This window comes from Tachyglossus aculeatus, chromosome 12 (assembly GCF_015852505.1).
Source record: "Tachyglossus aculeatus isolate mTacAcu1 chromosome 12, mTacAcu1.pri, whole genome shotgun sequence".
Classification (NCBI taxonomy): domain Eukaryota; kingdom Metazoa; phylum Chordata; class Mammalia; order Monotremata; family Tachyglossidae; genus Tachyglossus; species Tachyglossus aculeatus.
Window position 1 is genome coordinate 44,813,188 of NC_052077.1, and position 215,585 is coordinate 45,028,772.

Here is a 215,585-nt window from a genome sequence, read left to right on the forward strand (position 1 = left end):
CCTTCCCCACAGCACTTGTATATATGTATATATGGTTGTACATATTTATTACTCTATTTATTTATTTATTTATTTTACTTGTACATTTCTATCCTACTTATTTTATTTTGTTGGTATGTTTGGTTCTGTTCTCTGTCTCCCCCTTTTAGACTGTGAGCCCACTGTTGGGTAGGGACTGTCTCTATGTGATGCCAATTTGTACTTCCCAAGCGCTTAGTACAGTGCTCTGCACATAGTAAGCGCTCAATAAATACGATTGATTGATTGATTGATTGATCCTCATCTCATCTCTCTCATTCAACCCACGTATTTACTCTGACACTGACTCCCATCAGTTCTACCTTCGTGTCATCTCTGGAATCCACCCCTTCCTCTCCCTCCTAACCCCTACAATGCTGATCCACGCACTTACCTTATCCCACCTTGACTACTGCAACAGATGACCTGCCCGCTGACCTCCCTGCCTCCTGTCTCTGCCCATTCACTCTCCACACCTCCCCTCGCCTCCAAAAGCTCCACTGGTTGCCCATCCATCTCCACATCATCATCATCATCAATTGTATTTATTGAGCGCTTACTGTGTGCAGAGCACAGAGATTTAAGCACATCCAACAGAAACTACTTACCATCGGCTTTGAGGCACCCAATCTGCCCATTCCCTCCTACCTTACCTCTCTTGTTTCCCACTACAACCCAGCCCACCCATTTCACTCTAATGCCAACCTACTCACTGTACCTTGATCTCTTCTACCTTGCCACTGACCCCTTGCCCACGTCCCACATAAATATACATATGTTTGTAAATATTCATTACTCTGTTTTACTTGCACATATTTATTGTATTTATTTTATTTTGTTAATATGTTTTGTTTTGTTGTCTGTCTCCCCCTTCTAGACTGTGAGCCCGCTGTTGGGTAGGGACCGTCTCCATATGTTGCCAACCTGTACTTCCCAAGCGCTTAGTACAGTGCTCTGCACACAGTAAGCGCTCAATAAATACGACTGAATGAATGAATGAATGAATCCCCTCTTATAGGACAGAGCACCACACTCTCCACCTGCAAAGCCTTATTAAAAATCACATCTCCTCCAAGAGGCCTTCCCTAAGCCCTCATCTCCCCTACCTGCTCTCCCTTCTGCATCACCAATAAACTTGGATATCTACCCTTTAAGCACTTGATATTTACCCCCTCTATCAGCCCCACAGCACTTCAGTATATACCCGTAATTTCATACAGTGCTCTGCACACAGTAAGCGCTCAATAAATACGACTGAATGAATTTAATGTCTCCTTCCACCTCAGACTGTAATTTCCTTGGTGGGCAAGGAAACGTATCTTCCAACTCTGTTGTATTCTCCCAAGCACCTGGGTCAGTGCTCTGCACTGTAATGAGCAGTAAGCACTCAATAAATACTACTGATTGAGTGATATTTAGGACACAAAGAGCAAAGTGATTTTCTTGAACCAAGATACACAAAAATTAAAGGATGGACAGTATTAACTATAAAATGAGAAAAACATTCAGCTTTCTTTTTGTTAATTCTTAGGATAAAGCCTAATTCCTTCTCCTTTTGGCAGTTATGTTAAGTGAAGGTACATTTATAAAGGTTATCTAACCTCTTCATTATTATTATTATTTTATCTTAGCATTATTTTACCAAGCACTGCACTAAATGCTGAGGTAGATACACGATAATCAGGTCAGGTAAAATTCCAGTCCCACACTGGGCTCAATCTAATTAGAAGGGAAAACGGGTATTTTATCCCCATTTTACAGATGAAGACGCTGGGGCACAGAGAAGTCAAGTTGTGTGCTCAGGGTCGCACAACGGCGTCAGAGATGGGATGAGAACTCAGGTGCTCTGACTCCCATGTCCACAGTCTTTCCAAGGCTACACTGCTTCTCACATTGTATTTCTAACAGTGCTAGCTTCAACAGCAAGAATCTTTGAAAGTTACATTAGTGTCCTGGGTGATTTGTCACTCAGAAAGGAGATGATTATATTTTCCCTGAACAAATTAACCTGGCAGAAATTAATTTCATCCCCAAGTGCAAAAGAGACCACTGGCCGGTTGTGGGCCAGGGACCAGCCTGGTTCACCCTTTACAGCATTCTTCCCCAGCACTTAGTATTCATTCATTCATTCAATCATATTTATTGAGCGCTTACTGTGTGCAGAACACTGTACTAAGCGCTTGGGAGGTACAAGTTGGCAACATATAGAGATGTTCTTTGTACATGGTAAGCACTCCATCATTCCCAATGAATGAACTGCCCTATAGGCTCGAGTGGCTTATGAGAAGCAGGGTGGTTTAGTGGAAAGAGCCCCGTCTTCGGAGTCGGAGGTGATGGGTTCTAATCCTGGCTCTGCCACTTGTCAGTTTTGTGACTTTGGGCAAACCACTTACCTTCTCTGTGCCTCAGTTACCTCATCTGTAAAATGGGGATTAAGACTTTGAGCCCCACGTGGGACAACCTGATTAGCTTGTATCTACCCCAGCGCTTAGAACATCATCATCATCAATCGTATTTATTGAGCGCTTACTATGTGCAGAGCACTGTACTAAGTGCTTGGGAAGTACAAATTGGCAACATATAGAGACAGTCCCTACCCAACAGTGGGCTCACAGTCTAAAAGGGGGAGAACAGTGCTTGGCACATAGTTAGCGCCTAATAAATGCCTTTATTATTATTATTATTATTAGTGGAGTGAGGGCAGAACTAAAATGCCCACATCACTACGGTTGCCAAGAACATATTCTCTGAAAAGGTGGTGTTGCACTATTTTAGCCATTCAGTAATAACCCTTGTCTTTTCCATATGTCAGTCCAGTTTGTGCTTCCACTGAATATTATGGAAAAGTATGCTCATTTAAAAAAAGGCAAAATCCAAATGAAAAAGGCATTAATAACACCTTAATTGGGAAATGTCTCTCTCCAAGACTAAGCCCAGTTTCTGCAATACGGCTGAGAGGGTGAACCCGACATCGCGGTCTGGTTGCCGGGCAGATCCTGCCGGGCCGAAGGGAGGGCCACCAAAATGCTGGCCCGGTTGGCCCCGTTGCCCTCGGCCTCCGGGTCACCTGGCTCCGGCCGTAACGGAATTTCCCTCCGGGCCCCCGGGGCTCAGGGGGCAGATGCCCCGGGGAAAGGGGACAGGACTGGCGGGGCGGGGGACACAAAGGGGGGAGGGGGTACAGAGGATGGGGGGCGACAAAACGGGGGCACAAAACCGGGGAGGGGACAGGGGCGACAAAGGGGGGCAAGATGATGGGGGCACAAAACAGGGGGAGAGGGGATGGGGGAGACAAAGGGGGGCAAGTGAATGGGGGCATAAAACGGGGGGGAGAGGACGGGGGCGACGGTGGGGAGGGGACGGGGGCACAAAACGGGGGATGGGACGGGGCACAAAACAGGGGGCGTCAAAGCGGGGAGAGGATGGGGCAACAATGGGGGCGGGGCAAGAGGCCGGGGGCACAAAACCGGGGAGGGGACAGGGGCACAAAACGGGGGGAGAGGGGATGGGGGCACAAAACGAGGGGGAGAGAGCGGGGACGACGGGGGGGGGGGAGGGACAGGGGCGACAAGGGGCACAAAACAGGGGGCGTCAAATGGGGTAGAGGATGGGGGCAACAAGGGGGGCAAGAGGCCGGGGGCACAAAACCGGGGAGGGGACAGGGGCACAAAACGGGGGGAGAGGGGATGGGGGCACAAAACGAGGGGGAGTGGTCGGGGGCGACAGGGGGGAGGGGACGGGGCACAGAACAGGGGGCGTCAAAGGGGGTAGAGGATGGGGGCAACAAGGGGGGGCAAGAGGACGGGGGCACAAAACCGGGGAGGGGACAGGGGCACAAAACGGGGGGAGAGGGGATGGGGGCGACAAAAAGGGGTGAGCCCACTGTTGGGTAGGGACCGTCTCTATATGTTGCCAACTTGTACTTCCCAAGCGCTTAGTCCAGTGCTCTGCACACAGTAAGCGCTCAATACGATTGATTGATTGATGGGGCAACAATGGGGGGGCAAGAGGCCGGGGGCACAAAACCGGGGAGGGGACAGGGGCACAAAACGGGGGGAAAGGGGATGGGGGCACAAAACGAGGGGGAGAGGTCGGGGGCGACGGGGGGGAAGGGACGGGGGCGACAGGGAGGAGGGGGCAGAGGCACAAAACAGGGGGCGTCAAAGGGGGTAGAGAATGGGGGCAACAAGGGGGACAAGAGGACAGGGGCACAAAACCGGGGAGGGGACAGGGGCACAAAGCGTGGGGAGAGGGGATGGGGCGACAAAAAGGGGTGAGCCCACTGTTGGGTAGGGACCATCTCTATATGCTGACAATTTGTACTTCCCAAGCGCTTAGTACAGTGCTCTGCACACAGTAAGCGCTCAATAAATACGATTGATTGATTGACGGGGCAACAAAGGGGGGGTCAAGAGGAAGGGGGCACAAAACCGGGGAGGGGACAGGGGCACAAAACAGGGGGAGAGGGGATGGGGGCGACAAAAGGGGGCAAGAGAATGGGGGCACAAAACGAGGGGGGGAGGACGGGGGCACAAAACAGGGAGCGTTAAAGGGAGGACAGGATGGGGGCAACAATGGGGGGGGGCAAGAGGACGGGGGCACAAAACCGGGGAGGGGACAGGGGCACCAAACGGGGGGCCTCAAAGGGGGGGGGAGAAAGAGGACGGGGGAGCGGCCAGAGGTGGGGGAGAAGACGGGGGGCGACAAGTGTGGGCAGGGATTGTCTCTCTACTGCTGTACTGTACTTTCCAAGCGCTTAGCACAGTGCTCTGCACACAGTAAGCGCTCAATAAATACGACTGAATGAATGAATGAATGCCAGGGAGGGGAGAGGATGGGGGGCGACAAAATGGGGGATGGGACGGGGAGGCGACAAAAGAAGAAGGGAGAAGCAGCGTGGCTCAGTGGAAAGAGCTCGGGCTTTGGAGTCAGAGGTTATGGGTTCAAATCCCGACTCCGCCACATGTCTGCTGTGTGACCTTGGGCAAGTCATTTAACTTCTCTGAGCCTCAGCGACCTCATCTGTAAAATGGGGATGAAGAACTGTGAGCCCCCCGTGGGACAACCTGATCACCTTGTAATTCATTCAATTGTATTTATTGAGCGCTTCCTGTGTGCAGAGCACTGTACTAAGCGCTTGGAAAGTACAATTCGGCAACAAATAGAGACAATCCCGACCCAACAATGGGCTCACAGTCTAGAAGGGGGGTAGATAGACAACAAAGCAAAACAAGTAGACAGGTATCAATAGCATCAACGTGAGTAAATAGAATTATAGATCTATACACAAATTATAGATGTCTACACATATGTGCTGTGGGGATGGGCGGGAGGAACATGAAAAACCATCCGGCTTTAGGAAAGCTTATAAGAATGGATGGGGTTTTTAATCCTGAGAAAAGGCCTAGTTAATCTGGGAACAGAAAGCGGCCAATTTGTACTTCCCAAGCGCTTAGTACAGTGCTCTGCACATAGTAAGCGCTCAATAAATACGATTGATTGATTGATTGATTAATGGATAGAGCACGAGCCTGAGGGTCAGAAGGACCTTCTGTAATCTTCCCCAGTGCTTTGCACATAGTAAGCGCTTAATAAACGCCATTATTATTATTAAAAGGGAGGAGGGGGGGCGACCAAAATAGAAAAAATAGAGTATTTTTTTACTCTATTTATTTATTTAATTTATTTCTACATATCTATTCTATTTTGTGAGTATGTTTGGTTTTGTTCTCTGTCTCCCCCTTTTAGACTGTGAGCCCACTGTTGGGTAGGGACTGTCTCTAGATGTTGCCAATTTGTACTTCCCAAGCGCTTAGTACAGTGCTCTGCACATAGTGAGCGCTCAATAAATACGATTGATGATGATGATGATGACCAAACGGGGGGGGGGAGGGGAGCCAAAGGCGGTGAAGGTGAGGAGGCCCGCGTAGGCCGTCGATGTCCTACCTGAAGCTCCGCCGGGACGGCCCCTCCGCCCGGGGAAAACGGCCACCGCGCCGCCCTCACGGCTCCGCCTCAACCGCCGCAACGGCCGCCATCTTACGGCTTCGTTACGGGGGACCGCGGCGGGCGGCCGGGAGGGGGGGGGGGGGGCGCGCGCGCGCGCTGGCCTCGCGCCGTCGCCCTGGCAACCACCGCGCGGCGGCCCAGGGCGGAAGGAGCGCGCGAAGGGGGTCACGTCACCCCCGGCCTGGCGCGCCCGGCGGCTGGCCACGCGGGGGCCTCGCGGACCGCGGGCCCCACAATGCACCGCTCCGGCGGGAAGGACTACAATTCCCAGCATGCCCCCGGCGGCCCGCGCGACGGGGCCGGCCCGCGTGGCCGCCCTGGGACGGGGAGCGGGCCGTTCAATTATACATTCAATTATATTGAATGAATAGAATATATTATATTAATTATATTATACTGATGCGTCATATATTGTTATATGTTAATGATGTATATTATTAATTAATAATCTATATATGATGCATTATATAATAATATATCATATGCATATACGTTATTAAGTAATGATATGCATGTGTATATTATATTGATTAATATTATTAATTATAATGTATATTATAATATATTGATTGAATTATATTCAGTTCAATTATACATTCAATACAGGGAGCGGGCCGTTCAGTTATACGTTCAATTATATTGAATGAATAGAATATATTATATCAATTATATTATATTAATATAGCATATATTGTTATATATTGATAATGTATGCTATTAATTAATGATCTATATATGTATATATGATGCATTATATAATGATATGTAATATGCATATACATTATTAAGTAATTATATACATGTGTATATCATATTAATTAATATTATTAATTATGATGTATGTTGTAATATATTGATTGAATTATATTCAATTCAATTATACGTTCAATTATACATTCAATACAGGGAGCGGGCCGTTCAATTATACGTTCAATTATATTGAATGAATATAATATATTACATGAATTATGTTATATCAATACATCATACACTGTTATATACTGATAATGTATATTATTAACTAATAATCTATATATGCATGTGTAATGCATTTTATAATAATATATGATATGCATATGCATTATTAACTCATAATATACATATGCATGTTATATTAATTGATATTATTAATTATGATGTATGTTATAATATATTGATTGAATTATATTCAATTCAATTATACGTTCAATTATACATTCAATACAGGGAGCGGGCCGTTCAGTTATACGTTCAATTATATTGAATGAATAGAATATATTATATCAATTATATTATATCAATGCATCATATATTGATATATATTAAGAATGTATATTATTAATTAATAATCTACATATGTATATATAATGCTTTATATAATAATATATAACATGCACATACATTATTAAGTCATGATATACATATGTATATTATATTAATTAATATTATTAATTATAATGTATATTATAATATATTGATTGAATTATATTCAATTCAATTATACGTTCAATTATACATTCAATACAGGGAGCGGGCCGTTCAATTGTACATTCAATTATATTGAATGAATATAACATTTTATATTAATTATATTATATTAATGCATCATATATTGATATATATCAATAATGCATATTATTAATTAATAATCTATATATGTTTGTGTAATGCATTATATAATAATATATTATATGCATATACATTATTAAGTAATAATATACATATGTATATTATATTAATTAATATTATTAATTATAATGTATATTATAATATAGTGATTGAATTATATTCAATTCAATTATACGTTCAATTATACATTCAATACAGGGAGCGGGCCGTTCAATTATACATTCAATTATATTGAATGGATATAATATATTATATTAATTATATTATATTAATGCATCATATATTGATATATATTCATAATGTATATCATTAATTAATCATCTCTATATGTATATTTAATACATCGTATAATGACATATAATATACATATACATTATTAATTAATGATATGCATATGCATTTTATATTAATTAATATTCTTAATTATGATGTATATTCTAATATATTAATTGAATTATATTCAATTCAATTATACGTTCAATTATACATTCAATACATCAATCACATTGATGAGAAATAATAATAATGGCGTTTATTACGCGCTTACTATGTGCAAAGCACTGTTCTAAGCGCTGGGGGAGGAAACAAGCAGCGTGGCTCGGTGGAAAAAGCCCAGGCTTTGGAGTCAGAGTTCGTGGGTTCAAATCCCGGCTCTGCCACTTGTCAGCTGGGTGACTTTGGGCAATCACTTCTCTGGGCCTCAGTTCCCTCCTCTGTAAAATGGGGATTAAGACTGTGAGCCCCCGTGGGACAACCTGATCACCTTGTAACCTCCTCAGCGCGTAGAACAGTGCTTTGCACATAGTAAGCGCTTAATAAATGCCATTATTATTATTATTAAGTTGATCAGGTTGTCCCACGAGGGGCTCACAGTCTTAATCCCCATTTTACAGATGAGGTAACTGAGGCTCAGAGAAGTGAAGGGACTTGCCCAGAGTCCCACAGCTGACAGAGCCCTACTGAGAGTTCACCTCCTCCAGGAGGCCTTCCCAGACTGAGCCCCCTCCTTCCTCTCCCCCTCCTCCCCCTCCACATCCCCCCCACCTTACCTCCTTCCCCTCCCCACAGCACCTGTATATATGTTTGTACATATTTATTACTCTATTTATTTTATTTGTACATATTTATTCAATTTATTTTATTTTGTTAATTTGTTTTGTTGTCTGTCTCCCCCTTCTAAACTGTGAGCCCGCTGTTGGGTAGGGACAGTCTCTATATGTTGCCAACTGGTACTTCCCAAGCGCTTAGTACAGTGCTCTGCACACAGTAAGCGCTCAATAAATGCGAATGAATGAATGACAAGCGGCGGAGCAGGGATTTGAACCCATGACCTCTGACTCCAAAGCCCGGGCTCTTTCCACTGAGCCATGCTGCTTCTCTATGCACACAGTAAGCGCTCAATAAATACGATTGAATGAATGAATGAATGAATGACAAGCGGCGGAGCAGGGATTTGAACCCATGACCTCTGACTCCAAAGCCCGGGCTCTTTCCACTGAGCCATGCTACTTCTCTATGGAATGGGTTGGGAAAGGGAGACTAGGTGGTGATTAATTCAATTTAGCCCCAACCCGATAGTGCCTTACTAGCATCACTTTCATTCATTCATTCAATGTATTTACTGAGCGCTTACTGTGTGCATAGCGCAGTACTAAGCGCTCAGAAAATACAATTCAGCAACAGGTAGAGACCATCCCTACCCAACAACGGGTCACAGTCTAGAAGGGGGAGACAGACAACAAAACAAGTAGACAGGCGTCAATACCAATAAAATAGATAAATAGAATAATCTAGATAGTTAATAAATAGAATTATATCACTTCACCTCCCCAAAAGTAGTTAATCAATCGTATTTATTGAGCGCTTACTGCCTGCAGAGCACTGTATAAAGTGCTTGGGAGGGCATTCATTCAAGTCATTCAATCATATTTATTGAGCACTTACTGTGTGCAGAGCACTTGTACTGTACAGCAGCGTGGCTTAGTGGAAAGAGCACGGGCTTGGGAGTCGGAGGGTGTGGGTTCTAATTCTAGCTCCACCACCTGTCTGCTGTGTGACCTTGGGCTAGCCTCTTAACTTCTCTGTGCCTCAGTTACCTCATCTGTAAAATGGGGATGAAGACTGTGAGCCCCACATGGGACAACCTGATTTCGTCGTATCTGCCCCAGCGCTTAGAACAGTGCTTGGCACATGGGAAGCACTTAACAAATACCATTATTATTATTATTATTATTATTATTACTACTACTACTATGCACTTGGGAAAGTACAGTACAGCAATATAGAGTAGTTGTTGATTTAGCAAATTGGGCTGTCTGACAGGCCCATCAAATCAGTGGTATATATTGACAGCTTACTGCGTGCTGAGCACTGTCGGCTGGGGAGACACTCAAATACCTGGTGACCTTGGGCAAGTGACTTAATTTTCTGGGCCTCAGTTCCCTCCTCTGTAAAATGGGGATTTGATACCTCCCTTTTGGGCTGTAAGCCCTGAGTGGGACAGGGACTGTGTCTAACCTGATTAACTTGTATCTTCTCCGGTGCTTAGTACAGTGCTTGGCACATAGTAAGCTCTTAACAAGTACCACAATTATTATTATTAATGGCAAGAAGGAAAAGGGGATATGACACGAATTAGTGGATAGAACACAGGCCTGAGAGTCAGAAGGACCTGGGTTCTAATTCTAACCCCGCCATTTGTCTGCTATGTGACCTCGGGCAAGTCACTTAACTTCTCTGTGCCTCAGTTACCTCAGCTGTAAAATGGGGATTAAGAATGTAAGCCTCATATGGGGCGTGGATTGTGTCCAACCTATTTAGCTTGTATCTACTCTAGTGTTTAGAACAGTGCCTGGCAAATACTAAGTGCTTAACAAATATCACTTAAAAAATGAAATTGATTGATTGATTGATTGACTAATGAGTTTACAGTCTAATGGTTAAGAGTTTCTACTTGTGTGGAGAGGAATGGACGATTATTTGAGATTTTTATTTGAGATTTTTAAGAAGTGGGGAGGTGTATGCAGAATGATATTTTAAAGAAATGATCCAGGCAGCAGAGTGAGGTATGGACTGGAGAGACTGAAGGCTGGAAGACCAGAATTCAGTAGTCAAGCTGGAACATGAAAAGTGCCTGGACCAACATGGTGACAAATTTGGACAGGAAAGGATATGTCTTGGAAATGTAATGCATGAAAAAAAAAAGGGATTTAGTGATAAACTGAATATGCAGGTGGAAAGAGAGGGAAATGTCAAGGATAATGCCAAAATTGCAGGCTTGAGAGGCTGGGAGGATGATGTTAGGAAAAATTAAGAAAAGTTAGGTGGAGGAGAGGATTTGGGAGGGAAACTGAGTTCAGTTTTGAACATGTAGACCTAGAGGTAGCGGTGGGACATCTTTGTGACGTCCTCCCTCTGGCCTGGAACTCCATCCCCGTCCATATATGCCAGATTAATTCATTCAATTGTATTTTTTGAGCGCTTACTGTGTGCAGAGCACTGTACTAAGCACTTGGGAAGTACAAATCGGCAACATATAGAGATGGTCCCTACCCAACAACGGGCAGATCACCACTCTCCCCATCGCCAAAGCCTTATTAAGGTCACATCTCATTTCTTCATCTCCCCCTCCCTTCTGCACCATCCGTGCACTTGGATTTGCTCCCTTCATTCACCCCTCCCTCAGCCCCATAGCACTTATGTACGTATCCATAATTTATTTATTTACATTAACGTCTGTCCTCCACTCTAAACTGTAAGCTCGTTGTGGGCAGGGAACTTATCTACCACCTCTATTTTATTGTTATAGTGTGCTCTTCCAAGTGCTTAGTACATCTCCCCCATCTTTCCTCCTTCCCTTCCCCACAACACCTGTATATATGTATATATGTTTGTACATATTTATTACTCTATTTATTTATTTATTTATCTTACTTGTACATATCTATTCTATTTATTTTATTTTGTTAGTATGTTTGGTTTTGTTCTCTGTCTCCCCCTTCTAGACTGTGAGCCCGCTGTTGGGTAGGGACTGTCTCTATGTGTTGCCGACTTGTACTTCCCAAGCGCTTAGTACAGTGCTCTGCACACAGTAAGCGCTCAATAAATACGATTGATTGATTGATTGATTCTGCACCATCCTTGCACTTGGATTTGCTCCCTTCATTCACCCCTCCCTCAGCCCCGTAGCACTTATGTACGTATCCATAATTTATTTATTTATATTAACGTCTGTCCTCCCCTCTAGACTGTAAGCTCGTTGTGGGCAGGGAACTTATCTACCACCTCTATTTTATTGTTATAGTGTGCTCTTCCAAGCGCTTAGTACAGTGCTCTGCACACAGTAAGTGATTGATTGAGATGGACTTGCTCGCCCTTCCTCCCTCCCTCAATAGTCTTTGAGCCCACATGTGGAAGGTACTGTGACCAATCTGATTATCTTATAGCCAGCCCAAAACTTAGCAAATAATAATGACTTCATAAGTACCGCTACTGTTATTTGTTGTAATGGTTATGCCCCGGAGGCAGGAGGAGATGGGAGATTGCGGAAGACAGGGAGCGATTCTAGTGAGGTGGATTTGGGAGTCACCTGCCCAGAGGTAAATGTATAAGGAAAATGGGCCTAAATGTTCATCAACAAAACCCCAAATGCCCATAGCAAACTGTGAATCACCAAAGGCAGCTCGGTAGTAAGTCCAAAAGTGGTCCCTGCTCCCACACAGTTTGGGAAAGAGCTTTATGACAGATTTAAATAGCTCACAAAAACCGAGCCCAAGTTGGGAGGTTTTCCACTATAAAGTCCCTTTGAAGGCAGCCCTTTTCTTTTCCCGTCGGCCGATGGAGTTCGAGTCGCGCCGGTTTGGCTCCCATCTCCACGGCGGCTCGGTCAGCGGGCCGGGGGGTTTCCTCTCCCGGGCTCCCGGGCGGGCAGCCATTTGAGGGGGTGCTGGCGGTACAGGGGCCAGGCGGGGAGTACCAGCAAGCACGACCCCACCACGCCGACCGCCAGGATGCTGAGCGTCCAGCAGAACTGCTCGGCCACGTAGCCGGACACGAAGCCGATGGCCGCCGAGGCCAGAATGATGGCCTTGAACAGCCGCTCGGCCAGCTTCTGGCCCTCGAAATCCATCCCGGGGCGGTTGGGGACGGGGCTCCCCGCCCGCGGCGAGCGTTGGGTCCGTCCGGCGGGAGACGCGACCGCCTGGAGCATCCGCATCCTCGCAGCGGCCGGGCCGCGTCTCCATGGCAACGGGGGCGCGGCGCGCGCTTGGAAGGGACCAAACGGCCGGTCCCGCGTCTCCATGGCAACGGGCCTCCTGGCGGGAACCCGGCGGGAGAGAATCAATCAATCAATCGTATTTATTGGGCGCTTACTATGTGCAGAGCACTGTACTAAGCGCTTGGGAAGTACAAATTGGCAACACACAGAGACAGTCCCTACCCAACAGTGGGCTCACAGTCTAAAAGGGGGAGACAGAGAACAAAACCAAACACACCAACAAAATAAATAGGATAGAAATGTACAAGTAAAATAAATAAATAAATAAATAATAGAGTAATAAATATGTGCAACCATATATACATATATACAGGTGCTGTGGGGAAGGGAAGGAGGTAAGATGGGGGGATGGAGAGGGGGACGAGGACGAGAGAAGGACGACGCCCCCTTCATTCATTCATTCAATCGTATCTATTGAGCGCTTACTGTGCGCAGAGCACTGTACTAAGCGCTTGGGAAGTACAAGTCGGCCGCATAGAGAGATGGTCCCTACCCAATAATGGGCTCACAGTCTAGAAGGGGGAGACAGACAACAAAACATGTACACAGGTGTCAAAATCATCAGAACAAATAGAATTAAAGCCATGCGCACATCCTCATCATCATCATCAATCGTATTTATTGAGCGCTTACTATGTGCAGAGCACTGTACTAAGCGCTTGGGAAGTACAAATTGGCAACACATAGAGACAGTCCCTACCCAACAGTGGGCTCACAGTCTAAAAGGGGGAGACAGAGAACAAAACCAAACACACCAACAAAATAAAATAAATAGGATAGAAATGTACAAGTAAAATAAATAAATAAATAAATAAATAGAGTAATAAATATGTGCAACCATATATACATATATACAGGTGCTGTGGGGAAGGGAAGGAGGTAAGATGGGGGGATGGAGAGGGGGACGAGGACGAGAGAAGGACGACGCCCCCTTCATTCATTCATTCAATCGTATCTATTGAGCGCTTACTGTGCGCAGAGCACTGTACTAAGCGCTTGGGAAGTACAAATCGGCCGCATAGAGAGATGGTCCCTACCCAATAATGGGCTCACAGTCTAGAAGGGGGAGACAGACAACAAAGCATGTACACAGGTGTCAAAATCATCAGAACAAATAGAATTAAAGCCATGTGCACATCATCATCATCATCATCAATCGTATTTATTGAGCGCTTACTATGTGCAGAGCACTGTACTAAGCGCTTGGGAAGTACAAATTGGCAACACATAGAGACAGTCCCTACCCAACAGTGGGCTCACAGTCTAAAAGGGGGAGACAGAGAACAAAACCAAACATACCAACAAAATAAAATAAATAGGATAGAAATGTACAAGTAAAATAAATAAATAAATAAATAAATAGAGTAATAAATATGTGCAACCATATATACATATATACAGGTGCTGTGGGGAAGGGAAGGAGGTAAGATGGGGGGATGGAGGGGGGGCGAGGACGAGAGAAGGACGACGCCCCCTTCATTCATTCATTCAATCGTATCTATTGAGCGCTTACTGTGCGCAGAGCACTGTACTAAGCGCTTGGGAAGTACAAGTCGGCCGCATAGAGAGATGGTCCCTACCCAATAATGGGCTCACAGTCTAGAAGGGGGAGACAGACAACAAAACATGTACACAGGTGTCAAAATCATCAGAACAAATAGAATTAAAGCCATGTGCACATCATCATCATCATCATCAATCGTATTTATTGAGCGCTTACTATGTGCAGAGCACTGTACTAAGCGCTTGGGAAGTACAAATTGGCAACACATAGAGACAGTCCCTACCCAACAGTGGGCTCACAGTCTAAAAGGGGGAGACAGAGAACAAAACCAAACATACCAACAAAATAAAATAAATAGGATAGAAATGTACAAGTAAAATAAATAAATAAATAAATAAATAGAGTAATAAATATGTGCAACCATATATACATATATACAGGTGCTGTGGGGAAGGGAAGGAGGTAAGATGGGGGGATGGAGGGGGGGCGAGGACGAGAGAAGGACGACGCCCCCTTCATTCATTCATTCAATCGTATCTATTGAGCGCTTACTGTGCGCAGAGCACTGTACTAAGCGCTTGGGAAGTACAAGTCGGCCGCATAGAGAGATGGTCCCTACCCAATAATGGGCTCACAGTCTAGAAGGGGGAGACAGACAACAAAACATGTACACAGGTGTCAAAATCATCAGAACAAATAGAATTAAAGCCATGTGCACATCATCATCATCATCATCAATCGTATTTATTGAGCGCTTACTATGTGCAGAGCACTGTACTAAGCGCTTGGGAAGTACAAATTGGCAACACATAGAGACAGTCCCTACCCAACAGTGGGCTCACAGTCTAAAAGGGGGAGACAGAGAACAAAACCAAACATACCAACAAAATAAAATAAATAGGATAGAAATGTACAAGTAAAATAAATAAATAAATAAATAGAGTAATAAATATGTGCAACCATATATACATATATACAGGTGCTGTGGGGAAGGGAAGGAGGTAAGATGGGGGGATGGAGAGGGGGACGAGGACGAGAGAAGGACGACGCCCCCTTCATTCATTCATTCAATCGTATCTATTGAGCGCTTACTGTGCGCAGAGCACTGTACTAAGCGCTTGGGAAGTACAAGTCGGCCGCATAGAGAGATGGTCCCTACCCAATAATGGGCTCACAGTCTAGAAGGGGGAGACAGACAACAAAGCATGTATACAGGTGTCAAAATCATCAGAACAAATAGAATTAAAGCCATGTGCACATCATTAACAAAATAAATAGACTAGTAAAATAGTAGCACTTTGTCTACCAACTCTGATGTACTGTAGTCTTCCAAAAGCCTATTACAGTTCTCTGTACGCAATAAGGGGTCAAAAAATACCACTGATTGAATCACCTCTTTGAACGACCCCACAAATTTACTTTCTCCACATTTTTTATAAGTGTAAAGCACCGATGAACAGAACTAGAGTACATCAATCGGGGAATCTACCAGACAAGAACAAAAGTTTGGATAACTGAATACGCTTGTCAGATTACACACAGTCCATGTCCCATACGGCAGGGGCCTGCCTTCGGGTCCGGATGGCCGGCCCTGCGTCTCCATGGCAACGGACCTCCGGGTGGGAACGCGGCGAGAAAGATGTCGCTTACCTCTGGTTCTGTCGGCCGGCCCTGCGTCTCCATGGCAACGGGCCTCCTCGCTCCATCCCTTCTCCCCTCCTTAACTTCCATCTTCAACCGTTCACTCTCCACTGGTTCCTTCCCCTCTGCCTTCAAACATGCCCATGTCTCTCCCATCCTAAAAAAACCCTCTCTTGACCCCACCTCACCTTCTAGTTATCGTCCCATATCCCTCCTACCATTCCTTTCCAAACTCCTTGAACGAGTTGTCTACACTCGCTGCCTAGAATTCCTCAACAACTCTCTCCTCGACCTCCTCCATTCTGGCTTCCGTCCCATACATTCCACGGAAACTGCCCTCTCAAAGGTCACCAATGACCTCCTGCTTGCCAAATCCGACGGCTCCTACTCTGTCCTAATCCTCCTCGACCTCTCAGCTGCCTTTGACACTGTGGACCACCCCCTTCTTCTCAACACGCTATCTGACCTTGGCTTCACAGACTCCGTCCTCTCCTGGTTCTCCTCGTACCTCTCCGGTCGTTCATTCTCAGTCTCTTTTGCAGGCTCCTCCTCCCCCTCCCATTCTCTTACTGTGGGGGTTCCCCAAGGTTCAGTGCTTGGTCCCCTTCTGTTCTCGATCTACACGCACTCCCTTGGTGACCTCATTCTCTCCCACGGCTTCAACTATCATCTCTATGCTGATGACACCCAGATCTACATCTCTGCCCCTGCTCTCTCCCCCTCTCTCCAGGCTCGCATCTCCTCCTGCCTTCAGGACATCTCCATTTGGATGTCTGCCCGCCACCTAAAGCTCAACATGTCGAAGACTGAACTCCTTGTCTTCCCTCCCAAACCTTGCCCTCTCCCTGACTTTCCCATCTCTGTTGACGGCACTACCATCCTTCCCGTCTCACAAGCCCGCAACCTTGGTGTCATCCTCGACTCCGCTCTCTCATTCACCCCTCACATCCAAGCCGTCACCAAAACCTGCCGGTCTCAGCTCCGCAACATTGCCAAGATCCGCCCTTTCCTCTCCATCCCAACCGCTACCCTGCTCATTCAAGCTCTCATCCTATCCCATCTGGACTACTGCATCAGCCTTCTCTCTGATCTCCCATCCTCATGTCTCTCTCCACTTCAATCCATACTTCATGCTGCTGCCCGGATTATCTTTGTCCAGAAACGCTCTGGGCATATCACTCCCCTCCTCAAAAATCTCCAGTGGCTACCAATCAATCTGTGCATCAGGCAGAAACTCCTCACCCTGGGCTTCAAGGCTGTCCATCACCTCGCCCCCTCCTACCTCACCTCCCTTCTCTCCTTCTCCAGCCCAGCCCGCACCCTCCGCTCCTCCACTGCTAATCTTCTCACCGTACCTCGCTCTCGCCTGTCCCGCCATCGACCCCCGGCCCACGTCATTCCCCTGGCCTGGAATGCCCTCCCTCTGCCCATCCGCCAAGCTAGCTCTCTTCCTCCCTTCAAGGCCCTACTGAGAGCTCACCTCCTCCAGGAGGTCTTCCCAGACTGAGCCCCTTCCTTCCTCTCCATCCCCCCATCTTACCTCCTTCCCTTCCCCACAACACCTGTATATATGTATATATGTTTGTACATATTTTTTACTCTATTTATTTATTTATTTATTTTATTTGTACATATCTATTCTATTTATTTTATTTTGTTAGTATGTTTGGTTTTGTTCTCTGTCTCCCCCTTTTAGACTGTGAGCCCATTGTTGGGTAGGGACTGTCTCTATATGTTGCCAATTTGTACTTCCCAAGCGCTTAGTACAGTGCTCTGCACATCGTAAGCGCTCAATAAATACGATTGATGATGATGATGATGATGTGCAGATTGCTGCACTAAGCGCTTGGGAGAGAAGAATAGAGTTAGTAATAATAATAATAAAAATAATAATAATGATAGTATTTGTTAAGCGCTTACTATGTGTCAAGCACCGTTCTAAACGCTAGGGTAGATACAAGGTAATCAGATTGTCCCACGTGGGGCTCACAGTCTTAATCCCCATTTGACAGATGAGGGCACTGAGGCACAGAGCAGTGAAGTGACTTGCCCAGAGTCACACAGCTGACATGTGGCGGAGGCAGGATTAGAACTCATGACCTCTGACTCCCAAGCCCGGGCCCTTTCCACTAAGCCACGCTGCTTCTCTTAAGACATCATCCCTGCCCTCGAGGAGTTTAGAAGCCAGCCAGAGAGACAGACCCTGGCCAGAGATTCTGTCCACTAATGCCACTCTACTGTCTCATTACTTTGTGCTAATTTATATTTATTATATATGTCATTCCATGTAAATGGTTTTTAACCAGAGTCAGCACAACTGGAAAGCAGCATGGCCTAGTGGAAAGAGCACAGGCCTGAAAGTCAGAAAGTCATGTTTTCTAATCCTAGCTCTTCCATTTGTCTGTTGCATGGGCAAGTCACTTTGAGCTCTATGTGGGACAGGGACCATGTCCAGCTTGATTTACTTTTCATTCATTCATTCAATCGTATTTATTGAGTGCTTACTGTGTGCAGAGCACTGTACTAAGCGCTTGGGAACTACAAGTTGGCAACATATAGAGACGGTCCCTACAAAACAACGGGCTCACAGTCCAGGAGGGGGAGACAGGCAACAAAACAAAACATATTAACAAAATAATCAATCAATCAATCAATCGTGTTTATTGAGCACTTACTGTGTGCAGAGCACTGTACTAAGCGCTTGGGAAGTACAAGTTGGCAACATATAGAGACAGTCCCTACCCAACAGTGGGCTCACAGTCTAGAAGGGGGAGACAGAGAACAAAACCAAACATATTAACAAAATAAAATAAATAGAATAGATATGTACAAGTAAAATAAATAGAGTAAAAAAAAGTACAAACATATATACATATATACAGGTGTGTGGGGAAGGGAAGGAGGTAAGACGGGAGGTGGAGAGGGGGACGAGGGGGAGAGGAAGGAGGGGGCTCAGTCTGGGAGGGCCTCCTGGAGGAGGTGAGCTCTCAGCAGGGCTTTGAAGGGAGGACGAGAGCTAGCTTGGTGGATATGCAGAGGGATTGGGGGCATTCCAGGCCAGGAGGAGGATGTGGGCCGGGGGTCGACAGCGGGACAGGTGAGAACGAGGCCTAACGGTGAGGAGGTTAGCGGCAGAGGAGCGGAGGGTGCGGGCTGGGCTGGAGAAGAAAAGAAGGGAGGTGAGGTAGGAGGGGGCGAGGGGATGGACAGCCTTGAAGCCGAGAGTGAGGAGTTTTTGCCTGATGCGTAGGTTGACTGGTAGCCACTGGAGATTTTTGAGGAGGGGAGTAACATGCCCAGAGTGTTTCTGCGCAAAGATGATCCGGGCAGCGGCATGAAGTATAGACTGAAGTGGGGAGAGACAGGAGGATGGGAGATCAGAGAGGAGTCCGATGCAGTAATCCAGTCGGGATAGGATGAGAGATTGAACCAGCAGGGTAGCAGTTTGGTTGGAGAGGAAAGGGCAGATCTTGGCGAGGTTGCGGAGGTGAGACCGGCAGATTTTGGTGACAGATTGGATGTGAGGGGTGAAGGAGAGAGCTGAGTCAAGGATGACACCAAGGTTGCGGGCTTGTGAGACGGGAAGGATGGTAAGTGCCATCTACAGTGATGGGAAAGTCAGGGAGAGGGCAGGGTTTGAGAAGGAAGATAAGGAGTTCAGTCCTGGACATACTGAGTTTTAGATGGCGGGAAGACATCCAGATGGAGATGTCTTGAAGGCAGGAGGAGACCCGAGCCTGAAGGGAAGGAGAGAGAGCAGGGGCAGAGATGTAGATTTGGGTGTCATCAGCGGAGAGATGATAGCTGAAGCCGTGGGAGCGAATGAGTTCACCAAGGGAGTGAGTGTAGATAGAAAACAGAAGGGGACCAAGAACTGACCCTTGAGGAACCCCTACAGTAAGGGGATGGCGGGGGGAGTGGGGGAGGAGCCCACAAAGGAGACTGAGAATGAACGGCCAGAGAGATAAGAGGAGAGCCAGGAGAGGACAGAGTCTGTGAAGCCAAGGTTGGATAGCGTGTTGAGGAGAAAGGGGTGGTCCACAGTGTTGAAGGCAGCTGAGAGGTCGAGGAGGATTAGGATAGAGTAGGAGCCATTGGATTTGGCAAGCAGGAGGTCATTGGTGACCTTTGAGAGGGCAGTTTCCGTGGAATTTAGGGGGCGGAAGCCAGATTGGAGGGGGTCAAGGAGAGAGTTGGCGTTGAGGAATTCGAGGCAGCGGGTGTAGACGACTCCTTCAAGGAGTTTGGAAAGGAATGGTAGGGGGGAGATAGGGCGATAAATAGAAGGGGAGGTGGGGTCAAGAGAGGGTTTTTTTAGGATGGGGGAAATGTGGGCATGTTTGAAGGCAAAGGGGAAGGAACCAGTGGAGAACGAGCGGTTGAAGATGGAAGTTAAGGAGGGGAGGAGGGACGGGGCGAGAGATTTGCTTGTATCCACCCCAGTGCTTAGTAGTGCCTGGCACATAGTAAGTACTTAACAAATACCACAGTTATTATTTGTCTTTCCCTCTAGACTGTAAGCTCCTTGTGGGCAGGGGTGACCTCAGTGACCTCATCTGTAAAATGGGGATTAAGACTGTGAGCGCCCTGTGGGACAAACTGATCACCTTGTAACCTCCCCAGCGCTTAGAACAGTGCTTTGCACATAGTAAGTGCTTAATAAATGACACAATAATTATTGATTTTATTAATTAATATAAATAATTTTATAACAGTATTAATATTAATAATTATTATTAATAAATGCCATCATTATTATTATCCTATATATAGGTATTATTATACCTGTATATATGTATATATGTTTGTACATATTTATTACTCTATTTATTTATTTATTTTACTTGTACATATCTATTCTATTTATTTTATTTTGTTAATATGTTTGGTTTTGTTCTCTGTCTCCCCCTTCTAGACTGTGAGCCCACTGTTGGTTAGGGACTGTCTCTGTAGGTTGCCAACTTGTACTTCCCAAGCGCTTAGTACAGTGCTCTGCGCACAGTAAGCGCTCAATAAATACGATTGATTATTTATTAGTCTATTTTACTTGTGCATATTTGCTATTCTATTTATTTTATTTTGTTAATATGTGTTGTTCTGTTGTCTGTCTCCCCCTTCTAGACTGTGAGCCCGCTGTTGGGTAGGGACTGTCTCTATACGTTATCAACTTGTACTTCCCAAGCGCTTAGTACAGTGCTCTGCACACAGTAAGCGCTCAATAAATGCGATTGATTGATTGATTGATTGATTGATTGATTATCCTCATCATAGAAAGGTCTTACTCCAGGACGTAATTGTGCAGTACCTCGTTATGGCCTGTGGGTGGCAGTAGTCTTTAAGGTAAGAATCCCTGGTCAAGCAAAGCGGGCAAAGACAAAGGAAAAAACTGGTTTTTTTTCTCAGTTATGACCAATGACGGATTTCGTGCGAAACACTGGAAAAGGTCTGCGGGACAAGACCATCACCACCCAAATTTAAAGCTCCTGAGGGAAAGGGCAAGGCTTCCTCTCCGTTCTAAAGAATATCTGAAGAAGGACAATCAATAGTCTTTACTGAGTGCCTACTCATCATCATCATCATCATCACCATCAATCGTATTTATTGAGCGCTTACTGTGTGCAGAGCACTGTACTAAGCGCTTGGGAAGTACAAGTTGGCAACATATAGAGACAGTCCCTACCCAACAGTGGGCTCACAGTCTAAAAGGGGGAGACAGAGGTCAAAACCAAACATACTAACAAAATAAAATAAATAGAATAGATATGTGCAAGTAAAATGAATAAATAAATAGAGTAATAAATACGTACAAACATGAGGCAGTACAAATATGTACTCCATGAAAAGAACTGTTCTAAGCACTCAGGAGAGTACAGTGGTGATAGAAGACCCGAATCCCGCCCCCAGGGAGCTTGTAGACTAACGGGGGTGATGGATGGACACACATTTTTTACAGAAGAGTCTGGAAAGACAGACAATTGAAAAATAAATGTTTTAATGGTGGAATTCATAGAGTGAGATGTACAAATGTGATCCAAGTGGCTGTGTGCATACAAGTGCTGAGTGTGAGACTTGGGGAGAAGGCAAGGTACCTCTCCTGCTTGTCGCTCCCCAGGTCACTCAGCAGGTAGGCTAACTTGATGGCGAAAATGAGCCAGCGTTAGGATCCTGCTTGGGTGGCCTGGCCAGGCCCGCTGGGTTAGCCGGGACTGAGACTGGGACAGGAGAGGAGAATGGATGTCGGAAATGGTGTGTGCCTAAGTTTGACCACATCCCCCCACTCCAGGGAACCTACCAGAAGACATCCAAAGCTCTGGGGTGGATCAGGGTGGGCTGTGAGACACCGAGGCTCAAAGACAAACCTGGCCTTGCTGCCCGGCTCAGCCGGCAGCTGAGTCTCTGAGTGGGAGACGTATTCCCGAAGTGGCACCAGATGCCCTGTTGTGGTGGGATTTGGGCCCTTGGGGGATGCTGTACAACCTCGTCCCCCCTGTCATCATCCCAGGAGCCACAGGAATTCACTTCCCCGCTGAAGAATCCGCTGCTGTTCCTGGTCACTGTCCCCAGAACGGGTGGGACAATTCAACCTGAGACCTCCCATTAGAGGGCCTGGGGTGGAGGCCTGAGCAAGCTACTTGTGGGCAGGGAATGTGTTTGTTTATTGCTATATAGTACTCTCCCAAGCGCTTAGGACAGTGTTCTCACACAGTAAGCCCTCGGTAAATATGACTGAGTGAAAGAATGAATGAATAAGTGGCAGAAACAATAGTAGTAACAGCAGCAGCGGCAGCCTGAAGTGTTGGTTATGTGACTTTCACAAATCATCTTCTGCTTTCACAGGGTGAGTAACTACAGGCGAGGAGAGGCTGTACTAGTAGTAGTGGTAGTTGTAGTTATCATAACAATAGCATGAGAAGCAGTTTGGCCTAGTGGAAAGAGTTTGAACTTGGAGGTCAAAAGGACCTGAGTTCTAATTCTGGCTCTACCACTTGTCTGCCGTTTGGCCTTGGGCATATCACTTAACTTCTCTGTGCCTCAGTTACCTCATCTGAAAAGTGGGAATTAAGACTGTGAGCCCCACTTGGACATGGATTATGTCCAACCAGATTAACTTGGAGGTACCCTACCATTTAGTGCAGTGCTTGGCACATAGTAAGTGCTTGACAAATACCATTAAAAATAGTAAATAGTTAAGTAGTAAATAGTACTACTTCACAGTAAATATTAAAATAGTAATTATTAAGGCCTTATTAATATTAATAAGGCACCTTATAAGATGCCAAGCATTGTTCTAAAGGCTAGAAAAGAAGTACCCAGATGAGACCCAGAGGACCAGTGTGACCTAGTGGAAAGAACACAAGCCTAGGTTTCAGAAGACCTGGGTTCTAATCCTAATTCTGCCAGTTGCCTCCTGTGTGATGTTGGGCAAGTCACTTCACTTCTCTGGGCCTCAGTTTCTTCATCTGTAACATGGGGATTCAATGCCTATTCTCCCTCCTACTTTGACTATGAGCCCTACATGGGATAGGGACTCTGTCCAACCTGATGAACTTGTATCTAACCCAGTGCTTAGTACAGTGCTTGTTTTGTAGCAAGTGGTTAACAAATACCATTATTATTATTATTACTATTATTAATAATAATGATGATGATGGGGCTGATGAGACATAAGCTCCCAGGCCCCTGGGGAGCTCACAATCTAATAATAATAATAATAATAACAATAATAATGATGGTATTTGTTAAGCGCTTACTATGTGCAAAGCACTGTTCTAAGTGCTAGGGAGATACAAGGTGATCAGGTTGTCCCACGTGGGGCTTGCAATCTTAAACCCCATTTTCCAGGTGAGATAACCGAGGCACAGAGAAGTTAAGTGACTTGCCCAAAGTCACACAACTGACAAGTGGCGGAGCCAGAATTAGAACCCATGGCCTCTGACTCCCAAGCCCGTGGTCTCTCCACTTAGCCACGCTGCTTCTAAGAGTAAGGAAGAGGCAGTTGATAACAGACACATAAAAAGAGATATAACCAAAAATTTAGAAGTCCAGCAAAAGTCCTCTGAAACCCTGATGGGCATTTAAGTGCAGGCATCCATCATAAAGAAGGGGTGAATCGCCCCCTCTCTCTCCCTTGGTCACCCAGCCTCATCCCAAACTACACTTAAAGATGAGAAAGTTGCCTAATCCAAGCCCTCCAAGGGAAGGCACTGTTTACACTCCACCGAGCAGAGAGAGAAACCAGGCTTGCCTTGCAGAGAAACGTCTACTCACAAGCATCCAGTGGGGCTGCCACTTCTCCACAGTGGGTCCCCTGGTGCTTGAGGGACACGTGGACACTTCTGTCATTGGCCACGACTGGCCCTGGCCCTGGGCCTGACCTACGTGTTCCAGAAATGAGGTGGGAGAGGGCCGGCATTACTGGAATACAGGTTAATAACCAGAGGCATGGAACAAATGGCCAGCAGTACACAGGTTGCGTCAGCAGGAGACTCATCCTGGGGAAATAGGTTTCACATCACAAACTTAATGAATCAGAAGTATTTACTGAGAGTATTGTGAAGTACGCCCAAATGCTTTGGATCATGAAGGACCCACCTAAGGTCGCTGTGACCCCAGCCCGGTGCCAAGGCTGTGCCATGGCACCAGGACCCCACTTTGTCGGCTGTTGCGATCTGTGCCACTCACATCAGTCAACAGTTTTGGTGCCCAGTGTGGCAGGGATTGGCCTCTTCAGCACACATGAACATCCCCGCGATCGGTGCCTTCTTCATAGCGCTTAGAACAGTGCTTGGTACATAGTAAGTGCTTAACAAATGCCATTATTATTATTATTATTCCAGGAGGAAAGGCAATGTTGCACACTCAGAGACTCAGGCGGCTCTGGGTAACTGGATCTGGCGCAGTTATCACCCAGGCACAAAATGGCTCTAATCAATCAATCGATCGTATTTATTGAGCGCTTACTGTGTGCACAGCACTGTACTAAGCGCTTGGGAAGTACAAGTTGGCAACATATAGAGACAGTCCCTACCCAACAGTGGGCTCACAGTCTAGAAGGGGGAGACAGAGAACAAAACCAAACATACTACAAAACCAAACATACAACAATACCAAACCTACTAGAGGCCAGGGAGGGCAGCGGCCATGAGGGAGGTAAAACCGACCCCCTGAGGGGAGCTGGAAGTCCCCTCACAGACCATCCGGCAGCTGGCTTCATGGTCGATCGGGGCTCACCGTCTCTCTGGTGAGCCCCATTGGCAGGCTTTGCTGTTCCCTTTCAATTCAATGAGAAGCAGCCTGGCTCAATGGAAAGAGCACCGGCTTTGGAGTCAGAGGTCATGGGTTCAAATCCCAGCTCCACCAATTGTCAGCTGTGTGACCTTGAGCAAGTCACTTAGCTTCTCTGTGCCTCAGTTACCTCATCTGTAAAATGGGGATTAAGACCGTGAGCCCCACACGGGACAATCTGATCACCTTGTATTCATTCATTCAATCATATTTATTGAGCGCTTACTGTGTGCATGTGCAGGGGTCATGTGGGCTCTAACCATGACCCTTGTATCCTCCCCAGTGCTTAGAACAGTGCTTTGCACATAGTAAGCGCTTAACAAAAATGCCATCGTGAATTCATTTCATTCATTCAACTATATTTATTGAGTGCATACTGTGTGCAGAATACTGTCCTAAGTGATAGGAAGAGTACAATATAACAATATAACAATAAACAGACACATCTCCTGCCCACAGCAAGTTTATAGGACCTCGGCAAGAAAGCCAGAACCCCATGCAGGCTGGGGGGCAGGACAGTCCCAGAGCATGAGTACTTGAGAACACAGAGATGAGCGCCTCAGGCTATTTCCTCATAAATTTGCTCCTGGACAGGCACCCGCCCGAGTCCCCCGCCCCTGGGTTCCAGGAACGCCCGTGGCCGTGCTGACGTCCACCCCTCTGGGGGCAGGGTGAGGGGCCGGAGTCCGGGGGAACGGGTCCAGTCGGAGTGCTATCACCCAGACTCCGATCACTGGTGTTCCAGGGGCAGGGCGAGGGGCCGGAGTTCTAGGGAATTGGGAAGGGGCCGGAGCTGAGTGCCTCACCTAGGCCCGCATCACCCACAAGGAGGTAAGTAGCTCTCTCTGGGCCTGAGGCCCCTGTCCACTGAAACGAGGGCTTCAGGATGGGCATCAAATGGGGTTAGAAGCCACATGACCCCTGCCAGCCTCCAGCAAAGTGAGGCCCGAGCGCCGGCAACAGAGAAAGGGCCAGGTCAGTGGTCTGAGGGTCAGAGGCCTTGCTTTGAACCTGGGCAATGGGAAGGGAGGCAGGGCTGGCAGGGAATGTTTTGATGGGGTGAGGGGTGGTGGGGAGGAGTCGGCAGGGACCGCTGGAGGTTCGGGGGCACTGACCGGGGGCGGCCTGCTTTTGGTGTTGGCCGCAGGAGGGGCAGCAAGAGATAGATAGAGCTGCCATCTCTCAAGCGGGAGATGTGGGAGGGGGCTGCCGGGGGGCTGCAAGCTTGAAGAGAAGCAGTGTGGCTCAGAGGACAGACCACGGGCTTGGGTGTCAGAGGTCATTCAATTCGACTGGGGGATGCTCCTGCAAGAACACTGGCACACCAAGTTCTCTAGAGAAGCAGTGCTGTTATCTTGCATATTCAGTAGTTACAAGGGGTAGAGAAAGCCCCAACCTCATATCTGACAAGTCCATTCTTCACTTCTACCTTCTAGGGGGAATTTCACTGTATGACCCTAAAGCTCTCCAGCAACCTCTGCCCAGGTGGTTTTATGTTTGATTCATTCATTCATTCATTCATTCATTCATTCATTCATTCAAATTTATTGAGCGCTTACTGTGTGCAGAGCACTGTACTAAGCGCTTGGGAAGTACAAGTTAGCAACATATAGAGACGGTCCCTACCCAACAGCGGGCTCACAGTCTAGAAGGGGGAGTTACTGCAATACTGATCAGAAAAACCAGGGTTTACTGCGGAATGGATCATCTGTAATTCATTTATTTATATTAATGCCTGTCTCCCCTCATTCATTCATTCATTCAATCGTATTTACTGAGCGCTTACTGTGTGCAGAGCACTGTACTAAGCACTTGGGAAGTACAAGTTGGCAACATATAGAGACGGTCCCTACCCAACAGCAGGCTCACAGTCTAGAAATTGTCGTGGGTTCTAATCCCAGCTCTGCCACTTCTCAGCTGTGTGACTTTGGGCAAGTCACTTAACTTCTCTGTGCCTCAGTTCCCTCATCTGGAAAATGGGGATTAAGACTGTGAGCCCCATGTGGGACAACCTGATTACCTTGTATCCCCCCAGCGCTTAGAACAGTGCTTGGCACATAGTAAGCACTTAACAAATGCCATTATTATTATTATTATTATTATTGAAAAGAAGCCAGACCACTGGGGATCATGTGTCCCCTTTTATCAGCAGGACTGTCCCCTCCCAGCACTGATTGTCACTGTTCTGGGTAGGTGGTTGTGGCTTTACACTGACCTTATCCTGTTAATCTTTCCCCTTAGGTCTTTCTCCCCTCCTTGATTCCTCCATCCCTTTCACCTCTATCTGTCAGTGGTATTTACTGAGTGCTTTACTTTGTGCAGAGCTCTGTATTAAGTGCCTGGGAGAGCACAGTACAACAGAGTAGGAAGAGATGTTTCCTGTCCACAGCGGCTTCCAGTGTAGATGGAGAGACAGACATTAATATGAATAAATAAATTACAGATATATACATATGTGCTGTGGGGCTGAGGTTGGGGTGAGTATCAAGCACTTAAAGGTACAGCTCCAAGTGTATAGATGATGCAGAAGGAAGAGGGAATGAGGGGGAAAGAAGGCTTAACTGGGGAAGGCCCCTTGGAGAAAATATGATTTTAATAAGGCTTTGAAGCTGGGGAAAATGGTCGCCTGTCTAATATGGAGGGAGAGGGGAGTTCCAGGTCAGTGGGTGAACATGAGTCAGAGAAGAAATAGATTCATTCATTCATTCAATCGTATTTATTGAGCGCTTACTGTGTGCAGAGCACTTGGGAAGTACAAGTTGGCGACATACAGATGGTCCCTACCCAACAACTGGCTCACAGTCTAGAAGGGATATTCAGAAGTAGCTTGGTCTAGTGCAAAGAACAGAGGCTTGGGAATCAGAGGACCTGAGTTCTAATCCCAGTTCTGCCTCTTTTATGCTGAGTGACCTTATGCAAGTCACTTCACCTCTCTGTGTCTCAATTCCCTCATTTGTAAAATGAGGATTCAGACTGTGACCCCTGTGTGGGACCAGGACTGTACCCAGTTGGATTATCGTTTATCTACTCCAATGCTTAATACAGTGCCTGGAACATAATAAGTGCTGAACAAATACCACAATTATTATTATTATTATTATTATTATTATTAATTTATGTCTCCCCCTCTAGACTGTAAGCCTGTTATGGGCCAGGAACATGTCTGCTAATTCTGCTATGTTGTCCTCTCCCAAGCACTTAATCCAGTGCTCTGCACATAGTAGGGGCTGAATAAATGCTACTGATCGATTGACCATAAACTCATCCTCGAGACTGAATGCTCTTTGGGGGCAGGGGGCTTGCCGAGATGGAGGCCCAGTGAACAAGCTGGCATTAGCAGAGTGAAGTGTGTGGGCTGGGCTGTAGTAGATCAGTGAGGTGAAGTAGGAATGGGCCAGCTGATTGAGCACTTTAAAGCTAATGGTAAGGAGTCTCTGAAATGGAGGCGGATGGGTAACCACTGGAGGTACTTTGGGAGTGGAGAGACATGGACTGAACACATTTTTAGAGAAACGATCTGGGCAGCAGAGTGAAGTATGGACTGGAATGGGGAGACCTCTGACCTCTAGCCTGGGGAAGCCTCCCCAGTCCCCAGGAGTCCGGTCAGCACCCAGATCCTCGAGCCTTCCCCCAGTGTTCAGTCCAGCATCCCGCTTCTGAGTGAAAGCAAGAGAGCAGATGGAGATCTACTCAAGAGGCTTCTTCTTGGAAACCCAGACCAAATGAGACAACTAGCAGTCCTGCAGTGCTGGGAGCCCTAGGTTGCCAAGACCAAAGAGCCACAAATGTCAAGGAGGGAGCAGGCCCAAGCCTGAGGTGGTGGGCAGTGAGGTTCCCCGAGGACCTGGGGGAGACCAGATCTGAGCCTGGGGACTCAGCATTTTGTGCTTGTGGGTGCCTGGCTCTGAACAGTCTTTCAGACTGTTAGAGAAGCAGCATGGGTCAGTGGAAAGAGTACAGGCTTTGGAGTCAGAGGTCATGGGTTCAAATCCTGGCTCCGCCAATTGTCAGCTGTGTGACTTTCTCTGAGCCTCAGTTCCCTCATCTGTAAAATAGGGATTAAGACTGTGAGCCCCACAGGGGACAACCTGATCACCTTGTATCCCCCAGCACTTAGAACAGTGCTTTGCACGTAGTAAATGCTTAACAAATGCCATCATTATTATTATTATTTCCAACCTCTTAACCCTGTGGGTAGTGTGGCTTTCTCCTCACTATAGCAATAGTCTCTTCAAGCCTGCTTTCCCACAGGACTTTGTAAAATCAAAGTGTGCTTCAAACATCGTTTTCACGATTTCTAAAAAAACCCGGAAATTTTTCATCTTGAAATTGCCAGAAGCATTTCAGTGGGGAACCAACTGGCTGCAGAATGATCTCAAGTTGTCAAATGGGTTCTTCCTGCCCTCAGTTCAGTGTGAACCATGAGTTTCTTTCAGTGGGAGTCGGCGCATTCCTCCAGCCTCTTGTCATCTCCAGGCTCCCAGGGAAGCCGATGGGGAATGGAGTTGGCATTTGTCCCGGGTTGCATTCCTAGGTTTCTCCCCCAGTCCAGCCAGCAGAACTCCAAATGGTTAGGGAGAGGGGAAGAAATCTTCCCTGACTGAAAATGTGGGATTAAATTGAAATACTCTGAGGAAAGTGCTATCATTCAATCAATCAATCAATCAATTAATGGTAATTATTGAGCTTCATTATGTGCAGAGCGCTGTACTCAATGTGTGGGAGAGTACAATATAACAGAGTTGGTAGACACGTTCCCTGCCCACAACAAGATTACAGTCTAGAGGGGGAGGTAGACATTATTCATTCATTTATCCATTCATTCAATCGTATCTATTGAGCACTTATTTTGGGCAGAGCACGGCACTAAGCACTTCGGAGAGTACAACACTAAACAGACATATTCCCTGCCCACAACGAGCTTACAGTCTAGAGGCAGGGAGACAGACATTAATATAATTTAATAAATTACAGATATATATATGTGTTGTGGGGCTGGGAGAGGGGAAGAACAAATATAAATAAATAAATTACAGATACATCCATAAATGCCACGGGGCTGAGGACAGGGTGAGTAGAGGGCAACACAGAAGGGAGAGGGAATATATGAAATGAGGGATTAGTTGGGGAAGGCCTCTTGGAGGAGGTGTGATTTTATTAAGGCTTCGAAGATAGGGAGAGTGATGATCTATTGGATACGAAGGGGGAGAAAGTTCCAGGGCTGAGGCAGGACTCCAATTTAGATTTGTTTCATATCTAGGAATCTCTTCATAAGTGCACTGGTACTCTCTGAGGGGTCCTTGGAGTCATGTATATCTTCAACCATCGCACTAGTACTTGTTCACAATCCTTAATGAGCTGCATATTCTGTCCCAGAACAAATTTCCCCAAACACAAGGTATTAATCTACCCTAGTGTCAACTCTATAAGAGAAAATTGCAGTTCATTTGTTCAGAAGTGATGAAATTAGTCACCTAAGAACATCTGAATTTCAAAGATGCTGGAAAAAAAATAACCACAGATACTGAAATACTAAAGAAGGTTTATTAATTAAAAATCATCTTAACCTTTGAATGACATAATCTCAAAATTTTCTCTTCTCATGGTAGTCAAAAGACTATTTTTTTTTGTTTTTTCAAAGGGGTATTTTGTCAGAGATGCAGAATTAGATGGGGTAATCAAAACCAAAATCAACAACCTTTTTTCTTGAATACTTACTGCATGCAGAGCACTGTACTAAGCTCTTGAGAGAGTACAGTAAAGTAAGTAGATACTACCCCTGCCCTCAAGGAGTTTACAATCTACCACATCACCTGTACTGAGATTGGGACAGATGATAGTTTATAGAGTGGTTTGGAACCAGGAGCTGTAATCTCTTTCAACATATTATTACACCAAGGGAAAGTTGGGATTGATAGATGGAGCTTTGAGTGATGGCCCAGACCTGATCCCACATATTTCAAATCTGGTCCTGGAGAGGTGAGGCAAAAGGGAATGTGCCTTAAGCTGATCACCAGTTTTCAGAGCATATGACTATTTTTGTCTCTCACATCCTCTACTCAGTTTTCATTTCCACTCCTATGCCAGAACAAGCCAGGGTCAAAGGGCTCAGAACCCTACATGACCATCTGGATGGTCCAGGAGGTGCCAAATCTACGGCTTGGCTCTTTCCTCTCACAGACTTCTCTAAGCTTGGTTTCTGCTATGGGCAAAGCCCTGGACTCCTTCGGGCCCCCAGGAGTGCCCCGAAATGGACTTGAGCGAAGAGGGGCTTGGCAAGGGTGGGATTGGTGGGGGAAGGGTAGGGAGGGGAGGGCTGGGGCCGTTGTGACCCTCAGAGGCAGAGAGGTTGGCTGCATTGAACCGTCATTCTAAACTCTGGCAAACCCTCCTGGGTTTCTTCGGCCTGCAGCCCTCAGTGGAGCAGGGAATGTGTCTGTTTTGTCATTATACTGCACTCTCCTAAACTCTGAGTACCGTGCTTTGCACACAGTAAGTGCTCAATAAATACGACTGAATGAGTGAATAAATGAATGAATGAAGGCACTTTCTGGGCATGCTTGAGTTTGCCCAAACAGCCCAGCGCTCTCCCAGTGTTGGCAGACAGAGCACACCCAAAATGCAACCAGCCTCTGGAGAGCCCCTGACACTTTAAACTTGTTTCAGAGTAGAGAAGAGCTGAGCCCCTCCATTTCTGGTCTTGACCACCCCACCCTAGCCCCCGCACCTGCCCCAGGGCCTAATAAAGGGGTTCTCTGAGCATTCAGTCAGGGGTCTCTGTGAGGGGTGTTCTGAGCCCACCGTTCTGACCGTCAAGTGGTGGCATCACACCAGCCTGAGCCCCTATCATGGCTGCGGTGGGACAAGGATGCTCTGGGATTCCTTCCTTTGATAGCTAATCTCGCCTCTCTGTCTTCTGTCTTGTTGATCTTGGCTTGGTTGGAAATGCAATGGGAGGGAAGCTATAGAACAAGAAGTTTCTAAACTGAAAGCACTTATGTACATATCCAGAATTTATCTATTTATATTAGTGTCCGTCTCCCCCTCTGGAATGTAAGCTCACTGTGGGCTGGGAATGTGTCTGTTATAATGCTATACTGTACTCTCCCAAATGCTTTATACAGTGTTCTGCACACAGTAAACACTCAATAAATACAATTGATTGATTGCTTGATTGAAAGGGAGAAGAGTGGGGGCTGGGGCAAGCAGCGTGGCCTGATGGAAAAAGCAAAGGCCTAGGAGTCAGGAGACCTGGGTTCTAATCCTGGCTCTGCCGCTTGCCTGCTGTGTGAACTTGGGCAAGTCCCTTCACTCCTCTGAGCCTCAATTTCCTCATTTGTCAAATGAGCCCCATGTGGGACAGAGACAATGCCCAAGCTGATTAACTTTATTAATAATAATAACAATGGTATTTGTTAGGCACTTACCATGTGCCAAGCACTGTTCTAAGTGCCGGGGGGGATACAAGGTAATCAGGTTGTCCCATGTGGGGCTCACAGTCTTAATCACCATTTTACAGATGGGGGAACTGAGACCCAGAGAAGTCAAGTGGCTTGCCCGAAGTTACACAGCTGACAAGTGGCGGAGCCGGGATTAGAATCCATGACCTCTGACTCCCAAGCCCTGGCTCTTTCCACCGAGCCACGCTGCTTCGCATCTCAACTTATCTACCCCAGTGCTTAGTACAGTGCTTGGCACTTAGTAAGTACTTATCAACTATGGCCACTATTCTTATTCTCACTGAGAGAAGCAGCATGGCATAGTGGAAAGAGCATGGGTTTAGGAGTCAGAGGACGTGGTTTCTAAGACCGACTCCGCCCCTTCTCTGCTGTGTGACCTTGGGCAAATCACTTCACTTCTCTGTGCCTCAAGTTACTTCATCTGTAAAATGGGAATTTCTTAATCCCTGTGAGCCCCCCATGGGACAACCTGATTACCTTGTATCTACTCCAGCGCTTAGAACAGTGTTTGGCACATAGCAAGTGCTTAACAAATACCATAATTCTTCTTATTATTACTATTATTGGATTGGAATGGAGGCTGGGGCGGGGACAGGGGCAGAATGGTCCCATGGCCTGGGATATCCCAGGGGAAGAGAGGGGAAGCTGGGGCTGAAGTTCCTCGAGTCTGTCCCTGACCTGACTTTGGCTCTGGCTCCATGCTGTCAGTGATGGACCTGATGGAGGGGCAGCATGGAGGTACTTGTAATCCTTAGAAGTCTCTGGCCGTGGGGGCAACGTAAATTCCCTTCCGGTAAGTCCAGCGCTGCAGCCTTACTGTGGTTGCCAGAACTGCTCTGGTTTTCTCTGCTTGGGACCTCTCAGATCAGAGTTGATGCCCTGACCCGGCCTGGGTACGCTAAGGCGGCCCACCTGATTCTGGCATGCCTGACTCTGCTACCCCTGGCTCTGGTCCCCTGGCTCTGGCATGCCTGGGCACTGAGCTGTGTCTTCCAGACCAAGGTCCCTGCCATGCCTTATCTCTACCCTTGCTGGCTCTGCCAACAGCTGCTCGATTCAGAAATGGCCTGCCCATGTTCCACCCAGAACTGTGGGGGTGGACTTGGAGGGGGTGACTGACAGGTTGGATTCGACCCCTGAGGTGACCAGCCATTTCAGAACCCTACAGTGGCCCCCTGAGCCCTAGGCAGGCCCCGGGCAGAGAAGCAGCATGGCCCAGTGGCTAAAGCATGGTCCTAGGAGTCAGAACAACCTGGGTTCTAATCCCAGCTCCACCATTAGTCAGCTGTGTGAACCTGGGCAAGTCACTTCACTTCTCTGGGCCTCATTAGTAAAATGGGAATTAAGACTGTGAATCCTATGTGGGACAGGGACTGTGTCCAACTCAGTTACGGTGTACTTATCCCAGAGCTTAGTACAGTGCCTGGCACATAGTAAGTACTTAACAAATACCACTATTATTATTATTATTATTGTCATTATTATTATTATTATTATTATTCAGCCCCACGATCCGCTCTGCTCCCAGTTCCCAGTAGGTCCAACTAGGTTTGGAAGACTTCCTGAAGGAAGACTGTGAGCCCACTTTTAGACTGTGAGCCCACTGTTGGGTAGGGACTGTCTCTATATGTTGCCAACTTGTACTTCCCAAGCGCTTAGTACAGTGCTCTGCACACAGTAAGTGCTCAATAAATATGATTGATTGATTGATTGAAGGGAGATCCAGCCCTGTATCTTTCCTGACAGGTAGGATTCCTTGGCCAATCTGGCCTGGCTTCGGCCTAGCGTACCCTGCCCTCTGGGGTTGGCTGGCCTAAACCTACTTGCTGGATTTCAATGGGGAAACCCGCGACAGCAGTGACAACGGGGGTAGTGGCAATGGAGATGGCAGTAGCGGTAGCAGCAGCAGCAGCGGCAGGAGCCCAGCCTAGTCAGTGCCCCAGGCCACCTGGGGTTGGGCCTGCACACGAGTGCTCTGCCAGCAACCGCGCTCCCACCCTGGGGGCCCCACCCTCTCCAAGAGTACGGGAACACGGCCCAGCCTGCCCGCCCACCGGCCCGCTGCCAGCCCGCCACAGGGTGTGGAGTTTCCAGCTCCGGCGCTACCTCACCCTGGGTCGGGCCGCTCTCGTTCTCATGTCTCGGGTCCTGCGCACTCCGGCTGGAGAACTGGGCCTCTTTAAGCTTCTGAAATCTCCCATGGGAGGGACCGAAGAGTAACCCCGAGCTGTTTGTCTCTGGTTCATTCATTTCCCCACTAGCACCGCCCTGCTCTAGAGTCCCCGTCTCCACACCAGACCCACGATGGCAGTCTGGCCCAGGCTGGACACTTCCTGCTTCCCGGTCCGATGCCTGACCGACAACCCGTGGCCGCCCCAGCCCTCAGCTCCACCCCATTAGAAGAGAAACCGGTCTGGTCCTGTCGTAGGGAACACCGGGGCTTTCCTGCCTTGAGGAAGAAGACTCCAGGCTAGAAGGGTCAGGGGCGGACGTCATGCTGGACAGTGGGGAGGCAACAGAAGCCACTTTGGAAACCGAGAAGAAGGAGACCCTGTACTCAAATGCACCCTGCAAAGTCTGACAGTTGCGCTGTTGTTTAGGTGTAGATTAGCACCCCTCAAAGTCATTCATTCATTCATTCATTTATTATTTATTGAGAATTTACTGTGTGCAGAGCACAGTACTAAGAACTTGGGAGAGTACAATAAAACAATAAACAGACAAATTCCCTAGATGTTACTCCCCTCCTCAAAAATCTCCAGTGGCTAGCAATCAACCTACGCATCAGGCAAAAACTCCTCACTCTCGGCTTCAAGGCTGTCCATCACCTCGCCCCCTCCTACCTCATCTCCCTTCTTTCCTTCTCCAGCCCAGCCCGCACTCTCCGCTCCTCTGCCACTCACCTCCTCACTGTGCCTCATTCTCGCCTGTCCCGCCATCGACCCCCGGCCCAAGTCATCCCCCTGGCGTGGAATGCCCTCCCTCCGCGCATCCGCCAAGCTAGCTCTCTTCCTCCCTTCAAAGCCCTACTGAGTGCTCACCACCTCCAGGAGGCCTTCCCAGACTGAGCCCCCTCCTTCCTATCCCTCTCCTTCCCCTCGCCCTCCTTCTCTCCTCATCCCCCCGCCTTACCTCCTTCCGCTCACCACAGCACCTGTATATATGTTTGTACATATTTATTACTCTATTTTACTTGTACATATTTACTATTCTATTTATTTTATTTTGTTAATATGATTTGTTTTGTTGTCTGTCTCCCCCTTCTAGACTGTGAGCCCGCAGTTGGATAGGGACCGTCTCTATATGTTGCCAACTTGTACTTCCCAAGCGCTTAGTACAGTGCTCTGTGCACAGTAAGCGCTCAATAAATACGATTGAATGAATTAATGAATGAGGGGAGACAGACATTAATATAAATAAATGAATTACAGATGATCCATTCCGCAGTAAACCCTGGTTTTTCTGAATCAGTATTGCAGTATCTCCCCCTTCTAGACTGTGAGCCCGCTGTTGGGTAGGGACCGTCTCTATATGTTGCCAACTTGTACTTCCCAAGCGCTTAGTACAGTGCTCTGCACACAGTAAGTGCTCAATAAATACGACCGAATGAATGAATCAAACATAAAAGCACCTGGGCAGAGGTTGCTGGAGAGCTTTAGGGTCATACAGTGAAATTCCCCTTAAAGGGTAGAAGTGAAGAATGGACTTGTCAGATATGAGGTTGGGGCTTTCTCTACCCCTTGTAACTACTGAGTATGCAAGATAACAGCACTGCTTCTCTAGAGAACTTAGTGTTCCGGTGTTCTTGCAGGAGCATCCCCCAGTCGATCCAGGCTAGCAGGTTCAGGTCCAGGTCAGCAGAAGGAAAACTCTCCCTGAAGTCCTACCGGTGTTTTCAATCAAAATGAATCTTGGGAAATTTGGTGTCTTAAAGAAGATGCATAGATAGGAAAGGTGGATGGTGGATGGGTGGGTGAATGGATAATGGAGGGATGCAAGGAAGGATGATTGGGCAGATGGCCAGTTGGATGTGTGGGAAGATGAATGGATGGGTGACCTTGGACAAGTCGCTTAACTTCTCTGTGCCTCAGTTACACCATCTGTAAAATGGGAATTAAGGCTACAAGCTCCATGTAGTACATGGACTGTGTCCAGCTTGTCAGTCAGTCAATCGTATTTATTGAGTGCTTACTGTGTGCAGCGCACTGTACTAAGCACTTGGGAGAGTAATAATAATAATAATAATGATGGCATTTATTAAGTGCTTATTATGTGCAAAGCACTGTTCTAAGTGCTGGGGAGGTTACAAGGTGATCAGGTTGTCCCACTGGGGGCTCACAGTCTCAACCCCCATTTTACAGAGAACGGAACTGAGGCCCAGAGAAGTTAAGTGACTTGACTAAAGTCACACAGCTGACAATTGGTGAAGCTGGGATTTGAACCCATAACCTCTGACTTCCAAGCCCATGCTCTTTCCCCTGAGCCACACTGCTTCTCTAATAGCAGTAGTACAATAGTACAATAACAATATATTAATAAACGGACATTTTCCCTGCCCACAATGAGCTTACAGTCTAGAGGGAGAGACAGACATTAATATCTATAAATAAATAAATAATAAATTACTTGATTATGTTGTACCTACCTCAGCGCTTAGTAGAGAAGGATCATGGCTTAGCGGAAAGAACACGGGCTTGGGAGTCAGAGGTCATGGGTTCTAATCCTGGCTCCACCATCTATCAGCTGTGTGACTTTGGGCAAGTCTATTAACGTCTCTGTGCCTCAGTTACCTCATCTGTAAAATGGGAATTAAGACTGTGAGTTCCAGGTGGGACAACTTGATTACTTTGTATCTACCCAGCGCTTAGAACAGTGCCCAGTGCTTAGAACAGTTCTTGGCACACAGTAAGTGCTTAACAAATACCATCATCATTATTATTATTATTATTACCCCAGCACTTAGAACAATGCTTGGCATATAGTAAGCGCTTAATGAATGAATGAACGAATAGTACAGTGCCTGGCGTATAGTAAGCACTTCACAAATACCATAAAGAAATGGTTGGGTGGGTGGGTGGATGAATGGTTATTTTGAGACAAGGTGAAACAACACCAGGCAAAAGGGATTCCAATGAAGTGATGATGACATTGCTAATGGAGCTCACTTCTCCCTGGAGCAAAACATATTTGGAAGCTCAGTGAATAAGCCTTCCAGACAGGTGGGAACCCATTGTAGTAGGACCAGTTTGGCTACAAAGATAGAAATCACAGAAAAGAAAACTATCAACTCCTCAAGGGCAGAGATTGAATCTCTTCCTTCTCTGTCGGTTCCCCGAGCGCACAACACCATGCTCTGCTTCAGTGGGCTCTTAGTCCATACTGCTGATGGGAAAAAGAGAGGAGCAGCGTGGCCTGTTTGGAAAGAGCGCAGCCCTGGGAGACAGGAAACCTGGGTCTTTTTTTGGTCTGTCTCCCTCCTGTGAGCCCGTTGTTGGGTAGGGACTGTCTCTATATGTTGCCAATTTGTACTTCCCAAGCACTTAGTACAGTGCCCTGCACACAGTAAGTGCTCAATAAATATGATTGAAAGAATGAATATCCGTGGCTGATGAGGTGACCCCATCTCTTCTGTTGCAGGCTGGGAAGCCTGCTCTGCCCTTTATCTCCTCCTGCATGCTCTTCTCTCCTCCCTCAGCCTCTCCCACCACCTACCCTCCCCCATCTCTCTCTTTCTCACCCACCCCCAAACAAGTCATCTACCAATGGTGTTTACTGAGCACTTACCATGTGCAGAGCCCTGTCCTAAACGCTTGGGAGAGAACCATGAGACCGAGTTTGTGATCCGATCCCTGCACCTTCATCGCCCCTCAGCCAATAGCAAACCTCAGTGAGTTTGGACAAACTTTGGACAAACTCTAGTGAGCAGGGAATGTCACTGTTTATTGTTGTATTGTACTTTCCCAAGTGCTTAGTACAGTGCTCTGCATACAGTAAGAGCTCAATAAAAATGACTGAATGAATGACAAACACACCTGTCTCATTGCTCAATCTCTTGGCCTGCTGCAGGGGAGGCAAAGCTGGGCACAGGAGCCCAGGCCAGCTCTCTGTCATTCACTCATTCATTCATTCAATCATATTTATTGAGCGCTTACTGTGTGCAGAGCACTGTACTAAGCGCTTGTACAAGTTGGCAACATATAGAGATGGGCCCTACCCAACAGCAGGCTCACAGTCTAGAAGGGGGAGACAGACAACAAAACAAAACATATTAACAAAATAAAATAAATAGAATAAATATGTACAAGTAAAATAGAGTAGTAAATATGTACAAACATATATACATATATACAGGTGCTGTGGGGAGAGGGAGGAGGGGGAGAGGAAGGAGGGGGCTCAGTCTGGGAAGGTCTGTCTCCTGAGGAAACTGAGGAGGAGGAGCCCTGAGCTTGGCTTTGACCGAGGAGGGGTCCAGAGCATGGCTTTTTCTGAGAAGGGACCGCCAGTGTGCCTTTGTCCAAGGAGGGGTCCGGAGCATGGCTTTGACCAAGGAGGGTTGTGGAGCATGGCTTTTTCCAAGAAAGGGTCTGGAGCACGGCTTTGTCCAAGAGGGGTCCAGAAGGTTGCTTGGTCAGAGGAGGGATCAGGAGCATGCCCCCCAGCTGGTTCAGGGGCTGACCGCCCAGGGAGCCCATGCAAGTGTTCGGGCAGTCCGAGGGAGGCAGGGGAAGCTCCTGCTGACTGACAGGCCCAACGCCTTTCTTTTCTAGACTCTTCAAAATGAAGCTGCAGGCGCTGTTCAATGTGGTCCTTGCAACTGCTCTGGCCGTGGGCCCGGGAAGCTGGGTAAGGGCGGTGCCCCAGACCAGTCGCACTGCCAGCTCAGGCCTGCCTCCTCTGTCCGCCCCACCTCCTTTATCTGCTCTACTTCCTTTACCCACGCTGCCTCCTCCATCCGCACTTCCCCCTTTATCTGTGTTTTTTAATAATAATAATAATGATGATGGCATTTATTACGTGCTTACTATGTGCAAAGCACTGTTCTAAGCGCTGGGGAGGTTACAAGGTGATCAGGTTGTCCCACGGGCTGCTTACAGTCTTAATTCCCATTTTACAGATGAGGTAACTGAGGCCCAGAGAAGTGAAGTGACTTGCTCAAAGTCCCACAGCTGGCAAGTGGCGGAGCCGGGATTTGAACCCATGACCTCTGACCCCAGAGCCCGTGCTCTTTCCACTGAGCCATGCTGCTTCTGTTTCTTTTTCTGCTCTGCCTCCTCCCTCCACACTGCCACCTGCGTCCATGCCTCCTCTTTTACCAAAGTGTTTCCTTTACCTGCGCTGCCTCCTCTATCAGCCACCATCACCTCCAAACCTCCTTCCTCCTCCTTTATCTGTGCCACCTCCTTTGTCTGCACTGCCTCCTCCGTCCTCCACTACCACCTCCATCTGTGCCTCCTCCTTTATCCACACAGCCTCCTCCACCCATCACCACCATCTCCAACCACGCTACCTCCTCCTCTTTTATCTGTGCCACCTCCTTTATCCACACTGCCTCCCTCATCCACCCTGCCTCCAACTTAGCCCGAGGACAACGAGTTCGGAGAAGGAAGGGCGGTGATGCCCCTGCAATGCAGAAATGCCTCCTGTACTGAGAGCTAGAAGCTGGGTTGCCCAGGTTCAGACCAGCTGGCCCATGCCGTCCCGGGACTCCAAACTCCCCTGACCCTCCATCCCAGCCCCTGAGCCCACAGCAGCGGGGATGGGACCCAAGCAGTGTGACTTAGTGGAAAGAGCTTTCATTCATTCAATCGTATTTATTGAGTGCTTACTGTGTGCAGAGCACTGTACTAAGTGCTTGGGAAGTACAAGTTGGCAACACATAGAGACGGTCCCTACCCAACAACGGGCTCGCAGTCTAGAAGGGGGAGACAGACAACAAAACAAAACATGTGGACAGGAGCACAGGCTTGGGAGTCAGAGGTCATGGGTTCTAATCCCTGTTCTGCCACTTGTCAGCTGTGTGATTTTGGGCAAGTCACTTAACTTCTCTGTGACGCAGTAACCTCATCTGCAAAATGCGGATTAAAACTGTGAGCCCCATATGAGACAACCTGATTACCTTGTATCTACCCCAGTGCTAAAAACAGTGCTTGGCACATAGTAAGCACTTAACAAATACCATCATCATCACTGTAGTTAGTTGACATGACTCCGTCCATCAACAGGATTTAATGAATACCTCCTGAGGGCTAGCACCCACTTGGAGGCCTACTGGGTGCAGAGCACTGTACTGAGCACTTGGGAGAATACAATAGAGTTAAAAAAAAAACCAATGCCCTCCCTCTAGGGGCTTACAGTCTAAGTAATGTTTTTTGGTTTTTTTAATGGTATGTATTAGGCACTTACTTTGTGCCAAGTGCTGCTCTAAGCACCAGGGTAGATACAAGTTAATTAGGTTGGACACAGTCAGCTTGTCAGCTGTGTGACTTTGGACAAGTCACTTCACTTCAGCTATGTGACTTTGGGCAAGTCACTTAACTTCTCTGTACCTCAGTTACCTCATCTGTAAAATGGGGATTAAGACTGTGAGCCCCATGGGGGACAACCTGATTACCTTGTACACCACCCCCCCAGCACTTATAACAGTGCTTGGCACATAGTAAGTGCTTAATAATAATAATAATAATGATGGCATTTATTAAGTGCTTACTATGTGCGAAGCACTGTTCTAAGCGCTGGGGAGGTTACAAGGTTGTCCCACAGGGGGCTCACAGTCTTAATCCCCATTTTACAGATGAGGGAACTGAGGCACAGAGAAATTAAGTGACTTGCCCAAAGTCACACAGCTGACAATTGGCAGAGTGGGGATTCGAACCCATGACCCCTGATTCCAAAGCCCGTGCCCTTTCCAGTGAGCCATGAAACTCCATCATTGTTACTATTATTATTATTATTCTCTGTGCCTCAGTCACCTCATCTGTAAAATGGGGATTAAGACTATGAGCCCCATGCGGGAAACCCTGATTATCTTGTATCTACCCCAGTGCTTAGAACAGTGCTTGGCACATGGGAAGTACTTAAATACCATCATCATCATCATCATCATTATTATTATTATTATTGTCACATCTATTAGTTGGTGAGCCAGTCAGAAACATAAGCAGAAATTGGGTTTTCTGTTAAATATGGGAGGCCTTGATCAGGGGAGTGAGGAAGGAGGGGAGCATGGGAGTGGAGAATGGGGGGAGCGAGGAAACAGGGCAGTGAGGAGAGGGAAGCAGGGGAAAGGGAATGGGGGAGCAGGGAAACAATGGGGTGGGGAGCAGGGGGAGAGGGGGAGTGGCAGGTAGGAAGGGAAGGGTGGGGTTTGACCTACCCTCTTCTCTTGGCCCCCCGGAGGCCCAGAAAGACTGCATGCAGGAGCAGCTGCGCCTCCGCGCTCAGGTGAGGGCCCTGGAGCAGCAAGTGAAGCGGCAGCACGTGGCCATGGAGCAGCTCCGGCGGGAGAAGGAAATCCAGCTCCTGGAGGTGCCAGGGGAGGGGATGGAGCTCGGGGGCCTCGGGGACCTGAGGACATACGCAGGTGAGGGAGACCCCCCCTGGTTCCGCGGTTCCCTTCCCTCCAAACACGGACACTTGCCAGTCGGGGCCCCCCGGCAGTGGCATTCTGGATCTTCTCTGAGCTCTCAGAGGCCCAGTTACCATCCCCGACCTGCCCCCTTCTCCCACCATCATCCTCACTCCTGCTCCCTCCCCTGCATCTTCACCCCCAATTGTTCTCCTCCTTGACTCCCCACCTGCAGCTCCGTCCCCTACCTGTCCCCTCCCATTCCCCCCTCCTGCCCACCACCTGCAGATTAATTCCCCACCCGTGCTCCACTTGCGCCACCACCACCACCTGTCCCCACCTGCCTCTCACCTGTCCCCCCACCAGTTAAGACAAGGCACCTCAGGGAGGGTGGACCAGGTGGTTGCGGGGGTTTGCCTACATTGACTAAACTGAGACCACTCTTCCAGCTGTTCCTGAACCTCTGAAGTCTCACTTGCATATGCCCAGTTATGATCCATCAAACATCCCTACATAAATCAATCCATCCATACGTACATACACGTACACACCCACATAGAGGCACGCTGGTGATGGGAATCTCTGCACTGTGGCATTTCTCTGGAGTCTCATTTGGTGGACAGAATGGGGTCCTATCTGGCCTGGGGCCTGGGGCAGTGGCCCTGACCAGCCCTGCCCTAGCATCTCCGTGGCCAAGTCAGGCGGACAGAACAGAGGCCAGCGGTGGTGCTTTTAGTCAGTCAGTCAATCATATTGAGCGCTTACTGTGTGCAGTTCAGTGTATTAATCGCTTGGGAGAGCACAGTATATAACAATATCACAAACATATTCCCTGCCCACGAGCTTACAATCTAGAGGGGGAGACAGACATGAATAGAAATAAATTAAGGACATAAGCGTTTGGGGGCTGCGAGTGGGGATGAATGAAGGAAGCAAGACAGGGTAAAGCAGAAGGTAGAGGGAGAAGAGGAAAGGAGGGCTCAGAGAAGATCTCTTGGAGGAGATGAGCCTTAAATAAGGCTTTGAAGTGGGGGAGAGTGATCATCTGTCAGATTTGTAGAGGGTGGGCATCCCAAGTCAGAGGCAGAATGTGGGCAAGAGGTCTGCAGCGAGATAGATGAGATGGAGGTACGGTGAGAAGGTTAGTGTTAGAATGAAGTGTGCGAGCTGGGTTGTAGTAGGAGAGTAGCAAGGTGAGGTAAGAGGGGACAAGATGATTGAGTGATTTAAAGATGATGGTGAGAAGTTTCTGTTTGACGTGGAGGTGGATGGGCAACCACTGGAGTTTCTTGAGGAATGGGGAAAGATGGGCTGAACGCTTTGCTGATGTCACCGACAGACTGCTCCGAGATCTACAACGATGGCCACACAAGCAGTGGGTTGTACCAGATCCAACCACTCCAGAGCCCAGAGCAGCTCTCCGTGCACTGCGACATGTCAGACGGAGGGGGCTGGACTGTGGTGCAGAGGCGTTCTGATGGCAGCGTGAATTTTAACAGGTACAGAGAGCTCCGAGGGGTGGTGGAGAGGCCAGAGAGAGAGTTGGGCTAACCAGACCCCTCCCTGCACTATTTCCAGGGCAGGGGCATCTGACTCTGGGTTATTCAGGAAGGATCGAACCTGTGTCGTGCAATAGATTTGGGCTAAATGAGAGGGCACCCCTCTCAGGGTCGCACCTGGAGAGTTTCCAGTACTCTACCAGTCTCGACTGTGGGAGGGAGAGTCAAGCAGAGGCCTGTCCATTCCATTCCATTAGCTAGCGAGTGGAAGACAAACTGCTACAAGTCAAAACTCACCTCTGCTGGGCAGCAACGGCATGAGAGAGAGTCGAGGGCGAAGACTCAAGTTTACTGCGTGGAAGGAGGCAGTGGTAAACCACTTCAGTAATTTTACCAGGAAAACTCTATGGATACACTACCAGAGAGACTGCTGATGGAGGTGGGGTGTTCTAGGCGAAATGTGTCCATGGCATCACTGTGGGTCAGAGAAGACTCGACCGCATAAGATAAGACAAATGAGAGGGCAGCGATGGGACTATAGGGAGTCTCTCAAGGCTTGGTCCTGGGCCCCCTTCTAGTCTCCATCTCCCTTGGAGAACTCATTTGCTCCCATGGCTTCAACTACCATCCCAAATCTGTTGATTCCCAAATCTAAATCTCTAGCGGCACAGTCTAGTGTATAGAGCATGGGCATGGGAGTCAGAAGGACTCGGTTCTGATCCCGGCTCTGTGACTTGCCTGCTGTGTGACCTTGGACAAGTCGCCTCACTTCCCTGCGCCTCAGTTACCTCATCTGTAAAATGGGGAGTAAGACTGTGAGCCCCACCTGGGACAGGGACTTGCTTTTATCCACTCCATCATCATCATCAATCGTATTTATTGAGCGCTTACTGTGTGCAGAGCACTGTACTAAGCGCTTGGGAAGTACAAGTTGGCAACATATAGAGACAGTCCCTACCCAACAGTGGGCTCACAGTCTAAAAGGGGGAGACAGAGAACAAAACCAAACATACTAACAAAATAAAATAAATAGAATAGATATGTACAAATAAATAAATAAATAAATAAATAGAGTAATAAATATGTAGAAGCATATATACATATATACAGGTGCTGTGGGGAAGGGAAGGAGGTAAGATGGGGGGATGGAGAGGGGGACGAGGGGGAGGGGGGGGAGGGGGATCACTCCAGTGATTAGTGCAGTGCCTGGCACATAGTAAGTGCTTAAAAATACCATTATTATTATTATTATTATTATTATTATTATTATTATTATTATCTCTAGCCCTGACCTCTCTCCTTCTCTAGTCTTGCATTTCCTCCTGCCTTCAGGTCATCTCTACTTGGATGTCCCACTGACACCGCAAAATTACCATGTCCAAACCAGAACACTTCATCTTCCCGCTCAACATCTCCTCCTCTTGACTTTCCCATCGTTATAGACACCACCACCATCCTTCCTGTCTCACAAGCCCACAACCTTGGCACTACCCTCAACTCATTTATCTCAACCTGCATAAATCTGCCACCAAATACTGTTGTTTCTACCTGCACAATCTCTCTAAAATCAGCCCTTTCCCTTCCATCCAAACTGCTATTAAACAGATCCAAGCACTTAACCTATCCTACCTTGACTACTGCATCAGCCTCCTCGCTGACCTCCCTGTCTCCTGTCTCTCTGCATTTTAGCCCATACTTCACTCTACTGCATGGATCATTTTTTCTAAATAAACATTTAATCTCTGTCTCTCCACCCCTCAAAGAACCCCCAGTGGTTGCCCATCCACTTCTGCATCAAACAGAAACTCTGTACTGTCAGTTTAAGGCTATTAATCCCCTTTTCCCACAAGATGCAATGTCACTAATCTCCTACAACCCAGTCCGCCCACTTGGCTTCTCTAACGCCAACCTACTTACTGTATGCCAATCTCATTTCCTTTGCCGTCCAACCCCTTAGTCACGTCCTTCTCCCAGCCTGGAACTCCCTCTCTCTTCACAGCTGACAAACCACCATTTTCCCCAACTTGGAAGCCCTAGTTAAATCATACCTCCTCCTAGAGGTCTTCCCTGACTAGCCTCTCATTCATTCAATAGTATTTATTGAGCGCTTACTGTATGCAGAGCAGTGTACTAAGCGCTTGGGAAGTACAAGTTGGCAACATATAGAGATGGTCCCTACCCAACAACAGGCTCACAGTCATCTCCCCTCCCTCTCTACTCTCCCTTCTGAGTCTACTGTGCACCTGGGCCTGTACCCCCTAAGCACTTAAATACTCACCACAACTCCAGCCCCACAGCGCTTATGAACATTGCCTTATACTCTGCTGCTTCTCCTATCTGCAATTCATTTTAATGCCTGTCTTCCCCACAAGATTGTAAGATGCTTGTGGTTAGAGATCATATCTACCACTTTAATTGTATTGTATTCTCCCATGTGCTTAGTACAGTCTTCTGCACAAAGCCACTTGGCTGCTGTGTGACCTAGGGTGGATCACTTAACTTCTTTGTGCCCCAGTTCCCTCATCTGTAAAATGGGGATTAAAACTGTGAGCCCTATGTGGGACAGGGACTATATCCAACCTGATCATCTTGTATCTAGCCCAGTGCTCAGGACAGTGTTTAGCCATAGTAAGTGCTTAACAAATGCCTCAAAAAAGTAAGCACTCAATAAATTCCATTGATTGATTGATTTCAATCAGAAGTGAAATCTCATTTCTACAGTGTGTTACTTCTTGGGTTTTCAGAGGCTGGGATGACTATGAAAAGGGGTTTGGAAATTTTGACCTGAAAAATGGTGAATTCTGGATTGGAAATAAAAACCTTCACTTGTTGACATCCCAAGGTAAGCCTGGAACTGCAGCATGTTCATCTGTTCTACCAGTGGTCAGCCTGGGACCACGATGTGTCCTCCTTCCTGTCCGCAGTCAGACTAGGACCACAGTGTGTCCTCTCTCCTGTCCGTGATCAGATTAGGACCATGGTGTGTCCTCTCCCATGTCTGTGGTCAGACTGGGACCGTGGTGTTTTCTCTCTCCACTCTGCAGTCAGACTGGGGTGACAGCATGCCCCACAGCTCTGCTCTGAGCCTGACTGTCCTTTCCTGTAGCTTGACACCTCTTTGGGCTGAACTCACTCCTCAAGGTTGGCACTGGCCCCCTGCTCCTGGCTGACGATTTCCCAAATCCTGGGGCTCTGGTAGTGGAAGAAGAGGAGGAGGAAGAGGAGGAGGAGGCAGGAGGGGTTATTCTGAATGGAGAAGGAGATCCTGTTCTGCCCTTTTTTCCAGGAAACTACACACTGAGAATCGACCTTGCTGACTTTGAAGGAGAGAGCCGCTTTGCCCAATATGAAAGTTTCAAAGTTGGGGATGAAAAGGTAGTGTGAGCTGAGCCTGGATGACTGACAACCTGAGTGACTGACAGCCTGGACTACTGAGAGCCCTGGTGACTGACAACATGGATGACTGACATCTTGGGTGACTGACAGCCCTGGCAACCAACAGCCTGGGCTTTCAGCTTTCTTCATTTCTCTGGCCTCCTGCAAGGCAAGGCTCCAGGTTCCCTCTCCTCTCATTCGTCTCTTGATTCCCCCAACCCCACTCTCCCCTGCCTGCAGGATCAGGCCCTGAGGCTCCCTGTGTCTCTCCTCACATTCCCCCATTGAAGGTAGAACCCTGGAGCCCCCCAGCCTTGCAGCCTCTGCTGTGGCTAAGCTGCCTCTAGGCCTCCCCTGCCCCCAGCCTGGGACCCCCAACCCCTTTCCTGGCTCCTCATGTCTGCTTCTCACCTGTGAGAGACAGTCATCCTGGCCCCTCTCTCCCCAGCACAGCCTCCAACCACACCCCACCCCACCCCACCCCACCACCTCCCCTGCCCTTTTGGCTATGAGGGATGCTGTGGTTATCCACGTCTGGGAGACCGGACTCCTTCGGTCATCTCCCTTGCCCACACTTGGACCATGTCACATCCTCTCGCCTTCCAGCTTTTCTAGTAACCTCCAGATCAACACAGGTCACTGACTGGTGTCCTATGCTTGTTGCCACGCCATCCAAGTGGCCTTCCCACCCTAAGCACGGCATCCAGCCCAGCCCTACCCACCTTCTCCAGCCCGGCACTGTCCAGCCCCTCCATTCCAGTCCATCCATCTATTCATTCATTCAGTCATATTTATTGAGTGTTTATTGTGTGCAGAGCACTGTACTAAGCTCTTGGGAGAGTACAACAGTAAACAGACACATTCCCTACCCAAAAGGAACTCACAGTCTAGAGGAGTAGTGTACACCTCACCTTCAATCCTCCCCTCCTTCTTCTGCTTCCTGCTTTGACCCTTGCTGCCCATAAAAAGGGAACACCTTTCCTGCTCCTGTTCCTGCCCCTGCTTCCGCTCCCCAGGCCCTCTCCCTTCCCTCCTTAAGAAATAGCACATGGCCACTCCCTTCAGGAATTGTTCTGTGAGAAACTCCACTCATTCTCTCAGCCTTTGGCCAAATCCACCCTTTCCCGTCCATGCAGGCTACTATTCCTGAATGTGTGTGTAGTTGTGCGCGCGCTTGCCAGTGTGTGGATACAAATGTGTGTGTGCGCGTGTGTGTGTGTGTGTGTGTGTGTGCATACCTTTGTGGGAGCAAGTGTGGAGAAGCAGGGGATGGGGAGAAGAGGGTGAGGGCCTCCCCATCTGCCCTTGCCAGCCAGAGTGGCACCTGTTCCCCCTCAGGGTTCATGTGGCCGCCCACCCAACATTCGCCTAGGGCCAGCAGTCAGTGCCCTCAGGCAGGCAGCCTTGAGCAGTCTCCTGAACTAGAAACCCCCTTCCCTCTGTACAAAGCCCCCAGAGCAGAGCCCCTCTGACCAGAGCCCCCAAGCAGAACTTTCCAAGGAAGCCCCCCCAAAAGCAAAGCCCCTCCAAGCTCAGTACCCCTCAAGCTGAGCCCCCTGAGAAGAGCCCTCCAAGTAGTCCCCTGAGAAGCCTCTCCAAGCTCAGTACCCCTCAAGAAAAGCCCATGAGCTGAGCCCCTTGAGAAGAGCCCCCTGAGCAAAGTCCTGAGCATGTCCCCCAACAAGTAGAGCCTCTCTGAGCAGAGCCCCAGAGCAGAGCTCTCTGACCAGAGCCCTCCATGTGGAACCCCCCAAAGCAGAGCTCCTGAACTGAGCCTCCCAAGGAGAACCCTCCCCCAGTAGAGCCCCCTGAGTAGTTACACCCCCTCCCCCACCCAACACAAACCCTTACCAGAACTGCCAGAAGGGCAGATGGGAGAGCAAACACATCTAGATGTGCAGAGCCACTAGCCTGGCTCACTCATTCCTTCCTGCCAGCCTGACTCACTCACTCCAGACTACCATCCCGGCTCACTCACTCACTCAATCATTCACTCACTCCCTAAACTCATGCCCATGACCCGACTCAGTCCCACTCACCCACTGTCCTGGCTCCTGTGGGCAACTGGCCCAGCTTGCTCACTTCTACCCACTATTCTGGCTCACTCTCTCCCACCCGCCAGCCTGGCTCACGCCCACCCACTGGCCCTTTCTTGCAGAGCTCCTACATGCTGACCTGCGGCCGGTATTCTGGGACGGCGGGGGACTCGCTGGGGGTGGGGTCTAACCCCGAGACAGAGTGGTGGGGAAGCCATCGGAAAATGAAGTTCAGCACTTGGGACCGGGACAATGACAACTACGAGGGCAACTGTGCGGCTGAGGACAAGGCCGGCTGGTGGTTTAACAGGTTGGCGGTGGTGACTGGAAGTTGGGGGCGGGGAGCGTGGCACCGGCACAGGTTTCCGGGGACCACAGGTGCTTGGCAGGTGTCTTCAGAGACCTTGATGGTGATCACTCCGGTGGGAGGCCCGCAGGGTCGCAGGTCCAAGCCCTGGCACAATCTGGGTCCGGGGTGACCAGGGCAGGCGATTATGTTGGGAATCCTGGGCTCGGTCCGGCAGGGTGATGTGAGGCAGAGGGATCGGTGGGAGGAGCTGCTTGTAGATCCCAGTGGTCTGCAGGGCATACAGTGCAGGGAAGCAGCATGGCCTAGTGGAAAGAGCATGGTCCTGGGAGTCAGAGGAAGTGTGTTCTAATCCCAGGTCCACCACATATCTGCTGTGTGACCTTGGGCAACTCACTTAATGTCTCTGTGCCTCAGTTACCTCATCTGTAAAATGGAAATTAAGACTATGAGCCCCATGTGGGACAGGGACTGTGTCGGACCTAATTAGCTTGTATATACTCCCACTTAATAATAATAATGACGATGACATTTATTAAGCGCTTACTCTGTGCAATGCACTGTACTAAGCACTGGGGAGGTTACAAGGTGATCAGGTTGTCCCACAGGGGGCTCACAGTCTTCATCCCCATTTTACAGATGAGGTAACTGAGGCACAGAGAAGTTAAGTGACTTGCCCAATGTCATACAGCTGACAATTGGCGGAGCCAGGATTTGAACCCATGACCTCTGACTCCAAAGCCCGTGCTCTTTCCACTGAGCCACGCTGTTTCTCCGAATAGTGCTTCTCCAAGCACTTAGAATAGTTCTTGGCACATAGTAAGTGCTTAGAAATTACCACAATTATTATTATTATTATTATTATTAGGATGAGTGGCAGCCCCAAAGGGGAGGAAAGGTTGAACCTTCCCTTTCATAACCCTGGATCGGGGGGATGAACAGATGCATGGGCGCAGAGGAATTGGGCTGATGGAGACCAGGACCTGGTTCTCTTGTGCCACCAGCAAGGGGCTGGAGCAGGGGGACCCCAGGAAGCCTTGCCTGGGGGCCCTAGAAGTGTGACTGTGGGGTTGAAACAGGAAGCCTCAGCTCAGGAGTGAAGACCGGGCTAGGCTCGGCCCTGGGCAGCGAGGATCTGAGGGTTCACTCTCTGAAGTTCGATCTGGGTGCAGGTCTCCCTCAAGGCTGAGGACCCTCTTGGGGGTGGCTGTGGTTTCCCACTGGGTCTTGGGGCCGTTGGGGACACCTCAGGCTGCTAGTTGGAAAGGTGCTGGGCTCTGCCTGCATTCATTCATTCATTCAATCATATTTATTGAGCGCTTACTGTGTGCAGAGCACTGTACTAAGTGCTTGGGAAGTACAAGTTGGCAACACATAGAGATGGTCCCTACCCAACAGTGGGCTCACTGTCTAGAACTGCAGGGTCGGGGTCCCCCAGAACCCCATCCTGGGCAAGGCCTTTGACTGTTTCTCACATGGTCTTCTTCTCACCAGGTGTCACTCTGCAAATCTGAATGGCATCTACTACCACGGCCCTTATACGGCCTTGACAGACAACGGTGTGGTGTGGCACAGCTGGCACGGCTGGTGGTATTCCCTCAAATCCGTGCGTATGAAGATCCGTCCAGGAGACTTTGTTCCAAATGTGGTCTGACCCTCAGTCAGTGCCCCAAGATGCCCCGTCCAGGCTAGCCCCATCCCCCCACCCCCACTGCCCTGTGCCTAAGGCCTCCCTCGTGCTCCAGCCTGCCCCAGCACCCCGGACTGCCCGCCTCGCTCTCTGCACCTGAGATCTGATTCTCACCTACCAAAGCAAAGGGGCACCCAGGGCATGGGAGCAGGATTAGGCCAAACATGATTCAGTGATTCTCTTTATTTCTAAGTTCTTTTTTATGGTATTTGTTAATCAATCCATCAATCAGTGGTATTTATTAAGCACTTGCTATGTGCAGAGCACTGTACTGAACATTTGGGTGAGTATAATACAACTAACAATCACATTCCCTGCCCATAATGAGTTTACAAGCGCTTACTATGTACCAGGCACTGTACTAAGCACTGGGGTAGATAAAAGCTAATCAGGTTGGACACAGTCTATGTCCCACATGGAGCTCACGGTCTTAATCCCCATTTTACAGATGAAGGAACTGAGGCACAGAGGAATTAAGTGACTTGCCCAAGGTCATACAGCAGACAAGTGGCAGATCCGGGATTAGAAACCAGGTCCTTCTGACTCCCAAGCCTGTTGCATCCACTAGGGCAGGCTGCTTCTTTTTCTTTTTCTTGCTCTTGTTCTGACTCTTCAGGGCAGAGTGATAAGCAGAGAGGCCCTTGGCTGAGCTGCAGAGACACCTCAGAGCAGGCCGGGCACCATGTCAGGTGTTGTGCCCACCTCCTGTGCTCATGGGCACATTTTGCCCCCAGTGCCTTGCACTCTGCCAAGCCACAGAAGGCCCCACAGGCTGACCAGCCTCGCCGTTCTTGGCTGTGGAAGAATGTGCCTCCTGGAAGCTGGGCTTTCTCTGTGCCTCAGGCTCCCTGGGGTCTCTGTGCCAGGGAGGGGAGGCCACGGCCGACAGAGTCTGATCTGTGAGGGTCATTGCCGCTGCCAATCTCTTGTGGTGCGGATGGCTTTTCCTGCCACGTAGCCTTGGATGTGTCTGCGTTGAGCTAGCGAGGCTTAGTACAGTGCTCTGCACACAGTAAGCGCTCAATAAATAGGATTGATGATGATGATGATGAGGGTCCGAGCCTGGCTAATCGGAGTCCGGGAGATCCGAGTTCAGCCCGACGGATCATGGGCTGGGGGCTAGGGGTGGCAGGGGGAGGGCTCACAGATCCCTGCTTCTGACACGCTCTTCTTCCCGCAAACAATGGGCACCAAATACAGCATCCTGTACACTGTGGGAACCTAGTACAACACCCTGAAACCAGCTGGGGCTCAATACAGCACTTTGCCCACTAGGCACCCAGTACAGTAGCCTGAACATTGTAAGCGTCTAGCACACTGAACACGGCAGGGACTCAGTACAACAATCTGAACAATGTAGGGGTTCTACAAACAGTAGTGCCTAGGACTGTGCCCCGCACACTGTAGGCACCCATTGCAACCCTCTGCACTCAATAGCTACCTGCACACCATAGACACTCGGTTTAGCCCCCTGCATATGGTAGGAACTAGTACAGTGTCCCACGCAAGTTGGCGCTCAATAGAAGTGGACAATGATGCTGATGCTGACCCCATGGACGCATGACCATGAGAGGCCTGGAAACGGCCCAAGACCCTGCTGCTGCAGTGGGGCCACCCAGGGTCTGGTTGTGGGGGGCCCCACCCCAGCCTTGCAGGAAAGGAAGGGAAGGACGGGAAGGAAGGGAAGAGTAGCCCGTGGGTGCATCTCCTGGGGAACACCAGGCCAGTCCAGACCAGACCAGACCAGGCCAGGGAGGTGGGGGTGGCCCTGGAGTGGCCTTGGGGCGGCCCTGGGGCCGTGACCCCTGTTTATGGGAGTTGATTCCCTGCTTGTGGCTTCACTGGTCGGTGACTCAGGCTTCTCCCAGCTCATGACCACGCGATTCGTTGCTCACACGAGTCCCAGAGGCTCTGGCAGGAAACCACAGTCAGGAGCATCCCCACCCTCATGCTGCGGACATTAAATGGGCACACACATGGAAACACACACACACACTCACAGAAACACACATATACACAAAGACACCCACCCATGCACCCACACACACATGTGTGCCCACAATGGGAAACCAGTGCTGGAGAGCAGCCCAGAGCCCCAGAGCACTGCATATTAGATGAGACACTCCGGTTTCCCAGCTGCTGGGTGGGTGGGGATTGGAGGGGCTCGGGGCAGGGTTAGAGGGGGGTGGACAGATGAGGAAGTTTTAATGTAATGGCTGAAACTGCCGGGCAGCCGCCACCCTGGACCAGCTGCCCAGACTGCTCCCAGGTGGGGGTGGTTGCTTCCTGCTGATCGGATGTCCGGTCCGTTCGGGCCTCCGACTCCTCTCCCTGCCCAGTGCCAGGGACTGCGGAGGAGGGGACAGTCACCAGGACAGCCTGTGTTCCTGCTCAACGCCGAGACCTTGTGGGATTCTCTGGCCCCGGCCCAGTCCTCAGGTCATCCTCTCCTCCTCTCTGTTCCCTATTGCCACCCCGAGTCATGTCTGACCTTCTGCCTTCCCACACCCAGGGCCCGTGGGATGGGAAGGGCCGAACTCAGGATCATCCCGCTAGCCCTGGGACTCGGGCTGGGACGTCCACATCACCCAGGGGCACTGAGGGCGGGGGTGAATTCAAACCCGATGGGCCAGACGCAGGCCCAGAGGCATCCGGTGTCAACCACCAGCTGGCCTCGTTGCTCTGGCAGCCCAGGGAGGAGCTGGCAGCATCCCCAAGCTCGTTAAATCTTTAGGAAGTCAGGATGCTCACCAGTAAACGTAGGTCAGGCCTCCACCCATCTCTGCTCTCCCCTGCCTGCCACAGGTGTGACTGGAGTCAGGGGTAGAAAGAGAAGCCAGTGGGGTGGGATAATCTCTATCTGGTCACTGAGGGAGAGCCAGAGATGGACAATAATCAATCAATCAATCATATTTATTGAGTGCTTACTGTCTGCAGAGCACTGTACTAAGTGCTTAGTATTATATAATAATATATATTATAATAATATAATAGTTATAATGTTGTTAACCATCTTCTATGTGCCCAGGACTGTACTAAGCACTGGGGTAGATACTAGGAGAAGCAGCATGGCTCAGTGGAAAGAGAATGGGCTTCAGAGCCAGAGGTCATGGGTTTTAATCCCGGCTCTGCCACTTGTCTGCTGTGTGACTTTGGGCAAGTCACTTAACTTCTCTTTGCCTCAGTTACCTCATCTGTAAAATGGGAATTAAGACTGCGAGCCCCACCTTGTATCCCCCCCAGCGCTTAGAACATTTGTTCACACATAGTCAGCGCTTAACAAATACCACCATTATATATAAGATAATTAGGTCACACACAGTCCCCATCCCACATGGGGCTTATAGTCCAAGAAGGAGCGAGAAAGGGTATCGAGGCTAATGTTAGCCCAGATGGCCTGCCTCACAAGTGAAATGGAGTCTCCATCTTCACCAGGTGGGAAGAAAAAGTTTTGGATATGAATTATGCTCTCTGTGGAGCAGAATGGTCTCTCTGGGGAGAAGGAGCTGGCCGGACAGGTTCTTGCTGCCCAGTCTTTGGATCTAGACTGCAAGCTCGTTGTGGGCAGGGAACATGTTCATTCATTCATTCAATCGTATTTATTGAGCATTTACTGTGTGCAGAGCACTGTACTAAGCGCTTGGGAAGTCCAAGTTGGCAACATATAGAGATGGTCCCTACCCAACAGTGGGCTCACAGTCTAGAAGGGACAACAAAACAAAACATATTAACAAAATAAAATAAATAGAATAAATATGTACAAGTAAAATAAATAGAGTAATAAATGTGTACAAACATATATACATATATATATATGTCAATTGTCAGCTGTGTGACTTTGGGCAGGTCACAACTTCTCTGTGCTTCAGTTCTCTCATCTGTAAAATGGGGATTAAGACTGTGAGCCCCTGGGAGACAACCTGATCTCTCCTTGTAACCTCCCCAGTGCTTAGAACAATACTTTGCACATCAATCAATCAATCAATCGCATTTATTGAGCACTGACTGTGTGCAGAGCACTGTACTAAGTGCTTGGGAAGTACAAGTTGGCAACATATAGAGACAGTCCCAGCTTGTGTCTACCAGCTGTTGTACTGTACTCTCCCACGTGCCTAGTACAGTGCTCTGAACACAGTGAGCACTCACTAAATACCATGGATTGATTGATCCCCATGGAATGGAGGAAGGAAAAGATAACTCACTGACCAGTGGTCCAAGCTGATGAAGCAGTGATCATGGCTTCATAGCCTGGAAATTTTAGTCCATTTCCCTACAGCCATGGATTGACCTGACTCCCTCAATCAGAACAGTGGTAGTTATTGAACATTTGCTGTGTGCAGAGCATTGTACTAAGCACTCGGGAGAGTACAGTATAATGAAGTTTGGTAGACATGTTCCCTGCCCACAAGGAGCCTACAGTTTAGAGGGGAGACAGGCACTGAATTAAATTATAGATGTGTACATAAGTGCTATGGGACTGAGGATGAGGTGAGTATCAAGTATCTAAAAGGTACAAATCCAAGTGCATAGGCAATGCAGAGGGGAGAAGGAATAGGGAAAATGAGGGCTTCCTTGGGAAAGGCCACACAATAAACTCTGACTAAACACCATTGACTCAGGAAGGAGGAAGGAGGTCCAGACCAGAGGGAAGATATAGGCAAGGGGTCAGGGGCCAGACAAGATCGAGGTACAATCAATCAATTAATGAGTGATAGTCAATCATTTATTGAGCATTTAACGTGTGCAGAGCATTGTACTAAGTGCTTGGGAGGGTACTAACAGTGTTGGCAGACATGTTCCTCGCCCATCATGAGCTCATAGACATTAATACAAATAAATTATTTATAATATGTAATTCAAAGTTATATACATAAGCACTGTGGGGTTGAGGGTGTGGTGAATATCAAATACCCAAGGACACAAATCCAAGTGCATGGATCATGCTGAAGGGAGAGGGAGCCAGGGAAGAGGGTTTAATCAAGGAATTATGATGATGATGATGGCATTTGTTAAGCACTTACTATGTGCAAAGCACTGTTATAAGCGCTGGAGGGGGATACAAGGTGATCAGGTTGCCCCATGTGGGGCTCACAGTCTTCATCCCCATTTTACAGATGAGGTAACTGAGGCACGGAGAAGTTAAGTGACTTGCCCAAAGTCACACAGCTGACAATTGGTAGAGCCAGGATTTGAACCCACGACCTCTGACTCCAAAGCCCGGGCTCTTTCCACTGAGCCATGCTGCTTCTTGGAAGAGATGCAACCTCAGTAATGTATATATTGTTATTTATTTATTTATGTAATCTTTTTATTTATTTCTACTAATGTCCGTCTCCCCCTCTTGACTGTGAGCTAGTTGTGGGCAGGAATGTGTCGGTTCTCATACTGTACTCTCCCAAGTGCGTCGTACAGTGCTTTGCACATAGTAAGCACCCAATAAATATGAGTGAATGAATGAATGAATAATAATTTGAAGGTGGTGAGAGTGGTAGTCTGGCATATGTGGAAAGTGGGGGGAGTTCCAGACTAGGGGATGGGTCAGTTATGTCTGTTATGTCTGTTAACATCTGCTATGTTGCCAACTTGTACTTCCCAAGCGCTTAGTACAGTGCTCTGCACACAGTAAATGCTCAATAAATACGATTGATTGATCTGGGAAAGGGGTCAGGGGCAAGGTAGGTGAGACTGGGTCACGGTGACTAAGCCTGGACTAGAGGAGCCAAGTGTGTGGGCTGGGCTGTAGTAGGAAATAAATCAGTGAGGAAGGATGGGTTGAGTTGATTGAGCGCTTTAAAGGAGTTTCTGTTTGACGCAGCGGTGGGTGGACGGCCACTGTAGAAAAATGGGGAGAGATGGAGGGAACAGTTTCGCAGAAAAACGATCGGGGCAGCAGTGATGTAGGGACTGGAGTGGGGAGAGACAGGAGGCAGGGAGGTCAGCAAGGAGGCTGATGCTGATGGGGAGAAGCAGCATGGCATACTGGATAGAGCACAAGCTTGGGAGTCAGAAGGTCATGGGGTCTAATCCCGGCTCCACTGCTTGTCTGCTGGGTGGCCTTGGGCAAGTCACTTAACTTCTCTGTGCCTCAGTTACCTCATCTGTAAACTGGGGATTAATCAATCAATCAATCAATTGTATTTATTGAGCGCTTACTGCGTGCAGAGCACTGTACTAAGTGCTTGGGAAGTACAAGTCGGCAACACATAGAGACAGTCCCTACCCAACAGTGGGCTCACAGTCTGGAAGATTAAGACTGTGAGCCCCAGGAGGGACAGGGACTGTCTCCAACTTGATTTGCTTATATCCACTCCAGTGCTTTGTACAGTGCCTGGCACACAGTAAGTGCTTAACAAATACCACAATTATTATTATTATGCTGTTGTCAAGGTGGTATGGGGTTACTCTCTGCCTGCCCCCTCCCTGACTCTCTGTAGGGGGGGATGTGGTGGAGCTTCCTGCCTCTTCCCAAAAGGGGTCTCGGGCAGGGCTAATCCCGGCTCTGCCACTTGTCAATCAATCAATCAATCAATTGTATTTATTGAGCGCTTACTGTGTGCAGAGCACTGTACTAAGCGCTTAAAAAATTATCAATCATCGATGGTATTTATTGAGTGCTTACTGTGTGCACAGCACAGTACTAAGTACTTTGGAGAGTACAATTCAATAAAATCTATGGACACCATCCCAGCACACAAGGACCTTAAAGTGAAAGAGGGGATCAGACATTAAACTAAATTACAGATAGGGTAAATAATGATGGCATTTGTTAAGCGCTTACTATGTGCAAAGCACTGTTCTAAGCACTGGGGAGGATACAAAGTGATCAGGTTGTCCCACGTCAGGCTCACAGTCTTAATCCCCATTTTACAGATGAGGTAACTGAGGCCCAGAGAAGTTAAGTGACTTGCCCAAGATCACACAGCTGACAATTGGCGGAGACGGGATTTGAACCCATGACCTCTGACTCCCAAGCCCGTGCTCTTTCCATTGAGCCACGCTATATAACGTACAAGAATATGAGTATACAAGTGCTGTGGTGCTGGGTTGAGTATCAATCAGGGCTGTGTAATCTTGGGCAAATCACTCTACTTCTCTGTGCCTCAGTTACCTAATCTGTAAAATGGGGATTGAGACTGTGAGCCCCACATGGGACAGGGACTGTGTCCAATCCGATTTACTTGTCTCTACCCCAGAGTTAGTACAGTGTTTTATACATAGTCAGTGCTTAAGAAATACCATATTCATTCATTCATTCACTCAATCGTATTTACTGAGCAGCGTGGCTTGGTGGAAAGAGCCCGGGCTTGGGAGTCAGAGGTCATGGGTTCTAATCCCAGCTCCGCCACATGTCTGCTGTGTGACCCTGGGCAAGTCACTTAACTTCTCTGAGCCTCAGTTCCCTCAACTGGAAAATGGGGATTAAGACTGTGAGCCCTGCGTGGGACAATCTGATCACCTCGTATCTGCCCCCCCGGCACTTAGAACGGTGCTTTGCACATAGTAAGCGCTTAACGAATGCCTTCATTATTTTTATTACTGTGTGCAGAGCACTGTACTAAGCTATATACATAGCAGTAATTAGAGTCATAAATATGTACAAATATACACAAGTGCTGTGGGGAGGGGAAGGGCAGAGGAAGGGGGGGCGATGGGGAAGGGAGGAGGGGAGGAAAAGGGGGGGCTTAGTCTGGGAAGGCTTCCTGGAGGAGGTGAGCTGTCAGTAGGGCTTGAAGGGAGGAAGAGAGCTAGCTTGACGGCTGTGTGGAGGGAGGGCATTCTGGCCCAGGGGAAGGACTTGGGCCGGGGGTCGACGTTGGGACAGGTGAGAACGAGGCCCAGTGAGCAGGTGAGCGGAGGCAGAGGGTGCAGGCTGGGCTGGAGAAGGACACCGTACCTCGTTCTCGCCTGTCCCACCATCGACCCCCGGCCCACGTCATCCCACAGGCCTGGAATGCCCTTCCTCTGCCCATCCGCCAAGTTAGCTCTCTTCCTCCCTTCAAGGCCCTACTGAGAGCTCACCTCCTCCAGGAGGCCTTCCCAGACTGAGCCCCTTCCTTCCTCTCCCCCTCGTCCCCCTCTCCATCCCCCCATCTTACCTCCTTCCCTTCCCCACAGCACCTGTATATATGTATATATGTTTGTACATATTTATTACTCTATTTATTTATTTTACTTGTACATATCTATTCTATTTATTTTATTTTGTTAGTATGTTTGGTTTTGTTCTCTGTCTCCCCCTTTTAGACTGTGAGCCCACTGTTGGGTAGGGACTGTCTCTAGATGTTGCCAATTTGTACTTCCCAAGCGCTTAGTACAGTGCTCTGCACACAGTAAGAGCTCAATAAATACGATTGATGATGATGATGATGAGAAGGGACGGGAGGGAGGGAGGGAGGATGGTGTTGGCCGTCCGTCCGCCCAGCCGCCGGGGGGCGCGCCCGAGTCGGGGGCCTCGGCCGTCGGCACGTGACCGGCGCTGCTCGCCCCGCTCGGAGCGCGCCAAGGAGCGCGCGAGGGGCGGGGGCTTGGCCTGCCCCGCCCCGCTCCCGCCCCCTGCAGGGGAATGGCGGGAGCGGAGCGCGCTCGAGGGGCGGGGGGGGGGGGGAGCGTGCGAGGGGAGGGGTCTTGTTCTCTCTCCCTCTCTCCCTCCCTCCCTCTCTCTCCCCCTTCCCTCCCTTTCCCACTCTCCTTCCCCCTCCCTCCCTTTCCCTCCCCCTCCCTCTCTCCCTCCCCTCTCTCCCTCCCCCTCCCTCCCTCAATCAATCAATCGTATTTATTGAGCGCTTACTGTGTGCAGAGCACTGTACTAAGCGCTTGGGAAGTACAAGTTGGCAACATCTAGAGACGGTCCCTACCCAACAGTGGGCTCACAGTCTAGAAGGGGGAGACAGAAAACAAAACCAAACGTACTAACAAAATAAAATAAATAGAATCTCTCTTCCTCCCCCTCCCTCCTCCCCCCCTCTTCCTCCCTCCTCCCCCCTCTTCCTCCCTCTCCCTCTCTCCCTCTCCCCCTCCCTCCCTTCCCTCCCTTCCTCCCCTCCCCTTCCCTCCCTTCCTCCCCTCCCCTCCTCCCCTCCCCTTCCCTCCCTTCCTCCCCTCCCCTTCCCTCCCTTCCTCCCCTCCCCTCCTCCCCTCCCCTTCCTTCCTCCCCTCCCCTCCTCCCCTCCCCTTCCCTCCCTTCCTCCCCTCCCCTCCTCCCCTCCCCTTCCCTCCCTTCCTCCCCTCCCCTCCTCCCCTCCCCTTCCCTCCCTTCCTCCCTTCCCTCCTCCCCTCCCCTTCCCTCCCTTCCTCCCTTCCCTCCCTTCCTCCCCTCCCCTCCTCCCCTCCCCTTCCCTCCCTTCCTCCCCTCCCCTCCTCCCCTCCCCTCCCCTCCCCTCCTCCCCTCCCCTCCTCCCCTCCTCCCCTCCCCTCCTCCCCTCCCCTTCCCTCCCTTCCTCCCCTCCCCTTCCCTCCCTTCCTCCCCTCCCCTTCCCTCCCTTCCTCCCCTCCCCTTCCCTCCCCCTCCCTCCCTCCCCTTCCCTCTCCCTCCCTCTCTCCCTCCCTCCCTCCCTCCCTCTCTCCCTTCCCTCCCTCCCTTCTTCCCCTTCCTTCCCTCCCTTCCCTCCCTTCCTCCCCTTCCCTCCCTCCCTTCCTCCCCTTCCCTCCTCCCTCCCCCTCCCTCTCTCTCCCTCCTCCTCCCCCCCAGTGGAGGTCGCGAGGGGCGGGGTCTTAGCATGCCCCCCCCCCCCCACCCCAGTCCGTACTCGGAGCGGATGGACGGGAGTACAATAATAATGGCATTTATTGAGCGCCTACTATGTGCAAAGCACTGTTCTAAGCGCTGGGGAGGTTACAAGGTGATCAGGTTGTCCCACGGGGGGGCTCACAGTCTTCATCCCTCATTTTACGGATGAGGGAACTGAGGCCTTCTCTTCCTCCCTTCAAGGCCCTACTGAGAGCTCACCTCCTCCAGGAGGCCTTCCCACACTGAGCCCCTTCCTTCCTCTCCCCCTCGTCCCCCTCTCCATCCAACCATCTTACCTCCTTCCCTTCCCCACAGCACCTGTATATATGTATATATCTTTGTACATATTTATTACTCTATTTATTTTACTTGTACATATCTATTCTATTTATTTTATTTTGTTAGTATGTTTGGTTTTGTTCTCTGTCTCCCCCTTCTAGACTGTTAGCCCACTGCTGGGTAGGGACTGTCTCTATATGTTGCCAACTTGTATTTCCCAAGCGCTTAGTACAGTGCTCTGCACACAGTAAGCGCTCAATAAATACGATTGATGATGATGATGATGATGATGATGATGAAGTGGCAGAGCCGGGATATGAACCCATGACCTCTGACTCCCAAGCCCGGGCTCTTTCCACTGAGCCACTTGCCTGCCTACTTGTCCTTCCCAAGCGCTTAGTCCAGTGCTCTGCACACAGTAGGCGCTCAATGAATACGATTGAATGAATGAATGGAGCCGGCGAGGGGCGGAGCCTTGGCGAGTCCCTCTCCTCCCCTCTGCTGTGACATTCAGTATGGCTCCCTGGAAAGAGCCCGGGTTTGGGAGTCCAAGGTCGTGGGTTCTAATCCCACCTTCGCCGCTTGTCAGCTGGGTGACTTTAGGCAAGTCACTTCACTTTGCTGGGCCTCAGTGACCTCATCTGGAAAATGGGGATGAAGACTGTGAGACCCACGTGGGACAACGTGATCACCTTGTAGTGATAATAATCAATCAATCAATCAATCGCATTTATTGTGCGCTTACTATGTGCAGAGCACTGTACTAAGCGCTTGGGAAGTACAAATTGGCAACACATAGAGACAGTCCCTACCCAACAGTGGGCTCACAGTCTAAAAGGGGGAGACAGAGAACAGAACCAAACATACCAACAAAATAAAATAAATAGGATAGAAATGTACAAGTAAAATAAATAAATAAATAAATAAATAAATAAATAGAGTAATAAATATGTACAACCATATATACATATATACAGGTGCTGTGGGGAAGGGAAGGAGGTAAGATGGGGGGATGGAGAGGGGGACGAGGGGGAGAGGAAGGAAGGGGCTCAGTCTGGGAAGGCCTCCTGGAGGAGGTGAGCTCTCAGCAGGGCCTTGAAGGGAGGAAGAGAGCTAGCTTGGCGGAGGGGCAGAGGGATTGGGGGCATTCCAGGCCCGGGGGATGACGTGGGCCGGGGGTCGACGGCGGGACAGGCGAGAACGAGGTACAGTGAGGAGATTAGCGGTGGAGGAGCGGGAGGGTGCGGGCTGGGCAGTAGAAGGAGAGAAGGGAGGTGAGGTAGGAGGGGGCGAGGTGATGGAGAGCCTTGAAGCCCAGGGTGAGGAGTTTCTGCCTGATGCGCAGATTGATTGGTAGCCACTGGAGATTTTTGAGGAGGGGAGTAATATGCCCAGAGCGTTTCTGGACAAGGATAATCCGGGCAGCAGCATGAAGTATGGATTGAAGTGGAGAGAGACACGAGGATGGGAGATCAGAGAGAAGGCTGGTGCAGTAGTCCAGACGGGATAGGATGAGAGCTTGAATGAGCAGGGTAGCAGTTATAATAATAATAAGGAAGGTAATAATGAAAGTATTTGTTAAGCGCTTACTATGTGCCAAGCACTGTTTTTAGCGCTGGGGTAGTTACAAGATTCATTCATTCAGTCAGTCGTATTTACGAGCGCTTACTGTGTGCAGAGCACTGTACTAAGCGCTTGGGAAGTACAAGTTGGCAACATATAGAGACGGTCCCTACCCAACAACGGGCTCACGGCCTAGAAGAAAAAATTGAGGCTCAGAGAAGTTAAGTGACTTGCCCAAGGTCACACAGCAGACATGTGGCAGAGCTGGGACTAGAACCCATGACCTCCGACTCCCAAGCCCGGGCTCTTTCCACTGAGCCACGCTGCTTTTCGACTATCCCACGTGGGGCTCTCAGTCTTAATCCCCATTTTACAGACGAGATCACTGAGGCCCAGAGAAGTGAAGTGACTTGCCCAAGATCACACAGCAGACATGTGGCGGAGCAGGAACTAGAATCCATGACCTCTGACTCCCAAGCCCGGGCTCTTTCCACTGAGCCACGCTGCTTCTCGACTGTCCCACGTGGGGCTCTCAGTCTTAATCCCCATTTTACAGATGAGATCACTGAGGCACAGAGAAGTGAAGTGACTTGCCCAAAGTCACACAGCTGACAAGCGGCGGCGTGGGGATTAGAACCCATGACCTCTGACTCCCAAGCCCGTGCTCTTTCCACTAAGCCACGCTTGTAACGCCCCCAGCGCTTAGAATGGTGCTTTGCACATAGTAAGCACTTAATAAATGCCATACTCCCCTCCTCAAAAATCTCCAGTGGCTACCGATCAACCTACACATCAGGCAAAAACTCCTCACTCTCGGCTTCAAGGTTCTCCATCACGTCGCCCCCTCCTACCTCACCTCCCTTCTCTCCTTCTACAGCCGCTAACCGCCTCACCGTGCCTCGTTCTCGCCCGTCCCGCCGTCAATCAATCAATCAATCGTATTTATTGAGCGCTTACTGTGTGCAGAGCACTGGACTAAGCGCTTGGGAAGTACAAGCTGGCAACATATAGAGACAGTCCCTACCCAGCAGTGGGCTCACAGTCTAGAAGGGGGAGACAGAGAACAAAACCAAATGTACTAACAAAATAAAATAAATAGAATAGATAGGTACAAGTAAAATAAATAAATAAATAGAGTAATAAATATGTACAAACATATATACATATATGTCCTCCCCCTGGCCTGGAATGCCTGCCCTCCGCACATCCGCCAAGCTAGCTCTCTTCCTCCCTTCAAAGCCCTACTGAGCGTTCACCTCCTCCAGGAGGCCTTCCCACACTCAGCCCCCTCATTCCTCTCCCCTTCCTTCCCCTCCCCATCCCCCCCACCTCCTTCCCCTCCCCACAGCACCTGTATATATGTTTGTACAGATTTATTACTCTATTTTACTTGTATTTTATTTTGTTAATATGTTTGGTTTTCTTTGTCTGTCTCCCCCTTCTAGACTGTGAGCCCGCTGTTGGGTAGGGACCGTCTCTATATGTTGCCAACTTGGACTTCCCAAGCGCTTAGTACAGTGCTCTGCACACAGTAAGTGCTCAATAAGTACAACTGATTGATTGATTGCTCAAAGTCACACAGCTGGCAATTGGCGGAGCAAGGATTTGAACCTATGACCTCTGACTCCAAAGCCCGTGCTCTTTCCACTGAGCCATGCTGCTTCTTTGCTGCTTGGGAATTACAAGTTGGCAACATAGACAGACGGTCCCTATTTTGTACAGATTTATTACTCTATTTATTTTACTTGTGCATATTTACTATATATATATATATATATATGTTTGTACATATTTATTACTCTATTCCAGCTTCTTCTCATCTTCCTCCTCTTCTTCCTCCTCTTCCTCATCCCCCTCTGCCTTCCTCTTCTACTTGTCTTTGTCTTTGGCTTCTTCCTTTTAGACTGTGAGCCCACTGTTGGGTAGGGACTGTCTCTATATGTTGCCAACTTGTACTTCCCAAGCGCTTAGTACAGTGCTCTGCACACAGTACGTGCTCAATAAATACGATTGATTGATTATTTCACTTGGACATATTTATCCTATTTATTTTATTCTGTTAATATGTTTTGTTTCGTTGCCTGCCTCCCCCTTCTATAATAATAATAATAATAATAATGATGGCATTTGTTAAGCGCTTACTATGTGCCAAGCACTGTTCTAAGCGCCGGGGGGGGGGGATACAATGGGATCATGTTGTCCCACGTGGGGCTCACAGTCTTAATCCCCATTTTTACAGATGAGGGAACTGAGGCTCAGAGAAGTTAAGTGACTTGCCCAAGGTCACACAGCAGACTTGTGGTGGAGCTGGGATTCGAACCCCTGACCTCTGACTCTAAAGCCCGGGCTCTTTCCACTGAGCCACGCTGCTTCTCTAACCTCATCACCTTGTATCCCCCTCCCCAGCTCTTAGAACAGTGCTTGGCACATAGTAAGCGCTTAACAAATACCGTCATTATTATTAAATGCGATTGAATGAATGAACGGTAAGCGGTCAATCAATCAATCAATCAATCAATCATATTTATTGAGCGCTTACTGTGTGCAGAGCACTGTACTAAGCGCTTGGGAAGTACAAGTCGGCAACACATAGAGACAGTCCCTACCCACCAGTGGGCTCACAGTGTAGAAGATTAAGACTGTGAGCCCCAGTAGGGACAGGGACTGTCTCCAACTATTTATTTTACTTGTACACATTTACTATATTTTGTTAATACGATTGATGATGATGATGTGCGTAGAGCTATAATTCATTCATTCATCCATTCATTCAATCGTATTTACTGAGTGCTTACTGTGTGCAGAGCACTGCACTAAGCGCTTGGGAAGTACAAGCTGGAAACATCTAGAGACAGTCCCTACCCAACAGTGGGCTCACAGTCTAGAAGGGGGAGACAGAGAACAAAACCAGACATACTAACACAATAAAATAAATAGAACAGATAGGTACGAGTAAAATAAATAGAGTAATAAATCTGTACAAACATATATACATATGTTATACATATATATAATATATACATATACGTATACACATATACATATATACATATAATATAAACATATATATATGTTGCCAATTTGTACTTCCCAAGCGCTTAGTACAGTGCTCTGCACATAGTAAGCGCTCAATAAATACGATTGATGATGATGATGATATACAGGTGCTGTGGGGAAGGGAAGGAGTTAAGATGCGGGGGATGGAGAGGGGGGCGCGGGGGAGAGGAAGGAAGGGGCTCAGTCTGGGAAGGCCTCCTGGAGGAGGTGAGCTGTCAGTAGGGCGATTGAATGAATGATTGATTGAATGACTAAGCGGACTGAATGAATGACTGGGGATGGGCGGGGCCTTTCCGCGCCCCTTAGGCCCCGCCCCCAGCCCCGCCCACTCTCTCCCCTCCCCCCCCTCCCGTGGCGCCCCCCCGCGGCGGGGCCTGGAGGCGGGGCCCAGGTGCGCGGCAGCAGGTGCAGCCTCCTCCTCCTGTCTGTCCTCCGTCCTGCGTCCTCCTCCTCCTCTCCTCCGTCCTCCGTCCTGCGTCCTCCTCCTCCTCCTCCTCCTCCGTGGTCCTCGGGCGGCGGTCCGGGCTGGAAGGTTTGCGGGAGGGAGTCCAGGCGCCGCAGGTAAGACGGGCCCGGGGCTTCCCGCGCCAACTTCTTGTGCCCTCGCCCTCCCTCCCTCCCCACTTTTCTCCCCTTTTCGGTGGCCCGGCGGGTCCGGTCCCGGGATCCGGTCCGGCCGGCTTTGGGTGGGTGGGTGGGTTGGGGACGGGACCCCCAGCCTGACTTTACGGGGTCGGGGGGGGGGGTGTCGCCCCGGAAACGCCGGCCTTGCCCGCGGGGGGCTGGCACCGCGCCAGCTGCCGGGTTGCCCGGGGTGCCCGGCGCCCCGGACCCGCCTGGGCCGCCACCGTGGGACCGGCCTCCTCCTCTTTCTCCTCCTTCTCCTCCTCAATCAATCATCAGTCGTATTTATTGAGCGCTCACTGTGTGCAGAGCACTGGACTAAGCGCTTGGGAAGTCCAAGTTGGCAACATAGAGAGACAGTCCCTCCCCACCAGTGGGCTCACAGTCTAGTCCTCCTCCTCCCCTTCTCATCCTCCTCCTGCCCTTCTCCCCCTCCCCACCGTCCTGCCCTTCTCCTCCTCCTCCCCCTCGTCCTAACCTTCTCCTCCCCCCGTCCTGCCCTTCTCCTCCTCCCCCCCCCCGCGTCCTGCCCTTCTCCTCCTCCCCCCCCGTCCTGCCCTTCATTCATTCATTCAGTCGTATTTATTGAGCGCTTACTGTGTGCAGAGCACTGTACTAAGCGCTTGGGAAGTACAAGTTGCCCTTCTCTTCCTCCCCCCCGTCAATCAATCAATCGTATTTATTGAGCGCTTACTGTGTGCAGAGCACTGGACTAAGCGCTTGGGAAGTACAAGTTGGCAACATATAGAGACAGTCCCTCCCCACCAGTGGGCTCACAGTCTAGTCCTCCTCCTCCCCCTCTCATCCTCCTCCTCCTCCTGCCCTTCTCCTCCTCCCCCCCCCCCGTCCTGCCCTTCATTCATTCATTCAGTCGTATTTATTGAGCGCTTACTGTGTGCAGAGCACTGTACTAAGCGCTTGGGAAGTACAAGTTGCCCTTCTCTTCCTCCCCCCCGTCAATCAATCAATCGTATTTATTGAGCGCTTACTGTGTGCAGAGCACTGGACTAAGCGCTTGGGAAGTACAAGATGGCAACATAGAGAGACAGTCCCTACCCAACAGTGGGCTCACAGTCTAAAAGGGGGAGTCCTGCCCTTCTCCTCCTCCCCCCCGCCCTGCTTTCCTCCTCCTCCCCCGGCCTCCTCCCGCCGCCCTCATTCATTCACTCAATCGTAATAATAATAATAACGTTGGTATTTGTTAAGCGCTTACTATGTGCCAAGCACTGTTCTAAGCGCTGGGGGGGGGATACGAGGTAACCAAGGTTGTCCCACGTGGGGCTCACAGTCTTCATCTTTATTCTCAATAAATACGATTGATGATGATCCCTATTTTACAGATGAGGGAATTGAGGCACAGAGAAGTTAAGTGACTTGCCCCAAGTCACACAGCTGACAAGAGGTGGAGCCGGGATCTTACTGAGCACTCACTGTGTGCAGAGCACTGGACTAAGCTTTTGGGATGTACAGTTCGGTAACAGGTAAAGACAAGCCCTGCCCAACAGCAGGCTTACAGTCTAGAAGGGGGAGACAGACAACGAAACAAAACAAGTAGACAGGCATCAACAGCATCAAAATAAATGGAATTATAGTTATGTACCTCATTCATTCATTCATTCAATCGTATTTATTGAGCTCTTACTGTGTGCAGAGCACTGGACTAAGCCGTTGGAAAGTACAATTCGGCAACATGTAGAGACGGTCCCTACCCAACAACAGGCTCACAGTCTAGTACGACTCCCCTGCCAGCTTCCTCCCTCCTCCTCGTCCCTCCTCCTCCTCTCCGTCCTCCTCCCGCCCTCTCCCGCTGTCCTCCCCGCAGAGTAATAATAATAATAATAATGAAGGCATTTATTAAGCGCTTACTATGTGCGAAGCACTGTTCTAAGCTCTGGGGAGGTTACAAGGTGATCAAGTTGTCCCCACGAGCTCACAGTCTTAATCCCCATTTTACAGATGAGGTAATGAGGCACAGAGAAGTTAAGTGACTTGCCCAAGGTCACACAGCTGACAGTTGGCAGAGCCGGGATTTGAACCCATGACCTGTGACTCCAAAGCCCGGGCTCGATAGTATATGTTAAGCGCTTACTATATGCCAAGCACTGTTCTAAGCGCTGGAGGAGATACAAGGTAATCAGGTTGTCCCACGTGGGGCTCACAGCCTTAATCCGCATTTTGCAGATGAGGGAACTGAGGCCCAGAGATGTGAAGTGACTTGCCTGAAGTCACACAGCTGATTTTATTTTATTTTGTTAATATGTTTTGTTTTGTTCTCTGTCTCCCCCTTCTAGACTGTGAGCCCGCTGTTGGGTAGGGACCGTCTCTATACGTTGCCAACTTGGACTTCCCAAGCGCTTAGTACAGTGCTCTGCACACATTAAGCACTCAATAAATACGATTGAATGAATGAATGATAAGTGGTGGACCCGGGATTAGAACCCAAGACCTTTGACTCCCAAGCCCAGACTCTTTCCACTGAGCTACGCTGCTTCTCTAAGAGGAGGCAGAGGAGCCACCCCTTGCGCCGGCCATGCCCCGGACAGAGGGTCTGAGGTGGTTGGGGAGGGGCCCAGCCAGCCAGACCAGTGCTCCCTCTCCCACTGGGGCTTCCAGACGCTTGGAAAAACCCGGGGCTGGTTGCTTTCAGGACACCCACACTAACAGCTAGAGATGGGGCATCCCACTCATTCCTTTAATCACATTTATAATAATAATAATAATAATTATGGTACTTGTTAAGCACTCACTATGTGTCAAGCACTGTTCTAAGAGCTGGGGTAGATACAAAGTTATCAGGTTGTCCCATGTGGAGCTCACAGTCTTTATCCCCATTTTAGAGATGAGGTCACTGAGGCACAGATAAGTGTCTTGCCTAAGGTCACACAGCTGAGAAATGGTAGAGTTGGAATTAGAACCCATGACCTCTGACTCCCAAGCCCGTGCTCTTTCCAAGCACTTAATGTGTGCAGAGCGTTGTACTACGCACTTGGGAAAGTCCAGTATAGCAGTAGATAGTGACAGTCCCTGCCCACAAGGAGCTCACAGTCCCCTGACTCTCCCCTCTTCAACCCCTGACTCTTCCCCTATTGACATAGTCTTCTTGATTGTAAGCTCATCCTCTGAGACAGTAAATTCCATGGGGGGCAGGGAATGTGTCTGTTATATTGTACTCTCCCAATCCCTTAGTGCAGTATGCAGTCAACTAAGCTGGGTTCTAAGGTTCTAATCTTGAGTTCTAATCGTGGCTCTGCCACTTGTCTGCGGTGTGACCTTGGGCAAGTTACTTGATTTCTCTCTGTGCCTCAGTTACCTCATCAGTAAAATGGGGATTAAGCCTAAGAGTCCAATGTGGGACAGGGACTGTGTCCTAACCAATTACATTGTATCTACCTCAGCGCTTAGTATAGTGCCTGGCACATAGTAAGTGCTTAACAAATGCCACAATTATTATTATTTTGTATCAATAAGTACGACTGACTGACCGACCCAACACAAACCATCCTACTCCCCTGACTCTTCTCCACTTCTTCCTTGGCTTTTCCTCCAGTGAGTTAGCATGGACACTCTCTCCAACCCCCTTTGGACCGGCTGGTGTTCCCAGCCGCCCGTCTCCCCATGGGAATGGATTCCCTGTGCTCACCCAACTGGTTGGGGACAAATATTTCCCTTTGTTTGCCTGAGCCGACTGCCCTTTGGCTCCAATCCCAGCTTTTCTGTGCCTACCCTTTCCCTGGTCTTGTAAACTCTCATCCTGCCCTCTCCCCACTTGCCCAAGCGCTTAACTTCATCTGTAAGTAATGAAGTAACTCATTACCTTGAGCCCCACGTGGGACAACCTGATTACCTTGTATCTACCCCAGTGCTTAGAACAGTGTTTGGCACATAGTAAGTGCTTAACAAATGCTATTATTATTATTATTATTCATTATTACTAATAAGCAAAGTTGTTCGCCTGCTTAATAATAATGTTGGCATTTGGTAAGCACTTACCATGTACCGCCACATGCCTGCTGTGTGATCTTGGGCAAGTCACTTAACTTCTCTGGGCCTCAGTTACCTCATCTGTAAAATGGGGATTAAGACTGTGAGCCCCACGTGGGACAACCTGATCACCCTGTATCCCCCCCAGCGCTTAGAACAGTGCTTTGCACATAGTAAGCGCTTAACAAATGCCAATTATTATTATTATTATTATTACCAGGCACTGTACTAAAAGTGCTGGGGTGGATACAAGCAAATCAGGTTGGACATAGACCCTGTCCCATTTGGGGCTCACAACCTCGATTCCCATTTTACCTACAAGGTAACTGAGGCACAGAGAAATGAAGTGACTTGCCCAAGGTCATAGAGCAGACAAGTAGCGGAGCTGGGATTAAAACCCATGACCTTCTGATTCCCAGGCCCGTGCTCTCTCCACTACGACATGTCTGTTTCTGTGGGCTCACGGGGACCCCCTAGCATGTTGGATGCTTTCAGTGCCGGATTGTGGAGGATGAGTAGAGGAAAGCACAAACTGTAGTTCTCATCTGCTCCAGTGCCACGTGCACAATCGTTTCCTGCCATGCTTCCTACACCGGCTTCTGCGGGTTCCTGGACCGGCGCCCCTGGTCCTGCCATCCAGCTCCAGAGTTAAAACCTGCTCTCTGGCAGCTCTGGCTGGTTCCAGAGACCCCATCCCACCCCCCACCCCCCACCCCAGCCCTGCAGCTGTGCCCTCTGTCAGTCAGTCTGTCGTATTTATTGAGTTCTCACTGTGTGCCGGGTACTTTACCAAGCGCTTGGGGGAGTACAATATAACCAACGCATTCCGTACCCACAGTGAGCTTACAGGTTGGCATCATTGGCCCATCCGTGGGGTTCCGGGCTGGGAGGGGCTGCCGGGGAATCAGGGGCCCAGCAGAACCTGGTGGGACCAGGGGCAGTGGGCTGCCAGCTGACTCTCAGAGTCTGAGAAGTTGGGGTCGTTCATTCATTCAATTGTATTTCATAAGCACTTACTGTGTGCAGAGCACTGGACTAAGTGCTTGGGAGAGTACCTGCTGATACCCTGCAGGTTGCCAGGCCGGCCATTCATTCAATCGTATTTATTGAGCGCTTACTATGTGCAAAGCACTGTTCTAAAATGTTCTAAGGCCATCCAAGTGTCCCTCTCCCCCTGCACTGCCCAGCTGTCCTGCGACCCACTCTGTCTACCCCCATAGTCCCTGAGTGCCCTTTGACCTGCTCTGTCTGCCCCCCATACTGCCTGGGTGCCCTGTCTGGGTGCCCTTCCCTCTGCCCCCCCAGGGGTTAGGGAGGACAATGAGAAGCAGAGTGGCTCAGTGGAAAGAGCGCGGGCTGTGAAGCCAGAGGTCATGGGTTCAAATCCCGGCTCCGCCAATTGTCAGCTGCGTGACTTTGGGCAAGTCACTTCACTTCCCTGGGCCTCAGTTCCCTCATCTGTAAAATGGAGATTAAGACTGTGAGCCCCCCGTGGGACAACCGGATCACTTTGTAACCTCCCCAGCGCTTAGAACAGTGCTTTGCACATAGTAAGTGCTTAATAAATGCCATCATCATTATTATTATTATTAATGAGGGAACGGATGCCTGAACAGAGGGTCTGTCGCTGGCAGTGCCTCAAGATGTTCCAGGGAGCCGGGCTTACAGATCATCATCATCATAAATCGTATTTGTTGAGCGCTTACTGTGTGCAGAGCACTGTACTAAGTGCTTGGGAAGTACAAATTGGCAACATATACAGTCCCTACCCAACAGTGGGCTCACAGTCTAAAAGAGTGGACTCACAGTCCCAGTGGTGACGATCTGGGCAGGCCGGGGCCCCAGCTTCTCCGGGTGGTAGGTGACCTTTACTGTGGTGGCATTTGGCGTCCTGCCTCGTAAGCTGATCCCGAGACCCTGCAAAGAGCATGCACCACGGGAGTTGAAGTGGGGGAGGGAGCGGGGAGCGCTCCTAGCTGATCTTGCGGGCCCGGACTCAGGCCTGCCGGAGAGTAGACAGGATGGGCCTGCAGAGTCCGTTGCAGACCGGGCCCGGCCCTGCAGTTTGGGATGATGCAGTGCCCTTTCCAGACTTGGCTGTCCTCTCCTGTCAGCCCAGTGGGACAGAAATAGCCTTGGCTGAGACCCAAGCCTCCCAGCTATTGCGATCCCACATTCCTGTTTGCTGTCATTTGAGGCGCCGGTGTCTGTGTGGCGGGAGGAGGCCTGGGGGAGCGGGCCAGGGTGAGGGGCAGCGGCCAGGGCTGTGGAGGGCCGCTGGAGAAGTCAGAGTTTCTCAGCAGTATGGCGTGTGTCTCTGCACTGGCACTTTGCCCGCACCCCGGGGCCGGCACTGGGCTGGACTTTGACATCGTCCTCGAGGCCAAGGGCTGGGGGGAGGTGGACGGAAGGGCCAGGAGGTGGGGCAGGAGCCCCATGGGGATTGGCTGGTCAGTAAGAGGCAACGGCCGGCTCTTCTCCTGCCCAGGCAGTGGGACTGCAGGCTGACTGTGGCCTGGGCACTGCCCCCACTGTGGCCTGGGCACTGCCCCCACTGTGGCCTGGGCACTGCCCCCACTGTGGCCAGCCCTGGGTCGGCGTGTGTGGGCCCAGTCGCTAGGACACTGGACGGGCTCCCAGAACCCCTCAAGGTCAGGGAGAGGCCAAGCCACTTCTGGGGACTGGACACCACGCAGCTGGACAGCGGGCCTAGATCCTACTCTGGCCAAACATGGACACCTTGGCTGGAACCTGTCTCGTCTTCACCACCCTCTGCCTGTCTTGACTCCTGTCTCCTCTCTCCCTGACCCTGGACCCTACTTCATCTTCCCACCTGTTGTGCAGGTGAACCAGGTGGTTTCTTGCAACCGCTGAAACCCAGAGCGGCCCCGCTACCCATCAGGGAGGCCCATGTGGTCATGCGCTGGGGAGGGAGGCCCACCTGCCCTTGGGCTCCAGGAAGCAGGGGAGGGGGATGAGAACACTGCTGAGTTGCAGAGCACCCTCCGGACCCCTCTCCACCCTACTCTTGGGCAGACCCCAAAGAGCTGCAGGTGACTTGAGACTGGAAATCTGGTTTTCCCAATTCAATTCGGTTGTATTTATTGAGTGCTTACTGGGTGCAGAGCACTGTACTAGGTGCTTGGAAAGTACCCATAGAGGCTCTTCCGCTGGGAGGGACAGACAGCACTGGGCTATCCACACTCTCTCACCCAGGCCTGGCACCCCGAACCTAGGCCTGGCTGTGCCACTTATCTGCTATGTGACTTTGGGCAAGTCATTTGGGCAAAACATTGTTCACATGTTTTGTTTTGTTTTCTGTCTCCCCCTTCTTGACTGTGAGCCCGTTGTTGGGTAGGGACCGTCTCTATATGTTGCCAACTTGTACTTCCCAAGCGCTTAGTACAGTGCTCTGCACACAGTAAGTGCTCAGTAAATACGATGGAATGAATGAATGAATTTAACCTCTCTGGGCCTCCATTTATTCATCTGTAAAATGGGGATTAAGCACCTGTTCTCCCTCTTTTTTTTTAAATGGTATTTGGTAAGCACTTGCTATGTGCCAGGCACTATACTAAGGGGTAGATACAAGCTAGTCAGGTTGGACACAGTCCCTGTCCCACATAGGGTTCACAGTCTTAATCCCCATTTTACAGATGAAGGAACTGAGGCACAGAGCAGTTAAGTGACTTACCCAAGGTCACACAGCTGTGATCCCCATGAGGGACAAGTATCATCTGATCTGATTATTTTGAATCAACATCAGTGTTTGACGCATAGTAAACACTTAACAATTTTTTGTTATTAGTATTATTCTCATTGTTACAGTTATTTTGAGTGGGCAAGGGGTGGTGTGGAAAGAGTGATTAAGTATGGCTAGTACTTAAAGGGATTTGGGCTAGACTGTTACCAGACCAAGACTGGAAAGGAATCAATCCATAGTATTTGAGGGTTTGATTTGCACAAAGCACTGTACTAACCACTTGGGAGAGTAGAGTAGGCTTACTAGATAAGATCCAACCCTGTGAGTCAGAGCGCCTGGGTCCTATCCATGGTCTGATAACTGGCCTACTGTGTGACTCTGGAGAAGTTATTCAACCTCTCTGTGCCTGTGTTTCCTCACTGTGTAATCTGTTAAATACCTCTACTCCCTCCTCCTTGGACTGGGAGGTTTATGAAGGACAGGGTCTATGTCTGATCTGTTTGTTTTGAATGTATCCCAGTGTTTAGTATGCTGCTTGGCACAGAGTAAGCACTTAACAAATGCCATCATCATAATCCCTGTCTTTAAGGAGCTTACAATTTAGTGGGGGAGGTGGAAACCAAAATTACACATAAGGGCAGCAACTAAGTATAAAAATGTGTAGGTAATTGCTAGTGGGGGCTAGGGAGGGATGCGAGTACTCAAATACTTAAGTGATGCAGACTGTTAGTTGATCAGTGGTATTTGAGCACTCAGTTTGTGCACAGTACTGTATGAAGTGCTTGGGAGAGTACTGTAGAGTTGGTAGACATAATAATAATGGTATTTGTTAAGCGCTTACTATGTGCAAAGCACTGTTCTAAGCGCTGGGGAGGTGATCAGGTTGTCCCATGGGGGGCTCACAGTTTTAATCCCCATTTTACAGATGAGGGAACTGAGGCACAGAGAAGTGAAGGGACTTGCCCAAAGTCACAGAGCTGACAGTTGGTGGAGCCGGGATTTGAACCCATGACCTCTGACTCTAAAGCCCGTGCTCTTTCCACTGAGCCACGCTGCTTCTCTAAGACATGTTCCCTGCCCACAGATAAGGAGCTTACAGTTTAGAGAGTGAGACAGGGCATTCACTCATATTTATTGAGCTCTTACTGTGTGTAGAGAACTATACTAAGTGCTTGGGAGAGTACAAAACAACAATAAACAGACACATTCCCTGCCCACAATGAGCTCAAAGCTACAGCTAAGCAAAGCAGCTGATTAAAAGGATATGGACATAGATATTCACCCTTAAACCCACAACATTTAAGTGCTAAAGGGATGGGTCTAAGTGCATGAGTGAGGAAGCAGGGAGGGAAAATAGGGAGGGGAGTAATCACGAAAGACCTCCTGGAAGAGATGTGATTTCAGAAGAGCCTAGAAGATGGGGGAGAACAGTAGTCTGCCAGATATGAGGTGGGGAAGGAGTTCTGGGAAGGAGGAAAGGCATGAGATGAGCTTGAGGTACAGTGCATAGGTTGGCTTGGGAGGAGTGAAGTGTATAAGCTGGGCTGCAGTGAGGATGGAGAGTTGATTGAGGCCCTTAAAACCAATGGTGAGGAGTTTCTGCTTGATGTAGAGAGGAATAGATAGTCTTTGGAGGTTGTTGAGGAGAGGGGAAGATGTTTGCAAAATGATACAAAATTATATTTTAGAAAAATGATCCAGGCAGCAGTTTAGTATGGACTAGAAAGGAGAGAGGCTGGAGGCAGGGAGGTCTGTGAAGAGGCTGATGCAGTAGTTAAGGTGGGATAAGACAAGTTCTCACACTGCCTTAGTTTCAGTTTGGATGGAGTAGGGGCAGATTCTGGAGAGGTTCTGAAGAAAGAACTGACAGGATTTGGTGACTGACTGTGACTGTGAGCCCACTGTTGTGTAGGGACTGTCTCTATATGTTGCCAACTTGTACTTCCCAAGTGCTTAGTACAGTGCTCTGCACACAGTAAGCGTTCAATAAATACGATTGATTGAAGAAGAGGAAGAAGTCAAGAATAATGCCAAGGCCTCAGGCTTGATGAGAAACAGAGAGGATGGTGGTGGTGTCAACAGTGATGGTAAGTGAGGAAGAGGAGAGGATTTGGGAGGGAAAGTGAGTTCAGTTTTGGACATGTTAGACTCTGTGCCATTGGGACGCTTATGCAAAGATGCCTTGAAGGCAGGAGGAAATGTGAAACTGCAGAGGAGAAAGGTTGGGGCTGGAGAGGTAGATTTAGGGATCGTCTGTGTGGAGATGGTCGTGGGAGTGAATGAGTTTTTCAAAGGAGTGGATGGAGATAGAGACTAGGAGACCCAGAACCGAGTTTTGAGGGACTCCCACAGTTAGAAGTGGGAGGCAGAGGAGGAACCTGTGAAAGAGATTGAGAAGGAGTGGCCAGAGAGATAGGAGGAGAACTAGTCAGTCAATCATATTTATTGGGCACTTACCGTGTGCAGAGCTCTGTACTAAGTGCTTGAGAGAGTACAGTATAACAGACATATTTCTTGTATGAGCTTACAATCTAGAGGCGAGGACAGAGTGAAGCCAAGGTTTTTTTTTTTAAGTGTATTTGTTCAGTGTTTACTGTGTGCCAGACGCTATTCTAAGCGTTGGGGTAGATACAAGGTAATCAAGTTGTATTCATTCATTCCCTGCCCACATGGTACTCACAGTCTTAATCTCCATTTTATTCATTCATACAGATGAATAAAATCATCCCCCTATCTCCCCCTTCTAGACTGTGAGCCCACTGTCGGGTAGGGACCGTCTCTATATGTTGCTAACTTGTACTTCCCAAGCGCTTAGTACAGTGCTCTGCACACAGTAGGCGCTCAATAAATACGATTGAATGAATGAATGCAGATATGGCAACTGAGGCACAGGCAAGTGGAGTTGCCCAAAGTCACAGAGCAGACAAGTGGCAGAGCTGGGATTAGAATCCAGGTCCTTCTGACTCCCGAGGCCGTATCCACTAGGCCATGTTGCTTCTCTAAGGGTGGATAGTGTTTTTAGGAGAAGGAAGTGGTTCACAGTGCCAAAGGCTGCTGAGGGGTCAGAAAGGATGAGGACAAGGTAGAATTTGCTGGACTTGGCAAGGAGGAGGTCATTGGTATCGTGGAGAGGGACTCTCAGTGGAGTGAAGGGGCCAGAAGAGGGATTTTCCTCAGCGGGGCTCATGCTGCATTGGGTGGAGGGGTAGCTCTGTTCCGCCCGGCCCCACCTGGCCCCACTGGAATGTCCAGAGCCAAAGGTCCCGTGGGCCCGGGATGGCCGCATGAGGCAGTGGCTGTTGTCACTCACTGGGGTAAAACCCACCTGGGAAACAGGCAGTTTTTCATTATGAATGCAAACACCTGGGCTCCTCTGGGGTCCAATTGCAGGAATTTACTATGTTATGTCCATTTCACAGAGCCATCTAAACTGTAAGCTTGTCATGGGCAGGGAATGCATCTAACGACTCTGTTTTATTGTACTCTCTCCAGCCCTTAGTAGAGTGTTCTGCCCACAGGGTTCAATAAATACGATTGATCGAGAAAACTGAGGCAGGAATAGACTAAAGGGGTGGAGCCAGTCCTAGAGTCTGAGCCTCCTTGGTCCCAGTCCAGTGGTCTAGCTGCAACTGCAGTTCCTCTAGACTAAGCTTGTTGTGGGCAGGGGATATGTCTGTTGTATTGTTTTATTGTATGTATTCTCCCAAGCGCCTAATACAGTGCTCTACACACAGTAAGCACTCAATGAATACGATTGATTGATACAGTCCAAACCGTAGTGCAGTGTTCCTCTTGGGCTTTGACCCCTCTGTTCTTCCCCACCTACTTCTGCCACACACTAGCCTCGGCAGCTATGACTGGGCCTTGGCATAGCGGGGGCAGGGGGGGTCCAGTAGTGCCCATTCCTGGTCCTTGGTATTTCCTGAAGCCAAACTGGAGGTAAGGTGTGTGTAGAAGCAGTGGAACTTAGTGGATAGGACATGGGCTTGGGAGTCAGAAGGACCTGGGTTCTAATCCCGCCTCCATCACGTCTGCTGCTTGGGAAAGTCACTTCACTTCTCTGTGCCTCAGTTACCTCATCTGTAAAATGAGGATTAAGACTGTGAGCCTCCAGAGGTACAGGGACTGTGTTCAATTTGCTTGTATACACCCCAGTGCTTAGTTCAGTGCTTGGCACAAAGTAAGTGCTTAACCAGTACTACAATTATTATTATTATTACTGTGCAGGGCCCAAGGTCCCTCCTCCGCCAGGGCAGAGGGGAGGGGGTAGGTTGTGGGGGAGTGAGGGGCTACAGCAGACAGCGGAAGGCAGGCTGCCCACGGCAGAACCTCTGCATCGGCTACACTAAAGCCCTGAAATTTTGGGGCTTCTCGAGTACCAGAGGATGCCGGGGCCTTAGCCCTGGTGACCTCTGACCGAGGACAGACAGGGCTCGAGGGCGGGAGTCTGCCCTAGCCCAGCTCCCACTGCTCAGCAGGGACCCCTAACCCATGGGGCCTGGCCGTGGGGCCCTGGGTGGCAAGCATGGGACAAGCCCCTGGCCTGTGGCTCCTGCACCGGTGAGCAGGCCAGGCAAGGAAAGGAAGGCCGGTGACTTCACTCACGGGTGGGAGGGAACCTGGTTGTTCATACTTACTCCTTCATTCATCTTCTCTCCCTTCCCCATGGCACATATCTATTTATCTGTGTATAGCTGTAATTTATTTATTTACTTATCTATTTATTTATATTAATGTCTGCCTCCAACTCTAGACTGTGAACTCGTTGTGGGCAGGGAATGTGTTTGATGTTATATTGTATTCTCCCCAGCGCTTAGTACAGTGCTTTGCACACAGTAAGCACTCAATAAATACGACTAATAATAATAATGATAATAACATTTGCATGGAGGCAGTGGGGCAACTCTGGATCAACCCCCCATGTTTCCTGAGACTTTTCCTGCAGAGCGTTCCCACGCCTTTCCTTCCTTCTTTCCTTTCCTTTCCCTTCCTTCCTTCCTTCCTTCCTCCCTCCCTCCCTCTCCCCCTCCCTCCCTCCCTCCCTCCCTCTCTCTCTCCCTCCCTCTCCCCCTCCCTCCCTCCCTCCCTCCCTCCCTCCCTCTCTCCCTCTCTCCCTCTCTCCCTCTCTCCCTCTCTCCCTCTCCTCCTCTCTCCCTCTCCCCCTCTCCCCCTCTCCCCCTCTCTCCCTCTCTCCCTCTCTCCCTCTCCCCCTCTCCCCCTCTCTCCCTCCTTCCCTCCCAACCCCCAGCAACACTGGGTGAGGTTCAGGCAGGGTGAACCAAGCTGGAGAGCCGGGGGGGGGGGGGGTTGCAGGGTCCCACGTTCCCCGGTTTTGCAGAACGGAGGCTGCCCTGTGACTTGTCCCAGTCAGCCCAATTCGGTGGCTAAGGCGTTAAAGGGAAGGCGGGGGCGGGCCTGGTCCAGTCCCCGGATCCCGAGAATGCGGCAGGAAGTCTACTCAGTATTTAGGAATGCCTACTGATCAGGGACTACAAGGTCACTTAGTCCAGCCCCTTGCCTCCATCGTCATCATCATCATCATAATAATAGTACTTGTTAAGTGCTTATTATGTGTCAAGCGCTGTTCTAAGCACTAGGGTAGGTACAAGTTAATTAGGTTGGACACAGTCCCTATTCCACATGGGGCTCACAGTCTTAATCCCCATTTTACAGGGACTAGGAATCTCTGTGCCCACATCCCCACCAGAACCACCGCCACCTCCTCCTTCTCCTCCTCCTCCTCTTCCTCCTTCTCCTCCAAGCTGGGGTTGGCCGTCCTACCCAAGCCCAGCCTCCTTTCCGTCTCCCCTCCTGCTCTGCCCGCTCTGCTACCCATGCCTGTCATTCCCACCCCCCTCCTCCTCTCCTTCTCTCCCGGCTATTCTCACCCCCTCTCTTTCTCCCCTCCTACTCCCGTCTGCATTTCCCACCCCTCTCTTTCGCCCTTTCTATTGTCACCTAGCCCCCTCCTCTTCTCCTGGGGCAGGAAAGGGGGTAAGGGTGCTCGCTCTACCTCTCTCTGCTGGCTGCTGCCTTATTCCCTGGGCAGTGCAGGCTCTGAGCCCGCTGTGAAAAGTCAGGCCCCACCCACCTCGAGCCCGGGCCCAAGGGGATGAGTGGGGGTGGGGGTTGGTCCCAGTGCATTGAAGTTTGCCCCTGTTTAACCACCCAGCTCCCCAGTGCCCCCGTGTCTCTGTCAGGAAGACCTAAGTGCCCTAGGGTGGGAGTGGAGGAGGCCCTGGACTAGGACCCGATGGCTGATTCTGGCCCCGATCTGTGGACCGCCCCCACAAGATAGTGGGCCTTCTAGGCCTGCTAATCAGGCCCTGCAGGATGGTAAGGAGGCATCGTCCCGGCCCTGCGGCTGACTAACCCACATTCCTGCAGCTGACCAGCTCACGGCCGTCTGTGTGCTCTTGGAGCCCTGCTGGCCAGTGGTCAGCTGGACCGTGTCAAGGGGAAATAGTGGCTTGCTGGTTCCCGGTCCCGAGCTGACCTAGCATTGGCACCACTGAACGTGAAAGCCGTGGCAAACACCCCATTTAGTGACTCTTGAAACCCGAATCTCAAGGAAAACGAGATTTTCCTGATTGGAAAAGGGCCCAGACAGAAGGGGAGGGTTTCCATCCCGGAAGGCTGGGCCTTTTTCAAGGGATCGGCTTCCAGACTCGCGCGTCCTTAGGAGTCAGAATTTGTTACACAAGATTAGGGAAGATAAGAATTAAGGTAAATTGACTCTTCCTTTTTTTATATTTTTAGGAAACAAAATGAGGATCAAACTTGTTGAGAAACTTCAAAAAGCAGGAACAGCTTCCTGAATGTCTTGGAATAAGGAGGCCGGGACAGAGTTTCCTGCCTCAGGCTTGGGTCCCTGAGCCAGTGACATGTGGTTGACCTGAGGGGCCACCCAGGATGGAGGCCGAGGAGCCTGGGGACAGAGCCGACCACGACTCAGGGCGGCCGGTACTCGGACTGGATGGGAACGGGAGCCTGCTGCTGGCTCATGAAAACCCTCTGCCCCCACAGAAGATCTCCGCAGCTGGGAGCTGGGCGGCTGCCAGCCAGGATGGTGAGGTGGCTTCTCCGCCCCTGAGCCATGGGGAGAGGATTTCTCTGGCCCCCCTGCTGGATAAGCTGGGGCTGGAGGAGGGGGCCACCGGTGCCTTTGAGGGAGGAGACCTCCCCTTGGCGGGCACACCTGTCCGAAACCTGGCTGGGCCAGAGAACAAACAAGAGCTTGACTGTTCCCAACAGGAGTCCGAGGATTCGGGACCCAGACATCCCGGGCTCCTCACCCCCTTGAACGGGACGCAGGTGGAGTCAGATGGTGCAACTCTGCAGGGCCCTGGGGAATCAGTCGATAGCCAGCGGTATGGACCGGTGAGCGGGACCGTGTCTCCGTCATCCTCTTCCACGCAGTCCCCGTCCGGCACGGATGAGATGTGCGTAGGAGACCAAAGCTCTGACACGCAGAGTCCCGAGTCACTGTGGATGGACCTGTCGGCGCTGGACACCCCCGGGGCCCTGGACGTTGCCTTCCCCAGTCCCTCTGACGGTGCCCTGCGGCCTGCAGAGGTTCCCGCCGCCTTGGTTCGTGATGATCCTCACTCATATCCTCAGAGCAGCGGCAGTGATGGCGACGGGGTCATCGGACCTGCTGGAGGGGGAATAGAGATGGTGGGGGTCAGCCCCCACAGCTCAGGAGAAGATCTCCCAGCTGGATCACCCACACTGGAGCCAGCTGGTGATTTGTTGGCTGATCAAAAGACCAGTGTCTTGGGACAGGAGCCGCTGGGCCCTCCTGCAGCAGCCCCGTGCTCATCCAGAAACAGACTTGGTCACCCAGGTATTGAGCACCCTCTGCCTGTGGTGTCCGGGGATGGCCCTCGCCAGCCAGGACTGCGGCCTCAGGACGAGGCGGATGTCACCAGAGAAATTCCGACACCGCCAGGGAACCCCACTCCCAAGGGGAGCAGGTCAGCCCCGGAGAGGTCCACTGAGTCGTTGGGCCTGACCTCGCTGGAGCTCCAGGGTGAGCTCACATACATAGTTTTGAGCCCTGGTTCTGGGGGCTGCACCTCCACACCCATCCCGGGTGCCCAGGTCACGTTTCCATCTGCGGCGTTGGACAAGCTGGTGGTCAGCTCGTGCCAGCCGGGAAAAGCGGGCCCAGGAGCACAGGGTGGAAAGGGCATGTTGGCCAAAACTCTGGGGCCCCTGCCGGGGTCGGTGGCCGGGAAGCTGAACCCCAGGCCCGGTACCCCATCTGGGGGCCGCTTGCGGAAAGCCCAGATCGTCAGCTTCCCGAAGCCCAACTTCCAGAACGTCCGACCGAAGGTGATCTCACGGCTGGTGCCTGGCGATCGGGTGCTGGTCCGATCCCCGCAGGTGTCTGCTTCCCCACGGCTGCCAGCCGCCGGCCCTAGACCACCGTGCTCCATGCGGCCGGGAGCTACGGTCCTCACCAGTAAGGCCGACAAGCAGCCGCCGCTCAGCCGGCCGAGCCCGGGCCCCGCCGGACAGGGGGCTTCCCGCTTGAGAAATGCCTGCTCCCAGGCCCCCTGCGTGGCGCCAGGGACCAAGCCTTCCGGCCCCCAGGGGTTTGCCGTGCCCACTCCGGCGGGGGTTCACCGGAGGCCCCGGCTCCCCCTGGATAGTCAGAGGGAGAGCACTAGGGTTCTGGGGGAGACATTCACCCCGAGCAGCGAACACCATGGGAGCCGAGGGAAGCTGGACGAGACCTACGACCGGGTACCTCTGGGCTGGGTATGTGCGGGACTAGGGCTGCGGGAGTGAGGGGCGTGGTGTGGCCGGGGGCTCCTGATGGCCCCAGGCCACCCCTCCAAGTGACTATGGCCGGTGACAGGTCCTGATGAGTTGGCCACGGGGTGAATATCTTGCTTTGGGAAGCCCCGTTATTCTCAGGCCTGGGTCACGGTGTTGCTTTAGTACTGACTGTGCACCAGGTGCTCGGTGGGACCAGCCCTGGCCTGATCTCAGCCTCAGTGCCGCAGCCCTGGCTCCTCTCTTGGAGCCGGTGGCTGTGGGGCAGAGCTGCTGACCATGTGGCCAGACATGACTGAGCCCAGGGCAGTGCAGAGTGGTCCGGCAGACAGCAGTGGCAGGTTTCCTGCACCTTGTCTGCTGGACAAGGGATTTGGACTGTCCTGGAGCCCTGGGCAAGAGGCATTGCTGCCACCCTGGCCAAGGAAACAGCCCCTCTCCCTGGCGGCTTCCTCGGGGAAGGTGTGCCCTCAGGGGCTGGTGGCTAATTAAGCCTGGGTAATTAGAGTAATCACTTGGCACCTGGGATTGTAATTAGAGAGTTGAACTCCTGGTGGTCCCTGTACAAAGGCTGACCCGGCACTGACCCCACCGTGCAGGCTTAGGAACACTGGCCTGACAAACATGGGACCAGTCTGGTTCTACTTTGGTCACCAGGACTCAAGTTTGGCCCTTTGGCTGTTAGTATGCCAGGATGTTGTCCCATCCCTTCGGCCGGCAAGCTGGCATCACAGGATGGCCAGTTTCCTTCTGTCCTGGACAGACAGCTGGACTCTCCTGCCTCATCCTCTCTCCTCCTCCCCTTCTCCCCCCTCCCCCACCCGCCTCTACCTGTGTACTGCCCAACATGGCAGCTGTCGGTGGAGGGGTTGCATGTCTATACAGACACGGGTATCACAGGGTCGTTGTCCTTTCTGCCTTCCATCAGACTGACATGAGTGCTCGGTTCATAGGTCCATGGCCCCGGGAGGAGGTGGGGGCTGCCATTTGAGAGGTGGTCACTGCAGTCCCACAGTGGCTTGAAGTCTCACATAGTAGCAGCAGTAGCAACATTTATTGAGTGACCTTTGATGTGGTGCATTGTTCCCTCCTCCCAAGGAGTTTCCACTCTAATCATCATCAATCGTATTTATTGAGGGCTTACTGTGTGCAGAGCACTGTACTAAGCACTGTAATGGTCCAGCAGGAGCATAGCCTGGATGCTGGGGTCTGTTTAAAGGAAAGAGTGTGTGTGTGTGTGTGTGTGTGTGTGGTTTGGCGTTGGGGGGGCGGGGTGCGCACCCCTAGCTGAGGGTCTGTTTTTCTGTCCCCCATTCTTCCCTATCCACTTAGGAGGGTGTGGTCTGAGTTGCAGAGGAATTTGTTCTAGGACCCCGGAGTCCAAAGTTTCCAGAAGATGGGTGGGTTGATGGCATAGGCCGGGTCTAGGTCCAGCCTCATGGTGGCCAATGTGGATTGTGTTGTGTCTTCACAGGCCTCTGAGGGGGCTACCAAGACCCTGTTGGGCCACAGCCCCCCATCCCAGACCAGCCTTCCAAGTTGTGGGGAGGCTCCGGTTCTCGCAGCCGCCGTCGGGAACTCCTCACTTTCCCCACGCCAGAACGGCAACAGCAGAAACGTCCATCCCACCCGAGCCATATCTCCTCCAAGGGAACAGCCTCCCGCTGCCTCCAGTGAGTTCCACAACCGCCAGAGTCTGGGTGCTGGATGGGTCTAGGGATCAGGGAGGAGGGGCAGGGTAACTTGATGGGGAGGATGCATGGGGGGAGAGCTGATTGAGTGCCTCAAATTGATGGTCAGGAGTTGATTTGATATGGAGGTAGATGAGTAATCCTTGGAAGTTTTTTTGAGGAATGGGTAGGCTTGCAGAGAATTGTGTTTTAGAAAAGTGATTCAGGCAACAGAATGAGGACTGGATTGGAGAGGGGAGGGGCTGGAAGCAGGGAGGTCAGCAGAAAGGCTGATTCAGTAGTTGAGGTGGGTTATACTGCTCGGACCAGTATGGTGTCAGTTTAATTGGAGAGGAAGGGGCAGATTCAGATGTTGTGGAGCAAGAACTGCCAGGATTTGGTGGCCTTGGGAGAAGGATGTGTCAAGAATAAGGCCAAAGTTGTGAGTTTGTGACAGGGAGGATGGTGGTGTTTGTCAACAGTGATGGGAAGTCTTGGGGAGGAAAAGTTTTGGGTGGGAAGATAAAGTGTTCTGTTTGGACATGATATATTCAAGTGGACCTGTCTACCAATTCTTAGTACAGTGCTCTGCACACAGTAAACACTCAAATACAATGGATTGATTGATTGAGATGTCAGTAGGACATCCAAGTATAGATGTCCTGAAGGCAGGAGGAAATGGAAGACTGCAGAGAAGGAGAGAGGTCTGGGCTAGAGAAGTAGATTTGGGAGTCATCCACGTAGAAATGGTAGTTGAGGCTGTAGGAGCCAATGAGTTTTCCAAGGGAATGGGTGTAGATGGAGAAAAGAAGGGGACCCAGAACCAAACCTCGAGGGACTCCCACAGTTAATCTTATTTATTGAGCGTTAACTGTGCGCACAGCACTATACAGCGCACTTGGGAGAGTATAACAGAGTTGATAGTCATGTTGACTATCTTACAGTTACATAATGATCTTACAGTTACAGGGTGGGAGGCAGAGGAGGAGCCCATGAAAGAGACTGAGAATGAGCGGCGAGAGAGTTAGGAGGAAAACCAGGAGAGGGCAATGTCAGTGAAGCCAAGGTTGGATAATGTTTCCAGGAGAAGGGGGTGGTCCACAGTGTGGAAGGCAGCTGAGAGGTTGAGGAGGATTGGACTGAGTTGAGAGTTGAAGTGGACTCCACTATGTGGAGCGGCAGCCAGCCTCCACCCCGCCTTCAGCTCCCCAGGTCCAGCTTTCCCCGTTGGTCCCTCGGGCTGCACGTGGGCACCTCATGCAGGGCCAGGCGGGGGGGGTCTCTGGACGGGGGCACTCACTATCAGCAGCGAGCCCACAGCCCCCACCCCGTGTCCCGGCCCTGGGCAGCCCGAGACGACGGCCGTGCTCCCTGACCCTCGCCCGCGTCTCTGGTCCTGCCGCTCTTGTTCCCACCCCGGAGGATCTACTCCGGGCCGGCGAGACTCTCAGGTTTGGCCTTCCTTGCAGGCATGGGATGGATGTGCGTTTGGGCTGGACTTTGGGGTTGGAAGTGTGTGAGTCCACACCAGAGCCCACATGGCCACTTTCCCAGATTAGCAACAGGGACTGGCGTGCAGCCCATCCTGGGGCCCCCGTCCCACCTATGAAGACTTCCCTCAGTGTCTCCCTCACCAAGTTCCTTGATTATTCGATTCCTAAAAAAGGGCCAAGTGAGAGGTTGGGGCCATCCTGGGCCGAGGTACCAGGGGGAGGTCCCTGCCCTTGAGGTTCTGCCAGGCTGACAGGGTGGGCACTGATGCCAGGCCACGTTTATGGGGCAAGTGCCTGGAGTCCTGGACAGAGTGAGTTGAGTGTTGCTGGGGAGAGAGAGAGAGAGAGAAGGTGGGGGGCAAGTGGTGCCATGAGCGCTGCCGTTTCAGACCGGTCACCCTCCCCAAGTGTCCATCTTCCGTCTGTGTGTACACAGTCCACCTTCTGGATCAAAAGCCATTTACAATGTCATTTCTCCACATCACACATTCCTCTGGCATCCACTGGGCTGTCGCGAGCTGGTCAGGTTCTCTGTGGTGGGAATGGGAAGGTCACGGCTGTGTCTTTGGAAGGTGGGGAGGGGGCATTAGGATAGGGGTAGGGGAGAAGTTTGGAGGACTCCGACCTCTGTCTGACCCAAACACCCTTTGCAGCTATGGTGATCTGCTGTGAGGGATCTTTGACATTTAGAGAAGCAGCGTGGCTCAATGGAAAGAGCACGGGCTTAGGAATCAGAGGTCATGGGTTCTAATCCCGGCTCTGCCAATTGTCAGCTATGAGACTTTGGGCAAGTCACTTAACTTCTCTGGGCCTCAGTTACCTCATCTGTAAAATGGGGATGAAGACTGTGAGCCCCATGTGGGACAATCTCATAACCTTGTATCCTCCCCAGTGCTTAGAACAGTGCTTTGCACATAGTAAGCGCTTAACAGATGCTGCTATTATTATTATTATTATTCTTTATATCAGTCAGTAGTATTTACAGAGTGCTATATTGGGAGAGTATGCTAGGGATGATCTCTGCTCTCAAGGGGCTTATAATCAAACAGGGGAGACAGTGAAAAAATAAATTATGGATAGGAGGAAGAGGAGGTTGGAAAGGTGGTTATGTGACTAAGTGCTTATGAAGTGTGTCCATCGTTATCTTTGGAAGGGGTAGGTGGGGTTGTGAGTTCATAAGCAGCGGCTTTGTGAGAAGCAGCGTGGCTCAGTGGAAAGAGTTTGGGCTTTGGAGTCAGAGGTCATGGGTTTGAATTCCGGCTCTCCCAATTGTCTGATGATGATGATGGCATTTGTTAAGCACTTACTATGGTCAAAGCACTGTTCTAAGCGCTGGGGAGAATACAAGGTGAACAGATTGTCCCACATGGGGCTCACAGTCTTTATCCCCACTTTACAGATGAGGTAACCCAGGCACAGAGAAGTTGTGACTTGCCCAAAGTCACACAGCTGACAATTGGCAGAGTCGGGATTTGAACCCATGACCTCTGACTCTCAAGCCCATGCTCTTTCCTTTGAGCCAGTCAGCTGTGTGACTTTGGGCAAGTCATTTAACTTCTCTGTGCCTCAGTACCCTCATCTGTAAAATGAGGATTAAGACTATGAGCCCCCTGTGGGACAACCTGATCACCTTGTAACCTCCCCAGTGCTTAGAATTGCATATAGTAGGCATTTAATAAATGCCATTATTATTATTCTCATTCTTCTTATTATAACTGTGGAGGTGGTAGTTGTTATAATTGTGGAGCCAGAGAGAAAGAGTGGTCAGGGAAGGTCTCCTTATGATGGGGAGGGGGCTTCAGAAAGCTTTAAAGATAGGCAGAGCTGAGGGTTGGCAGATTTGAGAAGGGAGGGAGTTTGAGGCAGGAGGAAGGGCCTGAGTGAGGGCTTGGAGGTGGGGCCGAGTGAGAAAGCGGTACGATGAATATGTGAGCCTGGGAGGAATGGAGAAGTGCAAGCTGGAGTGTAATGGGAGAAGGGTGGATAAATAAGGTGGAGGCTCAGAACCTTGGAACTGATGGTCAGGAGTTTCTGCTTAATGTGGAGATGGATGGGCAATCACTGGAGGATTTTGAAGACTGGGGTGACATCGAGTGAACGGTGTTTTAGAAAGACGATCTAGACAGCAGCGTGAAGCATGGACTGGAACAGGGAGAGACTGGAGACAGAGAGGTCAACCCAAGAGGCTGATGCAGTAGAGGAGTTGGGATATGACCAGAGTGGTGGTCTCCCAGTGCCCCTGCATCCCCCACAACCTCAGGTCTCCCTCACTTCCCCCAATGTCGGTCTCGTGTGTTCACCCAGGAAATCCAGCAGCGGCCTGTGGGAGGGCATCGTTTCTGAAACGCTGCCTCCCCTCCGGCACAGGGGAAGATCCCACGTCTCCACGCAGAAAGCCCGTGGCCAAGAAGGTCTGCCCGGTGGCAGGACCCGTGCCCAGATCGCAGCTGCCCCCGGCGGGGCCCGTGCGGCAGAGGATGCCCAGCGGCTCTTCGATCAGCAGCTCTCGGAGCGGTGGCAGCACGAGCAGTGGGAGTGGTCAGTGTTGGGCCGCTGGGGTTGGGGCGGGGAAGAGTCGGGGCCCAGGTGCTACTGGGAGGAAGCCAGGGCTGGACAGGTGGAGAAGGGTGAGAGCCTCATCGGGGCATCCCACCTGCAAGGAGCGTTCGGGGGAGTGGAAGAGGTGTGTTGGCTCTGGGGAACCTGGCCCATAGGAGTATAGTTCTGAATATGGACAGGGCACGCCGCCCCAAGCACGTTCCTGCTTGCGGTGCCCGTGGAACTGAGCAGGACAGGGCTCAGATTCCTTCTCCTGCCCATGGTGCCCTGGGTGCTCTCCTGACCTCAGAGCTGAGCAGGACAGGGCTCGCCGACCTGTGACAGCAGACAAGGGGACAGATGCTTCTCTTTCAGTGGTGAAGGAAGCCTTGTCCTTCACTGACTGTGGATCCCCTCCTTCCCTCAGTCTCTGGGTCTGTTCCCAGTGTTCCCTGTCCTGGCTAATGGTCCGGGGGTCCTTGAGGGTGAGGGAATCCTGGCTGTGGCCTGCTGGACTTAGCCACCTGTGGGGGCAGGGCAGGATCCCCCCTAGGAAAAGCCGACCACCTTCGTTGTCCCAGCCGGGCCAGGGACTCTGCAGAAATTCTGGGAAACACTCTGTCCCCGTCTTTGTCTGGTCACAAAGGGGTTTACCGCCACCACCTGGGTTACACTCCCTGTCAGAGGGAGCATCAGACTGACCACTCTCTGCCCCTCCCCCCATCTCTCCCCATCCCCCCGCCCCTCCCGGCCCCCCAACCCCCCACCCCCCCCGCCTGTTCCCCGGGAGCCGGAGACGCCGCCGTGCAAACATGGCCGCCCCGTTCCTGGCTTGAGCGGGCTTGGCTCTGGGTAAATGACCGTGGCGGGCGGCTTCCGCAGCTGCACAGACACTGGGCCCGCTCCCTCGGCTCCCCCCAACTCGACCCTGGCCCCGCCGGCCGAGCCCGGCAGCCACTATGACCTGACCTTCCTGACCCTGCTGGTGGTAGGATCCTATAGCCTGTGCGCTGTCCCTTTGTTCTCCTCGCTGACGGCCAAGAGAAGTAGGTTGGTGGTTTTGGCGCGGCTCTCTCCTCTCCCCCCTTTCCCCACGCCCCCCACCCGGGGACCCCGTGTCTGCACGCCGTGTGTGACAGGGTCCCTGGGTGATGGGGTGCTAGGTCTCCCCATCCATCCCCTCCATCCGGTTGTCCCATGTCTGTGCGCTGTGTGACGGGGTCCCAGGGAGATTGGGTGCTAGGTCTCCCCCTTCTCCGTCCGGGGACTCCGTGTCTGTGCATTGTGTGTGACAGGGTCCCTGAGTAATGGGGTGCTGGTTTCCTGCCCGTCCCCCTGGGAGCACCATGTTTGCATGCCAAGTGTGATGGGGCCCCAGGGAGATGGGGTGTTAGGTCTCCCCCTCCTCCTCCACCTGGAGGCCCTGTGTCTAAGCACTGTGTGAAACAGGGTCCCAGAGTGATGGGGTGAATAGATTTCCCTGTTGTCCTTCCCCTCCCCCTGGGCACACCGTGTTTGCACACCATGTGTGATGGGGCTCTAGAGGGCTGGGGTGTTAGATCTTCCCCTCCTCCCCATTCACATGGGGACACAGTGTTTGAGCGCCATGTGTGATGGTGTACCAGAGCGATGGGCCTCGGGGGTCAGTCTCAATCCCGGCGAGGAGATTGGGGGGGCTGTACCTGAGGATGGCAGTGCCGTCTGCTGTAAGGGAGGGAGGGAGCCTGGCTCCTTCCCACGCACTGAATCCTGTGGCGACCAGAGGCCAACTGGGCACTGGGGGTTAGGGAGGTTCCTGGTTTCAGGTGTCAACCGATTCACCGAGCACTGCAGCCTGGTCTGGCCAGGTGAGGAGCTTCAGCCGCCCGTTGAGCTGGCAGGGAAGTCACCACTACTGCTCCCCATGAGATGGGTTCAAAAGACCGAGGGAGGGAGTTTCATATCCTCAAAATCAGGCAGGACTTCAGCAGGGTTAGCTGGTGACTACTGGCACCCAGACTGATCATCTTTAAATGGAAGCTAAGTAGGGCTGAACCGTAAAATGTCATGAACGAGGGTATGTGCACATAGGTGTGTGTTCATGTTGTCTGGCTCATGGGGCTGCGTGCACATGGGTGCACATGTGTGTGTGCACGTTTCCTGGCTCATGAGCCTTTGACAGCTTCATTATGCCTACATCCCCCAGAGTTGGAGGGTGGGCTAACCCCACCTCGCCCTACCCTCTGGTGAGTTTCCTGGATCAGCAGTCCCAGTCGTGCCCCCAAGGCTGGCAACATGGGTTGTGACCCAGAGTCCTTATATTTGGGGGAAGGGGGAAGGGATGAGGGGCAATGAAGAGACAGGAGGGAGAGGGGAGAATCAAGGATGATGGATTGTCCATGCTGGGTCACTGGGGGAGAATCAGGAATGGAGAGGGGAGAGTCAGGGGTGGTAGGTGGTCCACCCTAACTATGAGGATGGGTGTCCAGGAGGGTGACCTGCATACAGTTCCTCCCAGTGTCCCAGCATCCCCACCGGAGGCAAAATCAATCAGTTATATTTGAGTGCTTACTGTGTGCACAGCACTGCACTAAAACACTTGGGAGAGTACAATATAATAGAGTTGGTAGACACATTCCCCACCTACAGTAAGTTTACAGTCTAGGAGGAAATATATATATATATATACACACACATATATGTATATGTGTATGTGTGTGTGTGTGTGTGTGTTTGTATCTAAAGCACTTTCTACGTGCCAGGCACTATATTAAGTGCTGGAGTAGATACAAGCCAGTCATGTCCCATGTAGGGCTCACAGTAGACAAAGTGGCAAAGTCGGGATTAGATCCCAGGACCTCTGACTCCCACGCTTATGCTCTTTATGCAGAATACTGTACAGAATGCTCAGGAGAGTGCAAGACAACAGACTCGGGAGACGTTCCCTGTCTACAAGGAGCTTATAGTCTAGAAAGAGTAAAGTCCTGGGCTGGGTGGACCATGATGCTTTTGGTGACTCAAGACCCAAACCCTGAGATTCTGTGGACAGAGGTACAGTGCCAGGCGGCTGCTGTGATTGGTCTAAAAGGAGCCGTGCCCGTTTTCCAATCCCACAGCCATCAATGCCGCTTTCGTCAAGAACCGGAAGAACCCTCTCCCCGCACCGTTTTCCAATGGCATCCCAGCACCTGTGTTCCCAAAGCCCCAGGCTCCTAGGGTCCGGCTGCCCTCCGCGAGGAGCCCAGCGAAAGGTAGGGGAGGGCTCCACCAGCCCGCCTTCCCCCGCTGCCCCCGCCGGGTTTCCAGAGAGGCCCGGCATCATGGTGGCCCTGGCTGCCACGGGATGGCCAGAGTCCCGTTCAGCGGTGTGCCAGTGGACTCCTGAGCTGGCCTGAGCCCAAGCTGGGTCCAAATTGTGCCCGGGGACTGGCATCGTGAACTTTCTGGCTCGTGTGGCAGGTCTAACTTGGGGCTGTTTTTTCCTTGGTCTAGGGGCAAAGAGCAAGGTTGCTGCGGGTGGCCCTGGCCTGGCCCCGTCCCCTAGGGGACCGAGCAGGGCCGCTGATGCCAAGACCAGGCCGTTTCTGGGTAAGGACTTGGCTTTGGTGGCAACAGTGCCCGCAGGTCCATGTTTGCCGTGGCTGGCACTGGTCTGGGGGTGCCCAGTCCTCGTCTGTGGGTCTATCGCTGGCTATGTATGGCCAGACTGTCCTGCCTGCCCATGGACCGAGTTGTCCCTGGCTCCTCCACCAGTGCCAGCCACTGGCTGTGCCCTGGGCACTGTCCCTCTCCATCTTCCACTCGGCCCTTCTGGGCCCAGCTCTTTCCCCGGGGTGAAACAGTAACACTCTTCTGAACAGCTCGTCTGTCTCTAGCATCTGATGACTGCTGCCTGTGAGAGGGGCCCCAGGCCATGGCGGGGAGAAGCCGTTAGCTATGGGTGCAGTCATGGGAGCAGTCCAGGAGGAAGCACTGAGCTAAACCCCCAGGAAAGCACAATGGAGGCGGTAGAAACAATCCCAGCCTGCAAGGAGTTTATGATCTTGCTGCAGTGACAGACACACACAGTGACTTAAGGACAAGAGGGAGAAGCATCCAAGCAGTAGATTGTATATATCCATATGCACCAACCAAAGGGCAATGAGAAGTGAAAAGGGGCTGAGATGAGAGGAGAGAGTCTGTGATCTTGGGAGAAGAACCAGGCAATCTGGGAAGGCTTCCAGGAGGTGGTGGGATTTCAGGAGGGTTTTGAAGATGGGGAGGGTATTGACCTGGAGGGTTTGGAGTGGAAGGGAGGGTGTGAGCCAGAGGTCAGAAGGTGGGAGAGTTGAAAAGCAGGGTGCAAGGTCCCATCTCATGCCTCAAGCATCTACTAGTAGTTAGGCAGGGTCCCTGTCTTATACAGTCTCATTGGGGAGGTGAGCAGACAGTTTCCAGTTTTAGTGATTGTGGTGTGGTAAATGGCGGATAATCAGGTCAGAAAGACTGTGGACTCCTGGTGCAGGTGTCTCATCCCCATTTTACAGAGGAGGATACAGAAGCCCAGAGAGGTTCAGTGAGTTACCCAAGGTCAAACAGCAGGCAAGTGGTAGAGCTGGGATTCAAACCCAGAGCTTGGGCACCACGAACTTGTCTGATCTGTTTTTTCCTCTCCAACTTCCAGGCTCGAGGCAGAATGTGTCCAGGCTCCTGTTTCCAGCCTCCAATCTGGGTGAGTGACATTTCTGACCATGGGAATTCAGGGGGCGGGGACCCTGACGCAGGCTGTCTTGTGCTGTGGCGAAGCCACACCCAGCTTCTGCACAGGTGGACATTTGGTACTGGAATGGGCGTCTCCCTTCTGCCTCACAGCCTCCCCTCCTGTCCCCTGTCCCTCTACCCATCAAAGTGCCGTCGACCACAGTGAGGAGAACTGGGCGAATTTGAGAGGGAGCCGATAGGGCTCAGCAGGAGAGAGAGAAGGAGAGAGAGACACAAGGGCGATGGGGAGGATATTGGTGATGTTGGTGGAAATGGGATAGTTGGGGGTGGAGTGGGTTCAGAGGGAAGAGTTTGGGTAAGCAGAGGGTACCAACGGAGTATCCCTGAGGCAAGAGGAGATGCAGGTTGCTGGGAGATGAGGTTGGCAGTCGCCAGGCTACATGATGATGGACAAGGTAGAAAGATTCCTGGCTGCCCGCTGCTGTCACACCGATGATCTTTGGAGGCTGAACTCAGTGGCCAAGTGGGCTACTTCTAGGGTGGAGGGGGTCTCTGTGCTTGGCTAGGTTCTCCCTCATCCTGTCTCTGGGGTCCCACACTGTGAGCTGGCCAACGGAAATGGGGTGGGTATGCGGTGAGGTGATGTGCCGTCCCTTGCTCTGGGTGACTGCAGGTGGGCTTGTGGTGCCGGGGCAAGGGGGGGACAGCGGGTCGACCGTGACTTCCAACGTCAGTCTGGCAGCTTGGGTCCAGGCTCTGAGAGTCACCAGCAAAGGTGCGTGGCCCAGACAACGTCCATTAAAGCCATCTGATGGAGAGATTATCTCTGTCTGGATCACGGTGGTTGGTTGCCTCTGCTCAGTCCATTCAGGAGGCCAGGATGGAGAGGTGCTCAAGGCCAGCATTGCTGCAACGGCCAGGTCACCCGTCACAGGTTACATGTCACGGGTCAGGTTTGGTCGTAGTATTTGGGATGAGGTATGAGTGCGGAGGTTCTGTGGGAGGGAGGAGGGCAGATGGTGGGGGTGTCTTTGGGTTGGGGTTGATATGGAGGATCTGGGAATGGCCAGGGACAAGGAAGGGTCTGCGGGTTAGGGGGTGCGCTTTGCGAGGAGGGCAGGGCCCTCCCAACTGGGCAGTGTGGCATATATGGCTGCTGAGGGCACAACAGCTCAATGCTCTTGTGGAACAGCTGAGAGTAATGGCAGCTGAACTCTGATTCCATGGCATCCTGACTGTAGTGTGAAAGCCGATGGGGAGGACTGCTGTGTGCCCTGTGTTTGCCGTGTGTGTGTGTGGTGTGAAAAGAGGTGCTGCAGAAATGCCTAAATTTCACTAAAGGAAACGATATGTTGTGTGTGTGTGTACATGCCATGAACTGTGTGCAGAGTGTTATACTAGGTACTTTGGAGAGAACAGTGAAGTTGACACAATCTCTGTCCTTGAGAAGCTCGCAGTTTTACAGTGGAGACAGACACAAACGAATTTACTAATAGGAAAAAGAGAATTCATTCATTCAATTGTATTTATTGAGCGCTTACTGTGTGCAGAGCACTGTACTAAGCACTTGGGAAGTACAAGTTGGCAACATATAGAGACGGTCCCTACCCAACAACGGGTTCACAGTCTAGAAGGGGGAGACAGAACAAAACAAAACATGTGGACAGGTGTCAAGCCGTCAGAACAAATAGAAATAAAGCTAGATGCACATCATTAACAAAATAAATAGAATAGTAAATATGTACAAGTAAAATAGAGTAATAAATCTGTACAAACATACAGGTGCTCTGGGGAGGGGAAGGAGGTAGGGCGGGGGGATGGGGAGGAGGAGAGGAAAAAAATGGAAAAGGGATGGGAGTAGGATATAAATCTATATGTATAATAAAGGTACTATGGGTGGGTGTGAGTGCGTAAGTGCTGCCAAGGGAGACGACTGCGGAAGGCTTCCTTTCATTCATTCAATCAATCGTATTTATTGAGCACTTACTGTGTGCAGAGCACTGTACTAAGTGCTTGGAAAGTACAATTCAGCAATAAAGAGACAATCCCTACCCACATTGGGCTTTACAATCTAGAAGGGGGAAGATAGACATCAAAACAAGTAAGCAGGCATCAATATAAATAAATAGAATTTTAGGTATATATGTATATACATAAGTGCTGTGGGGCAGATGGGGGGGAAGAGAAAAGGGAACAAGTCAGGGTGACGCAGAAAGGAGGGGAAGCTGAGGAAAAGGGGGGTTTAGTCTGTGAAGGCCTCTTGGAGCTGGTGAGCCTTCAATAGGGCTTTGAAAGGGGGAAGAGGGATTTGCGGATTTGAGGAGAGAGGGCGTTCCAGGCCAGAGGTAGGACGCTGGCCAGGGGTGGATGGCGGGACAGGCGAGATCGACGCACAGGGAGAAGGTTAGCGCCAGAGGAGCGGAGTGTGCGGAATGGCATGTGACAGGAGAGAAGGGAGGTGAGGTAAGATGGGGCAAGGTGATTGAGAGCTTTGAAGCCAATAGGAGTTTTTGTTTGATATGGAGGTTGATAGGCAACCACTGGAGATTTCTGAGGAGGGGGGTGACATGTCCTGAACGTTTCTGTAGAAAGATTTAATCCGGCCAGCAGAATGAAGTATGGACTGAAGTGGCGAGAGGCAGGAGGTGGGGGGGTCAGAAAAGAGGCTGATGCAGTAATCCCTTTGGGACAGGAGGAGTGATTGTACTAATGTGGAGGAGGTGGGATTCCAGGAAGCTTCTGAAGATGTGGAGAGCTGTGGCCTAGTGCTCAGGGAAGGGAAGGGGAGTTGCCAACTTGTACTTCCCAAGTGCTTAGTACAGTGCTCTGCACACAGTAAGCGCTCAGTAAATATGATTGAATGAATGAGTTCCAGGCAGGAGAAAGTATGTGAGCCATGAGTCAGAGACAGGCAAGGATGCCTTACGGAGGGTAGGTGAGCTGGGGAGGAATGAAGAGTGCGAGCTGGAGTATAGTGGGAAAAGAGAGTGGATTTGGAAGAGGGAGGGAGTTGGTCAGCTGAGTGCTTCAAAGCTGGTAGCCAGGAGTTTCTGCTTGGGCGGAGCTGTTGAGTGACAGGAACCTGGAGAGAGATGCGAGACCAGTTTGGGCAGGCAGTGAACAGCAAACCGGAGCCATTGAGACTAGGGGGAGCAGGAAAAAGTGAAAAGGATTTTACGCTTTTACATTTTCTCAAGCCCACGCTCCACCTAAGTTTTCCAACGACAGTTTTTACTAGCATCCCGAGTTGGGCCCTGTGGAGGCCACGGCCCTCGAAACACCGTGCACTGACCGTGCTTGGATGAACGTCCTCTCCCCCTCATCCCCCTCTCCTCCCCCATCTTACCTCCTTCCCTTCCCCACAGCACCTGTATATATGTATATATGTTTGTACATATTTGTTACTCTATTTATTTTACTTGTACATGTCTATTCTATTTGTTTTATTTTGTTAGTATGTTTGGTTTTGTTCTCTGTCTCCCCTTTTTAGACTGTGAGCCCACTGTTGGGTAGGGACTGTCTCTATATGTTGCCAACTTGTACTTCCCAAGTGCTTAGTACAGTGCTCTGCACACAGTAAGTGCTCAATAAATACGATTGATGATGATGATGATGAGACCCGGCTGAGACTAACTGATGGTCAGCTCCCTGTGGGCAGGGGCCATAGGGTCTACCGACTCTCCTGGGCAATGGAATTAAAATAAGCATTGATCTAATCCACAGTTATAATACCATTTATTTAAGGTACTATACCTTTAATCCATAATTATAATACCAAAGATCAGGTGTAATATCTGTTCTTATCAGTTTAATATCTGATATATCATCTCCCGGGACAATTAATTTTTTTTTTAAGAGAAGTAAAGGGGCCTAGTGGATAGAGTGCAAGCCTGGGAGTCAGAAGGACCTGGGTTCTAGTCCCAGCTCTGCCGCTTGTCTGTAATGTGACCTTGGGCAAGCCACTTCACTTCTCTGGGCCTCAGTTACCTCATCTATAAAAAAAAAAATGGGGATTAAGTCGGTGAGCTCCAAGTGGGACAGGGACTGTGTCCAACCCAATTTGCTTATATGCACCCAAGTGCTTAGTACAGTTTCTGGCACATAGTAAGTGCTTAACAAATACCACATTATTGTTATTATTAGTATTATTATTATATGGGATTGTATAGCTCTCCCCAAGTGCTTAGTGTGGTGCTCTGCACACAGTGAGCCCTCAAGAAGGATCGATTGACAGGACACTGGGAGATGGGAAGTGTCTCACCCCCCTCCATCAGGGAGGGAACCCCGACACTCACAGCAGCTCAACTCCTGCTTTCTTCTCTGCTCTAATAATAATAATAATAATTCTGGTATTTGTTAAGCATTTCATTCATTCATTCAGTCATATTTATTGAGTGCTTACTGTGTGCAGAGCACTGTACTAAGCGCTTGGGAAGTACAAGTCTGCAACATATAGAGACAGTCCCTACTCAACCATGGGCTCACAGTCTAGAACTTATGTGTCAGGCACTGTAGTAAACCCTGGGGTGGATACAAGCAAATAGGTTGGACACAGTCCCTTGTCCCACGTGTAGCTCACAATCTCAATCCCCATTTTCCAGATAAGGGAACTGAGGCCCAGAGAAGTGAAGTGAGTTACCCAAGGTCACACAGCAGACGGCGCTTAGTACAGTGCTCTGCACACAGTAAGCGCTCAATAAATACAATTGATTGATTGATTGAATGCCCATGACCTTCTGGACCGTGCTCTATCCACTAGAGAAGCAGCGTGGCTCAGTGGAAAGAGCACGGGCTTTGGAGTCAGAGGTCATGGGTTCGAATTCTGACTCCACCAGGTGTCTGCTGTGTGATCTTGGGCAAGTCACTTAACTTCTCTGGGCCTCAGTTACCTCATCTGTAAAATGGGGATTAAGACTGTGAGCCCCACGTGGGACAACCTGATCACCCTGTATCCTCCCCAATGCTTAGAACAGTGCTTTGCCCATAGTAAGCACTTAACAAATGCCTATTATTATTATTATTATTATTAGGCCATGCTGCTAGAGAAGCAGCGTGGCTCAGTGGAAAGAGCGCGGGCTTGGGAGTCAGAGGTCATGGGTTCTAATCTAGGCTCTGCCACTTAGAGGCTGTGTGACTTTGGGCAAGTCACTTAACTTCTCTGGGCCTCAGTTCCCTCATCTGTAAAGTGGGGATTAAGACTGTGAGTCCCATGTGGGACAACCTGATTACCTTGTATCTCCCCCCCAGCGCTTATAACAGTGCTTGGCACATAGTAAGCGCTTAACAAATGCCAATTATTATTATTATTATTATTAGGCCACGCTGCTAGAGAAGCAGCGTGGCTCAGTGGAAAGAGCGCGGGCTTGGGAGTCAGAGGTCATGGGTTCTAATCTAGGCTCTGCCACTTAGCAGCTGTGTGACTTTGGGCAAGTCACTTCACTTCTCTGGGCCTCAGTTCCCTCATCTGTAAAATGGGGATTAAGACTGTGAGTCCCATGTGGGACAACCTGATTACCTTGTATCTCCCCCCCAGCGCTTATAACAGTGCTTGGCACATAGTAAGCGCTTAACAAATGCCAATTATTATTATTATTATTATTAGGCCACGCTGCTAGAGAAGCAGTGTGGCTCAGTGGAAAGAGCGCGGGCTTGGGAGTCAGAGGTCATGGGTTCTAATCTAGGCTCTGCCACTTAGAGGCTGTGTGACTTTGGGCAAGTCACTTCACTTCTCTGGGCCTCAGTTCCCTCATCTGTAAAATGGGGATTAAGACTGTGAGTCCCATGTGGGACAGCCTGATTACCTTGTATCTCCCCGCAGCGCTTAGAACAGTGCTTGGCACATAGTAAGCGCTTAACAAATGCCAATTATTATTATTATTATTATTATTATTAGGCCACACTGCTAGAGAAGCAGCGTGGCTCAGTGGAAAGAGCGCGGGCTTGGGAGTCAGAGGTCATGGGTTCTAATCTAGGCTCTGCCACGTAGCAGCTGTGTGACTTCGGGCAAGTCACTTCACTTCTCTGGGCCTCAGTTCCCTCATCTGTAAAATGGGGATTAAGACTGTGAGTCCCATGTGGGACAGCCTGATTACCTTGTATCTCCCCGCAGCGCTTAGAACAGTGCTTGGCACATAGTAAGCGCTTAACGAATATCAAAATGATTATTATTGTTCTCTTCCCAGCAGTGGGGGGAGCGGGAGGAGGTTCGGCGTCCTCCCGCCTGGGGGCGCTACGGCCCCACCCAACCGGCCCAACGGCCCAACGGCCAGGACCGGCCCCCTCCCCCCTCCCCCCTCCCCCCCCCCCCCCTTCCTCCTTCCCCCTTCCCGGCTCTGCCCTGGCTCCGGCCTGCTGCAGCAGCGGGCCCCGTTGGACCGGCCAGCTAACGGTTCCCGGCCCGGCCCGGGGATGCTCCTGGCCCGGGGCCCGTCGCTGTCCGCGATGCACGTGCGGCTGACCACCAAGGGGCTGCTGCCCCGAAGCCTCCGCGGCCGCCCCGCCGGGCTCTGGAGCACCTACCTCAGTTTCCCCGCATGTAAGGACCGCCTGGGCCCGGGGGCCCCGGCAAGGGGGTTGGATGCCCTGGGCTGGGCAGAGGGGTGCGGAGCAGGCGAGGCCATACCCCAAAGCAGCGTGGCTCAGTGGAAAGAGCCCGGGCTTGGGAGCCAGAGGTCGTGGGTTCTAATCCCGGCTCTGCCATTTGTCAGCTGTGTGACTTTGGGCAAGTCACTTCACTTCTCTGGGCCTCGGTTACCTCATCTGGAAAATGGGGATTAAGACTGTGAGCCCCACGAGGGACAACCTGATCACCTTGTATCCCCCCCAGTTCTTAGAACAGTGCTTTGCACATAGTAAGCACATCATCCTCCGGGCCTGGAATGCCCTCCCTCTGCCCATCTGCCAAGCTAGCTCTCTTCCTCCCTTCAAGGCCCTACTGAGAGCTCACCTCCTCCAGGAGGCCTTCCCAGACTGAGCCCCTTCCTTCCTCGTCCCCCTCTCCATCCCCCCATCTTACCTCCTTCCCTTCCCCACAGCACCTGTATATATGTGTATATGTTTGTACATATTTATTACTCTATTTATTTTACTTGTACATATCTATTCTATTTTATTTTGTTAGTATGTTTGGTTTTATTCTCTGTCTCCCCCTTTTAGACTGTGAGCCCACTGTTGGGTAGGGACCACTCAATAAATACGATTGATTGATTGATTGATAGTAAGTGCTTAACAAATGCCATCATCATCATCATCACCCTGGAGGCACTGGGAGCCGCCAGGCAGGTTGGGCTTCTAATAATAATAATAATGGTATTTATTAAGCGCTTACTATGTGCCATGCGCTGTTCCAAGCGCTGGGGTAGAGACAAGGTAATCAGGTTGTCCCACGTGGGGCTCACAGTCTTCATCCCCATTTGACAGATGAGGGAACTGAGGCCCAGTGAAGTGACTTGCCCAAAGTCACACAGCTGACAAGTGGCAGAGCCGGGATTAGAACCCGTGACTTCTGACTCCCAAGCCCTGGCTCTGTCCACTGAGCCATGCTGCTTCGCAGTCTACTTCTAGACTGAGCCCGTTGTTGGGTAGGAATTGTCTCTATCTGTTGCCGAATTGTACTTTCCAAGCGCTAAGTACAGTGCTCTGCACACAGGAAGCGCTCAATAAAGACGATTGAATGAATGAATTTCAGCGGGACCCCAGGTTGGGGTGGGGGGGAGCACCAGGTACCTAATAATAATAATTACGGTATTTGGTAAGCGCTTACTGTGTTCCAAGCACTGTTCTAAGTGCTGGAGTAGAGACAAGGTAATCAGGTTGTCTCACATGGGGCTCACAGTCTTAATCCCCATTTTACAGATGAGATCATTGAGGCACAGAGAAGTTGTGGAATGCGGCAGAGGACAGCAGACAGGTGACAGAGTGGGGATTAGAGCCCATGTCCTCTGATTCCCAAGGCTGTGCTCTTTTCACTAAGCCATGGTGCTTGGCACAGAGTAAGCGCTTAACAAATACCATTACTATTATTATTATTATTATAGGGTTTACAGTCTTAATCCCTATTTACAGATGAGGTAATTGAGGCATAGAGAAATTAAGTGGCTTGCCCAAGGTCACACAGCAGACAAATGCAGAGCAGGGATTAGAACCCATGACCTTCTGGCTCCTAGGCCCATGCTGCTTCCCCTTTGTGGTTGGGGTGTGTGTGATGGGGGGGTGGAGGGTTGTGTTTGTGTGTGCACGGCAGGCAGATGCCTTCTGTATTTGTGTATTCCTGTTTGCGCGGCCGGCAGACGGTGTGAGTATGTGTGTGTTGGCTGCGGGCCATGCCTCCTCCGGCTTCAGAAATTGGGTCTCTGAGTCAGAGGGCATTCTTTCACGGTGAATTGGGGTGCATCCCTTCTTCAACCCCCCTTTTTCCTCCCCTCCTCCTTTTCCACTCTCCTTCTGCACCCTTCCCCTGCTCCTACTCCTTCCCCATCCGTTCCCCAAGGCTCAGGAGGTAAATTGGGGGTCTGTGCCTGCCAGCAAGGGAGTCATTTTGGCGTGTGAACAGCCAGAATACTACTACTACTACTACTACTACTACTACTACTACTACTACTAATGATAATTGTGGTATTTGTTAGACCCCTACTATGTGCCAGGCACTGTACTAAGGTTTGGGGCAGATAAAAGGTAATTGGGTTAGAGACAGTCCCTGTTCCACTTCGGGCTCACAGTCTTAATCCCCATTTTACAGATGAGTTAACTGAGGGACAGAGGAAGTGAAATGACTTGCCCGAGGTCACACAGCAGACAAGTGGCAGAGCTTGGATTAGAACCCAGGTCCTTCTGAGTCTATCCACTAGGCCACACAGGATGAGAGGACACCTCCTAGTTAGCCCTTGACACTGTGCTGGTCTGGGACAGGGCCTGCATCTCCGGCCCGTCTGACCCTGGCACCGTCCTGGGAAGATAGATATGTGTGCGTATGTGTGTGGGGGGGGAGCCTGGAGGCTTGTGCGGCTGCCCCGGGTCCACAGCTCCTGAAGGACTTGTTGTGCTGCAGTGGATGGGCTCGGAATGCTGGACCTCGCTCCCCAGCTCGAGTGGTCAGCTCCGCCCTGGGCATGGTGCCCGGCACAGAACTCCCTTGTTCTCAGCTCTGCCAGGACAACAGACTCTGGGTAGGAGGCGGGGAGGAGGGAGGGTGTATGCTCGCGCGTGTGTGTGTGTGTGTGTGTGTGTGTGTGTGTGTGTGTGTGAGAGAGAGAGAGAGTTAGAGAGACCCCCTCCCCCAAGCTACCCCCAGGGGACCACTACACCCAGCTGAGGACCCCAGCTTTTAGCCCTGGTTAGTCAGTCAATTGTATTTATTAATAGTAATTATAATAATAATGATGGCATTTGTTAAGCGCTTACTATGTGCAAAGCACTGTTCTAAGCGCTGGGGGGATAGAGTGGGATCAAATTGTCCCACGTGGGGCTCACAGTCTTAATCCTCATTTTACAAGATGAAGTAACTGAGGCTCAGAGTAGTTAAGTGACTTGCCCAAGGTCACACAGCAGACATGTGGCAGAGCCGGCATTCGAACCCATGACCTCTGACTCCAAAGCCCGGGCTCTTTCCACTGAGCCACGCTGAGCGTTTACTGTGTGCAGAACACTGAGCTAATCGCTTGGGAAAGTACAGTATAGCAATAGAGCAGACACATTCCCTGCCCTCAGTGAGCTGGTCCTTACCTGACGGCCGAGTCCACTGTGGGGGATCTGTTGCTGTTGGGGAGGGATAACCGTTGAAGGGGCCTGGTCTTGGACTTTCCTCTCTTAGCCGGAGGACCAATCAATCGATTGTATTTGTTGAGCACTTACTGGGTGCAGAACGCTGTACTGAGCACTTGGGAGAGTACAGTGTAACAGAGTTGGTAGACATATTCCCGGCCCACAGCCAGCTTATAGTCTTGAAGGGCCTGTGGGCAATAAGAGGTAAGTTGATTTCGCTGCCCAAAGACCACACTGCTGCTCCCAGGAAAGGTCATCGGCAGGGGCTGCTGATGAGGTTGGCCGTCCGCTAATTCACAGCCGGGGAACCCGCCCATCGGGCAGCCTGTGCCACGAGACGGGAGCCGGGCCCTTATTGGAGATTGGTAGAAACGACCCTGCCAACCAGGTGAGCCACGCACCTCCAGTCCTCTAGACTGTAAGCTCATCATGGGCAGGGAATGTGTCTACCAAGTCTGCTTATTGTTGTATCATACTTTCCCAGGCATTTAGTACAGTGCTCTGCACACAGTAAGTGCTCAATAAATTAGCTTGAATGAGGGGACCACCATGGGGTGGGGGCACACCGGAGTCCAACATAGGGTATTTGACGGCCCCCGGACTGCTTCCTGCCCACTAATAACAGTAATTGTTGTATTAACCACTTATTCTATGCCAAGTACTGTATTAAATGATGAGGTAGACACAAGGTCATCAGGTCAGACACTGCCCCTGTCCCCCTTTGGGCTTGTAGTCTGAGGGAGGATAGTTATTTAATCCCCGTGTTACAGAGGAGGAAACTGAAGCCCAGAGAAATGAAGTGGCGGAGCTGGAGATAGAGCCCAGGTCTCCTGGTCCCCCAGGGTCTTGCTTTTTCCGTGGCCGTGGCGCGTCTCGGCAGCGGTTCACGGTGTACTTTGCTGTGCTGGACACTCCAGGCCGACCTCGGAAGCACCCGGCCCCTGGCCAGGCCCGATAACGTTGCCGTTGGAGCAGGAAACAGGAAGAGTGAGCGACTCCCCCCGCCTTCTCCGGACTGGCCGGGTCTGGGCTGGGGCTGCTGAGGGCAGGGAGGGAGCCTTGGGGTCCAGTGGAAATCGAGAGGTCGGGGGCCGGCATCTCCCTGGGTGGCCATCCGTAGGGCGGAAGGGTTGTTGGTCCTTGCCTTGGGGTCGAGCAGAAATGGTATATACTACGTGCCAGGTGCCCTACTGAGCCCTGGGGTAGGTACAAGCTAATCAGGTTGGATCCATTCCCTGTCCCACATGGGGCTCACAGTCTAAGTTGGAGGGAGGAGGATTTAATCCCCATTTTACAGATGAGGTAACTGAGGCCCGTCAAAGTGACTTGCTTAGGTCACCCAGCAGACAAGTGACAGAGTGGGACTAGAATTTAGGTCCTCTGACTCTCAGGCCTGTGCTCTTTAATGATGATGATGATTGTTTTTTGTTAAACATTTACTATGTGCCAAGCACTGTACTAATCGCTGGGGTAGATACATGATAGTCAGGTTGGGCACAGTCTCTGTCCCACATGGGGTTCACTGTTCCTCTAGACTGTAAGTTCTTTGTGGGCAGGGAACATGCTTACCAACTTTGTTAAATTATACTCTCCCAAGCTCTTAGTACAGTGCTCTGTACACAGTAAGCATTCAATAAATATGATTGGTTAAATAGGAGGAAGAATAGGTATTGAGTCCATGTTTTGCAGATGAGGGAACTGAGGCACAGAGAAATTAAATGACTTGTCCAAAGTCACACAGTAGACAAGTGGTGGAGCTGGGATTAGAACCCAGGTCCTCCAACTCCCAAGCCTGTGCTCTTTCCACTAGGCCACACGGCTTCCCTAGCAGCATGGGAAGGTCGGACAGCACTCCAGCTCTGTAGACCTTTAGTTTGGTCCAGAGCCTGCTTCCACATGCTGGCATTCTCCCAGAGGATGTTGCTGGCTTTTCTGATTTTGGTTTTCTACTTCCTTTTCTATTGTTGCATTGTTAGTTCGTGTGCTAGCTGTTAACACAGTTCTGTAACAGCTAACTTTTAGCTCTGGGTTGCCAGTGTAAATTTGTGATTGCACGTATGGCTTTCCTGGTGCAGGCTGATACATCACTTCGGAATTCTTTGAACATCATCATCTGGCCGCTTCAGTGAATTGGTTGACAATCTGGGTTGTGGGTCTTCTGCCCACGGCAGTTCTTGAAAGACTGTGGATGATGCTGGAAATGTGTTACGCTGGAAAGCTTTCCCAGAAGTTCAGAGTAAATTTATTTTTGTTGAACTCCCCCAAAGTGCTTAGTACAGGGCTCAACCCACATATTCAATCCATCACTAAATCCTTTCAGTTCCACCTTCACAGTATCGCTAAAATCCGCCCTATCCTCTCCTTCCAAACTGCTACCATGTTAATCCAAGACCTATCCTAACCCACCTTGATTACTGTATCAGCCTCCATACTGACATCCTTGGCTCCTGCTTCTCCCCACTCCAGTCCACACCTCACTCTGTTGCCTGGATCATTTCTCTACAAAAACGTTCAGGACATGTTTCCCCACTCCTCAAGAAACTCCAGTGGTTGGCCATCCACCTCCAAATCAGACAGAAACTCCTCACTTTTGGGTTTAAAGCAGTCAATCACTTTGCCCCCTCCTACCTCACCTTACTGCTCGTACTACAACCCAGCCCACACACTTCACTCCTCCAGTGCTAACCTTCTCACTGCACCTCGATCTTGTCTGTCCCACTGCCGGCCTCCCGCCCATGCCCTGCCTCTGGCTTGGAACACTGTCCCTCCTCATATCCTGCAGATGATGACTCTGCGGCTTCAAGGCCTTATTGAAAGCACATCTTCTCCAAGAGGCCTTCCCTGACTAAGCCCTCCTTCCCTCTTCTCCCAGTTCCCTTCTGCGTCTCCCTGTCTTTTTCCCTTTATTCATCGCCACTCCCAGGCCCACATCACATATGTCCATATATGTAATTTATTTGTAGTAACGTTTGTCTCCCACTCTAGACTGTAAGCTCATTGTGGGCAGGGAATGTGTTTATTGTTATATTGTACTCCCGCAAGTGCTTAGTGCAGTGTTCTGCACACAGCAAGTGCCCAATAAATACAATTGACTGATTGCTCTGCAGATAGGAATGGCTCACTAAATACCACTGATGATTGGTAATGATCCTCACCCCGGATTCCAGGTCCCTCCTTGCACCCTCCAGCCGGATGACAAGGCGTGGACTTTGGGTATCAGGGAGGGCCTGGAAAATTCACAGATGCCCGGTGTGGCCGTCCCAGTCTGGCTCGCCGCGGTTCTCTGGCCAGACCTGACAGCGTCTGAGCCAGGCCGGCAAGGCCTATACATCTCAGGTTTCATCCCCCTTGACTCTGTGAGTTTCGGGGCTCCCTCCAGCCCCTCCCTCCAGATGACCAGTGTCCGGGACACTGGCCATTTCCAAACACGTGTGGGCAGCCCGTTGGGGGGACCCTGACCTCTCTGCCAGCCCCCGGGGGAGACAGGGAACTGGTGTTGAAATGAGATCTCTGAAGCGAGTCCTCTGACTGCTCTGCCTGGGGCAAGGGTGTCCATGTCCATGGAGACTGGGGGGATGATGGGGACCACCTGGTGTGCCCGCCCACCACCCAGTGGTCACAGGGTCTGCTCTTGTGGACTCGGGGCCTAAGAGGGTGACACACAGTCTGGAATCTCCAATGACACCTCGACCCTCATAAAACACTGCAGGTGGTGAGGGGCCTAGTGGGAAGAACCCGGAGACCCAAGTCCCAAGCCCAGCTCCCCTGACAGCCTGGGCTCTTTCCACTGAGCAGTGCTGAAACCGTCATGATTATTATTGTACTTCCCAAGCGCTTAGTCCAGTGCTCTGCACACAGTAAGCGCTCAATAAATACGATTGAATGAATGAATGACAGCCTGCTCTTTGGCCTTGGACGGATTACCTAATTTCCCTACAGTTGTTTCCCTCTCATTTGTAAATAAGAATTGGACTAGTCAATCAGTGGTATTTATCAGCGGCTTACTGTGTATCGAGAATTGACTGTAAGCCTCTTGTGGTCAGGGAATGTGTCTGTTTATTGTACTCTCCTAAGCGCTAAATACAATGCTCTGCATACAGTAAGTGCTCAATAAATACAGTAATGAATATTAAGCATTTGAGAGAGTACAATAAAATAGATTTGGTAGACATAATCCCTGCCCTCAAGGATCTGACAGTCTAGTGAGGGAGACAGACATGATGATAAATTTTAGTTGGAGGAAGCAGATTAAATACCTATCCCCCCCATCCCTCTCTGACTGTGAGCCACAGGCCAGCAGAGACTAGTGCTGTTGTGGTTATCCTATCTCTGCCCCAGCACCGGGCACAGTGCTTGGCACATAGTTAGTCCATCGTTCCTGGAAGCCTTGTTGCCGCTGTCAGCAGTTCCTGAGCCAGACTGGGCATTTGGGGGAAGGGTAAAAATCCCAAATATGGTCCCTGTCAGCAAGGATCTCACTGCAGTAAGTGCACTAAGCACTAAGGACTCACGTATTCACGATCCACCCTGGGAGATGAACAGGTGGGTGCCAAGGATTCACTCCCTGCCCACCAGTCCAGGTGGGCAGACGTCAGGACTCAGTCTGTTACAGAAAGTGGAGATAGCCCCGATTTCAACCCTCTTTCCCCCAACTCCCTCTCCCGTCTGTGACATCTACAGACTTGGATCTGTAATAATAATAATGGTGGCATTTATTAAGCGCTTACTCTGTGCAAAGCACTGTTCTAAGCACTGGGGAGGTTATAAGGTACCCTTTGGGCATTTGGAATTCATCCCACCTTCAACCCTATGGCACTTATAGGTAGATAAATTATTTGTTTATATTAAATCCGTCTCCCTCTCTAGAATGTGAGCTCACTGTGGAAAGGGAACGTGTCTACCAACTCTGTTGTATTGTGCTCTCCCAAGTGCTTAGTACAGTGTTGTGTACATAGTAAGTGCTCAGTAAATACCCCTGATTGATTGATTGTGGACCCTCAGGACAAAACCCAGACAGGCAGGCTCAAGTGCCAAGGTGGCTGTCGGATGGCATGACCAGGGTTGGGGCTCAATCAGGGAGGGCCTCCTGGTGGAGGTAGGATTTCGGGAGGTTTGAAGGAGTGCGGAGAGGGTAGGGGAGCTTCCCAGTTGGGGACCGGGTCTAATGGTGTTATGGCTGGGCCATCCGGGCCCGATGCTGTTCAGTCTCGGGTTCTGATGGTGTGAGAGTTGGGCTGTTCCAGGGCCCAGTGCTGTTCAGTCTTGGGTTCTGATGACTGTGGCCTTGGGCCATCCCAGGCCCAGTGCTGTTCAGGTTCGGGTTTTGGTGGTGTGAGAGCTGGGCCGTTCCAGGGCCCACTGCTGTTCAGGTTCTGATAACTGTGGGCCTGGGCCATCCTGGGCCCGCTGCTGTTCAGACTGGGGTTCTGATGGCGCGGGGGCTGGGCCATCCACAGCCTGGGGATGTCCACTCCTGGATTCCAGTGCTGCAGGCTGCCGAGAGACCAGGCATCGTGAGTTCTGAATGGCCCAACCAGGTCTAGGAGGGTTCTGGCTGGAAGTGTCTGTCAATGAGGGCTATCTTCTAGGGGTCAGCGAGGGGCCCCGCTTCCCGGCGGGAATCTGCCATGGAGACAGGGCTGGCAGGGGCAGCCTCAGCCTCTCTGGGACATGTGGGCTGAACGGCTTGGACCTCTAGGAGAATGTGATGGGGACCATCAGGGTCGTCCCTGGCAGCCCGTCCATCTGTCCTCTCAGTGGGTGACCCTGTCCACCCCAGAGGAGGCCCTTCACCCTACCCCTGCGGCTCTGGGCTGAGGCGGAGATGGGGAAGGCGGAGAGGCCTGGTGACTGCCTCCTGAAACTCTGTTTCTCTGCCCAGTGGAGAGGAGCAAGGAGAAGACCGGAGGCAGGCTGGGCTCCCACCTGCCAGCGTCTCCAGACCGGCCCCCTCCGGACAGTGGCCCTGAGCTGGCCCGGGTCAGAGCCACGTGTGAGAAGCAGCACGGCACCATCCTGCAGCTGCGGCGCCTCCTGGTCAGCGGTTCCCGTGGGGTCGAGGCACTGGCCGTGGTGATCCAACACTTGCTGGCTGAGGTGAGGCCAGGAGCCCCCGCTGAATGCTCCAAATCGGACTGGGCCTGTCCACTGTCCTGGGTCCACAGAGGGTGGGGCTGGGCCTCTATTGCCCTGTCTCCCCCCCGCCTTCCTGCAGGGTTGGACAGTCCGATACAGGGTCACCGGGGAGGACAGTGTCCCAGGAGTAAAGGAGGGAAGGAGGGGCTCAGTCTGGCCAACAAACTGTAATTAGGGATGATATTTGAGACCGGCCAGTCAATCAGTAGTGTGTACTGAGTGCCGAGAACTGTGCTAAGGACTCCGGAGAATTCAGTAGAGTTAGAAGCCAATTCCTGCCCTGAAGGATCTTATAGTCTAGTGGGGAAACAGATGTTAAAATAAATTAAAGACTTGAGGAAGCAGTAGAGCATATAGATAGGTACAAAAGTGCAACGGGGAATGGGTGCTGAGGGCCTAGGTGTGAAGGTGACCCAGAAGTGTTGGGGTTGCAGTGAGTTTGGGGAAATAAGGTAGGGAGATGACAGTAATCAGGAAAGGCCTCCTGGAGGAGAAGGGCTTCGAGGATGAGGAGATTGGGGATTTGGTGGACGTGAAAGGGGAGGGAGTTCCAGGCAGGAAGGAGGGTGTGAGCAAGAGGCCGATGGCCAGAGGTGGGAATGAGACCTCGTGAGTAGGTTAGATTTGGAGAAATGAAGACTGTGACCTGGGGTGTAATGGAAGAAGGGGGTGGGTAGGTAAGAGGGAAAGAGCTGGTGGAGCTGTGAAACCAGGGGGTCAGGGAGCCGGGGGGCTCTTAGGGCACCGTCCCTCTGCGTCACCTGGGTCACTGCCCTGGCTGTGGTCCTGTTGGTGACTAGACCATGGCGGAGCAGCTGTCTACCCCTTCTGAGGTGTAGAAGGAAGTGCTGTTCCCTCTTGTGAAAACCCTTTCCTGCCCCTCGGCCTTCCCTCCTCTGGTCGGGGCAGATGCCCCTGGCCCTGCCCTCCGTGGGGTCTGCCGGGGTGTGCCAAGCCCCCATGCCTCCACGCCACTTTTGAGCTGTGCCTGCCTCTGGGCATGGCCCTACTGGGGCCTGTTGGGCTCGTGGCAGACTGGGACCACCCCCCCCCCCCCGCCCCGGGTGGCAGTCCACTGGGCCTTTGCACAGCCCGATCGAGGCTTCGTGTCTCTGCAGAGGGTTCACCAGTCCTTGACCCTCAGGAAGGTCAGAAAGGGTGAGGGGTTGGTTTCCTTTGTTGTAAACGCCGGCACTGGCCCTCGGCTCCTGTTGCGCTGAGCTGGCCACGGCCGATGCCAGGGCCTGAGGACTGGAGTGGAGGCCCAGCCGGTGGACCGGGGTGGTCCCAGGTTGGACACGGTTTGGGCGGGTCTGTGGGATCTGGAGCCCGTTACCTTCTCAGGGCTGCCTGCAGGCCTCCGGTGCCCCAGCTCCCCCACGGCCTCCTCCCCCTCCTCTCCATCCTTCTTCTCCTCATTATACCCTCCCCCCACCCCCGTACTTCCTCTCCCTCCTACTCCCCTCCCCCCTTGCTCTTCTCTGCCCCCTCCCACTCCTCTCCATCCTTCTCATCCCTTCCCCCCCACTCCCTCTCCCCTCCCCCCTCGCTCTCTTCTGTCCCCTCCCCCTTCTCTCCATCCTTCTCCTCATCCCCTCCCCTCCCCTCCCCCCTCATAATCCCTTTTCCTTGCCCCCCCCCACTCACCTCCTCTCCTTCCTTCCCTTCCTCCTCCCCGTCTTTCTCCTCTCTCTGCCCTTCCCCCTCTGCTTCATCCTCTTTCTCATCCCTCTCCCCCCCGCCGGCCCCCGCCCTCATCACCCCTCCCCCTCGCTAAAAGCCTCTCCCCTGTGCCGGTCTGGTCGGCCTAGTCTGTGGTCACAGACAGTGTGGGGAGTCACTGGATGATTGAGTGGCCCAGCCCCTCCCTCCCTCAACCCCCCACCCTCCTCCCCCGGCCCGTTCCCATTCCCCCCCCCCCTTCCCTCCCTTCCCTTCCCCTGTCATCAGACTGCAGAGCCAGGCTGTGTGTGCCGGGCTCCCCGCCGGCCCGTGGTCCCTGGCCGCCCACCCCCTGAACTGTTCCCCTGGAGGGGCCGCAGCCACCAGCAAAAAGTGGCTTTCCCAGGCCTGCGGCTGGCCTAGAACCGCCAACCTCCTGAGCCAACCCCAGGACCCTCTCCTGCAGCCCCCCACCCTGCCCTGCCAACTCCAGCCCTGCTTCTTTCCAGCTCCCACCCTTTGCCCCTCCCTGCCCCCTGACAACTCGCACCCTCAGCCCCGCCCTATCCCCTGCCAATTCCCAATTCCCACCCCCTGCTCCGGCCTCTGCCCTGCCAACTCCCACCCCCCACCCCGCCCTACCTACCCCCTTGTCGATACCCACCCTCCCCGGCCCAGCCCAGCCCCACCGGGTGTGTGGGCTAGCGCAGGCGGGCAAGCGGCTGGAGGGCCGGAGAGAAACTCACAGGACTGCAGGGGCCCAGCCAGCAAGGGCAATTGAACCGAGCTCGATCGTCCAGGGACAGGTCAGGTCTCGGCCGCCGCCCCGGCTGCTCTAGGCATCCGTGGTCGTCGGTCACACCGATGTCTGGCTCTCGTCTGCCCTGAGCGAAGGGCTCAGCCCCCAGAGGGCCGAGGACCAGAGCTGCGGGACCCGTGGGGCAGCCTGGGCTGAGAGCAAGTGAGCGACCGGCGCGTGGGGACCCTGCGGCCCGGCCTGGTCCCAAGTCTGGGTTTGGGGTACGCCCCGCAGGCCAGAGGGTTTGGGGTGCATCTCACCGGGAGATGGGCTGTACAGGCAGCGGGCTGTGCCAGTACACGCCGTGTGCCGCCATCCAGGTATGGGGACCGACGGCCACGTGGAGGGGTGGACGGGGCGGGGAAGACAGGATGCAGGGGGCTGTGTGAAAGGCGGGAGGGACGTGGGGAGCAGTGGGGTGGATGGAGGGGTGTGTGTGTGTGTGTGTGTGTGTGTGTGTGTGCGCGCGCGCTGACACATGGAGGCTGGGGGCCAGGCCCAGGGAGGAGCCACGTGATTGCGGTCGGGTTTGGGCCGGACAAGGACCAGCCGGCGAACCGGGGAGTTCTTGTTTCCCTCAGCCGCAAAGCCTGCTGTTGTTGCGGGAGCCGAGAGCCGTCCCGGAGCAGACCTTTACACAACCGGTTGGGGCTTTGAGTATGAAATGTTGGCCCCGTGGGGACAGGGCCCAGCCCGAGCCTGCCGGCCCCTGAGGGTCACAGAGCAGCCCACCCCCGTGACCCTGGGAGCCAGGGGAGTTGCATCTTGGTTGTGCGTGCCCCCCTCCCTCTCCAGGTCTCCTCTCCCCCAGTCCTGAGCCCCCTCCCCTCCGGCCCAAGGCCCTGGTCCCGGGCAGCGGTAACCGAGGCCCGCTCTCCCCACAGCGGGAGGAGGCACTCAGACAGCGCAAAGCCACTTCGCAGGAGCTGGCAACCCTGCGGGAAGAGCTAGGTGAGCAACCCCCACGACCCCTCCCCCTGCCCCACACCCATGACACTGGAGTTAGGGGCCCCACCTGAGGGCAGCCCTGATCTAGGCTCACACCTGCACGCACCTCCCCACACTCGGGTACATGCCCAGGGACATGCCCAGCCGTACGCCCGGCCGAATGGGTGTGTGCGCCATAGTGTTCCTTTGAGTCAGCCATGAACCAGTTGCTGGAAGGGAGATGGGGAGGGCTGCGAGGCACTGACCATACAGCCCCCGCCCCCACTGCGGGGAAAGGTTCCCGCATAGCTGGACTCCCGCCCAGCATCAGCGCCCGGCTCACAGCCAGGCTCCTGGGCCCCAGCCCCGCCCCCATAGTCGGGCACCCGCCCAGCATCAGTCCTGGCTCACTGCCCGGCTCCTGGGCTCATGATGGCCCTTCCTTCTCCCTGCTCCCTCCCCGTCGCCTGCATCTATCCCTTATCCTTCTCCTCTCACTACTCAAGTGCCCCCCAGGGATGCTCTGTCCACTACCCAGGCCAGCAGCTGCTGCTGCTCAGGCCCTAGGGCCCCACGGCCACACCCGTGTCACATCCCAACCCGTGTTCCACCAGTCAGACACTGCCCCATGGTGGCCCCGTCACTGCTGGACTTGGTGCCAGTGGGCCTACCAGAGCGGGCGTCGCGCCTGGCGGGTGGTCTGAGTTGTGTCTTCTCCTCTTCCCGGCCCCACCCAGTCTTGGCCTCGACCGCCCGCGAGCAGCTGGAGAGGGACAAGCGGGACCAGCAGACGACGTATGAAGGGTTAATTCAGAAGCTGGACCAACACTACCAGGCTGACCGGACCGAGCTGGAGGAGCGGCTCCGAGACTTCTACACCGCCGAGTGCGAGAAGCTGCGGACGCTGTGCATCCGGGAGGCTGAGAATTACAAGGAGCAGCTGCAGGGCCAGGTCAGGGCTGCCCTCCCCGAGATCGAGATCGGGGCTTTGGTGCCGGGTCAGGGCTGTCCTCCCCAAGGTCTGGGCTATGGGTCTGAGCTAGGGCTGCCCTCCCCATGGTCAGAGCTGTGGGGCCGGGTCAGGGCTGTCCTCCCCGGGGTCACAGCGGCACTTCTCTGGGTCAGAGGTGGGTCAGGGGTGCCTTCCCTGAGATCAGGGCTGCAGGGCCAGGTCAGGGCTGCCCTCCCCGGGGTCAGGGCTGCTCTCCCCAGGGTCAGAGTTGTGGGACTAGGTCAGGGCTATCCTTGAGAGGATCGGGTTTTACATCACTCTTGCTTGTATGTGTTCTGTGCGGTCTTTGGGCGGCTGGGGCTGATGCTGACTAGGGGTGGAGGGGTTGGAGAGCCCAGGGGTCTAGAAGGAGTCCCTGGATATCTGGACCCTGGGGTGCTCTCATGTCGGGATCCTGTTAGCGTCAGGGAGGGTCAGCGATCTGGGGGCTGTAGGGTCAGATACAACTGGCCCCAGCCAGGCTGCGGATGTTCTTCTGCCACCCAGCCCCTCTGCCCCAGGACGGTCCTTCCACCCAGGTTTGCGTGGAGAGTAGTCACAGCCCCCAGTCGGTCCCTCCACCTGGGGATGAAGGGGGAGGAGGGTGTTGTGGCCTCCGGCTGGTGTATCTGGCTGAGGGGGGAATTGTAGGGGTCGTGGCCCTTGGCTGGTCCGTTAAGGAGGGCTGGGCCCCTCTTGCAGGTTGACACCCTGACGACGTCCCACGAGGCCTTCAAGCAGGCGTGTGAGTCCAGCCATGCGGAGAAAATAGACCTGCTGAGGGAGGAATATGAAACATCGCTGTCGGGTAGGGTTCTCGGGCACAACCACCCTGAGGGTCTGACACTGTTCCCAGCCAGGCTTGTGTGGCTTGTGTCCATCGCTCCCATCACTTGCGCCCATCTCCTTCACTTCCCCACTTCCCTTCACCTCGTTCCCGCCCCATCCTGGTTACTCTCCACTCTGCTACCAAGACTGCTGTCTGCCATTCGAAGGCTTCTCTCCATCCTCCCTCCGTCCCTCTGTCCCCCCTCCTTCCCTCCTGCTCCTCTTCCTTCCCTCCTGCTCTCCTTCCTTCCCTCCTGCTCCCCCTCCTTTCCTCCTGCTCCCCCTCCTTCCCTCCTGCTCCCCCTCCTTCCCTCCTGCTCCCCCTCCTTCCCTCCTGCTCCCCCTCCTTCCCTTCTGCTCTCCCTCCTTCCCTCCTGCTCTCCCTCCTTCCCTCCTGCCCTCAATCCTGCCCCCTGCCCTCTGTCCTCCCCCTCCCCAAGCCTCCAGTCATCACCCATCTTCCTCTGCCACAGTCCCAACCACCTAACCTATCAACCCATCAGTCGATCAATAGCATAGATTGAGCACCTGCTGTGTGCAGAGTACTGTACTAAATGCTTCGAAAAGTACAATTGACCTGTCCTCTGCCCCGAAGAAGTTTACAGTCTAGTAGGGGAGACACATTGAAAAAGTTCACAGAAGGAAAGAGAGTATATATAGCAGAAAGTGACTAAAGAATAGGATATGGAAGTTGATATGTACAGAGGTACACAGAAGTACACAAGAAGTTGATGTGTGGAGAAACAGTGTGGCCTAGTGGAAAGAGCAGGGCCCTGGGAGTCAGAAGGACTTGGGTTCTAATCCCGACTCCATCACTTAATAATAATAATAATGGCATTTATTAAGCGCTTAATATGTGCAAAGCACTGTTCTAAGCGCTGGGAAGGTTACAAAGTGATCAGGTTACCCCACGGGGGGCTCACAGTCTTAATCCCCATTTTACAGATAAGGTCACTGAGGCACAGAGAAGTTAAGTGACTTGCCCAAAGTCACACAGCTGACAGTTGGCAGAGCCGGGATTCAAACCCATGACCTCTGACTTCAAAGCCCACACTCTGTCCACTCAGCCACACTGCTTCTCCAGGGTCACACTTGTCTGCTGTGTGACCCTGGGCAAGTCACTAAACTTCTCTGTGTCTGTTACCATATCTGTAAAATGAGACTGTGTGCCCCATATGGGACGGACTGTGTCCAAACTGATTAGTTTGTATCTACTACAGTGCTTAGTACAGTGCCTGGCACATAGTAAGCACTTAATAAATACCATAAAAAAAGTGTAGAGTTGGTGCTAAAGTAGTAGTTGGGGGAGATATATAACCTGTAGGGAACAGACGTTCACTAGGGAAGCTTTATGGAAGGGATGTGTTTTCAAAAAGCGTTTAAAGATGGGAAGAGCTGTACAATGGTGGATTTGAAGAGGGAGGGAGTTCCAGGCTGGGAAAAAGGTTTAGAAGTCAGAGGCAGAACAGATGAGAATGAGGCACAGTTACTAGGTTGACTTGGGAGGAACAGAACTGAGATGTAGTTGGGAGAAGAGAATGGTTAAGTAGGAGGGAGGGAGCTGATTGAGAGCCTTAAAGCTAATGGTGAAGATTTTCTGCTTGATGTCGAGAGGGTTGTGTAACCACTGGAGATTTTTTAGGAGTGGGGAGTTGTGCGCAGGACAATTTTTTTAGAAAAATGATCCAGGCAGCAGAGTGAAGAATGGACAGAGAGGCAGAGGCCAGAGGCAGGAAGGTCTATGAGGAGGCTGGGGAAGTAGTCGAGTCAAGATAAGACAAGTGATTAGACCAAAATAGAGGCAGTTTGGGTGGAGGAGAAGGGGTGGAGTCTGGAGATATTTTCAAAAGAGACTGAAAATTTGGCAACAGACTGCATATAAGGGTCGAAAAAGTGGGAAAAGTCAAGGATAATGTCCAAAACAGAACTCTTCATCTTCCCACCTAAATCCTTTCCTATCACCAAATAAAATACCACTATCCTACGATCAGTGTCTGTGTCCCTGCCAGTGTCAGGACAGTGTCAGTGCAGCCGGGTGGGTGGTGTTTCCAGGAGAAGGGGGTTGTCCACAATGTCACAGGCAGTGAGGAGGATTGGACAGAATCCAATTTGTTGGATTTGGCCACTATCTGCCCAGCCAGAGGGAAGGCAAGTCATTGGGATCGCCTGGTCGCCAGCGACTCTGCCTCACTGCCTTCCATGGGCACGGAACTCCCTGTGCCAGCAGAGGAAAGACTGGATGGGCAAAGCAAGCTTGACACCCCTTTTCCCCCTACCCTCCCCACCTCAGCTTTGCTCGTGCCCTCCTCCCTGCCTGGAACTTCTGCCCACTTTACAGCCTGCAGACTTCTGTTTTCACCACCTTTAAATCCCTCTGATAACCCATCTCTTCCCTGATTCATCTCTCCTCTCCCCTCCTTCCTTCCCTTCAACTTCAGCACTTTGGTAGCTCTCAGGCAAACTCTACACTCTGCTGCTGCACCCCACCTGTAACTTGCTGCAGTTTCAGTCTCTCCTGCTACACCTTTGAGGTCTAAGCTCTCTGAGGTCAGGCATTGGGACTACTAACTCTAATGTATTGTGCTCTGCCGAGCGTTCAGTTCAGTGCTGTGTGAACGGAAAGGGCCCAGCCAATCCGATCGATCGAGTGATTGAAAGCTTGCATTCCCTGTTTTCAGAAATCAAGAGGAGCCACGAGCAGGACAAGAAGTCTCTGGAGGACTCCCTACTAGAGAGACGGGAGCTGCTAGAGGTGGGTAGCTTCCAGACGCCCCTGCGGACAGCCCTGAAGACGGCCTGCTCAGTGCCCACCCTGACCTTCCCCCCGGGATGGGATTTGGCCGGCCCGGGGTTCCTCCCTTCTGCCCCCATCATCCCTCCAGCAGTCGAGCCAGGGCACCGAGGCCATTTCTGAGCGGCCACCGGCCTGCATTCCAGAAGCAGATCCTCGAGCTCCAGGCCGAGAATGAGGCTGTTGGGGAGAGGCTGAAGCAGGAGGAACAGCGGAGGCTCTCCAGGGAGAAAGCAGACCAAGTGAGTTGGACTACCACCCCAATCAATCAATTAATGGTATTTTATTGAGAAGTTACCCTACGCAGAGCACTGTGCTAAGCTCTTGGGGGAATACATTACAACAGAGTTGGTAGATACGTTTCTTGCCCACAATGAGCTTGCAGTCAAGACGGGGAGAAAGACATTAAAATCAGTTTTAAGACTCCCCCTTGCTCTCGGGTTAAGCGGCTGCCGAGCAGACAGCCCTCCCTTGCTGACCCTTGTCTGTCCGTGGGTGGGGGCGGGGTGTGCGTGTGTGTGTGTGCATGTGCCGCAGGGACCCTGGCTGCCGGCTGTGGCTGATGGATCCCTCCAAGCCCATTGGGGCCGGGGGTGGTGGTCTCTGTGTGGAGGACATGGGGAGGAGCTCGGGCTCGGGGGGTCCTGGTGAGGCAGGAGCAGCTCTCTGTGAGGGAAGTATCCACGAGGCAATGCGATCTGGTGGATAGAGCACGGTCCTGGGGGTCAAAAGGACCTGGGTTCTAATCCTGCCTCCACCCCTTGTCTGCTGTGTGACTTGGGGCAAGTGACTTCACTTCTCTGTGCCTGTTACCTCATCCGTAAAAAGGGAATTAAGACTGTGAGTCCCACGTGGGACATGGACCGTGTCCAACTTGACTAGTTTGTATCTACCCAGTGCTCAGTACTGTGCCTGGCACCGTAGTGAGCGCTTAACAGATGCCATAAAATCAGAGAATGGGCTAACCCCGGGAAGACCTCCTGGATGGGGCAGGCCAAGGCTGCCAAAGTGGGGCTGCCGGGGGCCCAAGGTCACTCAGACGTGCTGCTGTTTTGACCTTTTCCCAAGAACCCCCAGCTCATGTACCTGGAGCAGGAGCTGGAGAGCCTGAGAGCCGTGCTGGAGATCAAGAACGAGAAACTGCACCAGCAGGACATCAAGCTGCTGAAGATGGAGAAACTGGTGGGTCTGGGGGAGGCAGAGCCTGGGGGTGATACGGGCAACAAATTTGGGGAGTTGAGGCAAGAGCACTGGGTGGGGACCCAGACTCTAGCCCCAATCCTGCCCCTGGCCTCCTGTGTGGCCTCGGGCAAGTCACTGAGCCTCTCTGGGTCTGTTGTCTTTCATTCATTCATTCAGTTGTATTTATTGAGAACATACTGTGTGCAGACCACTGTACTAAGTGCTTGGGAAAGTACAGTACAATAATAAACAGTGACATGCCCTGCCCACAACGAGCTTCCTCCACTGGCAAGATGGGATTACTCCCATCTTGCCTCCCCGTACCTCACAGGGATGTTGTGAGGATCTGTGAAAGTACGCTGTACCCTCTGAGATTATTAGGGACAAAGAGGAGGGTTAGAGGAAGCTGGACAGAACTAAACTGGTAGAGAGGTCCTGGGTCCGTTGAGTGTGTAGGGCTGGTTGAATATCAAACGTTGCGAGGGTAGGGCTAGGCACGGGGAGGATACCCTCTGGTTGGAATGCCTGCTAAAGTGGAAGCTCTCTGTGGGCAGGCAGTATCCCTTCTTGATCCTGTCCTTCCCAAGCACTGTGGGTGCTTAAGAAATGCTTCTACTACTACTCCCCTGCCCACCTGCATTCCCACCTACTCTCGCCTCAGCAGGCAAACTCTGCAGCACCCAAAATTGCCACTGGGACTACTTGTTTTGGGAAATGGGAACCAAGAACATCGCTGAAGGGGGGCAGAAGGCCCGGGCTAATTTCATTCTCTGCTTCCTGATGGCTCTGGGATTATGGATGCCCGTACTTGGGGGAGAGTCTGGGATGGAGAGGGGAGAGTCGGGGTGTGGGTTGGTCCATCCCTGGCCCTGAAGATGAGCGTCCAGGAGGACAATCGGCCAACGGTTGTAAGTATCCACGGGGCATCTCCCAGATGTTGTTTTAGTTCTATGCAAAACAAGGTTAGGAGCCCAGACCCAACCTACCACCCAGCCCCAGGGCAGGTAGGTTAACTTGAAATGACGTTTGTGGGAAAGAAAGGACAGACTGTCCAGGGGCTGGCTTCCACAGCTCCCCAGCCTGGCGATGGTCTGTGTCCTCAGCTGCTGCCTGGTGGGGCTGTGCCTGGTGTCTGACCAAGCACTTGCCTCGGATGGAGCTAGGCATCGGTAAGTCTCAGAGCTTCTAGGCAACCTGAGTTCCCACACTTACTGCTGCCCAGTAACTCAGGTACTCTTGGCTGCCATATCCAGCCCAGAGCCTCTGCCCATCTCGCTTTCCCTGGGGGAGCTAAGGTGACCACTAGGGCTGGGGCCCGGCAGGGTGACCTTGTTTGAGTCCATCCTCACCCAGGCCGGCTCAAAGACGCTGAGTTCGGATCCTACCACTCCAGTTAGCCCAATGTGGATCCCAACCCCTTTGTGCCTTCTGTGGGACAAGACTTGCTGACCACAGTTCTGTGGTCCCGAGAGTCTGTCCCCAGGGGGTGGCATCTTGGAGGGGATGACACCCGAAGGAGGGGTTGCAGCGGGTGGGCTTGCACACAGCCTTGTACGCCTGCTTGCTCGGGTGCCGGTCCCAGGTGACGGCCACTCCGCCTTCCACCAGGTGGACCACAATGCGGCCTTGGTGGAGAAGCTGCAACGACTTCAGCAGGAGAATGAGGAGCTGAAAGCCCGCATGGACAAACACCTGGCATTCTCCAGGTAGGTAGGCCCCTGGCCACACCCCGCGCCCAGGGCTCGATGCCGGGGGCCTGTTTGCAAATGGAGCTCTGACACGAGGGGCGGATGGGCCCGGCCAAGGATGGGGGGATGACACGGGGCGTGGGGTGTGAAATCTTTGAACCCAGCACCCTGCTTGTCCCCCCGGGGCACCACTAGTGCTTGGGCCTGCAGTGGGCCCCAGCAACCCTGCTGGCCCCTGCCCCTGCAGATGCCCATCCTCCCTGTCTCCCTCAGACTGACTGGAGGCCTGGCCCGGGGCCCTGGGCTGTTCCTCTTTCAGGCAGCTTTCAACAGAGCAGGCAGTGCTGCAGGAGTCACTGGAGAAGGAGTCGAAGGTCAACAAGCGCCTGTCCATGGAGAACGAGGAGCTGCTGTGGAAACTGCACAATGGCGACCTATGCAGCCCCCGGAAATCCCCCCCGGCCCCGCAGGACCCCAGCCCCAGTTCCTCCCCGAGATGACGTCGGCCCGCCCCGCGCTGCTGAACTGGAACTGGACACCGGATGTCAGAAACGGCTCTTCTGGTCCCACGGGAGGACAGGGCTGCACACGGCGCGGGCTGGGGATTGCACACGGCACTTGGGGTGAAGGGCCAGTCTGGCCCGGCCCAGGGGAGGATCCGATCCGGGGCCGGGAGGCCGCTGCCCAGGGTGAGGGTTGGGGGGGAGGGGGGTGCCTGCCGCCGTCACCGCCTGATGAAAGCTGGAGCTTCACTCAGCCCAACGTTGTCCCTGTGAAGGCCCAAGCTGTCAACGGGCAAAGTCAGAGGTCAAACTAGGAATCCCCTCTCCCCCTCACACCCAGCCTCAGGGCCAATTTCCTTCTGAGGGTCTAGGTGGTTGGCAGCGGTTGCCCTTCCCCAGAATCCAGCTGGAATGGCTGCTGGACTTCCGGCCTCACCCAGAGCAGCGGGCATAGAGGACCCTAGGTGGAGCATTAATTAATTAATTGATTGGATTGGAGCCTGTCAATCATTATCCCACACTGGGACATCTCCCCACCGCCATGTCCACTGTTCCAGGTAACTGCGTGAGAGGGGGATCTGGGCAGAGAAAATCCAGGTGGGTGCCCGAGGGCGATCAGGGACACAACCTCATATGCGGTACTGGGGAGGGACTGGAGCACCGGGAGCCAGAGGAGCGCCTGCTGCCATTGATGATAAATACGATTGATGATCATTACAGGAAGTGGCTGGAGAAGGCCTTCCTGGCCACACGTTCCGCCTAGGGACTGGGTGAGGTAGGTGGTCCGTTTTGAGCCGCTCCAGGTGGCCCAGATGCAGTAGCATGTTCCGTTTGAGCCGTTCCAGTTGACCCGGAACGACTTTGAAGCCGAAGTGGTCACCAGGGGAGAGGCTAATGCTGACAGCGGCCACTGCGTGCCTCGTGCTGGGCATGGGCTTAGATAGGATTGGCTCCTAAGCTTTTCGGCACTTCTGACCACAAACGCCTGAGGCTTGCTGGGGCGGGGTTGCCTCCGATCGGAACCTTCCCGAGTCAAAGGTGGCGGCGGCGGGTCATGTGTTTTGCAGTTGGTGGGTGTTTAATAAATGCATTTTTACTGATTTCAGAGGCTGGTGGAGTTGGTTCTAAGGCAGAAGGGGTGAGGTTGCACCTGGACTGTGAGCCCAGGGACTGGGGCTCCTGGCTCTGGGAGTGGGGAGAGGGCGGCTGTTGCGGAAGCATCCACCCTCACGGCATATGCTTGTTTCTACCCGCAATTCAGCGATGCCCTGTGCCATGGTGCTTCTGCTCAGCAGGAGCACAACACCAGCTGCCACACCTTGCCAAGGGCTGGGATGGCCTTTGGAAGCGCTGTGGCAATGGGCATGTCCACACCCAGCATGGACCCAGCCCTCAAGGCCAGGGCATGGGAAGGGGAAAGCACCAGCGCCCCTGGACACTCCATCCTGTCTTACAAACAAAAGTTCATTTTCTGACCGAAAATTTGAACCTGTTTTGACCCGAGGGCCGTGACTGGTCATGGGACCAGGGGGTCCCTGTGGCTTATCCGGGACAATTCCCCAATCCGGCCCCACCCCTCCCCAGTCAGTGCCGTTCAGCCCCTGCTTGGGATGACTCGTGAGTGGCCCAGGGGAAGGCCCAGAGGGGACACCAAACTAGCCACTTGCGGCGGCAGCAGGCAGGGAAAGCCCACAGGACAAGACACGTTTCCGCGAGACAGTGCTGCGTGGCTTTACTGGAGGCGACTGCACTGGCCGCCCGGTGGCCCCCATGGAGGGGCAGCATGAGAAACCAGCGATCCCGTCCCTGGGCGACCGTAGCCCTCTCCCTTCCTCCCTCCCTCCCCCCAAGCTCAGACCCCAACCTGGACAGCCACAGTGGTCCGACCCTGTGGCGTCTGGGCTGCGCAGGTGTAGAGGCCGGCGTCGGCGCTGGCAAAATCATCGAGGGTCAGTACGCTGGTGGACACCCTGGTGGTGTGGACGTCCCCGCGGGGCACCAATCGCCAGGAGTCCTGAATGGTCACAGGTCGCCGGTCCTGGCCCACCCCGGGGGAGCATGGTGAGGATATCTGCCCACTATGGCCTCGCCGCCAACCCGCCCTGTGCTGGGCTCCAGGATGACTGTGCCCACCCCCTCCCACCTCTTGATGGGGACACAGTGAGGCAGGGTGGGGGGCCCGGGCAGCAGTGGTGCAGTGGGAGTGGGCTTTACCACATTCACCTGTGCTCAGTTTGGGGGAGCAGGGGGTCCTAAAGATGTGGCCATGAACCGCCCCCAGCCCCACACCTCAGCTGTGGGAAGACTGAGGGAAGAGGAAAGGGTGCAGTAGAGAAGGATGCAAGGAGTAGGAAAGAGAAGGAAGCCAATGAGGCAGTCTGGGAGGCTGGATTTCTCCGGCCTCCCCGGTGGTCGTGAGATCTGGCCTGGGTAGACTGCCTTGGCCTCGCTGGTGGCTATGAGATCTGACCCAGGTAGACCATCACTGCCTCCCTGGTGGCAATGAGATCCGACCCAGGTGGCCCACCTGGGCCTCCCCTGTTCAAGGCAGGAGGATAGGAGTCAGCTGGGAGGCTGGCTTGGGGAGGGGAGGGGAGCTTTCCTTAAAAGTCCCTGCCCAGGGCCTGACCTGGGTGTGTTCCACTGACCTTTTGACCTGGGTAAGTCCAACTGAACTCCACCTCGATACCGGGCTGCCCCAGGGCTGAGCAATGGACGCTGATGCGGCCCCTGCCCCGTGTGCGGCCATCTGTGGCCAGGATGGTGGTGGGTGGGGGCCCCTTGGGCACTGCAGATATGAGGGATGGGATGGCAGGTGTCGCTCCAGTTGTTGGCCGCCAATAGATCCTGGGTCTTGGTGCCCCTCCTTGCCCCTCCCTCCACCCAGCACAAGCTGGTTTGCAGTCCGGGCCAAAGGACTGCATCAGGGTAGGGGGACCAGAGGGACCAGGCCGATGTGCTGACAGCTGTGAACCAGGGGGACACTGGACTTATCTACATAGTGTTTGAGGCTTGGGCCTTAAAGTTCCCTCTCTACTGGGAAAATTGGGGTCGTGAAGAGAACCTTCCTCAGAGGAGTCCTGGGGGTTGGGGCAGGGGCAAGGGGTTCCTGGGGGGGTGATCAGGGAACAGTCTGGAAGGTGGACAGGAGGACAAGAGTGGGGCCCAGAGATGTGTGTGTCAGGGTGGGGATCTTTGGTCGCTGTTAGAGCAGAGGGCAGGCATAGCCCAGCTCCCCAATGGGGACAGTAGTGTTGGAGGAGGGTAAGGCGCCTTACACCCCTAATCACCCCGACCTTCGAGCTTGACCCCAGAAACCGAGACCCAAATGCACCCGTCAATGAGGCCAGCTTCCGGGCCTCAGCGACTGCCTCCAGAAAATGGGCACGTAGCTCACCTGCCACAAAGAGCAGCTGGTACCTGTTGGAGACCTGGACCAGGCCCTGCGCGTCGGCCCGGCAGTACACGACACCCTGGTGCTCTGCCCGGGGTCGCGGAAACACAAAGCCCCTCTGGGAGTCGTAAATGACTTCCGACCGGTTGCCGTTGGCCACGATCTCCTGGGCCGGGAACTCTCTGTGCAGCGTGACCCTGGCGGCCGGCACCGTCACTCTGCAGGGGACCACGGCCGGCTGGTCTGCCATCAGGTACACCACGTCGAAGTAGTTCGGGGAAGGCACGAACAGCTCACCCTCCTCTGCAGGAGGGGTGAAGGGGTGGGTGGTTAGTATTGGGTGGGGGACCGGTTACCCGAGGGGATGGAGGCGGAAGGGGCTGGTTACTCGGGGAGTTGGGGGCCTGGGACCAGTTTTCCAGGGTAGATGAGGATGGTTATTTGCCGGCTGGGGGCCCGGTTAATCAATCAATTGTGTTTATTGAGCACTTACCGTGTGCTTGGGAGAGTCCAGTATAACAATATGACAGACACATTCCCTGCCCATAACGAGCGTCCAGTCTAGAGGGGCCGAGGTACCTAGGGCGATGGCAGAAGGAGATGGGGAGGGGGTGGTTATCTGGATGGGGGGTGGTGAAGAAGGGAGTGACTGCCTGTTAGCTGGGAGGACAGTGCAGGGTCAAAGTGAGGGGACACGGAGGGCCAGGCCTAGGGAGCACCTGCAGGAGAGGGGTCTGGAGTCCAGTGTCCGGACTCATTAGGTGAGCTCCATCTGGGGCAGGGTGGACCAAATCTCACCAGGAACGAAGACATAGGTGGAGATGGTCTTGGCCTCGTCCCTCCCACAGCCGGGGCCCGGGCAGAGCTGCGGCCAGCAGCCGTACTGTCCTGTGTCGGCCGCGCTGACGTTGGCCAGGACAAGCTGACTGTAGCGTTCGTGCTGTTGGATACTGGACAGGGGGACGGCCGTCGGCACCGGTCAGGGGGGTGGAGAGAAGACGCCTGTAGTCACCGGGGGTGCAGCCTGGCCTGCCCGTGAACCGCTGCCCTTGCTAGGCATGTCTCTGCCTTGGTGGCTCCATTGACTAGTGGGGGCTAGATTTGATGCTTGCTGCTCTGAGGGTTAATGCCTACTCCTCAGACTGGGATCCCCAGGGGCTGGGGTCCACGGTGACTTTCCAGGGGAGGCCCGCCCCACTGCTAAGGCTTCTGGCCGATGCTCTGGCTACAGAGGGATGAGTCCAGCCAGAGCCCTAACTGCAAGGGTGGGAAAGAGCAGCTCAGGCCTGCTCCGGTCCCGTGGGCCTCCTCGGCTCTGGCCCTGGCCCCAGCCCCTGCCCTTGGCTGCCTCTTTCCCTGGCCCCATTGGCTTGCTCTGACCCGGCCCCTGCTCTGGTCCTGGTCCCAGCCCCAGGTTTGGCCCCGTGGGCCTGCTCTGACCTGGCTTCTGCTCTGGTTCTGGTCCTGGTCCTGGTGCCGGTCCCTGGTCTGGCCCCATTGGCCTGCTCTGACCTGGCCCCTGCTCTGATGTCCCCGGCTCTGACCTGGCTTCTGCTCTGGTCCCGGTCCCAGCCCCTGGCCTGGCCCCTTTGCCCTGTTCCGTGCCGGCCCCTGCTCTGACCTGGCTTCTGCTCTGATCTGGCCCCTGCTCTGACCTGGCTTCTGGTCCTGGTCCTGGTCCTGGTCCCAGGCCGTGGCCTGGCCTAGGGGGCCTGCCCTGGCCGGGCACCGGCCCCTTCACTGGTTCTGGTCCTGATCCCGGTCCCAGTCTGTGGGCTGGCCTAATAGACCTGCCCTGTCCTGCCCCTGCCCATCCTCTGCATGTTCCCTGCCCTGTCCCTGGCCATCCTCTGCCCATCCCCTGCCCGTTCCCTGCCCTGCCCCTGCCTGTCCTTTGTCTGTTCCCTGCCCTGCCCCTGCCCGTCCTCTGCATGTTCCCTGCCCTGCCCCTGCCCGTCCTCTGCATGTTCCCTGCCCTGCCCCTGCCCGTCCTCTGCATGTTCCCTGCCCTGCCCCTGGCCGTCCTCTGCATGTTCCCTGCCCGGTCCCTGGCCATCCTCTGCCTATTCCCTGCCCTGCCCCTGCCCATCCTCTGCCCTGCCCCTGCTCATCCCCTGCCCGTTCCCTGCCCTGCCCTGCCCCTGCCCATCCTCTGCATGTTCCCTGCCCTGTCCCTGGCCGTCCTCTGCCTATTCCCTGCCCTGCCCCTGCCCGTCCTCTGCCCGTTCCCTGCCCTGCCCTGCCCCTGCCCGTCCTCTGCCCGTTCCCTGCCCTGCCCCTGCCCTGCCCCAGCCCGTCCTCTGCCCGTTCCCTGCCCGTCCCCTGGCAGTCCCCATCTTCGGCCCACGACGGCTTACTGCCCTACTGCGCCGGCTGCAGGTGGGAGTGCTCTCCCGGTTGGGCGGCCCCCCGGTCTCCCCGGGGCCCGGTGCCCCCCCTCCACCCCCCCGGGGCCGGTACCTGAGCCTGGGGTCCCGGGCGGCGTCCAGGGCGGCGGGGAGGGTCCAGCCCACCTTGCCGCCTTTGCAGCGCAGCTCGAGGGCGCGTCCGGCGGGGACGGTCAGCGGGGCTGCGGGCCGGGGGGGCGCGCGCAGGGTCTAGCACCCGCGGCCCGGGGGCCTGGGGGCCGGAGGGCTGGGGGCCGGGGCTCTGGGGGCCGGAGGGCTGGGGGCCGGGGGCCTGGGGGCGGGGCCGGGCCCGGGCCCGCACCGCTTTGGGCTTGGCTTGCCGGGGGGTTGGACGGGCCGGCCCGAGCCCGGGCTCCTCCGGGCGAGGCGGGCCGGCGGCTGGAGCGGGCGGGGAGGGGGAGGAGGCCGCTGAGGGTCCGGTGGCCGCCCCCCGGCTGGCCCCCGAGGCCCTTCTCGGGTCCGGTCCGGCCCGGCCACCCGCCGCGGGCCCTCGCCCTGCCCCCGGCCCTGCCCCCTCCATTCCCCGCCGACACGTGGACACCCCGCCCCGGCCCGCGGAGCCAGGCCCTGACCCACGATGGGCCGGGGGGCGGGGGGCGGGGGCAGGTCAGATGGACACCACGGCAGCCCCCTCCCCCTCCCTCTGGCACCAATTACCCCCTCACAATAGTAATGATGGTATTTGTTAAGCGCTTACTATGTGCCAAGCACTGTTCTAAGCGCTGATCCCCCTCTCTCCTCACCCTTTTCCCCCTCCCCTCTTCCCTTCTCATTTTCCCCCCTTTCCTCTTCCCTTCTCATTTTCCCCCCTCTCCTCTTCCCTTCTCCTTTTCCCCCTCCCCTCTTCCCCTCTCCTTTACCCCCTCCCCTTTTCCTTCTCCCCCTCCCCTTTTCCTCCCCTTTCTCCCTCCCCTCTTCCCCTCTCCTTTTTCCCCCTCCCCCTTTCCCTTTTGCCTCCTCCTCTCTCCCCTTCCCCCATTTCCTTTTTCCTCATCCCCTTTCCCCCTCCTCTCTTCCCCTCTCCTTTTTCCCCCTCCCCCTTTCCCTTTTCCCCCCTCCTCTCTCCCCTTCCCCCATTTCCTTTTTCCTCCTCCCCTTTCCCTTTCCCCCCCTCCTCTCTCCCCTTCCCCCCTTTGGTTTTTTCCCCCTTCCCCTCTCTCCCTCCCCTCTCCCCCTCCCTGCCCATCGCGGTCACAGACCGTCCAGCGGCGCCGGGGTCAGCAGGAGCAGGAGGCCGAGCAGAAGGCTCCCCCGCATCTTCGGGCCTGAGCCGGGCGGGAAGAGGCGGCGGGAGGTCGGGTCTGTGCGAGGAAGGTATTTGGGAAGAGAAGCCGGAGTTTGGGAAAGTTTCTTCCCTCTGAACCCCGGGCGGGGCCTCGGCCCTCCGCCCTCTGCTGGCCGCTGGGGCAGGGGCGCGCCCCGGGGCCCGCCGCATTGATTACTGATCGATCGACCGATTGATTGTTCGATGGATGCATTCGCTGTACAGCCCACTTCATTAATGTCTAAGCAACCCCTCCCAGTGAACCGCGGTATTCAAGTCGAGGGATGTATAATAGTCCAGCAAGAATACTGATAGGAAACTCAGTACAGGAGAATCAATCAATCAATCAATCAATCTGTGTGCAGAGCACTGTACTAAACGCTTGGGAAGTACAAGTTGGCAACATATAGAGACAGTCCCTACCCAACAGTGGGCTCACAGTCTGAAACGCATTGTGGCTTAGTGGAAAGAGCACAGGCTTGGGAGTCAGAGGTCATGGGTTCTAATTCTGACTCCACCAGTGACTTTGGGCCAGTCACTTCACTTCTCTGGGCCTCAGTTCCCTCATCTGGAAAATGGGGATTCAGACTGTAAGCCCCGTATGGGACTACTTGATTACCTTGTATCCCCCCACCAGCGCTTAGAACAATGCTTGGCACATAGTAAGTGCTTAACAAATGCCATCATTATTGTTATTACTTAACTTCTCTGTGCCTCAGTTACCTCATCTGTAAAATGAGGATTAAGTCTGTGAGCCCCACGTGTGACAACCTCATTCCATTGTATCCCTTGTGTTCCCCCAGTGCTTAGAACAGGGCTTGGCACATAATATGTGCTTAACAGGTGCCATTATTATTATTTTTATTATTAATAATAATACTGCCAGTCATCCAAGTTGCATGATTTGAAATCCTGGGAGGCTGTATATGTCCTCCCCAAGTGTATGTACTTATGCAAGTGCATACATGCACACACACAGGCCCTTTGAGTTTGGCTCTGGGCAGGATGAAGGGTTCAGTGGGACTAGTATAGGCTGCCAACTATGCCCCTTTCCTATACACAGCTTTCTCCCTTGAGAAAGGAGAACCAATATGGCCCTATCCCTGCCAAGGTGTTGTGGGGGGACAGAAGGAGCAGGTCAGTAGACTCCCAGACTCCTCTCTTCCCTGCTCGTGAATAGGAATAGCAATAATCTAGACCTTGGGATGTGGAATAGGGAGCTCAGGAGTGAGGTTGGGGTCAGGGCAGATACCTCATGACTGATGGTAACAGCCACCTCCAATCCAAAATTGAAATTTACTGAGCACCTACTTTGTGTAGAGGACCACACTAAGCCTTGGGAGCAATTAATATAATAGATTAAACTGACACAATCCCTGCCCTTGAAGAATTGGACATCTGGGGAGGGAGTCAGGCACCGTAATTATTCACATACCCCCCTTTCCTCCATCCTTCTAATTTAGCAAATGTTTACTACCTGTCAAGGATGATACTAAGTGTTGGGGTAGGTTCAAGATAATTAGTAAGGCAGACAAAAAATCCTTGTCTCAAACAGGACTCACAATCTAAGGGGCAAGGAGAGCGGTCAACTTATTTCCATTTAAAGAGCAGCTTGGCCTGGTGGGAAAGAGTCTGGGCCTGAGAATCAGAGTACCTGGGTTTTAATCCAGGCTGTCACTTGCCTGCTCTGTGACCTTGAGCAAGTTACTTATCTTTTCCAGGCCTCAGTTCCCTCCCTTGTTAAATGAGGAAACTGATGTGGGCAGAACTGTGTTTTAGAAAAATGATCTGGGCAAGCAGAGAGAACAAAGGCCTGGAAAGGGGAGAAACTGGAGGCCGGGTGGCCAGCAGAGAAGGAGGCCGAGGCTGATGCAGAAGCTGAGTTGGGAATATTCCACATGTCTGGATCAGCGGGTCAGCCATTTGGATGGAGAGGAAAGGATGGATCCTGGAGATGTTGTGGAGGAAAACGGGGAAGATTTGGTGGTTTACCGGAATATGAGGTAGAGGGAGGAGGAGTTGAAGATACTGTGATTAAAGGGACCCACAGGCTAGGTTCCTTTCTGGGGGCAGTTTTCTGGCACCTGCTGGGGTCCTTCCCATGTTGGACTGTGGTGTGGCTGGACTGTGGTGCCACACTGGCCACCCTCCCACCCCCATCTGTCTGTCCAACCATTCCTCCTGGCCCCCTCTGTCCATTCATCTCAGCCCCACAGCACTTATGAGCTTATCCATCATTTTTTTATTTATATTCATGTCTGCCTCTCCCTCTAGACTATAAGCTCCTTACGGGCAGGGAACCTGTCTGTTGTTAGTTTTGTTGTATTGCATGCTCCCAATAAACTAACAAATGGATTTTGGAGCAATTTAAGCCAAAGCAGTCTTTGGAAGGCCAGATGACTCGATTTAGATTAGCATATTTTGGGCACATCATCAGAAGGACTAATTTTCTGGAGCAGACGCTAATGCTAGGAACAGTCCAGGGAAAACATGGAAGAGGCAGACCAGCAGCTAGATGGATAGAGACCATGTCAATGACAACGGAAGAACCGTTAGCAAGGTTACAGATTATGGCAGTAGACAGGACATCCTGGAGAAGATGTATCCATAGAGTCGCTATGAATTGGAAATGACTCGATGGTACTTGATAATAATAAACTCTCCCCAATGCTTAGTGCAGTGCTCTGCACACAGTAAGGACAACATGGCATAGTGGATAGTGGCCTGGGAGTCAGAAGGTCATGGGTTCTAATCCTGACTCTGCCATATGTCTGCTGTGTGGCCTTGGGCAAGTCACTTCACTTCTCTGGGCCTCAGTTACCTCATCTGTAAAATGGGGATTGAGATTAACGATGACATTTATTAAGCGCTTACTATTTGCAAAGCACTGTTCTAAGCGCTGGGGGGGATACAAGGTGATCAGGTTGTCCCACGGGGGGCTCACAATCTTAATCCCCATTTTATAGATGAGGTAACTGAAGCACAGAGAAGTTAAGTGACTTGCCCAAAGTCACACAGCCGATAAGTGGCAGAGCCGGGATTCGAACCCAGGACCTCTGACTCCCAAGCCCGTGCTCTTTCCACTGAGCCACGCTGCTTCTCCACGCTGCTCAGAAATTGAGCCCTAGGTGGGACAGGGGCGGGGTCCAACCCAATTTGCTTGTATCCACCCAGCGCTTAGTACAGTGCCTGGCACATAGTAATTGTCTAACAAATGCCATAATTATTATATGATTGACTGATTGATAGTTGAAGCTGTGGGAGCAAATGAGTTCTCCAAGGGAGTGCCTGTAGACAAAGACTAGAAGGGGATCAATCAATCAATCAATCAATCAATCGTATTTATTGAGCGCTTACTGTGTGCACAGAACTGTACTAAGCGCTTGGGAAGTACAAATTGGCAACATATAGAGACAGTCCCTACCCAACAGCGGGCTCACAGTCTAAAAGGGGGAGACAGAGAACAAAACCAAACATACTAACAAAATAAAATAAATAGGGGATCCAGAACTGAACCCTGAGGGACCCTCGCAGTTAGGGGGTGAGAGGCAGGGAAGTAGCCCACGAAAGAGACTGAGAAGGAGCGGTCAGAGAGATAGGAGGAGAACCTGGAGAGGACAGTCTCAGTAAAACCCTCCGGCCCCCTCCATCCATCCGTCTGATACTTTCACCCTTTGTCCGTCTGTTCCTCCCCATCCTCCCTCTCTGTCAACTAATAAGTAGTATTTATTGAGCTCTTACCATATGCAGAGCATTGTTCTAAGCGTGTGGGAGAGCACAGTACAACAGAATAGGCATGGTCCCTGCCCACAAGGAGTTAACTTATTAGAGAGGGAAGGTCTACCGGATCAATCCTCCCCTCCCTCTGTCCGTCTCTCCTGCCCCCTCCATCTCCCTGCCTCCCTCTGTCCATTCGTCCCTCCTTCCCACCCTCTGCCCATCCCTCTCTTCACCCCTCCCGCCCGCCATCCGTCGGTCGGTCCCGGGTCGGATGCTGGGGGGCTCCTCCCAAGGGCGGAGAGGGGCAGGGCCTGGCAGGGACAAAGCCAAGACCCTTGTAGGACGGGCAGAAGGTCCAGCCCTTAGGCCACAATTCTGATCCCTGGTCTGCTGAGTGCCGCTGACTATGATCAGCAAAATTAATCCCCTTTCCCCATGAGGATTGTAAAACACTCAGGAGCCTGAAGAATCGATTGTATTTATTATTATCTGGTGATCTCTGCTAGAAATGAATGTATAAATATCTTTCTCGAAGAACTCATTTATAAAAAATATGGTACACGCTATAAAATTGTAATAGTTAAAAATAGCTTAAAACCTAAAAACTTCACATAGAAAGGCTTAAGAATGGAGAAGGAGCCAATTTCCTTGGTAGCAAATGCAAGCAGAATTTGGATCCATTTTGTCGTACCTCTCCCCGGATCGACACACACACACGCACGCACACACACACACACCCCACACACACCCCCCACACACCCCCACCCCCGGTTATGCAGAGCAATACATTAGATACCCCCACCCCCTGCCTTTTATGACTAAACAGGAAGCTTTGCCTGAAAAGGCAGGCAACCCTCTAAGGTTTTTGTGTTACAAAATCTTCCAATTTGGAAATCTGCCCGAGGTTTTCACTTTGTGGGGTGCAAGGATGGTGCCGGCAGCATGCCTTGTTGGAAATGCTCCCATCAGCTTGGATTTTGGTGAGGGGCTCAAGGTGGTGCCAGAAGGGGTCATGCGGAGGAGCTTGGGGCCAGAGGCTCTCGACTCATCACCCCCTAACTTCCCTCCCCATCAGCAAACCTGCAGGGAAGACGAGGCCGGGAGGCTGAGGAAGGAGACCAGGATTGGAAGCTAGAAGGAGGGCACCCAGAAGGCCGGGATTCCAAGCTAGGGCTCCCATGCTGTGATGGAACGGGACATCCCCAGAGAATAGGGCCATAAGTAGCCGATGAGGCTCGGCCTTGCAGACCGGTGTGTCAGAGGGAGTCAGAAACTCAGTGTGGAGTAAACAAAGACAGGTTATGAAGCTGCCCCCCCCGGCCAGGTGATGTGCTAATTAGCTGTTGGAAAGTGGGTTGGATCTGAATCTGCCCCTTGGCTCTCCCAGGGTGGCAGCTCTGAGAAGTGTACAGGCTGGCAGCTGGAGCTGTGACAATTTGCCACATGAGGTAGCCCAATTCCGGGTGGGGGGGTGCTGCTAGTCAGGGGCCTGGGTATCGCCCACCCAGGTCAGTCTGGCAGCTGGAGAAGGGACAGGGTTGTGGGGTGCCAAGGACACCCCGGATCTGAGCCCTGTTTGGTCAGTACCATCGTGGTCAGGATTTCTCAGCCTCTCCCCAGGAATGTGGCCTAGACCATTATCTTTCCTCTCTGTGTGTCCCGGCATTTGCTGTGCAGCCTTCCCAACCGAGATCTGCCTGGCCACCTGCTCTCCCTGACTCGGTGGGACAGACAGCATCAGGGCATTTTAAACACTATGTGTTTGCTTGGAAAGTTCTGCCCAACCCTACATCTCAGCAGGGAAAGATGAGAGGAGAGGGCTCGTACTGAGCCTCCAGGTCCGCTGCTATGGTCCACTCCCCTCTTGCCACCAGGCAGGAAGGGAGCGTTCAGAGGGCCCAGGGGTCCACATGAGAACTGAAAACAGAATTGAAGAAAGAAAGAGCACGTGGGCTGTGGTTGGGCCTCCAGAGAGGAAGATGGATTGGTTTTCCTCGGGGAGAGAAGGAAGCAGGTGCTGAAGTTTGTTGCCTTAGTGAAAAGGTGCATCTGCACCAACTGCCCTTGGAAGAAGCCAGAAGGGATGTGCTAAACACATGACCCTGGGCTTCTCCAGCTCCTCATCCCAGACTGGACAAAACAGATTGCATCACTGACTTCTCTTTGTTAGGGGACCAGAGGCAGCTTCCAGCTGAAAGACCAGTCAGAAGTGGATGTGCAATCACACACACACTCTGTGGTCCTTTGGGTTCCAAGATGATGCTATTCTAAGTGCAGAAGATCAACTCCCTGAGGTTGGCTGTGGGGACTAGGGTGGGCAGTGAGACTTTGTTCTTATTCCTAATCATAGTAGCTAGGCTTCCCACTCACGCAGAATTACTCTTGTCAGATGCCCTCTGCCTATCTGTTTGTTTGCTTGTTTTAGTTTGCTGTCTTCCCTCAATCCCCTCTGCCTCCAGCTGCAGTGTTTGCTAAACACACACACACACACGCACACACGCACACACACGTTAAGTATTGAGACCTTGACTTTTTCGGGTCACTGACATGTAGTGTTGCCCTTGGGCCTCGCCAGGGCCTAGGCAAAACGATGGATGGGCCCAGTCTCCCCAGCAGTGGCTGCCCTGAGGAAGCCCAGTCATTCTGGGTTCAATTACTCACGGTCACTTCTCTTTTAAAAGAGGAGAGTGTGGCCGGGAGGCTGTAAGCGGCAAGACAGTTCCACCCTGGCCATTGACAAACGCTCTTCCTCCTTTGGCCTTTCTCCCTTCCTCAGCAGGCCCGCTCGTTTAGAGAAGAAATCCACACTTGTGACCTCGGAATCGGGATTCAGGATCATTTTGAATTGCGATGTGAATTTACACGAATGCAGCCAATGTGAAAGACACACAGACACATACGTACACCACCACACTCGTAAACACACCCACCCCCACACCCCCACACACTCACACACACACACACACACAATCTCCCCCTCGCCTGCCATGGGCATGACACGTCCTGTCCTCCAGCCCCTCATCGGGGATATCGTCACGGAGAAGTCTCCATTTGGTGGCAGTGTGAGATCTGTGTCTCCCACCAGCTTCCACCAGCCCCTGGGTGGGCCACGCTGGGCAGGGCCACGCTGGGTTGGCTCTCGCTGGGGTTCGGTCACACTGGGGGCAGGCCACACTGGCTTGGCCACGGTGGGGATGGGTTATGTTGAGGACGGTCCATGTTGAGGGTGGGTCGACACTACAGGAGGGGCCACACTGCAGGAGGGCCATGCTGGGGACGGGCCACGCTGGGAATGGGCTGGGCTTGGGGTCAGGTCATGGTGGATGGGTCACCCTGGGAGAAGGCCACCCTAGGTTGGCCGTGGGTCACTGCTGGGATCCTGTCATGCTGGGGACGGGCCACGCTGGGTTCAGCCCCACTAGGGCAGTCCACACCGTGGGAGGGCTGGGAACGAGCCACACAGCAGGTGGGCCACACTGGGAAAGGGCCACACTGCGGGTGGGTCACCACGATGCACAAGGGCAGTTGAGTTCAAGGGCGGCAGCAGACTCACAACCGACTGATTGAGCTGCTCCGCTGCGCACGCTCCCCGCCTTGGCGCTGCGGCATCAACACTGGCTGGTTCGTTCCTGAAGGAGGAAGTGGGTGTGCTCGTTCTCAGGGTGCAGCTCCCTGGCTGCAAAGGCACTCTTCACCTCCAACGTGCCACCGCTTGCTTCCAAATATGCATCTTCCTCCTCTTCCTCCTCTTCTTCACCCCTAGGGAGGCCTTCCAGGCTATGTCTGATGCCATAGGCAAAGTAGATCAGGAAACCTTGCAGCAGAAAAGAAACTCCAAAGTTAGGGATCCAAGTGACGCTAGTGGCATACCGCCCAATTAATCAATAATGCCGCAGGCTGTATTGGGTGCCTACAGGATGTAAAGCACTGTAGTAGATGGGAGCTTGCTGTGTGTGCACCTGCACTAAGTGCTTGGGAGACTACGACTACATAAGAGGCAGAGTCCTTGCCCTGACAAAATAGCTAGTGATTCAGAGCAGCCCTGATCCGGGCACGCTCTGTGCCCAACTGAGGTGCCCATCTAGGGCTGAAGCCAGATGCCAGCCCGTGTGGGGCCTGACCCCAGTGGATGCCCAGAGTATCTTCAGCTGGCTCAGTTCTTGCACTAACTAGTTGCACTGCTGCCTGGGCCCTGAAGCCCCGCAGAGTGGGCAGGGTGGGAAAGGGCAGGACAGGGAAGAGTAGGCTGAGGAGGGGTGTACCAGCCAGGGGAACCCTAGCTCTGCCTGGGGGGGGCCTCGAGGTTGCCTGCCCAAGGCTTCTGAAGCAGGTGCCTGTCTGCTTGCAGGAGCAGGGTAGGAGGTGGGGCGTGAGCTGGAGGGAGTACAGTCAAGCAATCAGTTACTCAAGTGATTCTCATCTTCCCTCCCAAACTCACTCCTCTTTCGTTCTTTTCCACCACTGTCGGCAACACCACCATCCTTCCTGTCTCACAAGGACCATGACCTTGGCATTATCCTCAACTCATCTCTCTCATTCCACCCGCATATTCAGTCAGTAATTAAATTCTGTCGATTCTATATCCATGACATCTCCAGAATCCATCCCAAGTGATTCTCATCTTCCCTCCCAAACTCACTCCTCTTTCGTTCTTTTCCACCACTGTCGGCAACACCACCATCCTTCCTGTCTCACAAGGACCATGACCTTGGCATTATCCTCAATTCATCTCTCTCATTCCACCCGCATATTCAGTCAGTAATTAAATCCTGTCGATTCCATCTCCATGACATCTCCAGAATCCATCCCTTCCACTCCATCCAAATTGCTACCACGCTGGTTCGAACACTTGTCATAGCCTGTCTCGATTACTGCATCAGCCTCCTCACTGATCTCCTTGTCACCTGTCTCTCCCTACTCCAATCTATCAATCAACGGCATTTATCTTGCTGTGTGCAGAGCACTGTACTAAGCTCTTGGGAGAGTATAATATAACAGACTTGGTAGACATGTTCCCTGCCCACAAGGCACTTAGGGTGCGGATGGGGAGACAGATGTTAATATAAATTACAGATATGTACATAAGTGCTATGAGGCTGAGGGTGGGGTGAATAAAGGGTGCAAATCCCATGTGCAAGGGCAATGCAGAAGGAAGAGAGGGAGAAGAGGAAGTGAGGGCTTAGTTGGGGAAGGCCTCTCGGAGGAGATGTGATTTGTATATGGTTTTGAAGGTGGGGAGAGTGACGGTCTATCAGATATAAAGAGGGAAGGAGTTTCAAGTCAGAGACAGGATGTGGGTGAGGGATCAGCGGCGAGATAGACGAGATCGAGGTACAACAAATAGGCTGGCATTAGAGGCAAAGTGTACAGGCTGGGATGCAGCAGGAAATCAGGGAGACTGGATAGGAGCGGGTGAAGTGACTGAGTGCTTTAAAGTCCACAAACCCCTCTGCTGCCTGGATAATTTTTTTTTAATCGTTCTGCCCCAGTGTCCCCTGTCCTTAAGTGCCTCCAGTGGTTGCCCATTCACTTCCACCTCAAACAGAAACGCCTCACCATCAGCTCTCTCCCCCTTACTTATCTTCTCTCCTCTCCCACTACAACCCAGCCCCTTCACTTTGCTTCTCTAACACCAACGTATTCCCCGTGCCTTGATTTCATCTGCCTCACTGTCGACCCCTTGCTCACATCCACCCTCCAGCCTGGCACTTCCTCCCCCTAACATATCCAACAGACCAGCATTCTCTCCATCTTCAAAGACCTACTAAAATCATATCTTGATTGATTAATCTCCTCCAGGAAGGCTTCCCAGGCTAAGCTGTCATCCCCCTACCTTATTTTCCCTCCCTACTACCTAAGCACTTAGGTTTCTCTCCCATCCCCACCCCCACAGTACTTACGTACATCTTATACTAAGTTGCTGCCCTTAATGGTAATTTATTATAAAGTCAGTCTGTAGACTATAAGCATCTTGAGAGCAGGGATAGTGCCTACCAACTAACGGTATGCCATCAATCAGTGCAATTTACTGAGCACTTGCTGTGTTCGGAGCACTATTCTAAGAGTGCAATACAACAGAATTAATAGGCATGTTCCCTGCTCATAATGAACTGTACTGTGCTCAGTACCATGTTCTACACAAACTAAGTGTAGAACTTAGTTCTATGTATACCACTGATTGATTCAGTGCTCAGCTGGGGTGTGGGGCCAGGGGAGTCAGTCCCCCTAGCCTCAAGGAGGCAGAAATCAGGTTTATGCTGATGGAAGCTGGGGAACCTTTTTCCTGGGACCCCTCCCCACCCACCCAGGGGCTCCCACCCCGGCACGGCCTACCGAGAACCATCCATATGCTGAACCGGACCCAGGTGTCGGCACTCAGCTGTACCATCAGGTAAATGTTCACCAAGATGCTGGACGCCGGCAGGAAAGGCAGAAACGGCACCTGCAGGCAAACGCGCTGGCCGTGAAGAAGCACTTCCTCTCCAACCCCACCTGGGCCATCCCCCTCTCCTCTGTTGGACCCATTAGAGGAAGAAATGGGACATGGACTGTGTCAGATTGGACCCCTGTCAGCGCAGGTCTTGGCACAGACGCATGCTCAATGACTGCCGGGCCCCAACCTGCCCAGAGCACACCCAGCCTCAATCCTAATGACAGCGAAGCCTGCCTCAGTCAGCCCCGCCCGCTGCACCAAGTGCCTCCCTGGTGGACAGAAGGGCTGCAGACCTTTCTGCCCCCCAACCCCTCTTGTCTACCTCGCTACTGGGGTGGGAGGCTTCAGGGAGATGGCAGAGCCCAGGCAGACTGGCAGAGGAGGGGGTGGGTGTGTGGGTATGTGGGGGGCTAGGCGCCACATCTGCTGCTGCCTGGACAGCTCCTGATCTGCCGAGGAGGAGAGGCGAGCACACGTACCATGAAGGCCACTTTGTGCTGGTTCTGGGGCTGTCTCCAGATGATGAGGACAATGGCAGTGCAGAGAACGATCAGCACGACCAGCAGGGCCAGGCTCCAGGCTTCCAAGTTGCCAATTGCTTGGACCCCGTAGGTGGTCAGAATACTGAGGCCCAACACCAGAAAAGCTGCAAGGAGAAAAAACAGTTTGCAGTTGTCTTGATGGATAATGTGAAGCTCAGACAGGCCTCTGTTGGTGACCAGTGTGCTAGGAGGCTGCAGGGCCTGGTGGAGAGACAGTGGGGCTCGGGAGATCGACCCTAGTCCCAATCCTGGTCCCAGCTCTGCCACTGGCCTGCAGGATGGCCTTGGGTCAGTCACTTCACCTCTCATGGTCTTATTTCTTCCTCTGTAAAATAGGGATACAGTTTCTGCTCTCCTTCCTTCTTGGACTGTGAGCTCCACGTGGGTCAGAGACTGTGTCCCAGCTGATAATCTTGCATCTGCCCCCTCAGGTTTAGCACAGAGTCACAGCTCAGTAAGCATCATGGTGATAACCACACCAGAAACAAGAAACCCTTGTCTTTTTCCAAGACTCCCTGCTCTGTTCCGGTTCCCTGACTGGGTCCCCATTTTCTGTCCCCATATTCCCCTGTTCCACTGTCAGTTTTGTAAGTTCATTGTGAGCAGGCAGTGTGTCTGATTATTGTTATATTGTACTCTCCCAAGCGCTTAGTACAATGCTCTGCACACATTAAGTGCTCACTAAATATAACTGACTGACTGATTGACTAATAGAGGGCTATTCAGGGCCAAGGGTGTTCCTCCTGTAGGCCGTAAACTCATTATGGGCAGGGAATGTGTTTACCAACTCTGTTATACTGTACTCTCCCAAGTTCTTGGAACAGTGCTCTGCACATAACAAGTGCTCAATAAATTTGAAGGATTGAATGATCCTCCATTCCCTCCCTGGGTCTGCTCTTTGACACCCTCACAAATAAAAGAGAGGGGGAAGAAGCCACCGGGGGCTAGTTCACCCGCAGGGCTTGTTCTTGGGGGACCATCTGGGATGGAATTCCAGGGCCCCTGGGAATAGAGCAGGGAGAAAACACTTAGTGGGTGCTTAAGTGTCAACAGTAGGAGCACACAGCCCTAGGCTTGGAAAGGAAAAGTGGAGGGCAGAGGACTTAGAGTAGTTTTGGTCTGGGAGTCCCAGTCCTGACTATGACGGGTGGTATCCAGAGGGTGATCAGCACATGGTCCCGTCTGGCACCCCGGTCCTGTTGTTGGAGACAGAGCCCCAGGCTGGATGGGTCTTGGGGCTCCACCAGGAATGGTGTGTAGCTCAGGGCTCAGGCCTTTTGCTCCCTTCCTGTCTTCCAGGCTGCCCATGGCACCCCAATTCCAGCCTCTGACCCCACTGTTCCCCGGAGGGGTAGGGGAGAGTCTCCCTTAACCATTGGGGTCAAATGGTGGGGGATGGGCTTACCTAGCAGCCCCACCAGAAAGCTGACGACAGAGGCAGACTGCGGGGTGGGGAAGATGGATGGGCTGAAGAGTGACTGCAGACTGAAGCCATTTCCCTGCAGCATGCTGAGCTGAGATTCACTTTTGGTCGTGGGCTTGGCCACCGCTAGGGCTTCCTTTTCAGGAGAGTATTTGGGCTGCTCGTAGCTCTGGAAGCCAGGCTGGTACCTAGCCGGAGAGAAGTTCTCAGCTTCACCCACGAACAGACAGCCAGGCCCTCGAATGGGCAGATGGAAAGACGGACAGACACAGAAAGGGAAGCCAGGGCACTAGACTTGGGGCCGGAGTTGCCCGCGGGGGGCCCCTAGCCCAGATGGCAGGGCTGCAGTCACCGACTTATGTGAACAGTGAAGTTGGAGATGGGCAGACTGGATGTTGTGTGGGAAGGTGATGCCTGGGGAGCAGCCTGGTGAGCAGTCAGGGGAGCAACTTGGGGGGCAGCTCAGGGAGCACTCAGAGGAAAAGCCCAGGGAGCAACCTAGGGAGCAGTCAGGAGACCAGGCCAGGGAGCAGTCAGGGAAGCAGCCCAAGAAGCAGTCAGGGCAGCAGCTTGAGGAACAGCCTAGGGAGCAGTCAGGGAGTAACCTAGCCTGCCAGGGGAGACCTGGGCAGATCAGGGCATTTCTGGCCATGCTGGGTCTCACCTGAGGATGAGCACGCAGGCAGCAACGAGAGAGTAAGCCAGCAGAGTCCCGATGGACATCATGTCCACCAGAGCCTTCAGGTCAAAGAGAAACGCCATCACAGCTAGGGAATGGAAAGACGGTGGGAGTTAGAGATTCATTCATTCATTCAATTGTATTTATTGAGCGCTTACTGTGTGCACAGCACTGTACTAAGCGCTTGGGAAGTACAAGTTGGCAACATATAGAGATGGTCCCCACCCAACAACGTGCTCAGGCTGGGGCAGTTTCAGACTCCTCAGGTCTTGACGGTGTCTGGATTTGCTGAGCCAGATGTTTCTGTAGAAACACCGGCGTGAAATCTGGCAAAGACTCAGGGTCCCGGGGAGGGATGATGACCCTCTTGGCCTCCAGGCCCTGGGGAGATGCAGTGTGCCAAGGGGAATTTGGAATGAACCTGTTAGCTCAGAAAATTCCAGTCCAAGCCCCATTGGTTTGGATGTTTTCAAAGTGTCCACTGGGCTTTCTCATGGAACTGGCTCAAGAGCCATACTGAAGAAGGCTGGTGAAGGCCAAGAGCTGGGGCTGTCTCTCAATCAATTAATCAATCAATCCATAAATGGCATTTATTGAGCACTTCCGGCATGTAGAGCATTTTACTAAGAGCTTGGGAAAGTATAATACAACAGAGTTGGCAGATGCAATCTCTGCCCTCTCAGCAGAGCCACTTAAACGCCCTTCTAGCCAATGAAGGCACACAGTTCTTGAAAAGGAACATGTGATTCTTGCAGGTTATTTAGCATTCAGGTAAAAGAGTTCGGGGGACTTTGAAGTACATTTGACAATCTAAATTTGAACAAGGATCTCTGGCCTGAATCACACCCGACACTTGGTAAATGATTTCGATGCTAATAAACTTTTGCATATGGCCACTTCAATTCTAAATCATGGTGTCTGAAAGACTCAGGGCCCAATCAGACTCCGATTTCACATTGCTCTTGAGAGAGGGAGACAGGTTCATTTCCAGTCTGTCTCCAGAGTTGGAGGCTGGGTCTTTGCTAGTAAATTTTCCAGACATCTCAGGCCTCTGCTCTTTAGCCCAAATTAACAGGAATTCTAGAGGTTTTTTCGTTAACTTGGGTGTTGTTTTGGAGGGTAACTGGCTGGGTCTTCACCAGCATCAACTAGGAGTCAAAATGGCTAGCCTTTTAAAATGGGAAATGTTGTCCGTTTCCTACAGAGTGCTCGTTTTTGTGGTTGGCTATGTGCTCTGTGCTCTGGATTGCCCCTGTGATTATATGCTGTGTGCTGTGGATTGCTCCTGTGGTTAGAGGCAATGTGTTCTGGATTTCCCCTGTGGTTATATGCTGTGTGCTGTGGGTCATCCCTGCAGTTATATGCAGTGTGCTCTGGATCATCCCTGCAGTTATAGGCGGTGTGTCCTGAATCATCATGTTTGCAGTTATAGGCGGTGTGCCCTGGATTGAAGGTGGTGAGCATACTTCCAATGCCAAAGTAACTCATTACAAGAGATTCATGTAAACATGCTAGATTCTTGCTCTCATCTCAAAAGGGTGAGGTAGGGATGGGTAGGGTGTGGAAGGGAACAGGAATGTGGAGAGTATTTTGCTATTTTGTTTATTTAAAAAACAGTCAAACAGAGGCTTCCTTTAAAGTCTTCCCTCAAAATTATTGGGCTTCAACATAGTTCAACATTTTTATTTTTAAGGTAACAAAAGCAGTTCATAAATGCCTAAAGGTGGGTCTAAAGGGTAGGTTTTAAGGGAGGTTTTTCCGGCAGAATGGAGCAGATTTCTGAGTCTAGATTTCTGGTCCTTCTTGGATACTGCTGGGGGAAGCCAGTCTCGACCAGCAGGGGGGACCGGGCATGGGAGGCTGCAAGTCTACAAGGAAGGACTAGTCCCAAGTAGTGGCTAAGCCACTGATATCAGGGAATGCCCTTTCAACAGCGCCTGAACGAACTGGGGACATGACTCAGCCTAGCAGAGGATGGAGGAAACCTTCCTCCTTCCCCAACTACAGCTTGAACCCCTGCTCCACTCCCACCTTAATTCACCAGGTGACAGTGCTGAAGGCATCTTCAAGCGGCCCTGGGTTCCCCATCCCTCGGGGTCCTCTCTTCGCCCCACCCACCCACTCCTCCACGGGATCCTGGAGGATTTGTTCCAGCCATTGGAGGAGGGCAAACCTTGCCCCCTCAAGGGCTAGCCAGCATGGGACCAGTGTGTCAGGGCTGGAGGGTAATTACGGTCACTTAGGCAGAGCAAGGAGGGCAGCCTACAGTGGGCCTAGAGCCGATGAGGGCTTAAGCCCCAAGGGCTAAATTCTCCCTGGGTAAATGGACAGGGCAGAATGGGCCACTTTAATGGTGGCCAGTGCCTTTTCCACTCGGGGCCCCCAGCATGGAAACCCCTGGCCTAATTCTTGGCCTCCTCAGTTCATCCCCAGAAGGAAGTCCTGCCCTAAACTGCCCCGGCAAGGAGGGCTATAAGGGGCAAACAGGGAACACTCATTGAGATCCTTATCTGGGGCTCTTTGGGCAAATCGTCTTGCTCTTGAAATCACCTAGCTCTTGAAATCACCTAGCTTTATTCATTCATTCAATCAATCATATTTATTGAGCACTTACTGTGTGCAGAGCACTGTACAAAGTGCTTAGTGCTGTACTAAGCGCTTTACCCACTGGAGGCCCCTTCAAATGACACTGGTAGCTTTGGGGGATTTGCTTTCTGCCAGTACCAGCACCAGCCCCAGGGCCAACACTCGGGCCGGCACTGGGAGGGGTCACCTGCCTGGAGCTAGGCATGGAGGCCAGGAGGAAAGGTTGGAAAGGTTAGGGCTAAGGGGTCTTTGTTTCCGCCTCTGTGGAGGGCCCCAGAAACATAGGCTAAACATCTGCACAGGTGCAGACTTTGAAAGAATCTTCTTCTCTGAAGTATGAGTCACCCTTCAGTTAGACTCAGGGATGTACGGGCAGCCTCAGCAGGCAGGCTCTGTCCACGGGGAGGCCAGGTTGGCACAGGGTAAAGGGGTAACCTCAGCAGGCAGGCTCTACCCATCAGGAGGCGAGGTTGGCACAGGATATGCGCAACCCTAAGCAGGCAGACTCTGCCTACAGGAGGCCAAACTGGCAAAGGGGCAACCCCAGCAGGCAGTCTCTGTCCACAGGAGGCCAAGTTGGCGCAGGATGCAAGGGGCAGCCGCAACAAGGAGTTTCTGCCCATTGAGGAGGCCAGGTTGGCACAGGACAAAGGGGCAGTCCTTCCAGGATTTTCTAGGTGGTGAGGTTTCCTCGTGGGAGGATCTTGGTTCTGCTGAAAAGCCCTGCAGTTGGTGCTGTCATGTAATGGTGTTGGAATTCTAGGGAAACACCAGGGCTGCCAAGGGCCAGCAGGGCTCCTGATGACAGGCTGGGCAGCTTCATGGACTTCACCCATGCCTGTGTGGCGTTCTCCCACACCCCCTCGTCAGCCACCCTTATAAGCACTGACCACTAAGCAGCCTGACAGCAGCAATAGTTGAAGTCAGGCAGGCGGAAATTTTCCCTGTGAAACTGTCCTCCTGGGACCTGGATCAGCCCTACTGGAACTGCCCCCGTACCTGGGACGTCCCTAGGGTAGCCGGCCCTGGGATCCGGAGGCCCTGGGGTATGGTCAGGGCCTCACCAGGCCCAAAATTGGCTGGATAGTTCTTAGCTACCAATTTCCTGTTCCGGGCTACGGTGGGCTATGGTGAGAGGCTACACGTGAGGGAAATGTGGCGTCCAATCCACTCCTGCTGGGGGATCCTGAGCTAAGGGACTGTGCCTGCTCTATATGTACTGTGTCCCAGAGCTTAGTACAACATTTGCCACAGAGTAAGTGTTTAACAGATAACACGGTTATTTTTAATTCTGTTTGTTTCTGTGCCCTGGACCATTATTTCATGATTAATACTGGAAAAGAACAGATTGACACTTGGGCTGAGACTCTTCTTCAGCAGGTGTAAATATCAGGGTACAATTTTGTGTGGAAAATTTTGCCAGCATCTCCCGATCCTGGATTCCCAGGAATGACCTCTAGATTGTAACTCATTGTGGGCAGGGAATGAGTCTGTTTATTGTTATATTGTACTCTCCAAAGCACATAGTACAGTGCTCTGCACACAGTAAGCACTCAGTAAACATGATGACTGACCGAATGAGCTAACAAGAAGGAAGTTTTTAACCCAGAACCAATGAAGTCAGTTGCAGAGAGGGTGAGGAGCAAATGGAGAGAGAGCCCACAGGCAGTTCAGAGCACAAAGACCGAACCGCACGTTGAGTTGACTCCTGCTCCCTCTCCCTCACCTCCGGTGATTGTGCACGTCACCAGCAATCCAAGTCCTTGGGCCACCCCAACCTCCGCCGCCGTCCACCCACACGCCAAAACGCTCAGGCCCCAGGCCAACCAGCACCAATTGGCTGGAATGCTTACCCGAGATGAGCCCTGCCGTCAGCGTGGCAGCGACCGGGGTCTGCCTCTTACTCACTTTGGCCAGAAATCTGAACAGTAATCCATCGCGGGCCATGGCAAACAGAATGCGGGGCAGAGGGAACATAGAGCCCAGGAGACTGGAACAGAAAAAGGATGGTTCAGGGACAAGCTGTTACATTCATCACTTCCCACAGAAAAAACGTGCATGCGCCCCTGTCCCCCTCCAGTCTGGGAATGGAGGGTGCGGTGGGAACCTGGAGATGCACCGTCTCCTGGGAGGAAGTTACAGTAACCAGAGGCAACACTACCTGGCCTTTCCCATGTCCTCAAAGATCAACTGTGGCTCATCTGCCACAGCAGCAGATGACAGAGTGGCAATTACCAAGGTCTTTGTTTTGGGATTGATTTGAGTTAGACATTGGAAAAGCAACCCAACCTCCACCATGGCATAGATTACCCACGGCATCGGGAAGATGGATCCAAGAAGGCGGGGTAAAAAGCAAACAAATGCGGAATGGGAAACACACAGCCATACAGGATTCCTCCAGTGAGTGAGGAGAGACAGAGGAGAGAGAGTGAGAGAGCAAGAGAGAAAGAAAGAGACACGGCATCACTGAGTACAACTCGGGGTCATGAGGCCAACAGAAGTACCATACTGTACAGTTGGGACCATCCAATCCTCCAGACCACCGCTTTCCTCCTCTTCAAGGCCCTTCTAAAATCTCATCTCCTCCAGGAGGCCCTCCTGGACTAAGCTCTCATCTCCTCACCCTGTTTCCCCTGTCCTGCCACTTCAGCGCCTCCTAAGCACTTGGGATAATCCCCTGCTGGGTTGTAAGCTCTCTAAGGGTAGAGACCACATCTGCCAATCATGTCTACAACTCTGTTATAGTGTACTCTGTTTAGTAGGGTGTTCTGTACATAGTAAGCTCTAAATAAAAATGATTAATTCATTGATTACTAACTCTACTGTACTCTTTCATTCATTCATTCATTCAATCATATTTATTGAGCGCTTACTGTGTGCAGAGCAGTGTACTAAGCGCTTGGGAAGTACAAGTTGGCAACATATAGAGACGGTCCCTACCCAACAGTGGGCTCACAGTCTAGAAGGGGGAGACAGACAACGAAACATATTAACAAAATAAAATAAATAGAATAATAAATATGTACAAGTAAAATAGAGTAATAAATATGTGCAAACATATATACAGGTGCTGTGGGGAGGGGAAGGAGGTAGGGTGGGGGGGATGGGGAGGGGGAGGAGGGAGAGAGGAAGGACGGGGCTCAGTGTGGGAAGGCCTCCTGGAGGAGGTGAGCTCTTAGTAGGGCTTTGAAGGGAGGAAGAGAGCTAGCTTGGCAGATGTGCAGAGGGATTGGGGGCATTCCAGGCCTGGGGAGGACGTGGGCTGGGGGTCGACGGCGGGACAGGCGAGAATGAGGCACAGTGAGGAGGTTAGCGGCAGAGGAGCGGAGGGTGCGGGCTGGGCTATAGAAGGAGAGAAGGGAGGTGAGGTAGGAGGGAGCGAGGTGATGGACAGCCTTAAAGCCGAGAGTGAGGAGTTTTTGCCTGGTGCGTAGGTTGATTGCTAGCCACTGGAGATTTTTGAGGAGGGGAGTAACATGCCCAGAGCGTTTCTGCACAAAGATGATCCACGCAGCAGCGTGAAGTATAGATTGAAGTGGGGAGAGACAGGAGGATGGGAAATCAGAGAGGAGGCTGATGCAGTAATCCAGTCAGGATAGGATGAGAGATTGAACCAGCAGGGTAGCGGTTTGGATGGAGAGGAAAGGGAGGATCTTGGCGATGTTGTGGAGGTGAGACCGGCATGTTTTGGTGATGGATTGGATGTGAGGGGTGAACGAGAGAGCAGAGTCGAGGATGACACCAAGGTTGTGGGCTTGTGTTGAGGAGAAGGGGGTCGTTCACAGTGTCGAAGGCAGCTGAGAGGTCAAGGAGGATTAGAAGAGAGTAGGAGCTGTTGGATTTGGCAAGCAGAAGGTCATTGGTGACCTTTGAGAGGGCGGTTTCCGTGTAATATGGGGGACAGAAGCCAGATGGGAGGGGGTCAAGGAGAGAGTTGACATTGAGGAATTCAAGGCAGTGCATGTAGACGATTCGTTCAAGGAGTCATCAAGGAGTTCAAGCACTCTCCTAAGTGCTTACTCAGTACACTCTGTTGACTGATTGCTTAGAGAAGCAGCGTGGCTCAGTGGAAAGAGCACGGGCTTTGGAGTCAGAGGTCATGGGTTCAAATTCTGGCTCCGCCAATTGTCAGCTGGGTGACTTTGGTCAAGTCACTTAACTTCTCTGTTGCCTCAGTTCCCTCATCTGTAAAATGGGGATGAAGACTGTGAGCCCCCCATGGGACAACCTGATCATCTTGTAACCTCCCCAGTGCTTAGAACAGTGTTTTACACATAGTAAGCGCTTAATAAATGTCATTATTATTATTATTATTATTGCTTGATGGAAACAGTGCTATGCATTGGGCTGAATCTGTCTCATCCCTGGGGCAATGAGATAAGTAATTATTGAGTGCTTATTGTGTGCAAAGCACTGTACTAAGTGCTTATCACTGTACTAAGTACCTACCCTAGCTCCAGGGTTTTGGGGGACTCATAAATTGTTCTGAAACATTTGTTGGGCAATTATTTCTCCACGATCCTGTTAAGGAGTAAGGAAACTAGGCATAGTCGAATGAATTTCAGTTCTTCAGGAATAAAGTATGTAACTTGAACTAAAATGCAATCAATTCTCAATTATTCAAGGCAGGGAGGTGTAGGCCAGATAGGGGAAAATTCCAAGCAAAGAGGTGGAAATGACTGGTTATGCAAAAGTCATTCATTTAAATGAGAGAAAAAAAATTTTCCCAAGTCTTTCCCCTGAGCTAAAGAAGTGGGAAACAGCATGGCCTAGTGGAGAGAGCATGGGCCTCGGAGTCAGAAGGCCCTGGGTTCTAATCCCAGCTCTGCCACTTATTTGCTGTGTGTCCTTGAGCAAGTCACTTCACTTCTCTGTGCCTCAGTTACCTCAACTGTAAAGTGGGGATTAAGGCTGTGAGCCGCATGTGGGACATGGACTGTGGCCAACCTGATTAGCTTGTATCTACCCCAGTGCTTAGTACAGTGCCTGGCACATAGTAGGCACTTAGCCCCATAAAATAAAAAGTGATTTGACCAAGATTACACAGCAAGCAATTGGCGGAGCCAGGATTAGAACCCAGGTCCTCCAACTCCCAGGCCCATGCTCTTTCCATTAGGCCATGATGCTTCTCTACAGCCCTAGGGAGATCTTCACAGCCTGCTGGGGCAGGCAGGTAGGCAGGCCTGGGCAAAGGGAATGGTCCCTAGAGCCATCTGGCACAAGCAGCCCTCTCTGTGCCTGTGCGAACGCCCTGATGAACCAATGGTGAGGGACATATTTAGGGACTGCAGTCATGGGTTCAGCAGACCGCACTACAGCACGGAAAAGAACACCTGAAAAGACTAGGGGTCATTCTGAAACAAAGTTTCAAATGACTGAGGAATTTTCAATCTTAAAAGGAGAAGAATGAATAATAATGATAATAATGATGGCATTTATTAAGCGCTTACAATGTGCAAAGCACTGTTCTGAGCGCTGGGGAGGTTACAAGGTGATCAGGTTGTCCCATGGGGGGCTCACAGTCAATCCCCATTTTACAGATCAGGGAACTGAGGCACAGAGAAGTTAAATGACTTGCCCAAAGTCACCCAGCTGACAATTGGTGGAGTGGGGATTTGAACGAATGACCTCTGACTCCAGAGAATATTCAGTTTCCACTGAGCCAATGTCTCCACTTGAACTCGGGTACTCAATCAATCAATCAATCATATTTATTGAGTGCTTACTGTGTGCAGAGCACTGTACTAAGCGCTTGGGAAGTGCAAGCCGGCAACATATAGAGACAGTCCCTACCCCGAATTGTTCAAATGGACTGGGAGATGTTAAAAGGTGGAGCAGGCTACCTCAGTTATTCTAGAACACGACCAGACTGAGCTGGGGCAGGGCATGTGCTTTCCCTGGAATTACCCTGTAAAGAGTGTAGTTGTTTAGAACAAGAGTCCCAAACCTTTTGGTTCTGGAATAGAAAGCACTAAACAATTCCCCAAATGAAAAGTGAATGAGCCAGACCCATTCCCTCCATCGACCCCACCCTGGGGAATGGCTGGGGACACCAGGGTGTCTGGAATGGGATGGGGTGGAGAAGGGCTGGGGGGAGGATGGGGGGCCCCTGGCCCAGTCCTTCCCTCCAGGTGCCTCCACTCCAACCCTGCCTCAGGGAGCTGTGGGCTTCTGCCTGAGATGACAAGGCCTCTTGCAGGACTACCCGCCCTGGGGTCTTGGGCCATTCAAAATGGGCCACTAGTTTTAATTCTCTAAGGACTGAACTTGTTCCCTCTCACACCTGCTTGATCCCCCTGAGGAACTTCCAGTGGGTTCTGGCCCCCTGCTGCTCCTGCTCACAGAGCAGGCGGGAGGAGGTGGGGAGCCTCTCCCTACTCCTTACTGCCCTTCCCGATCACCTAGCAGTCGGAACCTCCATCCCACCCACCCCCAGGGGCTGAGTGCCCCTTCCCACAGGCCGGGGAAGGCCCCTTACCTGGTGGACAGAGCACAGAGCGAGCCTGTGGCCACCACGTACTTGGCGGGCCCCCATCCGACGTATTCAAACGCCACAGGGAGGGGGCTTTTTTCATCGAGAAGGTAATACGGCATCATGAGAGTCAAAGCCGCCGAAACCCCAAAGTAGGCCATAAAGCAGACCAGCAGAGAAGTCACGATTCCGATGGGAATAGCTTTCTGGGGGTTCCTGACTTCCTCACCTACAGAGAGAGGGAGGGGAAGCACCCTAGGTTTGGTTTCATCCACCCAACTTCCCGCACAGCCCTTCCCGTCTTCTCCCCCTCAAATTCAAATCCAAATTCAGGGGGCCACCATGCCCTACTGCCACCTCCCGGTACCCCCTTGTTCCCACCCTACTTGCCCCAGAAGTCTCCCCCCAATTCCTCTCCCATGCTGTTCCCAGAGTACCACCCCACCCCAATGCTATTGCTTAAGTTGAAGGGATCCTGAGCGATGAGACCAATATTCAGCCCCACGACTGCTTATCCAGCTCCTCCCCCATGGAATCCCTCCACTAGCACCCCCCTCCTTCTGCCCCTCCACCCTTCTGCCATCCACCCCCAGCCACAACAACCCCTCTGCCTTTCACCCCTTCTCCACCTCCAGCTCCTTCACTCCCTCTCCCTCCACCGCCAGGCCCAAGATGGAGAGTCTTTCCTTACCAGTGGTTGCGATGCAGTCGAACCCCACGAAGGCATAGAAGCAGGTTGCTGCTCCCGCCAGTGTCCCGGCAAAGCCATAGGGCATGAAACCCCCAGTCCCATGAAGACTGGTCCCGTTCTCTGAAGGGGGCTCTCTGGAAAAAGGAATATCCCAGGACCAGAGAAGATATGGAAAAGGCAGGAGATTGGGTTCCTTCCCCCAGCTATTTTCTGGATCACAGGGAGTCAGGCCCTGTACCCTCTTGGGCAGTTCAGTTCCTCGGGGTGGCTGAGCTTTCTTCGGCCCAGATAACATTCTGGTCTGTTTCTCTGGGTGGAGGGCAAAGAGAGCTCGTCCCCTGCCCCACTGGCACCCCGCGGTCCCATCCTTCTTCTAGGAGCTCGCATGGACAAGGGGAGGGGCCTGCCATGCCCTGGGCCCCAGGACTCCTGGGGACGAGATCTAGGGGAGTCTGTCCAGGGATGGGATCTGGGGGTGTCTTTCAGGAGACAGAGCCTGTGGGAGACATTTCCATAAGCAGAAGGAAATAAGTGGGAAATGGCTCTAGACTCATGGGCAGGGAACATGTCTACCAACTCTATTGTAATGTCCTCTCTTGAGCATGTAGTAGAGTGCTCTGTGCATAGCAAGCACTCAATAAATGCCACTGGTCGATTGAACGAACACCACAACTACCCCCAAAGGGCACAACTACCTTGCAGCTGATGAAATGTTTCTCAGAAAGTCTTCACTAATTTTCCAGTTGGCCACGTTGCCTTTCACAAAGCCGGCAATCATAACGAAGAGGAGGACGAGAATATTAATCGCAGTGAAGACTTTGTTCACCCAGGCAGACTCTTTGACTCCAAAAGACAACAGGCCTGCAGTTAGGTAAGAAAGGCCAATTCAGTGTGCCATCCTCTTCGGGAAGACTGATACAGTTTGGTCCCATCGCCTGCGGTGGGGATGGACTACTCCTTTTGAATTTCAGTTCACTTTCACAGGTTCTTTCTCCGTGTTCTCCGGACTGCGGGCCCTGGGAAGAATTTCCTGACTGTGCTGTCTGAAGGGGACCATGGACGCAGAAAGCCAGCCCGCTCAGCTACAGGAGCCTCCTGTTCATACACAAGCCTTTACACACACACACACACACACACACACACACTCTCTCTCTCTCTCTCTCTCTCTCTCTCTCTCTCTCTCTCTCTCTCTCTCTCTCTCTCTCTCCCTTGTTCAGTCATACCCACCAACCCAATCTCACCATCAGCAGTGCATAGGGTTTCAAACACACAGGACCGAGTCTGCCTCCCGAGCTCTCTCAAGGCCTCTGGGGACGGGGGGAAGTCAATGCGAGAGGAACCTCAGCCAACTGGACCCAGGGGGAGCCTTCCCCCAGCAGAAAATCATACTCTCTCAAGTGGTTAGTACAGTGCTCTGCCCACAGTAACCGCTCAATAAATACGATCAAATGAATGAATGAAAGGAGGGGCTAACAGGGATAGGGACCAAGATGGGGCCGCGTGATGTGCAGGGAGGGCTGGTAATCTAGTTGGATGCAGCTTCCACGCCCAGCCCCCCGGGGTCCTGGCAGAGTTGTGTGGGTCAGGCGGGACTCGGCTCCCAGCTGATACTCCTTGGGCCAAAGGGCTCCTGGAGAGACTTCACTCAGAAGGAGATGTAGTTCTCGTCAGCCTTAGTGAGACCCCATAGAAGCTTCTTCTGGGAGCAGCTTCCTGAGGCAACTTGGACCCTTAGTTAATGGGAATAACAGGGACTGGCATAGCCCTGGTTTCTGGCAAGCTGGAGACAAATTGTCTGTGTGTGTGTGTGTGTGTGTGTGTTTATTTGAATGTGAATTCACTTTAGCACACTGGAATGGTAAGGATATATATATGTAAACATAGATATCTATATACATATATATAGATATCTATATATACATAGATATATAGACATATATCTTACACTTTTACAAAAATAAAAAAGGCCATAAATCATCTTCACATTCACTTAGATACATACAAGCCACATCTCTTTTCCTCTCTCTCTCTCTCTCTCTCTCTCTCTCTATATATATATATATGTGGATTATATATATATATATATATATATATACACACACATACATATTCATATATCAGCCTGCAGAATGCTCAAATTTACAAAACAAAAATGGTACAGTGATAGTTACCATTCCCATTTGACAAAGTGAATTCACATTCAAATAATTCCTTAATTTATCATAATTTATTCCCAAGGCTGACTTTATCTAGGAAAGAGCAAGAGCAATAACTTACTCTTAATGATTTAACGATATGAAAGTTGCTGAAGTTCAGATGACTTCCTCTATTTTACTCTCCCAAAGCACTTGGGAAGTACAGTGTTCCTCACACTGTAAGTGCCCTACAAACACCACTCTTTTCTAAAGGGGAAGTTATCTCACACATTTGCAATATTCTTTATTCTACGGGCTCAATGAGTCCAGCACTTAGAACAGTGCCTGGCACATAGTAAGTGCTTAACAAATACCATCATTATTATTATTGCTATTGGTGATGGTGATAATGATGATGCGATCTCCTGTTATAAATGATGGGCAAGCTCTGATCCTGTCACCAAGACTTTGGGACCAAAAACCTGTGCTAAGGAACGGAGGCTAGGGCTAGTGGCTGGAGCTGTACCACTCACACTCTTTCATCCTACTCCTTGCAATCTGGCTGGGATGCAGAGTGCAACGAGCAAGTCAGTAGGCAGGGATGCAGCACACTGTTACAATAATAATAATTATAATAATTGTGGTATTTGTTAAGTGCTTTCCATGTACCAGGCACTGTACTATGCACTGTAGTAGATACAAACTAATCAGGTTGGACAGAGTCCCTGTCCCATATGGGGCGCACAGTCTTAATCCCCATTTTTCAGATGAGGTTCCTGAGGCACAGAGAAGTTAAGTGACTTGCCCACAGTCACACAGCAGACAAGTGGTGCAGCCAGGATTAGAACCCAGGTCCTTCTGACTCCCAGGCCCAGGCTCTAGCCATTAGGCCATGCTGCTTCTCAATGTGACGTGACTGCAGCACACTGATGGCACGGGGTGGGACAGGACTGTTGCATTTTCCATTGAGAAGCAGCATGGCCTAAAAGCAAGGGTCTTAGAGTTAAAGGACCTGGATTCTAATCCTGACTCTGCCTCTTGAGTGACCTTGGGCAAGTCACTTAGCTCCACTGGGCCTCAGTTTCCTCATCTGTAAACTCCTTCCCTCTTAGACTGTAAGCTCCTTGTGAAACAGGCACTATGTCTCACCTGATTAACTTGTCTCTACCCCATAGTAAATTTAGGACATAGGTGATAATAACAGATGACATTACTATAGTTTGCCCCAATTATGTACAAAGATTTAGCAATCTTTATTTTAATCTCGGGGCAGGGGTGTGAATTATCCATGGAAGGGGTATGCTGATTATTGTACAATCTGTACTCAACTTAGCTGAGCTTCCAGCAGAGGAACCAATCTGTAAACCCCATAGAGGACAGGGACTGTGTCCAATCTGATTGTCTTGTATCGATCCAGGCACTTAGTACAGTGCCTGGCACATAGCATGTGCTTCACAAATACCATTAAAATAAAATCTACTTCCCAGGCCTGAAATTCTTACCTAAACCCATAATGTTCCACACTGGTAACAGTTTCTTGGGTTGGCATTGTTCACTGTGAGGTAAAACTGGATTTGTAATGCATGAAGCTTGCAAGAATGAGATAAAGTGTAACTTTGAGTCTCATCCGGAATGGGAGAGAGGAAGGGCAGAAAAAGGAGATGAGCCACCTTAGTCTCACAGCTTCTCTGGAGAACTGACCAGAGCCTCGATGGGCCAGTACTGGGCTCGTTTGGGTCAACTCTGGACCAGCTATGGGCCTGCTGACATGTGTGACCTCGTCATTCTGGGATTAACTCTGAAATGAGCCCCCCGAGACCTCATCTAAATGAAGCCTCTAATGAGGAGAGCTCGTCGTTGGCTTTTCGACTCCGACGCTCAGCCTAATTGTACGGAAGTAGAGGAACTGTATTTTTCTTGCTCCCCCATGCAGGTGTGATTCTCTTCTTCATCCCAGACCCTGCCCGAGTTTAAAGAGAACCTCAGTGTGGAAAGATCACGGGCTTGGGAGTCAGAGATCAGGGGTTCTAATCCTGGCCCTACCACTTGTCAGCTGTGTGACTTTGAGCTTCTCTGTGTCTCAGTTACCTCATCTGTAAAATGGGGATTAAGACTGTGCCCTACGTGGGACAACCTGATTACGTTGCATCTACCCCAGAGCTTAGAACAGCGCTTGGCACATAGTAAGTGCTTGACAAATACAATTATTACTATTATTATTATTAATAAAGAGACTCAGCCTCTAGCCATGCCAGAAATGCCAATCCCCAACCCTGATCTCCGGAATGGTGAAGGCAGTGACGGTTGTGGCAAAAGGAGACCCCTCGCACTCCTGTTAAGTACAGCAACTACATTTATGATGTCCCATCATCGCCAAGAGGTCCCCAGACTCCCGAGGAGTTCTGGGAACCTCACCCCAAAAGTAGGACTCCCAGTTATCGATGCCCTCAGCAGGCACTGCCATCGGGCAGAGTGGTGGAATTAGTGTTGTTTTACCTGCCAGAAGCAGGATAAGGCACACCGCAAAGAAATCCGGATACTCCGCCAGGCCGGTGGAATTCATCCTGAAGTATGTTCGGAAAAACTGGCCAATCTGCTTGCTGAGAAGTTCATCGAAGGTGCCACTCCACGCTCTCGCCACACTAGAGGTGCCTGTACACAACACTCTGGCTTAGGGAGTACACATAGAATCCCCCAGCCCACATCCCCAGCTCTGCATGCTCCCCAGTTCTGCCGTCCCCAGCTCTATGTGCCCCCGGTTCTGTCACCCCCAGTTCTGCCATCCCCAGCTCTGCCTACCCTCTGGCCACGACACTCTTAGAGAAAAGCTTAGACCCCTAGGTTGTCCTTTCTGACAGGTGAGAACCCATGTGAAAATTCAACAAAGTTTTGACTCCACCAAAATGAAGACCAGCCGGGTAGTAGTCTCTTTCAAGTCCAGGACCAGGAACAAGCCATGTGCTGGTAGCCTGCTTAGGTACAGCTCTGCGCAGAGAAATGGGCCCTCAATAAACACCACTGACTCCTGGCTTGGCTGACTGGCTGTCTGACGGCTTGCTTGACTGGCTGACTTGTTGACTGATTAGCTGCCTGCCTGCCTCATTGACTAATTAGCTGACTGACTGACATGTTGACTGATTCATTAGCTGACTGCCCATGTAACTGACTGGCTGCCGGCCCGACCGACTGGCAACTGACTGGCGGACTTCCCACCTGGCCGGCTGGCTGATGGACCACCGTTTCTCGGACAAAGATCCGGAAGGAGTCAGAATGCTGGAATTGCTACTGAGTCTGCTTCTGGAGAAGGTTGGTGCCCACCAGCGAAGGGTGTGTCCAGGGGTTGGTGGAGTGCACCCTTCTGGCATACCTATCACGTAGGACAGGATGAGGTTCCAGCCCGTGATGAAAGCCCAGAGCTCGCCCACGGTCACATAGGTGTACAGGTACGCCGAGCCAGTCTTCGGCACACGGGCCCCAAACTCCGCATAGCAGAGGCCAGCCATGACCGAAGCCAGGGCAGCGATCAGGAAGGACACCACGATGCTGGGGCCCGAGTCTGCTTTGGCCACTTCTCCGGCCAGCACGTACACACCGGCCCCGAGCGTGCTGCCCACGCCCAGGGCGATGAGGTCCATGGTGGACAGGCAGCGGCACAGTTTGGAGTCCTCGGGACTGTCCATCGTGACGACTTTTCTCCGAATCAGGCACCGGGCGAACGACACGGCCGCTCCGCAGGGGATCATCGTGGACACAGTCTGGGGAAAACAGGGGACCCGATTACAGCCCTCAGCCTGCTTCTCCCCAGCCTGGGCCTTGGAAGCAACCCTAACTCGCCTTCCAAAGGTGTGCCTTTGCAACCAGAGATCATGAGAGCTTCTTTTGCATGCAGTGGATCGCTCCCATGTTTGGCCACCTAACTTCACGCTCCCTGAAGAGACACAGCTCTTCAGCAGGGACATGGGTTGCCATTTGGACACAATCCTCCAAAGAGGACACGGCTCTCTGGCAGGAACACAGAGCTCTAGCGAGGAACCTTCTTCCTTCTGAGGGGGCAGAGCCGTACTCTGAGCCGAGGAAGACTTGAGGCCATAGGCTCAGGCCAGGGGCAGTGGTGTCTGAGTGGCCTTACAAAGGGTAGAGGCTGGGGTGCAGTGCCGCAGATGGTGGTGCGACCGAGCCAGGGGAGGGGGAGGTCCATCCAGGTGGACTGGACTGGAACAAGGGCCTCAGCCTCTTCAGCCTGGCATTTCAGTTTTGTGTTGGCCTGAGCCTGGTATCCGCATTCTGGATGGACAGTGGACAGATCTCTCCTACCCCATATGTTCTTGGATTGTGGCTGGGCCAGGCCCCATCCCCGACCCCCATCTGCCCCACCATCCTAACCAAACCCAGCCATATAGGCAGCAGCACCAAGCCGAATGGATATAATCATATCCCACAGTTCCCCAGGGCAGGTCCTTTCTCCCCACCCGGGCAATTCATTCAATCATATTTATTGAGCACTTACTGTGTGCAGAGCACTGGACTAAGCGCTTGGGAAGTACAAGTTGACAACATATAGAGACGGTCCCTACCCAACAGTGAGCTCACAGTCTAGAAGGGGGAGACAGACAACAAAACACATTAACAAAATAAATAGAATATGTACAAACAAAACAGAGTAATACATACAAACATATATACATATATCCAGGTGCCGGGGGAGGGGAAGGAGGTAAGGCGGGGGATTCATTCAATCTTATTTATTGAGCGCTTACTGTGTGCAGAGCACTGTACTAGGCGCTTGGGAAGTCCAAGTTGGCAACATATAGAGACAGTCCCTACCCAACAGTGGGCTCACAGTCTAGAAGGGGGAAACAGAGAACAAAACAAAACAGATTAACAAAATAAAATAAATATGTACAAATATATATACAGGTGCCTATGGGGAGGGGAAGGAGGTAAGGGGGGATTCATTCAATCGTATTTATTGAGCGCTTACTGTGTGCAGAGCACTGTACTAAGCGCTTGGGAAGTCCAAGTTGGCAACATCTAGAGCCAGTCCCTACCCAACAGCGGGCTCACAGTCTAGAAGGGGGAGACAGACAACAAAACAAAACATATTAACAAAATAAAATAAATACAATAAATATGTACAAATACAAATTACAAAGTACAAATAAATGTACAAATAAACAAATGTACAAATAAATATGAACAAACATGTACAAATAAAATAGAGGAATAAATCCGTCCAAACATATATACACATATATACAGGTGCTGTGGGGAGGGGAAGGAGGTAAGGGGGGGGATGGGGAGGAGGGGGAGAGGAAGGAGGGGGCAATGACACATTGGGACCATTGACACAGAGAAGCAGCATGGCTCACTGGAAAGAGCACGGGCTTTGGAGTCAGAGGTCATGGGTTCGAATCCCAGCTCTGCCACATATTTGCTGTGTGACCTTGGGCAAGTCACTTAACTTCTCTGAGCCTCAGTTACCGCATCTGTAAAATGGGGATTAAGTCTGTGAGCCCCCCGTGGGACAACCTGATCACCTTGCATCCCCCCCCAGCACTTAGAACAGTGCTCTTCACATAGTAAGCGCTTAATAAATGCCATCATTATCATTGGAGCCACATCCAGGCAGGGGGCAGCCCCCTCCTCCCACCCGCTAAGCCTCCTCCTGGCCAGGATCTTGAGGGAGGCTGCTGGGTCAATGTAAGCCCGTGCCTCTGAAGGGGCCCCTTCCTCGGGTCTGTGGGCTCACCTCAAACATCCTGAGCTCCCAGGTCCCTGCTCACTGGAGTACTGTGGACCACTCTGAAACTCACATATCACGGGGCTCGGACTTGCCTTTTCTAGAGTCATCCCACAACATTTGCATACAAAGAAAGTGTTTCACTCATGGTCAGGCGTGGGCCCTGAGCTAGGGCCCGGGTTGGGGCGGAGAGGGGAACAGTAATGTCTTCATTCCTCACACCCGAGTCTCTGAGGAAGCTAGTGACAGCAGAGGAGGGCTTCAGAACGGGAGGAATTTAAGGAGCCCGATGGAACCCTATGGATAGATCGGTCGCGACAACCCTTGGGCTGCTTAGAAACCACCAGGATGATAAGATTACACTGTTCCCAGTGTGGGCAACAGCTTGGAAGCTCTCAAGCCACACTTTCAGCCCTGTTCCCCTACCTGATGGCTGAAAGTTATCCTTTGCACCAAAACTTCCCCACTATCCCCTCACCCCACACCTCATGGGCTACTCCATCCAAATCTGCCTAAGTCCCCCTTCACTCTCCACCTCATGAACTGTTCCATCCATACCCGATGAAGTCCCCCAAGCCCTCCACCATATGGGCTGCTCCATCCATATCTGCCCAAGTTCCCCCCATCGCACTCCAACTCTCCACCACATGGGCCAATCCATCCTGTCCTGCTGTTCTATCCCCTGCTCATTTGTCAATCTGTAGGACCCAATCCTGGAAGAATGACTACACTGAGTTGGCTGACACTGAGAAGACCCAAATGTGCTAATCTAATTCACTGACACACGAGATTCCGGAATGCCACTTTCAACCCGAAATGTAGTGCTGGGATTTTCTGGCTCAGCAATACATCGCTGTGCCCAGGCCCCCTGCCCCACCCACCCACCCCTGCCTGGTCGGGGGGACACCCGACACGGTGGCTGAAATTTCAAACTTCACCCTTGTAGCTAAATCTCAGACCGGCCAGGGAGCTCACCCCGGGGTCTGAAGCCTTAACTAGTTGCCGTGGTGGGCAAAGGGTGCAATTTCACACCTGAATTCACAACTCTGAGAAGCTCAGAGTGCCATCGGCAGCCTCAGGCGAGGGAGGACGTTTAAGCCCTTGAAAGCGAGCAGCGATTTTGGTGGCCCTGAGCCTGCTCTGTGCAGGGAGCATTGGGAAGAGCTGGGTGAATTCTCCAGGACTCGGATCATACTGATAGTCTCTCCTCCCTCCGTCAAACAGCACTTACATACATATCCATCTGTGACTGATTTTAAAGTCTGTCTCCCTCTCTATTCTGTAAGCTGTGGGCAGGGATGGTCTATACCTACTCTTTTATATTGTGCTCTCCCAAGAGCTTAGTATAGTGCTCTGCAGACAAGAAGCTCTCAATAAATACCTTAGTTCATTCACTCATTCAATCGTATTTATTGAGTGCTTACTGTGTGCAGAGCACTGTACTAAGCGCTTGGGAAGTACAAGTCAGCAACATATAGAAACTGTCCCTACCCAACAATGGCCCCACAGTCTAGAAGAAATAATAATGATGGTATTTGTTAAGCGCTTACTATATGCAAAGCACTGTTCTAAGTGCTGAGGGCGGATACAAGATGATCAGGTTGTCCCAAATAGGGCTCACAGTTTTAATCCTCATTTTACAGATGAGGTAACTGAGGCATGGAGAAGTTAAGTGACTTGCCTAAAGTCACACAGCTGACAAGCGGCAGAGCGGGGATTAGAACCTATGACCTCTAACTCCCAAGCCCGTGCTCTTTCCACTGAGCCACATTCCCGGACCACAGCTAGTTCTGTCGGTTCAAACGGGCAACTCATGCCCCTGGGGAAGTTCAAATGCTCGACTAGAAAATGGATGGTCTGAACGGTCAGCTCTCTGAACTGAGGTGAGAACAAAAGATCGAGGGCAACTACTCATCCTATGGTTTCCTCACACCCAGTACCAGCCCCTCTGCTTGGGCAACAGCAACTCAACAGAACCATACTAAAGGCATCCTGACTCCTCGATGTCCCTCACACTTGCCACTGGGCCACTCTCTCACCAGCCTGAAGACCCCATTCCCAGTGAGCCGACTGGCCTGCAGGTAGAAGTTTTCCAGGGGGCAGGGGGTAGGGGGCAGGAGGAAGGGTTACTTGGAGTGGATTTAAGACTTGGTCTCCCCAAGGAGGCATTCTCACTGGTGGGGAAAGGGACTTTGTAAGGTCCTTCTAGACTGCAAACTCCTTGTGGGCTGGGAACATGTTTACCAATTCTGTTACATTGTGCTCTCCCAAGCATTTGGTAATAATAATGATGGCATTTGTTAAGCGCTCACTATGTGCAAAGCACTGTTCTAAGTGCTGGGGAGGATACAGGGTGATCACATTGTCCCACGTAGGGCTCACAGTCTTAATCCCCATTTTACAGATGAGGTAACTGAGGCTCAGAGAAGTTAAGTGATTTGCCCAAGGTCACACAGCAGACATGTGGGGGAGCCAGGATTAGAACCCATGACCTCTGACTCCCAAGCCCGGGCTCTTTCCACTGAGCCAAAAGGTAAACCCTCAAAAATAGGACTGATTTATTGATAGGTAAGGAGAACTACTCTCTCCTACCTCAAGGAAGCGTTGCCCCTCAGGCAGATGGCTGGAGAATTGCCAAATTGTAGTTTCCAAGCACTTAGTACAGTGCTCTGCACTCAGTAAGCTCTCAGTAAATATGATTAATGAATGATTGAATGAATGAATGAATGAATGAATGAGAAGGGGGGGTGTCCAGGGCTGTGCTGGGGTGGGATTGGCAGCATGTGGTAACAGGGATCATGTTTAGGGCAGCCATTGGTCCATTTTTATCCCCAACAGCCTGGTTTTCAGCTGATCAGTCCCCTCCCCGGGACAGACACGGCATGGGATGACTCTGTATCCAGTATTTTTATTGTCAGTGGCCAATCTCCCTCCCCCTTGGCTCCTGCTGCCGAGTGCTGCGGCTCAGAACTGATGTCTGTGTTCACGAGGATCTTTCTGTGCGTGCGTGCGAGTGTGTGTGTGTGGCAAGAGTAACAAGGCTTTGCCATTTTTCTGCTTTGTGATCTTGGGCAAGTCACTTCACTTCTTTGGGCCTCATCTGTAAAATGGGGATTAAGGCTGTGAGCCCCACGTGGGACAACCTGACTACCTTGTATCTACCCCAGTGCTTAGAACAGTGCTTGGCACATAGTAAGCGCGTAATAAATACCAAAAAGAAAAGGATAGAGTGTCAGGTGTCACTCCCAGAAAAATGCTCTAGGTTAGGGTAGGCTCGGATGCCCTTTGCACGATGCTCTGTATGAAAAAAACGCAGTGCTCTTCACCTGGTGTGATACATGCAAGTATCATATGTCTGGTATTCAAGAGGGTGGCTCGTGGCCACACTGATTCTGTCCCCATGGCCACCCTGATTCTGTTCCCCCTACAGGGGTTGCCAGAGCTCAGCCTGGGCCTGGCAGAACTTGTGTCCAGCTCTCTAGTAGCTGGGCAGCTCAGGAAGACTCCCCCGGACACATCCAAAAGAATGGATCCTTGCTAAGATGGCCCTGGGCTCGGTAGGGAAATGAAGCTGCTCATTTTTTTTTGGTCCTTGTTCTAAAGGCCTGCCACACTCTTTCAGTGTTTCTGCTAAAACTTGAAAGGCATTAAATAAGGCCTTATATCTTACAATATTTTCAAACTCCTTTAAAAGGTATGAATTTCTGAGCTTTTAAGTTACCAATTGACTAGCTCAAGTGGTAGTCAAGGGTGCGATATAATAATCCTATTTTAATAGTCTGCTTATGACATTATAAAAACAAATCTTGGGAAAGGTGACAGTGCCCCTTCCCCCCACCCAACTCCCTGCTGCTTTCCCCGACAAAGACTTAAATTAATCAATCGTATTTATTGAGCACTTACCGTGTGCACAGCACTGTACTTAGCACTTGGGAAAGTACAATAAAACAGAGTTGATTGACATGTTCCCTGCCCACAGATAACTCAGAGGGTGATTACACACTGAACTGGAAAACACCACATCACAATCTTACTGCTCTCCGATCACTACACAACTGTGGCCTCCCCCTGTTGTGTAAAAACTGGTTTTGTGCATTTTTTATGGTATGTTAAAAGCTTACTATATGCTAGGCGCTAAACTAAACACTGGGATAGGCAGAGGCTAATCAGGTTCATTCATTCATTCCTTCATTCAATCGTATTTATTGAGCACTTACTGCGGGCAGAGCACTGTACTAAGCACTTGGAAAGTACAATTCAGCAACAGAGATAATCCCTGCCCACAATGGGCTCACAGTCTTAATCCCCATTTTACAGATGAGATAATTGAAGTGCAGAGGAAGTGAAGTGACTTGCCCGAGGTCACACAGCAGACAGGTGGTGGAGCCGGGATTAGAACCCAGGTCCTTCTGATTTCCAGGCCTGTCCTCTTCCCACTAAGCCATGCTGCTTCTCTAACATTTTGATTCCCTGCCTATTTTCTCCTCGGAGGGCTACGAGTTGTTTGGGGGGAGTCAGTCGGGTTCAGGGGCTAGGTTCTTTCCTGCCAAGAGAGATGGGGGCTTTCTTCTGTGTCCTGGAAAAATGGGATCACGCAATTTCTAATTTCAATCTAATTTCATTCTCAAAAATGTGCTGGATTTGGGGCTTAACCTTATATCCATTTTACCAGATCACTTGATGACAAGTGTCACTTGTGAAGCTAAATTTTTAAATTTCAAAAAGCACACTGATTGGATACTTGCTAAAAAACATTTGAGTGTGACACTGCCAGAAATCTTCAGTCACTTAGCCCTGGCAGATTTTCAAACATTGATAGGAGTTTGGGGAATTTCTCAAGGTCACATTGGTTTCAAGTAAAGCTAAATAAAATATTTCTATTGCGTGTTCAAAAATGCATGCACAGTTGCCAATTTTTCATAACCATGATTCAAAGCCATTAAAATTTTAAATTTAGAATGCGCTAGCAAAAAGGAATTCTTGGAAAATATCAAACTTAAAACACTCTTCTATCTCTGAAATCCTTCCACATTATTTTCTACCTTTCAATGTTTCCTTCACCAAAATCTTTCTCCCAACTGCCAGTTGTACCAGACTCTTTCTTGAATTTGGAAATGGCTTGCTGTACACATAGAAGGCTTCTCCTTTCCATCCCATCCATAGCCTTTCACCTTCCCTTTCCCCTTGTGCTCTCCCTGCAGACCATCTCTTGACTGTAGCTTATGCCTGGGGATAGCTCTGCTATTTCTTTGGGATTTCACATGGAAAACCTTCCAGCATGCACCTCCTCCCACCTGCCCACCTCGCCCTCCCAGCCCCCCAACACAAAGACACACAGACACACACACACTATTTTCAAAAATAACAGAAAGCAATCGCCCCATGAGGCTAGTCTCTATTACCAACCTGGTTCCCCAGGACAGTGCTGATGCCCTCCCACCCACCTGCCCATCCCTGGGCTGGACAGTTGACAGTATTTGGATTCAAGGGAATCCCAAACACTTCCAGCTTCTTTCCCTAACGGGACCCCAACGAGCCATCAAAACACACTCCTGATTTAATCTGGTGACAACACGCTTCACACCTTCACTGAGTCAGGAGGTTTCCTATTTCCTTTGATACTCAAAAACGAATCCACGACTGCCTTTTTATAACTGAAGGCGGAATTTGGCATGAAACACATCTGGAATGCAAATTGTAAACCCTCAGGTATTTTCCTTAATAAGCCCCAAATTCGACTAAGAAAGCTGTCCTGAGGGATGTCTTAAGTGGTAAGGTTTTAATCTTGGACCTTGACAGCCCAATTCACAGCTTGGAACAGTAATACATTTCTTCCCAGGCCTCTAAAAGTGCATCTCCATTAGAGTCTTAAGCAACATTAAAATTCGAATGACCACAACTCTTAAAAGTGAACAGAATAGAGGACTATAGACAAATGTTCATTTTTTTTTCTCATGATGAGATTACACCCCACCCAGCCCCCACCGCCCTCTGACAGTGTAAGAAGAACTAGGGAAGATAAATACTCACCAACTCTTCCCCCAAATGAGTCCTTTAGAGAAGCCCGTTTTCACGCTTTCTTCTTCCAGGGACCAAAAGGCTAGTCCCCAGCCCCTGCACCCCTCGTCCTCCTGTCCCTCCCCCGCTCTCCTTGCAGCTTTCTCGGGCTCGTGGGCCTCCTGGCCAACTCAGCTGTCCCCGACCAAGTGGCGCCAGCACCCAGCAGGAGCGTCCTGAGGAGTGTGCCCAGGAGTCAGGAGCATGGGGCTAAGGCCCGGGCCCTTCCAGGGTAGCCCAAGCGGGATCAGCAGAGGTCCCTGACCCACACGTGGGCACCCCTGGAGTCGGGGGTTAGGTGGGCCCGGCCCCGTGGGCAGCAGCGGGGCTCCTGGAGCAGTGCCCTGCCTGCAGAGTCCCTCGGCCTGGCCCGGCCCAGCTCGGCCCCGTGCTGTGTTCAGAAAACGAATTACCAGTGGCTTCTCCTTCCCGCTCCACAACCCTGACTGTCAACGCAGCCGTGGGAGGGTCTATTTAAACCATGCCGGGCAGAGGTCTGTAAATAAACTCGGTGGCCAAAGTGCTCTCATCTCCTGAACGCTCTAGCGTGCACAGAACCAGAAAATGTCAAACCCAGTATCAATCGCCTAGCCTGCGGTGGGCCAGAGAGAGCTGTGCTCTGCGTCCGGGCCCTTTTATCATTCCTCTCCTCCAGCACCATCCGTTACTGGTGCCCGTAAGCTGTGCCACACTGGAAGGGGGTTGGGGGGATGGCCGATAGGCAGGCGACTGGCACTTTGCCCCAGGACCGTTCCTGGGAAGGGCACTGGGCAGAGAGATTGCACCGACTGAAACCAGTTTGTGAGCTGAAGCGAGTCCCTCCAGACACGAGCCCATTTCCTCCACAGAGTAAGGTCAGGGTGCCGAGTACCACTACATGGCATGGTGTAGCATGTTTGAAGATGTTTTGGCAAGCATAGTGTAGCATGTGGGAAGCACAACGTGGAATGGTGGAAAGCACAGTGTGACGTCGTAAGACGTGTTGGAAAGCACAGAGCTTAAATCACAGTGTACGTTATTGTGTAGCACAGGGCAGTGGGGTCAAAAAACGTGGAGAGCGCGGTGGCCGGACAACCACGTCCCGGATGTCAGGAATGGTGGCGGCTGTTAGCAAGTCGATGAACTGATGGAGATCAATCAATTCATCAATCAAAAGTTCACCTTCGAACAGGTGGCAGAAAATTCTCAGTCCGACAGGGACTTCACCCCTTTGCTACTTTGCCCGGTCCCTCTGTCACAGTGGTGACTGTCAGCCCCCAGACCTGGGAATGGTCCATTTTTATTTCTTTCTAAATGTTTTGAATTTGCGTGCTCCCAGCTTGCCACATAATTGTTTGCTTCCTCTAGATGCCTAAGCCTGGAGATTGTAATCTCTCAGAGGGCAGGGTCCATGTTTTTTTAGCACCCATTTTGTAGACACCGTGTGCACAATACGGGCTCCCAAGAATCTGCCCTCTGACTGGGCAATTGTCCGGCTGGAGTAGAGGGGGCTGGATGAGCTATCTCTTCACCAGCTCCCACAGGCCGGGGACACACGGCAGCTGCTGCTTGGAGCACCGCCGCCTCCACTTCCTCCCTCACTCCCGCTTCCCAGCTCCAGATTCAACTGCTTTGCGCCATTTGATTGCAAACAGAAATCTCAGTGAATAGGGTCATCTTCCGGCCCCCGCCCCCATATGCACATACACACATACATAGCCCCAAAAGTGAAAGCAAGAAAAGGGAGCGAGAGATGACTGTTTTGTCTTCCAGGCCTACAGACCAGTCATCGTTAGCTTCCCAGCTTGGCTCACCTCATGGCCCGGCAGTCTCCTCTGGTCACCTCTAGAAATGGTACTCCAGATGTCCAGGTCTCCAAGGCCCCAAAACCAGGAGGCGGGCCCTGGAGGTGTTGCTTTGACCCCCGGGAAGTAGATTACAAACAGCTCTGTTTGCCCACCCTGTCTGAGGTCCAGATCACCATGGAGGCTCCACAGCTCTCGGACCTGAGCTGGAACCGCAGCTGCTGCCCATGCTGGCAGTGCCCATGCCAGCAGCTCCCAGACCGGCAGCACTCCGACTGATGGCCTCACGCTGGCAGCACCCACACTGGCTGTGCCCACATCAGTGACACTCAGATTAGCGGTACCTTTGCTACCAACATCTAGGTGTCTCCAGAAACATGGATGTTGCTTCTGAGCCACAGGGGTCAGTGGCAGGGGCTGAAGCAGGGGGAGGTGGAGTGCTGGAAATAAAATAGTGGACGTAAAGTCTCTCCGGGTCATTTCCGTAGCAGGCAAGGGACAAGCTCAGCCTGTTAACGTGGGGTAAGATCAGACTAATGGCTGCTCTGGCTCCCAGGCCGGCCAGGAGGCCACTGAGCCAGCTGCACAGCTGGACTGTGCTACCCACCTCTACTAATCATGTTGCCCATGGGGCTGCAGGAAACAAAGCAAATTTGCCTCAGGGCAGAGCCAGAGTGTAGACGAAGGCCCCAAGGACTTGTAAGTCATCCCCATTCTGTTCAGGTGCCAGCGGGAAGCACCACCAGGATGAAGCCACCATGGCCCATTCCCTCCCCAGCCGGGCCTTAATAATAATAATAATAATAATAATAATAATAATAATAATAATAATAATAATAATAGCATTTATTAAGCGCTTACTATGTGCAAAGCACTGTTCTAAGCACTGGGGAGGTTATAAAGTGATCCGGTTGTCCCATGGGGGGCTCACAGTCTTAATCCCCATTTTACAGATGAGGTAACTGAGGCCCAGAGAAGTTAAGTGACTTGCCCAAAGTCACACAGCTGACAAGTGGCAGAGCCCGGATTTGATCCCATGACCTCTGACTCCAAAGCCCGCACTCTTTCCACTGAGCCACGCTGCTTCTGTCAGTGCTAATTCTGTCAGTGCCAGCTGCCCTTGAGCAGCCTCGGGCACCCCAACCCCAATGGACAAACAGCTTGGGCTGCCCCCCACCATCAGACCAACTGTGCAGGCTGCCCCTGTATGGCCTCTGGCCTTTCCGCCAGACACCAATGTTTTCTCAATGCCTTAAATCAAGCAGAAAGACCATCTGACCATCAGCAAAAAACCCCCAGGGCCTGGCTAGTCCCACTGTCCCTTCATCCCCGATCCTCTCACTGACAGGGCACCAGGTTGCTTGGAGGAACAGAATGGCAGCCAGACTGAGTTGAAGGATGCTGTGTTCTAGAAAGAGATAGGGATAGTACCCAAGGGCTTCAGTAATCTCCCCTGGAAAAATGTTCTCTCTCAGTCTGCCTGCCCAGTGGCACCAGATATCTGGCCTCTCTGGTTCAACTCTATCCATTCTATTTCCTAGCTAATCCACCACGCAATGATTTCCTCTGCAATATTTCAAGATGCCACGTCAACCCAGTGGGCTCCTTTTATACCATTCTCCCAACTCCATCTCTCAGAACTGAGCAGCGACCAGAGGCTATGCCCGGCTCCGCCCAAGCTCAGCCCTGGCTTCAGTCCAACACTGGCTCCCGTCCAGGCATGGCTCCCCCCGAGCCCCAGCTCCCGCCCAAGCCCCAGCTCCCGCCCAAGCCCAGCTCCAGCCCAGCCCCAGCCCTGGCCCCAGTTCCCGTTCGGCCCTGGCTTCCTCCCAGCCCCTGCTCTGTAATCCCTGGCTCCTGCCAGGGCCCCAACTCCAAGTCCAACTCCAGCTCCTGTCCAGCGCAGGCTCCTGCCCCGGCCTGGCTCCTGCCTAGTCCCGGCTCCAGCCCAGCCCCAACTTCAGCTCCGGCTCCAGCCCAAGGCTCTAGCTCCAGCCCAGGCCCAGCTCCAGCCCAGTTCCAGCTCAGGCTCACCAACGGACAGACGGACAAACAGACAAAGTACCCGTGGCCTCAGCAAGCAAGGTAAACGGACAGATCAGTCACTTCCTGGGAAGCGGTAACTGGCCACTACTCTTCCGGCCACAAAAGCCCTCGAGGACCTGCCATTCCAGGGAAACTTTGTTTAGGAAAATGACCACTTCAGAGTCCCTCCCCCACCCTATGTGAGAACTTCCAATGCTTGAATTCCCAATTTCATTTATCTCCTGTCAACAAAGCCCGAGTTTGTTTAAGATATTTTCATAGGAAGGTTTCAACAAATGCCGTTTGCAGGAACGTCCTTGTGTGCAGGCCGCAAAGTTTCATCATACTCCCAGAAACCTCGTCCCGTTACCTAATGCAGCCTCAGGCCCAGGCGGCCCCCACCCACCAGACCAGGCCAGACCAGGCCAGGTGGGATCGGACAGATGGACCCTACTGGCCAATCAGGAGGCAGCAAGTTTGGGCCTTCCACGGTGCCTTCAGGCCCAAACCATCTCCCTCTTCTGCCTAATCTTCCACAGTGCCAACTCCAGTCCCACAGACCCTGCCTCCTCAGCACTTGGCAGAGGGACGCTTCCTCCGGCTGCACCTCACAGAGGAATGGAAGACTCTTGCCGCCTGACCCAACACTAATCTCTCTTACCCATGGGCTCTGCCCACCTACTTGTCTATTTCCTATTGAGAAGATCCCACATGTGGACACTCAGCACCCTTTCTGGCCACCACAGGAAGGACCACCATCTCCAAAGCACAACGGCCTTGAGAGGGGCCCGCTCTTTGGCCTCTAGAGAAGCAGCTGGAGGAACAGCCACTTTGTCAATTGGAGGGGTGGCTGGTTGGGTCCCCAGAGGAGCGACTGGTTGAGTCAGAAAAGGAACGGCTGGTTTGTCCATTGGAGGAGCAGCTGGCTAGGTTCTCAGAGGAGAGGCTGATTTGGCCCCTGAAGGAGTGGCTGGTTTGGTCCCTAGAGGAGCAACTGGTTGGGTCCCTGGAGGAGTATCTGGTTGGGCCCCTGGAGAAACATCTGGTTGAATGAACTCTTAGAGGAGGGACTGATTGGGCCCATAGAGGAACAGCTTGTTGAGGTCCTAGTGGACCATTTGGTTGGGCTCCTGGAGGAGTGGCCAGTGGGGCCCCTCAAGAAGCATCTGCTTTTTCCACTGGTGGAGCAGCTGATTGAGCCCTTGGAAGAGTGGCTGAATTGAGCCCCAGAGGAGTGGCTGGCTGGATGGGTCCCTACAGGAGCAGCTGGGTGATCCTCAGAGGAATGGCTGAGTGGTCCCCTAGAGGAGCCATGTGACTGCTCAAGGAGCCGCTAGTTGGGTCCCCGGAAGAGCGGCTGACTTGGCCCCGAGAGAAGCGGCTAGTTGGAAACCTGGAGAAGCAGCTGGTGTGTCCACTGGAAAAACAGCTGGTTGAGTCCCCAGAGGAGGGGCTGCTTTGACCCCCCAGAGGAGTAGCTGATTTACCAGGGCCTTGGGATCCTTGAGTTTTCTCAGGTCAGGAGCCAAGAGCAGTGATCAAACAAACTCTAAGCAATACTGAATGAATGAATTAACTAATTACAATATTTGTTAAGTGCTTACTATGTGCCAAGCACTGTACTAAGTGCTGGGGTAGATACAAGGTAATCATGTTGTCCCACATGGGGCTTATAGTCTTAACCCCCATTTTTACAGATTTTGTAACGGAGGCACAGAGAAGTGAAGTGATTTGTCCAAAGTTACACAGCAGGCAAGTGGCGGAGCTGGGGTTAGAACCCACGTTCTCTGACTCCCAAGCCTGTGCTCTTGCCACTAGGCTATGCTAAGCTGGCAGGGCAGGCAGGCAGGTGGCCAGGGTGCTGCCAACATGCAGAAACAATCTGTGAGGCAGAGGAAACACGGCCAACCCCAAGGTCGCATAGCTTCCTGCCCAAAAAACGGCTCGATGCCAGTCTCCGCCACGCAAGTCTGCTGATGGGCACAAGGCTTCTGGGGAAGAGCAGGTGGCCTACCTCTAGCCAGAAAGGGTAAACAAGGATAGCTCACCTCAGCCCCACACTACTTAGGTAAATATTCTTATACTCTACTTTTTTCCTATTTTCTAATCTATTTTAATGACTGTGTCCCCCTTCGACCAGTCAAGATCAATGATATTTACTGAGCACTCACTGTGTGCAGAGCACTGTACAAAGCTCTCAGGAGAGTATAATTTAAAAGAGTTGGTAGACATGTTCCCTGAGCACAAGGAACTCAGAGTCTAGAGACTGTAAACTGTAGAGACCGTAAATAACTTGTGGGCAGGGATTGAATCTACCAACTGTATTGAACTGTACTCCTCCAAATGTTTAGTATAGGGCTATGCACATAATAAAAAATAATAACACTAATTGATTGATTGATCTGATCGCCACTGTGGAGGCAGCTTCCTACCCTTGGAAAGGTTGGGATGGGACCACTCAGTCCCTCTAGAAGGATGGTTAGAGGCTTCCAGCTGCTGGACAGTGGGAGTTCACCCCCCTGAGCCAGCATTTTCCCAGTCTTGAAGGCCAAGGAGCCCTTGGATCTCCCCCAGGCCCCTATAAGTCTCACCTAAGTCTCTGATGAGAGGTATCCAACAGCTACTTGGATTTCAAATGATATGATTCCATAATGGCTTTGATAATAATAATAATAATAATGGTATTTGTTAAGAGCTTACTATGAGCCAAGCACTGTTCTAAGTCCTGGGGGGGGGGGGGGGGGGGGGGGGAGGGATACAAGGTGATCAGGTTGTCCCATTTGGGGCTCACAGTCTTAATCCCCATTCTACAAATGAGATCACTGAGATACAGAGAAGTTAAGTGACTTGCCCAAAGTCACACAGCTGACAAGCAGCAAAACCGGGATTAGAACCCATGATCTCTGACTCCCAAGCCTTTGCTCTTTCCACTGAGCCAAGCTGCTTCTGGGAGTGGATTTGCATATGTAAATTAGTCTTTCTCACCGGTCCCTTCAAGGAAGCAATGTGGCCTAACGGATAGAGCACGGATTTGGGAGTCAGGAGGACCTGGGTTCTAATCTCAGCTCTGCAACTTTTCTGCTGTGTGACCTTGGGTAAATCACTTGACTTCTCTGGGACAGTTACCTTATCTGTAAAATGGGAATTAAGACTGTCCCATGAGGGACAGGGACTGTCTCCAATCCAATTTGCTTGTATCCACCCCAGTGCTAAGTACAATGCCTGGCACACAGTAAGTGCTTAGCAAATATCACAATTACTATCATTATTATTAGTAGTATTAAATTATTTAAAAGTCAGCATCCTCACCATGACAGCCCCAGTCCATTTCCTCTGGTTTCTGTTTCCCCAGGTCCTTGACCAAGGATTCTCCAAAATGCCGCTTGGAGTCCTGGGTCCCTGGTGATTTTCCAAATCCAGCCACGCAATCTTTGCTCAAGTTACTGCACACATGTTCTCAATCTATATCCAGGGGGCAGGACCCTAGTCCCTCCCCTTTGCTGCAGAGAAGGGTGTGTTTCTGTGACAAACTGGACAGTTCTTGGGGAGGAAGTTGTTTTCACCTCCTGGTGCCTTGATTAGAGCTTTGGTAGAGACTGGGGGTGTTTTGGAACTTGTGTACTGAGAAAAGGATCTTAGATCTTAAATTAAAATTGAAGGAAGGTTTTTAAAAATGTTAGCTCAGGAGGCTTGTAACCCAATTAGCCACCAGCCCAGTACATGAAACAGCGCCGGTTTCAATCTCATCTGGCAGGTTACCATCAGCCTGTCTCCAAATGAAGTGCACATCCTCCTGGCACTGGATCTCCTGAGGGCTGGAGGGTGGCTGTGGGGAGTAGGGGCTGAGGGACAGCCAGAGACCTGGCAGCAGGAAGCATACTCTCTCCTCCTTGTTCCGCATCCCCACCCTAGACTTGGTTGCTCCAGCAGACGGACACACAAAGATTTGTCTAACCACAACCTCCACAGTGTGAGTCCTAGGCCCGGACAGAGGCTGAGAGAGTGCGAGGGGGAGGAATGGGGAAGGTGGGGGGGGGGGGGGGGGGAGAGAGAGAGAGAGAGAGAGTGTGTTGGGGCACAGTGGAAAGGGGAGGGAAAGGATGAGAGAGGTGTTTGTGTGAGTTGGGGCACAGTGGAGAGGGGAGGGGAAGGGTGAGAGAGGTGTTTGTGTGTGTGAGTTGGGGCATAGTGGAGAGGGGAGGGTGAAAGGTGTTTGTAGATGGGGGTTTGTGTTTGTTCAGGGATGGTGGAGAGGGGCGGGCTTGGGGTTGGCACAGGACCAGGGAGCAGCTGACAGAGGCAACACTACTGCTGGGACTACAAGGCTCAGCAGCCCAACTCACCCTGGCCAGCACGGCAGCGCTCCGAGAGGTGGGTTGTCCTGGGCCAGGCTCAACCTCCAGGATCTGGGACACGGCTGGGCCAGGAGGGCCGAGGGCAGGCCAGGAAAACGCAGCCCCTCCCAGCTTTGGCGCAGGACCCCTGGGATACCAACTTCTTTGGGGAAGTATCCTTCCAGATGTGGGGATTTTTCAGACAACCACATTCACTGTTCTCAAAGGATCAAGGTACACTAAATCTTTAGGTGACACAGATGTTCCATTTTGTCAAGCCTTACCTATGGGTCAAGAGTGTCGTCCAGCTAATGAACACTACCATCCTGAGCCGGTCAGGAAGGGAAGCAACTGGCTGAGTCAGAGGTGGATTTCCAGCTGAGGGCTTTAACCACCAAATCTTCCTTTTCAGGTTGCTCCGCTCAGGGAAGCAGCCTGGTCTAGAAGAGAGAGCACAGGCCTGGGTGTCAGAAGGACCTAGTTTCTAATCCTCCACTTGTCTGCTGTGCGACCTTGGGCAAGTCACTTCACTTCTCTGTGTCTCAGTTACCTCATCTGTAAAATGGGGATTACATCTGTGAGTTCCACGTGGGACAGGGACTGCGTCCAACCTTATTTACTTGTATCTACCCCAGCATTTAGTACAGTGCCTGGCACATAGTAAATGCTTAATAAATACCATAAAAAAGTGGGTCTCGGTGTAAATAGCTCGATTCCAAATACTCACACCAAGGCTCTTTGACTAAAAAAATTACAAAATTAAAATGAAAAAGGAGTGGAATGCCATCCCTGCCCACTGCCCTCCCACCTCAAGTCAGGCTCCCAGAGGCTGAGATCTCGTTAGAAATGTCCTGAGGGAGAAAATTCTGGGACTCAGACTACCACGAACAAATTCCTGGAATAATCACTGCGGTATTCGTTAAGTGCTTACTATGAGCCAAGCACTGTACTAAGTACTAGGGTAGACATAAGATAGTCAGGTTAGGTGCAGTCCCTGTCCCACAGGAGCTCAAAGTCTAAGGGGGAGGGACACCAGCTATTTAATTCCCATTTTACAGCTGGGAAAACCGAGGCCCAGAGAAGTTAACTGACTTGTCCAAGGTCACACAGCAGGCTCGTGAACCCAGAAATGCACACCTGCTTTGCTTAGCGCCCACCCTGCCCTGTCGCCAGCCCTGTGCCCACGCTGCTGGGGTTGAGGCTTGCCAGAGAGCACCAGGAACCACTCTGTGCTGGTTACAGTAATAACCCAATGTGACAACTGTGGTTTCCTTGGGAAATCAGCCCCGCCCATTCCAAGTGTGTCTGCCACAAGTTTCCCATGAGTTCTCATGGGAAGCAGCATGGCTTAGTGGAAAGAGCATGGGCTTGGGAATCGGAGGTCATGGTTTCTAATCCCGGCTCCACCACTTATCAGCTGTGTGACTTTGGGCAAGTCACTTAACTTCTCTGTGCCGCAGTTACCTCATCTGTAAAATGGGGATTATGACTGTGAGCCCCACATGGGACACTGATTACCTTGCATCTAGAACAGTGCTTTGCACATTGTAAGTGCTTAACAAATATCATTATTATTAGTATCTCCATCTCCTCTGAAATTCAGCTTTATCCTGGCTTCTAGAGTCTCCCTCTCCAGTAAATGCACAATTTTTGCATCTGGTTAGATTCAGACTAGGAAACAAGTAAGGCCCAAAATGTGGGTTCGAAAGCAGACAGAGGAGGCAGAAGGCCAGGAGGGCTCAGTTTGGGTCCACGTGCGCTGAGATACGATGGTACTGCCCCCAAGATGGCCCACTCGGCCCACGGCTGTTGATTTTTCTCCTGACCAACCAGGGTTCCTGTGGGCTCGATCGGCTTCCACACAATACGTTGCTCTTGGCCCAGCTCTTGGGGGGAAGCCTTAACCTCTGAAAAGGATTTTATGATCATAACTCTGAGCCTGACGTATAAGAACATTTAAAAATAACCTGGAAGCAACCGTGCCAGTGAGGGAGTCTAGAAGAGAAATTCCTGGCTCTAAATAGCGGCCGTGTGTTCATTCAAACACGCCCCTCGGGCGCAACCACTAACTCAGCTCCCTCGCCGCAGGCTTCAGGAGATACCTAACGCTCACTCTTCTCTCTCCACATTGGGGAAATTCAGAAACCAACACAACCAACCCAACTACTGTCAAGAAGGCATGGGCCCCTGGCCAGAGCCTTGATTCCTGCCCAGTACCCCCCGGCCGTATCCTGGAGGCCTGTGGAGGGCTCTGCTAATGCTGCTCGGTGCCCATTAGTCAGGAGCCCAGCATGTTGGCTCTCCCTCCATCCTCCCTCCATCCTCCCCCGGGGGACTACAGTCATGACGGTCACCACCTCTATACATGGGATCCAGCAGAGAGGGCTCCGCTTGGGGCTTGGGGATTAGACACTCCAATCCCAGCTCTGTTGCTGGCAAGTAGCCGGGCCTCACTTGCAATCGTCGCTGTCTCTTCCTTTCCCACGGCCTCCTGAAGGGCAAATGGGGCAGCTCCCCGCCGGCTCCATCTCTGTGCCACCACCAAGCATCTAGCCCTCTGGCTTTGGGTATCGCTTGGAGCCCGGAGGCGGTCCAGACACCCCCTGCCACTCAGGGCAGCTCAGAGTCACGCCCACTGAGCCTGCTCAGATGGACTGGCAGAGAAGACTGCTCTGACCATTATACTTTACAGATTGCTTTTGGCCAGGTAGCAGGGGATTAATCCACGCTGAATGAGAATCTGTGTCCTCCACCAAAGCCACAGAAAGGGTCGCTCCAATGCATCAGCTCTGGAGGAGCTCATGGCACATGGAAGAGGGAGGAAGGGGCTTGGTTCTGAACCACTCTCTGCTCTTACCTTGCACCAAAGCCAGCGGCATTGGGCCTCCGACACCGATCGGTCTGTGGTCTGAAACTCCAGCTTCAAGGGTAAATTCGAGGCCACCAGCACCGGTCTGGGGTGAGAGTCAGCTGATCCCGAGCGGTCAATCAAAAAACCCCTCCCCCCAGGAACATAGTGCATCAGTGAAAAAGGGAAGACTCTTGTGCACATCCTCAGGATCCCTCCCCCAAAACACTCGTGCCTGGGACCAAGAAGAATGTAAACAAAAATCCAAACTAAACCTCACGAGAATGCCAAGGATCAAGAAGAAATGTAGATAAAGCTTGCCCCCGGGCTCTAGGTGGCCTCCTGTACTTACTGTCTGAGCTGAATACCTTGTGTCAGCCCAGGGCTCAGCACAGTGTGCTGACACCTAGAAGCACGTAATCAATAGCATGATTAAATATTTAATTACTGTCTTGGAAAGAGAGGTTAAGCCTGCCCTGAATCCCCTCTGTGCCAGGCTGGGATTCAGTGCCCAATGGGCGGCTGCAGCACCAGAAACCATCCCCCTGGGCAGCTTGGGGGTGGGGGCAGGCCAGGGGGAGGGCACTATTTGCTTCCATGAAAGCCTTGCCCCAGCTTATTTTTAGAAGAGGGCTGAAGCAATTTGATAGGCCAAGAGGGCAAGATTTTAGGCAAATAGTTAGTTTAAGTCAAAGTCCACCCTGTCACGTGAAAACAGCAAGTGGCAGCAGAGAAGGTACTGGGACACGAGCAAATAATCCAGTTTGAGGAGAAGCATGGTCCAGTGGAAAGAGAATGGGCCTGGGAGTTGGAGGACCTGGGTTCTAATGCCGGCTCCACCATGGGCCTACTGGGTGATCTTGGGCAAGTCACTTCATTCATTCATTCAATCGTATTTATTGAGCGCTTACTGTGTGCAAAGCACTGTACTAAGCACTTGGGAGAGTACAATATAACAGCAGACACACTCCTGCCCACAGTGAGCTCACAGTCTAGAGGCTAAGACAGACATTAATATAAATAAATAGATAAATAAATAAATAGATTACAATGTCACAACTTCTCTGTGCCTCAGTTACCTCATCTGTAAAATGGGGATTCAATACTTGTTCTCCTTCCTACTTAGATTGTGTGAGTCCTGTGTGAGACAGGGACTGTGTCTGACCTGATTATCTTGTATCTTCCAGAGGGCTTAGAACAGTGCTTGATATATAGTAAGAACTTTAACAAATACCATTATTATTATTATTGTTATTATTATTCCTTTCCCTCCTGGCCTGATGACTTTAGAAACTTCTTTCCATTCCAAACCTACAACTCTCACTAACCCTCCGCTTTGGCTAGGGATTTGAAAGTTTGTTTGATGCAATGCATATCCACTTCAGTGCCTTGGATGGCTTTCCCTGTATTCGCCACTGATCCTGTTCCCCTCTCCTCCCAGTCTGTGAGTGGGCTAAAGCACCATGCTTCTACATCGGTGGTGGTGGTGGTGGTGGCTGGGTTGACAACTGCCCTTTGCAAAGGCCACCTGAGCAGCAGGAGTGGAAACATCTACTGAGTACCCACTGGATACAATGCACTGTACTAAGCGGTTGGGAAGAGCAAAACAATCAAGTGACAGATTCCCTGCCCACAAGAAGCTTACACTCCAGTTGGGGAGACAGATATAAAATCATTTTCAAACAGAGAAATCAAAATAAATAATTAAATGTATAACTGAAAAGGGGCACATATATAAGTGCTGAAGATGGCTGTAAGTAGCATAAGCATCAGCGGTGGTAGTAGTGGTAACAGTAGTACACATTGAGTCCCCACTGGGTGCAATACGTCAAACAGGTAATGAGAAGCAGTGAGCTCATTGTGGGCAGGGATTGTCTCTCTTTATTGCTGTATCATACTTTCCCAAGCACTTGGTACAGTGCTCTGCACACAGTAAACACTCAGTAAATACGATTGATTGATTGATTCTCTGTGCTACAGTTACCATGGGGATTAAGACTGTAAGCCCCATGTGGGCATGGACTGTGTCCAACCTGATTAGCATCTGTGCCTGGTACACAGTAAGCGCTTAACAAATACCATTAAAGAAAAAAACCCTCCTCAAAACCTACCTCCTCCAAAGTACATTTCCAAAGCAGTTCCCCATATCCCTAGTCATATAAACCCATCAGTCATCTCTAACACTCATGTAACATATTTATACCCATACGTAGCAATTTTCTATGTATGTTTATTCACGTATACTCTAGACTTCTAGTCTTCTAGACTGTGAGCCCACTGTTGAGTAGGGACCGTCTCTATATGTTGCCAACTTGTACTTCCCAGGCGCTTAGTACAGTGCTCTGCACACAGTAAGCACTCAATAAATACGATTGATTGATTGATTGATTGTTGTCCGTATTTCACTCTGCTGCCCAGATAATCTTTCTACAGAAACATTCTGGACATGTCACCCCCCTCCTCAAAAACCTCCAGTGGTTGCTCATTGACTTCCGTATCAAACCAAAACTCCTCACTATTGGCTTCAAAGGTCTCCACCAGCTTGCCCCTTCTTACCTCACCTCCCTTCTCTCCTTCTACATCCCAGCCTGCACTCTCCGCTCCTCTGGTGCTAGCCTTCTCACTGGGCCTCGTTCTCGCCTGTTCCACAGTCACCCCCTACCCCGTGTCCTACCTCTGGCCTGGAACGCCTTCCCTCCTCAAACTCGCCAAACAATCATACTTCGCCCCTTCAAAGCCCTACTGAAGGCTCACCTTCTCCAAGAGGCCTTCCCAGACTAAGCCCCACATTTCCTCAGCTCCCCCCACCCTCTGCGTCATGCTGACTCACTGCCTTTGCTCTACCTACCTCTCCCCGCCCCACAGCACTTGTATAAATGTACATATCTATAATTCTATTTATTTGTATTGATGCCTGCTTACTTGTTTTGATGGGTATATATCTATAATTCTACTTATTTATATTGATGCCTGTTTATTTGTTTTGATGTCTGTCTCCCCCCTTCTAGACTGTAAGCTAGAATTGCTTAATTGTACTTTCCAAGAGTTTAGTACGGTGCTCTGCACACAATAATGATGGCATTTATTAAGCTCTTACTACGTGCAAAGCACTGTTATAAGCGCTGGGGAGGTTACAAGGTGATCAGTTTGTCCCACGTGGAGCTCACAGTTTTAATCCCCATTTTACAGATGAGGTAACTGAGGTACAGAGAAGTTAAGTGACTTGCCCAAAGTTACACAGCTGACAAGTGGCGGAGCCAGGATTTGAACGCATGACCTCCGACTCCAAAGCCCATGCTGTTTTCACTGAGCCACGCAGTGAATGAATTAATGAATAAAGAAGGGCCTGGGAGTTGAAAGGACCTGGGTTCTAATCCTGTCTCCTCCATTCATTCATTCATTCAATCGTATTTATTGAGCACTTACTGTGTGCAGAGCACTGTACTAAGCGCTTGGGAAGTACAAGTTGGTAACATATAGAGACAGTCCCTATCCAACAGCGGGCTCACAGTCTAGAAGGGGGAGACAGACAACAAAACATACCAACAAAATAAAATAAATAGAATAAATATGTACAAATAAAATATAGAGTAATAAGTCCGTACAAACATATATGCATATACACAGGTGTTGTGGGGAGGGGACACTTGTCTGTTTTATGACTTTGGGCAAGTCACTTCACTTCTCTGTACCTCAGTTTCCTTATCTGTAAAGTGGGGATCAAGAATGTGAATCCAGTGTGGGACAGGGACTGTGCCAAACTTGATTAACTTGTATCTACCCCAGTGCTTAGTACAGTGCCTGGCACATAGTAAGCACTTTAAAAATACCTTTTAAAAAAGTGCAGAACTGCCAGGCATGGCAGCTGACTCCTGGGTAGCTAGGCAGCCAGGAGGAAATAGCATCGCCTGCCTGTGCCGAGAAGGAAGGTTTCTGGGAACGGGACATGCTCACTTGGGCTCTTGGCACACATGGGGCAGCTGGCTGGGTCAGGTCCCCTGGCAGTGCTTTCCTTTGCCTTCCGCTCACACTGGTTTATGAGAAGACGAGTCCCTAAGGGCAGCAGCCGGATGCCACTCTTCTCTACAGCCCCCGATGCAGGACCCACCGACGGGACTCCTGTGGACCTGGTGGCCTTGGCTGCTGTACCACCTGCCACAGGAACCTACCTTTTCCTGCTCCTTCCCCTCAGCTTCACCGTTTCCCAGGGCTCCCACTGACTCAGATCCAGACCATAGCCAGCTTCCAGGAGGGTGGTGGGCCCGAGGAGCATGAAGTATGATGGTCCCACCAAAGGCAAAGGCCTAAGGGGCGGCAGAAAGCCTGGTCACTTCTCAGGGAGGTTCAGTGGGTGTCTGGGGCCCTTCTGGAAAGTCCCTTCAAGGCCTGCAATCTTGAGAGCCCAGAGGAGCTCCAGGTGCTGCATATGGCTCAGAAAGAACAGGCCCCATACAGCTTACCGCTTCCAGAAAAGTTGTTCTGGTCTTCTTTTGTGAATTCACACTATGATTGTGATTATTATTATATATTATAATATAATGTGTGTGTATATATATATAGAGAGAGATAGATCTATATCTATAGAGAGAAACTACTGGTGGTGAAGATCACATTTGAGTGTGAGTGTGTGTGTGTGTGTGAGTGTGTGTGAGTGTGTGTGTGTGTGTGTGTGTAGGTGGCAGAAAAAGCCAATGTGGAACCCACAGTCCTGGTCCACACTGTGCATACAAAAAAGCTGTTTTTCATTGTCCTTCATTGCTTAATGTTTGCAGTGCCTGGTGCTGTTTCCTCTTGTCTCTTGTTCCGTACAAAGCTTTGGCTTGAAAACAGTCACTGTCCTTTCTCGATAGCATGACCCCATCCAAACTAGCCTGTCCTCAACCACAGGATCCCAGTTTTCAGCTGAGAAGCGGCACTGTCAGAGGCTTGGTTATACCATCATCATTATCACTACTAATAGCAATAAAGGTAGTAACTTAGCATTGTGCTTTGGTACAGAGAAAGTGCTAAGTACTAAAGATAAAAAAAAGAATCTGATTCCACACAGTTCTGGTCCCACAAAGAACTAACAATCAGAGGCATTTTACAAATGAGGAACCTAAGGCTCAGAGAGGCGAAGTGATTTACCCAAGGCAATAAAGCAGGCCAGAGGTAGAGCAGGGACTAGAACCCAGGTCTCCTGACTCCCAGCCCCATGCTTGTTCCACAAGGCCAGACTGCCTCCTACTATTACAGCAAGGACCTGGGTTCTAATCCCAGCTCCGCCACTTATCTGCTGTGTGACCTTGGACAAGTCACTTCACTTCTCTGTTCCCTCATCTGTTAAAAATGGGGATTAAGACTACGAGAGTCATGTGGGACAAGGACGGTGTCCAACCTTATTAGTTTGCATCTGCCTCAGGGCTATGTACAGTGCCTGGCACATAGTAATCACTTAACAAATGCCACAATTACCACAATTATTATTATTTATAAGCTTCATTTATGTCTGCAGCAGCAATGTGATGACCTTTTTAATGATTTTGTCTTTTAATTCAGTTCAGAGCAATAGGGCCTAATACTTTCACAACACATTTTTTCCAGAGAGGCAAAAGAAAGGCTGACATTGGCATGAAGTTTGAGTAGACGAGGCCAGAATTAAACTGCCCATCATTTCACTCATTTAAAAGTTATGTATTTGAGTTTTGGGGGGGTTAAAAGTCCTTGTCCAAGAGTGGCAAAGCTAGGAGTTTTTTCTTGCCTCAGTGCAGAGCAATTGGGAGTACCGGGCTCCCTCCCCAGGTAGACAGGGGCCCCCACCACCAATGCTTAAGATCAAGAGGGGGAGACAGACAATGAAATACATTATGGATAGGGGAAATGGCAGGGAATAAGGACATGGACATGTGTTGATGGGGATGAGGGTGGTAAGCTTCCCATAGAATGTAAGCTCCTTGTGGTCAGGGATCACTTCTACCAACTCTATTGTGTTGAACTTTCCCAAGTGTTTAGTGCTCAAAAATTTCCACTGATTGATTGATCAAAGCTCTACTGAGAGCTCACCTCCTCCAGGAGGCCTTCTCAGACTTAGCCCCCTTCTTCCTCTCCCCCTCCTCCCCCTCCCCATCCCCCCCACCTTACCTCCATCCCCTCCCCACAGCACTTGTATATATGTTTGCAAGTATTTATTACTCTATTTATTTTATTTGTACATATTTATTCCATTTATTTTATTTTGTTAACATGTTTTGTTTTGTTGTCTGTCTCCCCCTTCTAAACTGTGAGCCCGCTGTTGGGTAGGGACCGTCTCTATATGTTGCCAACTTGTACTTCCCAAGTGCTTAGTACAGCGCTCTGCACACAGTAAGCACTCAATAAATACGATTGAATGAATGAATCAAGTGCTTAAAGGGTACCGACCGAAGTGCATAGGCGACATGGAAGGGAGAAGGAGTAAGGGAAATGAGGGCTTAGTGGGGAAAAGCCTTTTGGGGATGTGATTTTAGGAAGGTTTTAAATCAATCAATCACATTTATTGAATCACTTACTGTGTGCAGAACACTGTACCAAGCACTTGGGAGAGTACAATATAACAGAGTTGATAGACACATTCCCTGACCACAAGGATCTTACAACCTAGAAGGGTGGGGAGAGTGGGAGGAGGTTCCAGGCCAGAAAAAGGACATGGGCAAGGAGTCGGCGGTGAGACAGATGAGACAGAGATGCAGTGAGAAGGTTGGCATTAGAGGAGCAAAGTGTCCAGGCTGGGTTGCATTAGAAGATCAGCGAGGCAAGGTAGGAGGGGGAGAGTTGATTGAAGGCTTTAATGCTGAATTATGGAGTTTCTGTTTGATACGGAGATAGATGGGCAACGATTGGAGATTCTTGAGGAGTGGGGAGACATGGGTTGAATTTTTCTTTTAAGAAAATGATCTAGGCAGCAGAATGAAGTATGGACTGGAGTGGAGAGAGACGAGGCAGGAAGGGCAGTGAGTAGGCTGGTAGAGTAATCAAAGTGGGGTATGATAAATGCTTGGATCAGTGTAGTTGCAGAGGAAAGGGTGGATTTTAGTGATGTTATGAAGGTGACAGGATGTGGTGACAGGCTGAATATATGGGCTGAATGAGAGAGACATTGCCAAGGTCATGGGCTTGTGAGACAGAAAGGATGATGGTGTGGTCTGAAATGATGGGAAAGTCAGGGGAAGGTCAGGGTTTGGGTAGGAAGGGGAAGGGTAAGGTTTGGGTGGGAGGATGAGGACTTCTTTTTTGGACATATGAAACGTTTGAGATATTGGCAAGACAGCCTTATAGAGATGTCCCAAAGGCAGGAGGAAATGTGAGACTGCAGAGAAGGAGAGAAGCCAGGACAGGAGAGGTGGATTTGGGAATCACCTGCATAGAGATGGTGGTTGAAGTTGTGGGAGAAAATGAGTTCTCCAAGGGAGTGGGTGTAGATGGAGAATAAAAGAGGACCCAGAACTGAACCTCGAGGGACTCCCACAGTTTGAGGGTGGGAAGGAGAAGAGGAGCCTGTGAGAGAGACTGAGTGGCCAGAGAGATAGGAGGAGAACAGGAGATGGCAGCGTAAGGGCTGTGGATTCCACATTGGCCTTTTCAGGCACAAACACACACACACACACACACACACACACACGAAATTTGCTGTCACAGGTACTTTCCATAAGTTCAAAGAGCAACTTGATATATTTACTGTCTTCAAAGACAGGACTCCCATCTTCTACTTCTGACTGCTCCCAAGTGCCCAGTACAGTCATTATTATTATGATTTGTTAAGCACTTACTACATGTCCAGCACTGGAGAACATACAAGTAAATCAAATTGGACATAGTCCCTGTCCCACATGGGGCTCAGAGTCTCAGCAGGAAGGAGAACTGTTATTGAATCCCCATTTAACAGATGAGGAAACTGAAGCACAGAGAAGTTAAGTGGCCTGACCAACATCACATAGCAGACACTTGGCAGAGCTGGGATTAGAACCCAATAAACTTTCACGATAAATAGGTACACAGTCATACACACCAAAATTGCAATGGTAAGGCATTTGAAGTACTTGTTAGAAAAATATATAAAAAAAGGGGGGACATTTATTTGGGAAAAGGCCAACACTGCACTTTTTGCCCTTCACTGATCTTATACACATTTCAGCAAGAAGACCACCATAATGTAAACACACCTTTAATTATTCAGAAAGTTCAGAGTGGATAAAATACATTATCAACAGAAATTTTGTGCAATGTCTGCTCTTCTTTTATTTGCTCCACTGCACTAAGTGCCCCCCATCTGTTGCAGCACACACACACAGTCTCTCTCACACACACATGCACACCTGCTCCAAACCCCCAGATATTCAAACACTGATAACAAGTAAACTGCTGGCTGTGGGTTCAATGGACCTGAGACAATATTAATGAACTTTTTAAAAGGTGACCCAAGATTTCCAAAAAGCAATCTAAACCTTTTAAAGACTATCCAGTTTACTGTTATTTTTCAGCGTGGTCTCATCATTATCTCATTATCATTAGAGATAATGGTCGCATCATCATTAGAGAAGCAGCGTGGCTCAGTGGAAAGAGCACGGGCTTTGGAGTCAGAGGTTATGGGTTCAAATTCCGACTCCGCCACATGTCTGCTGTGTGATTTTGGGCAAGTCACTTAACTTCTCTGGGCCTCAGTTACCTCATCTGTAAAATGGGGATTAAGACTGTGAGCCCCACGTGGGACAACCTGATCAGCCTGTATCCTCCCCAGCGCTTAGAACAGTGCTTTGCACATAGTAAGCGCTTAACAAATGCCAATTATTATTATATTATCATATGCATTTCATTTCATAAAAGAAAGAGTTCCATGACTGAGTTTCTAGGAAATTCTTTAATAACAATCAGACAGATTAGTGCCTGGGCACTTCTTTTTGCAAAAATCAAACAAAACAAGTTGGCTGCTAAGGAAATTGTTTACAGGCTCCATTACAAACACCTCACTAAGTCCAACCCAAAATGCTCCTCTTCCTCCAAGCCCTCCTGGCCCCAAAGAATTCAAATTTCCATTCTAGGTATCAAGAAGCAGTGTAGCCTAGTGGAGAGCACAATGTAACAGAATTGGTAGACATGTTCCCTGCCCACGATGGACTTGTCTTCTGAATTCACATAACAATAATAATAATAATAATGATTATATTTGTTAAGCACTTACTATATGCAAACACTGTTCTAAGCGCTGGGGTAGATACAAGGTAATCAGGTTGTACCACGTGGGGCCCACAGTTTTAATCCCCATTTTTACAGATGAAGTAACTGAGGCACAAAGAAGTGAAGTTACTTGCCCAAAGTCACACAGTTGACAAATGGCCCAGCCAGGATTAGAACCCATGACCTCTGACTCCCAAGCCCGTGCTCTTTCAACTAAGCCATGCAGGAGGCTTCCCCGATTAATCTCTCCTCTCCCCATACTGTCCACCCCCGCTTCCAACAGCTGCCATGTTAGCATGTCTACATCACCTACACACTTGGGAGCTCACACCCCAAGTCATACTTTTGTCATCTCTTGATTTTCTCTTGCCTTCTCCTAAATGTAATTTATTTTAGTTTCTATCTCCCCGGCTTGATTGTAAGCTCCTTCCTTCATTCATTCAATTGAATGTATTGAGTGTTTGCTGTGTGCACAGCACTGTACTAATGCTTGGACAAGCACAACAATAAACAGATACATTGCCTGCCCACAACGAGCTTACAGTCTAGAGGACAGGGATTGAGGACAGGGACTGTGTCTACTAGCTCTATTGTACTCTCTCAAGTACTTGATCCAGTGCTTTGCATAGAGTAAATACTCAATAAAAACTATTGATTGATACAATTGAGCAACAGCCCTGAGTGGGGCTACACTGTTGCAGTATTATATTGGGCAACAGTAGGGAAGATGGCTTCACTGTGATTCAGTGATATTTTATTTTTGTCCCATCTAATTTTGAGCTTTTCTTGCAACTTCTCATTTTTCTTCAAGAAAAAAAACCCCTTCAAAATGATCTGGCAGGTGATGAATGAGTGAACAGCTGTGGAAGATTGTCCCCAGTCATTAAAGCAAATGCCCAATGAGAACAAGAGAGGAGACACATCCAGTCTTCTGGTTCTCAACTTTAAGCTCTTGTGTTTGGGGGTACAGTGTCTGAAGGGATGTAATGAGTGTGTGTTTGTGCATATGTGTGTGTGTGTGTATACACTACCTTTGCATACCCTCGCCCCTTTTTTTTTGCTAAGTTTTACTCTATTGGCACTAAAATTACCTTCTTCTTTCTCTGTTTATAAATTTTTTTGTTGTTTTTTGGTATTTATTAAGTGCTTATAGGGTGGCAGGCACTGTACTAAGCGCTGGGGTAGTACAACTAATCAGGTTGGACACAAACCATGCTCCACATGGGGCTCACAATCTTAATCTCCATTTTACAGATGAGAGAACTGAGGTAGAGAGAAGTTAAGTGATTTACCCAAGGTCACCCAGCGGACAAGTGTTGGAGCCAGGATTAGAACTCAGGTCCTCTGACCCTTGCCCTTCACTGGCCCTTGCTCTTTCCACTAGGCCATGTTATTTACCCCCCCCCCCTCTTATTTGTTCATTTCTCGTTTTTCTGTTTATTTTTGTTGTTGCCACTTGAACATGTTTTCTCTTTCATTATCATTTTATGTCTTCTATCTAGATCTACCTGTTTCCCCTACCAGACTATAAACTCCACGAGGGCAGGAACTGCTTTTCTCCTTTTATTGTATGCTCCCGTGTGCCCAGTTCAGGGTTCCACCCAAAGTCAGCACCAATAAAGACCCCAACACACAGTACGTACCCAGTTGGGCACTCTATTCACAGGAGGCATCCAGAGAAGCACTGTGACCTCGCGGATAAGTCACGGGGCTGGGAGTCAGAAGGACCTGGGTTCTAGTGGCTCTGCTACTTGTCTGCCATGTTCTGCTGGGTGACCTTGGGCAAGTCACTGAACTTCTCTATGCCTCAGTTAACTCATCTATAAAATGAGTATTAAGACTGTGAGCCCCACATGGGACAGGGACTGTGTCCAACTTGATTACCTTGTATCTACCCCAGAGCTTATAACAGTGCCTAGCACATAGTAAGCACTTAACAAATACCATAAAAAGGCAGTGCTCTAGCAGTAGTACTAGCAGTAGTAATATTAAGTGCTTACTGTGTGCAAAGCACTGTGCTAAGAAAGGGGAAAGATTTCCCAGGTGGGAATTAGACACAGACCTTGTCCCTCAAGAGGCTCATGATCTATACAGAGAAGGCATCCTGCACATAGTGGATGTCCACTACTGGGCTCTGCACCCTATACAGCACCCTGCACACAGTGGGCGCTCAGTAGAAGGTTCTGCAAACAGTAGGTGCTCAATAATACTGATGAAGATCAACTTGGTATGAGAAACACCCTTTCACTGGTCAGTACAAAAGACTGGGGTTTGTTTAGTCTTCAAACATGCATCCTAGGAATGTGGAATCTTTTTCACCTCATCATTTAATTCACTTCCTCATCTTCTGCAGCAGCATTACCTTGTGAAAGCTTTGGCGACCCCAGCCCAGACCTCCACGTGTAAATCTTAGCTGGATTTGCAGGCTACCAGAGAGAATGTGACCTTTCACTCCAGCACCTTGATGCAGTTCCATCACTGACCTGCTGTGTGTCCTTGGGCAAACTGTTTAATCTTTCTAAGCCTCAAGTTCCTCATCTGTAAAATGGGGATAAAATACCTGTGAACCCCATGTGGGGCAGGGACCATATCTGATCTGATTCTCTTCTGTCTACCTCAGCGCATAGCACAGTGCTTGGTACAGAATGAGAGGTTAATAAGTAGATCAATCAGTAGCACTAACTACTGTAATAGTAGTAGTAGTAGTAGTAGTAGTAGTAGTAGTAGTAGTAGTATTTATTAAGTGCCCACTATATGCAAAGTATGGTATTAAGCATTTAAGAGAGCACAATAGTTAGTAGATTAGATGTGCATATATGTATATATATCAATATATCTATAATCATGCTTATTTATATTGATGCCTGTTTACTTGTGTTGACGTCTATCTCCCCCCTTCTAGACTGTAAGCCCAGCATGGGCAGGGATTGTCTCTCTTTATTGGTGAATTGTACTTTCCAAGAGCTTAGTCCAGTGCTCTCCACACAGTAAGCGCTCAATAAATACGATTGAATGAATGAATGAATGAATACCTGCCCTCGAGGAGTTTACAGACTAACTGGGGAGACACACATTGAAATAATTTCCAACTAGGAGAAGTAGTTATGTACATGAGCCAGTGCTTTAGTAGGGAATGTAAACCAATATGCACAAAAGTAGAAATAAAGTATATGAATAAGTAAATAATTAATAATCTTGACATATGAAATTCCTAGCTAAATTCCCAAATTTTGGTAATTTCCTAGATCACCGCAGAAGATGATCTAGGAGCTAGAGTGACCACTGGAAGCTCTGTGGGTTAGGGAAAGAGAGAAGTGGGGAGTTCAGACCAATCAGGAAGACTGACCATCACCTTCCGCAAGACAGAAATGGTGTAAGAACAAACTTGGATATGATCCGCTCAGGTTGCACCAGCATGGCTCCTGGGCTGTGGAAAGTGATGAAGCCGAGAATGAAAGCAGGGAGTAGGACAAGGTTTACCAAATCGCGTCGGTTCAACCTTCAAAACATCACTTAAAATCTGCCCTTTCCTCACCATCCAAACAGCTACTATGTTGATCCCAGCACTTATCCTAACCCGCGACTTCGTCCCTGAACTCCCTGTCTCCTGTTTCTCCCCACTCCAGTCCATATTTTACTCTGCTGCCCGGACCATTTTCATTCATTCAATTTATTCATTCATTCAATCGTATTTATTGAGCGCTTACTGTGTGCAGAGCACTCTACTAGGTGCTTGGGAAGTACAAGTTGGCAACCTATAGAGACGGTCCCTACCCAACAGCGGGCTCACAGTCTAGAAGGGGGAGACAGATAACAAAACAAAACATATTAACAAAATAAAATAAATAGAATAAATATGTACAAATTAAATAAATAGAGTAATAAATACATACAAACATATATACATATATACAGGTGCTGTGGGGAGGGGAAGGAGGTAAGGCGGGGGGATAGGGAGGGGGAGGAGGGGGAGAGGAAGGAGGGGGCTCAGTCTGGGAAGGCCTCCTGGAGGAGGTGAGCTCTCAGTAGGGCTTTGAAGGGAGGAAGAGAGCTAGCTTGGCGGATGTGCGGAGGGAGGGCATTCCAGGCCAGGGGGATGATGTGGGCCAGGGATCGACGGCGGGACAGGCGAGAACGAGGCACAGAGAGGAGATTAGTGGCAGAGGAGTGGAGGGTGCGGGCTGGGCTGGAGAAGGAGAGAAGGGAGGTGAGGCAGGAGGGGGCAAGGTGATAGACAGCCTTGAAGCCGAGGGTGAGGAGTTTAAACGTATTTATTGAGCATTTTCTGTGTGCAGAGCACTGTACTAAGCGCTTGGGAAGTACAAGTCGGCAACATATAGAGACGGTCCCTACCTTCACATTTTTCTATGAAAACATTCAGTCGGCTTCTCCCCAGTCCTCAAGAACCTGCAGTGGTTGCCCATCCGCCTCCACTATCAAAAGGAAACTCCTCGTCATAGCCAGCGTGGCTTAGTGGAAAGAGCAAGGGCTTGGGAATCAGAGGATGTGGGTTCTAATCCTGGCTCTGCCACTTGTCTGCTGTGTGACCTTGGGCAAGTCGCTTAACTCCTCTGTGCCTCAGTTACCTCATCTGTAAAATGGGGATTAAGACTGTGAGCCCCACATGGGACAACCTGATTACCTCATATCTACCCCAGCACTTAGAACAGTGCTTGGCACATAGTAAGCACTTAACAAGAGAAGCAGCGTGGCTCAGTGGAAAGAGCACGGACTTTGGAGTCAGAGGTCAGGGGTTCAAATCCCGGCTCCACCAATTGTCAGCTGTGTGGCTTTGGGCAAGTCACTTAACTTCTCTGTGCCTCAGTTACCTCATCTGTAAAATGGGGATGAAGACTGTGAGCCCCCTGTGGGACAACCTGATCACCTTGTTACCTCCCCAGCGCTTAGAACAGTGCTTTGCACATAGTAAGCGCTTAATAAATGCCATTATTATTATTATTACTATTATTATTAACAAATACCATAATAATAATAATAATAATAACCAGGAGAGAGGCAGAACTTTGGACCCCAGACTGGGGACCTCACCCCCGCCCCCGAGAGACAAGTGGGATGTCACGGAATTAAGTGATCCCTATGCCAGCCCAGGCTGCTTGTCTTTGTGAAAGCCTCTATCTCTTAAGACTTTCAGAGAAGAGACCAGACCCTGATTAGCTCCTAAAAAGCTTCCTGCTTCTAAAATTGCAGTGGTAAATTACAGACATGCACACGCGCACACACACACGGTCTGGCTCAGGGCTTGTGGCTTTGCTGCTCAATCCAATTTGTATAATTTGGCATTATACAGCTTCAGCTATCCACTTGAAACATTCCTCAACTCCCCAGGACTCGTCCCACTGTGTAAGTGCCAGAGAGGCTTGGAAAGCCCTTTGGAGAGAAGAGAAGGGCACCACGGGGGTCGGCAAGTCTCCAAGTCACTCTCACACCCACTGAGTAGCTCTAACCCAAACTAGACAACCGAATCCATCTCCTTCGCCAATCCCATGCGCTCACACAAACACACATACGCCCCTGTAGGCACACACACATACCCCTGCATACGCATTTATTTTACTTGTACATATCTATCCTACTTATTTTATTTTGTTAGTATGTTTGGTTCTGTTCTCTGTCTCCCCCTTTTAGACTGTGAGCCCACTATCGGGTAGGGACTGTCTCTATGTGATGCCAATTTGTACTTCCCAAGCGCTTAGTACAGTGCTCTGCACATAGTAAGCGCTCAATAAATACGATTGATTGATTGATTGATTAGTACAGTGCTCTGCACACAGTAAGCGCTCAATAAATACGATTGATGATGACGATGATGATGATCCAACCACACACAGACACACACACACAAACACTGCAAGCCTGCATCTGCTTCGGAAACAGTAAACTTTGCTCAGTTCCAGCCCTCCCAGGACTTGATAGGAGGCTCTATATTTACCCAGAAGAGTCCACCCTGAGAAGGGTGGGGGTAGGGTGGAGGGAGATGAAGCAGGGGAAGGGCAGAGCCAGGACCCCTCCCCTAAAACTTATTTTTAACAACTCGGGAGGAGTCCCATCTTCTCCCTCACCAAGAGGGACATCCCCTTCAAGCCCGGTCCAACCCAAGCTGGGCAGGCGCCCGGCCCCCACCACGCTGCTGGGGTCTAACTATAAACTCACCTGCCCTGACCCAGAGAAGAGGAGTGGGTGGGATGGGGGAGGGCCCCCTGCAGCTCCGCAGGTACTGAAAAGGATGTGGGGATATTCTGCCCCGTGATCACAGGTTGCCCCGCTAAGTCCAGCCAGCTGCCTTGCTATGCCTGTGCCTGCTGCCTGTCACAGGGAAGCAGTGTGTCTCGGTGGAAAGAGCACGGGCTTTGGAGTCAGAGGTCATGGGTTCATCCCTGCTCTGCCAATTGTCAGCTGTGTGACTCTGGGCAGGTCCCTTAACTTCTCTGTGCCTCAGTTACCTCATCTGTAAAATGGGAATTAATACTATGAGCCCCACGCGGGACAACCTGATCACCTTGTAAGCTCCCCAGTGCTTAGAACAGTGCTTTGCACATAGTAAGCACTTAATAAATGCCATCATTGTTATTATAGGGGGACTAGGAGGGAATGTGGATGGCTCAATGCAACCCATCACCACTAATGGTGACGGGTTGCATTTAGACTGTGAGCCCACTATTGGGTAGGGACTGTCTCTATATGTTGCCAACTTGTACTTCCCAAGCGCTTGGTACAGTGCTCTGCACACAGTAAGCGCTCAATAAATACGATTGATGATGATGATAATGGGGAAAATTACTCCCCAGTGCACATCCAGCTGGCAGTGGGCACTTCCTCCCTCAAGGAACAGAAAAAGTTCCCGGGATATAGGGGCCCAGGATAAGGCTCGGAATATGGCTGATGAGACAGGGGTGCTGCTCAGTGACACCTGACTGTGTAAACATCCCTGGAGAAGAGGCCACAATGTGCCCTACACAACACCTCCTGTTGTCTCCCCTGTTTAGAGTGGAAGCTCGCTGTGGGCAGGGAAAATGTCACTTCTTTATTCTGTGCTTCCCAAGAGCCTAGCACGGCGCACTGCTCCAAGTGGGTGTGCGATAAACACCACTACTACTGCTGCTACCCAGTTCCAAAGCCACATTCTCACGTGCATACACACACACACACACGCACACACATGTGTGCGTGTGTATGTACAGGTCTCTGTAATACTCAAAGGCATGAATTAATCAATAGTATTTACTGAGCATTTACTATGTGCAGAGCATTGTACTAAGCATTTGAGAGAGTACAGTACAGCAGTTAGCAGACACGTTTCCTGCATGACGTCACACACATCCTACTAACAACAGCCAACTAGCCAAAAACTCCAGGTGCCCAAGAGAAATCAAAAGAAAACATTTCATAGATATATTTTAAATATAATTAACTCCGAACAGAGTGAACCCATACAAGTAAAAAGGATCAAACTCAAAAGAAAGGCATTTTTTGGTTCATATGGAATATATTTATCTTTTAAATGCTGCAGTCACTTGGGCCATAAGTAAATTTTGATCTAAAATTTTTGCATGCAGTTCCCAATGTGTGGCTGCATCCCTGCCCCTACATGCTTCCTGCCCTTACTGCCCTGGCGGGCATACAATGGGCAGGAATGAGAGTGTGATTGGTGCCACGCAAACCTTCAGCACTAGCCATCAACTCCTTCAAACACAGTCTTATGTAGTAGTAACCGTGTTTCCAATACTAATGATAATAATAATGGTATTTGTTAAGCTTTACTACATGCCAAGCACTGTTCTAGGAGCTGGGGTGACTCCAAGGCTACTACTGTGTGTACAGTACTGTATTATGTGTTGGGAAAAAAAATACATAAATGAAAATTCTAGACTGCAAGCTCATTATGATTGATTGACTGATTGATGGTACTTGCTAAGAGCTTACTATATGCCAAGCATTGTTCTAAGCGCTGGGGTGGATACAAGGCAATAAGGTTGGGCACAGTCCCCGTCCCACATGAGGGTCACAGTCTAAATACGGGAGGGAACGTGTATACCAACTCCGTTGAACTGTTACTCTCCCAAGTGCTTAGTACAGCCAGTAAGCACTCAATAAATACCACTGAATGATTTGTGAACTGGAGTGAGGCTCATCAATCAAAGACTCAATCAACTCATATAATTTATTTCATGGCTATTGTGCTCAGCAGGGTGCTATGCTAAGTGCTGGAGGAGCACCTTAGAGTTGGGAGAGGAGATTCCTGCCCTCAAGAAGATTATGGACCAGTGAGGGGCTGGGAGCCTCCATCATAGATCAGTCAATTAATCAATCAGTGGTATGTATTGAGCACTTCACTGTGTGCAGAGCACTGTACTTAAACACTTGGGAGAGTACAACCTAATAGAGTCAGTAGACATGTTCCCTGCCCACAAGAAGCTTGCAGTCTAGAGGGGATGATCTAGAGTCGCCCCACCCCCAACCTCACAGCGTACATATCTTAAAATTATATAATAACATATATAATATATAATATAATATATATGATATATAATATATAATATAATAAAATTATATAATAATAATAATAACGATATTTATTAAGTGCTTACATGTGCCAGGCAGTGTCCTAAACACTGTACAAGCAAATTGGGTTGGACACTGTCGCTGTCCCACAGTCTCAGTCCTCATTTTACAGATGAGGTAATCGAGGCCTAGAGAAGTGAAGCGACTTGCCCAAGATCACACAGCCTGGCTTAATGGAAAGAGCCCAGGCTTGGGAGTCAGAGGACATGGGTTCTAATCTCGGCTCCGCCACTTCTCAACTATGTGACCGTGAGCAAGCCACTTAACTTCTCTGTGCCTCAGTTACCTCAACTGTAAAATGGGGATATAAGACTGTGAGCCCCATGTGAGACAACCTGATTACCCTGTATCTACCCCAGTGCTTAGAACAGTGCTTGGCACATAGTAAGCGCTTAACAAATACTGTAATTATTATTATTATTACAAGTGGCAGAGTTGGGATTAGAACCCACGACTTTCTGAATCCCAGAATTGTGCTCTGTATATTATAAATTACTTATTTATTCATATTAATGTCTGTCTCCCCATCCAGACTGTAAGCTCGTAATGGGTACGTAATGAAGCAGCATGGCCTAGTGGCAAGAGCCCGGGCTTGGGAGCCAGAGGTCATGGGTTCTAATCCCGCTCTGCCACTTGCCTGCTGTGTCCATCCTGATTGCTTTGTATCTATCCCAGTGCTTGGCACATAGTAAGTGCTTAACAAATACCATCATCATCATCATCATTATTATTATTATTAATGGGTAGGAAACGTGTCTGCTAATTCTGTTGTATTATACCCTCCCAAGCACTTAGTAAAGAGCACATAGTAAGTGCTCAATTCATTCATTCAATTGTATTTATTGAGCACTTACTTTGTGCAGAGCACTGTACTAAGCACTTAGAAAGTACAATACAGCAATAAAGAGAGGCAATCAACACGATGCCAGAGAAGCAGAGTGCCTTAATAGAAAGAGCATGGGTTTGGGAGTCAGAGATCATGTGTTCTAATCCCGGCCCTGCCACTTGTCTTCTGTGCGACTTTGGGTAAGTAACTTAACTTCTCTGCGCCTCAGTTACCTCAACTGTAAAATGGGAATGAAGACTGTGAGCCTCATGAGGGACAACCTGATAACCTTGTATTTATCTCAGCGCTTAGAATAGTGCTTGGCACATAGTAAGTGCTTTACAAATACCATCATCATCATCATCATACCTTGATTGATCTAGATCATCATCATCGCATACAGAGATACAGTATCACACATTTAAGTAAAACCAGTGTGACACAAGGTCACAAAGTCTGATATTCACATCGACAGTTCCAGCCCCACACAGCCCATGCCGCCCAGTGGAAAGAGCCCGGGATCGGGAGTCAGAGGTTGTGAGTTCTAATTCCGAATCCACCACTTGTCAGCTGTGTGACTTTGGGCAAGTCACTTCACTTCTCTGTGCCTCAGTTCCCTCATCTGTAAAATGGCGATTAAGACTGTGAGCCCCACGTGGGACAACCTGATAACCTTGTATCTACCCTAGTGTTTAGAACAGTGCTTGGCACATAGTAAGCCCTTAATCAATCAATCAATCGATTTATTGAGCGCTTACTGTGTGCAGAGCACTGTACTAAGCGCTTGGGAAGTACAAATTGGCAACATCTAGAGATAGTCCCTACCTAACAGTGGGCTCACAGTCTAAAAAGGGGGAGACAGAGAACAAAACCAAAACATACCAACAAAATAAAACAAATAGAATAGATATGTACAAGTAAAATAAATAAATAAAGTAATAAATATGTACAAACATATATACATATATACAGGTGCTGTGGGGAAGGGAAGGAGGTAAGATGGGGGCTTAACAAATGCCATCGCTGTTATTATTACTTACGATTGTCTCTGTTGCTGAGTTGTATTTCCCAAGCGCTTAGCACAGTGCTCTGCACACAGCAAGAGCTCAATAAATACGTTGGAATGAATGAATGAATGACCGGCTGCACAGGGTCCCCGACACCGACTCGATGGTGAAATGCAATGACACCCCAAGTTGACCCAAGGGACCCAGAGGGTCCCCCCCACATGGCGAAACCTGGTGCGATGCCCACCACGTCGCCCCTGCTGTACCACCTGGCCCGCCCGGTGAGGCGGAAGCAGCCCCGCAGGCTTGGATTAATTCAATCGTATTTATTGAGCGCTTACTATGTGCAGAGCACTGGACTAAGCGCTTGGGAAGTACAAGTTGGCAGCAGTTAGAGATAATTCCTGCCCACAACGGAGTCACAGTCTAGAAGGGGGAGACAGACAACAAAACAAAACAAGTAGAGAAGAAGTGTGGCTCAGTGGAAAGAGCACGGGTTTGGGTGTCAGAGGTCATGGGTTCTAATCCTGCCTCTGCCACTTAATTTAATGATAGCATTTATTAAGCACTTACTATGTGCAAAGCACTGTTCTAAGTACTTGTCAGCTGTGTGACTTTGGGCAAGTCACTTCACTTCTCTGTGCCTTAGTTACCTCGTCTGGAAAATGGGGATTAAGACTGTTAGCCCCACCTGGGACAACCTGATTACCTTGTATCTCCCCCAGTGCTTCGAACTGTGCTTGGCACATGGTAAGCGCTTAACAAATACCAAAAGTATTATTATTATTATTATTAAATGGATAGGTGTCAATACCATCAAAATAAATAAATAGAATTCATTCATTCATTCAATCGTATTTATTGAGCGCTTACTGTGTGCAGAGCACTGTACTAAGCGCCTGGGAAGTACAAGTTGGCAAAGTATAGAGACGGTCCCTACCCAACAGTGGGCTCACAGTCCAGAAGATTATAGATGTATACATATTATTAATAAAACAGAGTAATAAATATTCATTCATTCATTCAATCGTATTTATTGAGCGCTTACTGTGTGCAGAGAACTGTACTAAGCGTTTGGGAAGTACAAGTTGGCAACGTATAGAGACGGTCCCTACCCAACAGTGGGCTCACAGTCTAGAAGATTATAGACGTATACATATTATTAATAAAACAGAGTAATAAATATTCATTCATTCATTCATTCAATCGTATTTATTGAGCGCTTACTGTGTGCAGAGAACTGTACTAAGCGTTTGGGAAGTACAAGTTGGCAACATGTAGAGACGGTCCCTCCCCAACAGTGGGCTCACAGTCTAGAAGAAAATATGCACAAATATACACAAGTGCTATGGGGCGGGGAGGGGAGTAACAATAATAATAATAATAATAATAATAATGGCATTTGTTAAGCTTTTCCTATGTGCCAAGCACTGTTCTAAGCGCTGGGGGGGTGATACAAGGTAATCAGGTTGTCCCTCATGGGGCTCACAGTCTTAATCCCTATTTTGCAGGTGAGGGATCTGAGGCCCAGCCTGGCCCAAAGTCCAACTGAGAAGCGGCGGAGCCGGAATTCGAACCCACGACCTCTGCCTCCCAAGCCCGGGCTCTTGCCACTGAGCCCCGCTGGGAGGGGGTCAGGACGATGGGGAGGGGAGAAGGGGCAGAGGAAAAGTTCAGGGTGGGAAGGCTTCCTGGAGGGGGTGAGGTCTCCGTAGGGCCCGTCCCCTTCCCCCGCGGCGCTTCCCGGGGAGCCAGGGCTCTGTACTAAGCGCCTGGGGCGGCGGGGGACGGGGACACAACGCGGCCCTAAAGACAGACGGAGGTGCGGACACTTACGGGGACGCTGCGACCGGGCCGGGAGGAGGAGGAGGACGACGAAGAAGGAGAAGAAGAGGAGGAGGAGGAGGAGGAGGAGGAGGAGGAGGAGGCAGGCTGGGGCCACGTGCGGACCCGCGGGGTAACAGCCGGGGAGGGGGCGGGCCCCAGCACACGCCCCCTCCCCTCCCCTCCCCTCCCCTCCTCTGCCCTCCTCTCAGAGGCCACGAGATCAGACCAATGGGAGGCAGGGGCGTGTGTGTGTGTGTGTGTGTGTGTGTGTGTGTGTGTGTGTGTGTGTTGGGGGGGTGGGTGTCTCCCCCTCCTAGACTGTGAGCCCGCTGCTGGGTAGGGACCGTCTCTATCTGTGGCCACCTTGGACTTCCCAAGCACTTAGTCCAGTGCTCTGCACACGGGAAGCACTCAATCAATACGATTGAATGAATGAGGGTCGGGCCCGTAATACTACTACTAATTATGATGGTTAGACTGTGAGCCCACTGTTGGGTAGGGACCATCTCTATCTGTTGCCACCTTGGACTTCCCAAGCGCTTAGTCCAGTGCTCTGCACACGGGAAGCGCTCAATAAATACGATTGAATGAATGAGGGTCGGGCCCGTAATACTACTACTAATAATGATGGTTAGACTGTGAGCCCACTGTTGGGTAGGGACTGTCTCTACATGTTGCCAACTTGTACTTCCCAAGCGCTTAGTACAGTGCTCTGCACACAGTAAACACTCAATAAATACAATTGATAGATTTGTTAAGTGCTTACTATGTGCAAAGCACTGTTCTAAGCATTGGGGAGGATGCAAGGTGATCAGGTTGTCCCACATGAGGCTCACAGTGTTCATCCCCATTTTACAGATGAGGGAACTGAGGCCCGGAGAAGTCAAGTGACTTGCCCAAAGTCACACAGCTGACAAGTGGCGGAGCTGGGATTTGAACCCATGACCTCTGACTCCAAAGCCTGGGCTTTTTCCACTGAGCCACACTGCTTCTCCGCAGGGAGGCAGGGGCCGCCGGAGCCCTTAAGGCTCGTCGGGCTCGGCCTGTCCTCTCCCCTGCCCTCCCTCCTGCCCTCCTGCCCTCCTGCCCGCCCTTCTGCCCATCTTCCTGCCTGCCCTTCTGCCCTCTCTCCTGCCCACCCTTCAGCCATCCTGCCCTCCCCCCACAGCCAGCTCCTTGTGGTCCAGGGAGCTCGTCACCATCTCCCTCAGAGCCTTGTCATCATCATCATCATCAATCGTATTTATTGAGTGCTTACTGTGTGCAGAGCACTGTACTAAGCGCTTGGGAAGTACAAGTTGGCAACGTATAGTGACAGTCCCTACCCAACAGTGGGCTCACAGTCTAAAAGGGGGAGACAGAGAACAAAACCAAACATACTAACAAAATAACCCTCTCATCATTTGTTTCCCCTCAGGACCCTGGCCCGCACCCCCTGATGACCTCACCCTTCCATGGTCCAGAGCTCCCCGAGGTGGTTCCCTTAGGGGTCCCGCTTCCATGGACCTCCTCCAAAACCCCCCGGGAACCCCCTACCCAGGAACACCCAGACCCGGGTACCAAACCCAAAGCCACACACAACACCTGGGACAGCTCCCTGTCTAGGCCATCCCACTCTCCCACTGGGACATCCGCTTTCCATTCCCCACCCCTCCCCTCTAGGAAAATAATAATAATACTATTCAGTCATTCATTCAATCGTATTTATTAAGCACTTACTGTGTGCAGAGAACTGTACTAAGCACTTGGAAAAGTACAACAGCAGTGACATTCCCCACCTACAATGAGCTCACAGTCTGGTGGGGGGGAGACAGACATCAATACAATTATCTATTAAATGTTCTCTCGCCCTCCTGCCTGGGATAACCACAATAACAACAACAACAATAATAAAGTCTTTAAGCACTGTAATAAGTTCTGAGGCCAATTGGGAAGTGGGAATTCTGATGCTGCAAATGCATCTCCTTGTCCAGGCCCTGGGGAGTGGATGACAGGCCACAGCCTTTCCCATCTCAGGTCAGAGCTGAAGTGTATTTTCCAAGGAAACGAACACTGTATTCTGCCCCTTCCTGTGGGTGAAACCCAGGTTTGTTGGTAGAGGCATCTCCCCTCAACCCTGGAAGTGTTTCCTAGCCGTGCCCTAGTCTGTAAGCTAGTTGTGGGGAGGGAATGTATCTGTTATATTTTACTGTCCCAAGTGCTTAGTACAGTATTCATCATACAGTGAGTGCTCAATAAATACAATCGACTGACTGACTGACATGCTGGGCTTTGGCTAGAGAGTCCATCTGTCTGGTTTTCAGCAGGCCTGACACCACCCTGAGAAGGGTGAAGGGGGACTGACAAGGTGTATCCAGTAGAATACTTGGCGGGGGGAAGGGTGGAGAAAGCTGTCAATCTGGGGGGAAGGGTGGAGAAAGCTGTCAATTTGGGGGAAAGGGTGGAGAAAGCTGTCAATTTGGGGAAAAGGGTGGAGAAAGCTGTCAAAGGGATGTCCAGTTATGTGAGTGTGTCTGTGTGTGTGCATGCTGCACTCTTGCATATGTGAGAAGGCTGATAAAGGACTGTCTGGTATTTTTGAGTGTGGCCACAGATGCCCACCTCTGGACTGGGCCCTGGCAGCATCCACAGCAGAGCAGGGTGTGTTGAGGATGGCCCATGGAGCCACTGGGAAGACCAGGGTTCTCCACTGGGAATTGCAGATCCTGGCCTGCCTCCCCAGGTGGTGAGGAATCCAGAAGTACCAGACTGCATTTCTACTCGGAGAGTGGCAAGGTGGGCAGGGGGGGGTGGGGGAGGAGGCGGTCAAGTGGAGGAGACTCAACTTTGCTGCTCCAGGGTCCTGTTGTCGGGCTGCCAACTGACCCATTCAGAACCATTGGCTCTGAAGATGGGAAATGAGACTGTGATCTCCACGTGGGACAAGGGACTGTGGCCAATCCACTTTGCTTGTATCCATCCTAGCACTTAGTACAGTGTCTGACACATAATAAGCTCTTAACATATACCATAATTATTATTATTATTTTAAACCTAGAGTGGAGCTTCCCATTTAATTCCCAGAGGGAGCCAGATGGCCCTAGAGATTGTGGAATCAAAATCCAGATCATCCCAATGGTTGGGACTTTTAGACTGTGATCCCACTGTTGGGTAGGGACTGTCTCTATGTGTTGCCAATTTGTACTTCCCAAGCGCTTAGTACAGTGCTCTGCACATAGTAAGCGCTCAATAAATACGATTGATTGATTGATTGATTGATTGGGACCGCTTCTAAGGCTGCTTAGAGCAGCCAACTGAAATCACTGAGGAAGTTAGATGGCCAGCTCTTTGAAGTAACCTGCAATCCCTTATCAAGGCCAGCCTTTGGGTGTCTAGACTATAAGCTCATTGTGAGTAGAGCAGTTGTGTTTACCAACTCTGTTGCATTTTACTCTCCCACACACTTAGTACAGTGTTTTGCATGCAATAAGTGCTCAGTAAATACCATTGATTAATTGATAGAAAAATCTCGTCTTGGCCTAATTTTCCCAAAGCCTGGTGTAGTCCTACTCACTTGTGCCTGCTTCTACTACTTACCTGGCCAGAGGAAGGATGCACATGGGCCCAGGAAAACTGATTTCCACATTCTGAGAACCCACTTCATGAAGGTTTTGGGGAGGGGACTGGGAATGAGAAAGGGAGCAGAAAGGAGAGGAATGACTGGGTGTGGGGGGGCTGGTCCCTCGCCCTTCCTGAGCTGTACCACCTAAGATAATAGCTGGGCCTTCACTTCACTCCTGGATTTGGCAGCCACATCTGCTGGCATGTGATTCCACGAAGTATTCCAAGTCATTAGCCCTTGTTACGGGAAAAAGCTGGGCAGTAAAATACATCTCCAGGAGCTGTCTGGAGACAGCAGGGTCCTTCTTTTGGGCAGAATCTGGTGGCTAGACCAGGAAGCTGGTGTAGAACTTTTAGTGGTTCTCATGGGATAACCATGCTTGAGATCTTGCCCCATCTTCATTTTTTTTCCTTTTCCCCATTTTATACTCATGCCCACTGACATCTGTCAGACTTAAATTTTGTGGACCTGCCCTAACCACTTTCTCAGTACCCTGAGTAAACTGCCAGAACCTTCTCAAGCGACAACAGCCCAAGATCTATTTTCCCCTTTGCCAGCATTCCAAGGGTGTGGGGCCATTTTTTCATGTGTGAAAAATAACCAGCTGACTTTGAGGGGCAAGAAGAGAGCAATCCACAGGTATTTCCTCATTGCCTGTAGTATTGCATTCTTACTCAGCTACAATCAATCAATTAGTGGAGAGAGCACAGCCCTGGGAGTCAGAAGGATCTGGGTTCTAATCCTGGATCCATCACTTGCTGCTCTGTGACCATGGGCAAGTCACTTAACTTCTGTACCCCAGTAAGCTTATCTGTAAAATGGGGATTAAGACTGAGTCCCATGTGGAACATGGACTGAGTCCAACCTGATTAGCCTATATCTACCCCAACGCTTAGTGCAGTGCTTGACACATAGTAAGTGTTTAATAAATACCATTTTTTAAAAAAATCAATCAATCAATGATATTCTGGGCATCCATGAGGAAAAATGCTATGTGTCCCCTGGAATCTACTCTGACTAGGAAAAGAATAAAGAAAGAGCAGAAAAGAAGTGAGTGATTATATCTCCTTGGACTTTGGAGAAAATACGGGAAAATAGGGTATATAAAAAAGAAAGCCACAGCATTTCCACCTGAAAAGTGATATTGGGTGATATGGTACAGTTGAGTGGAAGAATCAAGAATTTTTCTAGGGATAATGAAGTGTCAGGAAGGGAGAGATTGGGAGGCATAATTTATAAGGCTTTCAATTAGGTCGGTACTTCTCTTTGCTCTGCATTTTCATATTTACAAGTTTAAACAAAGACCAGATTGAAGTTCCAGCAAGGACTATTAGACATTCCCAGAAGTAGCCTGGGAATTCCGCATCCTGACCCTTGGCTTCCTGCTGGTCTCTCCCATTGGCTATCATTCAAGAAGAATTCTCGGCTTCCTGCCATACTTTTGGCCAAGCCTCGAGCTTGACCTACATCTTCAAGCGCTTAGTACAGTGCTAGAAAGTGCCCAATAAATATGATTGAATGAATGAATGAATGGAGGAAGGCAAGTTTGAGAGTGGCTTGATTTGGGGCAAGAAGGTGCCAGTCTTGATAGGAGGAAGAAGAGTTCATTCATTCAATTGAATTTCATTCAATTGTATTCATTGAATGCTTACTGTGTGCAAAGCACTGTACTAAGCACATGGGAGAGTACAATACAACAACAAACAGACACATTTCCTGTCCACCACGAACTCACAAAAGTCACTTCCCCAGAAATGACAGTTAAACTTTCTTGCGAGGAGGAGGTCAGTGATGTAGAGAGAGGGAGTAGAGCGAGGGGTAGAAGCTGAACCAAGAACATAGCTCCAGGGCATCGTGATATTATTATTATTATTATTATTATATTTATTAAGCACTTACTATGTGCCAAGCACTGTTCTAAGTAATCAGGTTGTGGGCTCACAGTCCTAATTCCCATTTTATAGATGAGATCACTGAAGCACAGAGAAGCTAAACTGCCTGCCCAAGGTCACACAGCAGACAAGTGGCGAAGCTGGGATTAGAATCCATGTCCTCTGACTCCCAAGCCTGGGCTCTTTCCACTAAACCACGCTTCTCCGAGACCATCAAGGGACCAGAAAGGGGAACTGCGCAAGTAGGAGTGGGATGGGTATTTGAGGGGATGAGAGAAAAGAGAAGATTCAGACAAGGACACTGAGAAAGGAGAGAGACCAAAGCCAAAGAAGTCACGGGTGATTTTGTTGAGCTCGTTCTGCTGTTGGTCCAGTGGAAAGAGAGTGGTCCTGGGAGAGGGAGTAAGGGAAATGAGGGCTTAGCTAAGGGAGAGTGGCCCAGCACCAATGCTGCCCATCCTCCAGGCCTGCCTGTGGCTGGGCATTCGGGCATTTCACACAGCCCCTGGACACCGTCCGGAGGCTGCACTGGGTCAGAGAGCTGGGACCGGTTTCCCCCAGCCCCAGTCGGGCGGGCTCCTTGGAAACCAGAGATGATGATGATGATGATGATGGCATTTATTAAGTGCTTACTATGTGCAAAGCACTGTTCTAAGCTCTGGGGAGGTTACAAGGTGATCAGGTTGTCCCACGGGGGGCTCACAGTCTTAATCCCCATTTTACAGATGAGGGAACTGAGGCACAGAGAAGTTAAGTGACTTGCCCAAAGTCACACAGCGGACAAGTGGCAGAGCAGGGATTTGAACCCATGGCCTCTGGCACCAAAGCCCGTGTTCTTTTCCACTGAGCCACACTGCTTCTGCTTCAGAGATCTCTGGGCAGCTTTGCCCCTTAGTGAAGAAAACACCCAGGGTGGAGCCTCAGGGCTCCTAACACTTCAGGGGACCACACCGGGCCACCCTGGCAGAGCTGGATCTGCTCGGACCTGGCTTCGAGTCAGAGTGGCTTCAAAAGTGAGCAGACTCTTTGGCAGGAGACACTGATGACAACCGGGCAGATTCAGGAATCTCAACCTCCACTCTAGTTTCAGCCCTTAGGCTTGTTAGCCTTTGTTCTTCGACCATGTTTTCTGCTCTACTGAGAGGTGTCTCCCTCTCCTCACCGGCTGTCAGGGGGTCAGGTTGCCACCCTCCCTTACACCCTTCTCCAGCTCCCTGTGAACAGATGACCCCAAGTTGCAGAAGTCAATTAATACAGGAGAGCTTGAAAACACACGACCTCACCTAGAGGCTATTTCCACAGCGGTGCAGGGAGAGATATTTTCAGTGCTGTTGTTGTGACTGCAGGAGACCGGAGCTGTATATTAGGGGACCACTGCTAATCATGACGATAATAATGATTACTATTGCTGTATTTGTTAAGCACTTACTGTGAGTCAAACATAGTACAGATGTAGTATATATAGCCGAGCTATGATATAAGCAAATGGAACAAACTCTGTGTTCTAATAATAATAATAATGGCATTTATTAAGTGCAGACTATGTGCAAAGCACTGTTCTAAGCGCTGGGAAGGTTACAAGGTGCTCAGGTTGTCCCACGGGGGGCTCACAGTCTTAATCCCCATTTTACAGGTGAGGGAACTGAGGCACAGAGAAGTTAAGTGACTTGCCCAAAGTCACACAGTGGACAGTTGACGGAGCCAGGATTTGAACCCATGACTTCTGACTCCACAGCCCGGGCTCTTTCCACTGAGCCATGCTGCTTCTCTTACTGTTGTACATGCCGTTCTACACAGGGTTCACAGTCTAAGGGGGAAGGGAAAACAAGTATTTCATCCTCATCCTAGAGAAGCAGCATGGTTCAGTGGAAAGAGCACGGGCTTCGGAGTCAGAGGTCATGAGTTCGAATGCCGACTCCATCACATGTCTGCTGTGTGACCTTGGGCAAGTCACTTAACTTCTCTGAGCCTAAGTTACCTCATCTGTAAAATGGGGATTAAGACTGTGAGCCTCACGTGGGACAACCTGATCACCTTGTAACCTCCCCAGCGCTTAGAACAGTGCTTTGCACATAGTAAGCGCTTAATAAATGCCATTATTATTATTATTATCCTCATTTTACAGATGAGGAAACTGAGGTACACAGAAGTTGAGTGACTGGCCCAAAATTACACAGCAGGCATGCGATAGAGCCTATCAAACCTAGGTTTCACTGACCCTGTCCTCTTACCTCTCTGGCTGCCCTTTTACAGTCTCTTTCACCAGTCTTCTTTTGTCTCCCGCCTCCCAACTGAAGGTGCACCTCAAGGCTCAGTTCTGGGTCCCCTTCTATTCTTCATTTATACCCTCTCCCTTGGTAAACTCACCCACTCCCACTCAAAAAATCATAAGCTTGGGAGTCAGAGGACCTGGGTTCTAATTCCAACTCTGCCACTTGTTTGCTGTGTGACCCTGGGTGAGTCACTTCACTTCTCTATGCCTCCGTTACTTCATCTGTAAAATGGGGATTAAGACTGAGCCCTATGCAGGACAGCGACTGTGTCCAACTTGATTATTTTATATCTACCCCTGTGCTTAATACAGTGTCTGGCATATAGTAAGTGCTTAACAAATACCATTAAAAAAATAAGGGTGATTCCCAAATCTCTCTCTCCAGCCCTGTCTGCTCTCCTTCCCTGCAGTTTCTCGTTTCCTCCTGCCTTCAAGGACATCAGTACTTGTAAATCCTGCTGACATCTCAAATTTAACGTGTCCTAAACAGAACTCCTTACCTTTCCACCAAAGCCCTCCCCTCCCCCTGTACTAGCTTTTGATTATGCCTACTTATTCTATTCCACACTTCCAATCTCTTAGTACAGTGCTCTGCACACTGGAAGTGCTCAATAAACACTATTGATTGATGAAAGATTATGTCAGAGAGGAAGAGAGATGGAGGGAGATTTACAAAGAGAGTGACAAAGATAAAGTGTTAGAGAATGAGAGAGAATGACAGCAAAAGAGAAGTAGCATGGCCTAGTGGATAGAGCATGGGCCAGTGAGCCTGAAGGACCTGGGTTCTAATCCCTGCTCTGCCACTTGCCTGCTGTGTGACTTTGGGGCAATCACTTAACTTCATTGGACCTCAGTTACCTCATCTGTAAAGTGGGGATTAAAGCTGTAATCCCCACGGGGTACATCGACTGGGTCCAATCTGATTAGTTTATATCTACCACAGTGCTTAGTACAGTGCCTACCACGGAAGTAAATCCTTAACAAATACCATTAAAAAAGGGAGAGAAAGACAGAGAGAGGCCTAGAAAAAAGATGGGAGAGTGAGAGAAGGGAATGGCATAAAGTGCAGTAGGAGGAAGTAGGCAGCGGAAGGAGGTTGCTTACTTTTCTGCCCAAGCCCCATGAACCATTCCTGCCCCTATCAGCTGAGCCTCCCTCTTTGGACCTGTTTACTGTACAAACATCTGCCCACCCTCCTGCTTGGAGTCCCTGTAGCTGCTGTCCGGCCTCCAGGTCAACCTTGCAAAGAGCTCCAAGCTTCTCACCATCCCGTTCTCCCCATTAGGCCCGGCAGACTGGTGGGAAAGGAGATCTGTTATCCTTGCTCCCGCCTCCCTGGGACTCACCCTGGCTGAGTTGGCAAGAGGCTATTTCCAAGAGTGGACCGGGTGGCGGGGATCAAGTCCAAATAAAGTGACACCCAGCCCCACCCCTGGGTGGCCGGAGCTTGGGTGTGAGCTCAGATGTTGCGGGAGCCAGCTTGGAACAAGGTGCTCCTGATGCCTGCCTCTCAATTAGTGGCTGGGTCTCCTTCTGTTCACAGCCCCTCTGTTTGCGGAGGGCCCAGGGTGGTGTAACGACCAGCCCTTATCATGCTCCCGCTAGAAGGGTGGGCCCACTGGGTCAGGGCTGAGGCACTTGGCAGGAGATCCTCCACTCACACTTGCTTTGGCCTTGATCAATATAAGATTTCAGTCCCTGGTACAGCCCGTCCACTCACCTCTTGGAGTTCAAGTACTGAGAAGCAGTGTGGCTCAGTGGAAAAAGCACGGGTTTGGAGTCAGAGGTCATGGGTTCAAATCCCAGCTCCGCCAATTGTCAGCTGTGTGACTTTGGACAAGTCACTTAACTTCTCTGTGCCTCAGTTACCTCACCTGTAAAATGGGGATTAAGACTGTGAGCCCCCCATGGGACAACCTGATCACCTTGTAACCTCCCCAGAGCTTAGAACAGTGTCTTGCACATAGTAAACTCTTAATAAATGCCATCATTATTAAGTACCAAGAGATGGTAGAGGACAGAGGGAAAAACCAGCTGGGCAACCATGCAGGCTTTTTCGAGATCAGCTGTCCCTCAGAGAGAAGGGTGCTTCATTGGGGCAGCCATAGCAGAAGCAGAGCCTCTGTAAAGGTGTCTGTTTCCCTGGCTTGGCCTGCTTGGTTCTAGTAGCTCTCCAGCACAGCAGGCCTCCAAAGGTGGCCTTCGGGGGGTGGGGGCGGGCCCGGAGGGGGCAGTCAGAGGTGGTCAGGGAAGCTGTTGGGGGGCTGTCGAAGGGCCATTGGGTGGGCAGTTGGGGTGGCCATTGGGGGGCTGCCAGGGGCTGTGAGAGGGGCTCTCAGGGTGGCATCTCTGGTGTGGTCAGGGTTTGCCAGAGAAGCTGTTAGAGGGCTACAGGAAATGTCAGGGGCTGGCTAGCCTCTGTCCTGGGCTCACTGTTTGGAAGCGCAGAACATCTGCTGCAACTGGGCTGGGGGTCCGCAAGCCTGAGAGACGGAATATGGCCAGGCTCGACTGCCAGGCCACCTGCCTGCCTTGTGATCAGCGGTGGGTGCTGCGGGGTGAGGAGGGGCGGGGAAGGGGTGTGCCTGGGCGAGGCTGAGCCCTGCAATCACTGGGCCCCTCAGGGCTGCCAGGCCCCAGCTGACCAGGCTGTGCACTTGAGCAATCGAGGTGGCACCGGAGACCAATATGGGCTGCCAGAGTTCCAGACTTCCTCCTGACCGCAAACGGACACAGTTTCTAGTGGTCACTGGCAGGTTGAGCACGTGGTCCTGGCTAGGAGTGTTCCTCTCCTTGGCTGCTACACCCCCAGGCCTCATTCATTCATTCATTCATTCATTCAATCGTATTTATTGAGTGCTTACTGTGTGCAGAGCACTGGACTGAGTACTTGGAAAGTATAATTTGGCAACAGAGACAGTACCTACCCAACAACGGGCTCACAGTCTAGAAGGGGGAAGACAGACAACAAAACAAAACAAGTAGACAGGCATCAATACCATCAAAATAGATAAATAGAACTATAGATGTATACACATCATTAATAAAATAAATAGAATAATAAATATATACATATATACACAAGTACTGTAGGGTGGAGAGGAGGTAGAGCAGAGGGAGGGACTGGGGGTGATGGGGAGGGGAGGAGGAGCAGAGGAAAAGGGGGGCTCAGTCTGGGAAGGCCTCCTGGAGGAGGTGAGCTCTCAGTAGGTCTTTGAGGGGAGGAAGAGAGCTAGTTTGGCAGATGAGTGGAGGGAGGGCATTCCAGGCCAGAGGTAGGATGTGGGATGGGGCCCGATGACTGGACAGGTGAGAACGAGGCCCAGTGAGGAGGTGAGCGGCAGAGGAGCTGAGTGTGTGGGCTGCATTGGAGAAGGAGAGAAGGGAGGTGAGGTAGGAGGGAGCAAGGGGATGGAAAGCTTTGAAGTCAATAGTGAGGAGTTTTTGCTTGATACGGAGGTTGATAGGCAACCACTGGAGATTTTTGAGGAGGGGGTGACATGCCCAGAGTGTTTTTGTAGAAAGATAATCCGGGCAGCAGAGTGAAGTATAGACTGAAGTGGGGAGAGACAGGAGGATGGGAGATCAGAAAGAATGCTGATGCAATAATACAGTCGGAATATGATGAGTGATTGCACTAACAAGGTGGCGGTTTGGATGGAGAGGAAAGGGCGGATCTTGGCGCCTCGTTTACACTGCTTCTGAATCCTTTCCGAAAAACCTCAAAGAGCCTTTCACATCCCATAATAAGTTTGGGGCAGAACACCAAGTGCACCACCCCTCAGTGCGCGTGCAAACACACACACACACACTCACTCACACTTACACACTTGGGGAAAAGCCTGGTCCAGGTGGGATCCAGGTTTTTCCAATGCAAATTTGAAATGGGACAAAGCAAAGCCCCCAGTAATAGACTGTGAGAGGAGCAGCTCCAGAGGAAGGGTAGGAAAGCCCCCTGGGGCCAGGGGTGGAGTGGATTGGGTGGCAGGGAGGTATTCATTCATTCACTCATTCAATCACATTTATTGAGCACTTACTGTGTGCAGAGCACTATGCTAAGCGCTTGGGAAGTACAATTCAACAATAGAGATAATCCCTGCCCACAGCAGGCTTACAGTCTAGAAGGTGGGGAGCCCTCAGAACAAGTAAACAGACATCAGTAGCATCATTGTAAATAAATAGAATTATAGATGTTTACACATCATTTATAAAAATAAATAGAATTATAATTATAAATTAGTACATACATACACAAGTGCTGTGGGCGGAGGGGTGTAGAGCAAGGGGATGGTTTGTGTGTGTGTGTTCTCTGTGTGTGTGTATGTTTGATAACAGCGTTTGTATTGTTAGCAGGAAATTGCTATAAACGAATAATGCTAGTGGTTTTGCATAGCAAGACTAATTCTGTCTCAACCCAGACCATTAAAACTGGAAGCTCCTTGAGGACAGAGCTTATGTCTACCACCTATTGCATTGTACTCTCCCAAGCACTTAGTGCAGTATTCTGTACACAGTAAACACTCAATAGATATCATTGCCTCAATAGATTGATTGACTGCCTGTCGTGTTCCCCCAGGTACAGCGTGCAGTGAGCTAATTGGCAGGCAGGGGTACAGCACATAGGGAAGTGAAATAGTTCTACACACAGAAGCCTTTTATGGCCAAAATGGCAGTAGCATTCATTCATTCAATAGTATTTATTGAGTGCTTACTGTGTGCAGAGCACTGTACTAAGCGCTTGGAAAGTACAAGTTGGCAACACACAGAGACGGTGCCTACCCAACAACAGGTTTACAGTCTAGAAGGGGGAGACTGTAAGCACAGAGACTGCAGCACAGTGCCGATGCTGGGCTCTAGCACCAGAACCTGCAGGTGATTGCCAGGTAGCTGCCTCGGTGGCCCCTGTGGTCTGCATTGCCCACACTGGCCAGTTATTTTTAGGATTCCTCTTGGGTGTGTCCACCCCATGAGCTGCCCTCGTTGGGTCTCCATCAGAAGACTTCCCTGCCGAGGGCCCCGCCCCAAAAGGCGGGGCTGGCTTGATTTAGGACCATGTGGGGACTGATGCAGGTAATTCAGCTCCACGGCTGCGTCTTCAGTCTCTAGAGCCCCCTCAGTTAGGGCCTGGGGCAGAGATGGTTTCTGGAGGTAAGTGTGTTTCACCTGAATGCTCATGGGGCCCCATGTCTTCTCAATCCCTTTCGGGCCCTCCTTATCAATAGCTCAAGTATTGATGGAGTGTCTACGAGGTGCCAAGAGCTATAGGAATCAGGCCGGACCTAGTCCCTGCCCCACCCAAGGGGGACATCTTTGTCATTGTTCCACTTAACTCTCACTCACCTTACTGTTCCAAATATCGAGCACCCTTTCCTTTCCTGTCCCTTCTCTCTCCGCTTTTACCATTGTTATTTTTAGCTGACAAGCAGCGTGGCTAGGAAAGAGCGCAGGCTTGTGAGTCAGAGGACGTGGTCCCAGGTCCACCACTTGTCTGCAGTGTGACCTTAGGTAAGCTGCTTAACTTCTCTTTGTCAAAGTTACCTCATCTATAAAATGGGAATTAAAGCTGTGCTCCCCGTGGGACAACCTGATTACCTCGTATCCACCCCAGTGCTTAGAACAGTGCTTGGCACATAGTAAGAGCTTAAATACCATAATTATTATTATAGCTACTACCTTCTTGGTAGCTCATTTATCTTCCCATTCCAGCAAACTAACATGCCCCAAACTTCTTCCTTCCTGCTCTTCCCTTGCCCCTTTCCCCCTGCCCCTCTCCCCACCCCACCCAGGAACACCCTCTCCCCAGCCCCACCAGACCCCCCCCCGCCAGCCCACAGCTGTCTCAGCTCATTTTCTTCATCACCGACTGATTGGCACGAACTGAAGGTCACAGGCCTCCTCATTTCTTCAACTCACAGGGCTCATGTTTCCAAAAATCCAGAAAGGAACTGCAGGATGAAGAGGCTACCGGCTCTGATGTCCCAGGTTTAAAGGCCACCCAGGCCTCAATGAGCTTTCAAGTGGCGGGGTCCCTGTGCCATACCCGCACCACACCCAGCCGGCCAGGGTGGGAAGCTGGGTGGCCCATAGGGAAATCCATTTGTTTGGGGGTCCCATGGGCTGGAATGCACACAAACAAGGCTTCTGCAGCCCAGGAGAATGCCGAAGTTGCCCTAGTTTCCACTGCCCATGCTTCTGTAACCGGCATCTGATTAGCTCGGGTGTTAGTCTATCACCCTTATCTTCCTCCTCCTCCTCCCTCCCATCTCTTGGTCCTTTCACCAATTGGGAGAGCGGCATCAGGGGCAGAGTGAAATCAGCCTGTTGGTTCCCTGCCAGAGGTCTTGGGAAAGATTTCTGGGGGAGAACCACTAGCTTTTAGCCAAAGTGAGGTTTTAGGTTTTGATTTTCCAGCCACCCCCACCCTCTGCAGCCTGAAGAATCAATCTATCAATGGTATTTATTGAGCACTTACTGTGTGCAGAGTACTGTACTAAGTAAGCACTTAGACTACAGTATAACAGAATATGTAGACACATTCCCTGCCCAAAATGAGCTTCCAGTCTAGAGGGAAGAACTGACCAGCGAAGTCTAATTGGGACTTGTTTGTCCACTAACTAATTGGGTGACTTTGAGCAAGTCATTTAACCCCTATTTGGCTTCCATTTTGTCATCTGAAAAATGGGGGCAATAATATTTGTTCTTTTCACCTGGACGGGACAATGTGGGGAGAAAATAGGTGGCATATATCTATGTGCTTTATCATCATCACCACTATGATTCTGCTTAATCACAATGTTGGGGCATTTCGTTCTTCAATTCGTCTTAAGCCAACTTATACACACACCTGCATAAGCTAAAAAGCAAGGTACCCTAATTATGGTCAGTCCATTTACCTTCTGTTCAAAGATGACCCTGCCAAGGGGGGATTGCACCCATGAGTGTGAATGGCGATTGATCCATAATCCCTTTACACACTGGCCCACTGGGTCCTGGCACCTCTATTTTGCTCAGATTCAAGAGGGTCAAGAAGGGTCAAGAAGTGAGTCCTTGTGGACTGGGGATCACACATTTGACTGCCTTGAGTATTGGAGATATCTCCACTAGCCAGTCCCTACTCTTGCAGGAGTTATAGCTGCCCTATTCAATCCATTTCCAACCAGTCAGTAGTATTTATTGAGCATTTATTGTGTATGAAGCATTGTACAAAGCACATCCATCCTAGGAGTGCTCCACAGAGTCATTTGTGATCCCATGATGATGATGATGGTATTTGTTAAGCGCTTACAATACATCAAACCCTGTTCCAAGTACTGGGGTAGATACAAACTAATCATTCATTCATTCATTCATTCATTCATATTTATTGAGTGCTTACTGTGTGCAGAGCACTGTACTAAGCGCTTGGGAAGTACAAGTTGGCAACATATAGAGACGGTACCTACCCAACAGCGGGCTCACAGTCTAGAAGGGGGAGACAGACAACAAAACAAACCATATTAACAAAATAAAATAAATAGAATAAATATGTACAAATAAAATAGAGTAATAAATACGTACAAACATATATACAGGTGCTGTGGGGAGGGGAAGGAGTCGGACATGGCTTGGCTTCACTGACCCTGTCCTCTCCTGGTTTTCTTCCTATCTCTCTGGCCTCTCATTCACAGTCTCTTTCGTGGGCTTCTTCTCCTCTGCCTCCCACCCCTTAACTTTGGGGGTCCCTCAAAGTTCAGTTCTGGGTCCCCTGCTACTCTTCATGTACACACACTTCCTTGGAAAACTCTGAACACAGTAAACACTCAATAAATGACTGACTGACTGCTTTGTTCTACATAGGGCTCAAAGGGTTAGAGGAAGAGAGAGCTGGGATCTTATCCTCAATTTACAGATGAGAAAGCTGAAGCCCAAAGAGGTAAGTGATTTTTCCACCATGCCGCTTCCTCCAATGATTTATGTGTCAGAGATACCGACCAGCTGTATTAACTCCTACTGATACTATGATGCCTTCCACCCAACCATAGAATCTGAGTGTTCGATGGGACCTCAAGAATCAATCAGTGGTATTTATTGAGCACTTACTATGTGCAGAGCACTGTGCTAAATGCTTGGGAGAGTACAATAAAGTCATGCAGTCCAGGAAGGTTGGTGGCTAACCCACCAAGACACTCTTTAAAGGTCTCCAGAGTTGGAGACTCCCAGCCCAGTGGCCATGGTAACTGGGTCCAGAGTTTACCTGTTCTGAGGGCAAACAGATATTCCTTGTGTCAAACCGAGCTCTCCGGTTGAAACCAAAGCCCATCTCCTCCTGTCCCCATCCTCTTTTCAGGGGCTCCAAGTACATTTCCTTACATAGCCTGGAAGGAGCAGGGAGTTCTCGGGGGCGAGGTCAATTCAAATGACCAAATTTCTCCTTGAGCATCTGTTCTTCAAGGAGGTCAGAGTTGTTCAGCGTGGAGTAACTGTGCTCCGGTGCACTGAGGCAATCGGAAGACTGGTCTAAACCGGGAACTCTTCCAAAACCCTGTGACCTTCGGCAGTGGCCTGAGGAGTCTTGAACACTTGTCAAACATGTGGGAAGATTTTTTTTAGCTCCTAATTCCCACATTTCCCTATGGCCAATAGAGCCTCTTTGGCCTGAGCAGAGCCAAGGAATGACAATTCCTTGGGATGTGGAATTTCTGACTGAGGGTAGCAATAAAATGAAAGGCTCATTATCTTTGCTCCAGCCTCCATCAGACTCACTGCTAGGTGACTATTGAGTGGTGGTCAATCATTCAGTCAATCAATCAATCAATCAATCGTGTTCACTGAACTCTTACTGAACGCAGTGCATTTGTTCATTCAATCGTATTTATTGAGCACTTACTGTGTGTAGAGCACTGTACTAAGCGCTTGGGAAGTACAAGTCGGCAACATGTAGAGACGGTCCCTACCCAACAACGGGCTCCACTTGAAAGAATACAAAGGAGTGAGTAGACATGATCCCTGCCCTCAAGAGGATCACAATATTGCCAAGGAGACAGACACAAAGTGATTTGCAGAGTAGGGGAATCGGGGCTTAAAGAGTAGAAGGTGTAAATCAATTTGCAAAAAGAGCTTCGGGAGGTGGCAAGTGCATGCATGTTGAGGTGGGAGAATAATCCAGGGGCACAGGAATCTTTGTTATGATTGATTTGTTCCTTGCTTAAGAGGCCATGTTTAATCCATAGCAGACTCTAACTGGGTAGACAAATATGTATTAGGTGGTGCTTAAGGTCTGTTTGACAATCTCTCTTCTCCAGTTGCTTCAGGAGTTTCATAGTTTGTCATGAATCAGGACATTACATCCTGTCAAAATTATAGGATGAAAAATGCAGACTACTTGCCCTGTGAAACTGCTTTTGGCCACATCATCCTTTAATCAAAGAATGGTGATTCACGAGCCATACACACAACCCAAAATGTTTTTTGCCAACACAAAGCTAAACATTGTCACAACATTCTGCGACCTAGGCAGCACACTGACCAATGATGCAACGATAGCCAAGGAAGTAGAAAGCTGAATCAAGAAGGCAGCGTGGCCTAGTGAATAGAGCACAGGCCTGGGAGTCAGAAGGACCTGGGTTCTCACAGTTGTCTGCTGTGTGACCTTTGGCAAGTCACTTCGCTTCTCTGTGCTTCAGTTACCTCATCTGTTAAATGGGGATTAGCACTGTGAGCCTCATGTGGGACATGGACTTTGTCCAACCTGATTAGCTTGTACCTATCTCAGTGCTTAGTACAGTACCTGGCACATCAGTCAATCAATTGTATTTATTGAGCACTGACTGTGTGCAGAGCACTGTACGAAGTGCTGGGAGAGTACAACACAACAATATAATGGACACATTCCCTCTAGACTGTGAGCTCGTTGTGGGCAGGGATTGTCACTGTTTATTTTTGTAATGTACTTTCCCTGGTGCGTAGTACAGTGTTTGGAGAAATAGAGTGGCTTAGTGGAAAGAGTGCGGGCTTGGGAGTCAGAGGATGTGGGTTCTAATCCTGACTCCACCACTTTTCTGCTGTGTGACCTTGGGCAAGTCACTTAACTTCTCTGTGCCTCAGTTGCCTCATGTATAAAGTGGGGATTAAGACTGTGAGCCCCATGTGGGACAACCTAATTATCTACCCCAGTTCTTAGAACAGTGCTTGGTACATAGTAAGTGCTTAACAAATACCATTATTATTATTATTATTATTTTTACACACAGTAAGTGCTCAATAAACACTATTGAACGAATGAATGAATTCCCACTCATAATGTCCTTACAGTCTATTAGGGGGAGACAGACATTATGAGTTGGGTCAGACATCTGCAGATGCAGCGTGGCGGAGTGGATAGAGCACGGGCTTGGGAGTCAGAAGATCGTGGGTTCTAATCCTGGCTCTGCCACTTGTCTGCTGTGTGACCTTGGGCAAGTCACTTTACTTTCCACCTCAGTTAGCTCATCTGGAAAATGGGGATTGAGACTATGAGTCCTATGTGGGACCGGGACTTTGTCCAACCCGATTAGCCTGTATCCACCCCAGGGCTTAGTACAGTGCCTAGCACATAGTAAGCACTTAACAAATACTATAATAATAATTATTATTATAAACCTTCATGAATAATAATTGAGAGCTCACCTACTCCAGGAGGCCTTCCCAGACTGAGCCCCTTCCTTCCTCTCCCCCTCGTCCCCCTCTCCATCCCCCCCATCTTACCTCCTTCCCTTCCCCACAGCACCTGTATATATGTTTGTACATATTTATTACTCTATTTATTTATTTATTTTACTTGCACATATCTATTCTATTTATTTTATTAGTATGTTTGGTTTTGTTCTCTGTCTCCCGCTTTTAGACTGTGAGCCCACTGTTGGGTAGGGACTGTCTCTATATGTTGCCAACTTGCACTTCCCAAGCGCTTAGCACAGTGCTCTGTGCACAGTAAGCGCTCAATAAATACGATGGATGATGATGATGATTAACCTTCATTCAATCATTCCTTCACTGGTATTTATTGAGCGCTTACTGTGCGCAGAGCACTGCGCTAAGCACTTGGGAGAGTAAAATGTAACGATAGAGACACATTCCCTGCAGTACACCCTGATGGCTGCATCCTGCATCCTGAGGGCTGCACCTTGGGCGGAAGGCTTAGGACAGTGCTTAGTACAGTGCTCTGCACACCGTAAGCGCTCACTAAATAGGATTGAATGA

The 215,585-nt window shown here is 50.9% G+C and overlaps 5 protein-coding genes and 1 pseudogene across 7 annotated transcripts; 3 read left to right on the plus strand and 3 right to left on the minus strand.

The window, feature by feature from the left end:
• Positions 1-12,351: 12,351 nt before the first annotated feature.
• LOC119935828 (signal peptidase complex subunit 1-like) lies at positions 12,352-12,861 on the minus strand. The gene has a single exon (XM_038755328.1). The coding sequence runs from the start codon at positions 12,848-12,850 to the stop codon at positions 12,521-12,523; it is 330 nt and encodes a 109-aa protein (XP_038611256.1). The 5' UTR covers positions 12,851-12,861; the 3' UTR covers positions 12,352-12,520.
• A 13,187-nt stretch (positions 12,862-26,048) lies between these two features.
• FGL1 (fibrinogen like 1) lies at positions 26,049-51,460 on the plus strand. The gene is made up of 8 exons (XM_038755227.1): positions 26,049-26,174; positions 39,571-39,646; positions 42,200-42,383; positions 43,708-43,867; positions 46,612-46,709; positions 47,154-47,242; positions 49,401-49,588; positions 51,080-51,460. Exons 2-8 carry the CDS (start codon positions 39,581-39,583, stop codon positions 51,237-51,239), a joined length of 945 nt encoding a protein of 314 aa, XP_038611155.1. The 5' UTR covers positions 26,049-26,174; positions 39,571-39,580; the 3' UTR covers positions 51,240-51,460.
• A 14,907-nt stretch (positions 51,461-66,367) lies between these two features.
• Positions 66,368-121,744, plus strand: MTUS1 (microtubule associated scaffold protein 1). Of its 3 annotated transcripts, XM_038754907.1 has the most exons (16): positions 66,368-66,462; positions 80,969-82,975; positions 84,468-84,666; positions 88,461-88,694; positions 91,790-91,924; positions 92,166-92,261; positions 93,337-93,384; positions 109,015-109,229; positions 112,614-112,680; positions 113,394-113,608; positions 114,350-114,455; positions 117,154-117,227; positions 117,413-117,508; positions 118,335-118,448; positions 120,057-120,154; positions 120,456-121,744. In XM_038754907.1, the coding sequence occupies exons 2-16, from the start codon at positions 81,122-81,124 to the stop codon at positions 120,634-120,636; spliced, it is 3,732 nt and encodes a 1,243-aa protein (XP_038610835.1). In that variant the 5' UTR covers positions 66,368-66,462; positions 80,969-81,121; the 3' UTR covers positions 120,637-121,744. The 3 variants fall into 3 exon arrangements, with proteins under 3 accessions (XP_038610835.1, XP_038610836.1, XP_038610837.1); XM_038754908.1 differs by lacking the exons at positions 66,368-66,462; positions 80,969-82,975; positions 84,468-84,666; ... (2 more) ...; positions 92,166-92,261; positions 93,337-93,384 and adding an exon at positions 99,728-99,909; XM_038754909.1 differs by lacking the exons at positions 66,368-66,462; positions 80,969-82,975; positions 84,468-84,666; ... (3 more) ...; positions 93,337-93,384; positions 109,015-109,229 and adding an exon at positions 111,637-112,049.
• On the plus strand, positions 97,124-97,267 carry LOC119936033 (annotated as a pseudogene).
• Positions 121,745-122,345: 601 nt separating the features above from the next.
• Positions 122,346-134,694, minus strand: PDGFRL (platelet derived growth factor receptor like). The gene is made up of 9 exons (XM_038755075.1): positions 134,508-134,694; positions 129,268-129,270; positions 127,641-127,706; positions 126,743-126,819; positions 126,494-126,630; positions 124,832-124,983; positions 124,037-124,336; positions 123,288-123,427; positions 122,346-122,677 (listed from the first exon to the last, which is right to left on the minus strand). Exons 1-9 carry the CDS (start codon positions 134,692-134,694, stop codon positions 122,492-122,494), a joined length of 1,248 nt encoding a protein of 415 aa, XP_038611003.1. The 3' UTR covers positions 122,346-122,491.
• On the minus strand, positions 134,363-164,571 carry SLC7A2 (solute carrier family 7 member 2). The gene is made up of 12 exons (XM_038755037.1): positions 164,157-164,571; positions 155,754-156,141; positions 154,883-155,038; positions 150,947-151,112; positions 150,252-150,385; positions 149,567-149,789; positions 144,942-145,078; positions 140,488-140,590; positions 139,806-140,011; positions 138,338-138,504; positions 137,759-137,867; positions 134,363-135,239 (listed from the first exon to the last, which is right to left on the minus strand). The coding sequence occupies exons 2-12, from the start codon at positions 156,127-156,129 to the stop codon at positions 135,034-135,036; spliced, it is 1,983 nt and encodes a 660-aa protein (XP_038610965.1). The 5' UTR covers positions 156,130-156,141; positions 164,157-164,571; the 3' UTR covers positions 134,363-135,033.
• Between the last annotated feature and the right edge of the window lie 51,014 nt (positions 164,572-215,585).

Bases quoted from the DNA above. Each gene is read 5' to 3' on its own strand.
- FGL1 (XM_038755227.1), top strand. From the start codon at position 39,581: ATGAAGCTGCAGGCGCTGTTCAATGTGGTCCTTGCAACTGCTCTGGCC. The intron at 39,647-42,199 runs GTAAGGGCGGTG...GGCCCCCCGGAG, and splicing joins CCGTGGGCCCGGGAAGCTGG to GCCCAGAAAGACTGCATGCA. The intron at 43,868-46,611 runs GTACAGAGAGCT...TTGGGTTTTCAG, and splicing joins GGCAGCGTGAATTTTAACAG to AGGCTGGGATGACTATGAAA.
- MTUS1 (XM_038754907.1), top strand. From the start codon at position 81,122: ATGGAGGCCGAGGAGCCTGGGGACAGAGCCGACCACGACTCAGGGCGG. The intron at 82,976-84,467 runs GTATGTGCGGGA...GTGTCTTCACAG, and splicing joins ACCGGGTACCTCTGGGCTGG to GCCTCTGAGGGGGCTACCAA. The intron at 120,155-120,455 runs GTAGGTAGGCCC...TTCCTCTTTCAG, and splicing joins AAACACCTGGCATTCTCCAG to GCAGCTTTCAACAGAGCAGG.
- LOC119935828 (XM_038755328.1), bottom strand. From the start codon at position 12,850: ATGCGGATGCTCCAGGCGGTCGCGTCTCCCGCCGGACGGACCCAACGC.
- SLC7A2 (XM_038755037.1), bottom strand. From the start codon at position 156,129: ATGATCCCCTGCGGAGCGGCCGTGTCGTTCGCCCGGTGCCTGATTCGG. The intron at 155,039-155,753 runs GTATGCCAGAAG...TGTTGTGTACAG, and splicing joins CATCCTGTCCTACGTGATAG to GCACCTCTAGTGTGGCGAGA. The intron at 138,505-139,805 runs GTAAGCCCATCC...TTCTCCTTGCAG, and splicing joins CTTTCTGGTGGGGCTGCTAG to CTTTTCTGGTGTTGGGCCTC.
- PDGFRL (XM_038755075.1), bottom strand. From the start codon at position 134,694: ATGGCCCTCCTGCAGTGTGGCCCCTCCTGTAGTGTCGACCCACCCTCA. The intron at 124,337-124,831 runs GTGAGATTTGGT...CCCCTCCTGCAG, and splicing joins CACCTATGTCTTCGTTCCTG to AGGAGGGTGAGCTGTTCGTG. The intron at 122,678-123,287 runs GTCAGTGGAACA...GGGGTGGGCCAG, and splicing joins GGACTTACCCAGGTCAAAAG to GACCGGCGACCTGTGACCAT.